General features: G+C 35.0%; 5 protein-coding genes across 10 annotated transcripts; 2 read left to right on the top strand and 3 right to left on the bottom strand.

Moving 5' to 3' along the window:
- Positions 1-6,625: 6,625 nt before the first annotated feature.
- Mks1 (Meckel syndrome, type 1) lies at positions 6,626-64,077 on the bottom strand. 5 transcript variants are annotated; one of them, XM_089242523.1, is made up of 18 exons: positions 63,878-64,077; positions 54,954-55,110; positions 54,731-54,847; positions 49,898-49,986; positions 48,035-48,148; positions 39,515-39,627; positions 36,394-36,439; positions 35,942-35,978; positions 34,727-34,783; positions 34,590-34,632; positions 32,374-32,436; positions 30,473-30,543; positions 28,951-29,023; positions 22,954-23,061; positions 21,546-21,679; positions 15,523-15,605; positions 13,780-13,829; positions 6,626-6,742 (listed from the first exon to the last, which is right to left on the bottom strand). In XM_089242523.1, the coding sequence occupies exons 1-18, from the start codon at positions 63,949-63,951 to the stop codon at positions 6,666-6,668; spliced, it is 1,506 nt and encodes a 501-aa protein (XP_089098649.1). In that variant the 5' UTR covers positions 63,952-64,077; the 3' UTR covers positions 6,626-6,665. The 5 variants fall into 5 exon arrangements, with proteins under 5 accessions (XP_089098649.1, XP_089098650.1, XP_089098651.1 ...); XM_089242524.1 differs by lacking the exon at positions 13,780-13,829 and adding an exon at positions 60,831-60,933 and having other exon boundaries at positions 63,878-64,046; XM_089242525.1 differs by lacking the exon at positions 13,780-13,829.
- A 17,947-nt stretch (positions 64,078-82,024) lies between these two features.
- Positions 82,025-177,577, bottom strand: LOC149075232 (uncharacterized). Its single transcript, XM_089242519.1, has 22 exons — positions 177,115-177,577; positions 175,255-175,373; positions 167,395-167,917; positions 163,809-164,022; positions 156,413-156,466; positions 156,192-156,290; positions 149,501-149,563; positions 147,274-147,507; positions 145,037-145,312; positions 139,195-139,470; positions 130,178-130,441; positions 125,496-125,759; positions 121,514-121,789; positions 118,866-119,132; positions 106,155-106,399; positions 94,986-95,097; positions 94,804-94,856; positions 92,800-92,899; positions 91,493-91,640; positions 88,040-88,077; positions 85,220-85,335; positions 82,025-82,451 (listed from the first exon to the last, which is right to left on the bottom strand). Exons 2-22 carry the CDS (start codon positions 175,367-175,369, stop codon positions 82,232-82,234), a joined length of 3,957 nt encoding a protein of 1,318 aa, XP_089098645.1. The 5' UTR covers positions 175,370-175,373; positions 177,115-177,577; the 3' UTR covers positions 82,025-82,231.
- Positions 177,578-177,586: 9 nt separating this feature from the next.
- Positions 177,587-226,582, top strand: Argl (Argininosuccinate lyase). The gene is made up of 17 exons (XM_089242520.1): positions 177,587-177,743; positions 181,330-181,437; positions 185,988-186,074; positions 194,504-194,584; positions 196,154-196,213; positions 200,012-200,109; positions 201,396-201,473; positions 203,181-203,258; positions 208,803-208,855; positions 212,810-212,872; positions 213,783-213,897; positions 216,268-216,352; positions 219,900-219,959; positions 221,018-221,101; positions 222,340-222,420; positions 224,256-224,362; positions 226,274-226,582. Exons 1-17 carry the CDS (start codon positions 177,720-177,722, stop codon positions 226,431-226,433), a joined length of 1,422 nt encoding a protein of 473 aa, XP_089098646.1. The 5' UTR covers positions 177,587-177,719; the 3' UTR covers positions 226,434-226,582.
- Positions 226,583-238,836: 12,254 nt separating this feature from the next.
- On the bottom strand, positions 238,837-259,842 carry Tpst (tyrosylprotein sulfotransferase). Of its 2 annotated transcripts, none has more exons than XM_089242522.1 (6): positions 259,492-259,842; positions 257,370-257,497; positions 254,654-254,893; positions 252,553-252,747; positions 248,037-248,290; positions 238,837-241,355 (listed from the first exon to the last, which is right to left on the bottom strand). In XM_089242522.1, the coding sequence occupies exons 2-6, from the start codon at positions 257,493-257,495 to the stop codon at positions 241,019-241,021; spliced, it is 1,152 nt and encodes a 383-aa protein (XP_089098648.1). In that variant the 5' UTR covers positions 257,496-257,497; positions 259,492-259,842; the 3' UTR covers positions 238,837-241,018. The 2 variants fall into 2 exon arrangements, with proteins under 2 accessions (XP_089098648.1, XP_089098647.1); XM_089242521.1 differs by lacking the exon at positions 259,492-259,842 and adding an exon at positions 259,286-259,397.
- Positions 259,843-270,330: 10,488 nt separating this feature from the next.
- Positions 270,331-271,934, top strand: cbc (protein CLP1 homolog). The gene has a single exon (XM_089242518.1). The coding sequence runs from the start codon at positions 270,431-270,433 to the stop codon at positions 271,709-271,711; it is 1,281 nt and encodes a 426-aa protein (XP_089098644.1). The 5' UTR covers positions 270,331-270,430; the 3' UTR covers positions 271,712-271,934.
- The last annotated feature ends 1,312 nt before the right edge of the window (positions 271,935-273,246 follow it).

Below are 273,246 nucleotides of genomic sequence, written 5' to 3'. Positions count from 1 at the left end.
GGGAGAACCTTTCATCTAGAGATCAGTATAAAAGAGACTTTCTTAAGTTGGCGCTCGAAAATTTTTTGTATTAGCATGTATCAGAAGCCACTTGGGGTACTGCTATTTTGGATTTAGTTCTTACTAGTTCTAAGGATCTTGTTGAACATGTTTCGGTGGGGGAAGAGTTTTCTTCCAGTGATCATTGTATAGTCAGATTTCACTGTAACTTTTCCTCGGGTAAGGTTGATAACAAAAGACTGGTTCCTTGTTTTGGGAGGAAGGTTAGCGGAAGTTTTCAAAGACATTCCGGTTGGAATCAATAGGGGTGGTAAGTCAATGGGAAGAATTTAGTACGAAGCTGTCCTAGGTTTTGCATGATGTAATACCCTTTGTTCGAAAAAAGCGTGTTTGTACATCGCACCCTCTATGGTTCACGGATAGCGTGCGTAACCTTTATCTTGAAAAGAAAAGAGCATTTAGAGAGTATCATTGTTTACTGATAAAAGAAGAGTGTTAAAGAAAGAGATAAGGGATAGTAAAAAGGAAGTTGAATCTAGGTTGGCAGATAACATTGGCTCTGACCCAAAATCATTTTTTCGACACGTCAATAATGGATGTGAGGGGACAGTTGGCCCCCTCTTGATAGGATGCTCTAGATTAGAGAGCAATGTAGGCATGTGTAATGCTTTCAATGACTTTTTCGCGTTGGTTTTTAATGGGAAAAATGATATTCGATGTACGTTGTTGCAGGGGGTAATAAAACCCTCAATGATATTCAAGTAGAAGACGTGGAGATCCTAATTCTTCTAAGAAATGTATGTGCAAGCAAAGCACCAGGACCAGATGATATCTATCCCAGGGTCCTCAGGGAATGTGCTAATGAATTGTTGGGTCCAGTCGCACAGTTATACAGAAGTAGTGTTGCTGAGGGTATCGTCCCACGAGATTGGAAACTTGCTAATGTTGTTCCGATATTTAAGAAGGGTAGTAGAGAAGCTGTGTCAAATTATCGTCTAGTGAGTTTGACGAGCTCCCTCTCGAAAAGTTTGGAAATTATCATCAAAAGACAGTTTGTGAAGTGGATAGACGAGAATAATGTATTGTTGGATAATAAGCATGGGTTCAGGAAGGGGAAGTCATGTGTAACTAACCTCCTTTGCTTCTATGATCACGTGACCAAGGTTTTGGGTAAGAGCATAAATGTTGACGTTGTTTACCTCGATTTCCAGAAGGCGTTCGATCAGGTCCAACATGGTAAACTCTTCAAGCGTTTACACGAGATTGGAATTGGGGCAACTTGCTGAATTGGATAGAATCGTGGTTAAGAGATAGGTCGCAACGAGTTATGGTGAATGGGGAATTCTCTGGATGGACAGACGTCACAAGTGGAGTTGCTTAAGGAAATGTCCTGGCCACATACTTTGTTCACATTTTGTCTATAAACTTGATCAGGGTATCGATACGTTTGTATGTTGACGTCCACTGTCATTTTCTGCATATGAGGGCTAATTAGACCGGGACCTACAATTTATTGCCGATTTCGAATGGAAGGCTTGTTTTTTATACTCATGATAGGTTGGTGATCTAACCCCTTGATGGGAAACTCCCTGCGGTAGCAATATTTTGCTTGGGGCAACTTGCTGAATTGGATAGAATCATGGTTAAGAGATAGGTCGCAACAAGTTATGGTGAATGGGGAATTCACTAGTTGGACAGACGTCACAAGTGGAGTTCCTCAGGGAAGTGTCCTTGGCCCCCATACTTTTTTCACTTTTAATCGATAAACTCGATCAGGGTATCGATGGGATTGCTAGCAAATTCGCAGATGATGTGAAGCAAATGGGGGTAATCGGGAATGAAAGCGATAGGGATAAGCAGGATTGCAGCATGGGCAAATGAATGGAGCATGGCGTTTAGCATTGATAAGTGCATGGTCGCTTATTTTGGTTCGAACAACCCACGGTTCTCTTACAAGTTGAATGGTGTCACTACCCCGGATGCAACCAGGGTCACCGATTTGGGAATTCTCATTGACGAGCGACTTAAGTTTTCTGAACATTGTTCAGCGGTGGTCAAAAAATCGAATAGAATGCTTGGTCTCATTTTCAAAAAGGTCTCTTCACGTTCTCCTAAAGTCATTCTTCCGCTTTTTCGAGGCTTAGTTCGTCCTGGACTGGAGTATGCTGTAAGGTTTTGGAGACCATACCTATAGAGGGACATAGACTTGGTTGAAGGGGTGCAGAGAAGAGCTACGCATGTCCTTATTGGCACACAGGGCTTGAGTTATGAAGAGAGACTTTATTTTTTAAATATGTTTACATTGGATGAACGCAGGTGTCGAGGAGATATGATCGAAGTGTTCAAAATTTTCAATGGGATGGATAGGATGGACCATGAACTTTTAGTACACCGCCAATCGACTGCTTTTACAAGGGGACACCAGTATCGATTAGTGAGGGACAATGCAAGGTTATGGTGTCGCAGGGAATTTTTCTCCAATTAATAGGGTTGTTAATAAATGGAATAGCTTACCCCCGGAGGTAGTAAATTGTAACACAATTGACACGTTTAAAAAGAAGTACGATAAACATGTTGGGGTAAATCGAGAAGCTATCCATTCTTAGAATGAGACAACCATAATTATTCTTCATGGGCGTTGTATAATATTTTATCATGTGTATATATTGTTTATTATTTGTGTTAATTGCATTTTTAATTGGGTTGCTGTATTTTTGAAATATATGACATCCATATTTTTATGGGCATCTTTTTATCAGGCACCTCGTTGGACATTTTGCCTGTTGTGGCGTTGTTTTTGTATTTGTATAATGTTGGTTTCTGTTATTATTAAATTGTCTTGATAATCACTGATACTTGAAACGATACTTTTATTGCACATAACATTGAAATATATCTAGCTATCAAAATACTAAAGTATAGGACTAAAATGTCATTTAATTTGGCAATGCTAGCTTGTATATGGTGCTTAAGAAACTCCTGTCACTTATCCTTAGTCAAACTTAGTTATTCTTACTTATGGTATATTTACTAGCGTTTTAATGCAATGGTTTTCCAATTGAAGCTGTATTAAAATGTGTAAAACAAATGTTTTGGGTATCAAGTCCTGTCAGCTCTGCTTTGGTTGAAAATACTCTTTAAAACTGTGAATTTGTACACCCTGAACTAAGAAAGTTTTAGGTGAGAATAAATGAGTTTAATTAATGTATTAATAGGTGCTGCATGAGAATTTTCATATGGAATAAAATTTTGGGCAGATTAGAAAATTCAAAATATCAAAATATATATATTTTTTCTCAGTAATTTTAATTCCAAATATAAAACCCTTTAATCTACATAGAAATAAGAGTTGTTATTTAACATATCTATCAGGTTAAAAAAACTATTTGACGACGTTGACAATAAGTTTATTGACTGTTTTAATACTCATTTAGTTTCTAAAGTCTAAAACCTAACTGATGCCCTATCATAGGGCATCTGTTAGGTTGCTTATTCAAAATATGTATGATAGGCTATCATACATATTTTGAATAAACAACTCTATTTCACTTATCAAATTGAACACAGGTAATGAGAAGCTTAAATAAACCATAAAATTATATTTTATGTTCTAAACTCTTATGCTGAAAAATTCAAACTTGCAAATTATAATTAATATTTTCTTTTAATTATTGTTATGAAATTCTGGTTTAAAAATAAAACGTATAATAATATGCAAAAAAGTAAGTTTTTTTTATCATGTATATTTGTGTTCAAAACATTATCAAAAAACATTCTTTTAAGTTTTTGATGGTTTTCGACAGTTTTAACCAGTTTTTGACACTTGTCGTGTCAAAGACCCAACCCGACCCCCCCCCCCCCCAACTTTGAATTATACAAAATATTTGAAGAAATTTAAACATTCGATAGAAAACTCAGGGAGAGTTCATAAAATTTTGAACTATCCAAGTTTGCCTGCACTTGTGTATAAGCCGATTCTTTCCCTAACATAGGAATGAATTTTTGAAATTGGCTTTTACATGAGTGCATATAATAATATGGCTAGGACTCACAAAAATTCTCACAATCTTGCCACGTCAACTGGCTGGATCAGGAGTATTGATTATGGAGCAGTTGCATGAGGCAAGTTCATGTCCTAATCATCTATTCAATTTATTTGTACAAATGCAGAAGTATATGATTATTTACATATTAAGAGTTAGTTTTATTTTACTGGACTAGAGTAAATAGTCTTCCAGGTGAGCAGAAGCTTTGTTCATAATTAGTAAATCCTGCAGAGACACTTTTTTTTGTATTGTAGGTAGAGCAGAGGCTAGTACATGATGGGGGGGGGGGGTGTAACCACACTGAGCAGCAATCTTGAGGGGGGGGGGCAGAAAAATATAGAAATAGAACATTTAACCCTAGATAACTTAAATCAGTGTTACTCAGTTTTCTATTAGACGAATGTTTAGTTATCCAAGGTTAAAGCATGTAAATTTGTTATGTGGAGATTTATGGTGGGTGGGTGAAGGGGGAGGTTCTGACAAAAATTCTGGGTTGATTCCTTCTATTCTCATCAAAATGTGATGGGTTTTATAAAACCTTCCATTGCAGAGGAATGACTGCAGCATAAAATTTGTTTCTTAGAGCCAAAATACTCCAGATGCTCATGTTCCAAAATTTTTTCGTTGTTAGTTTTTAATGAAAATCAAAACGATACCAAGCATTGAATCTTAAAATAATGTATTTTGGTTAGCTGTATTTTTGAAATATATGACATCCATACTAGTTATGGGTATCTTTTTTCTCAGCCACCTCGTTGGGCATTTTGCGTGTTGTTGCCTTGTATTTGTATTATGATAGTGTGATGAAGCATAACATGAAAATGATTCAGATACTTTTCACAGCATTTTCTGTTTACACATTGTAACCTTGTGATAAAAAACTTGTACATCAATTTTTTTTTTTTTTTTCAAATAACTTTTTGACAGTTTTGAGTGAGAACATTATATCTCACCTATTATAGCTATTCAAAAAAGTAGCTGGAGGTATTTCTACACTTAAAAAAGTGTTGCCTAAAATCTGGCAGTAACACACTGTGCTTGAGATATTGCTTCAAAATATTTTGAGCTATTGAATTAATGAATGTCAGTTGCATATATATGAGCTGACCATATTTCGTTGATAAAAATATGGAAAAATCGCCAATTGTCACCAAAAATGATGCCACCAAAGATGCCAAAAAAATCACCACAGGCAGAAAATGCCTTTGGTGCACCATTGCATTGAAGCACTAGATTTAAATGAATTATATGGGGGGAAATGTTAACATGACAATATTTAAGGTCATAAAATATAATTCATAGGATTGGGAAAATAATTTTAATACTTAATTTCAGTGAAGAATAAAAATTTCAATAGGCTTTGTTGAAAATATGACAAATAATGGAACATTTTCATAAAAAGTTATGACCAAAATTACATGAAAATACAGGAATGTCCCAGGAAATATAGGTCATATAGTTACTCTAAATATATGATTACACGATTTCTAATTTTGTTTTTATCGAAGGCAAACTTCAATATTATTTTCAACAAAATGATTTCTGCTTAAATGTCATTTGCATACTACAGTGTTTTTTTTTAAAGCAAGACCATTAGAACTTGACGTTGGTTACAAGTTGAAATGAGAACTATAATTGTTTAAAAAAATTGTAATTTCAAACTGTAAATTAAAAATGAGTAAAATCCAAGTAATTTCATTTTTTTTCTTAAATCATGATTTTTATCACCCGCTATATGAATATCCTTGAATTTTAAAATTTTGCCTGGAAAAGTGCTTGAATTTTTTTACTCTCAAAGAGTATGGAGAAAATAATTAACTACTTGTGTGCGTTGTTCATTGGGATGTTGCATCCTTTTTTGCTCTTCCTGTAACAAATTTTTTATGTACAAGGTTTTCATTATAAGTTGGCGATTTGCTTTTGTGTTATCATTGTTTAAAAATCTTTATGAAGTTTGAATATACAGGATGTATATATGTAGCAGAGCATATCATATTTAGGCGTGCATCAGGGTAACATAGTACTCAGACATGTCATCCATTTCGTAAGGGGTTGTATGGTTATTAAAATTTAGATGGTGGTTGCCCTGTTTCTTGTGATACTATCAAAAAAATTCGACGTTTCTAAGTACAATATTCGCTGAGATATTTGACTTCAAAAAACTGAGGGAAGTTGGGACGAAGGTGTTTAATATGAGTAAACCATTTTATTCTTATCTAACACTGTTTTTCCCTAACTTTATTTTGTTTTTTCAAATTTGAATATCTCAGCGAGTATTGTACTTAGACACATGGATTTTTTTTTGTTTCACCACATGAGATAGAGCAACAACTTTGTAATTGGGTTCTTGAGCACAGCTTGTTAAAATTTAACATTTATTTTGATAAATATACAATCCCTTGCAACATGACGTATCTGAGTACTACACATTATTTCGATAATTAGAATTATGCCAATGAGATTAATGTTTCACCATTAAAATGTCATAATGCCCTGCTACCTATGCGCACTGTATATATTTAATTGTGTTTGAATAGACTTTTTTAAATAATTTTTTAAGGTTTTCTCTTTTCTCCAAATGAAATGACTAGCATTGTTTTTATTCAAAATTAAAAATATTTACATTTGATTCAACAGTTCAGTAATTGCTGGTAACCTCTTGCTTGTGGATGAAATAGTTCGAGCTGGCCTCACATCTATGAAAGAGAAGAATTGATTATTCTTATTAGGAAAGCTGAAACGTTCAGATAAGTTATTAAACATGTCATTAACAGAACAATATGTATGGACTAAAACAACTTTGCAACTAAACAAGTGTCGTATACAAATCCAGCATCAGATGCAAACTCATTCTGCTATTTGCTTGTTTAAAACCTTTTTGTTTTTGCTAAGAAATAAAACTTTTTTTAAAAGATTGAAACAAGTGAGTGTTACTGCGTTTTGTTGAGTTAAATATGCGCACATGTGAATGAAACTCATGTTAAGGAAACTGACAAATCATACAGATTCTTTCTAGCACATTGTGTACTGTACATGATAATTCTCCATTTTCAGTGTATAAGTTTAGCCCAGTTAAGATTGGTTCATACTGAGTCTCACTCAGTACGAACTAAATATTTTTCCAGTATGGTGTATATTGCGGAACTAATTTTTTTTTAAATCATGCAAATGTTAAATAAAATTGTGCATAATGGAAAGTGTTGCATGTATTCAGACCTCGCAGCGCTCCTATTTTTTAGAAATGTCCTCCTATTTTCCTACTTTCGCCGCAATCGTCCTTTTTTACCCCAATTCTCTCCTACTATTCCTATTTTATCCCTCCTCCCTTTTGTTTACAGCCAATATGTCACTACGAAAATTCTGCGCAACCGCAAAGTGGCACTGCTTTCCCTCCCTTTTTGACGTGTTTTATTCACATCACTCGCTACTGAAAAAGAAGAGAAAAAAGAAAAAATTTCAGTTCCACTGAAGTAGGGGGACGACGACAAGCGTATCTTTTCGCCCCTGCGACTTAGTCTAAGTGTTAAACACTGAAGTCCAGTGGGGAAAGCGAATCCGTTTCTGAGATTGGTTGCCGTTAATAAGAAGGCCAAAAAAGCGGGGGGGGGGGGGGCAGGCTCACAAAAGATAATCCATGAGAGAAAAAAATTTTTTAGGTTTTTAAGTATAGGTTTCTCTCCCGGGATCCCGTAACAATCGTTCGTCCCAAAAGCCGGGTTTTCCTAGGAGTAGGCTTTTTGTGCCGCGTGAACCGAACTGGATCATTTCGCTTCGGCAGAAATGTGTTGCATAATCATGCTATGCATTTGTGTTTTGCAAGCGTGGCGCATCAGCTCAGAACGGCTATATACTATATGACTCTGGCGTCAGCTACTCTGTTATCGGCATGCTCCGGTTTGAAGGGAAGGGAAAGAGAACACAAAAAATGAAGAGAAGATCGGTGAAACGTGCGGCACACGACGCATTTAACTCCTCCAGAAGCAATCACACCCTATGTAAAGTGCTGTCGTGAGCCGTATTGCGCTCTGTAGGAAAACAGTCGTACTGCTTTTCTTATTGGTGAGTGGACGGCGTGTCGCGCTGGGTGATTCCCATTGCACGCGGCACAGAAAACCTGCTTATGCGGTATTCACCGACATGGTTTAAACATTAGTCGCAATTTTTTGATGAGAGATCAACACGGATTGGTTAAATTCAGGTTTTTAACCAATCTATATTGATTTCTTAACCAAAAGTTGTGACTACAGTTTAAACCATGTCAGTGAATACGGCCCTTAACGGGATAGATCTTGTCTGGTTTTACAGGAGAGGGTGGGGAGAGACGAGCCGATTAGCCTCTAGCTGAACTCAGTTTTTTTTTAACCTTCAGAGAATAACTTTCGGGTGTTTTTATGTTCGGGGTCATTCAAGTATTACGTCAGCATTGATGGGGGTTCCGATTTGCTGACTTTTGATGGGGGGGGGGTGGATACGCTTACGTCATCAACCACCCTTTAGAAAAATATGAAATATTCTTAATGGCATCTTACTTGGTGCGCCAAAAAAACGAGTAAAACTTTTCACTAGTTTGTGGGCACCTGAACTAGCATTCTCCCTACAGAGCCACTTCAGTGATTTCTAAATACTTAGAGGATCTAAGTGATCTGAAAATGTGTTGCGAGCCGCTTAAGTGCTCTGAACCTGTGCCGCGCGTCATACAAGTGATCCGTGATTATGCCGCGGATAACTAACTTGAGTGATGTAGAACCGTACTGGTGGCCGCACCAATACTCTAAAACTGTCACAAGTTATTCAAGGGATCGCTAAATGTGCCACGGATCGCTTAAATGGTCTGGAATTGTGCCACGGGTCACTTCAGTGATCCTTGAATGTACCGCTTGGTTCATTTTTCCAAATTAGGTTTGAGAGCGACGGGCCGCAACAGAACCCCCAGGGCCACATTTGATCCACACAGGCCAAGTGGTTACCTATGTGGCTTACAGGTATCACTCAAGTGGCTCGCGGCGCATTCCCAGATTATTTGAGTGACCCGCGGCACATTCACAGATCACGCTTATAACCTGTGAAACTGTTCTAGATTATTTAATTAAGTGGCCTGCGACACCTTTTCAAATTAATGAAGTAGTCCCGCACACTTCAAAAGGTTGAGTTAAGTTGAAATGTACTGCGAGTCATTCAGGTGGTCTGAAAGTGTGCCGCGAGCCGTTTGAGTCATCTGGAAATGTGCCGCAAGTCACTTGGATGATCTGAAAGTGCTCAGCGGGCCACTTGAGTATCCTTTAAAAGTGTCAACAGCGCCACTAAAATAATCTATAAGAAATGCATTGAACCACTTAGTGTTAATGTATCGCTGACCATTAGGTGATCTGTGTGCTGTGAGCCACTTGTGTGCCAAATGTGCCTCCAGTCACTTACAGTAATCTGCAACTGAACTACATGCCATTTCAGTGAACTGGGGGTTTGCTGCAGGCAGCTCAAGTGATTTGGAAATATGCTTGGGGTCACTTAGCTGATCTGGATATATGCTGTTGGCAGCTTGAATGATCTGCAAATGTGCCGCAAGCCACTGAAGTAATCTAGAAATGTGTCCCACTAAAATGATTTGATGATCGTTGGTGGGCCACTTGTGTGGTTTTGTTATTTGTCCTGGGCCACGTGAGATGACTCCGAGGGTCATGGGTTAGCATGTTTGTTTTAAGGCATACTAGGTTCGTGCGTATGCTATTGACGATATGTTCATTACATATGCGGGCCATTCTAATCATTGTATCCTTCGGATGTAATGTAACTCCAGGAGTTGTTACATCAAGGAAGGTGTTCAACATTCAGTAGAGTGTGGGCCATTTGATTGATTTTGAAATGTGTCGCGGATCACTTAAGCTGACCTGTAAATATGTCTGGGTCAGTTCAGTACTCTGGAACTGTGCCGCAGTGATCAGTAAATTTTCCGCGGGTCACCTAAATGATCTGGGAATGTGCCGCAGCACACTGAAAGAATGTGGAACTGTGGCGCAGGTTATTGAGTGATCTTTAAAAGTTTCATGGGTCAATTGAGTGTTCCGGAACTGTGCCACAGTGATCTCTAAATATGCTGCAAAATATTTAATGATCAGGAAATGTCCCGTGGGGTCACTTGAATGACATGTAAATATGCCATGGGTCACTTGGAGTGGTCTGGAACTCTGCCGTGAGTCACTTAAGTGTTGGTAAACAGTGTGCAGATCACTCAAGTGATCTAGGAATGTGCCACAGCTCACTTAAGTGAAGTGGAACAGCAGCGCGGGTAACTTGAGTAATCTGGAACTGTGCCGTGGTGATCTGTAAATGTGATGAGAGCCACTTGAATGACCTGAAACTGCCGCAGAGCCTCTTGAACGATCTGGAAGTGTATCGCGTAGTTCATTTTTACAAAATTAGGTTTGAAAATGTGGGCCACAACAGATGACTCTGGGGTCACATTCAGCCCGTGGGCAATGGGTTAAGCATGCATGCTCTACATTTCTATGGCACCTAGACAGATTTTCTTTCTTCGAAAAATGGGGGGGAGGGGGGGGATGGATCAAAAGATCATTAAGTGGACTTTTCAAGTAACAGTAGAAATTTGATTAATTTCTTTTTAGTTCTGCCATTTGCATTGTTTTTGATCCCACATTCTGTGGAAATGAAAGATATTTAAATTTGTTGGGGGGGGGGGAGAGAGTGTGTGTGTGATTGAGTTTCTTGAAATATCAATAGATAATACTATAGTTAAAATATATAAGGTGTGAATCTCAATGACACAACATTTTTAAATGCCACAATAATTTGGAAATTCCATTTTTTCCTTCCTATTTTTTGTCGGTGGTGTTTCTATTTTTCCTACTTTTTTTTTCAAATTTTCACTTCTAGGCCTGATGTATTTCTAACATATATATTTGAACTGGTTATTGTTGAACCACCTATCTTGTAAATTGGAAGTGAATGTAGACGTCAGAATTTCAAATTTTATAAGTATTGAGGGTCTGCTGCATTCTGCGAGGGAGACCAGTTTATATTTTACACCATGAAGTTCGGAGAGAAACTTCAGTCAGATACCTGCAGGCATTCAAACCTTGCGATAATCATAGTGATATAACATTCAAACTTAGACCAAGGCTATGCACGATAATTATCTCCACAGAGCAATCTACTATGATTTTACCCATAAAGAGATGGCCGAGTTGGAATTATTTACCGTAAACCTTCACTGTGCATTTAGGTGTTCAGGTGCTTCAAAAGAACAAAATGAATTCTCTTATGAAAGCAAGTAACCAGTCATCTTGACCAATTAATTTCTCCTTTTCCTCTCTTAAAAATTTACGCTAATAAAATATATTTTCCAAATTGAAATTTTTTATGAATATGTTGATTCTGACTTTATCATGCTCTGAACTGTGTTTTTAAATTATCTACAAAAAAAAATTTAATAATTGGACAAAAATCTTTGCGACGGCATATTCATCATAGCCAGGTGACTGGTTAAATTACAATGAAGACTGGCTCTTTATTTATCATCTTTGTTTGTATAGCCAAAACATTCTGTGCAATACTATGTTTAATTTCCGGACCTTATTTTTTTATGGAAGAATGCATACAGATAGACCCTATTTATTTGGGTTTCCTTTGAAGTAAGTACCCTGTACAATTAAAAAAAAAAGTTAATTTTCAAGTCTTGAAAAGAACATTTTCAAGTACTTAAAAAAAATATTTTGTGTGAATTTCTTGCAACAATCCCCCCCCCCAACTAAATTCTCCCTAAACCTTATTCTGCTGGGGGTAAAGGGATACAAGGATATTGCTTCAAAATATTTTAAACAATTAAAGTTAATGAATGTCAGTTGCATATATGTAGGCTCTACCCTATGATATTTCCTCGAGGAAAAATATAAAGAAATCGCTAGTTGTCACCAAAAATAATGCCAGAAGGTAATTAAAGTTACTAAATATTGAAGCACTATTGCATTAACCGTTTAAAAAGGCCAATGTTCCATAAACGGAACAGTTTTTATTTGCAATTAAAATTCGCCAAAATTTCAATTTTGAAATAAATTGAAAATTATTTTGTGTTTCTACCACTTTATACATCGATCAAAGTAAATCAGTTAGTTTCTTTGTACTGTTAAACATTGAAGTTATGCAGGTTCAAATATGCATGTTCCATTTATGGAACATTGGCCTTTCAAGAGAGCTGGATTCTAGGGATATCTAATGTGCAGTGCGCTGCTTCAATTTTCCCTTTCGAACCCCAGAATGGTTGTCATCGTTCGTCATGTGTATAGGGGCTAATTCTACATAATATTACAGAGGAATGTGCTTTCTGGGATGGATTGTTTATATTGGATGAGTATTTTTTTATTCTTGCATTCTTAGAAATGTATGTTTTTGCGAACTTTAGACTAATCAAACTGAATTCAACAATTCTAGATAGTCTTGTTGTGTTCAGCTGAGTGTGACCATATCAAAAAGATATCTTACATTAGAAGAAGCTGTAAGATATTTAGAAACTCTTTCAGCTTCCGAATTAGAGAACGCAGATGTATGCCAATTACGTGCTAATGAAAATGGGAAGATGATATTGTTGAAAATGATTTAGTATCAACGGTTCCAACTGTATGTGAAATGCTGCTTCGATTTTCCTGTTCAAACCCCAGGGTGATGTCATCATTCAACATGTGTATGGGGGCGAATTCTGGGTAATATGAAACAGAGGAATGTGCTTTCTGGGGGGGGGGGGTGTGAATTGTTTATATTTATATTGGTTGAGTACTTTTCATTCTTGCACATACATGTTTTTGTGAACCGCAGACTAATCAAACCGTGCTCAGTAGTTGTAGATAGACTTTTTATGTTCAGCTGTATGTAACCATGTTCGGAAGAAGCTGTAAGATATTTAGAAACATTTAGATATATACATAATTAGTAGGATATTTATAACTCGTATTATATGCCAATTACTCGCTAATGAAAATGGGAACATCACGGATGATGACGTTATTGTTGAAAATGATCTAGTGACAATAGTTCCAACTTTTGTGTGTGGAATGTTAGACATGTGTTTTGCAACATCGAGGATGAGGTATTAGAAATTCCCGTAACGCATTTTTAAAAAAATGTAGGGCAGAAAAAGTGCAACACTCACATGTGAAGGTTTCAAGAAAAGGCTGTTTTAAGCAATCCGAAAAGAAAAAAAAACAATGCATGGGATAAAAAAAAAAAATTCTTTCTAGAATCCAATCAAAAACCTCAGCTCTGGATTCCATTTGAAAAGATTTGCCATATAACCATTATAGCAAGTTGGGATAATTCAGAGTTGCAAGAAGCAGATCTTATTTTGCATTTGGAATTCCGAAGAGGAGTGACAATGAACCTTCTACAAAAGGAGGAGGGGTTAATTATTCATCCAGGTCCACATTGTCAACTGAAAAAAGATGTCAGGTCATCTGATGGCCATTATATTGTGTCTGTGACGCAAGGACGGTGTGCGGTTTGCCAAAAAAACACTATATATAAATGCTACCAATGTGACAAACGGGTCCATCAAAGATTTTTTCCTTCTTTTATCACGGACACTATGCGAAAATTTGAATTTTCTTCACTCATTTTTATGCTAAAAAAATTGGTATGTGTTGCGAATTTGAAATTGTAGTAGAAAATAGAAAATTTTGTGAGATAACTGTACTCCAGAAATAAAAAATCGTGAGAATATAGGCGATACCAGTTCTGCTTTCACCTTCCCCAAGTGCCAATGTTCCATGAATGGAACATCTGAAAAACAAAGAGAATTTTTTTTTTCAAATTTCAAAGTTGATCTAAGCATAGGCATGCAAAAGAACCTCAAATTTCAAAACAATGAGTGATTTTGTTCATAGTTCAGCCTTTAAACAGTTAAAGGCAGTAGATCCAAATGAGTTCTATGAGAAAAACATCAACATGCAACAAATGTAGGAGATGAATATTCATATTTAGAGTCATAATTATCATAATAAAATTTACAAACAATTAACAATTACAATTATTTACAATTAACAAAGCCTATTCATAAAAATTTGAATAGGCTTTGTCAAAAATATGGGAAATAACTGGACATTTATGAAAAAGTCAGGATGACCAAAATTACATGAAAATAAAGAAATGTCCCAGAAAATATATAGGTCATGTTATATGGGTCACCCTACATATATGACTAAATGCTTTCTGATTCTTTTTATTGAAGGCAAACTCTAATACTGTTTCAAACATAAAATGATTGAGATTTGTATACTGGACTACAATGGTTTTTTTAAACAAGACCTTTAGAACTTGATATTGCCTACAAGTTGAATGAGAACTATATAACTGTTTTAAAATTACATATCTTTAGTAAATTGACATTTCAAACTCGAAATTAAAAATGAGTAAATGTTAAATATAAATTTAGAAAATCCAATTTCTTTTTTTTGAAGAAATCAACATGATATAAATGCCCTTGAATTTTTTTACTTTCAAAGAGTATGAACCATGTTGACTCTGCTCGTCGTTGGAACCCGAGAATCATTGCCCATTAAACAAATTTTTTATCTGAGAATAAAGTCATATGGGGAGAGCAAGGGAATAAGCTGGTAGTTGGAGTATTTGAATGTGATGTTTTTCTTGATGGCAGGTAATCTGACACCAAGAGGGACCTGCGAGTCCTTAAACATCTACACGATTCTGTAACCTGCTAGTAACCAGATCTTCGGAAGGCCAGTCATGGGTGCTCCATCATGATAATGAGCCAGCTCACAGATCCCTCCTGGTATTAGATTATCACTTAAAACATCACATTCTGATACTTTAAAAACGAGCTTATTCCCTGATCTCATCCCATATCACTTATTCCTCAGATTTTCCTTAACCCTTTAAGACCGGGAAATTTTTGAAAACATGAATGTTTCTTAAGTATTTTACCAGCAGGATCATTCAAGCTTTGGCTTAAAGGGCAACAATTCTCATGTTCCAAAGAAGTACAGCAAAGAGAGCATAGGAGGATGTGATGAAAGGGGACTTGCAATCTGCATTTTCATCCGTGTATGAATGATAGTAATAATGCGCAATACAGGGTATCACAGGGTTCTTTTGAAGGAAACACCAAATGAATAGGTTCTATCTGTACTCATTCTTCCACTTTTTTAACATAGTTGTACACCAATGGACAAAAACCTGACGCAAACAGTATCTTCAATTAATTTTTTTATGAAATTTGGTACGGCATTCATGGCAGAGGGGTTGGCTACACTTGAGCTATCCGATCACTATGAATACTAGATATGATAGGAGTAATTTCATCAGAATACATAGGTGATTCAAAAATTGGAATTCCTAAGTTTTGCATGTTATTGATGTCAAGATTGAGGAACTGCCTAATTTCCTGATGACGTTTCTTATGACAGTTTGGAACATAATTTCTTGGCAGAAAAACTCTGCTACAAATTTGACCTACCCAAATTGCAACAATGTATGAAGATTTAAAATAACAGTGCCACTTGCTTCAGTTTTTGTTCCATATTTATTCAACTCTTTCGCCTGAAATAAAAAAGATAACTCAATGAATTTAGTAGCTAAAATGATAAAAATTAAAATATTGAATCATTTCAGAAAAGAAACGCTTATTTATATAATGAAAGAACTAAAAAGTTCATGACAAAATAATTTCTTCAAGGTAAACATGCTAAGAGCAATTAATTACTTTCCCTTATAAAGTTCTCTTAAAGCTTTTCCTGCACAAAATCTTTCAAGTTCCTTACATGAATTAAAAAACCTTAGAATTTCTAGACCCTTCAATAGGATTTCTTCTGTGCTTAGAAAATTAATTGTTCTACAGCAATTCAATAACAAGGTTTTGCAGCTTTATGAAAGTATAACTTCCATGCAAGAATAAATAATCCTTTGCCTGATATAATCACAGAAGAACAACAATGAAGAAGGCAAATACACCGTAAAACAGTTGACGCTCATTATATAACACCAGGTCCCAAATATTTTCCTATTTCCATCATGCTATCCATTACAACGGCCGAACTGAACTCGGGCCTGTTGAAGATTTTATTAATTTACAAATAGAAATACAAATACAACGCCGCAACAGGCAAATTGCCCAACGAGGTGGCTGACTTAAGAACACCATGGATCCCCGAGCCATCCTTTGGAGGCCCTAACTACTACTACACCACACCCCCCGCCCCAACGAATTGGTACATGTGGGAATGTACGTGTAGTGAAACCTGACGTGAAGTTTTTGTTGTTTCTCTGTAATGCTTGTTATGTGTAGTGCTGCCATCTGCCACCAGTTTTTCTAACTATGAGTGAAGTGTTATGATTGAATGATTTATCGTTGTAGGACTGTTGCTCTCTGTGGCGAGACTGGCTCGGATTTGCGCCTTGAAGTTGGGAACCACAGAAAACCAACTTCAGCCGACCACCACTGTGGGGTTCGAACCCGGTTCCTCGCATCGCGAGTCCGTCACTATAACCACTCGACCACCACAGCTGCAATATCATTAGTAATATTAACGAGTCGCAGAATGGCAACAGTGGAGCATTTGAATGTCTGCTCGTTTGTGATTGTCATACATGTCTCTGCTGGATGTTTATTATAAGTTTTTGTTAGGTTCTCATTCGTAATCGATGTAGTATCATATCATTAAACATGGTGGATGGAGTGTTGTAAATCCATCTTCAAGCAGAAAAGAAGCCTAATTGCTTCAGCACGAACAAAGTAGCATATCGTGAACCGATTTGCCGACAGCTGCCGCCTGTCCATGGTTTGCAGCTACCAAGCCTCGCATTTGGAAAAGAACCTGCAGCGAATTGGATGTTATTTCATCGAAGGTGGAGCAGTATAGAGTAGAACTTTTTTTTCTCATGCTTAGATGACAATGTCCGATGCAACTCTCCGATGATCTGGATTTTGCATCAAAAGGTGTTTGAGATCTTGGAGAAATTTGAAGCTTTTGCTATCGGTCAGACGAACGAGACTTATGAGAAGGCCCTCTTCAATAAAAGAAGCCAAAAAAGGTGAGTCATTCAATAACTTCTTGGCGGCTCTCAGTTACTACGACAAATGTAAGAACTCGCTACTTAGAGATAGAATCGTTGTCAGTCTAAAAGACCCATCCGAATTTTGCAAGATCATAAAAGCTATGAATGTAAATATTGTGGGCTTGAGCATCCGATACAAAAGCAATCTTGTCATGCATGGAAGCACATGTGCAACAAATATAACAGAGCTAACCCCTTGAGACTTGTATTTACAGGGAAGGCCCAGATACAAGACAAAAACTAGTTCAAAACCAAGTGGATCGGGCAAGAACCGGATGAGGCTTATTTTGAACTGGAAGCCAAGTATATTGAATTTGTGTCTTCTGTGAATACGCATTCTGCAGAGTGCGTTCTCCATGTCAACGGATGAAGAGTGGTGTTATACAGTTAGACACAGGGGCGTCCATCAACCTATTACCCAGGTCAAAAGTAGCGCAGAACACAAATTTTTTGCTGTCTCGTCGAAAACCGAAAATGTGGAATAATTCGGAATTTATTGCTAGCGGGTCATGCAAAGCTGAGGTAAATAACCCTAACACTGGGTTGCGACACACTGTGGACTTTGTTATAGTACGACGGTTGTAACGTTTTAATGTTACTTCCCGAATTATATTTTTTATCCTCAAGTTTTTTGACAGCACGAGGAAATAAGACGACAACAGAGTTCAAATCAAGACATTTATTCAATTATAAAAACTAAACACAGTTACAATATTAATTCAGAAATCTTCCAACGATATTAAAAAAATTAGTTTAACATTAAATTAAAAATATAATCGTATCACAGACTTTTTCATATATTGCACTTATCTGGGGAAGGTCCGGAACTTCAGCATGTGGTTATAAGAGAGACACTAAGTCCGGTTTTGAAGTGGATGTCCGCGGAGATGAGACCCGTCAGAGGCCGATTCTCACTGGCCCCGAGAACGGTGGAGCCGTGTTTCCGATTTCAAGGTGCACTGTTTCGAATTAGCACAACATCGGAACCAAGAGTCTGGCGAACCAACAGATGAGAATCTGTAGAAGAGACGATCGTCAGATATCAATTCAGCGGGTGCGAGATAGAGCTGCAGGAGATTGGGAATCGGGCGGCGATGAGGCAGATGTTGAGAACAGCTGTTATCGACACATCTATTTCACATAGTTGGCGAAACCAACTAGACCAGGAACCCTGGGTAGAGACCTTTCCGACATCACCCGGTTAGCATTAGAAGAACCAAACCATTGCACTTATGTAAAGCTACTATTAAAAGTTTTGACCTGCCGAGACACAAATATAAAATTAGATACTCGTGATAGGATACGATTCCAAGCCTAAGGCTAGATGAGGTCACGTTACATTAGACCTGACTAGAAGATTAGTACCACTGTACTATAACATCGGAACACCGAACTCGTTAAACGAGTGAGGTGAAGATAAATGCAACGAGATGTAATGCGATCGTTCAATAACCACAACTTGTATATATACGCTAGTGGAGAACAAGTATTTTGGACCGCGGAAATACTCCGTCACATCAAGAAAAATATTATGTCACAATAATAAGAACATAGGTATAATTTGCATATAATTTCGAAATATTAGTATATATTAGACAATTGGGAAAGTTGACCAACGGAGGTCCGCGGCCATCCGCCGGCAAACGAAATACTATGTTAATATAAAACTTAGAACATACGAAGGAAAACAACCTCCAATGAAACTAGGTGACATCTCACCCGGGAGACACCAACAGATTAAGAACTCTAAAGGTAAGTGCACTCTTGACATTAATTAAGGAAACATGACCCGGAGGACGTCATGTTACACAACCAGGAATTGTCACCACTCCTAGGGCTTCCCACATGTGAAGCCATGAATTTGATATCTGTTCAACACAGCAATTTCATCAGAGTGGCCAATGTTATGGAGCTATTCAATTGGTTGATTTCAATTTTTCCTGAATAAACCTAAGCCATGGCGCTGCGGTCAGTGGTGTTAATTTATCATCGTTTACTAATATATTTCTGAAGGCCTGAATATAAGTGCCTTTTGTAGAAGGCATTGCGAAAAACTTTAGCTTCTTGAAATTTGAATACGTGGCTCTCGTGCCAGTGTTGAGAGGCAATGGTTTTCTTATTTTCTTGATTCTTTAACACAACGAGCATGCTTATTTAATCTCATTTGAATGGGTCTACTTGTCTGTTCTATGTAACCCAGAGGGCAATCATCACATGAAATGTAATAGCATATAAATGCCCCATTGTTTATTCTATCGTTTAAAATCTTTAGGAAGGCTTGAAATTTTTCAGAATCAGTTTGATCTTCGGTGAGACAATTGGATCATAAGGTAGGTATAACTAGTCTTTCTTTGAGTGGCCTCTCTGTAATGATTTCTAAAATGGTTCCTTGTGCTGTTTTACTGGATCACGATTTTGTCAACAATCTTTGGTGTTAAACCCCCTGTCTTTAGCAATTGCTCTTTGATGGTTTCAAGTTCACTGTCTAATGTGTTCCAATCTAAACAGGCATTAAATGCTCTTGCAACAAAAGTACAAAACTCAGAGTTTGTTACATGGGATGACAACATGTAAAATGAGGTGGTATTGAGACAGAGAGAGATTTATGATTGGCAGGCTTGAAAATTAGAATGAATGAACAGAAATGACTTTCGGTTTAGATGATTTTTGATTGAGATTTTTTTCTGACCATTTGAGTCCAAAAACTTGGGAGTAATGCAGCCTTCAAGTGAGGAGTTGGTAGTTTCTTGGTTAAAACTACAAAATCAAGGTTAATCTACAATGCTGGAAAAAAATCTCTCTACAGTTTTATAACATCAGTCTATTTTGCAACACTGGCGTTGCTCGGGTTTATCTTCAATTACTGAGAGGACTGAAAAAGTAACAAACCATTATAAAGGCAGATACACGTCTGAAGCGCACTGTTAGGGAATCACGATAACCAAAGTAATCATTCCGAAGTCGTTGAGGCCCAAAAACTATTGTTGCTCGATGGTTTTTCACTCATTTCGTGCATTTGCCCTGCTATGAAAACTTTTAAAGTAGCCTACCATTCAATCCGGGTCCTGTTTTGTATATACAGTCAAACCTCTCTATCTCGAAACTGACGGGACGGAAAAAAATTTCAAGATAGAAAGCATTTGAGAAATAGTTTTTTTGAGAAAGGAAAAACATGTATGAAAAATTTGATTGATAAAAACTAAACAATACCGAACTATATTTTACTAAATATTAATAAAATTATTGGTTGCACAATCAATGTTCAATCACACTGTCTGCAAATACATTAAAATACAACCAATTTTTTTTGTTCAATCCAATTTTATTCACATACCTTAAAATGACTCAGCATTTTTTCAGAATGTTCAGCACTTTTAACTGTTACTTTTTCTAGTTTCTCTGAATCATTTTTGACTATATATATAGTTTTGTCAACCATCAGTCACCAATAATTTAAGTTTTAGTCAAGGTGCTGCAAGTTTGTAGTGAACTTGGTCCATTTCCACAAAATCGAAAAATGAATGAAATTTACAGTGTTAAATATGTTTTGAAATTCAAGTGAACCACCAGATCTGATCCTTCATCACTGATGAGATGGCTGGTTCCAAATCCGCAGCTTTCTTGAAGCAATTTTGCATTGTCTTACTTTTTGCCATGCTGAACAAGCCATCCACCCCCTGTCAATCACAGCATCCACCTGTAATTGGCAGGATCCATCACGATGGGCTGTAATACAAATAATCCTTTCTTATCAGTTTCTTTCACCTCTGAGAAAAGCCAGATTTATGTGAAAGAAAAGGAATTTCTGTGTCTTCATTTTACTATCATTGGACTTGGCCTTTGAGATAGCGAGTTCTTCAAAAATTACTTTGAGACAGAGAGGTAAATATGCATTGATTTAGTTCAGTAAATACAAGGATTTTTATATTTTTTGAGCATAGAGTTTTCGAGAAAGAGAGGTTTGACTATATGTAAAATACGGCAAAAATTGGTCTAAAATTGTTGATTTGTATAGAACATGCACAGACAGAAAATCAATTACATATATATATATATATACACACACATCGATTTCAGTGAAACATAATAATGTAGCATCACAAAAAAAGGAAATATTGGGTTTTATATGTCTTTACAAGGCTTTAGTCCAGGGGTTCTTAAGCGCTTGTGAGTTCACAGATTCCTTATGCCATTAAAATGAAGGCTACTGACTCCTTCCCCTCCCCCTCCTCAGAAAAATATTCAGTATGATGCATGAAATAGATTAGTTATAATTGTCTTTTCAATCAAGCTCACTAACCCCCCCCCCCTCCTTAAATCTTTTCAAGGGGGTGTGGGGGGATCTCGGGTTCAGAACCACTCTGCTTTAGTTCACCAAACTTTTTGAAGTAATGCTTAAGAGTTTTAAAGAGAAACGAAAAATACCTGATGATCTTTAGGAATACGAATATAACCGAGATCTTCTATGGATGGAACCCCACCAATGAAAAACTCTTTCAATGCTCCTGTGAACGTTTGAGGTAAAAATCTCCATGTGTTTATTTCCTTACGGTATTCACCTGTAAATGGTTTTTCATTTTCTATCACTGTTTAATAACCATGTGGAACTGCATACAAGCAAAACAAATATCAAATTAAGAAACAGAGCTAACACAAATCAGAGTTTAAATTACAAATTACACCAGGGGTTCACAACCTTTTCAGTTTGCAGGCCAAAGGTGTGGTATTGCTGGGCTAGAAAGTGGAACATTTAAGGTGAACATATATGACAGACCACCATATTGTGGGACATTTTGTCATAATATGTCCCGTTTTTTGTCCTATTCTCAACAAGGCTTAGTTGAATTGTGTTAAAATCAAGAATTAAGATTATTTTTGTCACATAAATTATATTATAATTTTATGTCTCTATAAAAATTACTTATATAGTCACATAAATATATTCATCTCGCATATTTGTCAAACATACATTTTTTGGTGAATTACATTGTGGCCTGTGTTACCTATCATTTTCCATGACTGGCACTTTTTCAACAATTTTAGCATTAATTGACAAATTTACTTGCATTTGACAATTTTTTTAATGTAATTGGACCTCACTTACATTCAACACTTTGTTTACCAACTTTAGTTTCTTTTGTCAACTATTTTGGCTGTGAATGGCAACTTTAGTGTCATTTGTAAATTTTTTGGTTGTAATTTGCACACAACTTTTTCGATGATAAAAGATATCTCACATGGATCCTGTATTAATACAAAGGAAATATGGTCAGCCTAGGTATTTATCATGTTAGTATTAATACTTTTCAGAAAATCCAAAGAATCCTTCTTGAACTGGAGGTTGTGCACCCCTGAGTTACACAGTTGAGATTCATCATCTTTAACTTTCCTCTCTTGACAGCTTTATTTTATGCTAATGCCTCTTTAAAGAATCACTATCATAATCATAGAACTGAAGACAGCAAATGAACAAGGCCATGCAATGTTCTCTGCAATAGTGTAATCAACACCTTCTAAATCCTCTTTGCCAAAGTAACCAGATGTGAACCCCCACTCATTTCCTGAAATAGCAGTTGTACCCCCCCCCCCATAAAAGATAGTAGTGCTTTTTAATACTATTGCTTAATTTGCTGCGTTCGTCAAGGCCATAAAATCATCTATGACAATTTCAATATTTCATTGTTTTTACTACTAATTTGTCATGCAACTAGAACATTAAACAAGCTCATCACTCAAATATGAAATCAAATAAAAAAATATGATGATGAAATATGCTCATCATCATATGAAACGTAAAAAATTGTAGGATTGAATGTTATCCAAAATGTTATACCTGCCTGAACAGCGATATCACAGTATCCATAACCTATACTTCGGCATACCCTCCAACTGTCTATAGAACACACTTCAATAACCATGTAAAGGACTGGCTCTGTTGCACCTGTGAATAGAAGCATCATTTAAATATCACTTCACAATTATATTATCAAATTAATATTACACGCAGTTTAATCATTTTTAAAAATAAATTTTTGCATTTGGACCAATGCTTCCAAAAACATATATTCAAAAAATATATATACATACAGTAAAACCTTGATAAGTCGTCACCTCAAGTTATCGAAAAATTATGACAACTTAAGCGAAGTGTCGTCAGTTTGAATGTGCAATGTTGCGAAAATCGTATAAATTTAAAGTAATCTGACATTTATTAAATTTTGAATCAAAATAACAATATTAATAAAATTTATAGATTGCAAAAGAAAAAATAATAGCAATTTTTTACCTTTTTTATCTCTTATTATTAAATTATTGTGGTAAATGCACTGTACACTTTGATTTATACCAGTAACTTTTATACAAATACAAGGTGGCTGAGAAAAAGATGCCCATAAAAATATGGATGTTATATATTTCAAAAATACAGCAACCCAATTAAAAATGCAATTAATAAAAATTATAAACAATATATAGACATGATAAAATATTATACAATGCCCATAAAGAATACTTATGGTTGTCTTATTCTAAGTATGGATAGCTTCTCGATTTACCCCAACATGTTTATCGTATTTCTTTTTAAACGTGTCAATTATGTTACAATTTACTACCTCCAGGGGTAAGCTATTCCATTTATTAACAACCCTATTAGAGAAAAATTCCCTGCGACACCATAACCTTGCATTGACCCTAACCAATCGATACTGGTGTCCCCTTGTAAAAGCAGTCAATTGACAGTGTACTAATAATTCATGGCCCATCATATCCATCCCATTAAAAATTTTAAACACTTTGATCATATGTCCTCGACACCTGCGTTCATCCAATGTAAACATATTCAAAAAATGAAGTCTCTCTTCATAACTCAAGCCCTGTGTGCCAATAAGGACATGCGTAGCTCTTCTCTGCACCCCTTCAACCAAGTCTATGTCCCTCTGTAGGTATGGTAATTTAGACTAACAGAGCAACTGTTAGAATAAGTAGCTTTTCTTCATAATAGAACTCTATTGCACATTAATTTTACATATACATCAAATTTAATTTTAGTGTTTGAATTCTTGATCAGTAGTTCATGATACAACTACAAAGTAATCTTGAACACTTTCGACTTGGTGGAGGGGCCTTGGTCAGGATAAAGTAAACAGAATACCTCAACTTGGGAAAGAATGTTTAATTTTTTTCAACAAAAATATTTTGTTTAAATTTCAAGCCCTAAATTAGTAGAGCCCATGCTTTCTATGATTATTTATTATCCGTGACCGTTGCACTTTGACTTTAACTTGATTAATTGATTTTTCGATTTACATAATTTTTGTTTGCCTTGCACTATATTTAATCTTTGATGTATCAATAAATTTTGGTTTTGCCGGAGATGCCCTAGTTCCCTCCCGGGGGGGGGGGGCTGTCTTGCGGTTTCTCTAGTAGATCCCATGTAGGAATTAGATCTAGCTCGAATAGTCCCTAACGTTGCAAAAACCTTAGTCGGCAAATAAACTTACTACCCAGCATAACGTTTGTTACTTAAACTGTTCCGTTTGGGTATATAGGATTTTATGGTGACTTTTAAACATATGGCAATGCTGTTAACACAAGCTCTTTTTTTAATGGGAGCCATAAAAATAGTCTGTTCCTCTTTCTCAAACTATTTCATAGTGACGAGTTAACCAAAATTAGCGACGAGTAAACGAGGGTTTAATAACATTGTTGTCTATGAGAGCTGGAAGGGCCTGAAGAAAAATTACGACTTATTAGGGTGACGACTTAACAAGGTTTTACTGTATATATATACACAGATAACAGGGTGTATAACATTTTACTGGTGAACTGTTGATCCTAGAGGCATACTTCTATTCGAAGGTATCGTCATTCATGTTGCAAGAGATATAAAGCTTGAATTTTTATGTCATAGTTTGGGAATTTTCAAGCTATGGGTCATATTTTAGGAATTTTCAAGCAGGAGATCTTTATTGGTATTTTTTTTATCACTGAAAATTTATTCTGTAGGCATTTTCTTCAGAGATGTAGTGCGCACTTAAATGAACTCTTTTTTAAAAAAAAAAACCGTTTGCATTCCCAGTAGCTAATTTTTTGTTTTTGGGCGTCCTATTGCTATGTTTCTGAATGGCATGCCAAGCACTTGTGAAAGATGTTATTTATTCCGACAACTGAAATCTTTGCATTCAATGCATTTTCATCACACTTAAACACATTTTTTTGTCAGAAGGGACAGACTTGGTTTTGTCACCGCAACCTGTCTCTATAGCTTTATAACAATGGTTTTTTTTGCATTATATTTTGAAGTAAATATAATTTTTCCATGCCTCCTGAAATTGCACTTCTCCCAAATTTGCAAAGCTTCTCTGACCCCTTAAATTCTGGCGCTGCCTAAAGTTAAGTTTAGAGTATAAGTTGCAGAAATTTTTTTTTGCATAGCGCCTTTGGGGAGAACATTTTCAGCACCAGTGGTAGGTACTTTGAAGTCATGTGGGTATCGTGAGAGATTCACATCACAAGGACCACGGTTCGAGTCTCTCCAGTGGCACAGTGACGTTTTTCTAAAGTTGGTTTTCTGATGTTTTCCAACTTCAGGCGCAAATGTGAGTCTGTCTATATTATCGTTGAAAAGTCTCGCAACAGGGCCACAACGAAAAACCAAAATTGACAGCCACTCAGGACAAGTACCCATTTTTTCACCCCTTCCTTGTAATTTTGTATGAACAGAAAGCAAACTTGCAGCCCTTCTTAGTCCAAAGAACGGAACACCAGGCCTCCCTTCCCTGCCCAACCACTAGTTGCAACCCCGCCTAAACTGTGCAAATACTCAATCATTACACTTCATTCACAATACTGATGGCAGCAATTGCATCATGCACAACACTAGATACGCACACAGACAATTAGTTGTATCAGTTAAGTACGAACATATACACACTTTTGGCACAATTTCACATCTGAAAGTGGATAAAATGGTTGTAAACTGCCCAATGTGGTAGAACGGAGTTGTGGTTGGTTCAAAAGAAGGGCCAATGGTACCAGTGTATTTTATTTTGTAAAATGTGCTAAAAATTCCAGCACCAAACTGATTTAAAGCAACATCGCAATTCAGCTTAGCAGCAATAGATGATATTGCTAGACGTCTGTTCCATGGCAAGACTTTTTCATGGAACAATAAAAATATTGTTAATTATTCTCCCAAAATTTTAAATAATCCTTTCCAAAGTATAGTTTCCTCAAATATTTCTTGAAAAAAACAAAAGCAGTTTTTTAAAAACATTTGGAAATTGCATTTATTAAATTCAGGGCGATTCTAGAGCTATAGTGCACAAGGAAGGCTTGGGTTTTCATTTGAATTAGGTGATAATATTTTAATTAAAAAGGTATATTGATGATGAAGTTTATTTTTCAATTTAATAAGATAAAAAGCAATAATTGAAAAAATAGAGATGGAATAAAGCAAAAATTATAAGGTCATGTTTTTTCATGTATTTAGGTCATAAATGCTTGCATATTTTCAAGATTTTTAGGTCATAAAAATCCAAGCCCTTGTTATTAAAATAAAAAATAATAACCTTTTATACCATCCCTGTGTGCTCCAAAAACACAATTGGAAAGTTGTTGTCCTGTCTCTCCTGATGCCAAAAAAAAAGAATTCCATGTTTTTAAGTACAATATCATTGATCATTTTTGTTCTACCACTGTCATTTTCTGCATATGAGGGCTAATTAGACCGGGACCTACAATTTATTGCCGATTTCGAATGGAAGGCTTGTTTTTTATACTCATGATAGGTTGGTGATCTAACCCCTCGATGGGAAACTCCCTGCGGTAGCAATATTTTGCTTGGGGCAACTTGCTGAATTGGATAGAATCGTGGTTAAGAGATAGGTCGCAACGAGTTATGGTGAACGGGGAATTCTCTGGTTGGACAGACGTCACAAGTGGGGTTCCTCAGGGAAGTGTCCTTGGCCCCCATACTTTTATCACTTTTTATAGATAAACTCGATCAGGGTATCGATGGGATTACTAGCAAATTCGCAGATGATGTGAAGCTAATGGGGGTAATCGGGAATGAAAGAGATGGGGAGTTGCTCAAGACCAACTTAAACAGGATTGCAGCATGGGCAAATGAATGGAGCATGAAGTTTAGCGTTGATAAGTGCATGGTCACTCATTTTGGTTCAAACAACCCACGGTTCTCTTACGAGTTGAATGGTGTCACTATCCCGGATGCAACTAGGGTAACCGATTTGGGAATTCTCATTGACGAGCGACTTAGGTTTTCTGAACATTGTTCAGCAGTGGTCAAAAAATCGAATAGAATGCTTGGTCTCATTTTCAAAAAGGTCTCTTCACGTTCTCCTAAAGTCATTCTTCCGCTTTTTCGAGGCTTAGTTCGTCCTGGACTGGAGTATGCTGTAAGGTTTTGGAGACCATACCTACAGAGGGACATAGACTTGGTTGAAGGGATGCAGAGAAGAGCTACGCATGTCCTTATTGGCACACAGGGCTTGAGTTATGAAGAGAGACTTCATTTTTTGAATATGTTTACATTGGATGAACGCAGGTGTCGAGGAGATATGATCGAAGTGTTCAAAATTTTCAATGGGATGGATAGGATGGACCATGAACTTTTAGTACACCGCCAATCGACTGCTTTTACAAGGGGACACCAGTATCGATTAGTGAGGGACAATGCAAGGTTATGGTGTCGCAGGGAATTTTTCTCTAATAGGGTTGTTAATAAATGGAATAGCTTACCCCCGGAGGTAGTAAATTGTAACACAATTGACACGTTTAAAAAGAAGTACGATAAATATGTTGGGGTAAATCGAGAAGCTATCCATTCTTAGAATAAGACAACCATAATTATTCTTCATGGGCGTTGTATAATATTTTATCATGTGTATATATTGTTTATAATTTGTGTTAATTGCATTTTTAATTGGGTTGCTGTATTTTTGAAATATATGACATCCATATTTTTATGGGCATCTTTTTATCAGCCACCTCGTTGGGCATTTCGCCTGTTGTGGCGTTGTATTTATTATATTTTTCTCAGTCACTTTGTTAAGTTGCGCAATTTGCCTATTGTAGTCTTCGTACTGTGATAACTCAGCTAGCAAGTTCCTGGGTTAACAAATTTTTCAGCTAAAAAAGATTTTTTTCAGGTTTTTTTTTTGGTGGATGCAGGCTAACATGCATACTGAAATTTAGAGCAAAATATCGTCTGAATTATTGTCACCTAAACCAGAATAGTTTATGTTCTCTGAATCACTTTCCTGAACTAGGCCTACCTCTATCACCCTTTCAGAAAGGCTTCTGAGCCATTTCACAAAAAAAAGAATAACTATACAAAAAGAAAATTTAATTAAAGAAATAAAAACCTAGACTTGAAGGTGCTTCAGTACATTACCATCAAACTATTTCCGGAGCTCATCTTTTCTGTCTAATTTTATGAAACAGAGAAATCGACTAGGTTGTGTTCATAATGTGAATTAAAAGAAACACTGGTTTTTCATAGTCCTTTAAATTTTCCTTCATCCAGTTGCAGAGCTGTTGATCTTTGGAGAATTTTTGCTTTTTCTTTACAGTGATTCTTTCGCGCTTTATAAAATTTATATTTAAATTTCTCTAGGAAACTTGAATATAAATGCAGAACAAAAAGTATTTTTCACAGAAACCTAGGAGTAATCACATTTTGACTAACAAAGATTCCAGTTAACAAATGTGATTTAGGAACGAATTATCCTCATTAGCCATGGTATTACTGTATGTTTATTTCATAGGCAATCAAAAGAAAGAAATATTTGAGATGAGAAAGTTATCTAACCCGCAGCTTTAAACTTCTCCATTTCCATTTCAGCACTTAAAGTGAATGGACATCCAAAATACACCACAGCAACCTGCATTGAATTGAAAGAATAAAATTGTTTCAGTCAGGGGAAAAAAAAAAGAAGATAAATTTATGAAACACACACAAGGGTATATTCTAAAAATCTCTTCCCAAACCTAAATATAGTCAATGCTTTTTGTAACAACCCCTATCCTTCTGTTGTAAATAGATGTAGAATCCAAAGGAACACTTATAGGATAGTTGTCATGAAAAAATTTGGAACTCATCATACTATTTGGAATTCATTACATTCAGTATCAGAATGGTTGCTACAATGTATGGCTATTATAATGAGCGTCTGCTGTATTAATATACCTACTGTAAAATTAGCAAAATTTGTATTAAATATTGTGAAATTATAAAATTCAAGTCACTTAAATCAACTAGTTTCCTGGTACATCCATATTAAATGTCAGATTCAGGATGCATTAATGATAATTTTACCTTTTTCTTTTTTGCACAAGTCTCTATTACAGGATGAGGTGAAAAAATAAGTCACTGATCTCTATCAGCTGTACTAAAAAAAAAAATGACCAGAAGAGAGAGATTTCGTAGAAACTCAGCATGTAAGATAGAAGCTGGTCATTTGAGCTTCAAGTTTGAGCTTCTTTTTCTTCACTCTTCAATTTTGTTTTTGTATCTTTACCTGGCTATCCATCTGTGCATGAGTGTATGCTCTGTATACAAACAACTATGCTTTTAACAATCTTTGGAATCAGTGTATTTAGTAAGCAAGACATGACGTTGCCCTCCAGGCAGAGCAGTCACTCACTGTTCTAGTGAAGTTCACTCCATCCTACTGCTGATATAAAAAGGGATTTGTCACAAATTTTCCAGTAGTACTTCAGATTACATATGTTGCTTCAATTTTTCTACCCTTCAAATGTTTTTGAGTGATTTCTGAACACATTTGCTTTAAGATATTAGAATTATTCCATGTTCACAGTGATCATGAAAATATATTTTCAACTTAAAATATTCTGCAGTAAAACTTCCTTACTGCTGTACAGTCATTTTCAACTTCAAGGAATTGAAAAAGTCTCTCTGCAGTGAGCAAGCAGACCTTCAACATGATACTTAATTAACATGAAATTTCAAGCATTCGCCATCTTCATTTCAAAATATAAAAAAGATGGCAGCAACAGATAAAACACAAAACAAGAATAACACAGACAAGACAATATAAATACTTTAGGGTGATGCATGTATACACATGCACGTCACATGTTCCTGCACGGTTGAGTAGTAGTAGCAAAAATTCCCATAATAGTCAAGAAAACATGAAGTGCTCTTTTTCCTTATTTTCTTAAAATTCTTCCTCTGCAGCAGTGAATGTTCTACGACATACCTCAGTTTTTTGTATATTCTGCTTTGGGTGGGGGGGGGGAAGTTTTATGAATTCCAACATGCCCCTTAAACATAATGCTTCATATATTGCTAATAAGGAAAAAAAACTTACTCCACTGATGCATTTACTTTTACATGAATGAGTTGTTGCTTTCAAATATTCCTCTTTAATCGCCACCATTTCTGAAAATATTATAAATGACCACTATTATTCATGTGATACAATAACACTATTATTCATGTGATACAATAACACTATTATTCATGTGATACAATAACACTATTATTCATGTGATACAATAACACTATTATTCATGTGATACAATAACACTATTATTCATGTGATACAATAACACTATTATTCATGTGATACAATAACACTATTATTCATGTGATACAATAACACTATTATTCATGTGATACAATAACACTATTATTCATGTGATACAATAACACTATTATTCATGTGATACAATAACACTATTATTCATTAGCTATCAGTACAGTAATACTCCAGAGTTGGGCGATAGGTGGGACTGATGATGACAGTTTAACCTCTTGCGCTGGAAAGACGTGCTATGCATGTCGCTTGTTATCTGCTTCTAAAGTGGCAATGACGTGCTATGCACGTCTACTGAGTTTCCTGTTTATAATAAGTAAAAAGGTATTACAGCAACATGATATTCGAGCGTGCAATCAGTAGCACTATTGCAGAGAACTGCATTTGTTGTAAAATTTTATTTGTTTTATTGTGGTACAATGAATAACAATGGCGTCGATTTACAGGATAACTACTTATCTTCCTTTCCTATGGCCAGGAAATTTTATAAAAGCTACAGAAAAATATTTTTTATCTAATGGATATGACATTTTTTAACGCATTTGATTTATTTCGCAAAGTACAACAAACGCCAAATGGCAGGAAATATTCATTTTCAAAATTTTGGCTGGGCGTTGCAGAAGAAATCTTACTAAGTCTAAATATTCCTGAATATCGAACACGCGGAAGGCCTTCTGAAAATAATACACCACTGCGTCCAAAACAGTGGGAACATTTTCCAGGAAAAATCCCATCTACAAAAGGTAAACAAAGGCCTCAGCGAAAGAAACTGTCTGGGAGTGTAAGAAATGTCTCTTGTTGCATTGCATATTCCTCATTGTTTTGAAGTTTATCATACTGTGCAGAATTATTAATAAAATGCTTTAAAACATTGTAAATCTTATTTATATTCATCTAAATATTGCGACTATATGTATTTTTTACACACAATCTGCTTAAAACTTTAATAGAAATTATTGCAAGTAAAAGCTCGCTTTGGATGAGTTAGTCATAGGCTTCTGCCAATTAATTTCCATCGCAAGAGGTTAAGTTGAATTCAGAAGGGTGTAATTTTTCATGCAAATGCATATTATAAATATTACTTAATAGGGTACAAAATTGTAAACTTCAAGTTCATACAAGTAAGTTTACATAAAGTGTTCAGAGAAGTCAGTTGAGTTGCAATTCTCAAAAGAATCGGATATTTTGCAATACAGAATAATAAATTTGAGTAATATCAAGTTGCTAAATTCTGATTGGTACATCGCACTTAGAAAAAGCTAGTCATAATACCCAATTATCTTTTTAATAGTCATTTCTGTCAAACAATATGCATGATTATGTTTGTGTGTGTACGTTTTAATTATTTTGTAGCGATACAATAACATAGCAGTTGGTGTTAGCCATCCATGATTTCACTGAAAATGCTGGGAATATATATTTATATATCTATGTATCACTGGCGAGCAGAGACAGCCGAAACTTCTAAATGTTTGGATGTGTTCTTTATCGACTGTGATGTAAATAGTTAATTTTAATTAACAGTAATTTTAATAGTGTTAAATATTATATATATACATATAATAACGTTTTTAAGTCAACATGCACAATATAGTGAATACACTATAATTTCATGACATAACTAATAAAATATTTATAAATAATAATACTTATTGAAAAATCATAATCTTTACCTTCAGGAAGCTGGAATGCATAACGAACAAAAATATTACTGGCTGAAAAATTCTTTCCGCAAACTGTAATGAAAATTAGAGCAAATTTTTTAATTAGCTAAAATGGTTAGTTAAGGGAAAGATATAGTTTGCCTTGATTTTTATTTTATAAACACAAGAAATCAACTCTTTCTAGATAAAATTCACTGTGGATAAAAAGTTAAGCAAAAACAAAAATGCTCATTAAAGCAAATTTTTTTTTTTATTCTTTTTCGTTGGCATGTACATAGGTCATAAGATGGAGCAAAAGACATTCTCAGACAGAATCGCACAGAAAATAAGAAATCAAAACTTAAACAACAGCCGAAGAAAAGAGCGATCATATATTTAGCTACAAAAAGTTCAATGGAGGAGGTCGGCGAGTATGGATGTGAATGCCTCTGCTGGATACAGTCTGAATAATGTCAATCCGTACCAGTAATAGGATTATTAATAGCAGTTTGAGGGATCAGGGTTCATTCACATAAACGACATGTTCCCGGTTCACTGAGGTTTCTGCAAGACTAATGGAAAGCAGTTAAACGTCTTTCAAGGATGTTCATTACATGCTCTATTGGGTTCAAGTAACAAATGACTATTTCATATGAGTCAGTGTTTCAGACTAAACGTAATGCTCAATAACATGAACTGTGTTAACTATTGCATTATTGTCACATCAGTTCCCATGACAGAAAGAAATGGTGTGAATATATCGTGTGGGAAAATAATCTCTCGTCTCTGAACCTACAGTGTACACATAAAGTTTGGTGTAGCTGCCATGGGTCTGATATCGAGTTCCAGGCGTTTTCCATCAAGTTAAGACTTGACGTATGCATAGGGGTACCTAACTCAAATGGTTCAAGAAAAAGTATCAACCCAAATTAATTAATTAATTAATTTTTTTTTCTTTTTAAAGGGCATTTTGACATACAATAAATACAAATCAATCGAAAAAAAATTAATGGTTAGTTTTGACTCACGTTTTAAGAGGTTAAGAAACTCAATTTTGCTATGATTTCACCTGATTTTATTGCATTTCTTAAATGTTGTGATGGCCATATGCTTATTAGGTAGGAGTATTAAATTTTTAGATGTAAAGTATGCATATCTATGACTAATTCACAGAGATTAAAGCGGGACATTGTCAAATGGAAACCAGAAATAGATCAAAAACCATTATCTCACATGCCATTCAACATTTCTTCAACATGCCATTACCACAATACAGACAAAATTATACTAATATGAGAGTGAAAATAGGATGGTCAACTAAGAAATAGCATAGAGGCTCTTGTGATTTTGCTTTGTGTCATGCAATATTTGTACAGTAGAACCTAGATTACTCAACCTTTATTTTATAGGGAACAGATGGATACAGACATTACTCAGAGTCAGGGCCATCATGCATAGGCCCACCTTGGGAGGGTTACATATAGCATTTTTGTTGGGGGGGGGGGGGGGAAATGCGGTTTTGTTTCCCCTTCCACTGTGAAATTTGATAATTTTATAAGTGATTAGCCCAGTTTTTAGCCCAGGGCAGTTGTGTTCCTTTTGCCCCCCCCCCCCTCTGTTCGAGCCCTTCACATGGGCATAGCTTGAGAACCTCAAGAGAGATATGGTTCCAACCCATAATAATTATATCCGGCACTATGATTTTCAGTAAATTGGTAACATAGTACTTCCAGCCGTAATTATAGGCTCCAGAATATCTTGCTTGAGAGGGGTTCATGACATTGTCAAGATGGTCCTGGTTAGAGCAGCGAAAACATAACTCTACAGAACAAATGTTGCTTTAAAAAATCTGTAATACAGTTGTAAAACAAAAGCCAGCTGAACTGTCTATTTGTCTGTTAAACCTATATTCAATAGAAATTAGTAGAAATTATAATCGACCCTTAAATAGATGCACATATTTAATTATCTGGAAATATTGATTCACCAATGTAGGCAGCTTGCCTCAATTACTGTGCATAATCAAGTTTTTACTGTATGAATCGGAGTTTTTACACACCTATGATGCGAAGTATTTTTTAAATGCATATGTGTTTCCAACTTTTTTTAATGAAAACAGGAATTTGTTCTTTCTTAGATACCATTTAATTGTACCCTATAGAAAAATGAATACAAAATCTCGATTGGCTCAACAGAATAATAAATATACTATCATACTATTAAAATTCAATTAATTATTTACTTACTTATTTCACCATTTAAATGGAACACGAAGGACTTTGAAGATGGCTGCAAGTAAAATATAAATTAAAAGTTTGGTGAACGAATACAAATAAACTGAAATAAATATTTTGAAAGTACTTTAAAAGCTTAAACTATTTACCATATCAAACTGATTCCCAATAAGAGTTTTTAAAACATACAAATTCTTTTCAGCAACCTAAGACAAAGAATTAACAAATAGTAAATTTTAGTTAAAAATAGAAAATATATACTTCTGTGAAATGTACTCATGTGTAAACATTCTTATTTTTTTGGTCAGCAATATACGTATATGGCTCTGTATGCACTTTCCAGGGATTCCTCTGTCACTCCAGGAAAATAAAATAAATCAGTTAATTTAGTGAATAAATAAGAAAGAGACATAAAAGTCAAGCTGTGACGCTAAGAGACCCTAAGAGATACCCTGACGCTAAGAGATACCCCATAGAAATTGACTCTTAGGGTTTTAAAAGTGGAAAAGGTTGGAAACCACAGATTCGTAAAAATATTTTTTATCCATTACATGGTTTATGATATGTATTTGAAGCGATTGAATGAAAGGTAATCTACCATTCCGACAAAACAATTTTCTTTTTGAAAAATCAATCTTTACGATCACTTGGGCTACAACTTTTAAATATTGTTCAAAGTTGATTGAATTCTCCCAATGAACCACTAACAGGTTAAATTTGATCACAACTTGTTATATACAATGAAACCTCCCATAACGGTCACCTCCAAACAGCAACCTCTGAACAACGGCCACTTCTTGGAGCAAAATGCATCCCACTGGATTAATTAGGGCTTGACAAATTAAAAAAAAATTTATGTGCCCAATAAAATTTCATAGGCATCAAACAATTTTTTTTCCAGACACAATCAGTCCAAAATAGTATATTTTTTGGGCACCCGATCAGTGGTAAGATGTTTGTCTTCCACTATGAAAATTACCATCAAGGTCCACGGGTTTGAATCCAGGCAAGAACATCAGTAGCATACAGAGCCTGGGGCAACCACTGTGATGATGCCTTCATTCCCCCCCCCCTAACTCCACAGGTTGGAAATTGCTGTATGGTGATGTATGACCAAAATTGGTGTGCAATCAAGTAGTATATTTTTTTACTTTTCCAGAACTTAGGGATCCCTTTACATGCTGAATCAAGGAAGTACAAAATTTTTATGCCGAATCCATGCATTTCCAATGCAAAATAATTATCAGATACTCAAAAACCGCTTCTTGTATGGATTGTTACAATATATACTCATACACACATAATGAGAGAAATTGTTGTTAAAATAGCTATAAATAAGTAATGAATAATAAAAATGTACAAACTTTTTTACTAAACTTTTTTTCTTTCTCAGTTTCAGTGCTGTAAAATTAATGGAAAATAACTTGTAATAATGATTTATAAATGAAAAAAAATTGTTATTATGTCTCTTAAGTTTGTTTTAAATGAGTTTATAATATTATGAGCCTTATAATTGGAAAAAAAATCAAGTTGAGAGATTCTCAGCCGAAGAAAACTATTCGGTTGGTTCAGATATTCAATTTTACAACTGAGCAAGCTTAGAATAATGTTTTGAATTTGTTAGCTGAGATCAAACATTTGAGACAAAGTTTTTGCCTTGAACATTTATTTATTATTCACTACTGTGACTATATGCTGAAACAATGATTCTTAAAAGAATTTTTCAAAATAATGAAAAATAATAATTTTGCTACAATTCAATTACTTTTAAAAATAAAGTTTAAAAAAGTCCAAAAAAGGGTATGATAAAACTCACATGTGTGGAGACTTTGATGCATTTTCTATCATAAATTCATATGTACCTGCAATCATTAACATTAAAATTTAAGTTGGAGAAATAGTACAAAAATAAAACTGAAATGAAAAATTCAAAACCCTCTCTGTATTCAATGAAATTTCTGTGTATTTAATCAAAATTTTCATTTAATGGTTAATTAAAATGGAAAATAAATTAAGCTAAAAGTTTCATTCTATAATTACATTTTCTATGAATATTGGAGGGTGAGAGAATCATTATAAAATTTTTAGCAGTAGTGAACTGAACATTTTATTTTATTAATTGAGTGATTAATCGAATGGTTTTCAAACATAGTATTGGTGACTATACAGTAAGAGGCGGAAGTGGGTTTAACAGTGGGTGTATATGGGTGTACAACCCAAGCCCGACTTCTGAAGGGCCCGCAAAACCCCAACTTTACATATTTTTCTAATTTAAAGGGCCCAATATTTTCTTCTATGCCAGAGCCTCAACTGACCTTAATCTGTCTCTGTATATGACAATACAATGATTATATGCTATTTGTGACTATACAATAATCAATCGCTACTGGAAAAATAGATACATTTCTAATAACAAAATCTCTTATTTTCTCATGTATTGCAACACAGGAACTAATAATAAATCCTAAATAATTGATATAATGATTCCCAAACAGTACATTGGGGCAGCGGCATTGGAGCCGGGGGTGCTCCAGCACCCACGGTAATTCGTGACATGGATCCGAGCACCCCCAGAAGTGATACAGAAATTAAAATTTTCCGATATAAAACTAAAGACGAGCACCCACAGTTTCGAAACACTTCCGACGCCCCTGCATTGGGGACACTATTTAGGATAGCATGAGAGTGGTCAGGGTGTCAAAAAATATTTTAGGAACAATATTACATTAAAATGTAATATGAGGCTGTCATTTCAAATCAGAGTGTCACCGCAATTCAAGATGAAGATTGTTTTAAGACAGGAGTCTTAAAACCATGACCTGCAAACCACAGTTGGCCCTTGGAGCTTTTTGTTGTGGCCCACCAATCATTTTCAGAAAATGGTAGAAAACATTGAAAAACTATTAATTCCACAATTAGTTATTATTTTTGATTTATATAAACGATCTTCCTAATTTTATCAATTGCCATATCAGACTCTTTGCAGATGATTGCATTATCTACAAAACAGTGCACAACGAATCCGACCAAGCATCTTTCCAAAATAACCTCAACATTGCGTCGGAAGGATGCTCATCCTGGCAATTACTCCTTAATTCTTCAAAAACAGTTTTATGAAAATTACTCGCAAAAAAAAGACCTCCCCTAAATTCTTCTTACACTATCAATAACTCTTTAATCACAAAAGTTTCCAATTATAAATATCTGGGTGTAATTATTTCTGCTGACCTCTGTTGGAATCCCCATGTTCATTACATACTTCATAAGTGTCTCCAAAAACTGTTTTTTCTTTGTCGGAACCTCAAAAACTCCACCCGTCACCCCTCAGACATCTCTGCTTCCAAACCTACATCCTTCCGGTACTCTCATATGCCTGTGAAATCTAGGACCTCATACTCTCTCAAACTTAGACAAATTAGAATCGATTCGAAGTAAATCCGCCCGCTTCATTCTTAACTGTTGGTCATCCTCTGTCACTAAATTCAAGCGTCAACTCAATATGCAACCACTTTTCACCCGCAGATATATCTCTTGATTAACTTCCTTTTCAAAATCCTTCATGACCATTTTCATATTGACACTTCCAATTTTCTAATTCCAGCTTCATACTTTTCAAAAAGAATTAACCATTCACAAAAATTTAAACTCATCTTTGCATCCACAGATTGTTTCAAATTTTGTTTCTTTCCTCGAACAATAACTGACTGGAACAACCTCCCGTCAAACATTACAGATTGTACAACAGTTTCTGATTTTCTTCGTAACATCAATCGTCTCTGTCAAACTTTACCACTGCATTCCCTTGTATAGGCCTCGGCCAAGCAATATTGTATAAATAAACAAAGTCAAAGAAGTAATTTAGAAAATTAGGAATGATTGAAAGAACTGATTCCAGTATGAATCAATGAAAATTCAGAATTAGTGCAAGAATTAATTCCAGAATGAGTGAAAAAAAATATATCAATGAGAGAAATAATTTTGTGATTTCACATAAAAATTATTTCATGATCAATAAAAGAATATTGCATGAAAGATTATTTCAGGATATATTGAGGAGAAAAATAATTTCAGAATTACAAAAATAAATAATTAAAAAATCATTTAAAGTTATTTCAGATTGAAATTAATCTCAAAAATTAATTTTATTTAATCAGTAATTAGTTAGCTTTTTCATAATTAGTGAAAACAATTATTTCAGAACTAATCAAGATTTTCAATTAATAAAAGCAATAATTTAAGAATAAATGAGTCTTCAATTATTTTTGTCCCTGTTTAACTCTAATTAAGATGACACTAAATTGCACACATATGATGGCCAGCAGGCTTCATGGGAAGTTTCAATTTTGCCCACAATGTCCAAAAGGTTAAAGACACTGTCTTAAGATCAAGACACGAACATGAAAAGTCTTCTTTGCATAGTCCACAGTGTTATTTCTGTTAGCCCTTTCAGATCCTGTATGCATTGAGGCTGGAATGCCAGCCGATCTCCCCATTAAAAAATCTCGCCACAGAGAGCAACAGGCCTACAAACAGCACAAAATTCAATGGTGTTATATTTGAAGTCAGGGCTGTTATTCCTGGGGTTGACAAAGAAAAAAAAACCAATTACTGGGTCTGAAAGTGTGTGTGTGTTAATGTAGTCATTCATTTTTTTTTACACTGAAAAAAAATTTCATTTTCAGTTGAATGTAACACACATTTTTTTCTCATTAAAATTTTATCTGGGTGTGCATTAGAATTAGTGACAAATACCTACAAAGAACCAATATACATTTTTGCGAATGAAAAATAACTGGAAAGCTAGATTTGGGAAGTTGATTAGATTCGAGTATAGTAATTGGGTATAATGGTTTTAATTATTCAATTAAAAAACCATTTACATTGCACAAACATGTGTATTTTCACTTTCACTATTTATAATATAGTTATAAACAAACCATAGTCTGCAGTACGGATATAGTAACGTGATTTGCTAAAATCAGGGATAACAATCAATGTCCCAGAAGAATCGTAATGAAGTAAACACAGCTGGAGTTCTGTGGAATCACATCTAGAAAATTAAAGAAACATAGTTAATATTACTATGGCAGAGTGGCTAGATGAGAGTAGTGCATTGTCAGATAATCAGCGTGGGTTCAGGAAGGGGAAGTCACGGTCATGTGTAACTAACCTGCTTTGCTTCTATGATCACGTGACTAAGGCTTTGAGTAAGGGCAAAAATGTAGATGTTGTTTACCTTGATTTCTAGAAGGTATTCGATTGGGTCCAGCATGGTAAACTATTGAAGTGTTTACACGAGATCGGGATTGGGGGCAACTTGCTGAATTGGATAAAATTGTGGTTGAGAGATAGATCACAATGGGTCATGGTGAATGGGGGAATTCTCTGATTGGACAGGTGTCACTAGTGAAGGAGTTCCTCAAGGAAGTATCCTGGCCCCCCATACTTTTTCACTTTTTATCGATAAACTCTATCAGGGTATCGATGGGATTGTTGGCAAATTCACAGATGATGCAAAGCTAATGGGGGGTAATCGGGAATCAAAGCAATAGGGAGTTGCTCCAGACCCACTTGAATAGGACTGGAACATGGGCAAATGAATGGATCATGAAGTTTAGCATTGACAAGTGCATGGTCGCTCATTTTAGTTCAAACAACCCATGGTTCTCTTACGAGTTGAATGGTGTCACTATCCCGGATGCAACTAGGGTCACCGATTTGGAAATTCTCATTGACGAGCAGCTTAGGTTTTCTGAACATTATTCAACGGTGGTCAAAAAAAGCACATAAAATGCTTGGTTTCGTTTTCGAAAAGATCGCTTCGCATTCTCTGAAAGTCATATTTTCGCTCTTCCGAGGCTTAGTTCATCCTGGACTGGAGTACGCTGTAAGGTTTTGGAGACCATACCTACAAAGGTACATAGACTTGGTTGAAGGGGTGCAGAGAAGAGCTATACTCTGTTTGTTCCAACTTGAGTCCTGATGTAAATAATAGCACGTGTGCAATGCCCAAAATGATTGGTTGAAGAACATTTCACCTTTTCTTACTGTGCAACACCACCAAAAATATAGTCCTTTGTCGTTTGCCCCTCATACAATAAAATACCTCATAATTTTTATTTTTTAAAAATATTTATTCCATATTATTTCAAAGTTATCTGGAAGATGGGAAAAAATATTTTTGAAGATCGGTCACAAAGCGTTTTAGCTGCTATGTTTTCAGGGTGGGTGTTGACAGGATACACCTTTCTCACTCAAATATTACCGTCCCATTTTTGAATGGAAGTTTCATTTTATTATTATTATTCCTATTCGCAAACAGATTTGATATACACTTGTATACGCTTCTTGAAGAGTTCTTGCAAGAAAAAGAGTTTTATTCTTTATCGTTTGATGACATGAAATATGCGTGTCTATCTTTTTTGCAGAGCCATTTGAAAATGCATTTCTTTGCAGCTGTTCTGGACTCCTATAAACAAAAAGTTTCTGTCAACAAGATTTTTTTTTCTCACCCACATGCTTTGACGTACTCTGAATGGGAGGGGGGGGGGGTCACTTATCGTTCGTGGTGAATATATGCATTTCAAAAGAATTCACACTTTTGCTTGAGCAGCTTGTTGGGAGGAAGTAATATTGGTTTCGTCGAAAGCGGCGAGCCAAAGAAGTCTGAGGATTATCATATAGACGTGAAGGTAAAGTTTTGAAACTCTGGTTCGAAAGAGTAATGCTCATTTTTGATTCAGTTAGCCTCATTATGACAGACACTATAGATCCGTTGAGAAAGCCTGGTCTGGGGGCCCATTAAAGATCCCAGTCCAGGGGCTCCTGCTGCTAGATGTTGGGGTCATGGCTCGCAAACTATGCACGGATAAAAAACCGAATTTGTCTTGACAAAAAACAGGATATCAACAACAGGATGAAGTAAAGAAACGAAATAATGTGGATGACTCTCTCATCAAATTGGAACTTCTACCGCCCGTGGATTATTATGAAATATTTAATAATACAGACCCGCAAGAAAAATAAAAAGCGGCAACACAACGGTAAGTTGTGCATAATTTGTTTCACGTTATAATTGGTAGCATATCCAGCCCAGGAAAATCATACCACATAAATTAGCTCAAAAATAAAATTGTAAAATTCTGAAGAAAAAAATGAGGATTTTTTTGTCTCGCTATCTGCTGTAAAATAATAAACAACTCGCACAAACTTTTGTAACGACTATGGCCCCACATCCTACTGCAAGACCCCCCAGTCTGTGATCTTTGGTGGGCCCTCAGACCAACCTTTCAACAGCCCTTCTATATAGCCAAATTTTAGCGTAAAAAAATGAAAAAATGACAAGAATTGTTGCAGGCAATGTCTGATCAAATTTTTTTTTGGGAGATATATAACCCTTTCTATTTTAATCAGTGTTATCAACAGTTTTTATTTCAACAAAATTTGGAGAACAGCGAAAAAAAAATTTCCAGGAAAATTCTTCATAACGAATTTACAATCTCGCGTTTGAGGAAAAAACGCACGTGTTCGGAACACGTAATGAAGGGGTGGATAAAATTACAACCAATAGAGATAAAGGAAGCGGAGTGATATCAAAAATTGGTACAGCGGCTTATTTACATCAAGACACAAGTTAGAGCGAACAGAGTATACACATGTCCTCATTGGCACACGCTGCTTGAGTTATGAAGAGAGACTTCATTTTTTCAATATGTTTTCATTGGATAAACGCAGGTGTCTGGGAGATATAATCAAAGTGTTCAAAATTTCCAATGGTATGGATAGGATGGACCCATGATTTATTAATTTGCCGTCAATCAACTGCCTAAGGGGACAGCAATATCGTTTGGTAAGCGACAATGCTAGGTTATGGTGTCAAAGGGAATTTTTCTCTAATAGGGTTGTTAATAAATGGAATAGCTTACCCCGGGAAGTAGTAAACTCTAACACAATTGACATGTTTAAAAAGAAATACGATAAACATGTTGGGGTAAACCGAGGAGCTATCCATACTTAAAATAAGACAACCATAAATATGTTTTATGGGCATTGCATAATATTTTATCATGTATGTATGTATAGCTTTCAGTTTTTATAATTGCATTTTTAATTGGGTGGCTGTATTTTAGAAATATATGACATCTATACTTGTTATGAGCATCTTTTTCTCAGCCACCTTGTTGGGCATTTTGCCTGTTGTGGCCTTGTATTTGTATTTAATTAACTCGTAATTAGAATAACGTAACCAGGTGAACAACAATCATAACTCTCTCTCTCTCTCTCTCTGTTTTATAAATTTAAATTCTCTCTTCCTTTTAAAATTTAAAATATTGTGCCTATATATGCAGTAGAAGGGATGAGAGCTTACAGCAAAAAATTTCCCTTATATGGCATGGTGCCCTTTACCTCCAGCCTATAGATATGTAAATTGAAATTTCTTCTGGATTATGGCTCTTTAGCTTGGAATCATCATTCCACCCTTATGCTAGTCATGAAAGAATGTATTCTTCAATCATAACTTTATTTAGCCCCTGAACACTAGTCATAAAAACTTTCACCATTATATATAAATACCAGAGAAAAAGGACACTTTATTTTTTTTCAAATTGAAACACAGTATAATGCTGAATTATTCAAAATATTTAACTTGTTTTTAACTGAATTGCTAAATGTAAAAAAGGGTCATGTCACATTTTTTCAATTTTTATGTTTTGATGGATTCGTGTAATAGAGACGCCATTACTTGCTAATAGAGATCGCTTGACTAAGCAAAAGAAACGAGGAGTGAGAAATACTTCATCTTACAGACGGAATTCGATTAAGGATGCTAGGCTCAAAGGAAAAGCCCATATTAATCATGCTGTAAAAAAAATTGCTAAAAAACTTTGTCCATCGTTAAGTCACAATACGTAAGTATCAAATTTACATAACTTGTATAGGGACAATTTCACTTGGAGTAAATTAGGGTTGTCTATTTGAGTTTTGCATTATCTCCAAATTAGTGTTTTTTTCTTTAATCTTTAAACCATTTTAAATCATTTTTTTCTAGTTGCTGTCCTGGCAACTGTCTCAAGCTCTTTGATGAAGCGAATTGACAGTTTTGTTTACTCAGTTCTATGCAAAAAGGATAGAAGATGAGCAAGAGTTTCCAACAAGGCTTGATAGAGATTTGCAGCAGGTAGAAAAATACCCAGAGTGAACATGCCAGAAGTGGAGAGAAAAGCCAAAGGTTGTACAGTTGTCCTGAAATCTCGTCTTCATCAAAAAATATGTAAACAAGCCTTCATGAAAACTGTTTAAGTGACCAAAAAAAGAGTTCCAGACGTGCCAACTTTTGAAATCCAGAAATCCGGAGATTCTCCCGAGGGGGGCACCTCCCCCCCCCCCTCCCCGACACTCATAGACTCGATCAAAAAAAAGTTCATGAAAAAATTTTCGAAAAAAAAATTATTATTTTTAAATAAATTAAGAAAAAGTTACATTCTTCCCCCCCCCCCCAAGGCAGGTTCTGCATTGCCCCGGAGACAGTGATTGATAATCTTGGGTATATGAATTCTTAAAGGCTTTATATTTAGCTGTATATAGCTTAAAGTTTTATATTTGCTTTCTGAAGATATTTAATCGGAAGAAACGATTTAAAAAATTCAAATTACAAAGCTGCGGACGAAAAAACGTGTTTACCGCGCGGCTGTTAATGCAATACAATAATGATTATGCAGGAATTTTGGCAACCAAGGTCATGCCCCTGATTAATGATTGCCGATAAATGCTACGAAAACAAAGTCGCGTCTTTGCCAGTTGCTTAAATGCGGTCACAGAGACTTTTTTTACGGCTGCTCGATGGAAACAACTACGACTGTCCTCTATGGGTGTTTTCCCTAACGACGACGGTAATTATTGACGGCACGACAACGTGAAAGCTTGCGTAAAATCTAATTTTCTGCCAAACTCCGGAGAAATTTTAACAAATCTGGAGAGCGGGAGGAAGGATGAAAAATCTGGAGTCTCCCGCCTAAATCGGGAGAGTTGGCAGGTCTGGAGTTCAGAGAATCAGGGACCTTTTAAGATTGAACAAAATCCCTGCAGACATGGACCAAAAGACTCCCCTATGTAATAAAACATGACCAATTGGCAAAAATTCACTCCCACATCGCATTATTTCCGACCAAGGTTGCTCGTTATACTGGCAAAGAAGTGACCTACTTGAATTCTGATCTCAATGTGGAAAACTATGCATGATCTGTTCAAAGAAATTCACCCTGATGAGAAGATTTCTTACCAGTTTTATTGACAGTACTTCAAGGAAAACGTTTCTCTGAGATTTGGAAAGCCAGCAAAAGACACATGCTGAACATGTGAAGAGTTGAACATTAAGATGAAAAGTCCTGTCCTTTGTGAATCAGCTAAGCAAACTGCCATGGCAAAATTATTATTAGTACATGAAAGGAGGAGCAAAAAATTTTATGATGCAATCAAAGAAGTTGAAAAGCTTTGCCAAGAAAACAGTGGTATTCTCTGTATGTGTATTGACTATATGGTTACTGTATCCTTACCTCGGATTCCAGTGCAAGATATCTGCTATTTTAGGCAGCTGCGTGTTAATACCTTCAGTATTCATAACCTAAGAGATGGTAAAATGAAATGTCTAGTTTATGACAAAACAAATGGAGGAAGCAATGGGCCTAATGAAGTTAACTTCTTTTTGAAAAATATATCAATGCAGCTGAAAATGGCAAGATCTAAGATCTTGTACCTTTTTTATGGACAACTGTGGAGGGCAGAATAAAAATCACACATTGATGAGGTTTTCGATGTTCTTAGTGGAGTCTGGATGTTTTGAGGAAATTAGATTTAATTTCCCCATCAGAGGGTATTCTTTTTTACCCTGATGGGGATTTCGCCCTTATAAAAAGACTTATCAAGAAGAATGATAGATTGTACACGGTTGACCAATATGTGGATTTGATCAACCAGAATGCGTCAAAAAGTTTACTGTAGTAAAACTTGAAAGTAAGGACATTATCAATTTCAAGACGTGGTGGCCTAATCTGTACAAGAAGAAAGTCTTAATTTTGAAAAGCAGGAGAAAGAATGTCCCAAAAGAACAAAAGGTTTCTTTTTCTATTGCCAAATACCATTACTTTTCTCTTCACAAAGATTCATCCCATACAGTGAAATGTACACAATACATCAATGGTATTGGCTTACAAATCTTCCCACCAAGAAAAAACTTGGTGTACCACTAATAATACCCCAAAGCAAGGCTTATTCATCGACAAAATTTCCCATAACTTAAAAAAAAATACATGACTTGAATAAAACAAAAAAATACATCCCAATGGAGTATAATGATTTTTTGGGGCCAGATTTTTAGTGCACCAACCATTAACTCATTAGAAAGGCAACTGGAAGAGGAGTACTTTTGATCCCTGTCTATAATAGAAAGTTTGTATAGTATAAAAAGCTAAATAAAGTTTGTTTCATTGCATACATTTGTTTATTTATGTGTTTTCCTCAGACTTTTCATTGGAGAATAGAGCTGTAAAATGTTTAATTGTAAAAAGGGCCATGTCCGTATCAGACTTTACTCTCTCATGGCTATTCTTAAGCAATTAAAATTTAAAATCTTCTCTCAGGGTTTCATTAAATGTATTCCACAAACACTACAATTAAATTTTTTGCTAAAAATAAATTATTGGAGAAGATATACATTTTTTGCCTCTTCTGAAAACTTGAGAAAATGAGACAAGACCCTTTCTTACATTTAGCAATTCAAATATTAAAATTATATTCTTTTGAGGATTATTAATTTTCTGAGCGTGCATTAAAGAAGTATGGAAACCACACAGCTTTGTTAATTACAATTTGTGTTCAAATACAGGGTGCATAGCAAACAGGGAGCATGGCATTTCACTGGTGAACCGTTGATCCTAAAGGCATACTTCCAGTTATAACAAGTTTCTAAATAATTTATAGTAATTTTCAAGGGGGTTAAATAGTTATTGAAATAAAAAAATTAACTTTTTATACAGTCCCTGTGTGTCCCAAAACCCACTTAGAAAATTTTTGCAGTTTCTCCTGATGCCAACAAAAAAAGTTCCATTTTTTTAAGAACAACATTTACTCAGATATTCAAATTCAAAAAAGGAAAATTGGGAAAAAACAGCATTAGATGCAGATAAATCGTTTTACCTGCATTTAATGCTGTTTTTCCAAATTTCACTTGTTTCAAGTTTGAATATCTTAGTGAATATTGTAGTTAGAAACATGGAACTTTTTTTGTTGGCATCAGGAGAGACAAGGCAACGACTTTCTAATTGGGTTTTTGGAGCACACAGGAATGGTATAAAAAGTCAATTTTTTTTATTTCAATAACTATATAACCCTTGCAAGATGAATGACATATCTGAGTACTATACACATTTGGAAACTTTTCTAATTGGAAGTACACCTCTAGGATCATTGGTAAGCCAGTAAAATGCCATAATCTTTGTTTGCTATGCACCCCGTATATTACTACTACTACCAAACTGTTCATGTAACTAGTAAACCTTCCTCTCTTGAGGAATTCCAACAAATTCATACACATCGGAAATTGTCGACTGTGTATATAAGTGGCCCTGATGCATTTATAATGCAAGAGTCATGCATGTGAAGTTCTTGCAAGATGGAGAGAAGTGCTGCCATCTGCCTTTCATATCAGGAAATGAAAATGACAGATGCCTGAATTTCCATGTTCACATAATAATCCAGTTGACAATTTTTATTTTAATCAATATTTCTCGCAGAAATATAGAAGCCAAAGATATTATTTTACTGCACATCAATTCCGGTCATATATCGCCATATGGCAATTTCCAACCAGTGGAGTTGAGTGGGAAATGAAGGCGCTATCTATCAGTGGTCACCTCAGGCTCGGTAGGTAAAGAACTTGTTTCTGATGTCTTATGCTTGGATTATATGATTATGATTTTTTTCTCATAAGGTGTATCATTTGGATCATTTTTGTCGCACCACGGTCATTTTCTGCACAGGAGAGCTAATTAGACTGGGACCTACAATTTATCGCGATTCGAAACGGCAAGGTTGTTTCTATACTCATCGAAAGGTTTTTGCGCTAACCCCTTGATGGGGGACTCCGTACTGTAGCAATTTTTTCTGTGGCCATGTTGCCGTTTCTGTTGTACCCCTGTATTAGGAAAGTTTTCTGACAAGGACAAACCGGGTATTAAACTCGCGACACCTCTAAACATCCTTTGGTACTTTAGGCAAGTATCTTATCGACCTGGACTACCGTGCCCATCATAAAGTGTGCCTTTACAAAATATGTGATGATCATATATTTTGGATCACGTTTTTCTTCAAAAGAAGACAGACATTTATAAATTGATTTACAATAGGCATAAATCATTAAAAAAGGTCATCAAAGTGACAATAAGGGAACAGCAAGTACTTACCCATCTTGTTTGACACTTGCCATAATGGCCATTGATTGTCCGGCAAAATCAAACTTTTGCTGCAAGTTACCAAACTGTATAACATCTTTTTCATCTAGAATGTATGGACGTTGGCTTTGTAGGAAAAAAAAGGCCGAAAAAAAATTATGTCGTTAAGAAATTGATATGACATAAAAGATAACCTACCAATGTGAAATCATCTGAGAGTGTCACACATAAGTCAAGTCAGTATACGCTAAGAACTTATAGAATATATTACTTATGATATGAGTAAGTTTTTTAAGTGATATTGGTTAACTGAATATATAAATTTTGTCAGTAGGTGCACTTTGTTTCAAAGTTCGCATTGATTTTTAAAGTTCACTATCATTAGCAATATGCAGTGAAACCTATGTATAAAGATAAACCTGACTATAACAATATTTTCTTTGGTCCCTGCGGAATTCCTATTTAATAGAAAAATGCTCAAACTGTCCACAACAGTAACATGTCTATAATAATATTTTTTAATGTACCAACAGTATTGTTATAAACAGGTTTTACTATACATCCTTGTATGGGTAACTGTAAAACTCTACTATAATCCTCATTTTATCAACAATAAGCAATGGGCTTTTTGTGATAATTACATAAGGATGCATATTGCTAGTGATGTTGAACTTTGAAAATTTATACAGGTAAAACAAAATGTCAATTACATTAGAACCTTGATTATCCATCAAGCAGTTAACTGGAGTAAACACTTTTCAAAACTTCACAGAAAATGAAGGAGAGCTGAACATGAAATTTTTGTGCAGAGAAGGTAAAGTTTAGTGAAGGGTAACATAATTTGGTAATTAGAACACATATATCAACATTAAAATTTTTTCTGGCTTGCTAAATCTCAATTTAAACAGTATATATTGCTCAAATCAAGGGGATAAAAAGTGGTCAACCCTGTTTTGTAACCCTATGAAAAAACACACACACAATTGTAGAAATAATTCTTGTCTTTTTTTGCTTTTTTTTAAATTTAAATTGTGATTGTTTGACAGGAATAATATTAGAATATAAACTGGATATTTACTTCAAACCAACAAAGTAAATAAATAACTATTTTATTTGAACCATTTTGTTTGTTTTAAGTTATAACTTATTTTTTTATCAATGGCAGTTTAACTGTGGTTTTTGGTTACATATGATCATTTTACCTACCACTACCCAGAACAATCAAGGCTCTGTTGGTACTTGAGGAAATCTCAAGAATACATATTGTTTCCCTCATGCCAAAAGCATGAATGTGCCAATTTTCCCTTTTTCATCAGCTGGGATACCTCATTTTGGTGTCTAAATTTTGCCTGAAACGCAAATGTGTACTCCTATTGAGACACACGTTACAAAACATTTTAGGAAAATAACTTCCATAGTAACATGGGTAAAGTAACATTCAAGCAATGCCATTTCCAATGTTTTTTTTCATTAAAGGACATTACACATTTGTTATTCAGGCATGGAGGGGGACGGACGATATGTATGTGTTATTTTATTAGAAATTCCACCATCATATTCTCATGACAATCACTTTGTGTGGATTATTTTCTTCATAAAACTGAAAGTATAGTTGCTGCAATAAAACTTTCCTAACATAAATGACTAGTTTCATTCGTAGCCAGGATATTATGTTCTACTATAAATAATGTTATTATTTCATATTAGCTATACGGTCATCTTAAGGTATAAGTGGTGATAATAATTACTTGAATAAAATTTTTCATTCAAAAGATAAAGTTTTGGGTTATTGTTTAGTAATTTATTTAATGATTTATTTAAATTCATTTATCAATTTGTTCTATGAAATATGATTTTAATAAAAAATGTACATACTATGTTTTGTTAGCTGACGAACTCCATAATGTCCTCTTTCTGAGAGTTTGAGGATGGTAATGTGAGCTCCCTTGAAAATAACTTGAAAACTAAATAAATAAAATGAACAAAAACTAGACAATAATAAATGATTCAGAATTTTAATAGCATTAGTGTGAGAACACATTGATAATAATAACCTTTAATGCATATACAACTACTCCCTGACTTATGGACTTTTCAAGTTAAGAACCAAAATTTTTGATGCTCTTGATAAATTCTTGATTGACTTTGGCGGTATTTGAAAATGTTTTAATCAAACAGAAAATCCCTCCTCCCTTTGAGATGTGGTCCTTGTTGGAAAATTATGGGCATGACAAGGGATACAAAATTTATTTATATACAATGTATGTAATTAACATAACAGTGTAAACTACATATTTATGTGCAGATTCCAAACAATTATGATATCTTAGAAACACCTTTGACATGGCTATAACAGCAACAAAAAATGATAAGCCATATGATAAAAATGATAATGAAAGGTGAACCTATTTGTCATTCGTCCCTTTGCATCTGGATGAGACAAAGTGACAGAAAAGAGTATGAAAAGAAAGTACTCAAAGTAATCTGTTAAGAAAGTACTCAATAAATCTGCAAAGGATCTTGAAGGCCCTGAGACCTTGACAGAGAAAATTAATTTGCAGCCATCAATGAATAAAGCAGAATTTAGAAAAAGATAACTTAGACCATTATTTTCTCAAACTTTTTGTTCCATCGACCCCCAACACAAAGAATCCTATATTAAAGCCCAGGTTTCTACAGCTCTCCCTGAACCCTCCCATCGCATCTCAGGGAAGATATTGTCCACTTTGGGAAACACACTGATGTAAACTATGATCTAACTTATTGAAGCTATTGAGGAGACATGAAACTAATGAAAACTAGGTAAAATTTAGAAGTTGCCAAAGTAGTTGAAGAAGAAAAATAGAAAGAAAAGAGCCATGAAGTTCAGGGATCCAAAACATTTTTCTGGGGTGAAACAAGCTCCAGCTTTAGTAAAATCCATAAAGGCTTGCAGATGAGTATAAAAAAAAGATGAGAATGTAGCCTGATTTCAGAAAAAGGAGGGAAAAACTCAAGTAGATCTCACAATGTTTTGAACAAATTTATAACAGAAAACTGCTGTTAGAAATTTGTTATTAATGCTATTCAGTTTTAATTGGAAAGCTTAAAAAAAATCATTAAAATAAGCCATTAAATATTTTTGTAACTTTTTAAATGTTTTTGTAACTTTTTAATATCTTTGTTACTCATATTTGCAAGAATGAAAATTTTTCTCAACATCTTTTCTCATTCACTTGGGATGAATTTTTCGCATGCCTGATTTCTGATCCCAAATTAGTAAATTGTATTGATTTTGACACATTGAATGACTAAACTTACACAGAATAAATGCTCTTGATGTGCCTGAAATGAATGAGTTGTCAGTGAGAAAGGATCTTGTGCCTACATCTTAAATTTTTGGTTTTTCTATAATTATTTTCTTGCATTAATTTTCAGTTGTGTTATATATTATGTTTATATTTTTTTTAAAAACTAATATAAAACTTCATGATATAATTCTACCTAAATTATTCAATATTTGTTTCCTTTTTATCCTTCAGAGTCTTAACCCTTACAACGGCAATCCCAAGGCATCTTGTCAAACTTGATCTGCTTTATTTCGGTCTACCTGAAATATCTTAGGTTCTTAACATGCTTTTATTTCTATTGTGGTAGTTATAATATCGATCAGGAAAATTTAAAACCGCTTAAAGGATTAAAGAATTATATGCAAGTAAAACTTTGTGTGACACATACTTTACTTGCAAAATATAGACTGTAATAGTGAAAAATCTGACTGTTGCAAAATTGTACTATAAGCAGGGATAACTTTGTGAGTTATTTAATGAAATATTATCTGTTCAAATGATAATTATTATTTCCACCATTTTTTCTCATCCATTATCAAAAGACAAGTGATTATGACCTATAACTATTTTTTTTTAAAAATAATATTAGTATTTTCACCTAAGAACTTAATAAAAATTTCAAAAACTGTCACAAAATAGCCCCCCCCCCCCACCTTTTATTTACAGGTTATGATGGTTGGTGGATGAAAGAAAAATGTCGAAGCTGATATAATTTTAAAAAATATTATAGCAACTCCACCAAATACAGTTGAACTTGGTTAATTCAAAGTTCAATGTCACTGGGAAAAAGTTCAAAAATCCAATTAATCTACCCTGAATCTGTAAAATGTCTACAAATTTGAATTAATAATCATATTACAAATACAACGCCACAACAGGCAAAATGCCCAACGAGGTGGCTGAGAAAATTCATCACTGCCCCCACGGGGACTCGAACCCTGGTCTCTCGCTTGCCAGATGAGTGATCTACCATCTAAGCTATGGAAGCAGACAAACACATGGAAAGTACACACACAATTTGTACTTTCCGATATATTCCATACTCTTGATCTGCTTTATTTCGGTCTACCTGAAATATCTTAGGTTCTTAACATGCTTTTATTTCTATTGTGGTAGTTATAATATCGATCAGGAAAATTTAAAACCGCTTAAAGGATTAAAGAATTATATGCAAGTAAAACTTTGTGTGACACATACTTTACTTGCAAAATATAGACTGTAATAGTGAAAAATCTGACTGTTGCAAAATTGTACTATAAGCAGGGATAACTTTGTGAGTTATTTAATGAAATATTATCTGTTCAAATGATAATTATTATTTCCACCATTTTTTCTCATCCATTATCAAAAGACAAGTGATTATGACCTATAACTATTTTTTTTTAAAAATAATATTAGTATTTTCACCTAAGAACTTAATAAAAATTTCAAAAACTGTCACAAAATAGCCCCCCCCCCCCCACCTTTTATTTACAGGTTATGATGGTTGGTGGATGAAAGAAAAATGTCGAAGCTGATATAATTTTAAAAAATATTATAGCAACTCCACCAAATACAGTTGAACTTGGTTAATTCAAAGTTCAATGTCACTGGGAAAAAGTTCAAAAATCCAATTAATCTACCCTGAATCTGTAAAATGTCTACAAATTTCAATTAATAATCATATTACAAATACAACGCCACAACAGGCAAAATGCCCAACGAGGTGGCTGAGAAAATTCATCACTGCCCCCACGGGGACTCGAACCCTGGTCTCTCGCTTGCCAGATGAGTGATCTACCATCTAAGCTATGGAAGCAGACAAACACATGGAAAGTACACACACAATTTGTACTTTCCGATATATTCCATACTCTTGATCTGCTTTATTTCGGTCTACCTGAAATATCTTAGGTTCTTAACATGCTTTTATTTCTATTGTGGTAGTTATAATATCGATCAGGAAAATTTAAAACCGCTTAAAGGATTAAAGAATTATATGCAAGTAAAACTTTGTGTGACACATACTTTACTTGCAAAATATAGACTGTAATAGTGAAAAATCTGACTGTTGCAAAATTGTACTATAAGCAGGGATAACTTTGTGAGTTATTTAATGAAATATTATCTGTTCAAATGATAATTATTATTTCCACCATTTTTTCTCATCCATTATCAAAAGACAAGTGATTATGACCTATAACTATTTTTTTTTTAAAAATAATATTAGTATTTTCACCTAAGAACTTAATAAAAATTTCAAAAACTGTCACAAAATAGCCCCCCCCCCCCCACCTTTTATTTACAGGTTATGATGGTTGGTGGATGAAAGAAAAATGTCGAAGCTGATATAATTTTAAAAAATATTATAGCAACTCCACCAAATACAGTTGAACTTGGTTAATTCAAAGTTCAATGTCACTGGGAAAAAGTTCAAAAATCCAATTAATCTACCCTGAATCTGTAAAATGTCTACAAATTTCAATTAATAATCATATTACAAATACAACGCCACAACAGGCAAAATGCCCAACGAGGTGGCTGAGAAAATTCATCACTGCCCCCACGGGGACTCGAACCCTGGTCTCTCGCTTGCCAGACGAGTGATCTACCATCTAAGCTATGGAAGCAGACAAACACATGGAAAGTACACACACAATTTGTACTTTCCGATATATTCCATACTCTTAATGATGGCAAAAAGATCCAGATTTGAATGTTACACCTTAATCTATAGGTTGAAAAGCATATTCAGTATTCAGTGGGTACACAGTCTCAATGCAGTCCAAATGACGAATGTTAAAAGGTGGCATTAAATCATCGAAAAAAAAAGGGTAGAGAAAAAACAAAATTTTCAAACTTTTATTAGCCTTTAAAAATTTGTTGCTGAATAACTTAATCAGGAAAGCAAAGTCTGGCTTCTTGTAGAATTTTTCCAAACTAAATTTGCTCATACAAAAATCATGATTTTATTCCCTCTAATGTCAAATTATTTAAAAAATTCCAAACTAAACAAGAAATTTTAATACTAAATTAGCTAGAAAACTCAAGGGGAGTTCATAAAAGTTCGAATTATTCAAAACATTCAAATTAACCAAGTTCGAATTATCCAAGTTCACTGTATATAGCAAGCATCTTCAACCCACTGCTCAAGAGCACTACAGTGCTCTCTGAAGCATCCGAAGTGCTTGATACTCGTGTCAGATTTCATGCTAGCAAGCACTTGGTCACACCCAGTACAAATTTCATTCGAGGACTGAAATCAATCTTGATTTCATGCATTTGTATGTCAAACTTGCCGTAAGGGTGCTCTTTTTTTTAATGATGGGTACAGGAAGTGCCCATGATTAGAAAAGGGATGAAAACCTCTGGCATATAGTATGCATCAAATATGTGATACCTGGGGATTTGAAGTGATTTCAGAATCTACATAGGTGAAGAGCTTTATTTTGCAGGATTCAGAATCTTCTAATCCATTTCTGTGCAATATTGTGGAAGATCTCAATTCCTTTTCTTCCTGATAAAATAAATCAATGCATGTAATAATAACAACTACTACTATGGAAATAGGAACAAAAAAAAAATAAACGATCATGAATAAATTGAAAAAGTTTCTTGTTTGCCTCTTTGGATACTTTTTCCTGCCAAGAACATATTGTTTCAGCACGGCACATTTTCCCATTTCTTTGTAGTTGAAGCAGTTCCAGGCCCTCTGCATGGTCATTCTTTACTGCCTCATTAATCGGAAAAGATGCAGGAACTGTTCTTTGAACAACAACTCTGAAATCATGTAAATCAAATGAGCATATTATAAACGAATAAACCTAATAATGCAGAGTTTCACAAATTGACATGAACTCAGGAAACATGTAGACCATAGACTCAGGTACAACGCAAAGAAAATTTTCGACACCAATAGTAGTACAAATTTCAGTTGTTATAGCAACATGGCATATGGGATTCGCCAAACAATAATATAACTCATAATTACATCAAATACATTTTATACAAATAGTGATAATAATTTTTTGCTAATAGATATGTAGCTCAGTTTATTTGGTTCTGGTAATTTTTTCACAATAGCAAACAATGATGGTTTGAGCAGAAAAGTATGTACCACATTTTAACTTGTACAAGGAACCCTGATTTTGGGGCTCAAAATTTGAAAAAAAGTTGAAAAGATATATCTGTAATGTTATCCATGTATAAGAAATCCATCCTATTTTTGGGTTCCAACTTTTGGCAAAAAGGGGTTCCTCATACCCGTTAAAATACAGTACATAGTAACTTTATGTTAAAAAATGTTTTCTATTTTGATATTGTTTCCTGAATCTATAGCAGTGTTTATTGACAGTGGAGGGTTTCACATTCCTTTTTATGTAAAAAATTACTCATTTGCAGATTAAAATATGCCAATACATGTACAGTGATACCTCGGCTTATGAATTTTTTGGCAAACAAAGATTTTTTCTTGATTTTTCTGCCTTGGCTAACAGATACAGATTCAGCTAATAAATATTTTCGTTGATATAATGACTAATGACTGAATGCCCACCCCTCCCTCAGGCCCTATAGAGGTTGATTTTCGAATTTCAAAGATGACACTACTACTACTAAACCACACATGCACCTCGTCCATATTCCTCCGCGGAACCTCTAACGAATTGGTACATGCAGAAATGTGCGTGTACGTGAAGTGAAACCTGACGTGAAGTTTGTTTCTGTGTAATGCTTGTTATGTGTCATGCTGCCATCTGCCACCAGTTTTTCTAACTACGAGTGAAGTGTAATGATTTAATAATTTATCATTGTAGGCCTGTTGCTCTCTGTGGCGAGACTTTTTAATGGGGAGATCGGCTCACATTTGCGCCTCGAAGTTGGGAACCACGGGAAACCAACTTCAGCCGACCACCACTGCGGTGACGGTGGGGTTTGAACCCGGATCCTCGCGATGCAAGTCCGTCATTATAATCACTCTACCACCACAGCGGCCAAAGATGACACTGCCAATCCTGCCAGTATGGATCCGACAAGGAGAAGAAGATTTTCGTTGATATAGGTGCACGCGATAGCACTAAGCAGCATTGTGAGCTGAATTTTCATACCAATCATCATCAGACTTACTGTCACTTTTTTGAACCAGGTTTAGCTAAGAAAAAATGCAATGAAAAAAAAGGAGCGTATATTCTCAGAGCATGAGCTCTTTCAGTGCAAGACTGAACAGTCTGGACATTCTAAGAGCTTATCTTTTCCATCTGCATCTATCAGACCCAAAAATGAGCCGACCAAATCACAAATGGATGAGGATACAAATGATGTTCGACACCTATGAACTCGACTGGGTAGTGTCAACACAAGATAAAAAGATAAGTTAAAAATAAAGATTTTCAGCATCTCTCATCTTCCTTTAGGCTAAGAACATAGTGGAAGCGGTGAGCAAAGCGACGAATAAGAAGGAAGAGAAGTGACACGAGAATATAGCTGCGAGCAAGGAACATAGTACACATAGTGGGAGCGTTTGATGTAGCAGAGAGTATCAAATAGAAACTCGCAATCAGCTTGGTTTTTTTTACATTAAAGAATGCTTAAAAATTTCGTAATTATAAAAATCATTGCTCAGACAACAATTTAGAAATAGTAATGTTGTGTGAATATCACTATTTTTAAATATAAACTACGGAAATATTCTTCATATTTTGGTCGCTTTCCTTCCTACATCTTTTCCTGCGGCACTTGAGTGCGATCCCTTCTCGAAAGATCAATAATATTTTCTACTAAATTTATGAGTAAAAAGTTGACAAAAATATCATGTTTATCAAAGTGTCCCCCCCCCACTGTTTAAATTTGTATTATTAGCATAGGTGGGAGGGTAGAAGTGGAAAATCCCCCCAATAGCTTTATTTGTAGAAATATTTGTTGGTTTCATTGTTTAATTTTTTTTACACAAGAAACGTAATTATTGACACTCAAAAATCCAGCATAAAAACATTCGGTACGCGTCCAGTCAGGGTTCATACAAAATTTTCAAAATGAAAAGTAAGGAGTTTTTAAGGACTTTTTAAGGAGTTTCAAGCAGTTTTTAAGGAGTCATGGCAAACTTCATAACATACAAGTTTTACAGCAAAAAAAAGGGTGGGGCACATATGCAAATTTATTTTTAATTTGCAAACAAACTTTCCCTCTTCTCAAAAATATAGACGTAGAAGTGGTTCAAAAATTACAAGTTTTGATTTGTTACCCAGCATCATAAGAATTCATAAAATAATCAATCCACATACATGCTTTCTGTCGTCACCAAAGTATTCTAAAACTTTCAAGTTTCGGTCAAAAATATAACTCCTAACAGTATCGCATAAATTATAAAAATTCTAAAAGTGATATTCATTCCCCCTCCAATTATTCAAAATAAAAACCATAGCCGACAAAGATTTTTCTTACAAAATTATTCATATTTGCAGCAACTCTAGGCACACACACACACTTCCAGCACAACTTCCTAGATAGTAAATTGCCCATAGATGGTAATAGACCTGAGTTGTGCTTGGTTTGAAAGAAAGAAAGCCCCCCCCCTCCCCCCGGAAATCACTCACTCAAACAATCTGGGAATGTGCCGCGGGCCGCTCAATTGCAGTAAGAATTTGCCACGAGCCACTTGAGGCAGGCCACATTTAGGCCATGTGTTGAGCACATGTATATAATGCCTATATACAGGCGTTATGATGGGGCCTGTCCCTAAATCTATTTTTGTAACAATGAACCAAGTGACACATTTACAGATCGCTTAAGTAACTCGTGGCACAATTCCAGACCATTTAAGCGATCTGTGGCACATTAAGCGATCCCTTGAGTGACATGTGACACAGAGCATTGGTCCTGCCACCAGTGCGGTTCTACATCACTGAAGTTATCCGCGGCACATTCCCAGATTACTTAAGTGATCTGCGGCATAGTCACGGATCACTTATATGACGTGCGGCACAGCTCCAGAGCATTTGGATCCGCTAAGTATTTGAAGATCACTAGAGTGGCTCTGTAGGGGACTCAATAGGGAGAATGTTAGTTCAGGTGCCCACAAACTAGTGAAAAGTTTTACTCGTTTTTCGCGCACCGAGTAAGACGTCATTAAGAATATTTCATATTTTTTATAAAGGATGGTTGATGACGTAAGAATCATCCACCCCCCCCCCCCCGTCATCAAGTCAGCAAATCAAAAATCCCCCATCCATGCTGACATAATACTTGAATGACCTCTAACATAAAGATACCCGAAAGTTATTTTCTGAAGGTTAAAAAAAGTGGGTTCAGCTATAGCAGCTGATCAGCTTGTCCTCCCCTCCCTCCTGTAAAACCAGACGTGGCTCGGGCTGTCACTTTTAAAACCCGGGTTTTACTAGCAGGTTTTCTCTGCCGCGCGCAACGTGAATCACCCAGCACGACACACAGCCTATTCACCAGTATGAAAAGCAGTACAACTGTTTTCCTACAGAGCGCAATACGGCTCACGACAGCGCTTTACGTCGGGCGTGATTGGCAGACTGCTTCTGGAGGAGTTAAGAGTCGTGTGCCACGTGTTTCGGCGATCTTCCTTCATTTTCGTGTTGTGTCTCTTCCCTTTAAAATGGGGCATGCAGCTGATAGAGTATATGACGCCAGGGTCATATAGTATATAGCCGTCCTGACCCGATGCACCCCGCTTGGAAAACGCAAATGTGTAGCGTCATTATGTAATTCATTTCTGCCGACACGAAATGATCCAGTTAGGTTCAAGCGGCGCAAAAAGCCTACTCCTAGAAAAACATGGCTTCAGGGATGAACGCTCGTTACAGGATCCCAGGAGAGAGAAACCCATTGTCTCTCATAGAATCTCTTGTGTGTGGATAGAGCCTGTTCCTCTTTTTTTTTGCCTTTTTATTTTACGGCAACCAATCTGCGAAACAGATTCGCTTTCCCCACTGCACTTCAGTTTTTAGCACTTTAAGGCGAGGCGGCAAAAAGATACGCTTGTCGTCGTCCCTTACTCCAGTGGAACTGAAATTTTTTTTCCTTTCTTCTTTTTCAGTAGCGAGTTGTAATGTGAATAAAGGCAATGCTATTCATCACCATGGGGAATGCCTATTCTAAGAAAGATCATCCCTTCAGAGAAAAAAAAAAGGCCTTTTTCAGGTGTGCTGCAAAAAGTAAGGAGTTATAAGGGCCCTTCCAGAGGGAAATGAAAAGTTAGGAGTTTTTAAGGAGTTTGTAAGGATGTGCAAACCCTGCCAGTATGGAAATATTGACGGTACACAGAAAATAAACAAACAAATAAAACTTGCCAATTTTTCCCCAGAAATATACATGATTTTTAATTCAGACTACTGAAATACATTTACCCACAAACGGTGCATGATAAATGAGCTTAAAACTCAAAATGTAAATATTATAAACTCAAAGTATAAATCATTTTTGGTTTGCTATTTAATAGCGAAAACAAGCCCTTCCATAGACATCTTGAAGCTACACACAAGCGAGCAGAGCGACAAAAACAAAATATCTTGAATGCGCTGCTATTATCGCTTGTGGCAGAATTCCTACTCTGCTGCGATGAGCGCCGCTATACGCAGGTGCATTGTAATCAGATTTCGCTGCTCTCATCTCTTCTCTCATCATTGCTTTGCTCTCCGTCCCACTATGTGTTCAGCCTTAGATTCACATTTATCCAATTTTGGAACTGTTGATTTAACCTTTGGTCAGTTTTTTGCCTTCATTATAGCATTCTCATTGTTTTTAAAAAAAAAAATTTATCTTTCAATTTTGGGCAAAACCTTAAATAAATCAAAAGATTTTCCATTTCCTATTGGGAAATCACATTTCGGCTACCGATCGAATTATCTTCGTTAGCTGAGGGGATCACCTTAAAAGATCCTGAGCAAGTTACAGGAACATATTAGACTATATTGATCTAGAATAGGAGTCTTCAACCAGGCACAGATCCGGAGTGATGTGTTAAAAGGGGCTATCCTAATTGTGTTGACTAATGGAATCATCCCATATTATATGAAACAGACCAATTTTACCTTATATTATCTGGCTCTTGGGAGGGGCGATTTTCCCTTTCTCCCTCTGGTTCCGCATGTCTTCTCAATATTTTGCACACTGAACTTCTCAATAACATACATTTAGAATAGCTTAGCATAGTGGCCTGCGGGCTTCATTGAAATTTTCAATGTGGTTTGCAGAGGTGTCAAAAAGTGGAGATGCCTGATTTATAAAGTATGATGATAAGCAATTTTATAGAGTGTTCCTTTCCAATCGAAAAAAAAAGAAGAGTCAAAACAATACAATTACAAATTTGTACATCTCACAACAAGTATATGATATCTGTCAAGTTCAAATGGGCTTGAAATAAAACCTGAGTTAGCACCCTATTGTCAGGGGTTTGCGTCCAAAGAATTAAAAAAAAGATTCACGACACTCTACAACAAAGTGAATTTAAATGACAGAACACTAGGGTATAATAGCACCTCTGAACCATCAATCCTTGTAGGCTCCTATGCATTATGCAGTGGGTCTGTATGCCTATATGCAGCACATCTTGCTCTATTGAATTAGTACCCATGCAGACACCTATGTAAGAAGCATCAATATTATTTTAGGTAGGTAGTTTGTGGGGCTTGAAGAATCTTATATTCCAGGTAGTTATGGCAACACAAAAATTGGCATTAGTGCCTATGAAGTTTAAAATATTATGGAATTTAAAAACTTTTCGAACTGGAGTCAAAGGAACCCCATTTCCCAAATTCATGCTAACTTGTCCACCAAATCAGAAAAGAGTTCTAAGTCATTCAAAAATAAAGATTATTTTGGATCATTTCTTTTTAACCACTCATCTGTCAAATTGATTTCTCCGTGTGCTACTAATGGTGCCAATTTTTTGTGAAGACCAATAAAACTATTTTTATGAATATGCGCATGCTTTTCTCATTTTAAGGATTAGGAAAGACTTGGATATCCCACATATATTTGACTATATACAAACTCTAAACAAAGATCAGTTTGACAGAATGAGAGAGTCTACGTACCAACACCTTGCTGACATAGTGGACTATGATGTACAAGCCATAGGGAAATATAGGAGACCACAGCAGATATTCCATTTAAATTGGAATAATCTATAGCTGATACTTGTATATATGAAAATGTTGGCACTATATGTATATATAACGGTAGTTGAAATTTTCTAGTGTATTTTTTAGAAGTTTGAATCTTGTGTTTGTACATAATTCTTAAATTACTGAGCACTTACTGAATAGAACTCTTAGGAATGTATATATCTCACTGTATACTTTTGATATTGAACAATTGGAATAGTAGTGGCATTTTTTGAATGTGCCCATCCGGTTTCTTGACTGCAAACCCTCATGGAATGGAAATGATGTTGGCGAAATACTAACTTACAGTCAGTTATGCATTTAGGACTGCCATCAACTGAAAGGTACAGAAATAAGTTAGTTTATGGATAATTACATCTTCAAAACGTATATTGAGGTTTTTGCGCTGCGTCCCCCATGCAGTGTTTTTTCCCCTTTTTCCCCCTGTATAGAATGGACGTTTACGAGTGAAGCTTTCTATGGGTTCTGTTCTTGGTGTTTCTGCATAAGGACTGTTGGTTGTGGTGGCAAAAAAAAAAAAAAAAAAAAAAAAATCTCTGACTTAAATTTGTATAGTCTGACCATTGATGACCAGCTGACGTTTTTCTTTTTTCTCTTTCTTCTTCTCCCCTTAAGCTTTTTCATTCTTTCCCTCTTCATAGGCCTTCCTGGCCAGTTTGTATGCTGACAGTCGTCCATACAGGATGGGAATCAGCTAAAAGTTCTATTCTGGTCTGGTCTGGTCATTTTAAGGAAGTTTGAAGTTGTTAAAATATATTTTTTGATTGAATTTTTTTATGGAAACATGAAAACTGATGTTTTTTGCTGTATATTTAAAATAATAAAAATAATAATAATAAAAGTTAATTAGTTAAACTAATTACTTTTCTAAACATAAATTGAAAACTTTGTTAATTACATTTTTAATTGGGTTGCTATATTTTTGAAATATATGACATCCATATTTTTATGGGCGTCTTTTTCTCAGCCACCTCGTTGGGCATTTTGCCTGTTGTGACTTTGTATTTGTATGACTGGTTGATAATTTTAAAAAAAAGGATAGGTTCCTTAAACATTTGGCTGGCACCTAAATTTCAATTTTTTTTGATTGGTCAAGCCCCGGTAGTTTAGTTACCTCTGTTAGTTAGTTACCTGGGTGTCTCACGGTTTCTCCAGTTTAGTTACCTGATTCCAACCCGTATTTGTACAGTATTTGACAGTTTATTTACAATATTTGAAATTTCACAATCCTATATCACAATCACTAAAATGAGTGCTTGTCCAGGTGACACCGTATCTTTTTTTTCTTTTTTCCCTTTCAAACTGAGCACAACTCAGGTCTTGATCATTGATCATTTTCGTCGCACCACAACTCAGGTCTATCATCACTTCTGAGCAATTTACTATCTAGTGAGTTGTGCCGGAGGTGTTAGTGTGTGTACCCAGTGATGCTAACTTTGTCAAGCAAAATTTCCCTCGAAAATTCCCATTTTGACTAAATTTTTCCCACACATTCCGAAAATTGTCCTGTCATCTATCAGTAGAAATATGCAGTCAAGTATTTTACACTAGAAAAGCATTGTTTTGCATTTATATATATATTTTTCAAAAAAAAACCTCTTTTGTTTGATGAACTCTCAAAATTTCCCACAAACGCTAAGAAATTTCCCATGTGGACCAATTTTTCCCACGTGTGTGGGAAATTTCCCACGAGTTACCATCAATGTGTGTACCTAACATTCTGAGTGCATATCTAGTGTTGTCTGATTTTTCAGTGCTGCCATCTATATTTCAGAAATGAAGTGAGTGAAGTGTAATGATTGAATATTTGTACTGTTTGTAGGCCTGTTGCTCTCTGCGGTGAGATTTATTTAACGAGGGAGATATCGGCTTGCATTCGCGCCGCGAAGTTTGGAACCACAGAAAACCAACTTCAGCCGACCACCACTGTGATGACGGTGGGTGAGATGGTTAAAGAGAAAGCTGAGCATTGACAACGTATCTATACTCTGTTCTCTCTAACTTGGGTCCTGATGTAAATAAACCGCTGTACCAATTTTTGACATCACTATGCATCCTTTATCTCTACTGATTGTAATTTTACCTGCCCCTGCATTGTGTGTTCCGAACACGTGTGTTTTTCCTCAAACGTGAGATTGTAAATTCGTTATGAAGAATTTTCCTGGATAATTTTTTTTCACTGTTCTCCAAATTTTGTTGAAATGAAAACTATTGATAACACTAAATAGAAAGAGGTATATAACCTGTTCCGAAATGTTCTTTAACCAATCATTTTGGGCATCGCACACGTGCTTTTATTTACATCAGGACCCAAGTTAGAACGAACAGAGATTAGCACCCTTTCGCCCAGGGGGCCCTGCGGGTACATATCATTATCAAGTAATAAAATACACACTAACCTCAATTTAAATTGCTTGATATCATCTATGGACCTGTAGATACCGAGGCCAACATCTTCACAAAAATCATTCATTTCTCAATCAAACTGCTTTCAGTTCATATCATCCGCTTCCAAATTAAATTACACGTTTTTATTTCTCCATTGTTTTTGTTTACATTCACGGACGCCCCATTAAGTTGCCAACTTAATTTTCTGACTGAAAAAAAAAGTAATTCAGGACTCAAATTTAGCAATTTAGTTCGATGATGTGATTAAGTTGCAAAAATTCTTCAAATACGCATATGAATTTTTTATAATCATGCTAAGAGACTATTGTAGTTATTTGAGACAAAAGTTTTCGCGATTTTTTCTTTCAATAATTCTTTGTTGGTGACGTTTGGCAACATTGATTGTGTGTTTGTTGACATTTCAGGGAAGTCGCAGTGTGGAACGAAATATTTTTCGAGATTACGCACTACATTCACAGGCATCGCGAAAAAGATGTTCGGGTGAAAATATTAGGAATCGTTTACAAAGTTGATGACGAAAAATGTCGAAGCTGTTGAACGGTAAGGAGAAAAGCGATAAATGCGTCAATGGAAATCTCGAAGTAGTTAGAAGAAGCGTCCGTTTAAAAGAAAGATCTGGAACTTTCAACAACAGTATAAATATTTTCGATTTCTCACATAAAGATTCAAATGAGGATCATCTCTCGCAGAGCAATAATGGTGTACGACCCCCTAAAAAAAGAGGTGCTTACAAAAAGAAAAATGCGGTGACCTCGACTCCCACTAAAAGGACATGCAAAAAAGTTGATTATAAAGATTCATTTTCATCGGGTAACGAAGACTGGTCTCCCAATTCAACAGTAACCAATAAATATAATTTGAGGAACGATAAAGATAAATGTGACTCATCGAGTGTCTCGCCTTTGAAAACGGAGGCATGTGTAAATGGTGGAACCAAGCAGGACTGTGTATCCGAGGATGACTGGGAGCCGCTCAAGTTCCGTCCCAATTTCAAAGACAAAAGTTTCTCTAGTTACAGCTCGCTCCCATGCTCCCCCTGCAAAACAGCCCATGATGCAACTGCGGATCAATCCTGCAACGGTGAAAGTTATGATGACCATGTTGGTAGTCGATTGAAGAACTACTCCGAATACTTAGGTCAGCCTCAACAGATCTACAATAAAGAAAATAAATCGTTTTTGTCCTTCCCGGAGATCCGTGAAATCATTGAAAAAAACAACTGGCGCAGATATCTAGACGAGAACGACCCCGATTTGAAAGTTTTGCGAGATGATCATCTCGCTCCTTACCACGAAGACTCGGACAGCGATTCATATTCATCGACTGAAGAACTATTGACTCCAAGAGATGTTTACGAGAAACAGTCTCATGACTATGATTATCAATTGATGACCTTTGAAGAAATGTATAATTCTCCAGAATCTTCTATAATCTTGAGGTTCAGGCGTGAGAGATGTTACGAAGGTGCCGATTGGTTACTACATCTCCTTGTTGGCAAAGATGACCCATTTGCTAGAATCCTTCCAAAACTAGCCAAGAAGTGGAAATTGAATGTCACAGATTTTGTAATGATTTTGTATAAACCTGTCATTTTAGATGATTCACCAGTTCTCCTTAATGACACTCCTAGAAAACGTAGGATACTACCGACTCATTTTATTGATTGTTTGAAAATGAAAGATCCAGTCGAATATAATCTATCTTTTAAAGGTTTTGTCATCCTCTATATGAAAAACTCATCGTCCGGTGAAAAGACACCGATTTTACACCACAAAAAAAAACCAATGTCCATTGCCATGAAAGAGTATTCTTCTGTGAATAGTTTGGAGCTGAAAATGCTTGAGTTCAGGTACAAGGATGTCAAAATAAATAAAAAGGACACTGCTCTCAATTTGAACATGAGCAAAGAAAATGATATAGTTGTGCATATCATGGAAACTTCATGATAAACGTTTCCTCCAGTTTTGCCAATCGGTTTTTGTTGTTTTTTTTTTTTTTTTAAAATATTTTATTCATAAAGTATCGCACATCTTTATGATATCAAAATCTTTAGTTTTATCGCAGAAATTTATTACTGTTTTACTAAATGAATTAGTGCAAGATCTAGACACCCTATCCAAATATTTACGCAATCATTTTAAAATTTTGGTCCTTTTTTTTATTGTTAAAATATGAAAAGTTTTTTTTACATAGTCATGTTCGTTTTTTGTTTTGCTATATGTCTTGCTTTACCAGTATATACCCAGACTCTTAGCGAAAAGAAAGAGCAGGAAATATTATACTGCTGCCACAGATAATGTATAAATAATATTTTAGTTATGAATTGAGTATGGGAAAAAAAGTTAATTGTTGAATCGTCCCTTTTAAATTTAGCTATTACAAATAATACAGTAGAATCTGATTATAACGGAAGTCGCCTGTAACGGCTTAAAAAAATAATTGTAGTAGTAGTAATATATATATATAATAAGAAGGGTTTTATTTTTATCTGTCCAATAAAAATTTTCAAGCAAGTGATTAAACATCAATTTTTGTATTGTTTTGCATAAACATGGAAATACTGCATTACTCGCCAGCTAGAAAAATTAAGATCAAAGCAGTGTGTATATACACGTTGCTTTCAATTTAACCTATATTAAAGACTGCTTTTAATTTGATATACAGGGTAGTGGAAAGTGCTGGACACATTTAAAAACTTAATAAAAAAATCAACCAATTAACATAAAAAGGTGTGGTTTGCACTTAACCTTCTGCGGTCCTATGTCAAGTCCACCTTGCAGTAATAGGAAGGCCTCCTGTGAATTTGCCTTCTCAACAAAACTCTTAAGATAAACAAGGACTGCAAAGGGACAAACGTCCAGGGACCTTTCCAGTTGCAGGAGGGGGCATTATAAATTATGAACTGTACCAATGAAGTGTCAAAAAACATCTGGACCGCAAAGGGTTAAATACTAATTAAACAGCCTAAAGTTTTAAACTAAAAATAGTCGTCCAAATTTTCACTCACAGAATGGCACTGTATTATGAATCAGCTTGATGCAACATCTAGAATGCATCACAAACTATGCATAATTAATGTTAATCATAATTTGCGTTATATAAAATTGCCACATTTCAAATTGCTCCTTTCCACCTATGTAGCCCAAGGTAGAAAGGGTGTTCATATTGAAATAATGGTAGTTTTATGCAACTCAATTGCCATAAACATTAGCTATGCACTATTTGTTGTGTTTTGTTGAACTTTTCTTGATTGAGCATCATCTGGAAGTGAAAATTCAAATTATTTTTTTAGTTTGTCAAAAAACTCGATTGTTAAGCCATGATAAGTATTTTGGTGCGAATTTCACATTTTTATGTCAATTGATAGATTTTTTAAATGTTTTACAGACTTTTCACAATTTGTATAATCGATTTTTTATATCCAACTACTGTATATCTTGTCATATTACCTCGGAGTATGAAAAAATCAGGATTTAAAAAAAAATTGATTATTTTGATTTAAATAAGATTTTTTGAATTAAAATTATCAATTAAATAAATCTTGTTAATTATTAAGAATGTATATTTTTATATCACCTACTTATATATTTTTTTCACTTAATATCAAATTAAACTTACCATTGATGACTAAACTAACAAATCAAACCACAAGCAAGAAATATGAACATCCAAAATCTGTGTTTATGTAACATAAAAGGTTGTTGAGCCCAAACCCCCTGCCTTTAAAGAAAATGCCTGGTGGTGACTCGGTATGATATGGTGAAGGGTTCCCAATTCACTCGATGCATAATCAGAGGGTCATTCAGCATCAACTAAATGAAAAACATGTGACAAGATTGTTTCTTACACAATTCTGTGCTCAGATGGGAAAATGTCATAAGTCAGTTCTCCCACAAAAATTGAGTTGTTCGCATGCCAGAGTCTCGTTTGTCAAAATTTTATAAAAATTTAATCTTTCTCTTTTGGTTTAAGAGGAAACAATGGAAGCAAATCGCAATAAGTCAAAAAGTTACAGTATTGCATTTTGGCAAAATATTGTTTACAAATTTACCATCATGAAATTTTTAAAAGTGACGACTCTTAACATTTTGGCATCTGAGCACAGAATTGATGGATGTATTCATTGTGATGTGTTTCTGGCGTTGCTTAATAATTTAAGCCTACACATTTTTTATTCTTTCAAAGTTTTAATAAGTTTTGGTAAAAAAAATGAGCTGTGTCTAGAAAAAAAAAAAATTTCTAGACTTTTTCACTTTTTGTATTAAAATTTCAAGTCCAACAGGGCATGGATTTTAAGGCTTTATACAAAAATAATGTTTTTGTATCAAGGGAACCCTAGTGCCTATTTCATACATTGGTGCAGTTGTATCTAAGTTTAGCTCCATATATTTTTCAGCAATTTTTTCCATGCACATAATCTAGAAATACAATAGGTATCTTTCTGCACTGTATCTAGGGATTAGGTTCAAGTCTATATTTCTTTTAATCTAGAAGTTTACTGCATTTCAATAGCACACATAACCATCAAGGTTTAAGCTACGGTTGCATTTTTTGTAAAATGCGAAAAAAAGTTTTAGAATGCAAAAGTAGCAGTAGCCACTTTCGCAAAAATTTGTACAGGAGGTACGAAATGAGTAGACATTCAACCATCAATCATTAGCATTGTAGCATTTTGCTAAAGCTTTTCCCCCATTTTTGTTTTTTTGCTTAAGGAATTTTTTATCTAGCCTTTTTTATAAACCCTGATAAACATACTAGAATATTTTTACCATATCATCATTAAAGTGAAAAAAAAAGAAATTTACATTGTGATTTAAATCGGCTTACCTTTTTTTAATACAAATATGAAATATGTACTTATACACATCTATACAATATACAAACATATTTATACAAGCATATATACAATCACATATAACACTTTTGACCTCAAGGGACATGAATGTCCTTCCAGCAGGTCTATAAGGGTTTCTCTGTTATTTTTTTTAGCAACAACCTATTGCCGTTTGTTTAGGTTGATAATAGTTCAATATAAAATCTTTCTTTTTTTTGTATTTCTGAATACTCTGCGTACTCTGTCATAAACCAGACTTCCATTAAAATAGATAGCCACTATTAATCTGTTATACTGTAGTTCTCACTTTGACATTATGAGTGACAATTGGCTCATACAGTTTTTCAAATTCTCACCTAAAAATTATAATAATTGTAATTTTATTTTTGTTTGACAATACTGAGCATGTGCAGGAAACTGGTTTCTCTGTAAATTTTCTGAGCTCTTCAATTTTTCTATGTTCTCAGTATTGATACAGTCGAACCTTATTAACAAGAAATGCCGCTTTACATAAAGCATGTAATCAGTCCCATCGAGGTGAAGAATTTCTTTCTTTTAATTTACTGAATAATGTAAAATTTGATAAAGTGCTCGTATTCACTGATGCCATAAATTTTTGGGCTATAGAGCTCTGGTTCAAGCAAAATTAACCAAACAACATCTATGGTCAACATTTTCAGTAACACGCAATTAGTGAAAAAGTAATCAGTGAATTTTGCCCTCTTTGAACAACTGAGGAAATTACTGTCTCATCAACAGCGGAGATAGATTCTGAAGGTTGGGGTGGGGAGTGCCATAATGCTAATTGATGCTGTAAAGGCTACATGCAGCTCAAGAAAAACTTGTTACTCCTGCTGGACTTTGAAAAAAAACTCTTCCCAGCTATGATTTTTTTGCTCTATCAACTAGGATTTGGTACCCGTCCTAAGCAGCACCCCATGTGGATCGTATGGCCTAAGAGGTTGCCCTTGCTGGGGAAAGGGGCATGATGCTAGTGATTTCAATTCATACATGCACAGCAACCTTGATAACATCAAGGGGATATAAAAACATGTCAACTTAAGCTGATATCTAGTTTTAGCTGGGTTTTATTTAATTTCACCTTTAACCATTTTCAAAAATTATTAGTGTTATATGTGCTTGTATATTGTTGAACAGTTCTATATTCCATCACACAAAAATTTATAAAATGTTTTGAGCTGTAGTTTTCTATGCTATCTGCATGTTTGTGTTGAAAATAATTTAAAATTAGGTGGAAAAAGCATATTTTGATTGGTGGACAATCTGTTATTTGTGAATGAGCAGTGCAATTCGTCCAAAATAATTTTTTTTCTCACATTAAAAGCATTTTTCAATCTAGCTCAAAAATTTCAGAAATCATTCACATCTGTGACTTTTGTAGACTAGTGTTTCTTACCCTGGGGTCATATGCCCCCCCCCCCGCAGTCCTGCGATGTTCTAGGGGGCGCCACGACAAGTGATCCACAGGAAACTGCGAAGAAATAAAGCTTTCAAGTGAAATACGGTGGGAAAAAATGTCACTACTTTCAAAAGCAGCATTGCCGTTCATGATACCAAGGCAATCTTAATCCACGTGTTTACACCTCCCAAGGCATCATCTCCATAGGGCCTACAGGAAGAGATTCACGTGTAAATATTAAAATATGTAAGCTGTTACTACCAGGGCTCCAGAACATCACTATGCCAGGGGACTCATGATATTGAGACTGCCATGCCCCATAGAACCCCCCATGAGGAAATCTCACTGGACTCTAGCCCAGGGTGAGGACTCGTCAGGTTGGAAGGATTCATAATATAATTAGACTATTGGGTGGAATGGGCTCCCCCTAATGGGGATCTGTGCTTGGCACAGAGATCATATTTGTAAAAATTTTGTTCCTTATAAATTTATTTCTGACTGAATTCAATTCAATAATTCAGGGGTGGAAATTTGATTTTTGTAGCAGCAAAAATGTTTATGTTGCAGCATTTATGGGTTTTGTAGCATTTTAAAATTTCGCAAGTAAATAAAATACACAGTTTTATATACATCTATGTGATAGCATACACAGGATTACTTTTACTTCAAAGACAGTGTTATCTCAGCTCAGAAGAAGGGGGGTGTCTTCCTTCTCCCCCCCCCCCCAAAGATACAAAATACAGAGATTTCTTCTAGAAGAAATTATTTTTTTTAATTTTAAATCAAAGACTTCTTTTGTTATTTATATTTTTACATTCTCTACAAATATCAACAAATGAGAGGCTAACGTATGGTATTTCAAAAAAAAAAAATTACTAAAGTAGAGGCTTGAAACACTCATTAGAAAAGTAATTATTTGTCTTGTTTTTGCTGCTGATGCACATCTAAGTAGTGCTTTTGTTCTCTTCAGTTTCAATCATTTTTGAGCGTTTGATCTTGCTTCTTTTACCAGAATTCTGTGGCGTTTGGTCAGAACATATCTCCAAAAAATTTCTTTTTGATCTAGTAGTAGGTCTTGTTAATTATAACTAATTAGAAGTGAGATAGATGCACAAATACGTGCGTACGGCTAAACACCATTCTGACATATATTTTCATTCGCATTTGTGTGTATGATTTATTTCTGATTTTTAAATGACAATGAGAAAATGCTATATCTCAAAAATGTGATTTTGGAGTTATGTTCTGACTAAACACCACAGAATTTACCCATTTCATATTTAAAATGATAAGTGTTTCTTTTTGAGTTTACTCTTGATCATCATCATCTCAGTTTGATTCAACATACTTTGAGATGACTTCTTTTCCTGGGTCATTCTTAGAATATTTATTCAAAATTCTCAGAAATGTAATAACTATAGAGATTAAAAACTATAGACTTATTTTTAACTCAAACTATAGTAATTTAAACTACAAAATTAAATTATTTTTGATTTAAAATACAAAATAAAAACTAAAATAATGATTGAGCTGTTAGAAATTTAATAGAATGATTCTATTTTCACAAAAAATTCAAAATCCGAGTACATCTGTTTTCACTCACTATTCTTCACCAATTTCTGATTGCTTCTTGTATTTTATTTTCCAGCATCTTTAGCAGATTTTCAGTCTCTCGTGTTACTTCCAAGTTTTCTATTATTCATTCTCTTGATATGCTATTTCCTTTTATGTCATTCACCAGCATATTTAGTATTCAATGGGAAATGGTTTCCAGATGAGTATTAATTAAAATTACTTTGTCTAGACCATGGTCATGGTTGGTTTCAAAGGAATGAAAAGATAGTTCATGTAAGTGTTGCACTTGTTATGTGTTGCCATCTATCTTCCAAATAAAAATTAAATTTTTTTCTGCAAATTTCAAAATAATACTATATTAGATGGAATAATTTGCAGAAACCATTGTAATTTCTGATCCATTTCATCTAACTGGAACACAACTCAGATAGTATATAATAAATATGTGTAAGTTGATGAAGTAAGTGAATATAAAGCCCAGGATAAGAGCTTTAATGACTAAACTGCCTATGTTATCTCTCACCATATTACTCATGGCATATATAAATCTGCGAGTTTCCCCCAGATAATTTTACTCATGCGGCTTATATGCCAGAGATGCACCAAAACGATGTCTTGCACAGGTGAGAATTTTGTCTCAAGCCTTCCCTGCCCCCTTCACATGATTGCACAGGGGCTATTATATATATTTTTTAATAAAGGGACCCGTGAAAAATTGGGACCCAGGTGTCCATAGAAAATAACGACCTAAGCAAACCACATTCCCAGATGTGGAAGCCCCTAGCTGTCAGTATAGCTGGTGTATCTCAAAGCACTGTAGCCTGCGTTTGACAACCGTAAAAAAAAGGACAAGTCCAGGACAATTTATTTCATAGGTTTGTCAGATCATCTTATGTTCTATAATAACCAATGTTTCTCATAGTATTCTGATCTTGGAAGGGCTGATCACCGTCCTCTGAAACTATGTCTGTTTTGGAATCGGCTATAAACTGTAGATCCCAATACAATTAGCCCTGGTATGTAGAATATGATAATGATGTACAAAAATGGTCACTGTAACTGCGAGGGATGCTAGCTTGTTACCATATCATTTTCATTATTGAAGTGTCTACCACATTTCCAAAGAAAAGTTTTGTGAATTTTTGTTGACCTCTGCTTGTCTGCCTAAATAAGCTTTGCTGAAATCTTACATCAAATACCTTTCAAACCAACCATGACCATGGTCCAGACAAAAATTATTAACATTAATTAAAGTAACTAATTAATCAGTTAAAAATAGGGAGTGAAAACACATGTACTTAGATCAAATTTTTTGTGAAAATAAATCAAAGGAGTCAACTTTTTTTTTCTTTTTGAAAAAATAGCTGGAAACTTAGATTGAAGGATTTGTGTTTTTTTTTGTTGTTCTGTGGATGAGCGGCGATTTGCATAGTTTGACTCTATTTTATACGTTTTCGGAAGCCTAGGCACCAAATCCTGGGGGGGGGGGGAGGGGGGTTCCTCAAGTTAATTCCATTTACAGCCCCAAGAAATAAATTGCGAATGGAGTCATCAAAAAATCAGCTTCTATTGTGACGCAACTTCAAAGTTTCTTGAGGGAAAATTTTGTTTTTGGAGAAAAATTTTGTTTTGTTTAAGTAGGAAAGGTCTCAGATGAGGATGGGCTCCCTTTGGACTCGGTGTTTGAGAAACACTGTTGTAGACCGCAGGTTGAACAGAGGTGTAATGGGAAGTAACCTTACCCAAAGTAAGGTGTGGGGGGAAATCTGACACATATCAATCAACAAGCAAACAGAATTTTTGAAATACGCAAGAGTAATGTCATAAAACTTTTCAAGCTGATGAACACATGGGAGATTATTAAAAATGAGTTGTGATAACACAGTATGAATCATGGTCAACTTAAGTGGGATGTAATCATCATTTGAATTTAATATTGTAACTAACCATGGGAATAATAAATGCGAAGTTACTGATATTCTCAAGTTATCGAGGTTGCACTGTATATGTATTTATTTTAGATCAGTTGGCTCTGTGGTTGATGCTGAAGAGTTGCCCTCCATACCTCAGCCAAAAGTTGATATTGATGATTTAGACAAAATGTTTGGTTTAATTTTTTTTGTACCACGGCTTGGTTTTCTGGAAGCTTGTAATAACAAACTTTAGTTAATGCAAAATTAAGTTATCAGTCCCTTAACAATGTTTAACTAGTTCTATAAAAACTGTTTTATTAGTATGCATGGTATCTTATAAGTCGTAAGTTGGTCTTTATCCTCAACAACCATTTGTTATGTTTTGAATTTAAAAAAAACAACCCAAAAATGTGTTCAGAAATCACCATGTAGCAGTTTTGAGAATGAAAGTGTAGTGTGTCGCAAAATAAAAAAAATCAATTTTTATACAGTTCCACTGTCTTCTAACTTCCAATAAACAAGTTGTTGACCTGTCTCTTCTTAGCCTAGCAAAACAATTCCATGTTTCAAACTGCAATATTCAACGAGAAATTTGAATTCAAAAATCAGAGAAAAAGTGGGAAAGAAAAGCATAAAAGCCTATACACATTAGCGAGATAAGCCAAGCAATTATTTGGAATAAATTGTTCAGTAATTTATGCCGTGTTTTGTGAACGATTCTTGAGCTGTTTGAACTAGACCCACCTGGAATCTGTCTTTTCAACGGACATGAAAGAAAGAAAAGGAACACAAAGGAAGTTTGTGTACCCACAAGTAGATTAGAACCACCACTACTACTGAACCACACCTGCACCTTGTCCATATTCCTCTGCGGAACTTCTAATGAATTGGTACATGTTGGAACGTGCTTGTAAATGTTGTGAATCTGACCTGAAGTTTGTTTTTGTGTGATGCTTGTTATAGTACTATAATTTACTTTTCCAACTATGAGTGAAGTGTGATGATAGAATAATTGTTCCACCCACGGCACCCTCTTTCCCTAATCAACACTTATCTGCGTCTCCCCAGAGCAGTTTAACAAAGAAAAACTTCGAGAAACCTTTGTCTCCCCAAAGCAGAATGTTTTGCGATGTTCTGCAACGAGCCCTCAGCTGACTGAAAATGTTCTGCGGTAAAAATTCACATATACATAATAGCGTTTTTCTACACTATTCTTAAAATTCTTCCAGATTGTTCTGCAACAGCATTAGTTGTTCTGCGACGTACGTTGCACATTCATTTTGCTTTGGGGCCTTTGTCTGGGCTGCAGCTCAGCAGTGCCCCTCAGGAAGGTTGGCGGCACACTATTTGAGAACCCCTTGTTTATGCCATTTTTCCCCACCTTTTCTCAGATTTTTAATTCAAATATCTCTGCGAATATATTGCAGTTAAAACACTGAATTTTTTTCTTGGCCTTCAAAGAGACAGGGTAACTGTTTTCTGATTGGAAGTTAGAGCAGTTGGGGGCAACTTGCTGAATTGGATAGAATCGTGGTTAAGAGATAGGTCACAACGAGTTATGGTGAACAGGGAATTCTCTGGTTGGACAGACGTCACAAGTGGAGTTCCTCAAGGAAGTGTCCTTGGCCCCCATACTTTTTGTACTTTTTATCGATAAACTCGATCAGGCTATTGATGGGATTACTAGCAAATTCGCAGATGATGGGAAGTTAATGGGGGGAATCAAAGTGACAGGGGGTCACTCCAGACCAGTCTAAACAGGATTGCAGCATGACGTTTAGCGTTGATAAGTGCATGGTCGCTCATTTTGGTTTGAACAACCCACAGTTCTCTTACGAGTTGAATGGTGTCACTATCCCGGATGCAACTAGGGTCACCGATTTGGGAATTCTCATTGACGAGCGACTTAGGTTTTCTGAACATTGTTCAGCGGTGGTCAAAAAAGCGAATAGAATACTTGGTCTCATTTTCAAAAAGATCTCTTCGCGTTCTCCTAAAGTCATTCTTCCGCTTTTTCGAGGCTTAGTTCGTCCTGGACTGGAATATGCTGTAAGATTTTGGAGACCATATCTACAGAGGGACATAGACTTGGTTGAAGGGGTGCAGAGAAGAGCTACGCGTGTCTTTATTGGCACACGGGGCTTGAGTGAGTTATGAAGAGAGACTTCACTTTTTGAATATGTTTACATTGGATGAACACAGGTGTCAAGGAGATATGATCGAAGTGTTCAAAATTTTCAATGGGATGGATAGGATGGACCATGAAATTTTAGTACACCGCCAATTGACTGCTTTTACAAGGGGACACCAGTATTGATTGGTGAGGGACAATGCAAGGTTATGGTGTCGTAGGGAATTTTTCTCTAATAGGGTTGTTAATTAATAGAAAGCTTACCCCCAGAGGTAGTAAATTGTAACACAATTGACATGTTTAAAAAGAAATACGATAAACATGTTGGGGTGAATCGAGAAGCTGTCCATACTTAGAATAAGACAACCATAAGTATTCTTTATGGGCGTTGTATAATATTTTAGCACGTGTATATATTGTTTATAATTTTTATTAATTGCATTTTTAATTGGGTTGCTGTAATTTTTGAAATATATGACATCCATATTTTTATGGGCATCTTTTTCTCAGCCACCTCGTTGGACATTTTGCCTGTTTTGGATTTGTATTTGTATCAATGGTTCTCAACCTTTTTTGACTCATAGAGTCTTTTTGATATAAAAATTTCTATGGCGGAACTCTTTCTCTGTAGGCCATTTTTAATTTATTCATGAGTTACAGATTTATTTTTATTTAAAAATATCTATAATTATTATTTTTTCAAATTTACTGTTTTGTTGTTCTCCTGGAGCGGCCGCTGAGCCCCTGGAGAGTGCATACTGAGGGGTTCCGTAGAGCACCGGTTGGGAACCACTGAGTTAGAGAACAGAACTGAATAAATTTTAGATTTGTTCATTTCATGACACTATTTCCACTCACAAAACTGCTACAGGGTGACATCTGAACTATTTTGAACATTTTCTTAAATTGGAAACATACCTCTATGACGAATGGTTATGAGATAAGTACCAAATTAGGACTTACAGGATACCCTGTATACAGCGATGTCATTTAATGCACAATAAAATTTTGCTCATAAGATTAATATACACAAAATGAAGTGTTTGTGTCTCCAATACGGTTTTTTTAATTCAGGGTGTGTGTGCATAGTCAATAAGGAGTATGGCATTTTACTGGTGAACCTTTGATTCTAGACGCATACTTCAGTTAGAAAAAGTGTCTCCAAATAAGGTTAATATTTTAATAATTATACACTCAAATGTGTATAATTATTAAAATAAAAAAATTAGCTTTTTATACAGTCCCCCGTGGGCTCTAAAACCCAATTATAAAGTTGTAGCCCTGTCTCTCCTGATGCCTACAAAAAAAATCCATGTTTCTAAGTGTATTATTGACTGATGATGCCACTAGACATGGATAACAATGAGACTAAAAACTAAAATATGATAATGCATCTCTTTATTCATTAATGGTTTATTCTGCAACTCGTGCAATGAAATAAATGCGCAATGTGCATTTTTCTTTACATTGAATACACACTGCCAAAGCCTAGAAAACAGATAGTTTTCTTATAGTGTTGCAAGATTCAAAGCAAGCGCTGAGTGTGGAAATTTAATTTTTTTGTTGAAATCTTTAATGAGTAAAACATTTTATGAATTCTAGTATAGCTACAGAGACTATGAAATTAAATAATGGATAACCTAGGTGTCTAGAAATTTGTGCTCAGAAGATTCACTACCTTTTGATTTATTATTTACAATCTAATGAAATGAATATTTGATTCATCTGCTTGAATTCAAGGTGTACAAATGCTTAGACACAGCAGATTAAGTTTCATTTTTATTTCTGAGGTTATCATATGGGGTATTCTTAATAGATGGGTTACAGGGGGTTTTTTTTGTTGTTTTTTTTGTATTATTTGGTTCATCATTTTGTAAAAATGCTAATTTCATTAAGTTTTTTGAGAATTATTTTGATTACTTTGTTATTTTAAAATGTATTTGTCTAGTTTCTCCTCCCAAAAAATGTCACTTTACTTGCTATATATTTTTTATAATAGCTAATTAATACATTGAAATACATAGACGTTAATATAAGTGTTATTTTAACACCTGTGTGACATGTTTTTGTGAATTATGAACTTATTATTTTCATAAGGATAAAACATGTATGTTTAACACAAAGATTGTGACAACAGACAAAACCTGCATCTTCTATAATTCTGCACAAGGGTGTTTATACATTATTTTACAGCAGTGTTTTGTTGCTGATTAATAATGTGAAATGACTTTGTAGTAGAAATGTATGACAAATAAATCATTTTTCATTTATTCTTTTGAAAATGTCTTAGTTTCAAATAGAACTTATCATTTACGAGCCATAAATCATTACCCTCTCTTACACTCACATCGGGTACTCAGACAAAACCTCAAACTTTTCAATTGCCTCTCCCTGGGGTCTTGTGAAAGAAAGAAGCTTCATAGACCCAAATATAAAAGTAGGTAGTCCCACAGAACCTGGCATTTTGACCAAAAGTTTGTTGTACTAAATTATCTTCCACCACTATAAAAAATACTTTTATTACAGACCTGTAGCTGAAATGAAATTAAGCAGAGATCTCACGGGAAAATGGCTTGAAGCTCTCAGGATTAAGGCAAATGACAACGTAAGTGCTCAAATTTATATGCAGAGCAGATTCATAAAGAAGGATCAGCTTTTTTTACTGTACATTGGAACCTTGATTTTTTTTTTAAATTGAAATAAGACAAACCTACATTAGAAAACCAAAATTTTTGAATAATTAAATATGCACCAATCTGAAATTTCAGTAAAGTCAAAAACTTATAACAATTATAATCAAATATATACATAAATGAAGACAATATTGTCATCCTTTACATTGTGGCCATATCACAAAGTTTTATTAACTACATTATTTCAGTCAGTGTTGTTGCTCTGTGCTCTAACCATTATTCAAAAATGCATAATTAAAACAGTGGCTCCCAACATTTATAGAGGCTGCAGGTTTAAAGTCATAATTTATTGTAAAAAAACAGTTATATTAACTTTAAAATAGTTACAATAATAATAAAATACCCTTGCTTGTTAAGGAAAAAAAATGTATGAAAGTAACCAAACTTGTGGAAAAAAAACCCATGGCACCATAATTGCTTGTCTCTTTTTGCTTTCATAATTATCTTCACGTCTCTTCTGTAGTTGAAATTTGGAGTTCAGTGATAATTTCTTAATGGCCAGAAAAAAAATATCACAGTGGAAACTGATGTCATTTAATATACACTCATGTCCATAAATTAAGGATAATTCAGAATCACATGGAAATCGAAATCTAAAGTAAAAATTTCACCTGTAGAATTATCACACACATCTGCAAGAATGATATGCAAATTTCAGGAAGCCATCAGATGATGCTGATAGTACGTCACAATGACGAGAGTGTAAGAGGGGGGTATATAAGGAATGTTGGCAAAGAAGTAAAATTGTTCACAAGAGTTCTGTAAGGCGCTCAGTGCCATAAGCGAATAGTTATGACACAGTGGATGCATGTGGATGATTTTTTACGTGGTAGAATTATCGGCCACCTGGAATGTGGGCATACTCAGATGGAAGTATCCGAGGAACTTAGAATTCCCCAAAGTGTCATTTCTAGGCTTTGGCAACGATTCCAAGATTACGGAAATGTCAGTAGACGTTACAGTACAGGTCGCCCCAGAGTTACAACACCGAATGAAAACCGGTATTTGGCAGTAACTGCCAAAAGAAGCAGATGGAGCACAGCATCTGACCTGTCTCGTCAGCTATCTGCAGCCACGGGTACCACAGTTTCAAGGCAAACCATGTACAGATGTTCTGGAGATATTGGTCTATATGATCGCAGGCCTGTCAGATGTGTTCCGCTCACGGCAACTCACTGTCGGCAGCAATTAGCCTGGAGTAGAGAACATGCAATGTGGACATCGTCACAGTGGGCTTGTGTGATGTTTTCCGACGAGTCAAGGTTTAGCTTGCAGTCTGAATATGGAGAATGCCAGGTACCCAATACCACCAAGACAACATCATTGAACGACACCATTACGGTGGTGCAGCATTGCTCGTTTGGGGTGGAATTACACTGGGTTCCAGAACAGATCTGCATGTTCAAACCGGAACCATGAAAGACCAAATTTATCGGGACATCATTCTGGAACAACATGTACGTTTGTTTAGGGGTGCCATGGGCGCAGAATTTGTGTTTATGGATGACAACGCCCGTCCTCACCGAGCAAACATCGTAAACGAATGCCTTGAATCTGAGGATATAACCCGTATGGAATGGCCAGCATTCTCACCTAACTTGAATCTGATAGAGCATGTGTGGGACATGCTTGGCCAACGAGTTGCAGCCTGTCAACCACCTCCTACATGTGTACCGGAACTTCGGAGAGCATTGCTTGCTGAGTGGAGTGATCTTCCCCAAGATCAGATCAATAATTTGATACTCAGCATGCCTAGGCATTGCACGGACTGTATTTCATCGCATGGAGACATACAATGTATTAACCATCATACCAACCATGTAATAGTAAGTTTTTGTAAAGGAGATATTTTTTACAATTGCTTCAGGAAGCAAAAATCGTAGTTTTTATGAATGGTATCATACATACACCATCGTTATTGTTCTTCATCTTTTGTTTAATAAATGGGCTTTATGAATAAGTAACGTTTGTTTTGTTTCTGAACCTTTATTTGCCGGAGCTGGCATTATCCTCAATTTATGGACATGAGTGTAGAATTCCATATAAACGAGTGTCAAAAAATTGAGGCCCTACAGCAATATTTTACAGATTTTTTTCAAAGTGCCAATAAACTTCATACTCTTATTAGAGTCGTTCATGTGAAATAGATTCATGAGATACATTTTTTAATAAATAAATATCCCTTTTAATTAATAAAAATATATTTTTTAATAATAAATAATAATATATAAACCTCAGCCACCTCGTTGGACATTTTGCCTGTTGTGGCGTTGTATTTGTATAGTCACGGAAGTATACCATACGAGGTTAGTTCAAAATGTGTCTGACCATAATTTTTCAAGCATAACCCAATGAAGGAAGCTAGGGATGCATTGTTTGGTGCATGCATGTAGGCGATCCTAGTGCTCATGTTTGAATTTTTTCCTTCCAGAAGCTGCAAGTCACTGGCAGACTGCCGGTGATTGAGTGAGTTTAAGTGAGCATGTCGCATTTTCGATTTTTGACAAAACAGCAGAAAAACCTGAACGATGTTACTGCATTGAATTTTTTGTAAAGCTTGGTGATTCCCAAGTGTAAACAATCAGCAAGCTCCAACAGGCCTCTAGAGATGAAACAATGGACACCACACAGATAAAGGAGTCGTACAATCGCTTCAAAGATAGCAGCACATCAGTGGAGAATGAAGCATGTTTTGATAGGCCCTCAACATCCAGAAACAAGATTCTCATTGACCCATTGAGGAGTGTTGATGCAGGATAGTTGAATCATGATCAGAAAACTTGCAGACAAGATGAGCATCAGCAATGGATCCATTCATTCTATTTTAACCAATGCTTTGAGCTTCAGGAGAATCTCAGAAAAATTTATGCCAAAGCTGCTAACAATTGAGCAGAAGCAACTCTATTTGGAGATGGCATGGGGCATGCTAAATTACGCATTACATAGCACAACCATCACCAAGGAGTACTGCAGAAAGGTTCTGTGTCACAATTGGTAGCTTCATCACGATTGATGCAGTTGCATTCAAGTTTTTCTGCCATTTTGTCAAAAACTGAAAATGCGATGGCATTCACACTTTCTTACTCATCAGTGGACTGCCAGTAGGAAAAAATTCAAGCATGTGCACTAGGATCGCTTACATACATGCACCAAACCAGGCCTCCCTAGCTTTCATTGGTTTAAGCATAAAAATAAAAAAGTCTGATACTTTTTAAATAAACCTCATTTGATGCACCTTGATGATTGGCAGTGTTCTTGCATTCACCACAAATCTAAGACCTGCTACTATGTGATTTTAATATGTTCTCAAAACAAACATTTGAAAACTATGGAGTGGTGAAATCAGCATTTTGAAAAATTTGTTCTTAAGCAAAATAAATTATTAAAACTAATCCAGCTCCAAAATGTACTTGAAATGGGTGTTTATTATGTAAAAATATAGTAAATGAATAAAAGTATAAATTTTTATTATTTCATTAAAGATTTTTTTCAAAACAGACAACTTTCCAACCCACCCTCATGATTATTTACAGATTTTGAGCTACTTCTCACAAGAATCACTCAATCAAACTTCTGTAATTTAGAATTTTAATTGCATCAAAATAAAATTAATTCAGATTATAACATATCTCTATTGAGCAAAGACAAATAATATAAATAGCTCAATTCTAAAAACACTCTCAACAAATTGCTAGGATTTCTTTTTATATAAATACAGCTTCAATTTAATTTAAAATTGTTAATTGGAGAAGGATTAACAATAACGAGAGAATAAACTTTAAAAGGTTTGCTGATCATCGCAGTCTAATGTCCAGTGGCCAAACATCTCACAGTTATTGCAGTAAGGCCTTTCCTCATGTCGATCACCATGGTGGTGGGAGTGTGCCGCTTCATCTTCAATAAAGCTGGACTGTTTTGGACAATCCTCCGTGTCATGCAAGTCAAATATATCACAGATATCGCAGAATAATCTTGGAGGTATCTGCTTCACACCATTGCTAAAAAAGTTAATGTATGTAGCAAACTTTAAACTGTGAAGTACTTATCAAAACTTATATGCCGTAGAATAAAAGACGTTCAATTCATTTTAATGAATTCTTATGAGAAGTTCAAAGTAACTGGTTTTGTGAAATAAATCAGATTCCAGGCTATTAGGCCATGGTCTAGAACAGAGGTTCTCAAACTGTGTATCCCAACCTTTTTCAAGGGTGTCTTGGTGTGGTGGCCCAACAAAGGCTTTTCGAAGAGATTCTTTGTTAATCTGCTCTGGGGAGCCATGGATAAACATTAATTAGGGTAAGGGGTGCCGCAGTGGAAAAAGTTTGAAAACCTCTGGTCTAGGATATTCACGTTCCGATGTTTTGCTCACATCTGTGATAGATATCTTCCATAATAAGGACAATATCTGTGGCGGAGATTCAATAGCCAGACTGCAGAGCAAAGAGTTACTTATATACATATCGAACGTTTGATCAGATGTGTCTGGCTCCGATTGGCTGCCTGTGAGGTCTGATGGTGATCAGGGTCATTTCCACTCTGGCTGTCATTGAGGTCACATCTTCACTCTATTGGAGTAATAGGCCCTAAATGGGATTCACTTTCATAGTCTCTTTCCTTTCAATTCATGTTACTACTATGCCTGAAAATCTGAATCGTTTCACTGCGAAAGCGGGTATGGTAATGAACTTCTGATGAGAAGGCCTTGAAGTTATAAAATTTGATTTTGCGCTTTGTTTCCAATGTATAGTCTGCAATAACCAAATTTTCAAGTTTCTTCAGATGGCAACTTCTCTGGTGTTTTTTGATTCCGGTTACAGTGCTTTTTTTTCCTTGTTCCTATATATACTTTACCCACACAAATATATGACAGGGTATTCCCCTGCCCTGGATAGTGGGTCTCTAGAGTCATTAATGGAACATAGTGGTTAGTTTTGATTGACAAACATTTTTTGCTAATTTGGTTTTAGGGACAATATATGCAACCAACAACATTAATGCCCAACCCTATGATAAACTATGCTTCTGTTTAGTGAAGTTGAATTGTGATTTAAAAAAAAAAAAAGAGAAAATTTACATTGGTAATCATAAAGGAAGAATAACATTATAAAAGTAATGACTCGACCAAATTAGCTAACAACAACATGAACAAAAATTGAGAAAAGTTATTTGCACCCTTAAAAAACCAAACCTTCAAGAAAGACAAACCATGTCATTTATGAAAATTTTTGTACTTTTCTATTTTTTTTTATACTCTGTTCCAATTTCAAAATACCAATGTACTTCCAAAGCGAGAATTTCATTTACATACCGAATGATATGTGGAAATATAGTTAAGCATATCTGCAGATTAATCTGTATATATTGTGTTACAATAAATGTGATAAATCTGGTTATTATGTATAACAACTGATTTACTGCATAAGCAGAAAGAATGAAGCCCTTTTTCTTCAAAATCTGGTTAACCCCTTAATGCTCATAAACAAATATTCAGGCACTTTGTGACTGCACGTCATTTCTTAACTTTTTCTGTGGTAACTGACAGATTCGTTTTAAAATTATATATATGGTGGTTATCAAGAATGTGTGTGGCTCTGGCACATGGTTAAAACTTGTCTATACTAACAATGCTCGTGAACAGATTATTTTGCATGTGCTAACTAGCATACTATTTTCTTTCTTGAAACAGTGAAGAAATTACTGTAAAAAAATTACTATTTCGGGTTGTTTCACTAAAAGTAAAAGCTGACGTTAATAGATGTAAAATAAATTGATATATATAAAATTTATTGTCTGTCTGTGTGTGTTTTTGGTCTGATCGTCACCAAATTTTGCATATACACGAAACAAGACTCAACTTGAATGATAGGCTACTTTAAAAGCTTGTCAGAGCAAAGCCTATACCCGAAATGGACAAAAACCATTAGGCAACAATCGTTCATGGACCTCTCAAAAATGACTTTTGGAATGTTTACTTTGGTTTCCATGGCTCCCCTAACGTGTTTATTCCTTTACAATGGTTTGCTACTTCTTCAATGCTTCCCATATAATCATGGAAAAAATCTGGGCAGCACTGGGTAATATTGCTAATTTTGATATGAATACAAGATGCATCTGAAAAGTAAAAATACAACTGCCCGCATTCATTAAATAAATTTTTGTTTGACAAAACATTCACTATCCATTACAAATTATTTACTAGTTGATGCATGATTTTTCCACATAATTTAATACTTTAAGGCTGAGTTGTAGCATCTAATTCCGAGTTGTAGCCATAATTTTATTTCAACTTTATCATTGTTGAAAGCATATTATTGTCCTCCAAATGTTTTTTGAATAAAGAAACAAGCAGAAAGCACAAGGTCCAGGTGGTACGGAAGATTATCAATAACTTGCCACTTCAATCTTTGCAGAAGGCCATTGCAAAAATCTACTGGGAGCCAACATTTGCACTACAAAATTTTACACATTTCACGTTTAGCAGCATTCCAAATTGTCACTTCCATTCCACACCCTTTCTACTCAAACCAGTTTCATCATAGCAATGACAAAAAAATGTGAGAGGAAAGCAAAGGGATCATAGTACAAGCCAGTTGTTATTCAGCTTTTACCAATAAATTATTTACTTTCTTGGCTTACACACAGTGTGTATCTACTTTTCAGATAAGATACATATAAAAAAAGTTGGTGGAAAACTTCAAGCTCTGAACTAACCTAACAGATACACACGTTGAAATAATTTTGGGGAAAAGATAGTTAAGCCACTTACAGATTGAGGTCTGCCTCAACCATCTCAGTTGCATCCTGAAAATATGCATCTTGCTTTCTTTTCAACTCTTCATTCTGCCTTTGCATATCCACAATGATTGAATTCAGGAAGTTAATCTACATTCCAAAGAAAAAAAATTATCAAATATGCACAAAAACAAATTTTCTTATTTATCTTAATCTTATTTTAAAACTATTACTGCAATAATGCTAAGAACCCATTTCAGTAAATGACAAGGTACTATATTTCTGGGATAAGTGTCACATGGGCTTAAAATATAAAAGAATACATTAGAATATAATTTATTTTTATCTTAACACAACTGCCTTATAGGCCTATAATGGTTCATGCTCTCTGAAAGTAAAAAAATTCAAGGACTATTCAAGCACTTTTCCAAGCCAAATTTAAAAATTCATGGACTTTCATATGACGATTGATAATCATGATTTTTTTCAAAAAATCAAATTAATTTGATTTTATTAAATGTATATTCAACATTTAATCAATTTTGATTTTGAGTTTGAAATGCTAATGAAGATATATAAATTTTGAAGACAGATATACTTCTCATTTTAACTTGTAGACAACATCAAGCTTTAAAAAGGCCTTGCTTTTGAGAAAAGCCATTTAACTTTGGCATACAAATGATATCTAAGCAGAAGTCATTTAATGAAACAGTATTGAAATTTATACTCAATAAAAAAAAATCAGAATGTACAGTCATATGTAACTGGCATTCATCAACAGTTTGAAGCATCATCAATAGTTGGAGAGACAACGGAAATGTTATGCATCTGTGGGTCATTGGCTTGAGCTTTATATTGCTAATTTTGATAAGCCATAATTTTAATTAATGGTGTTTCTCGAGCACCCACTGCAGCTCTGATGCCACTAGAAATTGATAATGAAGCTAAAAACTAAAATATGGTAATGTATCTCTTTATTCATCAAAGAAAAAATTCAGTGGCTGATTTATTATTTTTTCATTCACTCTAGTTTTCAATAAAAATGATAAAATTTAGAAAGTTATAAAACTTCACTAACAAGGTTTTACCAATGAAAAAATGTGAAACATCACAAAAATATATAAAACTCTTTTCATAACTAATTATGAATATGCAGGGTGCGTAGGTAACAGAGCAAATAGTATTTTACTGGGAAGCCATTGATCCTAGAGACATACTTTCAATTAGAAAAAGTATTCAATTAATGTGTAGTACTCAGATATGTCATTCAATATATTGCAAAGGGTTGTATAGTAATTAAAATTGAAAAAACAATATTTTATACAGACATCCTGTGCTGAAAAACCCAATTACAAGTTGTTATACCCTGTATCTCCTGATGCCAACCAAATTAAAAAAAATGAAGGAAAGTTGGGGAAAAAGCAGTGCTAGTTTATTCGTATTTAACTACTACTAAACCACACATGCACCTCATACATATTGCTCTGCAGAACTTCTAGCAAATTGGTACATGTTGGAATGTGCGTTTCCATGTTGTGAACCTAACGTGAAGCTTGTTTCTGTGTAATGCTTGTTATAGTGCTGCCTATTTTTCGAAGGCACTATAACAAGAGTGAAGTGTCGTGATTAAAGATGTACCTTTGTAGGCCTGTTGCTCTCTGTGGCGAGACTTTTTAATGGGGAAATCAGGTTGCATTCGCGCCTTAAAGTTGGGAGCCACTGAAAACTTCAGCCGACCACCACAGTGGGGTTCGAACCTAGATCTTCGAGATGCAAGTCCATCGCTATGAACACTCGACCACCACTGTGGCACTTGTATTTAACTATGTTTTTCCCAACTTTCCTTCATGTTTCTAATTCAAATATCTCAGTGAATACTGCATGTAGAAACATAGGACAACAACTTTCTAATTGAGTTTTTGAGCACACCGGGGCTGTATAAAAAGTTAAATTTTTTTATTTTGATAACTATACAACCCCTTGCAACATGAATGATCTATCTGAGAACTACACATTATTTGGATACTTTTTCTAACTGGAAGTATGCCTGTAGGATCAACGGCTCACCAGTAAAATGCTATATACCCTATTACCTATGCACCCAGTATAACAGTAGGAAGATACATTAAAAAATGTGCATCTCCATCCTGCGAATGACCCAACACAAGCAACCAATGAAAAAGCAGCATTTTATGATATTATTAAAAGGGCAGCTCTCTTCCTCGCGTCTATGTGACTTGTCCATAGTAAAGTAACTTTCAAGTGGCTTCAGTGACTTGTATGGCGAGAATAATTTAGAATTATTCGAAATTAATAGATTTTTTCTCTACACTAATTATTTTTTTGAAGTTGTCCTTTTTTCCCTAATGCAGTTGATTCAAAAGTTAATTTTTTGAAGAAAAAGTTAAAAATACAGTTTGATAACTTTTCAAATGCATACAGAGTGATTCTCAGCCTTTAGCATGGAATCTTCTTCTATGTTGTTGAATAAAGAAAAGTAAATTATGTTTAAAAAATACTCAAAATGTCTCTGGAAGAAATTCCTTGTACCCTCACCCCCAAAGTGAGTGAAAAAAAAGACATTATCTGAGACATACAAGACGTCTAAAAGAGGGGAAGACAGTAGAAAGCAAGAGCAGGACATTTTTTGTCGTTAGTCTCACTCTGGATTTACTGGCATCATAAATTGCTGCTTTTTTCATTGGTTATTTGTTTTGTGTCACCAGCAGGATGAAGGCGCACGTATTTAACATGGTTATGTTTACATGGAAACACACTTATGCAAACTATATTTCATTCAAACTATCAAAACCAACATATAAGCTGCAAAGATTGGTCCATAAAATTAGCTTACTTGACTAAGTAGAGTTTCTTTCTCATCCTGGTCATCTTCTAGAGAAATAACAATATTAAAATATAACATTTAGTAATCAATTTTCTTCACAAGAAAAAATCTGTGAGAAAGTTTATCAAGTGTTGATCAGATAAAACTTTCCAAAAAAAGCTTAGTTGTAAAACTTAAGTAATAAAAACAAATAAAATACAGCAGAAATTTTGATGTGAATAAAAATGTATTTTTCCTTACAGCTTCGTTTTATGGACTATCCTCTGCTTGTTGGTTTTTCTTTTTTTTATTGCAATACACAAATACAAAGATAGGCACATATACAGGCATGTTTACAATATACAAACACATATATACAAATACAATGCCACAACAGGCAAAATGCCCAAAGAGGTGGCTGAGAAAAAGATGCCCATAAAAATATGGATGTCATATATTTAAAAAATACAGCAACCCAATTATAAGTGCAATTAACAAAAATTATAAACAATATATACACATGATATAAAATACAATGCCCATAAACAATATTATGGTTGTCTTATTCTAAGAATGGATAGCTTCTCGATTTACCCCAACATGCTTATCGTATTTCTTTTTAAACGTGTCAATTGTGTTACAATTTACTACCTCCGAGGGTAAGCTATTCCATTTATTAACAATCCTATTAGAGAAAAAACCCCTGCGACACCATAACTTTGCATTGTCCCTTACTAATCGATACTGGTGTCCTCTTGTAAAAGCAGTCGATTGGCTGTGTACTAAAAGTTCATGGTCCAACCTATCTATCCCATTGAACATCATATCTATATCCTATATACAGTAAAACCTTGTTAAGTCATCACTCAAGTTATCGAGAAATTATGACGGCTTAAGTAGAGTGACAACTCAAGTGAAGTGCCATCAGTTTTAATTTGCCAATACTGTGGAAATCATATAAATTTAAAATAATACAACATTTATGAAAATATGAATTAAAATGACAATTTTAGCAAAGTCTGTAGATTAAAAAAATAAAAAAAATAAAAATTTTTACCTTTTTGAGCTTTTATTACTTAACTTATGGTAAAATATACTAATACACTTATGATTTATACTAATATTTTTAAACTAAAATCACAGCAACTGTTGGAATAGTTGGTGTTTCTCTACAACACAATGCACACTCTAATTTTACATATACATGACACATTTAATTTTAGTGCTTTGAATTCTTCATCCTGATACAAATATAGATATATAATGGTTATACTCAGTGATATTAATTCAGCAACAGCCTTATTATTGTGGATTGTACAGGTTGGTTAGTGTTTCGCAAAGCAGATATCTTTTTAAATTTGTGTAACTGAAACAAAGAAAACATACATACATACAGATGAATTGTTACATTTGCGCTGTTGTATAATGCATTAATGTTATAATATAGATTCTAGACTGGTGTTCATTGAAAATATAAAGATATTGTTATTGGGTCTTGTGTTATTATCTGTATGATTGATTGCATGATATAGATTAATTATTTTTGGAGCAGTATACAGTAGAACATTGATTATCCGAACACATCGGGACCAAAGGGTGTTCGGAAAAGTGAAACGTTTGGAAAATCGATTTCGAAACTAATACGATAACACAAAGAAATAGATTGAAATTCAGCAACAAAAACCTTAAAATAATTAAAATTAACCGACTTATTCTGACAAGTAAATGAAAAATAAAGTAGTGCATCACAAAAGAAAAAAATGAATTCATCTTTAATTGCTTCAGAACTTGCTTTGACATTTTGCCATCCCATCCCGTAAGTTTCAACATTAAAAATTGAAGCGGATCAGTGTTAGGCCGCGATTCTAACCACATGCGACATTTTGTGAAACACTATTCTGCCTCACTGTGCATTATTATATCTGTCGTTGGTTCATCTTCATCACTTTCACAATCCTGATCAACTAGATCATTCACTTTCGTGTGTAATTATTTCTTCGTCAACCAAAAAAATTATATCCCGGATCGTTACTACTAATTTTCAACGACTGTGACACAACCTTTCATGACAGGATTGGAATACAGGGAGTTCCTTAAGCATATCAAAGCATTCTTTCAAATCTGGAAGATTTTAATCGTCTTCAGTGGTTATGTTAAAACTATGAAAATACGGGCATAACTTTCTAAACCTATGTTAGACTTTAGTCCATCTGCTGTTTTCAAACTGGCTGCAAAATTATTTTTTTTTCACAATTTTTTTAAATCACTGAGGGTTTCCACACCTAGTCCGTATTAAGCTGCAAATTTTACCCTCACCCGCTTTCACTGGCAAAGCTAAGGAAAGATTGAAAAATATCTGTTTTAAGTAAGCTAGAAAAGATACCCCCCCCCTCCCACCGACAAAACCGTGATAAGAACTGTTTTGTTGTGGTCAAGTAGACCCTTGCCTCCCTTTCATTAAGGCACACCCACAGGATTAAGATGAATCCGTAGATGAGAAAAAAAGACTACAGCTAAATCTGCTCCTATTCAAGCGTTTGTTTGCTTGTCAATTGTTTGTAACTGCAAACATCGTACCCAGGTTCGCCATTATTTACATCTATAGCTCACAGGTATGGTATGTATAATTGTTTGGAAGCGGATTATTGTACAATAGAACAAGGCTATCGAGTTGCGAGATAAGAGGATTCAAGTTCCAAGAAAATACCAACTGTGTTCAGCATCATTGACTATAGAAAACTGAAAATGAGTTAGGTTGAAAAGGTGTTCGGTTGACAGAGTTGTTCGGAAAATTGATGTTCGGATAATTGATGTTCGGATAATTGATGTTCTACTGTATCTATAACTCTTTTGGAGAATAACGTTTTATTTGTTTTTGGTACTTCATATAAATTATTTAATCTAGATAATATACTTTTATTTATTATTTTTTTTCTAACCATTTATTGTTTAAGAATAAATATTTTATTAGCCTATGAATGCAGTTTTGTCTAGTTAGCTTTTGACATTGTTGTATTGTTGTTTACTATGGTAATTGGCTTGTTTATGAATACTCATTGTTTAAATTTGAGCTGCCCCCCCACTCCACCTCCAAAGCCATTTGACCCATATGGAAAGTGGGCCTTGGGGAGAATACAGAGTGATAAAAAAAAAACCATTATTTTTCAGCACTACCACTTGGAAACTAATTAGAATCTCAAAACTGACAAATATTAGTGATGTTTTAATGTATGATACCATGAAAAAATGTAATGTAAACAAATACAGAGTAAGCTAAGATGGTCATTTTTAAATTTTTTTCTTAATCCCATCATGTCATATAATAACACAACTTTATGTGATCCACACCCTACCAATACATCCAAAAAAAATGTAAGTGATTTACAGATAGATGCATTTAGTTAAAGAATGACCCAATCTCCACATTTATTATCAAAGGAATTTTAATATGAAATAAATCAAGTTCTTGTGAATGAATCTCACCTGCTTTGCTACTAGCATTATTATTTGCTGATGGTTGGTTTTTCAGTTGAATGACTTCCTGCCTAAGGCTCTTGTTTTCTTCTTCGAGAGCTTTCATTTGATTTTTGAAGCCATCACTTTGCTCTGCTTGTTTTTCACATAGTTCAAGCTGAGGAAGAAAATCATATTCACCTTAGTAATACCTTGTAAAAATAAAATTCAATCATGTTTGATTGATGTCAGCCTATAATCCACCTATGTAAATTTCATTCACTAATAATAATAGAATCTTGAGGAATAAACATGTTGTTGATCACACATTTACAGAAAAAATGTTTTTCTACTATAGCTATGCCGAAGAAATTTAAGAAAAAAATTGAATTAAACAAGCTATTTCACCATTAAATAAATCTGGAAACTCAAAGGGACTTCATAAAATTTCAAATTATCCAGAGTGTTGTAATTAATCAAGTTCCAATATATATCAAAAATACAGCAATCCAAAATAAAAGAAATTTTTATGAAAAAACTGAGGAAAAAATATAATGCACTACATCAGTGTTTCTGCATTTTTCTTTTGCCCATGGCCCCCTTTGGACCTGAATTTTTTTCTCGTGGCCCCCCGTCTTATCCAGGACCCCCATAAAAGAGTGATACCCTTCTTACTATTGAAATGATTTTTTGAACAAATTGATATTGACAAAGAATTTCATGAGTAAGGTCAACCTCTGATTCAGTGAAGGTTTATAGGGAGCAGTTGTATGCAGCACTATCTGGCAAAAAAAGCAGCTTAAGTATTTACTTATTCTCATAAATCATGGTATCAGAGCTGATAATGTAGGGCCCCTACTTATATCGAGGACATGCCTATATTGGCCCATATTTCTATGCAGGGCCATTTTAGCAGCATCAGTTGCCCCACCTTCCTGGGAATACTTTTGCTCAAATTCATACACTTATTCCAGAAAAAAATATCAAATCTCATTATAGTGGGGCCCTCCTACGCACTCAAGGCCCTGGGCTGTGCCTTAGTGGGCACGTGTTAAGACAGCCCTAGTTCTGTGGGCAGTTTTGATTTATTTGAAAGCAGTCACACTATCCCCCCCCCCCTTACTTGAAGCTTAACTTCTTCATATCTGATTTTTTACATGATGCTTTGTAACCTCCTTAGCAGCCTGTAATGACTCACTCTCAACTTGATTCTCAGCTGTGCCCTCCCTCAGAGTATCTCAGGACAGTAGAGGGGTCATGTGGCCCCAGGTTGAGAAACACTGCACACTGCACTACACCATTTATTGTATGTGTTCTTAAGGTAAACTGAAACATACCTTCACAGCTTCTATTTCATTATTTTTCTTCCTCAATGTTTCTTTTAGGTCTTGAAGCTCCTTTCCATTCTGTTTGTTTTCCTCATCTAGGCCATTATAACTGTGAAACAGAAGATTTTCATATTTAATCTAATGTCAAGCATGTCTCCTCTGCTGAATTTTAGAGGGGGGGGGGAGAGACATAAATAACAAATGCGAACAATATAGCAGATAAAAACCAATATATTCACAACATTAAAAATAAAAGCTAAAACAAACTATAATGCAGAAATGAGTATATCAACTTAGTTATAAATTAATCATAAAACATTGCGTCATATCACATTTAAATTATGCAAAATTAGTGTTTGTCCAGAGTTGTGCTCAGTTTGAAAGAAAAAGTTCCTTGAACATGACATCATGTCCTCCATATAATCACATTGTATGATGCAGATACAGTAGAACCTTATTATAACTGACAAGTAGAGGCTGAAGGTTGTTCATTTTAATAAAAGTCTGGTTTATAACAAATAATTCTTCTCGGGATGTCCATCAATGAAAGTACAGTAGTTAGCTGTAAAAAGTGTTTATAATACATAAATAAAAAACAGCCTTCAACATAGGTTGAATTGAAAAGATGTGTATGCCTTAGATGTGACTGCCTTAATCTTTAGAACAAGAAAGTCCCGGTTAATATTGATTGCTTACATCCAATGATTTGAAAAAAATATTTTTCGTTGGGTTTGTTTGCTGCTTATATTTTTAGTTAATAGCTGATGGAGGTACAATAAGTGTTCATAATATGCAAACGGATTTTCATTTGCTGATTATTCAACATATTTAACAACAAAATTTAAAATGTCTTTTACTTCACTATTTTAACTGCAGGTACCTTAATTTAATCGCTTAGTTAGAGAATTTAAAACTTGTCAGATAAAAATAAACATCCTTATTAGTATTATTAGGGCTGGGAATCAATTAAAATTTCTAACTGGTTGATCAAACATTTTTAATTGATTAATTGACTAATCAATCAGATATTTTTTTTATAACCATATAGTATTAATAGATACTATAAAAATATTTTTTATTCATTTCATGCATCACACTATATTCCCTGGACAGATGAACAGATCACACAGATGTCTTAGGAATACATGAGGATCCATTATTATTAAAAAAAAAAAAAAAAATTCTAGATGTAAACAAATATAGGAATAGATTGAGAAATTAAGGCTGCCAGTTTGAAGCAATTGTTTATGCTGAAAATATTTTATCAAAACCTGGAATTTCTTCACTTGGATCTTGTCAGTTTTTAAAAAAATTAGTTATTTTAGGTTACTCCTAGAAACTCCTCCTCAATGGTACCTATGAGGAAAGAAGCTGGTGTATTATTATGTTATAAAGTATGTACATCCTTTAAATTTTTGTATTAATGAACAAAGAAATATATATGCAGATGAACATACACTTTTAAAAGCAAATGTATAGAGTATATAGCTCTTGACAAAGATAGACTTCATATCAAAAGCATATTTTCCCTCATATTTCTCATGTGATCACTAGAATCAAATGTATTTTTAATTGTAGAATGAATTGTTGAATTTACGTTGTTGAATGATTTATTATTATTGTAATATAAGTTCTAGACAACTGTTAGTTGAAAATATGAAGACACTGTGATCAGATCTTGTTATTATTTGTATGATTAATTGCATGATATAGATTCATTATTTTTGGAGCAGTATATGTTTAACTCTTTTGGAATAATGTTTTACTTGTTTCCGGTACTTGATATAAATTATTTAATTGAGATGAAGTTTTGTTTTGTTTTAAAAAAAATGGTAGAAAAAAAGAGGCTGGTTTGATGATTTAAGAAAATTTTAACCCTAAAGGTAAAAATATTGCAGAAAATTTTGATAAGATAAAAATAAATATAATTTCAAAAGAAGGGTCTTCATGTAATAAATTATACATTAGAATTACAATTTCATGGGTTTATAAATATGTGAACTTATATTCTACCTTTCTATTTGTTTCTGAAGTTGATCTTGAAGAGAATTCAGTTTATCTTCAAGCTGAAAGTACAACAAGATAAAGTGTATTGAAAAAGAAGAATCATAAAAGTCATAAACATTTTTTAACTTGCAAATTTAAATACTAACAATGAGAATAATTTTTTTCACATAAAAGAGAAAAAAAATTACCAGTTTTTTCTCATTCGCAATATTCTGCAATAATGATTGTGATTGTGTCCGTTCATTTTCAGATTCATGTAGTTGTAGTTGTAGTTCTTCCAGTACTCCATGTTGAACTTCGCTAAAATTAAAAATAAAAGTCATTTCAGACATACAAATTACAAAAAGTTGAATCATTAATACAAAACAAGTTGTGGACTCATTAAAAATAAACCAATGAAATGAAGCAATTTCAAACCACCAATGGAACCAATGCCTGGTCTATTCCCGGCATGTCATAAAAAGCAAGGTTTGATGAGGATTACAGAGCACATTCAAAATAAAAGACTGATCTCAGTTTAAGAAACAAATAAATAAGCGAATCAGGATGAAATAATGGTTTTTTACTGACTTTGCTCATGATTTTAATAATAATGAAAATTGATTTTTATTTATTGCTCTAATTCAATTATCACCAACCTAATATAAATACAGATACCTTTACATGTTTTCTGGCATGCTCGGAGATTGAAGAAACGTGGTCACTTCTGAATTACATGTTTCGCAGTGCAATTCTTTACATCTCTCTTGTTCGGATTTCATAAACATGCTCATGGAATACAAATCATGTTTCCATTTAACTCACCTAATCTATGTGAACGCATACTCTTAGCATCTGACATTTTTAATAAAAACGAAGATTTCTGGCAACATGAAGCATGAAGCTCGAAACACTTCAATGTAGTTCGTAAAAAAGAAAAAATTCTCAAATGTAGGGAACAGGGAAGATTCATATACAAATACAATGCTACAACAGGCAAAATGCCCAACGAGGTGGATGAAAAAAAGATGCCCATAAAAATATGGATGTCATATATTTCAAAAATGCAGCAACCCAATTAAAAATGCAATTAATAAAGATTATAAACAATATATACACGTGATAAAATATTATACAACGACCATAAAGAATACTTATGGTTGTCTTATTCTAAGTATGGACAGCTCCTCGATTCACCCCAACATGTTTATCGTATTTCTTTTTAAACATGTCAATTACTACCTCTGGGGGTAAGCTTTCTATTAATTAACAACCCTATTAGAGAAAAATTCCCTACGACACCATAACCTTGCATTGTCCCTCACCAACCAATACTGGTGTCCCCTTGTAAAAGCAGTCAATTGGCGGTGTACTAAAATTTCATGGTCCATCCTATCCATCCCATTGAAAATTTTGAACACTTCGATCATATCTCCTCGACACCTGCGTTCATCCAATATAAACATATTCAAAAAATGAAGTCTCTCATCATAACTCAAGCCCCGTGTGCCAATAAGGACACGCGTAGCTCTTCTCTGCACCCCTTCAACCAAGTCTATGTCCCTCTGTAGATATGGTCTCCAAAACCTTACAGCATACTCCAGTCCAGGACGAACTAAGCCTCGAAAAAGCAGAAGAATGACTTTAGGAGAACGTGAAGAGAACCTTTTTGAAAATGAGACCAAGTATTCTATTAGCTTTTTTGACCACCGCTGAACAATGTTCAGAAAACCTAAGCCGCTCGTCAATAAGAATTCCCAAATCGGTGGCCCTAGTTCCATCCGGGATAGTGAAACCATTCAACTTGTAAAAGAACCATGGGTTGTTCGAACCAAAATGAGCGACCATGCACTTATCAACGCTAAACGTCATGCTCCATTCATTTGCCCATGCTGCAATCCTGTTTAAGTTGGTCTGGAGCAACTCCCTATCACTTTGATTCCCGATTACCCACATTAGCTTCACATCATCTGCGAGCAAAACGGATGATAGCTTTGTACTAAATTCTTCCCATTGACTTACCACCCTGACTGATTCCAACCAGTCTTTGAAAACTTCAGCTAACCTTTCTCTCAAAACATCAAAGTTAGTTCTTCGAAAACAAGGAACCAGTCTTTTGTTATCGACCTTACCCGAGGAAAAGTTACAGTGAAATCTGACTATACGATGATCACTGGAAGAAAACTCTTCCCCCCCCCCCCTGAAACATGTTTAACAAGATTGTCAGAACTAGTAAGAACTAAATCCAAAATAGCAGTACTTCTCTAGTGGCTTCTGATACATGCTGATACAAAAAATTTTCGAGTACCAACTTAAGAAAGTCTCTTTTATACTGATCTCTAGATGAAAGATTCCCCCAATCAATACCTGGGTAATTGAAATCCCCTAGTATGAGAACCCTCTTATGCTTACACATGTAGGAAATTTCATCATGCAATTTAGCAATGTAGTTTGGATCCCTATTCGGTGGATTGTAACAAACCCCAACAATAAGTTTATGACGTCTTTTGTTCTCAAGCTCAACCCATATAGTTTCAATATCACTTCTCTGCACGTTACAATCTCTAGCCTTTAAACATGATTTCATGTATATCAACACTCCACCCCCTTTCCTATCAGATCTATTTCTCATAAAAGTATCGTATCCCGAAATGTGTAAAAAAGATTCATCCCTATCGTTTGCCCAAGATTCTGTAATGGCTATAAGATCCAGGGCCTCCACAACTACCATAGTTTCTAAAAAATCTTTCTTATTACCCAAGCTCCTGGCATTTATTAACACACATTTTAATTTGCCCGGTGATTTAGTGTCAATCGAGAAGCCATCCAAGTCAGAGGTGGGTAATTCCCCGTCAGTACTGTTGTGATTATCATTAACTAATCCGCATTCCAGACTACGTGGTCTGGGAGTAAAAAATCTGACCTAAGACTATTGTATAAACCTCCCAGACCCCCGTCTTATTCAGATGGATCCCATCCGAACGAAGCCACCTATCGGTGAATGTGGGTGTGAATTTACCTCCAAGAACCTGACCCCAAGTGAGGAGCAAATGTCTTTCAGGCCTATATTGAATTGGTGGATCCTATTCCTATACCCCCTACTACCCCTTGGCAGCACTGGAATCACTGCCACATCTGAACCCCCCTCCCTAGCGGATAATAGTAAATCTTGGTACTCTGACAGAGACTCTCACTAATATTCGCTCCTACTTGATTCGTTCCCACCCACAGAATCACACGTAAGGGCAACTTTCGGCAATGAAAAACGTCTCGAACGTTGCAAATCTCCCCCCCCCCAAGAAGACAACAGCGCTCGATATATCAGCCAATTCAATACATTCTTAGGATTCAATAGATTATAAAGGGGTTTCAACCTATGGGTCAAACAGACTTCAGAGATGTGTTGCACAAATTAACATACAATCTGGTTAGAAATTCATATGTTACTGCATCACTGGTTTCATAGGCATCTTAACTGGGACCCAGACATTTTTTGGGCTCTCTTGATCCATGATTTAATTTTTTTTTGGGGGGAGGGGGGTCGGAATAAAAAAATACAAAACGTTATCACAGAATACACGGAAATACTGAAAAATATTTAAAAAATAATAATATGAACATCCCAAACAAAAACTAATGGAAATTTGAAGTTGATTAAAGACATAATTCCAGAATAAATGAAAACATTTCCTTAGTGAAAGATAATGCAAGAATTGAAATTGAAATTTATTATACACACATATGTACAACATATAATAATTAGTACACACAAAAACAAAAAACACATATAATACAGACGCAATATACAAAAATCATATACATTACCATTTATATATTAGCCCAAGGGATTACATAATCCGTCCAGGGCATATTGTAGTACAGTCGCCCCCCCCCCCCCCCGTGTATTCGCGGTTTCCATATTCGCGATTTTTTTTTCCTTTATTGGAATTTTTTTTTTGACAACACTCAGCGATCGTCATTCACTTTTTTGTTTACAAAATTTGAGCTGTGTTTGTTTAGGATGGACCACTCTTCTAATGCTACTGATAATGCTTTGAAAAAACTAATAAAAGTGAAAACTTGATAAGAAAAATTGGATATATTGACGAAAACTATGCTTGGTGAAAGTAAGTCAATACCTGCTGTGGTCCGCCATTACGGAATCTACGGTGAAATACATCAAGAAAAAGGAATCTGAAATTCATTCAGCCGTGGCTGTAGCTGCACCAGTGGCAGTCAAAACTTTGCAGCGCCTACGGGATCCACGTGTTTCTCGTACAGAAAATGCTGTTTTTTGTGGGTACAAGACTGATACAAAAAGGTATTCCAATTGATTGTATTATAACAGAAAAGGCAAAAACTTTTACTCTTCATTCACTCACGTAAGTAAAAGGCTGGTGAAACATCTATTTCATCAGAATTTTATGCAAGTAAAGGTTGTTTCATAGGTTTAAGAAACAATTCGGATCACGCAATACAAAAATTACTTGCGATCAAGCCTCTGCCGACCAGGAGACAGCTAGAAAATTATAGAAGAGAAGGGTTATGCACATCAGCAAGTGTTTAACGCTAGCAAAACTATATTATTTTGGAAGAAAACGCCGCAAAGAAGTTAAAAAAGAGAGAAGTTAAAAGAAGAGAAAAAAAGAGAGCTCCTGGTTTTAAGGCAAGTAGAGATAGACTTACTATGTTGTTTTGCGAAAATGCACATGGGTACATGATAAAGCCCACCATCATTTTCAAATCTGCGAATCCATGAGCATTGAAGGGAAGGACAAGCCAAAGCTCCCAGTATTTTGGACGGACAATAAAAAGGCTTGGACTATGAAAACACTTTTCTTGGATTGGTTTAAACTGTTTTGTTCCGGAAGTCAGGAGATACCTTGAGAGTGAATACATGCTATTCAAAGTTCTTTTGATACCGGATTGACCGAGGAGGAATTAATGCAGCTGACTGGTCCTGAAACTGAAGCGGTACCAGATGAAGATCAAGATAAATAAGTAGAAGACAAGTTCAACCAAAAGTATGTAACATAGCCTTGTTGACGCTCGCCTGACCTTTACCCCTGATGTTATGGTAGTGCATGTGTTATGTTTTATTATTGAGTTTGTGTTATGTTTTATTATTGAGTTTGTGTAATGTTTTATTATTGAGTTTGTGTTATGTCATGTCTATTATATATATTATGTTTATAATTATTTCCTGTCAACTAAACAAACTTGTTACTTACGGACGTTTTCGGTGCCGATGTGTCACGAACTGTTTTAGGAAGAAAGGGAAACAGGTTTCCGAACTTGCCGCTTGGAACGCCGATGTCGATGGGGGCGCATGTGCGTTACTCCTCATTTGCATGCTTAGTGATTTGGGAGCTATATATAATCACGTCCGTGCTTCAAATCGGCCTTCAGTCATATAGCGCTAGAATCGCTAATCATCCGAACAACTCGGCTGGTCCAATGTTCCCGTCACGCAAGTTCCCGTCAGTTGCTCTCCAAGAATGCCGTTCAGGGATGTCTGCTGGTGTCCGTTCTCGATCTTAATGCCTTCGTAGATCTTGCCGACTGCGATCTGGCGTTGGCTGGCATGGTCAATAGCAGTGATCTGATAGATTCCTCGTATGACGCTGCAATCTGATGCTACCCTTTCGTCACGACGTCCACCATCGGACTCCACCGCTTGAACACAGAAATCCACGTGTAGCACGCCAATGTCCGCGATCTAACGACGCCTCTTCGTCAACGCCCTGGGTTCGTCGAGATATCCGTTAACTGGACTCCATCACTTGATTGCCGAATACCTTGTGTGGTTCTACCGGTGTTTGGGATATAACATCGCCTCATCTACGCTCTGGGTTCGTCACAATATCCGTCATCTGACTTCTACTGCTTGATCGGTGAAGACCAAGTGTGGTTCAGTCGACGTCTGTGATCCGATTCCGCCGCCTCGTCGACGTCTGTGATCCGATTCCGCCGCCTCGTCGACGCCTTGGGTTCGTCGCCGAACTCTGTGTGATTCTACTGACATCTGTGGTCGAGCATCGTTTCTTTAAGACCATAGCTGAGTGTCACTTCTGCCCTAGTCGTTTCACTATAAGTATACTTTGCGATTTTCCTACTAGTGAAGGGTTTGCCCTTAAATTGATGTCTTAACTAATGTTTTAATTTGTAATAATAGAAATAAATAGTTGTTCGAAACTGTTTTGTTCATTGGCAGATAAAGACATACGTTGCAAGTAACATAGCGGAAGGGCTTCGCAAGCTCAAATCAGCAATAGATTATTTTCATAACATAGATCCCTCTATTTTACGTTCTTCACATGCAGAAAAATTAGTAGAGGAAGCCTTGTGAACATACTTGATGATGTAAAGAAGAAAAAATAGCGAACATAAATCACAATGTTCTTTCAGAAAACATCACCAACAATCGCTGTACCCTCTTTGACATTCTTTTTTACCTCTGCGTCACCCTGCTCTCTCTCATGATGTTCACTAAACGATATATACAAAAAAACCTTTGGTTTCGGTTATTCGCAGATTTCCGTATTCGCGGTCATCTCCGGAACATAACCCCCGCGAATACGGGGGCCGACTGTATATATTGGGGCTGACAACAGGCCAATGGTGTATATAATTGAGATATAATATTCAGTCCTCACATTACATTCGTAAAGAGAGAAAAAAAGATGTGTGTATAAGGAGTTATTATTCAATTGTGTTGATTTTGTTTATGAGTAGTTTTTTTAAATTTGTGTAGTGATTTTTCCGTTTTTATTTCGTCATTTATTCCATTATATTCCTTAGGTGCTATGTATATGAATTGCTTTTGTTTGGTTTAGGTATGGTGTATTGAATTCCGTGTCATCTTGTTTGTCTCTGTTGGTGTTTAATTTGGAACCAATCAGGATTTTTCTGTATAAAGAATAATATTTTGTAAAGATAGTTTATTGATGTCAAATCTATAATCATTGTGACTACCTTGGATTATATTTATTTTTTCAGATATATTATTCACAACTTTTCTCAGAGTGTTTCTTATTATATTTAGATTTGAGTCATAATCACCGCCCCATACCGATATACCATATTGAATGACTGGTAAAATCCATGCGAAATAAATAGTATGGAGAAATTTAGGGGATATATAATATTTTTCAATGCAATGGCATATTTAAGTTTTTCAATAAAAGTACCTTGAAATTGAAGTATTGATTATATGTGATATGAACCGCAGATGATGTTTACAAACTATTTTTAACATTCCAGGATTAATGCCATCGTATCCAATTGCGTTGTTATTATTTAATTTCATAATTATATATTTAACATTTTTCTTCTACTGGAGTAAAAACCATAGAATTAATTGGGTTACGAGATGTTTGTATTGGGCAATGATCATTATCAGTATTTGTCTCATTTGATTCATTTCTGACTACATTGAAAAAATAGTCATTAATTTTTCTACCAAAATACCGAGATCTTCATCAGTGGGTATCTTTATTATTTTCTCATTTTTATTTATTAGGTTATTAATGATTTTCCATTGCTTTTTTGTATAGTTTCCACAAGCATTAAATTTATTGTAAAAATATTCCTCTTTATTACACCTAATCTTTTTTTTCAGCATTTTTCCATAATTTTTGTATTCTAACCTGGTTTTTTGATTATGTGCGTTTCGCTTGAATTTTTAATATAATTTCTCTTTAATATCAATCATTTTTTTCAGTTCAACCGTTATCCATTCATTTTTCTTTTAATTTTTTTAATTTTTAATACTTTTCATCCAGAAACAGCGGTGTTTGTAGATGATATCAATAAATATTTTGTACAATATATTCACATTTTTCTCCGAGAAAACATTTTCATTCACTTTATAATTTTTTATGCAGGTCTAAAAGTTTAAATAATCAACCCTATCAATGTTGTTCTGCTCATGAGTTTCAGATTTTGTAATTTTTGTTTTTTCAGCATTATAACCATTTAAAAGTAATGGCCAGTGATCAGTTATATGAATTTTGGCTATTGCAGTTTCATACTGCCAGTATAATTTTGCATTTCTTATATATATATGATCAATGCACAATGTTGATTGGGTAGGCATATCAGTATAACACAAAAATCCATTTTTCACCATCATGCCTGTTTTCATAGTTTATTTTTAAGATATCAATATTGAAATCTCCCATACAAATGACATTTTGTTTTTTTATATTGCTAATAATTGATTCAAATTTGATTACGAATTGCACTGGTTGGAAATCATGTGCTCTATAAATCAGTATTATACACAAATCGAGATTAAAATCATATGAACGAGTTATTTCCGCTGTAGTCATATGCAAATCAAATTTTTGTACAGCATGAGCTTTTTTTATGTATGCTATTACTTCTCCGGATTTATTCCTAGTTCTTGTCTCACAAATAATATAATCCCCACAAATACCTGGGTATTATATCTGTAATGTAATCTATTTCATCATTTTTTATCTAAATTTCACTTAATAAAATATAATCGAATGAGTAATTTATTTTTTTTAATATATCATCAACTGATTGAAATTTTCATGCATACTTCTGATATTTACATGTATAATATTAATTTTACTTTCATTTGAAAATTCATTTAAAATATCAATTGAATCAATGTAAGGTGACGTCGGACCTACCTCGTATTTATTCACTTAATGATTCACTGCTTTTATTGTATATTTTGTCCAGATCTTTGATATTTCTAATGTGATGTACTCTATCACAGTCACCTTTTCGCAATAGTATTTTTCCATTCCTAATCCAAGAGTAGCTGTATGATTTGGCTTTTTTAAATTGTCTCACTTCATAAAACAGATTCTTTATTTTTTTGTAAAATATTCGTTCACAAACAGCGTTGTGGAAGGGTACTTATCGTCTAGTTCACTACCCAACAAACCCTTACAAATTTTTGCAGCTTGAATCCATTTGTCTTTGATTGAGGAATAACGGAATTTCCCAATGATAGGACCAGCTTTGTTCTTGTTGACCGAATTTACACGATGCATCTTAACAATTTCTTCAGGGTAATATACCTCTAGTAGGGACCCGATTTTAGAAACTAAATTTTGGAGGTTCTCCCCCTTGTCTTCTGGCATTACCTGTATTTCGACGTTCAATGACTTCGATTGTAATTCCATGTCATCCAGCATTGTGTAAGCATTCTCAACTTTTTGTGTCAACGATTGATTTTCCTTTTGCAGTCTGTAGTTGGCATTTTTTATTTCCTTCAGCTTATCTTTCATCTCCTCCAATTCAGTTTTCAAATCCTTTATTGATTGTCGCTAAATTCCTATGATTTTCTTAGGTCGGAAATCTCAGCTTTTTTTTTTTTTTGCCGCCTGGCAGTCTAGTGGTTAGGGAGCTAGCTTCTGAACTGTGCAGGTCTAGGTTCGAATCCCGGGTCGGGCATGGATGTCTACTAACACTAACAAATTCCCTGGACAGATCATACGATCTCTTGGGAATACGTGCTGATCACATTTGTAAAAAAAAAAAAAAGTTCTTTACATTCAAATGTTAGTTTCATTGTGATCTCAGATGTAATTTTTTTCATCTCGGATCTGATCATCTCCACGATTTTTTGTTCTTGATTTCCCAATGACTATGCATGATTCACAATTCCAGGTTTGTTTGTCCTTCCTTTTTCTGAAGATCGCTTCAGAGACGCCAATATACATCAGATGGTATAGATTTTCACACTCACAGCACCTGAAAACTTCCACGAGGTTGAAAATTTGTCCTTTACAAATCTTGCAATATATATCCATATCGTCATCAATTCAGTGCAGTTTCATCGATTTCAATTGCTGTACATCACTATACACAAATTAAAAAATATATATATATTGCTTATAATTTAACTTTCCATTTTTCTCATAATTACATTTCCCTTTTTTGCAATTTTAATATTAATGAAGGTTAAAATACATATTCATGGCCTAGTTAATTTGAAAAATTAACAATAACTTCAAAATTAAATAAGTACCTAAATGAGAAGAAAAAAAAATCAGAGCTACTAAGAAATGTGTGTGTGTGCTTCATTCCATGGCTGTTATAATTATTATTGTAATTAAAATATTCTGCTGTTATAATTATAAATATTCCGGTTATAATTATAATTATTCTGTGGCTATAATTTCTGAAAATATTGTGAGAACTAATGAAAGAAATAATCACAAAAATTAATAAGAGAAATAATTCTAGAATTGATGAAAATTTAGAACTTATGAAAAAGTAATTAAAGAATTTGTGAGTTAGCTCAGATCCTGTTGTCCTGCTTGTAAAAGTATCAGTGACTGGTTTCACAAAATTACAAAACCAAACATTTTAAAATTTAGGAATATTAAATAAGCATTTTAAAATATGTAGGTTAAGATACCTTGGTGTAGATATTCATGAATTACCCGGAATCTTTGATTCTAATTTCTCAGCATACCAGAAAATACAAGTAGTCTTGGTATGCTGGCTAAATGGGAGAAGAGTTGATCAACTTTGCCCAAGAATATTAAGAAGTCACCAACAAATAAGGCAAATACATGAAAAATACAAAAATCCTAATGTATTTCGACACCAATGGGTGTCATCTTTAGAGGGGAAATATTTAACCATTAATCACGCTGATTCAGTATCCCACTTAGGTTGCATACCAAATCTTAACTCTAGGTTGCTCAGCGGAAAAAGTATGTCAGACGTTGTGGTGAGAATGAAGCTGAGAGCTTGCGTGTGATACCAATGCAGTGTCCTGATTGGATGCTTACGAAATGGTGCTACCCAATTGGTCTATTCAAATTTTCCTAGAATTCCCGCTTGAAGTGAATTTTTTGAAGCCATGGCGTTGCGATCTTTGGTGTAGATTTATTGTTTACTAGTATATTTTTGAAGGCCCAAATTGAACACATGTGCCTTCTTATATATGTTGGCTTAGACCGGCCAACCAGAATATATATTGACTTAGATTTCTACGAAGGCACATATATTCGGGCTTTCAAAAATGTACATTCATTTCGAGTGAGAATTCTAAGAAAATTTTAATAGACCAATTGGGTAGCACCATTTAGCGTCTAATGGGACACTGCACTAATATCACATGCAGGCTCTCTGCTTCATTCTGACCACGACATTTGAAGTGAACAGAAATACTTTTTCCACTGAGAGTTTAGATTTGGTATGCAACCCAAGTGGGATACTCGGTCAGCATGATTAGTGGTTAAATATTTTTCCTCTGAAGATGACACCCATTGGTGTAGAAATACATTAAAGTTTTTGCACTTTTTGTGTATTTGCCTTATTCGTTGATGACTTCTTAATAATGTGGGGGGAAACAGTAATTTGATAAAGAGAATACAACTTACAGTTCAGTTTTAAACTCTTTCATAGCTTCAAGCTCCATCTGTGAAACATCAAGCTTCTGTTGGAGCTCCTCCTTGTGAATTAAAAACTCACTCTGCATTCTCATAACTTCTTTTTGTAGGAACTCTAGTTTGGCCTCTCTATCTTTAATTGTGGTCTCTTGTGCAACTTTGTCATTTATTAAATTATCTTTAGTTTTCTCAAGCTCTTTACGTGCTTCCTCTGTAGCACGTACCTGACTAATGATCTAGAAGATACACAAAAAAGATAATTATTTTCTATAATGGTGTCAAGCAAAACTTTCACTGTATCATAATTTTTTTCAGTACATTAATAAATTTAAACACTACATTACATTATCATTGTCAATTATATACTTTACAGTATTCAGAATTAATTATTAGGCACATTTTTTATAGATCTCTATGAAGGAAAAGTATCATTGAAACAACAGTAATCAAAATCAGGGGCATATACAACATATTTTTCTATGTATGTAAGTGTGTGTATAGTATTTCTCAACATAAGTATCACAGCAGTGAGCACAAACATTAACATTTATTCGTGTATGAAATATACTCAGCTTCCTGTGGCAGGAATACTTAAAGATTTGCTAATCAGAGTCTCTACAACAAGAGTGATCATGCAGGGGTGTTCCTTATATATTACAGTGGATGCAAAAGAGTGGTGCTAGTTCAAGGAAACATATTGTCTGGATATAATGCTGAGGTGAACTTGAAAAGAAAATTCATCTGGTCTTTGCCGGAACTTAAACCCAGGATCTTTGTGCATGCCAATGAGGCGCTGAAGTAGAGGCATTAGTAGGCTCTCTCAACTTCAGGAAATGCCCCCCCCCCCCCAGGTGAGATGATAGAGAGAGAGAGAGAATAATATAATATTCAGAAAATATGTGTTTCCTTGATATATTGGGCTGAGAAAAAAATAGAATAGTGGTGAAATCATGTCCAGCAGAAAAAACCAACATGCGTACGGCATGTATGAAGCTTGTGTAGTCTTCTCTGCAACATCTGCCTCGATAATCTCAGCCTGTCTGTTCAGTACGAGTATGTGCTAAACTGTGCTTATGATGTCGTTTATTTGCTTGTTTCTGGTCTTCAGATTTGTAAGAGAGAAATTAATCCAGTGAGATTTTTTTTACTTGATGATGGTACTTGAATGGCTTTTTAGAGTTGCAGTTCCATTTACTTAATAGTTCTTCATCATTGTACTTACTGGATTGTTGCTTTGTATATCACATAATCCTTGTCCCACAGTACATTTTTAACTGGGTTGCTATGGTGGAATACAATGATGTGCTTCCGACGTTCATCTCTACTGTTCCACTTCGGGGTGATTTCCTGAAGTTAGGAGAGAGGCTACTAATGCCTCTACTTCAGTACCTCATGTAACAGTGCATGAAATAAGGAAGGAAAGGTCATGTTTCCAGTGGTGTTGATGGTAGCATGCTTGCCCCATATGCAAGAGGGCCTGGGTTTGAGTCCCAGTAAAGACCAGATGACTTTTCTTTGCGTTCACCTCAGTATAATGTCCAGGAAAATATGAATTTCCTTGATATATTGGGCTGAGAAAAAAGCAGTCCAGCAGTACTGGCTGTTTTGGCTAGATATGACGGGCTCCGATTGGCGGCCACCCAAGTCAAACTTTGTGATTAGTTGTTAGGATTATCTTCTCTCTAGCTCTTGTCTAGGTTACATTTCAGCTCTCTGTTCCATTAGAACCATGAGACCCAAGTAGTATTCACTTTCATTGTCTCCTCCTTTTATGCAGTTGCTTTATGTTTCAAAATTTTGGTAATTTCTCTATGAAATACTGCATGATAGTGCATTGCTGGTAAAGTGGCAGCATTTTTTGAGAGCTTAATATATGTGCAGCATAGTTGTAGCACAGTGGACCTTTGATTAACAAATGATTCACATAATAAGAATCTTTAATCTGTTAACGAGTGATGATTCACATTATGAGCAAATATTTTGTGCATTGTTTATTCAGTTTCACGTAACCACAATTGAGTCATTGGTTGTTAGTTTTTGCCCACACATGTGTAGGAAGCTATTGAACAGCTGCTGAAAAGGAAGAAATGTAACATGACTTTGTGCTCGAGCGATTTGTAAGAACGTTAAATTTAAAAAGTATGAGAGGCAGTAGTATTGGGAGAGATTGGATTAAGGGATGGCAGAGGAGAGTAGTCGTATTTAGGCTACGCTTGTCAATGTTCTAAGTTCGAATAAAGTCTGTTTTTTGAAAACGTTAGTAAAAGCCTGGAATACTTTGAATTGAGGCCGCGACCATTTCCTTGGGAGCCAACAGATTTCTCAGAAGCAGGATATAGCACCGGACTGCGATAGGAGAAAATGTCATTTCTGTTGAGAGGCAAAAGAAAGACTTGGAGATGCTGGCGTTGGAGTTGGGAGAGAAGCAATCTTCAGATGACAGAGTTGCCGATCTGAAGAGCCTCATCGCCAAGTCGGAGAAGTATGAAGAGGACTTTGTTGGAGGACTCCTTGAGCAGATCATCAAAATCAGTCAAGAAAAAGCCACAGTCCTGCGACAGAAAGAAGAAGCCGAAGTCCTGCGACAGAAAGAAGAAGCCGAAGCCCTGCAACAGAAAGAAGCCAAAGCCCTGCGACAGAAAGAAGCCAAAGCCCTGCGACAGAAAGAAGAAGCCAAAGCCCTGCGACAGAAAGAAGAAGCCGAAGCCCTGCGACAGAAAGAAGAAGCCGAAGCCCTGCAACAGAAAGAAGAAGCCGAAGCCCTGCAACAGAAAGAAGAAGCTGAAGCCCTGCAACAGAAAGAAGAAGACGAAGCCCAGCAACAGGAACAAGAGGCCGAGCAACAGCGGCAGTTTGAACTGGAACGTCTTCAGATAACATGTGCGACATCGCAAAATATCGATGATGACACCGAAAGTCTTCATATCGTACCGTGTAATTTCACGAAGAAGATACAGAAGTTCGATGCAGATAACAGGGATTTAACTCTGTACTTACAGTACTTCGAGTGCCAAGCCGAACTTGAGAGAATACCAGAGGAACAATGGGTCACTAGCTTATTAGTGTTACTGACTTACGAAGTGTCCAAAATCGTGATCAGAGAACCCAAAGAGAGGATTAACGACTACGGTTTCGTCAAAGGACTGTTGCTGAATCGATTCAAGTTGACGACAGAGAAGATACATCAAAAGTTTATCCAGCACACCCGACGTCTTAAGTCGACTTGGAAGGATTTTGGATATGAGTTGAATGTCTTCTTCTCCGAGTGGCTATCTCTTCTGAATGTTACGTGAAGTTGTTTGTGACGGCGAGGGACAACGTGACAGGCCAAATCAGAGAGACAATAAGCGGCAAGACTGGGAGCCCAGATGTTTTTCGTGTGGATACCTGGGTCATGTGTCACGTGATTGTCCAAGAAAAAAGAATTTAACATGCCGGCTGTGTGGTGTGGCTGGTCATATTCAAAAACACTGTGATCAGACTACAAAGAAAAAAGTGAACTTGGCAGCAAATGGTTGTGCTGATTGCTACGAAGGGAACTGCATCAAAAATGCTAGGATCAATGATGGGCGTCTCATCTCGTGTTTGATCGACACTGGAAGTAGTGTGACATTGTTGAAGAAGTCCGTAGCGGAGGATATGAAGCTCAAGTATGTGCCAAAATCAGAAGAATTATTCGGTTATGGAGATCTGGTGAAGCCATCAGCAGTTGCACTTGGGAAACTTAATGTGGATGGTGCAAAGTCAGCTGTGGATGTGTTGGTCGTCGACGATAATGCACAGTCGTATGATTTGATAGTTGGACAGAACTATCTGATGTTGCCGGAAATTGAGTTTGCGGGAAGTGGAAGAACACTGCACGTGTGGCACGCAAGTGAGTTGCCATGTGTTCAAGATGTCGGAGCTGAGGATAGAGTTGATGACCATGAATCCAGAAGAAGTTGATGGTGCAACGATGAATCATCGAGGCCAGAACAGAAGACATGCAGGACGTTCAAATGTGGTCTCGAAGGATGAACTGTATGATGAGCTACAGTCTCACAGTAAGAAATTTGCTATTGTGGGTCCTACGCGTGAGGGACGAGGACGTAAGAGAAAAGGACACGATTGACACGAAAGAATGAAGAATTTACTTCGAAAGAGGAACAGACAAGAGCTTTTGAAGAACTGAAGTATGTGTTGATGTGCCAACCCATATTATGCTGCAAGAGTGGAAACTGAAGTCCATTGTCAAGCGAGCTCAATTGGGTTAGCGGGAATACTGTTGCAGAAAGGGACAAATGGCAAGTGGCATCTAGTATATTGTGTGAGCAAGAAGACCACAGCTAAATATCCCTTGAGTAAATTGGAATTGATGGCGATTGTTTGGACGCTGGACAGATTACGACAATTCCTAATTGGGATCAAGTTCACTATCGTCACTGACTGTCAAGCTTTGGTCTGCATGAATACAAAGAAATGCATGAATCCACAGATAACCAGATGGTTTGATCTAATGCAGTAATATGACTTCGAGGTGAAACACAGATCAGGATCAAAAATATCACATACAGACGAACTTAGTAGAGCACCTGTAGCAGAGTCAAAAGATACTCTACACTCATTTATCGATTAGAAATTAGAGCTATGCTTAACTCTCACTTAATCATGGTCTATCCTAACCATCCTGTTGAAAATTTTGAACACTTCGATCATACCTCCTCAACACCTGCGTTCATCCAATGTAAACATATTCAAAAAATGGAATCTCTCTTCATAACTCAAGCCCCATGTGCCAATAAGAACACGCGTAGCTCTTCTCTGCACCACTTCAACCAAGTCTATGTCTTTTTGTAGGTACAGTCTCCAAAACCTTACAGGATACACCAGTGTACGACGAACTAAGCCTCGAAAAAGCGGAAGAATGACTTTAGGAGAACGCGAAGAGATCTTTTTGAAAATGGGACCAAGCATTCTATTCGCTTTTTTGACCACCGCTGAACAATGTTCAGAAAACCTAAGCCGCTCATCAATGAGAATTCCCAAATCTGTCACCTTAATTGCATCCGGGATAGTGACACCATTCAACTCTTAAGAGAAACATGGGTTGTTCAAACCAAAATGAGCGACCATGCACTTGTCAATGCTAAACTTCATGCTCCATTCATTTGCTTCCAATCCTGTTCAAGTAGGTCTGGAGTGACTTCCTATCACTTTGATTCCTGATTACCCACATTAGCTTCACATCATCTGCGAATTTGCTAGTAATCCTATCGATACCCTGATCGAGTTTATCAATAAAAAGTGAAAAAGTATGGGGCCCAGAACACTTCCTTGAGGAACTCCACTAGTGATGCCTGTCTTATCAGAGAATTCCCCACTCACCATAACCTGTTGTGATTTATCTTTCAACCACGATCAGGCCCGGACTTAAGCAGGTGCAAAAGGTGCGGTCGCACCGGGCCGCAATTTTCTTGAAAGAAAAGAAACCCTTACTTTTAAAGGAACCCTTTTCTTCTGAAATGGAAAACATTTGTGAAAAATTTAATTTTTTCCTCTGAAACTTTCATTTGGTGGGAAAAGAAGCAGCTTTCAGTTCAACCTCAATAACATCAAAGCGCTGATAGCCATTGCAATTAGTGGAGCAATTCCGATGTGCATATGCGTAAACTTGTATTGGGATCAAACCTCTCCCCCCACCCCTAATATTTGTAATACTAATGGAAACATTGGATTTTGTAGCCCCCTTCCTCGCCAATATTTTTTGAGCCCTTCCAATATTTCCAATGAGGGCCGCAACCAGATGTTTGGCCAGCTGTAGCAAAGCATGCATTTTGGCTATTCTCTCTAATATTGAAGAAGAGGCTAAAGGATAAAATTTGGGGTTTCTCGGATCTGGCACCCGGGACATCAGATCTACCTACTCCCCCCCAGTTGCGGCCCTGTTTCCAGTATACAATAAAAAAGAATATAATCAGAGGTGGATTTTATTCTTTTATTGGCGGGCGTACTTGACACGCATCCGTTGTCCCGAGTTCTAAAGGGCCCCCAAAAAACCCTAAACTTCACACTTTTTTCTAATTTAAGGGGCCCATTATTTTCTTTTGCTCTCGGAACCTCGACCAACACCCCCATAGATAAGATCTTATGTACAAAGGTGTTGCCTTTACCGACTTTAATCCGAAACTGAATATAATAGTAATAAAAAAGACTTCTTTGTCAACATTACTTTCCTTTCAACACACAGTCTGATTTTGATCTCCATCACATTGCCTGTAAAATTTTTGTTGCACGCTGTAAAACCAAGAATACCAAAATATTTCAGTTCGCAACTTGGGAAATTCGTAAATCGGGGAGTAGTTACATACATTTTTTAGAGGGGGGGGGGAGGGCGCAAAATTCCTAAGTCCGGCCCTGACCACGATTCTATCCAATTCAGCAAGTTGCCCCAACCCTGCTCTCGTGTGAATGCTTCAAGAGTTAACCATGCCAGACCCGATCGAATACCTTCTAGAAATCAAGGTAAACAACATCTACATTTTTGCCCTTACCCAAAGCTTTCGTCACCTGATCATGGAAACAAAGGAGGTTAGTCCCACATGACTTTCCATTCCTGAACCCATGCTGATTATCCGACAATACATTGTTCTCGTTTATCCACTTCGCCAACTGCCTTTGGATTTTTGAGTGGGAGATCGTCAAACTCACTGGACGATAACTGGACGATATTGGACGTTTCTCTACTATCCTTCTTAAATATGGGAACAACATTAGTAAGTTTCCAATCCCTTGGGACAATACTCTCAGCAACACTACTCCTGTATATCAATGCGACTGGCCCCAACAATTCATTAGCACATTCCTTGAGGACCCTGGGATAAATATGATCTGGTCCTGGTGCTTCGCTTGCACATATATTTCTTAGAAGATTTAGGACCTCCATTTCTTTCACTTGAATATCATTGATGATTTTATTACCCCATGCAACACCCGTACATTCAATATTGTATTCTCTATTAAAAACAGACATGAAAAAGTCATTGAAAGCACTACACATATATGTGTATGTATATAAGCGTATCTAAAGAACTTTCATGCTTTCAATGGTATGGTATACCCACATTGCTCTCTACCCAAGACCCTCCTATCGAGAGGGGGCCTACTGTCTCCTTCATAGGTGTACGCAGAATTTTCTCAAGGGGGGTTTTCAATTTTTGAAAGGGGAATTTGTGAGGGGGATTTAAGTTTTTCCCTGCAAAATAACACTGTATCTCAGCTTGGGGGGGGGGGGACCAGAACCCCAAAACCCCCCTTTACGTATGCCAATGGTCCCCTTATATCATATTATTGGCATATCTAAAAAATTATTTTGGGTCAGAGCCAATGTTGTCTGCCAACCTAGACTCAAGTTCCTTTTTACTATCCCTTATCGCTTTCTTCAACAGTCTTCTTTTATCAGTAAACAATGATAGATCACCTCGTCCACTTTTATACTCTCTGACTGCTCTTTTCTTTTCAAGATACGCACGCTATCTGTGAACCATAGGGGGTCATGATGTACAAACACAATTTTTTTGAACAAAGGGAATAACATCGTGCCAAATGGACGATAGCTATGTACTAAATTCTTCCCATTGACTTACCACCCTGACTGATTCCAAAAAGTCTTTGAAAACTTCTGCTAACCTTCCTCTCAAAACATCAAAGTTCTCTGAAAACAAGGAACCAGTCTTTTGTTATCAACCTTACCCAAAGAAAAGTTAGTGAAAACTGACGACACAATGATCACTGGAAAAAAACTTGTTTCCCTCACTGAAACATGTTCAACAAGATCTTCAGAACTAGTAAGAACAAAATCCAAAATAACAGTACCCCTAGTGGCTTCTGATACATGCTGATGCAAAAAAGTATTGAGCACCAACTTAAAAATCTCCCCTTCATATTGACCTCTAGCTGAAAGATTCTCAAAATCTATACCTGTGTGAAACCCCTCAGCATTACAACCCTCTTACGCTTACATATGTATTAAATTTCATCATGAAGTTTGGCGATGTAGTTCGGATCTCTATTCGGAGGATTGTAACAAACCCCAACAAAATGTTTATGATGTCTTTTAATTTCAAGCTCAACCCATATAATGAAACAAAAAAGGCTTTCATGGCCATCGTGTAAATTAGAATTAAATTTAAAAGTTTGCGGGTTTTTTGACTGAAGTGAAGTACAGTTTTTGTACTGACGTGATGCACAGATTGTGCTTCACGTCGACCAAAAAACCCAAAAACTTTTAAATTTAATTCTACTCAACCCATATAGTTTCAATATCACTTCTCTGCACATTACACTCTCTAGCCTTCAAACATTATTTCACGTATATCAACACTCAACCCCCTTTCCTATCAGATCTATTTCTCAAAAAAGTATCATATCCTGAGATGTGTAAGAAAGATTCATCTCCATCGTTTGTCTTAGATTCTGTAATGGCTATAAGATCCAGGCCCTCCACAACTATCAGTTTCCAAAAAATCTTTCTTATTACCCAAACTCTTAGCATTTATTAGCACACATTTTAATTCGCCCTGTGATTTAGTGTCAATCGAGAAGCCATCCAAGTCAGAGGTGGGTAATTCCCTGTCACTACTGTTGTGATTATCATTAACTAACTAACTAGAATATTTTACATAAGTGGATAATTTGTTTTGTTGAAATTCCTTTAGGGGTGCGTTTATAGGATGAGATAGAATGGAGAAGGGAAAAGTTAATGAGTGGCATTTTATGGTCAGAGCAACCCTCGAAGATGGAAGTAGTAAGGATTGAAATTTGAATTGTATTCTGTATGTGTATGTGTTCATGATATCATATTATAACACTAATTAAATGTTTTTTATATTAGTCATTTTTATGTGAATGAACATTTGCAGAACAAATTTTGCTTGTGTTTTCCATTATTTACTATGGGGGAAGTTTGATTCGATATATGAGAGATTTTTTAGAGAACAAGCACGTTCATGAGACGAATCGAACTCGTTAACCAAAGTTCCACTGTATTATATCCACCAGCACTTTTCTGGACAAAATTGAATTTCTATTTAAATACCATTTTCTAGTAACAAATATTTATATATATACTGTATCTCTTCACTGCATTAAAAAAATAATTATTAAATTGATACGTCTTTGAGAAAATTGCAAGATATTTATAGGATCCCATACGTCGCACAACTGCATCAGACAAAATGCCACTACATATGATAATTCCCCCAGTACTTTGTGAAAATTTAAATACAAGAATATGGTGGAGATGTCTCATGCTTATCTGGTTTTTTTTATAATTATGTTACCTCATGCATAATTATTGCTGCTAGAAACTACTTCCATACGCCTCACAAAGGTAAAAGAAAATGCCTATACACAACAAAAAATATAAAACCTTATGAAATAAATTGTGCTTCTATAGTGTCAATTGTTTTTGAACACCTATTGTAAACTATTCTTACCATGCAAAACTTAAAAAATGAATAAAATAAATTCATGCTCCAACTTGAAAAACATCCAAAATCATTTTCATTCAAGGTATTTTTGCTTGTGGTGATAGTGTTGACCCTGACTTATTGGACTAATCGTAAGTGAACACCAGCTCCTTGAATGGGGGATCCCCAAGGGTATGTATAGTGGTGGGAGGGGGTGAATGTTCATCTCCCGTCTCCTGCTTATGCTAGTTATTCAATTTTTTACTGAATGTGGGAGGTCACCCTATGACCTCCTCTCTCCAGTATCTGCCTATGATTAATTCTACAAAGTTACTAGCATCTTGAAAAGCTTGCATCTAGAAAAAAGCTTTTCAATTTGAAGTGAAAATTCTATAATTGGTTTTAGGCTCCAAAAACAGTAATACTGGCATAAAATCTAATCAGCATAGCACAGTACAACATATTCTACTTGACATGGTAATTTTGCTAGAAATCCAGATTCTGGATATGATCACATTAATCATTGTGGACTGTAGTACCAAACCCTGTTGAAACTCCCAACATTTGCAATAGCTTTAGGAATCAATTTGGTATATGCCCAAGTGAGGATTGCATGCAAGTAAGGCTACTACTAAACCAGACATGCACCTCGTCCATATTCCTCTGCGGAACTTGCAAGCATAGGGCTGAATTATATCTAAATAACTTGAATAAATTATATCCACCATATTTTCCTCAGCATAATCCACAGTTTATCTATTAAAAAAAAGTAGTTAAACATTGAAAAATGCAGATTATCTACCACCGTGAACAATCTGCAGAAAATATTATCAACCTGATGAGTCTGAATGTGAAGGTTTTTGATCGAACTATTAATTTTTTTTTGAAATATAAGGTAAGTTCTTATTATCTTTAAATCCTGCGGATGATATGTCACAGTGGATTAAACATTGGTTTTTTTTTTTCTTTCTTGAAATTTCACATGTGGATTATGCGCCACCACAGGTTAAACGCAGGAAAATATGATAAATAATCTGAATAAATTATATCTAAACAATCATTATGAGGAAACATTTGTTGTTCCATATGCAGAATATTAGTATGCAATGTTATGAAAAAGCTACTTCAATATTGAAATAGGGATTTTTTTTTAATGCGAATACTAAAAAGGTTGGCAAGTGAGTAGACAATAGGGAAATTGTTGCTTCGATTATAAAATCAAATACATTTTCAGATTTCCATCTCTAATTTTGAAAATAAAAAACAAATATAACCGCCACAATAAGCAGAATGCACAATATGGTGGCTAAGGTAAAAATAAATTTGGTGAAAAAATTCTACTTTTCAATGCTGTACAATTAAACACCTTGTACAATTTTTGATTAACCCAAACCCAAGAAAATGAAACAAGGACAAATAAATCTGAAAAAAGGAAATTATTGTATAGAAAAAACATGGCAATCTCTTTGATGTCTACTCTAACTTCATGCAACTCTCTCAACCATTAAATCAATGAAAAGCTAGAAAGCAATTTTGAGAAAAAACCTTACAAAACTCAACTTTTTTTTAAAATAGCTTAAGCTCATGCCAACAAGCACGAAATTTCTAATAGCTATTAAAAATAACTTGAATGGCAGAAATGCATAATTAAATAAAATGTTATTCTTAATTAATTTTTTTTTCCTTACCTTAATCCTCTGACAGAAGCATGGAAAGGTAAAAGGCACTGGATTGGTTGTATAATAAAATATCTATGGCACTTAGGAGTGGTTATTTGATATAACACTATAATTAAAACCACTTAAAGTCACATACTTAAAATTACAAGTAATAACTGCATCTACGTACAATATAAATTATTTATACTTGAAGTTTAACAATGAAAATAATTTAAAGTTTTAAAATTTCTTCATCAAATTCACAGTCAGCATTCAAGACAGTCCTATTTAATTAATGTTTTAAACTCATATTAAATCAGTCTTAAATCATAACTTGCATAGCAACCAATGAGGTAACACAAGTAACTATTTCCTGTGGTAACGCTAAGATGATTTGATAAACACCTCAAAGCAAACAAAATGAAATGCTAATTTATATGGATACTTTCAAACATGAAAAACATTCAGAATCAGAAGTTTCAAGTAATTAGTTGTTATTTGTGACTTATATACACCTACAAGTTTAGATGCAGTAGAACTGGTCCCCTTATCTGGCCCTCTTCAAAATGGATCTCTCCCAAAACTGACTTAAAAAAATCCAGATGCACACTTGATGTTGTAAGTGGTTATATCATGCCACTAATGTGTATGTACTGTAATTCATAGTATATGGCTCTGTTTGGCTGTAGAAAATGAATTCCCTACTTTTGATTGTAATTTATTTGCACAATTTTCATACGGTATTTATGTAATGAAATATTTTTTCTTGAAAGTATCTAACACATTCAATACATACAAAATAAATTTGGCACCGGTTTTGATCTCCCTCACTTATTTGCATTTTCTATAAACTTGGTCATCCTTGTTCCCAGTTAAGCCAAATAAGCATAGTTCTACTTAATGTTTTACTTTAAAACAAAATTTTAACATTTTTACTTAAAGTTCTAAAAAAAATGGGTTTTTTTTTGGTATCTTTGATTCAAGTATCGTAATCTCACAGATATTGTTACACAAAAATATGTATGAATATTAATATATGTTGTGCAAAAAACTAATTTCATATTTTCATTTATTAACTCATGGTCGCCATTTCAAAACCATCTGAAAACTTGATTATTGTCAACAAAACATTTCTTTCTTTTTTGATGTTTGAGAACCATTTATCAACCGTGCAAGTTTATCATATATTTTCACCTCTTACAAACTTTCAAATAACTGCACAGCAAAAATAAAAAATAAAAACATCACCAGTGATATATCACAACACTGATATAGATTTTAGTTAATAATAATTCAGATCCAATATTAACATATCATAATATTTTGTTCAATGAGCAGTTTCTGAGAGATTGAGTTTCAATTGATGTATACAATTAATTATACATCCCATTTTTTTTAATACTTAACTACACATAGACAATGATTTTGGTTCTTGAGCCATTTTCTATCATTTGATGTGTAATTTCCATAAACTCACTTTTCCTTTTGGCTGGAATGCCAATATAAAGCAAATATCAGAATATTACACGAGTAAAAATATATAAAGGAACAGCAATGCACACTGAAATTGAACACAGAAGCAAAAAAATACAACGAACTTGCTCTTTTTCTTTCTCCAGACGCTCACAATAAGCATTCAGTTTTTCAGCTTTTGATACCATTTCAGTGCGAATAGATAGCTCTAGCTCTATTTTGGCATCAAACTCTTTTATTTTTTCTTTCAATTGTTCATCCAAAGATTTTGCAAGACTGTCTTTCTGTTGCATGACTGCCATTATTTCGTTTAATTGGGATCCTTGTTGTTTGAGTAAACTATCTTTTTCCGCCACCAAAACTTCTAGCCTGTGGATTTCATCTTGCAGCTTCTGAAAGCACAAAAGTAAAAATTTGAATTAAAAAAACATAATCCTCTCTCAATTTACTGACATAATAAATAGTGTACATCAGGGAGTCAACCCATCAACCATAATTGACGACGGTATATATTTTGCCAATCACAAGAAACATTTTTTCAAGTTTTTTTTCAAAATTTCTACAATAAAAATTTACGAAATAATAAAATTAAGCTATTTGCAGTAGACATTAAGGTTATAATCTTTAAAAAAAATGTAACCCAAAGAAATATTTGAGTGAATTGTTATAATATGAAGAAATATATAACATCAGGAAATAGCAGAGATGCCATTGACGTGTTATAACGCGTCAAATACCCAGAATTTCGGAAAAGGATGCATAAAAATTTTGTTCACGCATCCTCCGGGACGCGTTCTTTCCTACTTCTAAGAAAAAAAGTATATAGAGAGGAAAAACCTCCCCAAGTTTTTTTCCCCTTTCTTTTTTTCTTCTTTTCACTATGTATCATGATCGCACGATCATGGAAAACTGGTTTTACTACTTTATACACTGTACTGTATTGATATACATGCGGGTTGTTGAAGAATAATGTGAGGGATATAGTTGCTTCTCTCTCTGAATGAAAGGCAGTGTACAGAAGTTCCAAATTTCAGATTTTTTATTCCCTGCTGATTTTCTCCCTTCTGGTTACATACGGGAAATTACGGTACTTTCGCTGCTATCTGCCGATATTCAAAGACCGTGTCTACATGGCGTAAATTCGTCTTGTTCCGACATTATTGAGAAATGCACATTTTTTTTGATAATAAAAGATTTGAACGCCCGTTCAAAGTGTAAAACTTTCCCGATATCGTGGAAAAAAACCAAATCTGTAAAAACTTGACCTTGAATATCCACAGCTTTGTCATCTAGCTGCTATGTGGTAATCACAGTTTTGCATCGCAAAAATCATGGTTGCGTACGCATAATCCACTTTTGGAGGGGCACCAGGATCTAATTCTTCACAGATAGTATAAAAGAAATTATTTTATTCCAATATTTTAATTCTCTAAAAAAATATTTCTAATTTTTTTATTGGCGGGGGGGGGGGGGGGGAGGGAAAAGAGGAAACCGTCATAAAAAAAGTAAATAAGAAAACACTCTAAACAGGAAATCTTAATGAGAATTACTTATTGTTAGGACCATGAAAATAAGTTGTACTAAATGGAAAAACTTTCTAAATGGGCGAAACGTTATAAACAGGATCAACAGTATATTTGTTTTATTAGATTTATTACCGTGCAGAATTAAATATGTTAAATTCTCAGCGCTAATGAGCTTCTTTGCAAGCTTTTCCTACAAGTAGACAGTGAAAGTAAATGAACCTTTGGATATAACGTGTTTTTAGAAATGAATTAGACTTGATTCACAGATACTTTCTTCTCTTACCCAGAACATGACACACCGCCCAGTCTCAATGAAGAAATATAAGCAGGTGATCTATCTCAAAGACCTGGGGCATGCTGGAAGAAAAATCATAGAGATACCAGTGAATTATAGGGGTGAATTTAGAGCTGCCTTTTTTTCTTTCTTTTTTTTTTTCATCTGACGAATTCATCTTAAATTCAATTTATTACTTTGCATTATCGAATTGGTTTCAAAATTTATTTTCCGAACATCCTTCAGTCCCGATGTGTTCGGATAATCAAGGTTTTACTGTACTTACATAACAGATGAAATGGCATGGGGGGGGGGCGCACGATTGCTTTTAAAACATATCTCCATCCTAATATGTGTACATTCGTTTTAACTAAACCCCGAAACTTCTCCAACTCCTAATCCCATCTCGTCTGTAATCACCACAAAATTTGTTAATCGCGACAGTACCCAATTGTCCGGGGAAAATATGTTGTAAAAAAGTTTGTATGTTTTTTTGTTTTTTTTGACACTAAATAAAGTGTTCCAGACTCTGCCACGAAGCTGGGCTGGAAGAGATCTCGGCAACGGGATAAGTCCAGTGGCAAAGTTCTGGCGTTCATTCATTCATGTACTTACATAATGAACAAATTTATCCAAATTCTTATGTTAGATGAATTTTAAACAATAGTTCTAATAAAGCTTCTTCTTCTAAGGCGTGAAATACTCAAATGAGTATTGAACACTGAAACATTGTTGTTTCAAACTGTTTACCATAGTTTATGTCTTTAAAGGAGAATGAAATTTTTCTTTTATTGATGGATAACTAATTATTACATAGCAGCAGTGTATTTTTCTACTGATATTCTTACTTTATACCAAATCATTATAGATTATATTATTAGACATATTTCAATCAGCTTTGTATAACAAAGAAATTATTTTGAAAAAAAAAGCTATATATAAATTAATCTTATGAGATTTAAAAAAAAAAAACCTTCTCTTTCTCTTTCAAATGTATTTCTTGTTGAACTTTGAACTCTGCCACTTTAGATTCCAGAAGGGCCACATTATTCTCATTGTCCTGCTTGAACTTCTGCAACTGTTTTTGGCTGGCCTCCACCATTTCAGCTAATGCTAATGCATTTGATTCTTTAATTTGAAGTGCTTCCTGAAGTTGTTCCACCTGACTTTGTATGTTTGAATTTTCTTTGGTTTTCTCTTCAACCAAACTGACATAATGAGCGATTTCTTGCTGCAATTCCTGGAAATTCTGAAATGAATTGAATTTTTTTCTTTTTGTTTTCATAACTGAAATCGCATTCACATATACAATTACTTATAAGGCTGAATTACATTGGGAAAGTTTACTAGCTACTCACTTGCGGTTTTACTCGTTTCTACTAAAGTCACTCTATGTAATAATATTATCAAGTACTTTGCCACTTGCTCTGATAGTGTGAGAAAAGTTGGAAGATAGGATAGATATAAAAATAGGAAGATAGAAAAAAAAAATAGAAAAGCTACTTTTCTCGCTACTTTCTGTCGTTTTTATTACCTCTCAGGTGCAATATGGATGTGGCTTTTTTTCCCCTCTCACTTTGGCTCGCAAAAAAAGAGAAAGATGACAATACGCAAAAAGGAAGAGAAAGAAAATGAGTTGCTCGCTCATCTAGTGAGGATTTTAGTATAGTCCTATGTAATTGAAATTCACTGTGCTAGTTAATATCGGTTCACTCGCCAGCTTCTTTACTTACCTAAAAATAGCTAGGAAACTCGCAAAACGTAATTGAGCCTTTACAAAAAAGAATGCATAGAGTTGAGACAACTAACATGCGTGTCAGTGATGTAAAAAAATAAAGTAATATACATAGAAAATTATCAAAATACATATGCCACAATAAAAAAACTTCCTAAACTCAGCCTGCAAGAAAATAAATGGGTAACATAATGGGGATACGCACATTGGTGGAAGTTATGAACTTTGTGAACCATGTAGTCAGGTTTATAGGGATCCATTGAAGAAGAAATCAACAGTATTCATCAACGATTACTCGTTTTTAAATTTAATTGTTTTTTTTTAAAACACGGTTGAAAATATGTGCAATTATGTATTTCATAGAAATAAAAAAAAAATATATTTTTTTCTAACAGTGCTGAAAATGTCAAATAAAAATCAGGATGTGCAGATGAGCATTTAAAACAAGTTTTATTAAGTTGTTTACACTCAAAACACCGAAATATAACATCACCTCACATGTAAGATGGCATAAGCAACAGCTACTCTTTAGGCGTTGCAATATATAAGCTCTCTCTAGTATATATAATTGCAATATATTACTTATACTTATTGTAAGCATTCATTAGAACTGAAAAGAGAAGGCGGCCAGAGTTTACAATATTGTAACCATACTTTTCTGGCTACTATGGCACGTTCAAGACTTTTTTAAGCAAATGTTTCATCCACTATTGCGGTAGACATCTTTTGTGTAATAGAAATATTTAAATCTGTATATACCTTTCTTTTAATAATGTGTTTATATTCATGTAATGAATTTTATATGCATAATAAAGCACCCAACACCACCCAGCCCTTTCATCCAAGGCAATGGCTAAAACTGACAATGGTCGATAGAGCCTGGGCGATGCACAGTATGAAATGAAAAAATATAAATTTGGTAGACATCGTGTAGGTGACGGCAAGCCAGGAGACAAACTGACCTCCTCGGAAGACTGATATACTAATGCTTTCACTGAAGATGCAGAAGAATCACGATATGCAAGGTCATAATTTTCTACCACTAACTCGATCATGATCAAAAAATATCTAAGCCCTGCTATCTAAGACTTCATTGATTTTGGAAATTGGACATGAGCAGGAAATGGGAACAAAGAGATATTTGTGGAAAAATGCAAGAGCATCAAGATTTCAGCCATTTAGAGATCAAAAAGAAAACAGATCAATTGACTGCATTACTGATGAAAATTCAAGACCCTAATCATATATTGTCAATTACGATTTTATTTTAGATGTAGTAGATCCCGACGTGATGGCAGAGAGGGCAAAGGATGCTCAAGAAGAAGATTATCAAGTCATCTATTCTTCATTTCTACTAATGATTGAGATTTTATATACATCAGTCTTTTTATGGTAATTACGACTTATTTATTTGTCTGTTGGCGGAAAAAAAATGTTGGATGGATTTTCCAGGTGTGTCCAACCTTCGGGAACGCTTTGATGTCTGTATCGGATGGGGAACGGGACATGTCTGGTAATAAAAGTAAAAATAATAAATAAATAAAAGAAACAACTTCGCTGTTGTGACATGTAAATGTTATGTTGGCTTCTGATTGGGTGGGCAGAAATTAGAGTCTTTAAATTTGAATGAGGGATAGAATTTAAAAGCGTCAGTTCCTTAATCGTCTTGATCTGGATTTTTGTACTGCAGGGTGCCATGTTTTACTTACACACACAAATGCAGCCCTTCTTTCTTTTTTATTCTGAAATGAAGCAACAGAGATCATCACACATAAAGAAAATTTCAATAGGACGAAAGAAGAGCTGCATTTTAGTAAAACATGAAAAAAACCCCAGACCGGAACTGACTATTAGGATGAGTCCGTGGAGCAATTACGATATATGGTTTTATTACAGAAACACACATTACTACAAACTACACAACACATACAAGGACAGTTACAAGAGGAATGAGAACAAACAGTACACTGATCAGAGTATAACAACATACGTTATAGGTGCTGCCATCTATCAGGCATTATTTACACTGACATATTTCACTGTTGTTATTTACACTAACACCCCCCTTTAATTCAGTCTGTCTGACTTAAGCCCTGAACAAGGCATAACAGCCCAAAAAGTATGGATACTATTATAAACAGAACTGAATTTACAATTAACTAGGTCAAGTTGTGAAAAGCAATCGTAAATTCCAAAACACATGTTCAAGAACAAATTCTTTTTGATAACCTTCAATTTCTTAAAATTTAAATTTTTTCAGCAAGACCCAAAAACAAGCAATTGTTTAACAAACAAACACCAATGCATGTGTAAACATAGAGTATCTACTATTCTTGCCGTCCCATGTATAATTTCTTAACAGTTGGTCTTAAAAGCGGGCATATTTCCAATGACAAAAAAATTCACATGTTGTCAAACTTAAATTTAGAAGCACTTTAGGCAAAAAATTATTTCTGAAAAGCTAAACCTAACTTTTTATACCATCACTGTGAGTGATATGAAGGCCTCTATCACTATCTGGTATAAAGGCTTTTGTTCACTGACAAGTGAAACTAAAAAAAAACAAAGTCTTATAACAACCAAAAATTAAGTCAATTAACATATGATTTGATGAATTTTAGGCAATTTTCTATCTAAAATTCATCATTTAAATCAAACTCCAAGGAGCTATTTCTACTAAGAAAATATTATTTTATGACTTATCATAAGAAATTGTTAACCAGGGATTATTCTAACTTAGCTGCTGTCAGGGCACAAAGCCAAAATTTGTGCCACCTTTTACAATATACCCTAGGCAAATGCTGAAAGGGCACTAGCCTAGGGGACCCTTGAAATAAATCTGATGTTTCTTAGAGCCTAAAGCTGCACAATGCAAAATGGAGTCAGCTTTGATATAACACCATCTTGGAGACAGAATAAAAGTTACTTTATAAACAGGGTGACATATCCATTATACCACACCCAGTCCTTTAACTCCCAATTAGAAATTTGTGGCCGTCTCTTCTGTGGCCAAAAAAAAATATCCACATTTCTAAGGGCAAAATTTACTGATATATTCCAATTCAAAAATTGAAGAAAAGTTGAGCAAGAACAGTATAAACTAAGTGACAGCGCTTCTTTCCCTCATTTATGCTGTTCTTAATAGAGTGTTACCTATGCACTCTGGTTGTTAAAATAAAATTCAGGCCTAAATTTAAAAAAAAGTTCAAAAGTAGTCAACCTGTTCTTTTTCCATAATAAGTGAATGGCCTTCAGATTTAATTCTACTGATTTCATCTTGAACATTTTTAAGATCTTGACTAACAGCAACTGATTTGTCTTTGGCCTCATTCAGCTGTTGTTGCAGATCAGATAGTTCTTGGTCCTTACTGGAGATCCTGTTCTTCAAACTAATTACTTCTTCCTCTTTACATTGTAGATCACTTTCTTTCTCTTTCAGTAGGTTCTTCAGTTTTTCTTTTTCATCTTCTATTGACTTCATATTCTTAAAGTGAAAAATATATAACAACATATAAAAACATCTGCAAGAAATGAAAGAAGGGTAAGACAAAACCGTTCAATTTTAATGAACTACTTAACAGTTTGTTTTTCGTCGTATTATGTCAAAATATATGCACATTTTTGATAAACAATTTTACATTCAACAGCAGCTTAAAACACTACAAACTAAAAAGAATGAAAAAGTCGGGCAAATCAGTGGATTGGGATACAAAATAAGCCACCAGAGCGGCATACAAGCAAATGAGGGAATGCCCATTTTGCAGAATCCAAACAGCATTCAGGCAAAACTGTTACAAATGTACTGACTGAGAATCCCCTTGTCAGCAAAATTTTGTCAGCTATGCGCTCTACCTCCTAATGCATATTAGGATCAGATACATACGTGGGAGGAAAGGGGCAGGATCCCCTACGCCCCCAAAGGATCAAAAATTTATTTTCGATGAAAAAACTTTTTTTTTTAAATTAAAATATCAGTAGAAAATAATTTTATATGTTATTTTCAGCAATCCTTACTTTCAATGCTATTTGAAGGCCAAGAAATCAAAATTTCTCTTCAAGAAATTCATTACAACCCAACCCCTAAGTTTTTTGCCCCCTCCAAAGGTTGATCCTACGTTGAGCCTCTGATCGGATTGCCCTTTGAGAATATACATAGGGAGCTTGATCACCACCATTTGACACGGCTGTAGTGAACTTTGCTATGTATGTACAGGGATTATTTTTTACATGATTATAGACTAAGCAGATTATGTTTTTAGCTTGTGTGTTTTATGTTTATTAATTACTTAAGTATTATTTAGAAGAGTGGTACAGATTGTTGTTGGTTGGTGCAAAGTACCGAGTATTGAGCTCTCATCTTTTTTATCATAGTTTCTCCATATTCCAGTCAATGGCAAGATAGGTGCTTATAAACAACCATTTGAGTAATTTGAATTCTTTTCTATTTAGCTATTGAAGCAAATGGAAAAATTGTGGATGTGTCTGGTCTAAAATAGCTAATGATTATAATTTTTTTCTGAGTGCAAGGTGAGCCCACACCAAATGTGATCAAGTATTTCAGGAGAATAGTAAATAAATACACCAAAAGTGTGTTTGCTTTTTTTTTTTCCACCATACACACAAACCGGGTGTGGTCATAGCTTTCCATTCATACAAGAAAATTGTTTTCACGAGTAGTAGTTTCTTTCCTTGTCCCATAAATCATAGCAGTGTCTCGTCTATGTCATACAGGAGCATAGACAATACAGAGGTTAGAAGGAAATAGTGGCGATCTGCCATTCACGAAAAATTGTATCAGTAGCATAGGCAATAGGGCAAAAGAAGATAGTTAATTCTCCCTGGTCACCATGCATACCCTCGGTGTACCACGTTCCTGCTGTTTGAAGAGCGTGCATCTAGTTATGTACAGGAGTTAAAGAAATTACTCAAGGTCAATGCATGTGATACGCTGGACACAAAACCGTTCAGCTGACTCCCCACCTCTCTATAAATGAGACAGGACATTGGGGGGGGGGGGGTGGTCTGTAGAGCACTTATAAAGGAGAAATGTTAGTTTAGGTGCCCACAAAATAAGGAAAGATTTTTTCTATTTTTTCTTATTCTTGGCATTCCCAATAAAAATGCCATTAACAATTAAAAATATGAAATATTTTTATAAAGAGTGGTTGTTGTTGACATAAGCATCATTCAATTCAACCCCCCACTCATCAAAAGTCAGCAACCCCCCCCCCCCCCCATCGATTCCCTCTACAAAATTGGTTGTTTGTATTGATTCCACTAAATTTGATCCTGCTATAGCTACATTGAATTAACAAAATTGTCATTAAAAACATTCTTTAAATCATAAATAATATACAACATTTTTTGAATATTTCAAAAATGGACGAGAAAACTGAAGTCTTATAAGAAAATCAAATACAGTTAAGTTAAATAAATTAAATACAATTAAGCATTAGATCTTATGCCAGATATAGAGAAATATAGCAATCTGATGAAAAATAGTTACATTAAAAAATTTAAAACTGCAAAACAAACAAATTAAATGATAATTTGCACACAAGTAAATATGAATCTTACTAAAGGTAATCATGAATGAGATTACTATATATTGAACTGAACCCACTTATTTGTACATCCTCCTACCTATTTCTTTCTTAGTTCGACAGACTAGTTCATTAAGATTACGGCTACCAAGACAGATGGCCTCTTTAAAGGGAGGCCCTCACACATATCTATGGAGCACGATATCATTTTTTTTAATACTATAAGTGTACAATAAAAGGGACCTGTGAAATATTCTACTATGGCCGTCTACTGAGGACACCAAGCTAAGGGTCAAGGACACTTAAATTTGAAATCACTAACATTTGTTGGAAGGACTAAATAAAAGAAAATAAAGCATTTTCTTGTCAGAGAAAGACAGAGGTTTCGAAAAAAAACTTTAGCAATCCCACCACCTTCAATTATCTAGAACGTTGAATTTTATTGAATTTTAAAGACACAAACTGTGACTATACTGTAATCTAATTCACAAAATGAGTTTTTGGTTGTGAGGGGGAAAATGTATGTGATATAGCCCTACTATATACATGTACGGTATATAGAAGCTATTGTATATAGCTCAACTATAACAATCAATATTATTTGATCAATAATACAAATACAAGGCCAAAACAGGTAAAATGTCCAACGAGGTGCCTGAGGAAAAAGATGCCTATAACAAATATAGATGTCATATATTTCTAAAATACAGCAACCAAATTAAAAATACAATCATAAAAACTAAAAACCATATATACATTGTAAATATTATACACAATGCCCATAAAAAATATTTATGGTTGCCTTATTCTAAGTATGGATAGCTTCTTGATCTACCTCAACATGTTTATTGCATTTATTTTTTTAAACGTGTTAATTGTGTTAGAATTTACTACTCCTGGGGGTAAGCTATTCCACTTATTAACAACCCTATTAGAGAAAAATTCCCAGCAACACCACAACCTAGACTTGTCCCTTACCAATCGATACTAGTGTTCCCTTGTCAAAGCAGTCGATTGGCAACATATTATTAATTCATAGTCCACCCTATGCTGTTGAAAATCCATCCTGTTGAAAATTTTCTTCATAACTCAAGCCCCGTGTGCCAATAAGGACACGCATAGCTCTTCTCTGCACCCCTTCAACCAAGTCCATGTCCCTCTGGAGGTATGGTCTCCGAAACCTTACAGCATACTGCAGTCCAGGACGAACTAAGCCCCAGAAATGTGGAAGAATGACTTTAAAGGAACTCAAAGAGACCTTTTTGAAAATGAAACTGAGCATTCTATTCAATTTTTTACCACAACTGAATAATGTTCAGGAAACCTAAGCTACTTGTCAATGAGAATCCCCAAATTGGTGACCCTACTTGCATCGGGGATAGTGACACCATAACACTCGTGAGAGAAATGTGGGTTGTTCAAACAGAAATGAGACACCATGCACTTTTCAATGCTAAACATTATGCTCCAATAATTTGCCCATTCTCCAATCTTGTTTAAGTTGGTCTGGAGCAACTCTTTAGCGCTTTGATTCCAGACTATCCCCATTGGCTTCACATCATCTGCAAATTTGTTAACAATCCCAGCGATACCCTAATCGAGTTGATCATGCCCAAGATAATTTCATAAAAACTAAAATGAAATGCATAAAGTACTTTTAGCTTCATTTTATAGGTATTCAAATGGTGAAGCTATTTTGTAACTAATTTTTGTTAGATTAAATTTATGGATCATAATAAAAAAGCACAATTTAAATAATTCATTCTAAAAACATCAAAAATATAATCATTCTTGTAATCAACTTAAAAATACATGTGAATACACATTGTACATGAATTCGAATTCTGTGTTCGTGAACTGACTAATTGTAATATTTATATATTAATTATATATAATACATTTTTCCTTTGTTCAGTCAAAAAATATCTATAAATATATACACATATATATGACTATATAAAATATTAACCAATTAGTACTGTAACAAGGCTGTTGCATAATTCAATTAACTCTAATTTAATAGTATTTTATCATGTGTATATATTGTTTATAATTTTAGTTTTTAATTGGGTTGCTGTATTTTTGAAATATATGACATCCATATTTGTTATGGGCATCTTTTCATCTTTTTCTCAGCCACTTCGTTGGGCATTTTGCCTGTTGTGGCGTTGCATTTGTATTAACATATATTAACCCACTGGAAGGAGTGTCAGCTCCTTGGGGCTACAGAGTGTCTGTCATCGTAATGTTAGTTTTTGTGGAGTTTTATTGTTTTGTGTTTTTTTCAGTTTTGATTGTATGTTTTATGTGTTGTGTTCAGTCCAATAAAATAAAAAATATGTGCCCCAAAAATACAAACCTGTTCTTTCTCAGTGACAACGGAGTGACTATCAGATTTTATCTTAGCAAGTTCATTTTGAATAGCTTGAAGATTTTCGGCAAGTGTGTTCGACTTATTTTTGGCATCATTAAGCAGTTGCTTCAGTTCTAACACCTCTTGATCCCTACTAGATATTGTGTTTTTTACATTGAGTAGCTCTTCACTCTTAGTCTGCATAACACTCTCTTTTTCTTTCAGCAATTTTTCCAAATTTTCCTTTTCTTTTTTCATAAATTCAATACTCTAAAAACACACAAAACCAACATTATATTACAAAGTGCAAATAATACTTTACTTATTATAATATTTTAATAATTAGTATTCAGATCGTGTTGTTGAAAACTGAATAAAACTAAAAACTTTTTGCCAGTCACAGATTTTTTAGATCCTAGGCAATATAGGTTTTGCATATAGTGCACATAGTTTTCATTCAAGACGAAAGTATACACACCAGCATTTAAACAAAATTAAGTGTCTGGAAGTTTTACTTAACTCTTTGACATTACTCAGTAAACATTAAAACATAACATTGGAATAGAAATTGTTTTTTTTTAATGGATAAAAATATGTATATATTTATAAATAACTATATATATAAAAAATGTAGATTAAAAATTTATTAGAGTCCCTCAAAGTCAGAACTTCAAGACAAAAAGATACTGAAAAGACTCTGGCTTTGAATTAGCACAAGAGCGAAAAATGAACATTCAAAGCTATATAAGCCATGATTTTATGATGGGAAATTATGATACAACGAGACAATTAATTTTATTCTAACCAAATTACTTTCAACAACTGCTCTCAAATATTTCTTGTTTAACAAACATTTTCAAGATAAATTATTTACAAGCTTATTATTTTTTGACATTAGTATTTATATATATATATAATTTACCAAGAAAACTCTTCAACTCTTAATGCTGCATTAAAAAAATATCTTGCCTCCTTAAACTGTCAATGCTAAAAGCCACTTATTTTAGCATTGACACACCCAGATATTTGGTAAAGTTGATTTCTCAGTGGAACACTTTCCCTACACCCCCCTTAGTTTGCACCTGCTGAAAATCGGAAGAAAACCTACTTCATTAAAAAAATATATGACATTCTGAAGGTGGTTTAGTGATTTTTACTATGCCACAGATCGGGAAGAATACACTGAGAAACCATTTCACATAAAATATCTACAGTAATTATCTAATCAAAATTAGATATGGTAAAAAGTACAAGCTACCCTGAAAAAACATAGAATAAACCTAACAGAAGAAAATCAGATAATATACACTGTTTGACAAAGCTATAAGTGTTTCTATTTGCAAATGACAAGTAATAAGCAAAAAATACTGTTATACTGTAAAGGAATTAGCAAAGTTAAATAATCGTATCGTTCGAGGAATAATGGTATGAAAGGATGGACTTTGAAATTATGTATTTCAAAGCCATACTAGCCAGGTGTTATCCAGGTGTTAGGAGTTAGAGTCCCAAAGAATATGGATCATGAAAGAAACCTATAAATTTGGCGCGTAGCACGTAAGGAATACAGAATCGAAGAAGTAGTATAAAAAGTAGCGATAAACAGATCTATAAATATGGGGACTGAAATGAATCGCATAAAGGGTGCAGGACACTATGAAAGAAATCGGTATAAGTTGTATAAGAAGAATATGGTAATAAAATTCAGCGGCCGCGCTCATATTTCAATGATATTTGCAGCTGGTCAGAATTTTGTATACATGTAAAAGCGTGAGAAAGTCCAGGGTTAGAGCAGATGGTATTAGGTGAAAGGAGATTTGCGAATTCCGGGAATAGTTCCCACAGGAACGTCAACCGAACCAAAGGGATAGCAGTAGCCAATGAAACGCATGTCCATAGGAAAATGTTATCCAATAATGTAAAGTGAAGAGAAGTTTGGTAAAGAAAATTTAGGAAAGAAAATCGGAATTAGCGAATGAGATGAAGTTTATGGATTATAGGTAGGAGTAGGCGGATAGCCAAAGAAAAATATATATATGAAGTTTGAGGGACACAGGAAATATACTCAGGGAGATATAGAGAGAGACTGAGTGAGTGAGATAGAGAGAGGTTGTGGAAGTCCACAAGATAAGTGTGAGATGGGCAGCTACGCCGTAGTGAAGTTGATCTTCACCGGATTTGGGGTAAGTCACACTTCCGACTTTACGAACCATTTATCACTCTCCATGTAAATTGAAATTATGTAATGCACTATCCTAGCTTCTATTTGTAAATCGTATATTTAATGCCCTTATTTATAGTAGCCTAATAATTAAAGATTAATTAACTGTTATCTTTGTTTCCTTGGACTTGTCATTTACACGGGCCTGTGGTTATTGACTTAGATTCACTGCGAAATGAATATCTATGGAGCACAAAATTCGTAAGATTATGAATAAAATTCGATCACGGCATTTTGGGATGTTTACATTAGTGGGATGATTAGAATCAATGTTGCAGTAGGGTCACACTCGATATACAATAAAAACATGAGTCCGTTAACAATACTTGCTCATGGCAAAAACAAGTCAACAACCTCAACAAGTCAAATTCTGATGACTTGAATATCTGTTTCGATACATTTTCTTCCTGTTCCAGAAACTTCAATATTCTTTTGATATTAAAATTTTTCCTCAAGTCAAAGCTTTCTTCCTTTAACTCAAAGTTTTTAGGTATGAGATAAATTTTGGAAAAATTGTATTTATCTTTTCTTTGAGGAATTACAGTGCGCGATACATAAATAAAGGAACTCCTTTCTCTTCCTCCCCTCCCGTTCTAGTTTTTTTTTTTTTTTTTTGATAAACGAGTCACAATAAACTTGTCATCTATGCTTGCAAATCTTTTATTTTATGTATGGTCACTTCGAAATTGACATTTTGCTTTTACCCAGTTGCGAGTGGATTCAGTTTTGTAACATCAATACAAATTTTGACTGTGTAGATTTTTCAAAAATCTTGTGAAAGTTGGAAATTTCAGGTTTGTAAGGGAAAAATAAAAAATAATTGATAAGATAGGAAGAGATCCAAATCTCAAGAAAAAAATCAAAGTTGAAAAGACAGACATCCCTCTGTTTCATTCTCGCTGAAACATTCGTCCGAGTGGAAGACGATAGAAGACGAAGTGAACTCTTTGAGTTATTGCATTTAATACACATACACATGATATAGGATGAAGCACGAATAGAAATAGATGTTAACGCGTTGGCTACATGATTGCGAATGCTCGAGAGAGCGTGAGACACAGAAGCAGAACAGACAGCAATCTTAAATCACTTGAACATTATAAACAAAGCACAGAATAAGGTCTATTAGATGCTGCCATCTATATTAACGAAATAGATCACAGCACCCCTCCCTTCTTAGTTAGGAAAGTCGTCGATTCCCAGTCGTTTTGGGCGAATGATTGTTCGTTTCGGTCTCGGAGTCTTTGTTGCCACAGTTCCGTTATCGTTTGGTATCTGCTCGTTTGCAAACGTTGAACTTGAAGGTTCTGCACTAGTCTCTGTTGACACATCTGCAGGAATTGGACTCGATCCGGAAATCTCTGAACTTGTAGGATCTGTAGGATAACGGTTCATCATTTGGTCAGCGTGACGTCGGACAACATCTCCGGTATTGGTGATGGCTTTGTATGACACTGGTCCGGTTGGTTTCACAACAGTAGCCGGAATCCAGGATGCACCCTGGCTATAATTTCTGATGTAGACAGCATCTTTGGCATCGAATCGTCTCACTTTTCGTTGCTTTTGCTCTGTAGCTGCATCTTGCTCTTGTTTCCACCTTCTATCACCCACCAAGTCTGGATGAAGACGGTCCAAGACAGTAGTCAGCCTCCTTCCCATCAGCAGCTCAGCTGGACTGACCCCTGTTACTGAAGATGGCGTGATGTGTTGATGAAGTAGGAAATTGGAAAGACGCTTTCTCCAGGAACCTGAAACGATGCGTTTTAGAGAGTCCTTCACCGACTGGACAGTTCTCTCTGCTTGACCATTTGCACATGGTCTATAAGGAGCAATCAGTGCTTGACGAATACCATTACTTTCTAGGAAACGGCGAAAATCGTTAGATGTGAACTGAGGTCCATTATCGGAAACTACAACATCCGGCAAACCATGAGTAGCGAAAATCTCGCGCAGCACATCGATGGTTTCGGTGGCAGTAGTTGATGTCATTCGTCGTACTTCAGTCCACTTGGAGTAAGAGTCAATCAAAATCAAGAAGTTTTGTCCTTGAAATGGTCCAGCGAAATCTATGTGAACTCGAGACCAAGGCTTTGTCGTTATTTCCCACGGATGGATTGGAACTTTGGGAGGTGCATGCCTTGTACGTTGACAGTTCGTACATCTTCTTACGTAGTTTTCAATATCAGCATCCATGCCTTGCCACCATACGAACGATCTTGCAAGAGCTTTCATGCGTTCAACGCCTGGATGCGCGACATGCAATTCACTTAAAACTCGAGATCGACCTGGCACTGGAATAATTACTCTATTTCCCCATAATAAGCAATTTTTATGCACTGATAGTTCATTCCTTTTTATGAAATAAGTTCGAAACTGTGAATTTTTCATCTCAACAGGCCAACCTTTTAGTACCCAGTTCAACACTCTAGAAAGTATTGGATCTCTAATAGTCATTTTTGAGATATCCACAGCATGAAGTGGTGGATTTTCTAATTCTTCTATGAATAGCACTTCTAATGGAGAAGTGACCATGGATTCGGGAGTTTTTGCATTCGGTAATCTGCTTAGGGCATCCGCATTACCAATTTTCTTTCCCGGCTTATGAATTAACAAAAAATCATATGCATTTAGAAGCAAACTCCACCTTAGCATTCGCGGAGATAAAATCTCTTTCGTGGGCTTATTTTTATTGAAAATTCCCAACAGAGGTTGGTGGTCAGTAACTATAGTGAATGAGTGACCATACAGAAAATGATGAAACTTTTTTACTCCAAATACTATACCCAAAGCTTCCTTATCGATTTGAGCATAGTTCCGTTCTGTAGTAGTTAAAGTTCTCGAGGCATAAGCTATTGGTGCTTCTGAACCATCAGGAAGTACGTGACTCAAAACCGCACCAACTCCAAAAGGTGAAGCATCGCATGCCAACACAATGGGAAGCTTTTCATCGAAAGGAACTAACACACAATCCGAACTTAACAATTCCTTCAGAGAATTGAAGGCATCATCGTGGATCTTTGACCATTTGAATGGTGCATTTTGATCCAGTAATCTATGCAACACTTCCGCAACTGTAGCCTTATCCTTAAGAAAACTGTTATAGAAATTTATCAGTCCTAAAAATGCCTGCAATTGTTGTTTGTTTTTTGGAATGGGAGTCGAACGTATTGCTTCAATTTTCGAATTGGAAGGGTGAATACCCGCAGCATCGATACGGTACCCTAAAAATTCAATTTCAGTGACTCCAAAAAGACATTTTTCTCTTTTAGCACGTAATCCGACATTTTTAAGTTTGTCTAGCACGCATTCTAATCTTGATGCTAATTGATCTAGAGAATTAGCCCTGATCAAAACGTCATCAAAATATGGAACTACTCCTTCCAAATTTGAAAACAAATTTTCGATCATATTTTGGAAAATTCCAGGAGCAACATTAACACCATATTGCAATCTGTTAACCTTGAAAGCACCCTTGTGAGTTACAATTGTCTGGGCCTCGGCTGAAGTTTCGTCTACACGAAGCTGTAAATAAGCCTGAGCTAAATCTATTTTAGCGTAATATCCTCCACCCTTCAGGTTTGACAATAACTGATTAACAGCTGGAATTGGATAGGGGTGAGCATTCATGGCCTTATTCAAAGTTACCTTATAATCCCCACATAATCTAACGTCACCTGAAGGTTTAATAACGGGAACAACAGGAGTTGACCACTTTGGGTTCGAAATAGGTTCAATAACTCCTTCATCCTGAAGTTTTTTCAAAGCAATCTCGATTTTTGGTTTCATTGCAAGTGGAACATTCCTAGCCTTGAGTCGAATGGGAGGAAATTGAGGATCAAGAGGTAAAGACACGACAGGTCCTGCAAATGTACCCAATCCAGCATCAAAAACCTCGCTATATTTTTGAATTACAAAATCCACAGGATTAGATTCAATCTTTTTGACTCCATTCAATGAAATACCCAGAGGCTCAAACCATGACAAACCCAAAATATTTGTGCATTTACATTTTGAAATTAGCAATTGTAATCTGACTTTCTTGTTCCCAAATTGTACTTCTACTATGCATGAACCTAGAAGTGAAATTAAATTTCCTTGAAAATCCTGCAACTTCACAAAAGTGTTTCTAATCTTAGGTTTGCAGCAACCAAACAAAGTTTCAAAAGTTTCTTTAGAAATTATAGAATAATAAGATCCAGAATCAATCTCCATTTTTAATGCATGGTTGTTCAATAAAACCTCGATACCTTGTTTGAAACCAGAAAAGTTAACTACAGAATTCGAATATTCATTTTCGGTTTTAATTTCATGTGTATTATGTGTGTATGCTTTATTTTTCTGAATACTCTTGGCCCGGCATACAGTTTGTACATGCCCTTTCTTGCCACAGTGCCTGCAAGTCGCTGATTTGAAACGACAATTAGAACGGTCATGTCGTCCACCACAACCAAAACATACATAACTGTTATTAGAAAAATCATCCTTTGAAACATTTTTTTGTTTCGAATTAAATTTCTTTTTACACTTCACTTGATCAACGAAATCAGAAGTTCCTGAATTAGAAACTTGAGAATTTTGAGAATGAATTTGTTTTGATTGTGAAAACGCAGTTTCAGCTGCAAGGCACTTGGCAACAGCATCGTCAAAATTCAATTTTGGCTCTGCCAGTAACTTCCGTTGAGTTCCTTCATCTCGTAATCCACATACCAACTGATCGCGCAATCGTTCAGCAAGAGTAGTACCAAAATTACAATTTTCAGCTAATTTTCTTAATTCGGTAACGTACGAATTTACTGACTCATTGTTTAACTGTACTCTCTTATGAAATTTAAATCTGCAATAAATTTCGGAGGGTTGTGGGCAGAAATGATTCTTCAGTAGTTCGAGTATGTTATCGAAACTCACATCAGAAATCTGCTGAGGCGACACAAGGGAACGCAAAATCCCTAGCGTTTTTATTCCGCACACAGCCAAAAGAACAGCCCTTTTCTTTTCAGGAAGCGTTATCGCATTTGCTTCCAAGAAAAAAGTCAGCTGTTGTATATATAAATCCCAGGACCCCGAATTTGAGGTATCGAACTCAGGCATAGACCCAATTGTTGCCATGTTAGAATTTTATAAACATCAATATAAATAGGTACCAGTGCCACGAAACTCGAGCGTGATAAGGAAAAGCAATGTCGAAATAAACATACCAGCTCTCATCAGGCATCAGTTTGGTAAACATCCCATAGTTCGTCGCCAGTTTTATGTTTCATTCTCGCTGAAACATTCGTCCGAGTGGAAGACGATAGAAGACGAAGTGAACTCTTTGAGTTATTGCATTTAATACACATACACATGATATAGGATGAAGCACGAATAGAAATAGATGTTAACGCGTTGGCTACATGATTGCGAATGCTCGAGAGAGCGTGAGACACAGAAGCAGAACAGACAGCAATCTTAAATCACTTGAACATTATAAACAAAGCACAGAATAAGGTCTATTAGATGCTGCCATCTATATTAACGAAATAGATCACAGCACCCTCCAAATTCAGTATCAACAATCTTAACACTTTTGGGTCTGAGCTATTTCGACTATGTTTGTCCCAGTAAACTGAGGGTTTTTGGCTCTTTTCATGATTTTTTTTTAAAAATACTTAGAATATATACATCTCAACAGTTTTTTTAACTAGAAATTTCAAACTCTTTTCTTTCATAATATAGCAATTATTTAAAGGTACTATAAACTAATATTTAATGAGAAATAATTAAAAAGTATGTTTTAGAGTTTTAAAAAAAGTTCCGCATAAGAATTTTAGCATAAAATTTCAAATAATTCTGAATAAAACCTTATCCAAATGTTGTACAAATATCTAAAAATTGTTTTTATTAAAAAAATATCATTCTGTCATCAACAAACATGGCTACCTTACCTAGGAAGACAAATGTGTTTCAACTATACTTACGCTATATCCGTTGGCTCTGCTGCCATCTATATATATATAATATAATTTTTTTTTTTTGGAACTATAGAAGATTTATAGATTATGTTTAAGAACACTGGAAACATATATATTCAGTCATTTTATAGCTACTATAGTTAAAAGTTAAGCCCGAGTCAGACTTAGTTCCCTTGAACAAAAACGGCATCCCGAGTCAGGCTCGGGCTTAGACCCGAAAGTGTTAAAAAAACAAGGACATTTGTGCAAGGTTCTCTCCAAACGTGAATGAAACACGATGCATTATAAAATTACTGAAATTTTTTTACAGGAAATTATTTTTCTTTCTCTCTTTATTCATAAGTTTAATTTATACAAATATTTGTATATGCCTGTGCTCATAATACGTATGTCCATGAGTTTTTTTTTTTTTCAATATTCCATTCAATAATTAGGCATTAGAATAATTCATCCTTGCAAATTTCTTCCTGTCCAGTAGTTTGAAATTTTTTGCTAATACAATATTTGAAAATGGACTGGTATTATAAAGAATCCTTCTTTTACTGTGAAAAAAACCCCTGAAGATTCTCTTTATCTTAAAATCAAGAAATATATTTAAACAAATGTTTTCTTTTATAGTTACAAGTAGCTTGAAAAAAAGAAATAAATTCAATTTTTAACTCTCAAGTTACCACTGTATTATATTTTTTTGCATATGGATTAATATGACAAGGAGATTTTTCTTTCAAGTACCAGTGTTTCTATCAATATGAAATTTAAGTGTTGTCTCTTTGAAAATAACAAAAACCTTTTTGTGGTGTGTGTGTGTAAAGGATATATGCACTCTATTTGATGAAACAATACAGATATACATATACCTTCTCAAGTTCAATCCTTACAGTCTCGTTTTCAGATTTCATGTCTAAAATTTTGTTTTGTAGCAGCACAACACTCTCCGATTTGTCCTTGCTCAGACAAGAAACTTCAATTCTAACTTCATCCAGCTCAGAAGATGCTTTCTCTGCCAATATTTTTTTCTCTTCTAGCTCTTTGGATAACACTGATACCTCTTCCTTGAGTTTTACATACAGTTGATCTTTTTCATTCAAATGATTTGTCAGCTTCTCTATTTCCTTGTTGAACAGTGTAGTTTTCTAAGCATTGAAAATGTTAAAAAATCATAGTTTTATTGTGTCATTCTTTGTATCAGTATTTACTAACCAAAATCTTCAAAAAAAAAGGGGGGGGGGGCTCACATGAATTACTTGATTGATATTTCCCTATACAGTAAAGATAAACAAAAAAACTCCCTCTTTCTCTCTCTCACACTAACAGTAAATTCCAAAATGTTATTTTTTAATCTTACTCTAATGACTTTTCACAGAAATACAGTGGAACTTCAGTTAACAAACTTAATTCATTCCACCAATCGTTATCCGAATCATATCTGTGTTCATTATCCGAATCACTCACACACAACAAATCAAACTTCCCCATAGGAAACAATGGAAACTGGTAATTTCTTTTATAATTATTCATTCAAATAAAAATGACTAATAAAAATCGCATTCAATCGATAGTACAGAGCAATAACGTAATAAATAATACAATAAAACATATATAATATAAATAGCGCCATAAATAAACATACAATACGATTATCTTTACAAATTAACTTATTCCGAAAAACTAGAGGGAGGACTATTGTTTAGGATGATTTACCGACTCTCTCTAATGTTTGCAAACTTGTTATATTTTTGTGTGACTTTGAAAAAGAACCTATCCAATGACACACTTTTGCCTCCTTTTTAGGATTTCTCAGAAATCGGAAATTGCATTGTCGTCAGACAGATTCATTGCTCGCTTTGCTACAGCTTTATTTTATTGGTTCTTTTCTATAAAATTTTGCACAGATTCCCACATTCTATATATATCTACCTAATTTCATTTGAAAAGTGAGACACTTCTCTCTTCCTCAGACAAGGTACCATCCATGAAATCTTGCTGTTGCGTGCAGCCGCTGTGGTGGTCGAGTGATCATAGTGACGGACTCGCATCACGAGGATCCGGGTTCGAACCCCACCGGCGCCACAGTGGTGGTCGGCTGAAGTTGGTTTTCTGTGGTTTCCAACTTCAAGGCGCGAATGCAAACCGATCTCCCCGTTAAAAAGTCTCGCCACAGAGAGCAACAGGCCTACAACATTACAAATATTCAATAAATACACTTCATTCACAATTTCAAGTATAGATGACAGCACTGAAATATCAGACACCACACTAGCTACACACCCAGACTGTTAGGTGCACTCACTTTGTTCCAGACTTTGCCACGAAGCTGGGCTGGAAGAGATTTCGGCAATGGGATAAGTCCGGTGGCAGAGACCCTGGACTTTCATTCATGCTGTTGCGTGCAAAGGATCATCATGGTGCATCAATTCATACATGGTCAACTCTTAGCCATGTTCTATCATTAGTTGTTGAATGTCATGTACCCCCCCCCCCTCCTCTGAAATGTGGGAAAATGAAAAAAAAGAGAGTAAAAGATAGCCAAATCCATCAGTTTGGTCCTTCCTCCAAAAGAAATTTCTGGCTGCAGGCCTGCTAGAATGTATGAGATATGAAGCAACACTTCAAGCTCTAACTTACTCAGCAAACTAGATGCAGTCCTCTTAAAGTGTAGGCTTGCATTGCTGTTGTAGTGACTGATCATAGACGATGTCCTGTGATGTCTTTTCAGGGATTAAAACACTTACCGTTGATAAGATCTCCATATCTAAGCGATTGATGGGGTAATTACAAGACTATTTCGTTGCTTCAGCCATGACATGGCTGATCTTGAAGGCAGCATCAAGCTTGACAAAGAAAAGTTTGAACTTGTCCTTTGAGATTGTTGACAGTTTTGCATGGACAACTTGAACTCAATCACTCTCTTGCTGCTTCGCCATGGCGACAAGTTCTTGTCCAGTTTGAATCTCATCGAGTCACCAGTAAAGGCAATGACAATGAGGAAATGCAAGTTATACTTTTAGAAACATGAACATTTATTTATATACACGGACAAGTTACACAAGGCATCCATCATCTAACAAAATTTTCAAATTTCTCATGATCCGTTGCCAGGTTACAATCTTTGGCAAGGCAAAAAAACTACAACACAAAGCATGATGTCACAAGGCATCAGCATGATCAGTCATTACACTGTGGAGAATAACAGCAAATCGTTTGGATGGGGTGAATCTACTTATTTCACTTTTCTAGCACAACTGTTACAAGATGTTTTGGTACTATCCATCTTATTCATTATACATCGAACTCTGACAATTCCTTTGTGATCATACACAAATATTATCATTCACTTGACCATTGATTGCCATTGTTTAAATAGTTTAGTTAAATTAAGATGTTTTGAGACAGACTTCTCACTTATACATGGTTCTTTGCAAAAAGTTGATTAATTCTAATTTTTAAATATATTGTAAGAACCAAAGCCACCAGTAAAAAACAAAGTTGGGCAAAACGAAAGCCCTGTCCACACTCAGCTATACTGAAAAAAACGTTGAAATTTTTGATTTTTGCTAAATATATCTGTTTTTGTACATCAGAGAGCAAAAGTGTAAATTACAATATTGTAGAAGACAAAATTTGCTACAAGTTTTGTATTTATGATTCTTTCTACAGGCTTTAGTTGTTGAACTACAAAACAGTGAATGTGCTATAATTTTTGCAAAATTATGAAACACACACACATTGCAGAAATATTGATGCAGAATTTTATTGAATATTGGTGATTAAATACTATTAATTTATTACACATTATATAATTAAACATTAAATATTAATAAATTTTCAAAGTAAACACAAAATTAAAAGTAGGTAAATACAAATACAATCAAATATTAATTGTTATTGCATGATGATGTAAAAATCGCTAATTAAAAAAGTGAAGTTTTTCACTACAATCTCACTTCACAAAAATTTTGATTCATTGCAGTTCTATAATTTAGCTCGCTTTGAAGGTCCTCATAGCGAATAATCCTCATTGTCACTCATTATGTTCACTGTAATGGGAGTGAGCAGAGGATTGGTGTTAAGCCCCTCAATTTGCTCAAGAACATTCAGAGCTGCATCTTCATTTATATCACTGTCTTCCAAAATAGGAGTAAGAGTGTTTTGGCATGATATAAATTTCAGTAAAGATTGAGGGTGCAGGATTCTTACAGGCTTGAACTGATGAGAGCCCTTGATCTCCAACTTTGTCCTTGATCTTTGCAAATCCAACCCCAGCCTTATAGGTTGTCTTTCAAACCCAAACCCCTTCTAGACTGTGTGGTATGTTTGAAAGGAACGGTATCAGGAAGCGTCTTGTGTCTGTGGCAGTCTTGCAAGACTTAATTTGCTGGTCTTTGTAGCAGCCTTGATGAAATGCAGATAATTGAGGTGATCCAAATTTTGTGCGTTTATGTCACCCCATACAAAATGACGAGATACTTCTCCCCTGGGTTGGCTATCTCCTCAGAAAAGGAGTGTTGTCGTAAGAACACAAACTAATTTTTTTAGCTGAGGATTTTATTTTTAGTATTCCACTGCACAATGGATCTTCTTTTTTAGCGTTTAATTTTGCCTAGGCCAAAAATGGCGGATGTGGTATTATATACACTGATGGCATGCACGAAAAGGACAACACTTGGTGGACTGCTTGATGAATCATATTTGAAGGAGGAACTACAATACAGTAAGCCAGCAGACCCACCCCTTCCACTCTTGTGTAGGTACACATTGTAAGAGCCAATCTAGTGAGAAACATCAACCAATCAGTATCTACCCAAATGATGACTTGTTTGTAGGCTGAAACCTTAGAAAGTGCTGTCTTCACAATATCAGCAACTGTATCTTCCACAATTGCTTCATGTCAATGCTGTGTTGCAAAGCAATGCGATGTGAGACGTCTTTTGTTCCCTTCATTAGTAAGAATTTTTTTCCTGTTTCCCTGAGACGAGTGTTGCTTCGTGTAATAAGATTATGTCTGCACCACACTGCACAGTGAATCGAAGGATATGTTCTGCACTTTTAGTATTTCTTCAGGCTGCATCTATTGAATAACCATAGAAAACTACGGACCCATTGCTACCAAAGTGTTTTTGTACATAAGTGACATGCCTAGTGAGGATTGAGCCAACAGAGTCGTTGTGATGCCAGACTACTTTGTGTAACAGACACCTACCATCAACCATGACAAATGTATTTTTGCCAAATGTCACACTGCTGGAGACTGGAATAAAAGCTGAGTACATAGAGGATTTTGCTCCCTTTTGCATCCCTTTTTCTGAGAACAAAGACATTGGGAAGGGTGCAAGTTCATATTCTAAGTACAAGTACTCCTCCAACTCCTTGTCAGACCTTTTCATGACTCTTTGGAAAAGTCTCAACGGATAAATTTCTATTCTCTTGTGGCCTACTTTTACAGTGCTCAGGATGGATGATAGAGTGACCACTTAGTCCTTATGTTTAAATCTTACTTTTCCATAGTTGCTGCCAATGATTCTTGAAATCCCTTGTATTCCAATTTGGTGAGCTTGTGGCGAATTATCTGTTCACATCTGATAACTTCACTGTTGATGGAAATTATTTTATCAGTCTTGGGAAAGGGATAATGTGCAAACTAATTTCTCAGTTTTGCGAAGTCAGCATCATCTCTAATAATTCATGAAGGTCTCATATCCACATGCTGGTCAACTGTGAAAGAATTGAGCCCACAAAAACTCTCAATTTCATCGCAAAAATGTACTGAAAAAATTCATTCCCATAGTCTACCATGCAAGAACACTATCTGTGATCCCACGCCCATGAGCAGTCCTCACTATAACTTTCATTAACTTCCATAACTTCTAACATTCCTCTCTTTGGACCAAATTCAAGGCATATTATGGTTTTTTTACAATATCAGCTTTGTACTCTTCAGTAAGCATAACTACACATTTTTGGTGTCTCCCAGCAATTGAACATCTTCCGTTTGTACTGAATAATGATAGAAAATGTGGTACAATAAATGTAATTAATTTGTTTAAAGAAGTTCTTGTGGAAACTGGAGATTATAGCACCTTTTTTTCTGGATTTTGCAAAAATTCACATTTTTGCTTCTCTGCAGTTTAGTAACTATAGTCCATAGAAAAAAAATCATAGCCACAAAATTTGTAACAAATTTTGTTCTCTTCAATACTGTAATTCACACCTTTGCTCTCCAAAGCACAAAAATCGAAATGTAAAGAAAAAACAAAAAAGTCTGAAAATTTTCATGTTCTTTTAATATAACTTTGCTTGCACAGGGATTTCGTTTCTGCAAACTTGGTTTTTTTATTAGTGGCCTTGGTCCCTACAACATATCCAAAAAATAGAGATACTTGACCTTTTGCAAGGAAACCCATTTTTTTGGTACATATTGACTGGGCTATACCTCATGTATCATTTATGAAATGGCCATCATGATTTTATTTAGCTTTAATTTTAAGATTATAATTTGGTGTTACAAGGTAAAATTTAAAAAAAAATTATAATTATAATTTATTTATTCATGAAGTCATGAAGGCTCAAACCACATGTATTTTTAGGCTAAAATACAAAATAATATATTTTAGAGTTCCTCATACCTTACACTGAATATAACCATATTCAGTTCTGGAAAATGAATATGGCTATATTCAGTTCTTCAAAAAATAAAAATACCTGTTCAATATCATCTTTCAATTTTTGCTCTCGCTTCTCCATTACAGCAACGGTACTGTTCATTGTTTGGTACAATCCGTCTTTCTCAGCAAGTTCATTCGATAGCTGTTCTTCCTTTTCTTTGGAGCTAAGTTTAAAGGCAATTATTTCTTTTTTCAAGTCATCCACAATTTTCTGAGTGTTTGATAATTTTGTCTCATAGTCCTCTACATTCAACTTTTTATTTTCCAACTCTTCTGTAAGAATCCTAATTTTGTCATTCATTTCAGCAACTCTCTAAAAAATTGAAAAAACCAAACATGGGATTAGTCCCAATTTTAAATCTACAAAAAAAATAGTTAAACACACACATACATATAACATTCTATTCAGAGCTGTTCAACAGCACCATGGGCCCCTGTGGAAGACCAATGTTCTGGAAGAGCCCTACCCAGCTAGAAGTATTTGCCTACCAATTTACATGCTTATTATTGAAAACCATAGTAACAAGCCTCATTTGCCATGACACTCATTACACACTTGAGCTTCTGGGCTGTTAGACCTTATTAGTATAGATATTTTAAGATATATTAAGATATTTATAGATATATTAAGATATTTATAGATATATTAAGATATTTATAGATATATTAAGATATTTATAGATATATTAAGATATTTATAGATATTTTAGATATTAAGATATTTTAGTAACACATACAGTATGTGAATCTGAAAACATACAGTGATGTGTTTATATGACAACCATATTTTTATGGGCATCTTTTTATCAGCCACCTCGTTGGGCATTTTGCCTGTTGTGGCGTTGTATTTGTATTTGTATTTGTATAATAAAGTAACAACCTTTAGTATACCTTGACTTACTGTCACCATTCATTTACATTGCTTAGGCTTAAAAATGATTTTTTTTCCTCAATTACATGCTTTTTAAACAAAGCTTGAAGGTTTTTCATGTCACATTCTCAGGGAAAAACATTTACTCTGAAAGGGAAGCTGCATCAAAAAAGACAAACGGATAGGAAGGAATTAGGAAAATATGTAAATTTACCCCCACTCCTTCTTCTCCTCCTCCTGAGAAGGATGGGGTACATCATTGGAAAAGTTTACCTTGACTTTTCAGGGCTTACATTGTCAGTCTTGGAATGAATTACTGATATAAGTAGGGGTACTACTATATAGTGAAACGTGTATGAAATGGAACGTAAAAAAATAATAATATTCCATTTTAGAAAGGTTTCTGTTTTATATGCACATAAAAGCATTAAGCAGTGAAGGGACTGTTTTTTGATTTCATCGGAGACAGGTTTCTATCTCTCACAGTGTGTCCATAATTAAATAGGTTTCATTGTATGTAAAATATCGAAAACAAAATACAAACACAGCATACTACTTTACCAAACTCCAACTCTGGCCATATCGCTATATTGCAATTTACTGCCATTAATGAGATGGGTTGGAAATGAAGGCTCTGTCTATTGGCGGCTGCCTCAAGTTTGTTAGAGAAAATATCGTATCTATATCCTCCCTCGGGTTCGAACCCGGGCCGTGACAGCAACTTTTATGGTGGTAGATGAGCATCTTACCACCATGCCACTCGGATGCTAACACAGCGTACTGGGCAAATTAAAAAACTTAATATGCACATAAAAATAAAAATCAACAATGTATAACTTAAGAAATTTTAAATAATCTTTGATAAACCATTTAATATAAGTAAAGTTGGCACTTTTTATAATGGACACGTGGTATAGCAGCCATTCAGTTGCAATAAACAAGTCCCAAATGTTTTCATATCCAGGGGTCTGTCTAGCCAAAATCCGAAATCTGATAAACAAACCCTTCACAAAATAAAATGAACAAAACCATAAATTAGGCATTTGAATTCTTTTGTGGAAGTTTATTCTTTAGTTTCATTTCAATTAAACTAAATTATTTTGCTTCCCACAAAATAAATAATTTTTCACAAAAATAATGAAAATTTTCACAAAAACAGGATTTTACTAAGGAGGTCTGGACAGACCCTTGAAATACTGACTATACTATGTTTTTCTTTTCATATAACGTCTATTTTTGATGGTATGATACGGGAGGTCATTATGAAAAGTATTGACTGTATAATGTTCACACAAACTTTTATGAAGAATGAAAAATTACCATCAGCTTCAACTTCTCAAAATTAAATCTTGCATATTAAAGATCCAGGGGTTGAAACATGATAAATATTTCAATGACTATACCTTTTCTACAACTTCACGTTCAGCAGCTGAACTTGATGCATTTATCTCAGCCTTTTTCCCTTCTGCTGCTATATTTTCTTTTTCTTTCAACAGCTCCTCCTGAAGTTCAAAGATTTCTGTTTCTTTCTGTTGCAAAGAACCCTTCAAAGTGTTGATTTCAGATTGCTCTGTTTGGCGTTTACTATTAGCTTCTGCAGCAGATTCTTTCAAAACTTTTATTTCATTATGTAGTCCCTGACATGAACATCCATAAATATAGTGATTCAACATTACATAACATAGAGACAAATGAGAATAACTTCACTCAGAATTGTGTCATGGATTATCTAACAGATTACCTAGTTATAACATATTGAAGTGTGTGCAAAGATGCATCATTTTTCTTAGTTATCTAAAAATTACGAATTTTTTAGTTATCAAGATGTAGTATTGTGGTGACAATATGGTTTGAAAATTAGCAACCACCAGAACTTAAACGTGTTTTTCCCCCAAATTTTTCAAAATGTACTGAATGAATGAGAAACATGTCTTCTAACATGGCAACAAGTGTCAAACATTGTTCATGTTTTCATCAGTTGCAGAACACACTGATAATTTTTAAAAAGAAAAAAAAAGTAGCAATTTGAGAGTGATCGTGAATGTATTATTTGTTTGCTCAGTCAAAAGGGTGATATAAGGTAAAATCATGGCTTCTGACATCATTCAGCAGGGTCCTTATGCTGGGATCTTTGGTAGGCCCATTTATAGTGGCTTTATAGTGCAAAGAAAAAAAATAAGAATTTTCCCTAGCCCCCGGCAGGAACCCTGTCAGCTCCAACTTTATAGGAGCCATGGATAAAATCATGAGAAATTATGATTTTCTTCAAGTGGCATTATTCTAGTGCATTCAATGCAATAAAAAAGGTCAAGTTCCATAGAAATACTAAATGAATTGAATAATGTTTGATTACGGGCTTTTTCAAAACTATAGCTCTGAATGGTACAAAATTGGTACTAGATAAAAATCAAACACCATTATAGAGCATCTGTTCACTCAATATTAATGTTCAAATAAGAAGACTTTATTTCAGCATGTTTTGCAATCAAAATGATTGCTACCACTTTTCTAGGCAGAACCTCATTCTATCAGTCAATTAATTAATGTAGAATATTTGAAGGGTTGGGGAGAAGAATGCTTTCAGTCCACAAAACAGAATTTTTCTTTAGAAATCTGGTTTCACACTCTGCGTTTATTTCTACTGCACACCTGGTGGATTCTGAGCGTTTTCCCATCTGCATACTTATCATCATTCCCCCTTATGCCATATTTTTATTCCTTTATTACAGCGGATTAAAACTATTTTTACCTCTGGTGTTTCACATGGTCAAAAGAAATGGTATTAAGCTATGCAAAAACACAAAAATATTAATTTTCATTTTTTTTTTGAATTGAAAGCATTCTTTCCCCGGACCTTCATTTATATTTTAGGAATTCTTAAGCCATAAAAAAGATGAGAAGTCATGAAATTTCAATAATATAAAATTATTCTCTTGGGTGTAATCGTATGTCAAATTAGCTTAGCGGTCAAAATGATCTTTTTCCATTGTTTCGTTTTTGTTATAATTCACATTTTCTCAAAACAGTCACTTCAATATGAAAATATTTCTATTAAAAAATTCAGTCTGTCTCTATAATTAGCATCGCCTTTAGGTTTATTTAGTAAGATATCCCAAAACATTACACTTCAAAATTATGCTTAAAACTTTGTATGTACACACACATGCAGGTTGACTCTAAACACGTAGTACAAAATTTGAAGGTAGGTAGAGTTCTTGCTAAAACAATTTTTTGTCAAAGGCATGTCCGAAACTAACGCATAAAGTGGTATTTGAGCGGATATGACATATTTAATTTTTTTTAACATCCTTCAAACATGGAAAGAGTCATTCATATGCATACTCAGCTGATGATAGTCTACAATCTCTACATCCACATGCTTACTAGAAATTTTGATTCAGCTCAAACGACAACATTGTGCTAACATTTCATCTAATCTCTTCTCACGTCAACATATTTGCAAATGTAATAAAAAAATGTATTCCAGAACTATTCATTTTCAAGTTTATAAATAAGTCATGTATTGAAACTAATAATGAATTTGTGCAGAAAAATTAGCAACACTTTGACAACACTAGCATAATCAACTGTTTAATCATAAATATCACAAATACAATATGTTCATCTTACTTCAATATATGCTTTCTGATCTTGGTCAGGGGATTGGTTTCTCTTTACAGCTTCTCTTTGTGCCTGCACAGTAAAATAGTTACATAAATACATGATGAAAACAAATATTGTGCAACATAAATAAAATTGTGAATATAAAGTAGTCGCTCTGTATTTACTGGGTTACATTCCAGGGGTGACCGTAAATATGAATATGCACAAATAACCCAAACTTGACCTAATTTAACAAATAACCTAACCTAAATTTTGTTCTTTAGGCATCTCATTTTTACAATATGGGGTCATTCAAGTATTACGCCAGCATCGAGGGGGAGGGGGGGGGGTTTGGATTTGCTGACTTTTGATGACAAGGGTGAGGGGGGGGGCTTGAAGGTTGCTTAGGTCATCAACCACCCTTTTTGAAGATATGAAATATTCTAAGCTGCTGACGAAATTATGCTGACAAGGGGGGGAGGGGGCCAAAAATGGCTAAAAATATGCTTACGTAATACTTGAACGGCCCCTATCTGCTTTGCGTGGAAGAAGTAGAAGCAGGGGGGAGCAATGATTCAAAGTGATGCTTTCTGGAAAGAACAACAATGTCTCTTAGTCTCACAGTCTCGTTTCTTCTTAATTCCAGTTAATTTATCAGAGTATATAAACAAGGCTTCCTTTACAATTTTTTCTACGTATGAAAACTCTACCACAGGTATGTCTATTTCATGGAAATAATCCACTGCCGATATAAACTTATAAAGCCTTTGCTATGTTGCTCATAATGAAACTGTCTTCTAATTCTCTGGATTTACAGATTAAATAATGATGGCTATAGTGGGCATAACTACCAAGTTATGCAATGCATAACTTGCATCTCTTTTATCTCACCTACAGAAAAACTGCTTTTTTTTTAAAATAAACAAATCACAAAAACACAGGCATATATACAAATACACATAAATATATACACTTTGTGACCCTGAGGGACTTAGAAAGTCCTTCCAGCAGGTCTAAAGAAGTTATAAACACATGATTCAGGTAACAGCTTATTATAATGATTAGACATGTTATATTGCATTTTTATTTATATAATTACATTAGGATATATGTTAAAATGTTAAGATTACTTATTTTGAGTCATAATCACGGTTATATAATCAAATTACTTATTGTGAATATCAGTTAGTACATAACACACCATACACATACAATACATGTACCTATCTACACTTATATGCACAATCAAAACCCTAATATACATTCCTTTATCATTTCACAATTTTTTTTTCTCTCTTTTTGTACATAGTGCAAAGTATTTGTTTAAATCATTTCATAATCAATATTTTTAACAAATTTTAAAACAATGTTTAAAACTTTAGGGGCTAATATAGGAAAAGCTCTTTTTGTACAGTGTTTTATTAGACTTTGGTACCTGGTATACTCTATTGTATCTACCTGTGGTTTCATTTTGATTTTTTGTTAAATATTTTTCATTTACTTGTGTGAAAATGTTATCATTCTATATAAGTAGTTTTGTCTTAAAGATATAGTGTGGCACTGTATTTTTGTACTGTCTGTTATTATTTGAGATCTTATTCTATTACACATGCTATCTAATTCCCGGATATTGTTATAGTATGCTTCACCCCAGACACAAATTGCATAATTAATGAATTAATAAATCAATGCATAAAAAAAGTCTCAAAAATTTTTCCTTTTATATATGATTATTGCATATTTTCTGAATTTTTGGTTAAAATATCACAGTGCGAGTTCCATTTAAGGGGAGGGGATGTACTGCTATACCCAGATAATTATACTCATGAACTTTTTCTATTTCTTGGCAATAGCAATCACCATTATCTTGACAGCGACAGTGATTATGTAGTTCAAGATGTATGTTTTCCTTGGGATTCATGTGTTTCTTGTTTCCATATAAATGTATTTTGTTTTTGTGTGTTAAGTTTTATTTTGTTTTATTAGCCATATGTTAATTTTTCTTTAGATCATCTTTTTTCTACTTTTTTTTTATAATCTATTGTATTAGTATCTTCTACGTAAAGCACTGTGACATCAGCAAAGGTCAATCGTACCAACTTTCCATTTAACTTCAGATTGTAAATCTGAATAACTCATTTATATATATTAAAAATAGTATTGGACCTAGTATAGATCCTTGAGGTACTCATTTGTTCCCCTCTCGAAAAGAACTAATTTTTTTCAGAATCGCTACTACTTGTCTTTTTTTATAGTATGACTCAAACCATTTAAGCATTCACTCCTATTGAGAATACTTTACTTGTTAATATTTCCAGATCAACAAAGTCAAATGCTTTCAAATCCAGGAACACAGTTATGGAATATTCATTATTATTGGATCCATTGTTTAGATAGTTACTTAGATCCAATATTGCCATTTCTGTGTTTTTATTTCTTTAGAATCCATATTGATTAGAAGAGAAGAAATTTTATCTATCTGTTAGGAAATTTAGAAGCATTTTTTAACAAATTTTTCAATTATTTTTGAAAAAACTGGAAGTATACTTATCTCTTCATGAGAGAAACATGGATCCCGGGCTGTATTTAAGAAATATTATTAAACATGGATCCAGGGATTTAAAAAGGATTTTTCAAAAATGCTTATTTAACACGTACAACTTATACTTTGTTCCATCATAAGAACTATTGCCTCAACAATGTTTTACAAAAAAACTGAGAAAGAGAAAGCCATTACGAAAACTGTGAATATGAAATCCATGAATACTGAGGGCTGAGTGCACTACTTTTTCCTTCCCTAAAAGAAAGGAACAGCACTATGTACAGGGTGTTTCACGAAGGACCACTAACTATTAAAATAAATAACTCAGAAACGGTGATAGATAAAAGCATGAAACTAGTGGTATGTTTATTAGAAAAACCGTAGGAATCTGATACAGAAACCTCAAAATCTTAGTTACAAATTGCGCGGTAGATAGTGTCACAGGTGACATGACAGATTCCTATAAAGCGAGCTCAGACGCCGAGAGCGATCAGTTGTCGAAGATTTTGCCATTGAAATGTGACCACTATTAGCGCATAGTGAAAGAAATTCCGGAAGTTATGTATTCCATGGAAGAACATGTGTTTATTGTGTTGGAGTACTACTGATTAAATAACAGCCCTATTGTCACAAGGAGAAGTTTTCAAACGCGATTTCAAGTTGCAAAAGGCCCAGATGAGAAAACAATGCATGAGCTATTCAACAAATTTCAACAGACAGGCAACATGGCTGATGCGTTAGTCGGAAATGAGGGTCCCACCCACTCTGTTGTTACACCTGAAAATGCCACAGTACTTGCTGCAGTTATTGAGCGTCATCCGAATAAATCTGTCCGTAGACTTGCAGCTGAATCCGGAATCACATCATCCAGCAAGTACAGAATCGGGCGGAAAACATTACACGTTTCCGTACAAGATTCAATGCTGGCACACCATACCAGTTCAAGCTGAATGACAACAGGAGGATTTCACTAACGAGATGCTCAACATGATTGATGGTTCTGGTTTCAATGTCGCCCGAATATGGTTTATTCGATACAGACGAGGCACATTTTCATCTGGATGGTGTTGTTAACAGACACAATTGGCAATTTTGGGGTACCGAAAATCCACATTTGTCTCACGCACGACCATTCCATTGCCTAAAACTTACCGTTTGGGCTACAATCTCCTGCAACGGCATCATTGGGCCCTTTTTCTTGCAAGAAACTGTGACAACTGACCAGTATATTGCATTTTCGAAACAATTTGTGGCCACTCAACAAGCGTTGGACGATCGACCATGCATAACGTGGTTCATCCAAGATGGGGCTCGCCCTCACCATACACAAGCCATTTTGACTTTCTGGACGAATACTTTGATGACAGAGTTATTGCGTTGAACTATTCAACAGTTAAGGAAAAAGGCATGGACTGGACTGGCCTCTGATCTGGGTTTAAGCTACGGTCGCATTTTTGGAAAATGCAAAAGAAGTGGTAGCCACTTTCACAAAAATGCGTACAGGAGGTACGGAATGAGTAGACATACAACCATCAATCATTACATTAGCATTGTATCATTTTGCTAAAGCTTCCCCCCCCCCCATTTTCGCTTTTTTGCGAATTTTTTATCTAGCTTAAACCCTGCCTCCGACCTCACCCCTGCAACTACTTTCTGTGGGGCACACTGAAGGATATTATTTACCGCAACAATCCTTTAACACTCAACGAGCTGGAGGAGGCAATTTGTCAAGCTTGTGTGTCGATTTCAGGTGACACACTACAGAGAGTCACTGACAATTTCATTCTTTGTTTGCGACATGTGTGTTGTGTGAAAGGTGCACATTTCAAATCGCTTTTGATGTGAATGCAACGAGATCTGCTTGCATTACCCACTATGTACAGCCTATTAACGGTGATGCCGCCTGCGACGCAATCTATCACTGCAATTTGTAACTACATTTTTTAGGTTTCTGTATCAGATTCTTAGTTTTTTTAATAAACATAACCCTGGTTTCATGCTTCTATCACCGTTCCCGAGTTATTTATTTCCAAAGTTAGGGGTCCTTCATGAAACACCCTGTATAAGCCACTTATAATAACAAATACTTTGATGAAAAGCGATCTCAAGAGGGAGTAATAATGATTCATTACATATACCCTGAAGAGCCAAAAAAACTGGTACACCTGCCTAATATCGTGTAGGCCCCCCCCCCCGAGCCCGCAGAAGTGCTGCAACACAACGTGGCATGGACTCGACTAATGTCTGAAGTAGTGCTAGAGGTAATTGACACCATGAATCCTGCAGGGCTGTCCATAAATCCACAAGAGTAAGGGGGGGGGGTGGAGATCTCTTCTGAACAGCACATTGCAAGGCATCCCAGATATGTTCAATAATGTTCATGTCTTAGAATTTAGGTGGCCAGCGGAATTGTCTAAAGTCAAAAGAGTGTTCTTGGAGCCACTTTGTACCAATTCTGGAAGTGTGGGGTGTCACATTGTCCTGCTGAAATTGTCCAAGTCTGTCAGAATGCACAATGGACATGAATGGGTGCAGGTGATCAGACAGGATGCTTACTTACCTGTCACCTGTCAGAGTCGTATCTAGACGTATCAGGGGTCCCATATCATGCCAACTGCACACGCCCCATACCATCACAGAGCCTCCACCAGCTTGAACAGTCCTCTGTTGACATGTAGGGTCCATGGATTCATGAGATTGTCTCCCTACCCATACACGTCCATCAGCTCGAAGCAATTGGAACCGAGACTCGTCAGACCAGGCACCGTGTTTCCAATCCTCAACAGTCCAATGTTGGTGTTGTCGGGCCCACGCGAGGCGTAAAGCTTTGTGTCGTATAATCATCAAGGGTACACGAGTGGACCTTCGGCTCCAAAAGCCCATATCGATGATGTTTTGTTGAATGGTTCGCACACTGACACTTGTTGATGGCCCAGCATTGAAATCTGCAGCAATTTGCGGAAGGGTTGCACGTCTGTTACATTTAATAATTCTCGTCAGTCGTTGTTGGTCCCATTCTTGCATGATCTTTTTCCGGCTGCAGCGATGTCATAGATTTTTTACCGGATTCCCGATATTCACGGTACACTCGTGAAATGGTTGTACGTGAAAAATCCAAATTTCATCGCTAATTCGGAGATGCTATGTCCCATCTCTCGTGTGCCGACTATAACACCACGTTCAAACTCACTTAAATCTCGATAACCTGCCATTGTAGCAGCAGTAACCGATCTAACAACTATGCCAGACACTTGTTGTGTTATATAGGACTCGTGATGCGAGGATCCGGGTTCAAACCCCACAGTGGTGGTCGGCTGAAGTAGGTTTTCTGTGGTTCCCAACTTCAAGGCGCAAATGCGAGCCGATCTCCCCGTTAAAAAGTCTCACCACAGAGAGCAACAGTCCTACAACGGTAAATCATTCAACCATAACACTTCACTCATAGTTAGTAAAACTGGGGGGCAGATGACAGCACTACACATAACAAGCATTACACAGAAACAAACTTTACGTCAGGTTGCACTACACGTACACGCACATTCCCGCATGTACCGATTCGTTGGGGGGGTTCCGCGGGGGGGGGGGGGGTGCATGTGTGGTGTAGCAGTAGTAGGTAGGGGCTCGGGGATCCATGATGTTCTTAAGTCAGCCACCTCGTTGGGCAATTTGCCTGTTGTGGCGTTGTATTTGTATTTGTATAGGCGTTGCCGACCGCACCGCCGTACTTTGACTGGTTCCATATCTCTTTATTTGCATACGCATGCCTGTACCAGTTTTTTTGGCTCTTCAGTTCAATATTAATCAATTTATTCTATATGATAGTAAAATTAGACATAGAACTGTTTTGTCTATTTTCCTTTAAGACGACCTATGCTCAAGTCTTATTTCATGTAGGGAGACTAAAAATATACTTCTAAGAATTAAAAAAAATTAATTTTCATAGAAGCTACAGAATTGGCTACAGGTCTATACTAAGCACATGAGCAAACAATATTTCTCCCATTTTTCTTTCAGCTATGAAATTAATTTATTCATTTAACACAAAAATAAAATAAAAGAGATATAGAGGGTAAACAAACTATATTAGCTACATAAAATTTGGCTATTTTAATCAATAAAATAATGTTATAATATTAAAAATATGAGTCTTTGATTTTTAAAAAAAAGCTGGATTACTTCAGTGACTTGAGCTGCCAACTTTGCAATATCATTTCTATCGGCTTCACGTTCTGCTAAAAGCTGCTGAATATGTTCTTCTTTTTCTTTTAATAATTCCTAGGTTAGGAAAAAAATTTCAGTTGTTTCCATCTGACATACAAGATATGGATAAAACATGTTAATTTTAAAACAGATTCTTTCAAACACAGACACAAAACAAACACTTATAAACAAATCACCTGCAGGGCACTTTGAGTAGGCGAAACAACAGAGGTTGCTCCTTTCTGTAATTTCTACAAAATACAAGTCAATGTTTAAAAAAATATATTCACAACACATAAGGATCATACTTGATATAACACAAGTACAGTTAAAAAAATTTAACAATCATTTTGCAATTAGTTTTCAATATAATGAGGTAATCCAGATTATATCCTTCTTTTTCATCCTGTAATCCTATCTGCACAACAGGATTTTTTGGATCTTTTCATTTTTTTGTTAAAATAATAAATATCGTTATTGTTGTTTTCAACAAATTCACCCTTACTGAAACAATGATGTTAAAAGCAGCTGATTAGATTGCTCTGTTAGTTAGTTTCATCTAATATCTCCTGCTAATGCCAACTGCTGGTGTTGTAGAAATGAGCCAATACTAAAACTAACGAAAAACCTTACTCATAAAAATAATTTTTAAAAAAAAATTCCGCAGTAAGGTGTTCTATCTGTTCATGAACAGATAAAAGAATTTAATTCATTCAGTCCATTTATTCATCTCATTTGAGCACAGATACATGCAAAAAAAAAAAAATTCATCAAGGGATCCAACTTAAAGTTAACAAACAGAAATGAATGTGAAAACTTTATAAAGTGGATCATAAAAATGTTTTTATAAGTGTATGATATATGTAAACCTAAGTGTACATCATGTATTGAATGCAAGGCCTGTTCCTCATAAGTTTAGACCCTTGGTACAGTCGAATCCTGTTGTAACAAACTCCAAGGGACAGGAGAAATCACTTCGTTATAATAAAATTGTTATAAAGGAATTCCAGGTTTTTCCATTATTCCTATGTAAACTTATCTAAGGGGATCAGAAAAATCTTCATTAAAATGAGATTTTCACTATAACAGTATTCGTTAAAACGGGATTCGACTGTATATATACAAAACCCTGGTATATGCAATTAGCCTTTATGTATTGATGATTATTACACAAATACAAGGCCACAACAGACAAAATGCACAGCGAGGTGGCTGAGAAAAAGATGCCCATAATAAATACGGATGTCATATTTCTAAAATACAGCAACCCCCAATAAGAAATGAAATTACAAAACCTAGAAACAATATATATACATGATAAAATAGCATACAAAATTAATTAGTGTAACTTATTAGCACTAGTATTAATTAGTAAGTTACTCTTAGCATTTTTTAACAGCTGGCTGATGCGAAGATGTATTTAAGAAAGAGAAAAAATTCAACTGCCCTTGTGCGGGGAATCAAGCCCCATCCCCTTACTTTCTGGTTGAGCGCCCTACACCACTAGACTACAAAGGCAATGAATATCTCAATCTTTCCTTGAAGCTCATGTTCACTAAATGGGACTGTACATGGACAGTCCCCAGAAAGTGAGAAGAGATGGGCTTGATTTCCTGCAAGGGCACAATTGAATTTTCTTTCTTAACTAAATACATCTTCGCATCAGCCAGCTGTTAAAAACCTTTATATGGATAGTGGGGAGTGAAATCATCCTCAGGTAAGTTACTCTTAATATTAATTATCATCACTATATAAAGGCTAATTGCATATAGCGGTTTTTTACAATTTTTACCATGATATTTACTGGTAAATACCTAATTTTTATCAGTAACCCCTAGCACAATCGCTCTTTCATTCTCCCATAGGATTGCTTTAAAAACGGAGGGGGGGGGGTCAGTTATGAATGACTAATTTTCCCAGGGAAGGGATTTACATGCACTAAACTGGGCAGTGTAAAGCCACAAAACTTACTCTCTCAATCACTTGCAGGTGGTCAGACAAAAAAGATATGTTTTTAAGTATTAATGATGCGGGAAAAGGAAAGAAAGTATTGGAAGGTATTACGATATTACTATCCATGGATAAAGAGGCCCTTGAGTGAGGCCATAAACGGTGGTAATGAGTGAGGAAAATATATTAGGATTATGCATGCTTGATTTTAGAACAGCACAGAGCTTCCGTCTTTTTTAGAAATGGACAGATCCCAAGCACATAGAATAATTGAAATAGCTATTGAGCGCTGTAACACATTTAGCAATCACAACAGGACAGCAATCGTAACACCATGCATTTTTTTTCAGATCTTATCTCCTTCATTCATCTCTCATGTTTCCACTTCCCCAAAACAATATTATAATTTCATAGTTGGCAGGGTTGTTAATACACTTTACAAAAAAACTGGAAGGCCCCCTCCCTTCCACTTTTTTTTCAATCTATTCTTTTCTCTTCTCCCCCCTATCTTTTTCCCAAGCAATGCTATACTATAGGTACGGAAGATTAAGTAAATTTTCAACAAGTATTTCCAGTGATCTTTTATATTTCATTTTCAGTATTAATGTGTCACAACTGATTTCCTGGGAATTTTTCTTGGGATTTTGAGAAAGGGAAATAGCAAAAAATTCCTGAGAACGGGCGAATGGGAATTTTCGCCCGAAGAGAGAAACCCTAAATAAAACCATTAAAATTATTATTAATTATACATTTTCAATGAGAATGTGAATAATGCTTCCTAACTTTTTTTTGCTAACCTGTTTGTACAAAATCACATAGAAAGCTTCATTATGGTTGGTTTTACACAGGAAAATTTTGACTGGTAAAATCCTGGTTGGCATACTATGAGACCGTTTGTTTATTGATGAGCCAGAGCTAAACAGATTAAGAAAAAAATCTTGAGTGCAGAAAATGACTATGATGTGACCAAAATGATTAAATGTTTTTGTAGTTGCAATGATGTTTTTGTTTTTAGAGTACAATTTTTTTGTCCGAGCTAGTAATCACAGAGAATTTTAGACACCAGGGATTTGTTAAGCCCTGCAATAAGCTATTAGTTCAATACATATATGATCTAATTCATTTATATAGATATTGTTCCGGATAATTTTCCACAAGACTTCGAGATTGCAAAACAAGAAGTGGTTTGACGGACAATCACAGATTTAGAGAGATATAGATGGCTTTTTTTCTCAGCCAGAGATATCAAGGAAACAGTTATTTTCCGGATATTATGCTGAGGTGAGCTCGGAAAGAAAAGTCATCACGTCTCCGCCGGGACTCGAACCCAGGCCCTCTTGCATCTCTGGCTGAGAAAAAAGCCATCTATATCTCTCTAAACCGTCCCACCCGGGGGACATTTCCTGAAGTTAAGAGAGGCTACTAATGCCTCTACTTCAGCGCCTCACGACACAGTGCGTGAAATTACGAAGGCAGATGCATGTGTCTCCAGTGGTGTAGATGGTAGCATTCTTGCCCGGTATGCAAGAGGGCCTGGGTTCGAGTCCCGGCGGAGACGTGATGACTTTTCTTTCCGAGCTCATCTCAGCATAATATCCGGAAAATAACTGTTTCCTTGAAATCACAGATTTATTTACAGAACAGCAATTTACACGTATTTACAAGCTAATCAGAGAGCTAACAACTTTCTCTCAACGTTCAATCACAACTGACTTTTCATCCAGTCTATCTCTAATCTGGAATCTCGCATCTGCTATATATAACCCTGGTGGAAACTTCGAGAAAAAGAATGTTCTACCAAATTCTATTTTACAGTTTCCAAGTATTGACGGGGACCCACCTCTGACTTGGATGGCTTCTCGATTGACACTAAATCACAGGGCAAATTAAAATGTCTGCTAATTCATGCCAGGAGCATGGGTAATAAAGATTTTTTAGAAACTGATAGTTGCGGAGTACCTGGAACTTATTAGCCATTACTGAATCTTGGGCAAACGATAGGGATGAATCTTTCTTACACATCTCAGGATACGATACTTGTTCGAGAAATAGATCGGATAGGAAAGGGGGGTGGAGTGTTGATATACGTGAAATCATGTTTCAAGGCTAGAGAGTGAAACGTGTAGAGAAGTGATATTGAAACCATATGGGTTGAACTTAAGAACAAAAGACATCATAAATTTATTGCTGAGGTTTGTTACAATCCACCGAATAGGGATCCAAACTACATTGCTAAATTTCATAATTAAATTTCCTACATGTGTAAGTGTAAGAGGGTTCTCCTACTTGGGGATTTCAATTACCCAGGTATTGATCGCTAGAACCTTTCAACTGGAGAGCAGTATGAAAGAGACTTTCTTTTAAGTTGGTAAGTTGGTGCTCGAAAATTTTTTGTATCAGCATGTATCAAAAGCCACTAGGGGCACTGCTATCAGCGGCTTCACAGTTCTTACTAGTTCTAAGGATCTTGTTGAACATGTTTCGGTGGGGGAAGAGTTTTCTCCCAGTGATCATCGTATCGTCAGATTTCACTGTAACTTTTCTTCGGGTAAGATTGATAACAAAAGAGTGGTTCCTTGTTTTCAGAGAACTAACTTTGATGTTTTGAGAGGAAGGTTAGCGGAAGTTTTCAAAGACCAGTTGGAATCAGTAGGGGTGGTAAGTCAATGGGAAGAATTTAGTATGAAACTGTCCTCTGTTTTGCACGACGTCATATCCTTTGTTCGAAAAAAGCGTGTTTGTACATCGCACCCTCTATGGTTCACGGATAGCATGTGTAACCTTTATCTTGAAAAGAAAAGAGCATTCAAAGAGTATAAATGTGGACGAGGTGACCTATATCATTGTTTACTGATAAAAGAAGAGTTGAAGAAAGCGATAAGGGATAGTAAAAAAGAAGTTGAATCTAGGTTGGCAGATAACATTGGCTCTGACCCAAAATCATTTTTTCAATACGTCAATAATGGATGTAAGGGGACAGTTGGCCCCCCTCTCGATTGGAGGGTCTAGGTTAGAGAGCAATGTAGACATGTGTAACTTTCAATGACTTTTTCGCGTCGGTTTTTAATGGAGATAATGATATTCAATCTACTGGTGTTGCATGGGGTAGTAAAATCCTCAACGATATTCAAGTGGAAGATGTGGAGGTCCTGAATCTTCTAAAAAATATATGTGCAAACAAGGCACCAGGACCAGATGATATCTATCCCAGGGTCCTCAAGGAATGTGCTAATGAATTGTTGGGGCCAGTCGCACAAATATACAGGAGTAGTGTTGCTGAGGGTATTGTCCCAAGGGATTGGAAACTTGCTAATGTTGTTCCGATATTTAAGAATGGTAGTAGAGAAGCTGTGTCCAATTATCGTCCAGTGAGTTTGACGAGCTCCCTCTCGAAAATTTTGGAAATTATCATCAAAAGGCAGTTTGTGAAGTGGATAGACGAGAATAATGTATTGTTGGAAAATCAGCATGGGTTCAGGAAGGAGAAGTCATGTGTAACTAACCTCTTTTGCTTGTATGATCACGTGCTAAGGTTTTGGGTAAGAGCCAAAATGTAGATGTTGTTTCCCTTGATTTCCAGAAGGCATTCAATCTGGACCAACATGGTAAACTCTTGAAGCGTTTACATGAGATTGGAATTGGGGACAACTTGCTGAATTGGATAGAATCATGGTTAAGAGATAGGTCGCAACGAGTTATGGTGAACGGGGAATTCTTTGGTTGGACAGATGTCACAAGTGGAGTTCCTCAAGGAAGTGTCCTTGGCCCCATACTTTTTTCACTTTTTATCGATAAACTTGATCAGGGTATTGATGGGAACAATAGCAAATTCGCAGATGATGTGAAGCTAATGGGGGTAATCGGGAATCAATGCAATAGGGAGTTGCTCCAGAACAACTTGAACAGGATTGAAGAAAGGGCAAATGAATGGAGCATGACATTTAGCGTTGATAAGTGCATGGTCGTTCATTTTGGTTCGAACAACCCACGTTTCTCTTGCGAGTTGAATGGTGTCACTATCCTGGATGCAACTAGAGTCTTTGATTTGGGAATTCTCATTGAAGAGCGGCTTAGGTTTTCTGAACATTGTTCATCGGTGGTCAAAAAAGCAAATAGAATGCTTGTCTCATTTTCAAAAAGGTCTCTTCGCGTTCTCCTAAAGTAAGAATTATTTTAGGAGAAATAGTAAAGAAAACTTAAAGTAAGAATTACTTTAGGAAGAATAGCTTACCCCCAGAGGTAGGTCATTGTAACACAATTGACACGTTTAAAAAGAAATATGGTACACATGTTGGGGTAAATCGAGAAGCTATCTATACTTAGAATAAGACAACCATAAATACATTATGGGCATTGTATAGTATTTTATCATGTGTATATATTGTTCACAATTTTAGTTTTTAATTGGGTTGCTGTATTTTTGAAATATATGACATCCATATTTGTTATGGGGCATCTTTTTCTCAGCCACCTAGTTGAACGTTTTGCCTGTTGTGGCATTGTATTTGTATCCAATATTGTGCTTATTCTTTTCTTTAGCTTTCTTATGTTTCTTTGTTTATGTTCATTAAAAAATGTATATGCTAAATGCCAACAAAAAATAAGGAATTACAAATATATAAGTAATTTATAATCTAAAACAGAATAGACCTCTAGAACAGATGCCAAAGTCTACAGCCAATTAGCAAACCAGGACAGACATATGTAGTGATAAATAAATCCATTACACAACCTTTATTTGTAACAGGAAAAAAAAAAAAAAAAAAAAAAAGAGTTCTGGACTTTTATAATAGTTAGATCTACTTCTTGTGAAGGACAGGCTCAGTTGATTGAAATTCATTATTATGTCCAGATTGATGAATTCTAGAAGTTAAAAAATCTGTCTCGGCAATGAAGACAAGAAATTTTTTTTTAATTACAAAGGTTGTACAGTTAAGTTCTGAGGAAATCTCTTAAAAAAAACTTCACATGGAAAACAGCAGAAAAAAAACTTCACATGGAAAACAGCAGAAAAAAAACCCACAAATAATAAAAGTATAAACATCACGGACATATTCACTGATTTCTTACTTTCAATTCAGAAAGTGTATAGTAGCATGCATACAACATTAAGCATATCAGCATTCCCTAAGGTTTCATCTATCAGACAGTACTCAAAACTGGAAGAGATACAGGGAATAGCATCAACTTTGAAATGCTCTGGTGAAGCTGATGTCTAGCAATTGAATGGCTAGCCTGCTAAGGAGTCTTCAGTTAAGCAAGTGTTCGAGTTTGAAATTTGGTTAAAGCATGGATGTCTGAGTAACTACCATAATGTACTGTACATAATCGTCAGATGCAAATTTCACTACTTTGAGAAAAACTATCATACCATGCAGTCTGAACATCAAACATTCATTCTTGACTAATGAAAAGAATTGCTTGTCATGCTTTTGATTGCAGAAAAAAAAACATTTTTCAACTCGCATCTGTAGGCCTACATCATTTATAAATCTTTAAAAAATTTGTATTTTACAAACTAATTTTTAGAGTAGAGTTAAACTTCAGATTACATGTAACGTGGTTTACGAGTGTCTCGCAATGCAAGAAAAATATATGAAAATTTAATAAAATTTTACTCTACATAAAATAACAGATACCTACTTGGCTGCCTGAGAGTGATGTTATTCCTAGTTTGACTCGACTGGCCCTTGATGATGCAACAGAACTTACGGAGCTATTCAGGGATTCTCTACTATAAGAACGATTATACAATGATCCAGCATTTGAACTGCATCTGGGAGTGGTCGACCCTCCAACGCATGACACTTTGTGCATTGGCGCAAACAATCCATACTTCATCTTACATTCAAAATACCTGAAAGAAAGAACAACAGAGAAACAATTGTAGTTAAAAACTTCAATAGTCATGATCAAGATTACGTAATTATCACTCAAAAATATTGAAAATTGATAAATTCATAGATTCCGATTTTTAACATGGTAGAATAACACAAGGTATTGCATTGCTTTTAGTTCTGTGTTTGGTTAAAATCCATATGAAAAAAAAAGAGGTACTTCATTGTATTTTACCCAAGTTTTATGCATTTTTCCTTTGCAGTATGAACAAAATTAATTTTCATTATTTTTCATTAATAATACTACTAAACTTCACATAAGAAGTTATTTTTGGGCTTAAAAATTCATTTCCACAATAACTTCGTGTATATGTAGATAAAAATAGAATCGAGAAAACATTTTTCAATTCATTAAGTAAAATGCAGTGGTACCTCAAATTTATAAGATAAATTTGTTTCTGTGAATTACCAATATGGAAATCATGTGCATCAAATAATCAAATCAAGCTTTCACATTTGAATAATGGAGATATTATTGATTTGTTAGACATCCTTTAAATATTGATACTGTATCAAAATGAATTAGCATAGTACAGTACAGTGCCCCAAACCAGAATGTTTTGCATTGTTCTGCAACGAACCCTCGGCTGACTGCAAATGTTCTGCGGTAAAAATCCCCATAATAGAGTTTTCTTGCACTTTTTCTTAAAATACTGTGAGATTGTTCTGCGACGTATGTCACAGATTTTGGCATATTCTGCTTTGGGAGTACAGTTTATCATCAAACAGATAATTTGTCATCTCTTTTCTAAGAGGAATAAAAATAGTTTTTACTTGCAATACAGATACAGTATTTTCATAACTTTGTCGACTTTGCTAAAAGCATAGACACTTTTATGAGTACACACAAGGAAGGTGGCAGTTGACTTTCTCTCATGACAATAAAAACTTTAAAACTATTAAAAGATGAAAGAAAAATTTTGAAGCAAAAACCTGTGAGCCACTTTTTTATTGGTGGCACATTTTGTTTTTTAAATGCTTCTTTTTGTGTTCAACTTACTTCATAATTAAATTTGTCATTGACAAAGTTAAACAGAATTGATAAAGGATAAAATTTGTTTGTTTGATTCAACAGATCACGGTCTAACAGACACTCAGTGGCTCATCTTGGCATGGTAAGAAATCCAAGGTACAGAAAAGATATTTATACCTGACTCTTCGAGGAGCATACAAAATTATTGAAAATGAAAACTGTAACATCAAGATTGATCTTTCTAATTTTTGTGAGTGTCGTCCAGTACACATCTACTTGAGGCACAAAACACCACCAAATTTATGTTTGTGTATACATCATGGAAGACTTATATTAGAAGGAATGAGTTTTCCTAATCACACATTTGATTTAGTTAAACTGATTATATATGTGAAGAAACTAATCAAACTGTTATTACCAATCTTGTGATCACTGTGGAAGCTGAAAGAAATTTCATGGTATAATTGATGGTTTAGGAACACATCTAGAGGAAGAAGTCAAGTTTTTCGGTAGATAAAAGATGAAACAAATGCCACAAAACAAAAAAAATTGTTTAACATTGAATGATGCATTCACAAAATTGGAAGAAAAATTACCTAGGTTTCTGCAGCATATTAATGTAAAACAACGTTGCTGTTGCATTTTGATTTTAGTGAAAATGACAGTTTCTTTTCGCAAGTTGAAGTTGTCAGCTCATTGGGTTTCTACATCATGCACAATATATACTACTATGGCTTACTTTATTTATGATGATACTTTCGAATCTGTTTTAATAGTGGCGGTGCCTGATTATCTGCACCATGATAAATATGCTGTTACCATATTTAATAGTGCTATTGTAAGAAAAATTAAAGGTGATTTTCCACAGCTGATGATCATCTATAAAGTAATATATCAATCGGATGTAACTGCTTAACATTTTAAGCACAAATATTCTATTTGCTTAGCAATGCTACAACCAGGGAGGATATGGAATGACATTTTACTGCGACTGGTCATGGAAAAGGACATGTTGGTGGAACCATCAAACACAGTGTGGGAAGATACATTAGCAAGAAAGATAAACTCACTCTGGCTGAAGAGTTGATAGTATTATAGAGTATAATATAGTATAATATAATATTCTTTACCATTCTGTAAAGAATATATGTAAAAATATATCTTCATTGTATATTTCTGAGAATACAGTTGAAAAAGAAAAAGTCACTTAGATCACTTGTTCCCCAGACAGGGAATGAAATCTTTGCTATCCCTAATACAAGAAAACTGCATTGTTTCATAAAAATAGCAGATTAAATGTTAAAGGTAGCTAATGTGTCTTCAAAACCAAAGAATTTCATTAAAATAAACCTGCAAACCACAGAAGTTCAAACAGAACAGCATAATTATGAGACAGCCAAACAACCGTGTGAAACCAAATTTTAGTTTCACCTCCAAGAAAATGTAAAATGAAGTATTTTGCAGGCCAAGTTGTTGACAAACGAAAAATGTCAGTTAAAGTAAAGTTTTTGCAAAAAAAGGGAACTGTTTTACTTCGCTATCAAATGATATTTGTGATGTTGATACTAATATGAACATTGAAAACTTCCAGAACTTAATTTTGACCATAGTTGTTACTTGACATTTGATAATTTTGATTTTTTTCCAACTATGTAATGGGTTTATATAGTTCAGCTGTTGCTTTAATTTGTAAATAGCAATTGCGTAGTGTAAATCCCAATTCACTTACAGTGAAAGTCACGTGATATAAATTTAATTAAAAAATAAATTGAGTTAGAATCTTTTGAATTTTATTTCCTGTAATTTAGAACATTTGAGTACAATTATAGTACAGCAAATTTTCTCCTCGATGAGACAAACAGAAGAAATTGGAGTTTAAAAACAAATCTAAAAAATGAGTTCCGTTCTGGTAGTGTAAGTCACAGTTCCACAATTTAATTTTTTATAAATAAAATAAATCGTTTGAAAATATTTTTTTATTTGCTAAAAATAATATGTATATCTAAAAAAGTATTGATATACAAAAAAATTTTTCTACTGCTGAATGCATTTTTTTTTAATCCACACCATAATCAATGAAAAATTGTCCGATGTAGTGTAAGTCACGCATGGAATTACCCTATTTACCATTAGCAGTACAATCAAATTATTATGTTCTCCATGGGAACAATTCAAAAAGTTATTAAGAATTAGAATAGGTTCCCCCAGTAGGAACTGTCTCAGACAAACTGGGATGTCTAGTTAATAGCATTTTAATAAAGTGCGCAAAATATGAGACTAAGGAAATGAGAAAGTATTATGATGAAGAAATTGTTCTATTAGAAGCAAAATATTATTTGACAACATATGTTTTACTAACCTTTTCCCCCCAACTGATCCATCATTTTTTCCAAGAGGATCATCCAGCTCGATGCCAGCCCATTCACCATCAGCAAAATCGGTTGCACCAACAAAACGCAAAGTTCCACATTTTGTGCCAGTTGCAGAATTGACCACGACTCTTTCCCCAGGTCTAAGTCGTGAGCATGATTTCGATGGACTCGACTGAATGACTCGAGAACTTCCCTGCTTCAATCCGCTAATAGTAGTATTTGTGCTTCTAGTCATGGGAGTGTTTGCAGCTACATGCTCTGTGACTGTTGGTGGAGAGCCAGCCTCTCTCGTTAACCGATGTGGCCGGATAAAGATGCCTTTCAATGGTTCACAATCAAAATACTTCACACCATTGACAGTGCCATCATTTTTCCCTGAAGTATCATCCAATTTCACACCAGCCCAAATGCCAGGAGCAAATTGTGTTTCACCAATGAACTGTACATTACCCGGTTTTGTGCCATTGACCCACACTCTGTCACCAACTGCATAATCAACTCTCCCACAATCTGAAAAAGAAAAAAAATTACTAAAGATCAAACAATATACAAGATGCTTCCTGAAATCCCAAGTATAATCTCAAAAAAGTTTAAATATTTTCCTCTTTCTTTTATATCGGTGGTTTTTATTTAAGTACTGCACAACATACTGTTGTAAATTACAATAATAAAAAATGACAGAATAATAATTTGGTAGCCATTTGATGAGAATGTCGTCTTTAAATCATGTTTAAAAGGATTATAAAATATTATGTTATACAGTCTCTCTCTCTCTCTCTCAATGCTCATTATGATGACCCCCATCATTTCATCAAATAGACATTATATTGGGTGATTGTTATATCAAATGGAAAACATATAAGATAGTTATTGTATGAAAACTTTTGGGACTTGTCTTACCGATCTCTGTGATAGAATGGTCGCTATAACGTGGGGTTGTTATAATAAGCACCAACTACCTAACTACATGTAAGATAAGTTTGCATCTGTAACAGGGTTGGGTTTTTGACATGAAAAGCGTCAAAAACTGGTTTAAATGGTCAAAACTGGTTTTAAACGGTCAAACTGTTGAAAATGCCGAAAACCTGAATGAATGCTTTTGGATAATGTTTTTAACACATTACATATGTAACATAATGAACTTGCCTTTTTGCATATTACAATATATTATTTTTAAACAGTAATTTATTACAATAACTAACAAAAAATATTAATCATAATTTGCAATTTATAATTTTTTGACGTAAAAAGTCTAGAACAGATAATATTTTATGGTCCATTTTATCTAAACTACTGATTACCTGTGTTAAATTTGCTAAGCAAAATAGAGCTGTTTATTTAAAATATGTGTGATAGGGCATCAGGTTAGGTTTTTTGACTTCAGAAACCAACTCGGTATTAAAACTAGGGCTGGTCTGATTAATCGATTCGGTTGACCAATCAATTGTTAATCAGTTAAAATTTTACTTGAGTTAATTGACTCAATCAATTTGATTAAAATTTTTATTAGAAGTTTATGAATTACCTTGATTTGTTTAAAAGATTTGAAAAAACCGATTAGATATGTTTTACAAATTATGTTCTTATACATAACATTTTGGATAAGTGACCATAACTATAAAAATATTTTAATTGATATTTTGATCAAATATTGATTTGACATGTCGATTCAATGGAAATTGATGATTTCAGTTTCAAATTGAATTTGATGGGAGTTTTAGAAGACAAGACCAAAATTTATCGTCTCCACTGTGTGCAGTAGTTTTTCATGTTCTTGGAAAGCAGTAGCCCCTCTACTCTCAATGAGAGAAGAGGTCTTCTCTCTTCTTCACTTGAGAGCAGTTTAAGCAACCATTTGAGAGTGGAGCAAGCAACAGTACGTTTGAAATTAGTTTATGTCACTCAATTATTAGTTAATCAGTGAGTAACCTAAAATGACTGATTTAAAAAAAAACAAACAAAAAACATTTGGTGCAACAAAAAACAACAACACAACAAACAAAACAATGGTTAATGATGGTTATGGATGACGCTAGATTTGTCTTCCAATAATGTCTCATACATGTTGGACGGGAGAAAGATCTGGTCATCTCGCAGGAGCCAAGGCAACATGTCGCCACTCTGTAGAGCGCATTTGGTGACTTCAGCGGTATGAGGACAAGCGTTACCCTGTTGGAAAACATCCCCTTGAATACTGCTCATGAATGGCAGCACAACTGGTTCAATCACCAGTCTAACGTGTAAATTTGCTGTCAAGAAGCTAGGAATAATGACGAGAGTGTTCCTGCTGTCATAAGAAATTCTGAAACTCCTGGTGTAGGTCCAGTGTGTCTACCAAGACAAAAACAGCTCTCATCTGAGAACACAACAGATCTCCACTCCGCCCTCCAATGAGCTCTAATTTGACAGCACTGATGTCGCCGATGGCAGTGATTTGGAGTTAATGGAATAAACGGTACAGGCTGTATGGCTTGGAGCTGTCCCTCAAGTAATCGATTTGTTACAGTTCACTATGTCACTGAGGACAACAGAAGCTCTAATTTCTGCTACAGATGCAGTACGATGCACCACAGCCACGCGGCGAACTTCCCTCTCAGTAGTGGCCTCTGTCCCGCTGGACCCCGGTCTTCTTGAGACAGTGTCTTCCCGTGGCCACTGCTGCCAACAATTATGCACAGTGGATACATCCCTGCCAAGTGTTTCCACAATATCCCGGAAAGAAAATCCACCTTCTCGTAGCCCTATAACATGGCCTCATTAAAACTCAGTAAGCTGACACGGCCTTCTTCGTCTCTTTAAAGCCATTCTTGACTCAAACATAGCTCACAATATCCAATCCGGACAATAAATGAAGTTCACAAAGTTTACATAGAGTATTTAAAGGAAACGTGAGTGCATGCATAGTGCCGCAACTAGCACCACTCTTATTAGCCTAGTGCAAAATTTGTATAGGGGGCGTCATCTTTCAGATGTGCAAACACGCCTCCCAAATTTTGTTTATCTAGCACAACTCCTTAATGTGTTGGGATTTTATTTTTCGCCAGTGCATAAATGCTAGTACATATACCATATTATAGTCAAACTTAAATAGTCAAAACTTAAATGCAAAAGTAAGTTATTCTTATTTTTGCACTAAGAATAAGTTACAGGAGTTTCTTAAACATCATATATGCAAGTCAGTACTGCCAAATGAAAGAACATTTTAGTCGTAAAATTTAGTATTTTGATTGCTAGATATATTCTAATGCTATGAACAATAAGGGTATTGTTTTAAGTATCAGTGATTATCTAGATAACTAAATAACAGAAATCAGGCTTACATATATGATATAAAATAACTTTTTAAACACCTATCTGTGTGCTTGTTATAAAAAGAGTGCAGCAGATGCACTATTTTTATAACACGCACACAGATAGGTGTTTATATCTATACACATATATAAGCGGTTGAAGAAATTGTGGAAGGTCCAGAATGACCCTGAGAACACTGCTTTAGGGGGAACATTACAGATGTTGAAAGGTCCAAACAATCAAAGAAAAAGTAAAGTTATTTTTTGTTCATCCACTCTAAATAGTTTTTTTGCCCCACTCATATAATGTCTGCCCTGGGTAAAAAACAGAATAAATAAAACCTGAAAGAAGAAATATTGCATGTCAATTGGTCAAATTTGGAGGGCCAGTGAAAAATTCTGTGATGAAGACATTAAAGTAAAACTTATTCACAATTTTACACTCATCAATAATGATAAATATGTCTGGGATCCCAATATTAACGAGATTCTTCCCATCTTTCCCGCTCATGCTTCTTCGAACCCTTCCTTGCCCTCCCTCCCCTCCCATATCCCTTTGGTGCCCCCTTTACGCTACTCACCCTGAGGAACCCCTCCGTCCATACAGCCTCTAAATTAAAAAATAATACCTTTCAATTGGGAACTATTAACACTCACAGTCTAAAAAATAAAACAGATTTTCTTGAATCATTCCTACTCATCCATAATCCCCATTTTCTGGGAGTTACAGAATCATGGCTAAATAATACAATCTCTAATTCTGAAATTTTACCACCTGAATACAATCTCTAATTCTGAAATTTTACCACCTGAATACAATGTCTTTCGAAAAGACAAACTCTCATTAGGCAGGGTCTCACTTATTTTCAAAAATTCTATCCCTTTAACTGAAATTCTATTAGATTCCAACCTCAAAATTGTAGGAGCCGAATGGCTTCAACCCAACTGTTCCCAACTTTTTTTGCCATCTTTTCTGTCTATTTTACTTCCCTCTCCAGACTTCCACCGTTTTGAACTGGAAATTATTCTTGGAAAGTTTTCCAATACACATTCTATTATTATTTCCAGAGACTGAAATCTTCCTGGTGGAAAAATATAGAATCCCTGTCCGGCAATCACAGAATTAATAAAGTCTTAGATATCTTCCTTAAATTTAATTTGGTCCAATCCATCTTAGAACCCACAAGAACCACCTTTTACTCCAGCCCTACCTTACACCTTATCGTTACCTCCAGTCGAATTTTAATCCTTTCTACTTCCATCTTAAAGGATTGCTCTGATCATAAAATCCCAGTCATTAACTTTTCCCTCCTCCATTCTATTCCAAATTATCCACTTATGCAAAATATTCTTCGCTTTCACTTCAATGATTTCCTATCCATGTCCTCTTCTAACAATATTCACACCCTCTCTGGACCTCTTTTAAATGTATTATAGACAAATGCTTCGCTAAAGTTCCAATTAAAAAAGTTTGTTCTAAGTATTTTTTTAATCCGTGGATCACCAGAGACATTATTCATCTAAAGGAGAAAATCCACCGCATCGCTTTCAAATATAAATTCAACAAATCCAATTCACTCAAATCCGTAATTTCAGCCTCCACCTGAGACCTCAGAAACCTCATTTCTGCCCAAAAGACCAAATACCTATCTCGTTCTCTACCCCATTAGTTAAAAACGAATCCATCAAAATTCTGAAGTTACCTTAGACCTGAATCTGTTGGTATCACTTCCCTCAGAAGTTCAAATAAGCATACATCTTCTCCTTCAGAGATGGCTGCCGAATTCAATTTAGCGTTCTGCTCAGTTTTCTCAATTGACCTCTCCCCTCCCCAATACTCTTTTTTTTTGTTCTATCTACAACTCACCCCCAATATCTTTCTCTATACAGGGTATCCTAAAATTATTGAAAAAACTGAAACCCTATTCTGTTCGCCCCGATGACATCTCAAATTCCATTCTTAAAGTCTGTGCTGATGAAGTCTCCGACTATCTTTTAATCCTGTTTAATGTTTCACTAAATACTGCTGATTGGAGTTATTTTCCAGTCGTTGGATGTAAATACTACCTCTAAGGACTGGAAAAGCAATAAAATTATCCCTATCTGCAAATCGGGTTCCCTTTCCAATCCCCTTAACTTTAGGTCAATAGCAATCACCACCTCCTGCTGTACGATCTTTGAACATATTGCAGCAAAAGAAATCTGTATCCACTTAGACTCCTCCAACTTTTTTCCCCCCAACCAACATGGTTTTAGACAATTTCTCTCTACTACCTCTCAATTGGCCCTTTTCATCCACAACCTCTTGGGAGCCTTCGAAATAAATCTACAAACACTGATATCGTTTTCCTAGATTTCTCTAAAGCCTTTGATAAAGTTCCCCATGATAAACTTCTTAAACTCTCCAACTTCGGCCTCAATGTACAACTACTTAATTGAGTGGAGGCTTTCCTGAAACATCACAGTTCATCCATTTTAATGATCATAACTCCCCATCTGCCTGAGTAAAATCTGGGACCCCTCAAGGATCGGTCCTCCCCCTGTTACTTTTCTTAATTTACATCAATGACCTTCAAGAATCCCTCAACTGCACCACTAGATTATTTGCTGATGACTGTGTAATTTACTATATCATTCACCATGAATCTGATCAAGAACTTCTCTAACATAACCTGGCTTCCATCGTGAACTGGTGTTCTTTTTGGCAAATACCAATCAATATCTCAAAAATGGTTCACATGAAAGTTACCAGTAAATTTCTTTCTCTTGAATACTCGTACTCCATCAATAATTTAACGTTATTTACCAGAGAAGTTCCTTAAAAACTTTACTTCCTCCATCGCAACCTTAAACACTCCACTCGGGATATCAGACTACCCTGTTATCTAACTTATATCTCTCCCGTTTTTTCTTACATCACTGAAATCTGGGACCCTACACCTCTAGTAATATAGACAAACTCGAATCAATCCAAAATAAATCCACCTGATTTGCTCATGACTGCTGGTCATCTTTCGTTTCCATATCTGAACTTAAAAATTAACTTCATCTCCTCCCTCTCTCTGTAATCTTCATCTCATTTCTCGTTTAACATTGTTTTATAAAATTTTTCATGGTCAATTCAACATAGATACCTCCAGTATATTAGCCAAACCATCCTACATCTCTAGAAGACTCGACCATTCTCTTAAAATAAAACTAATTTTTGCTTCCACAGACTGCTTTAAATACAGCTTCTTTCCTCATATCATTGGTGAATGGAACAAACTCCTAAGCTATATTGTCGAACCGCCACTATCACTAGTTTCTTGTCCAATATCAAAGAATATCTTTGTCACTTTCAATCACATCCTCTTGTATAGGCTCCAGGGTCAACAATTTTATTGTATAAATAAATGCCACAGCTTCTCCAAAGCCTAGATTTTAGGAGGAAAATAAAAAAAAAATCTCTGGAGAATCCAAAAAATCTGTGACCTTCACTCAAATTTTGAGATTTTTTCGGGACTTCCGTGCTTTGTGACTTTCCCGTGATGGTAGACACCCTGTATGCTCCATTAAAATTGCATATTTTATAAGAAAAAAAAACATATAATTGTACAAAATAATTCTGTAGAGAGTAGAAAATTATTTTAAAATCATAATAAGTATTTATTCTTTGTATAACAGTCATTTTAAACAATGCAGGCAATTAACGTGTGTATCTGTAATGGGAATTTTTATATTGAAAAGCAATATTTCGGGTTTTTGCCATGACAGTTTAAACCACGGTTTAAATGGTAAAAAACTACCAAGCGTCAACCTGCCGACCCTGATCTGTAATATATTTCAAAGTTCATCACATAATTTAATTGATAACTTTATTTATATGGAGATATTCAAATCTTTTGCCAGTGATACTAACACAATTAAGAATAAACAACAATAATAATAATTACAAAATGCTAATTTTATCAAGTTTTTTGTGAACCCTAATGCTGATAATTTTAAATAATGACACAAATTAGAATAGATGATTTTTTTCCTCATCCCAAAATATCAAGGTAATTTTCTAGATATTATGGTAAGGTGAACTCTGAAAAGTCATCTGGTCTTTACCAGGACTTGAACCTAGGCCCTCTTGCGAACCAGCGAGCATACTACCATTCACACCACTAGAGACATGAACCTGCCGCCTTCCTTATTGCACGGGCAGAGAAAAGAGCCATCTATCTCTCTCCACATCCCACCTGGAGACCAAGTGTTGAAGTTAAGAGAGGCTACTAATGTCTATACTTCATTCCCTCGTGCCAAAGTGCGTGAAATAAGGAAGGTAGGGTCCTATCTCGAGTGTAGATGGTAGCATGCTTGTCCAGTTTGCAAGAGGACCTGGATTCAAGTCCCATCAAAGATCAGATTACTTTTCTTTTCGAGTTCACCTCAGCATAATATCCAGACCATACGTTTCCTTAATGACACAAATTGCTTATCTTTAAAATGTCCAGTTTTTTAAGATGCATAGTTTTTAACGATTCAATCAGTTTCTTGCGCATAACCTCAGTTATAATCATGTTTTATTACCTGTTACACTTGCTAGGGATGATGCTCGTGATAAAGTCTCTTTAGAATTACTGGATTTTGCAGATTTCGGTGCAGGTGGCTTCCCGAGAGGTTTTATCCCACTCTTGGAGCTCATCGCACTGTGAAAGAAACAGAAAAAAAAATTCCACATAATATTCTTGAATATTACTGTTAGATGTTTCATTGAAATGAAACATCTAACTTATGTTTTTCAATGACAGTCATAAAAAACTTGTATAAATTAAAACATAATCTCTTCATGATTTTCAATTTTTTCCATTTATAATAATCTGTTTCTAATCATGGAGGACATTACCTTAAAAATTACTTTTTTAAGCCAGTTGAGATTCAAACAATTCACTAATCACAGTCTTCCAACTTTTATTTATATAATTCTAACGCACTAGTGTTTACAAAATACTGTACAACTCCTCTTTTTTTGCAAACACTTGCGGGAAAAAAAAATTTGTCCGTAAAAGAAGGGTGACCATATCTGATGGGGTTACTGTTGAAACTAAAATACAGTAATATCAATAACTGAAATGATTCACTATTTGAAAATGAACAAAATTCTGACAATATAAGATGTGTTTGAAGTCAGGAAAGTAATTAATCATTGCACAGATACCCAATAAAAATTACGAAAGAAATATTACGCAAAGTTTGCATACTAAATATATATTTTTTTGAGAAAAACTGATGATTGATGGAATTTGCAGAGTATTGAAAGTCCTGAAATATTACGCTGAGAGACTAAATCCAATGTCTTTCCTTCATTGTGCTGTTTACAGGGAAAAAAATTTATTTAATCTGTTCAGTACTTTAAAAATGTTCAAATAGTTTTAGACACTACTTTCTCGCGTCTGTCATTCTATTTCTTCTACATCATCTTCAGATGATTCCAACATTGCTAATTTCTTAACAATGTTAGGTAATGTGAGGGTATGATAAAATCACATTATCTATCTACAGGAGAGCATAATCTTCAGCAATAGCTTACTTCCCGGGTCGTGCATTCTAACACGATTGATCGACACATTTAAAAAGAGATGATATGATAAACATTTTGGGATAAGTTATCCATACTTATCAATGATTTTTAAGGGCAATATATTTATATTTTATCATAATTATTGGTTTTTTTAAAGCTTTCATTGGGTTGCTGCATTTCTGATTTAAATATGTATTCAACATCCATATTTTTTTGGGGCATCTTTTTTTCAGAAACCTGAATGGGCATTTAGTCTGTTGTGGTATTTGTATATAAACATGTAAATATTAAAAGAGTATAAAAAAACCTGGCACAATGCCAAGAAGGGAAAAAACACATGGCTAAGAAAAGTTAACATGAGACTTACTAAAAGACTCAAATAAACTTAACTAATCATCTGGTTACAACTACATATGAGATAGTGACAATTTTCGATCTAATCATTTCAATTTTTGAAAACTAATTTAAAATTAGTTTAATAATAATTTTATTGTACTTAAAAACACAGTTAAGAATTTGATGAAGTCAATTTCAATGTATTCATAATATAATTTTAACCAGTAAAATATATATATATTTTTTTCAACTCCAAACTTTTAAGGTGGGGGGGGAAAGAGAAATTGTCCAGATGATTGGTTGAACACATCCCGACAACTTTCGCAGTATTTGAGGCACTTCGTTTCGCATCAATTACGCTCCAAGGAGTTATTTTGAGAAGTATTTAACTGGAGTTCATCCCAAAGCAATATTTAAGTGAGACATTTCAAAAATTTCCTTAGACATGTCCAAAGCGTACGAGCATCATTTAATTGGGATCTGATCAAAGAGAGAGAGAGAGAGACACCCAAGAAAAAAAAACAAACACATACCAAGAGTGAGGAAGTGCAGCAATAATTTTTTACGAGTCCTCTAACCAAGTCGCGCTAAATGTAAATGGAGTTGTGGTGACGATTCTCGGAAATTGACGACTCTGTTTTGATTGAAATCGGCGATGGGATGACAACGAATTGCTTCAGCGAGAAGAGAATCCAAGATTTGGGCGATTTAAATTTAGGCACGTCAAAATTCCCAGGTGCTAAGATTTATTCCAAACATTGGAGGCATTGCCGACACTAGTTTTCAACCTTCGCGACTTCTTTTTTTTGTAAATGAGGTCGTGTCAATGTCCAGATTATCTAACTGAAATTTTGTTTTAATCTCGAATGAAATGATTGAACTTCAAAAAAATAATTCTGTTGATTCAGTAGATTAATTAATTAATTGTTTTGATTATGAATTTCTCCCCCCCCCTAAAAAGTATTGACATACAGAACCACGTGGGATGTCAATGCCATCTAGTAGTCAAAATTGTAACCCGGAACTGTGAAATAACTTTTTTATTCACTTGAAAAGGACATCATTGATTTTTTTACATTTTATTAAATCTTAAATTTAATTCTTTGAGAAACTTTATGCATATGTATTAGAATTGAACATGAGTTCCGCTAAGAAGCCAGATGTAAGTTTTGTTTCTCCTTTTTCGTTGAAACAATTGCTTCAGTGATAAAAAGTGACCTTGGTGTGTCGGACTTTCAAGGTGAAATTATTTATGTAAACACTGTGTACACAAGGGCTGGACAAATTTCCAACACTTAGCATTTTCGACTAAACACGTGCCCAGTGGGCATGTCAGACTATAGATTTGTCCCGTCCGACCCTGCTGTACACATCAGTTTTTTGTCACTTCATTGTTCAAATTCAATATCAGCAACCAATCACAACAGGCAAATTGCCCAACAAGGTGACTGGAAAAAAGTAAAAAAAGAAATAAATAGTATTAGAAAAAAGCCCATAACACTATGGTTGTCATGGTCTAAATACAGCTACCCAAAAATATTTAGCCAGAAAAAGTAACTATAAACAACTAAAATATCTGCCCATAGAAAGGTTGGTCCATATATGGTTGTCATTCTTTAAATACGGATAGCGTGTGGTATGGACTTCAGATATCCTTCTAAAGATAAGGTCTCCAAAACCACTATAGGCAAGGGCGAACAGCGCCTAGTTGCGTCGTTGAAATCGGTGCTTCTAGTTGCATCGAGAATAGTTTCCCCATTTTTCTCTTGAGTGAACCGTGGGTTGTCCGAACCAAAATGAGCAACCATGCACTTGTCACAGATGAAGGTCATGATCCATCTGTTCATTTGCATATGCTGCAATCCAATTTAAATTGGCCTGGAGCAGCTCCCTATCACTTTGATTGTAGAGTACACCCATTAATTTAACATCATCTGCAAATTTGCTAACAATCTCATCAATTCCCTGATAAAGTTTATCGATAAAAATGAAAATGAGTATGGGCCCACGGATATTTCCCTGAGTTACGACTGTCCAATCAGAAAATTTCCTTTTTATCATAACCCACTGCAAGATCGTAGCGAGGAGGGGGACTTCAGGGTTTAGTCCCCCTGAAATGTGAGAAAATGAGAGAAAAAAAAGGGAAAAAGATGGCCAAAACTATTGTTCTATCACCTTGGTTTTCCCGAAATGAAAGTGATCCCCCTCGAACGAAATTTCTTGCTATGGGCCTGACCCGATGTGACCTGGCCTGCAACCACAATTCTATCCAGTTCAATAAGTTGCCCCCAATGTCATGTAAATGCCCCCAAAGCAGAATGTTTAGTACTGTTCTGCGACAAGATGTCGGCTGACTGGAAATGTTCTGCGGTAAAAATCCCCATACACGTAATAGTGTTTTTTGAATTTTTTTTACAAATTCTTCCGAATTGTTCTGCGATGTACGTCGCAGATTTCGGCACATTCTGCTTTGGGGGTAAATGCCTTTTGGAAATCAAGATAGACTACATCTAGGTTTTTGTCTTTGCGCAAAGCCTTAGTTACATGATCATAGAAACAAAGGAGGTTGGTTACCCACGACATGTTTCCTGAACCCATGCTGATTCGCCAACAAAACATTATCCTCTATCAACTTCACGCGTCACTTTTTGATGATGATTTCCAGTATTTTAGAGAGGGAACCAGTTAAACTCACTGGGCAAATAATTTGCGACGATTTCCCTACTACCCCTTTTTATATAAAGATAGGAACTATGTGTATCGAGTTTCTCTCTCCAATCCCTTGAGATGATATCCTTGACCACACGACTCTCGTAGATCTGTGCAATTGGTAAAAACAGCTCATTAGCGCATTCTCTAAGGACCCTTGGATAAATGTCATCTGGTCCTGGTGCTAGCAGATAAATTCCTAAAAAGCCAAAGGACTTCCCCCATCAACACTTTTTTTATTGAAAACTTCTGCCGTGAAAAAAATCATTGAATATCTTACACATGGCTTTGTTGCCCTCTAACCTAGACCCTTTGATGACTAATAGACCAACAGATACCTTGCATCTATTATTGACATACTTAAAAAATTATTTTGGGTCTGTGCCAATGTTATGTGATTCCACTTCTTTCTTACTATCTCTAATTGCTTTCTTCAACTTTCATCTTTTATCACTCTATGCGATCAGGTCTAAGCTTCCATCTACTAATTCTCTAAATACCCTTTCCTTTTCAAGATAAAGATTATACACGTTATTTGTGAACCAGGGTGGGGGGGTTACGATGAACAAACACATCTTTTATGAACAAAAGATATGACGGCACATAAAACAGAGCTCTGCCAATTAGTTTACCACCCCAAATGATTCTAATTGATCTTTGAAAATATTTGCCAACTTTTCTCTGAATATCCTATACTTAATTCTACAAAAATAAGGAACAAATCTCTTGTTAACCGTTTTACCCGTAGAAAACTTACATGCAAAACTAACACACTGACCACTAGAAGAAAATTCATTCCCCATCGATACATGTTCATTGATATCATTGGAATCAGTAAGAATCAAATCCAAAAGAGATATCCCTAGTGGATTCTGTGACACCTGTTGGCACAAGAAATTATCAAGAACTATCTAAAGAAAATCTCTCTTATATTGATCTCTAGTCAAAAGAGTCTCCCACAGTCGATACGTAAAAAGTTGGGTTTTCATCGCAGACTTCCGGGGGGGGGGGGAGTATACAAGTCAACTTACCGATTTTTTAAACTCATTATAAATGCTGTTGTTGAGCTAATTTTGAAAACCAAACATTTTTTTAAAAGGAATATTTAATTGGCATTTTAAAATTCAAAGTAGACCCATGTCTTTGCAAAGTTGGTTGTGTTGTGGATTTTGGGGGTCGCAGCTAAAAAACTTTAAGAACCATTAAGCAAAAGTATAATCTCATTGACTTTCTTTATTTGGCTATTGATGATGTTCCTATTCAAGTCATAAGAAAAATTATTTTTGACTTGCTTGGACCAAAGTACAAAGAGCAAGAATAATAAGGCAACGTTTACTAAAATTTATTGCAAAGACTTTTCGGTACTCCAGAGACAGGACAAGTGAGAAGCCAAAGTTCTCTTTTGTTTATATATTCAATCGTTCCAGAAAAGTTACTGGGTGGGTTCACTAGAATGCACATTTGCCCTTGTGTGACATAGTATGTATATTCTTGTTTCTGGTATTATGGTCCCAGGTTATCCGTTTTCTCAAGATATTCATTGTTAAAATATGGTTCATCAAAAGCATGATGCTATATGTATTTTACTTTTGAAAAGTTTTCTCAAATTTGGTGTCTAACTAGAGCTTAAGATGGTTCCCCTTATCACTTGCTGCCCACCAGGTGCACCACACTCCTCGCTTAAGCCGCCCCATATAGTATCATAGTAGAGCATATCACTGTATCGATGAGAGCTTAACGTTAGATGATAGTTAATTCCAAACAAGGATTAGAGGGATTTATTGTTGTATCGAGTATCGTTGTAGCAAGGTTTTACTGTATTTATATTATACTTTATTTTACTGTCTTTATTTCTATGTTTCTTTAAAGATTATAAGTCTGAAATATGACTTTGTATTAGCATTACTAGCAATCATATTATTAAATGTAAGTGAAATTTTAGGTTGCAATAGTAATTTTTTTTTTTTGTTTTTTGCAAAATCAGACGAACACAGATTTTTTTTCAATATTTATGTACATTAATTTCCATTATCTTACAGGAAATTAAGCTTTGGGGTGGAAGGTTTTCAGGCAGACTTGATCCGTCTATGGAGCAATTCAATAATTCCATCTCTTTTGACCAACGACTGTGGAACGTAGACATCACCGTAAAAAACATTTTTTGTAATTTTTCAAAGTTTACCTTAGATGTTTTTTCATTCTATTACTTTAAATGTGCAATCAGTAGAGTACACATGGTTTTTTGGGGGGTGGTTGTAGGGTCATCTTTTTTTCTCTTTTAGGGGGTTATTTCATTTCTTACTCTGGTCTGGCTGATGTTTACACTCAGGGGCATCAGAAGTGATTTAGACCTGTGAGTGCTCTACTTGAGTTTTATATGGGAAACTTTTTGATTTCTGAAGGGTGCTTTGAATTCTATCTGTGTTTTGATGTGTGGTATAAAATACATTATGGGTGCTCAAGCATCCCTGACTCCAACACCACTGTTTAGAATCAATGTTTAATCTTTCCTTGGCCTTAGATCAGGGTTGTATGAGTTTCGACCAAGAGGTGGTGTTAACCAGTCTTGTTGATATCAGTTTTTATCACTTTAAGTTGTCAAAACTGAACCTTCATCAAATTTTTTCTCATTAATTCTTAAAAAGAGTTTACATGTCAGAAATTAAAGAATAATCAATACAAATTAGGATCAGCAAGGTTTTAGACACAGTAAAAACCAAAGTATTTGCTAGGTTTTACCATGTTGTCCAAAACCCTTGTATCCTAAACTGTCCAAGATTTCTGCCTCATAACCACACATGAAAAAAAAAGGATGAAGTTCAAATTTCTGTGAGCGAGTGAAAAAACATTGCAAAGTTTAAAAAAAAAAGGTTAAATACTGTAACGTGTACTGTAATTATTGTTAATCTAGTAGTCCCACAATAGTATTTCACTTAATCTTGTTCACCCCTCAGAGTGTGTATTATGTTACATATGTGTAGCAACGTTCTTTTTGTTTACCTTTTGTAATTTTGTATTCTCTTTGTCTTTCCTTATGGAGGTACTACCATTTTTCCTGTCTAAATAAAATATTTGAAGTTACTTTAGGTTATGGGGACCAGTGCTCACTTAATGCAAGTTAGTGAGTCTGAATAAATATATTAAAATGGAAACCACCAGAGTTTCAAGTTGTTTACAGCCACTATCCAAAGAAAACTATGACACCTGAAAGGTTCAGGCACAAGCTTAACTTATTAAAAGTAAACTGTGGGATTATGTGAATGGGAAAATCACAGAACCAGCTGAATATGAGGAGAGACAAAAATGGCTTGACAAAGATCTAGAGGCAAGATCTGATTTGTTGCTTATCATCAGCCCTACAGAACTGAAACAAGTAAAAAATTGTGTTACATCCAAAGATGTATGGGATACACTAAAAGGTACCTATCAAAGTTCTGGTCCTGCAAGAAAAGCAACTTTGTTAAAAAAATTGATATTATTAAAAATGCAAGAGAAAGCTGGTGCAAGAGAGTATCTCAATGCATTTATGGACACTGTAGACAAATTGATAGATATGGATGTTACAATCCATGATGACCTGCTGTGTGTAATGATGTTATACAGTCTTCCAGAATCATTCGAGAACTTTCGGGTTGCAATAGAGTGCAGAGATGAATTGCCACGACCAGAAGACCTGAAAATAAAGATAATTGAGGAAAGTGAAGCAAGGAGCTTGTATTCCAAGGCTAAAAGACAACCTGAAGATGCATTTTATGGAAAAGGGAAACCACACCACAGGTTTCGGCATACAAAAGCATCAAGTGAAAAAGAAACACGATTTCGATGCCACAAGTGCCAAAAGCCTGGACATTTTGCTCGGGACTACTGGTCAAAGAATGTGAAAAAAGATAACTCTTCCTTCAAAGCAGAAGAGAGGTGTCTGTCATCACTTGTAGATAAACCACAAGCCAAATCATCCTGGTGTTTGGATAGTGGAAGCACATCTCACATGTGTTGTGATGACTCCAGTTTCAAAAATCTCATCGAGGACCATGATACTGGAATGACAAATCTAGCGGTTGTAGGTCAAAACACTAAATTCCAAGGAAAGGGAACTATAGAACTGAAATCCAACAGAAACTCTACAGTTACATTGAAGAATACGCTGTATGTTCCTGAACTGATGACAAATTTATTATCTGGAACAAAATCACTGAATATGGAGGAACTGTCATTTTCAAAAGGAATGAAGCTCTTGTTAAAAACCAAAAAGGAGAAATAGCTTTGATTGTACCCAAGAAAAATGGTCTGTACACATACGATGCTAGTAATCGACCAGAAAATTCAAGGTATACAGCAGAATCCAAGATCATGACCTGGCACAAGAAACTAGCTCATATCAATGAAGTTGACCTGAAATCTGCACAAAGAAACAATGCAGTTCAAGGAATGTATTTTAATCTGAATGAAAAACTGAATGACTGTGAAGCGTGCATTCAAGGAAAGATGACAAAAGTCCCATTTGAGAGAAGAACAGATCCAAAAGAACTGGACTTGTTAGAGATTGTGCATTCAGATGTTTGTGGGCCGATGCGAGTAACATCTCCTGGCGGATCAAAATACTTTGTAACTTTTATTGATGAAAGTTCCAGATATTGTAAAGTGTACTTCCTGGAACACAAAAATGAAGTGCTGAAATTCTTCAAAGAATATAAAAATGAAGTTGAAAATCACACTGCCAAAAAGATCAAACATTTGCAGAGTGATAATGGAGTTGGAGAATACTGTAGTACTGAATTCAGTGAATTCCTAAAAGCATGTGGAATCAAGAGAAGATTATCTGCACCATGTACGGCAGAACGAAATGGTCTAGCTGAGAGGAAAAACAGACTCTTCTGGATAAAGCAAGATGCATGCTAATTGAATCTAAAGCTCCACCTTCACTTTGGGCTGAAGCCATCAATACTGCAAATTATTTATGTAACAGAACGCCTTCAAGAGTGATTAATCATAAAACACCTTTTGAAAGATGGAGTGGAAGAATTCCATCGGTAAATCATCTACAAGTTTTTGGATCAAAGACTTATGTCCTAGACAAGAAAAGGAGAAAGGGGAAGTTCGATCCAAGAGGTAATGTTGGCATGTTTATAGGTTATGCTGAATATTCAAAAGCTTATAGAATATGGATAAATAACAAAAAGCAGATAGAAATAGCCAGAGATGTGAAAGTACTGAACACTTTCTACAATGACAAGAACTCAAAAATTGTTCATGTTTCGAAAAATGTTAGGGCTCAATTGACTCTTCGGTGTGAGGGGGAGTATTGTTAATCTAGTAGTCCCACAATAATATTTCACTTAATCTTGTTCACCCCTCAGAGTGTGTATTATGTTACATATGTGTGGCAACGTTCTTTTTGTTTACCTTTTATAGTTTTGTATTCTCTGTCTTTCCTTATGAAGGTACTACCATTTTTCCTGTCTAAATAAAATATTTGAAGTTATTTTAGTAATGGAAAAATTTGTTGCTCTTTGTTTCGACTATTTAAAAAAGCGTATGGCAAACCATAGGTCTGCTGCCCCGGGTGCTGGACCAGAAGGGGGTGCAAATTTCACACTTTTACCTCTCTTTCAACATTACAAGGGGGTGCCAAAATGCTTGCTTGCCACTGCTGACCAAGCTTCTAGTTGCGGCTCTGTTCACAATGATGAAAATATCAACTAAGACGGTTGAAACAGCTTTTATGCGCGGTTAAAATGTTAAAAGCACCCGTGGTCAAAATGGACAAAACCCTGTTTTCAAACTGTTAATATTCTCTCTTGTTAAAAGTAGAAGCTGATTTTAATTTAAAATTTAATATGAAGGAAAGGGTTAAAACTTTCCCTACATCAGTTTTGAGACCATTTCAATGTATTTCAATAGGTTTGACCACTTTTGGCTTGCTGAAACCACTTTTTACAGGTGTCGTGATGAAAATTGGTTTTGAAGTAAAAACTAACATTACTAACCTGCATTCAATTGTTTTTTGTTTTTTTAAATGTTATTTGTGCTTCTGACATTTGAGAACCTTTGTAATGTTAGGATCCTACCTTTGTGTTGTGGTGAATTCGAGAACTTTGAGAAAGACAAATTTAGAACACTAAAATAATCATATACATGGCAGCCACTTGGCCAAAAGATTTTGGACTGTGCTAAAAATTTGCATTTAATTTACACATCATCTGTAAGGTAACACTGTTATGTTTTCTTTTGAATTTTTTAAAAATGCATGTCTCTCTCTAAACTAGTGTCTTCCAAAGTGGGCAATAGAAGGGTTATGGGTGTAGAAGCTACATGTATAACATGGGATCCTGTGTGTGGTGGCTTACAGCGTGACACGAAAAAGAATTTTTAAAAGGAGGGGGGGGGGTGACAAGGTATATAACTTTGGAGAAGAGACTGTTCCGCACCATGTATCTCTTATTATTATTTAAAAACTTTCTGATACTGGGTTGTAGTATTCATTTTAAGAACTGCTGAGTATTTTATTCCTAAAATCAATAAATAAACACATATTTACACAGCTCTATATACTAAATATCAATGAAAAAATGGGAAAAATCAGTCAACTGGTCTAAGACTTTTGAGAATTCCAGGGTTTGACAGTTTGTTGAAAATTCAAGAAACTTATGTATAGTTTATTCATTCTGGTAATTTTTTTTTTTCCATATCTTTATAGGGCAGTAGTGCATATGCGAAAGCCTTGTGGAAATGTGGTCTGTTGACTGAGTCAGAACGCGATTTGATAGTTTCTGGACTGGAAAAAGTAATTGCTATACCTTCTTTAAAACGATAATTATTGAGTTATCTTTGTTCAGTATGTAACATATAAGAAAAAAATTGAGTAAATACTTCATTTAAAAAAATTCTCATACAAATTGAGTAGCATTGAAAAAATAATAATTTACCAAAATATTAATCATACCACAGTTAACTCTTTCGATGAAAGTGATTAATTTTTTCCCATGGATATGGTTGTTATTATAATTTCTAGAATGGGGGATGTATAAGCTGCGTCCATAAAAATGGGCACGGAAAAAGTTCTTGTAGAAACACAGCTTTTTACTAGCTGCTGTTTTGTACAAGTTGCACATAATTTTTATTCGTTAACAAAAGGAAAAAATTGATGAAAACTCAATTTTGTACATTAAACTTAACATTAATACATTATGTTGTTTTGTACATTAATTTATTTCTATGAAAATTATATAATAGAAATGTTGATAAAAATTCATTAGAGTGCCAGAAAAAATGCCATTGGATAGACAGGGGCTTGTAATCAACCAGTAGAGATAAAATTGACTTGAAAAGCTATATAAGCTATGGCTATAGGGGAAATTACGGAACTTACTTCTATATCCCTCGAAGGATGAGATGCCTTATATTTTTGCATCTAGGAAATACAGTTTAATGGCATGTAGGGGAGATGGAAATTCTCTTGATGCCATTCTGTGGATAAAATACTAATGAAAAGAATTGAAGAGTAGAAGGCAAAAGCCAATTGCATTTCTTCAGTGAGTGTGGATTCGATAATGTTTTGCCTAAAACATGTTTCAGTGTTTCTATAACTTTTCACCCTTGTAGAACCCTTGAAATATGTAATGTATATTTTAGTGGTTCTCTCTCCATGCAACATTGGTAGAAGCTATACATTATTAGAGTATTTCTGCAATATCAAAACAATTTTCTACTACTTAACTGTACATGCACCTTGTACACATTCCTCTGTGGAATTTCTAATGAAGTTTTATATGCCAGAATGATGTTCTGAGTGCATGTGTGGCCCCTAACATATTTATGTTGTCATAATTGTTCTTGTTTCATGTTCTATACTGGTAAGAAACACTGTTGCACATAATATCTTAAGGTTAAATGATCCAGCAGCCAGAAGGGCAGTCAAAGTTGATTATGGCACCAAAACCTATGTAAGTCGTTTGAATATGAGTGAGCGCTTGTGTGATATGAAAATTTGTTGTCTGGAAAAAGCAAAAACCATGAAATATTATTCATCCCAGGTCAGAGAAAAAAGACAATGTGATATATAGGAGCATAAACTTTTGTAAACATGTGCATGAATACATGACAGATTATATGATAACTTGAAATTTTTGCTGCTAAGTTTAATTGGTGACGAGTTTAATCCAGATCCAGACTATGTGTTTCAGACTTCTAAATTGAATTTTGTGCCAAACATTTCATTGATTATTTTTAATGCTGTATAGTAGACATCAAATTACTATTTGATGTTACACATTTGATACCTGGAACATGTTTTTTTTCATTTGATCAACTTTGATTACAGAAATGAAAGTGTAGTCCTCTTAGAGAGATTTAATTGTGCATATGTTATAGCAAAAGCCTCCAAGACTTAAATATTAGGGTTTACCAAAGTAAATTGGTGAAAGTTGGAAATAGGAACTTTATAACCATTATTACAGCTGTTTATAATTAATGATTTTTTTTAATGTGCGCTATATTTTTCAGATTTATAATTAAATAGGAATTACAGTTAATATAAGATTATTAATATTAGTTAATTAATAAATGGTTAGTATTTGGTGGGAATGAATCAATGGTGAATCAGCTCACATAAGCTAAGCTTTTCTGAACATTGTTCAGCAGCGGTTAAAAAAGTGAATATAGAATGCTCAAGTTTCATTTGTAAAAGAACCTCTTTGTGTTCTCCTAAAGTGATTCTTCCGCTTTTCCTGGGCTTAGTTCATCCTGGTCTGGAGCATGCTGTACAGTTTTGGAAACCATACCTACATCTATCTTTGCAGATAGATTTGGTTGTGGGGGGAAGGGGTGCAAAGAAGAGTCGTGCACACCCTTGTTGGCACACTGGGTTTGAGCTATGAAGAAAGACAATTTCTTGAATATGTTTACATTGGAAGAACGAAGGTGTTGGGGGGGGGGGGAGATATAATGAAGTGTTTAAAATTTTCATTGGGACAGATGGAATTGACCAGTTTTATTAATCAGCACCTCCTAAAGATGGAAGACCTCTGCATGCTGCTTGTAACGTCAGCAAGTAGTATATTTTCCCTCAGAATATTCAGGGAAAAAAAATTCCCTCATGCCACAGTATCATCACTGTGCAGAAAAGAAATGATCAGGCTCAGAATTGGCTATTTCTATGCCTCATATCCAATCACCATGCTGCATTTGCGAGCCAACCAGGAAAATTCTACGCCAAAATAAGAAGAAACAAAATAAGATGCTGTGGTTAAAAATGTGGCAAACTTGCTAGGTAGTCTTAATGACATTACAGATGAACTTAGCAACCCGTGCGGAGGCCTTCTATCTCTAGGAGATGCTGTATCAATACACCATTAATAAAGTGTTTTGACAAGGGGACTTCAGTTTCTTTTAATAAGGGGACAACACCAGGTCGTGGTGTGGCTGGGAATTTTTTTCTAATAGGATTGTGAATAAATGGAATAGCTTACCTTTGGGGGGGGGGTGTCATTAATTCTAACACAATTGACACATTCAAAAAATAAATATAATGTTTATGATGGAAGGAGTCAAGAAGCTACCCATACTTAGATAAGACAACCATATTTTTTTAATTGGTTATGCCATCATCATCAACAACCATTTTCAATCCATTTCTTTATGAAGATCTTTAAATCTTCCCATTCTACTTTTTCTGATGCTTTAGCCATCCAGTTGACCCCAGACACTTTTCTGATCTCGTTGATCCATCTTGCGGGGGGGTGCTTTCTTGGATCACGAACAATGTTCAACTACTTTTAGAACAGAGGGGAGGGGAGGTTGACAGAGGCGATTAACCTTATATGAAACCGTCACTAGTTGACCACACCGTCAAGTGCCTGCATGAAAAACAACCTATTGTTTGAATCCTTCCTTCAACAGAGATCACAATGCGCATCAAATATTCTGAATATTGGAAGGGAACGCATAAAAATTTGGTGGTCTTTCCCAAATCAAAGAAGAAAAAAGAAGTATAGAAAGAAGAAACTTCTTCAATTTCTTTCTACTGTTTATCATGATCATGTGACCTTGAAAACCAGTTTTACTACTTTGAAGTACAGATGAAGCATTTCATTGTATTGTATTGATATAATCTGTGGGTTGTTGAAGAATAAGATGACGAGGTATCCAGTTACGTCCCTGAAGGACTGTATAACAACTTTTCCAATTTCAGGAAGTTTTTTCCCTGTGGGTTATTTATCGGAAATTACAGTACTTTGGCCGCTGTCTACCCGCATTCAGAGACAGTCTATGCAGAGTAAATTCGCTTCATTCCTACAAGATTGTGAATGCATAGTTTTTGAAAATTTTCAGTGTTTGAAACACCCGTTGAAGTTGTAAAATTTTTTCCAAGATCGTTGTAGAGGGGGACAGAATCTGTAAGACGCGACATTGAATATCCGTAGTTTTTCACCTAGCCGTTGTGCAGTCGTCACAGTTTCGCATCGCAAAAATCAAATTTGGTATGCAGACTATTTCTTTGGAGGGGCATAAGGATTTCTTCCTCAGAAATTTTGGGTCACTTAAATCTCAGAAATAATTTCAAGTTAACAGATTCAGTGCCCCCACTCAAAAAATTAGGACTTAAAGTAGGATGGGGGAGGGTACCCCCTCGCTTCGACACTATAATCATAGCATAATAAAAAAAAATCCCTAAAAATTTTTTTTTTAATTAAAAAAAAAATTATAACACTATTTCACAGTACCCTATAAGATTGTTATAAGCCAAAGCAAAATGGCAGAAATGACTTGGTTACAAAAACAATTTCTCGTCAAAACACAGATAATTCTTTTCTGTCTCTCCTCATAATATTTATTGCATTCCTTTTTTAGAGTCTTTCACAGTCCAGTCTGTCAACTCTCTTCCACAGTGCACAGCAAATTATGAAGGCATGTAAGTTTTTAAGAATGGCACTCTTTCAAGACCACTTCCAAAAGCAGCGAAAGATTTGTAAATCACAAAGTCCAATGTAAATAAGTCAAGGCGAACCATATGGTTTTATTGCATTGTCCATATTTTTTTTAAAGGCATTTTTTTTTTTTGTTTTTTTTTTACATTTTACTGTTCAATGCCAGTGTAATTGTTTTTGACAAATGAAGTCCTTTCATTTCTAACGCTTTACTGAGTATGGTAAAATTGCTTATGTCTCTTAATGCCTTAAAAATACAGAAAACAATTGAATGCTATTGGGTAGCATCAGAATTACCAAACCTAAAATAGGCCTAAGTATCCAACTGTCTTGTAATGCAAACTATTGTTTCACCTATACACAAAATGTGCACCATAGTTTTGAATGAGGAATGTTAATTACTGTCCGCGACCATGAAGTAGTAAAGACAAAATTGTTTTCCCATCCAGACGAAGTTTTTAATGACTACTCTACTTGGTGAACCCTCAAACTAAGTTAATGAAAAATTAATAAACCAAATGGTCCACATACATCCCCCAAATAACCTGAAAAATGATACAATTTCTGCTTTGGCAGAATCATTAATTGCAATTTACAACATTCATAATATTTGGCAATGTATCAATGATTCCGTGCTCAATTGAAATCAGTTACATGAATTTTGTTGATAAGATTTGGTAAAAAGTAGGACAAAAACTAGAATGTAGGATAAAACCGAGAGAGTAGGGCATTTTATCAGAAAGTAGGATGAGTTGGAGCCCTGCGGATTGTATAAAAATATATATAGTTTTTAACATTTTGATTTTCTGCAAAAATATTTAAAATATTTTTAATTTTCTACCTCCGTAGGGGGTAACACAGGTCCCCGTCCCCTCCTCGGATTTTGCCTTCTGCGAAAATTTGGGTTTGCAACCCAAGATTGCACAGTGGTAATTATCTAAATGCTATTTTCTAAGGTCTTCCAACTTTGAGTTAGCTATCCCTTTGAAAAAAAATGTTGCCACAATGATCACAAAGACCTACAATACAAATATGTACACATTACATTTCAAATCCACACATTAGCAATTTGGAGGATAGATAGCAGTCTACTGAGCACAAAACATGCCAAACAGTGAACACACATGCAAGTTTCACCAACAGAAATCTGACATAGCTCCCCATATTCAGGTGTGAAAATATTGTGGCAGTTAAATGGTGGTGGATCAGAGGGTGTGAAAAGAAAATCATTCCAACAGGGAATCAGAAGATAAACTTTATTACCTCATTTGCTATAAATTCAAACAGAATATATTATTGGAAAGTCAAGTTTTTTTGAAATCAGTCGGAAAAGAATTTATAGATTGATTTTTATTAGTAACTATATAAATGTGCCTAATTTAATCATATTTATTTCAAATTTATTACATGTGTTAAATTCTCAGGGCTTATGAGTTTTTTTGCAAACTTTTTCTACTAGTGGACAATGAAACTAGTTATAAACTGGTAAATTAACCCCTTTTTCTTTCCTTTTTTAATGAACCTTTGGATTGAACATCTTTTTAGAAATGAATTATTTGATTCCCAGGGATAGCAGTGAATTTTGGGGGGGGGGGACCACTTTTTTCGAGAGGGATCCACTTTTCATTTAGAAGACACCAACGAATAAGGCAAATACACAAAAAATAATAAAAGTCCTAATGCATTTCAACACCAATGGGTGCCGTCTTCAGAGGAAAAATTGAACCACTAGTTTCGCTGACCGAGTTTTTCATTTGGGTTGAATACCAAATCTTCACGCTCGGTTGCTCAGCGGAAGAAGTACGTCTGTTCACTTCAAACATTGTGGTCAGAATGAAGCTGTGAGATACTAATGCAGCGTCCTGATTGGACCTTTGCGGAATAGTGCTATCTGATTGGTCCATTCGAATTTTCTTGTAATTCCCGCTCAAAATGAATTTAAGCCATGGTGTTGCGATCGGGGGTGTAGATTTATTATCAAATTTCAAGAAGCGAGAGTTTTTCACAGTCAAGTCCACAGTTGATCTAGATTTCTACGAAGGCACATATATTCGGGCCTTCAAAAATATACTAGTGAACGATAATAAATCTACACCCCTGATCGCAACACCATGGCTTAAATTCATTTTGAGCGGGAATTACAAGAAAATTCGAATGGACCAATCAGATAGCACTATTCCGCAAAGGTCCAATCAGGACGCTGCATTAGTATCTCACGCAGGCTCACAGCTTCATTCTGACCACGACGTTTGAAGTGAACAGACGTACTTCTTCCGCTGAGCAACCGAGCGTGAAGATTTGGTATTCAACCCAAATGGGAAACTCGGTCAGCGAAACTAGTGGTTAAATTTTTCCTCTGAAGACGGCACCCATTGGTGTTGAAATGCATTAGGACTTTTATTATTTTTTGTGTATTTGCCTTATTCGTTGGTGTCTTCTAAATATTCTTGGGCAAAGTGGATCAACTCTTCTATTCACTTTTCACTCTCAAAGGACCCAGATTTTGCAAATAATCTAGGACCCAAGTAAATCATAGTACAGCAGCATCCCCCATTTAAAAGTCTCGCCACAGAGAGCAACAGGCCTACAACGATTAATTATTCAATCATTACACTTCATTCATAGTTAGAAAAACTGGTGGCAGATGGCAGCACTACACATAACAAGCATTACACAGAAACAAACTTCACGCCAGGTTTCATTACACATATACGCACATTCCCACATGTACCAATTCGTTAGAGGTTCCGCAGAGGAATATGGATGAGGTACATGTGTGGTTCAGTAGTAGTAGCATCTCTGCCTCAGTATCATGAACCTCATTAAGACACCATTGTGAAACAGAGTGGATGCATAAATACAAATAACAGTATTTCTGTTTCTGTTAATGGTCCCAGCATTTAACATTCCAATTTTGAAAATGCTTTTGAATTGTGGGCAGCAAAAAAAAATGCCAGTGAATTCTTGATTATTAAAATATTTTTTTTACTGGAATTTACATTTTAAATGAACAATTTTTAACTGTCCACGATATGAATTTTGATTCATTTTTCCATCTTGAACTTGATATAAGTTGTTTTGGAATTCACATTTTATGAAGCGTTAATTTGGCTAAGGTTCTCTTTCATTTGGATACAACTTTTTCCATCTGTTTAGCCAAATCGCTACAATGGATATAAAGTTGGGGGTAACCCTGGGTCCATCTGTAGTCCTGTCTTCTTGCAATATGTCCAGCCCATTTCCATTTTAGGCATTTAATTCTTTCCATGATATCATATACCTTTGTGCAATTCCTTATCCAAGTGATTCATTTTATGTCTCTTCTTGTGATGCCTAGCATACATCTTTCCATGCTCCTTTGTGTTGTCTGTAGCCTCTGTATCGTCTTGCTTGTCAGTGTCCATGTTTCAGCTCCATAAGTCAGTGCTGGTAGCACACACTGGTGAAAAACTTTTCTTTTCAGGCATAATGGCATGTGACTCTTCAGAACTACACAGTTTTTGTCATAAGTGCTCCATCCAATCCTGATCCTCCTATTTATTTCATTAATGATTCCGTTGTCCATGATAATTTCTTGTCCCAGGTATACATAGCTTTCTGCATCTTCTATCTCTGTGTTGTTGAGCACGATTGTCCTCTTCAATGTAAAGGGATTGAACATAACTTTAGTCTTTTGCAGATTCATTTTCAAGCCCACCTGAATACTTGCCTTCGCCAGTTCTTGTATCATTTCTTCTAGTTCGTCTGGATTACTGCTGATAATAATATTGTCGGCAAAACGCAAATGGTTCAGAAATTCTCCATTTATTTTAATTCCTTTCTCAACCCAATCCATTTTTTTGAATACTTCTTCTAAAACAGCAATAAAGAGTTTTGGTGAGATAGTATCACCCTGTTTGACTCCTTTTTCAAGTTTAATCTTTTCTTTTCCTTTATCCAAACGAATCACTGCAGTTGCTTTGTCATATATTTTCTTGATGATATTGATGTAAGTCTTCTCTACCCCAATTATATCTAGAGCATTAACAACAGCAGATGTTTTGATGGTATATGTTCTTATATTGGCTTACTAAACTTTAATTATATTTGACATCTATATTTGTTATGAGCATCTTTTTTCAGTCACCTCATTAGGCAATTTGTCTGTTGTGGCCTTTGTATAATTGTATTAAATATTATTGAATTTTTAAAAATTTAATCACTCTGTCAATCGGCAGTTGAAAAAAATGGATCTTAACAATTGGTCGTAATAAATAGTGACAATGAACACTTTTTTTTTTTAATAAAGGTGAAAGAAGAATGGGTTCATGGATGTTTTGAGATAAAAGGGGATGAAGATATTCATTCAGCTAATGAAAGGAGATTGAAGGTATCAATTTATTTTTCATATCTGTTTGTATTAAATTTCAATTTTTTAAGGAATAATTTTCCACCATTTGAGTGTTTGTCTAGAAGCTATCTTATGATTTCTGAAGGTATAATGAAGCATTCATAGAAGTTTGATGCAGTGACATGAATTGACATTCAAAACAATCTTCTTAATCTACTATCTTCGTTTTTGTTGTGTGTTTGTGTATAGGGTTTTTTTGTACATAAATACCATGAATTCCTCGTGATTACATGGATGAAGATTTGTGCCTTTTTTTTAATTTTCAAATTAAGTGCTATATGTTTGATTATTATGTATTTAAAGAATTTAATGGTCAAATATGGCCATCATCTGGTATTAATTAATTAATTAGAGGTTGTAAAACATGTTCCTTGACCTTCAACCACAATACCTTCACGCTTGCTGAAGGTTATGGTATCATGGCATTAGAAAAATCCACTTTCATATTGTTAGTAAAGAGGCCATGAAGGATGATACTAATTATGAAAGTGATGATGAACAATGATAAATGTGATCCAAATTATGAATCAGTCAAAGTCGATTTGAAAATATAACAAAAACTTCTCCCCAGTGCAAGAAAGAAAGAAAATATCTCTCATTAAAGGAGAATTTGCTTCATCTTGTCCCTAGTTACAAGTAATAAGTCATTTGGCTGATTTTATCTTATTTATAGGAGCAAATAAAATCTTAAACACTTTTATTTTCAATTTTTATTTGGAAGCAACCAAAGATTAATTTATTCAAAAGCAACTAAAGATTAATTAATTTTTTGGCTTACATATTTACAGTGATGGCAGTCACTGCCATCGACTGCCATTTGGCTTCCATATTTTGTACCAGTCGATTCCCGCATGACAGCACAGTAGTTACCACCAGCAAGAACAAGCATGATTCTGACAACATAAATACATTAGGGCTACACATACTCGGAACGCACATTCCGGCTTGTACCAATTCGTTAGAAATTCCATGAAGGAATGCGTATGAGAGGCATATGCGGTTAATTAGTAGTAGTAACTGTCGGCTATCACCAGGTTCTGTCAGAGTTACCGATTTATATATATAGTCTTTATCAGAAACTACTGGTATGCAATTTTTCTTGAGTAAAGCAAATTTTTATTATTATTGCAATGCTAATGTTGATAAAATTGCAGTATAATGGTAATCTCAAAAATATTTTTCCTTTACTCAAATTTATGATACACAAATTTTAAATTTAACATGGAGCATTTAACATTTAGAGCTTTAACTCCAATCAGTCTAATAAATGAAAAATATATTGCATATGAAATATGTATTGGGAAGTGTTTCCCATTTCTTCAGTTTCATGATGTTATCATGTGTTTGATTTATTCAGAATAATATGTTATGTAATGTATGTATTAATTATGCCAATGTCAGATGTTTGAGTACTCCCTCAAATGACCTTTCTTCAAACATTGGATGTAACTTGTATAGCATATCAAATATGTTTATTTTTATTAAAAGAAAATATAAGAATGTACTTTAAAACAAAAGAAAAATCATGACGAAGTTTTCTTTCTTCAGGAACTTATTGGAGCTGAAGTTGGTGGCAAACTTCCTACCGGAAGAAGTAGGAATGATCAAGTTAGTTAGTATTTTTGAGTTAGTTGATCATTTCTCATCAGTGAGCATAGTCCTTTTACTGCTTTTAACCTTTACTGAATTCTAAAATTTTTTTTCTTACACTTTTGTTAATATTTTTCTGTCGATCCCGCATCCATCTCCTTATCATTTTATGTATATTTTTCTATATTTTGTTTACCATTCCACCTATAATATGTTTCAGATTGAATCACCCCACCACCGCAATTTTATGTTAGAAAGAGGTTGTTCCATGTTACTCATTGTATTCCCCCCCCCTCTCTTCCACTTCCCACCTGTTCCTTCTCTTGCTCTTCGGAGATATCAAGTCGAATCCTGGTCCTAAAGTTCTCCGCTCACCCTCAAAATCTGAAACACAATCTAGATCTAATTCTCTTTCTGATGCAGCCAAAGCACCTGATAATTCTGATTCTTCTATCCTTTTTAATATTCATGATACCATAGGCGGAGATAGACTCGGAAGTCTGGGGGGGGGCACGATGATGATGATGATGTCTATTCATACACAACATATACATTAGATCTGCCCTCTCCCTTTTTGACGCTGGGGGGGGGGGGCAATGACCCCCATGCCTCTCCCCCCCCCATATCTCCGCCCATGCATGATACTCAAATCTTTATTCTCAACCAACTGACTCTTCTCCCACAAAAACCGGAACCTCCAGAAACAGGTTTTTGACCTTTCATCAGACTTTTCCGAATTTCATTCTTCCCTTGTCAGCAAGGACAACTGGAGGACCATTCCCGTTGCGCCAACTTGATTTTTCGTGGCATCCCAGAGGAACCCTCAGACTTGGAAACCCCCTCAACGCTTGAATCAAAAATAATTAATTACTGCTCCGATCTTTTGGACATCAAAATCTCACCTTCCGATATTGACCGTTGCCACAGACTTGGTTCTAAAAAAGACATCGGACCTGGACTCTCAATAATTAAATTCAATAAATACAAAGTCAAAACCAAAATTCTTAAAAACGCCTCCAAATTAAAAAATAGTGGAATTTCCATTTCCAAGGATTTTTCTCCCGAGACCCGCAGGTTACAGGGACAGATTTGGAGGGCTTCCCAAAAATTTTGCTATGCTGGTCCCTTGTCTTTAACAGTTCCATTCCTCTTCTTGAAATTTCTTTGAATACCAACCTTGAAATCGTTGGGGCGGAGTGACATTGCCCGAACTAAACTCCTATTGCAATATTTTCTATTTATTTACCCCCTCCCCAGATCCTCACTATTTCATCGAATTAGAATCAATTTTAGATAAATTTTCTAATTCACACCACCTTATCATAGCTGGTGACTGGAACCTACCCGGAATTGACTGGCACAAATTGGAGTCTCTCTCGGGTAACCATTTCATTAATAATAGAGTTCTTTTTCTTTTCCTTAAATTTAATCTTGTTCAAACTATTCTAGAACTGACAAGAATCTTGTACCATTCAAGCTTTACATTAGACCTAATTGCTGTTTCAAATAAAATCCCGGTTTCTGATTTCTCAGTTTTTGATGGCATTTCCGACCACAAAATGCCCTTTGTAAATTTTTCTCTCCATCACACCCTTCCTTCCTTTAAGCACGCTGCAAAACTCAATTTTAACAAGGCCAAATTTCCCCTTCTGCAAAATATCCTCCGCACCCATTTCCCTGATTTTGTTTCATCATCTGAATCAAATTATGTTCGTATTCTGTGGAGTAAATTCAAAGCTGTTATCGAGAAATGGAAAGCCTCTGTTCCCATCAAAAATAACTCTTCAAAATGTATCTTTAACCCCTGGATCAATCGTGATATTATCAATTTAAAAATAAAAATTTTGCTGAAATGTCTCCAAACTTAAATTCAATAACTCGCTTTCTCTCAGAAATAAGATCTCAGCCTCTACATGTGACCTACATGTGACATGAGATCTCATCCTCCGCCAAAAAACACATTACTTAACTAACTCTTTACCTCAATACCTTAAAACTAACCCTTCAAAATTTTGGAATTTTCTTGTCCCTAAATCAACTGGGCTATCTTCCCTTAAAATTGATAATATTGACCTTACTTCTCACCTTAATATCGCCACAGAATTTAATCAGATTTTTTTGTTAGTTTTCTCCTCTGACCCACTCCCTCTCAGTACTCCTTTTCCAATTCATTATTCAACACTAGTCCTGTCTTTTTCTCTAAAGCAGGCCTTCTGAACCTTTTAAAAAATCTGAAAACCCACTCCGATTTGGGTCCCGATGGGATCCCAAATCAAATTCTTAAATTCTGCGCTGATAAAATTTCTAATTATACTTTTGGTTATTTTCAACATCTCATTAAACACATCAACCTTGCCATCTGACTGGAAAATTAATAAGAATATCCCTATTCATATAAATCAGGATCTCTTTCAAATCCCCTTAATTTCAGACCCGTCGCTATCACCTCTACCTGCTGCAAGCTTTTTGAGCACATAGTTGCCAAGTAAATCCGCTCACACCTTTCAATAAACTTCTTTTTCTCAAATCAGCACGGCTTTCGACCATCTTTATCAGTAATTAGCTCTTTTCATACATGATTTATCAAGCAGTATCGGCAAAAACGTCCAAATGGATGTAATTTTCTTGGATTTCTCTAAAGCTTTTGACAGGGTGCCGCACAATAAACTTCTTAAACTCCAAAGTTTATGTGTTCAATTGCTCAAATGGGTGGAAGCCTTCCTTACCAACCGCAGTCAGTTTGTCTCCTTCAAAGGCCAGAAGTCCCCATTTCTCCAAGTTGAGTCTGGCACCCCCCAGGGTTCGGTCCTCGCCTTTATTGTTCTTGATTTATATTAATGATCTCCCAATTTCCATCAATTGTTATATTAGACTCTTTGCAGATGATTGCGTCATCTACCACACGCTGCACAACGAATCTGACCAAGCATTTCTCCAAAATAACCTCAACATTGTTTCTCAATGGTGCTCATCCTGGCAATTACCCCTTAATTCTTCAAAAACAGTTTTTATGAGAATCACTCGCAAAAGACTTTCCCTCTTTTCTTCTTACACTATAGATAATTCCTTGATCACAGAAATTTCTAGTTATAAATATCTGGGTGTAATTATTTCTGCCAACCTCCGTTGGAATCTCCATGTTGATTACCTCTTTCATAAGTGTCTCCAAAAACTCTTTTTTTTCTTTGTCGGAACCTCAAAACTCCACCCATCACCTCAGACATCTCTGCTTCCAAACCTACATCCTTCCTGTAATCTCATATGCCTGTGAGATCTAGGACCCTCATACTCTCCCCAATTTAGACAAATTAGAATCTATTCAAAATAAATCCACCCGTCTCATTCTTAACTGTTGGTCATCCTCTGCCTCCGTCACTGAATTTAAGTGCCAACTCAATATGCAACCGCTTTTTACCTGTAGATATATCTCTCGACTATCTTTCCTTTTTAAAATTTTCCACTGCCTTTTTCATATTGACAGCTTGAATTTTCTAATTCCAGCTTCATACTTTTCAAAAAGAATTAACCATTCACAAAAAATTAAAACCCATCTTTGCATCCACAGATTGTTTCAAAAATTTAGTTTCTTTCCTCGTACAATAACCTACTGGAACAACCTCCCACCAAACATTATTGATTGTACAACAGTATCCGATTTTCTTTGCAACATCAATCGTCTCTGTCTAACTTCATCTCCGCATTCCCTTGTATAGGCCTCGGCCAACCAATATTGTATAAGTAAATAAATAATAATAAACTTGTAAATTTCATTATCTCTGTGATGTTAAATACTTCAGACAATATTTTTTTTCTCAGGTTGCAACAGATATGCGAATGTGGCTGAGAGAGCAGGCATCTATTCTAAAAGGGCTGCTTGTGTCATTTGTCTCTGCTTTTTGCGAGCGTGCTAAAAAGTAACTCATTTCACACATGTATCATTTATATTTATAACGTATATATGTCTACTTGTTGAATTGGAATGAGGGCATATTATTTTATTCATAAATTAAGCTGTTGATTACCATATTTCTTGGCCTATCTGGCACTTCACAGCACTTTTTCAAAACATAATTTCAGAAGCTTGCAGCACTCACACACTATTTTCTTATATTTTAGTTTGTTCAGTGTTAATTTTTGTTCTAAAAAAAAAAACCTTCAAGAAATTGACTATGAAAATTATAGATAAGATTCAAATATCAATTAATTAAATTGCATTTTATTTCTATTATTTGAATTTTATTTCTATTATTCCTTGGCTAATGAATGTTCTGGTTGAAATGTATGCATGTGCTCAAATACCATTGTGAGCTGAATTTTCACTTAATCGTCATTGGAATTACTGTCACTCAAATCTGATAAATTTATGTGTGCCTCAGAATCACTTTTCAGATGTACCTATATTTCTCTCTGAAAAACCTCTTGAGTTATTTCATATGAAATGAAAGATTAAGCTAAGAGAAAAAATAAGCTGAGAGGAAGTACCTATACTTGAAATTTTTTTAATGCAGGATTCTTAGCATCAAACTGAACAGCATGGACATTGTAGGAACTTCTATTTTCTATCTGCGTGTATGTAATTCAGAAATGAGCTAACCACATTATCTGAGTGGACATTTATGAACCCAACTGGGTTGTGAACATAGTGTATGATAAATAGATCTTCAGTATCTCATCTGCCTTCAAATTCTTCTCCATTCAATTGTGAGGATGTTTATTTCAGCCTTCGGTCAGTTCTTGTCTCTTTTACAGTACTTGTTTGGATTTTATAAAACTTACCTTCAAATTTCTGGCCTAGCTCGAACAAATCAAACGATTTTCCATAGTAACCTATGGGAAATTATGTTTCTGCTAAAGAATGTGATTTCGAATGAATAATCTTCGTTAGCTGAAGTATTACTGTACATATTTTGTGTCACCCTCCTTCTGTTTTAGTCTAAGACTCGGCCAACCATTGCCTAAATTGTTTAAAATCTGCATAGCTTAATTAAGGCCCCTGTAAACATGCCTCTGCTCCAGGAATATCATATACCACCTTATGGCATTATGTTGGGTAATGGTCAGAGGCTGCAGCCGATAGAAATATATTGCAAATATAATATGAATAGTTATTAATAATTATTACTATATGTATAGTTAAGTTTGGATGTAATATATATTTTTTCATGAATATGTGTTTATATCTGTTTTTTTCTCTCTCTAGTGAGATAGACATTCTTATGCCAGGTTATACCCATATGCAACGTGCTCAAGCAATCAGATGGAGTCATTGGTTATTGAGGTTGTTTATAATTTAGCAACTTAATTTTTCTCTGACAGTTGGACCTGCTTACACGAAGTTAAAAGGATCAATGAAAATACCTGTTATACCTGAACTTCATTATACATATACCTGCTCAAAATGCAACATGCACAGACAAAATAAAGCATGATTTGCTATTTAATTTTATAAGAGCCATTTTTGTACTGATAGGAATTAAAACATTATAATATTGAGAAGTGAGGTAATTAAAATTTAATCAATCTTATATGTAACTGAAAGTTTGTGTTTTGTGTATATTTTATTTCCTATCTAATTTATCATCAGAAAACTAGGAGTCAAACAAACTTAGAATCATGGGTAATAAACTATAAAAAATACTGAATTCCTTCTTTAGTTCACTCTTGTTTAAACTAATTATTGTATGGCTTGGTTTTAACCAATGCATTTAGTTTTATGATTAAACATTTTCATATCTGAAAGCAGCACAAAAACCAGCATGGGAGTCTGAGTAATAAATGCACACTAAAAGAGTGTTTTGGTGATCTGATTCTAAAGAAGAAACCCTCGTCTGTTCTTTGTAGCGGGTTCTCTGACAGTAAAATAGGATTTAAATGAAGAATGTGAATTTGACACTATATCAGTTTTTTTTGTAGAAGATTTTAAATCATCACATGATCTCTCCATTCACGAAAAATAAATAATATTGGAAATAAGCTGATTTTAACCACTTCCATTCAATCTCTTTTGTTGCTAATTTGTTGCTTTTTCAATGAAAATGACGAATATAGAAACATTTGATCAATTTTCTACACCAATGTCGAGCCAAGTTATGTGTGTGCAGCTTGTACAGCAATGTGTCTCGCATTGCAAGTATCTCGGCAAGTTGTTAGCAAAAAATTTTCTCTGAAAATATAGCAAACAAAAGTGCTTCTGTATGCTATAGAATGATATTTTTGTATTTCATAAAAATGGAAGAGTAAATCAACTTTGCCCAAGAATGTTAAGAAGTCACCAACGAATAAGACAAATAATCACAGGACTTGGGTGTATTAGGTTATTGGAGTTAAGACTCAAGTTTTTCACAAGGTAAAGTCTGCAGCTGATCTAGATTTCTATGAGGGCATATATATTTGAGCATTCAAAAGTATATTAGTAAACGACAATAAATCAACGGCACCGATCGCAGGGCGATCTCTTAGATTCATTATGAGTGGGAATTATAGGAAAATTTGGTCTTATACAAACAGTCTCTCAGCTTCATTCTGACCACTACGTTTAAATGAACAGACATACTTTTTTCCACTGCAGAATGAGAATGAAGATTTGGTATTCAATTTAAGTGGGATCCTCGGTCAGCGTGATAAGTGGTTAAATATCTTTTCCTCTGAAGACGATACCCATTGGTATTCAAATGCATTAAGAGTTTGTATATTTTTCTGGGCTTGCCTTATTCATTGGTGACTTCGTAATATTTCATAACAATGTTAAATTTTTTAGTAGAGTTTATGTATTTCAGTTTGTGACACTGCTTCTTATTTTATTTCTGTCTATCATGAGAAAAGAAAAAAAGAACCAATGAAACATTTTCTTGTAAACCTTTGTTCTTGAAAGTAGCTAAGATGTGATGCTTTGTCTAATTGTTTTCAAGAGGGCCAAAAGTGTTACTATGGACCTTGATTTATTAACTTTCAATTATAATTTGTGTTCTAATCATTTCTTCTGAAGCTATGCCTGGTATTTTCGAGAAGATGCTGAGAAACTTGACGATCTCACTACAAGAATGAATGTTTCACCTCTTGGAAGGTATGTTTCATTAATTTTATTATTTTACTATTCAGTTGGACAATAAAAAATTATGATCAATGCTGTTTCAAAATTTTCTATGTCTAATCACAAATGTTATGCACTGTTTCATAAAATAAAGCATGTTTTTTTATATTTTGATAAATTATAGTAATTACAAACTACTTTGTTGTAATTTTTTTTGTGAAAACTGATTTAGAAGATTCTTAATTAGATTTTAAACACAAATACAAGGCCACAACAGGCAAAAATTCCCAATGAGATAGCTTAGAAAAAGATGCTCATAACAAATATGGATGTCATACATTTCTAAAATACAGCAACCCAATTAAAAACGTAATTTTAACCTCACATCGCCTTTAACATTAAAAGGGTGCACCAAAATGCGTGATTGCCCCAAGTATCTGCAGCCCTGATATCGTATCTCTGTTAACAATCAAAGTTGATCACACATCAAAGTTTAGGGCTTTTGAGATATGCAATGAAAAACTATTACAGGTGTCCCTCGCTTGAAGCAATTAATTCGTTCCACGAAATAGTTACTTAAAGTGAGTTGTTTGAATTTAACGTGGGGAAGATGGAGGGGGGGGGGGTTGATTTCTCTGCAGAAGGGTTAAAAAAATTGAGTTCAACAGCAAAGAAATTTTTTTTAATTGTTCAAACTAATGAATAAATCCAGTGAATTTAGCCAATATTAATAAATTAAATTATTACTTTTTCTGTCTTCAGTACTTCTGATTGATTCCAGTGAGTGTGGTTGTTTTCTTTCCTGAAGAGCCTGGTATAAAAGGCTGTTAACTGTTTTTAATGAAACAGTCGAGATATGCTGACAAGCAGCATTTCTTTGTTTTTTTTATAAAAATTTTAGTAGCAGAGCCAGAAAATTTTGCCTATTTCTCGCAAATATGAAACTTCTAGTTTCACTCAAACCACTTTTTTTTCTATTAAATTTCTTGTGATATTGTCTATGTGTTATCAAACCTTGTTCATGATTTAGATCAGGTGAGGCATTCAATGCAGCTGATAATTACATTGAATAGTGATTTGTTTTTTTGCTTGTTCTGTATTTTGTTATTAATATTATTTATCATTAAAGACCATTTCATCCAGGGCCGTAACTCAGATTTTTGTGAGGAGGGACAAACATGATTTTGCCACCCCCCCCTTCAAATTCTGATGATTTTATAATGGTATTTTTGTTTTTTCCTGATATTTTTGTCCCTCCCCCTATTAAAATTTGGCACCCAGGGCAGTTGCCCTCGTTGCGTCCCGCCAGTTCCGGCTCAGATTTCATAATTGTTTTTTTATTTTCTTGTTATTTTGACAGATTCTTGCAGCTTGGAATTTTAATGTGAATACTTAAATGTATTCACATACATCATACATCAATAGTTGTCACGATTAAAAACCATGTGTGAGTATTTGTGGAATAATACACTGTTCAAAACAAATAAGGGAGCAAGCAAAAAAGTGAAGAAAACCGTGCGAGACAGCCACGTATTGGCATACAATGGATAGTACACGCGTATCAATGCGCAATACAGTAAAAAAATTTGGAATTAAGCTTTAATTCTTTGAAAATATGGAAAAAACATGAAAAGGTGATTTAGGGCAACAATTTGCTTAGACATGATGCATGAGTTTTAATAGGGCGTGTGGTCTCCTCGAACAGCTAAGACTGCTGCACACCTGTTTGCCATGGATGCGATGAGGTTATCGATCAGACTTTGGGGAATACTGTTCCACTCCTCAAGAAGTGCAATCTGCAAGTCTCGGACAGTAACAGGCGGCCTTGGTCGCACAGCAATGCGTCGTCCGAGCATGTCCCAAACATGCTCGATTGAATTCAGGTCAGGAGAGCACGCTGTCCATTCCATACGCTGTATTGTTTCAGCTTCAAGCATGTTCTGCACCAGACGAGCTCTATGCGGTCGGGCATTATCATCCTGGAAAAAAAAGGAATCTCCAATGGCTCCAGCGTAAGGAGGCATGGGGAATGTAACAATAGTTGGGAACCTTTGGCAAATTCCCCAAAGGTTCCCAACTATTGTTACAGGATGACATGAGGTCGCAGTATCTCGTCTGCATACCTTCGGGCCGTCAAAGTGCCATTCCGAATGATATGCAGGTCCGTACGTCTGCCTATGCTGATTCCACCCATACCATCCAACCAGCTCGTCTGTATTGTGACCTTTCACGAATGAATGCAGGGTTATTTTGAGTGCCCCTGTCCCTCCATACCAGAACACGTCGGGTGTCACACTCCAGACTGAATCGGGACTCGTCTGTAAACAGCACTTGGCTCCAATCATGTTGCTCCCAATCTCCATGTTCAGCAGCCCATCTTCTTCGGGCCGCACTGTGGCGCGGGGTCAACGGAATGCAGACCATTGGCCTACGTGCATGGAGCCCTCCCTCATGAAGCCGATTATTGCAACGTCCCTTATGGGAGTTGCTTGCCCGGTTCGAAATATCCAGTAATAAAGTAGCAAACGACAAGTGGAAAATGATTGCAAATAAACTTTCGTATGAAATATTATTTATTCAAATTAATTACAGGGTTAGTCAATTTTAACAATGGATTAGTATAACGTGGAGCCCTCTATTTGACGTTAACAGTAAAGATACTGGCTCACCAATTGATGATCATCAACAGTCAACTTGTATAGTGATCGGACATCCGATGTTGTTAGCCTTTCCCGTAAATATCAGAGAAGTTTTCTAGGTTGAGAACCGGAACACCTTGATCAGTTCCTGGGGGCCTCTCGGTTGAGGGCGGACCACCTTGCTCAGCTCCAGGGGGCCTCTTGGTTGAGGGCCGGACCACCTTGCTCAGCTCCAGGGGGCCTCTCGGTTGAGGGCCGGACCACCTTGATCAGCTTCAGGGGGCCTCTCGGTTGAGGGCCGAACCACCTTGCTCAGCTCCGGGGGGCCTCTCGGTTGAGGGCCGGACCACCTTGATCAGCAATGAAGAACTTTGACTGTGAAGATTATTTAATATTTTTGATTCCGGACCTGCCGGAAAACGGATTCAAACAATGTAAATTATTGCATTTTAACAATTCAGCCGAAGGCCAATGGATACGGTAGCAAGACGGTGAACCGTCCTACTAGAGGGCTTCAGTTGAATAGAACAAGATTAGATGAACGCGGAATCAGACCTGTTACAACGTACGGCCGGTATTTAAAGGAAAAACATCCGACCGCACGTGTCTGATCAAGCCAATCGGCTTCAAGGTCACCTCATTTGCATGCGATCGCAGGCGGACATCACGATCGGCCTTGATCGTCGCCATACGATCACAGCTGCAGATTAGTAACATTTATGACAACAGATCACGTGACGGCGACTACGGACTTTTACGCCGGGGGATCATCGGCACGTTACATTATGTACTGTTTGGCTGGACACCCTTCGTCCTGTTGCCAAGAGCAACCGTCTTTGCAGCTGCGTAGCATTCTCTGTTCTGTTTCGACGGGCTGTTAACCGTATATACCGGTCATCAGTTGCTGTAGTGGCGCGTGGCCGACCTTGCCCTGGTCGACGTCTAACATTTCCTGTTTCTTGGAATCCATTCCACAGCCTTGCAACAACACTTCTGGCGACTCCAACAGCGTCCGCGACACTACGTTGTGTTTGCCCGGATTCCAGTCTTCCAGTCTGCCTATAACACGCTATGCCATGGATTCCGGTAAATCACGTTGTTGAGACATCCTCAAATCACCTTGTCTCAAAGAAAAAATACTGCGCAATCGAATTTCACAGTTACGGCAGTAAAACAGACGTTTCTGCAACATCCCGATTTCTGCCCTTACCTCCTTTTTCTGGTTTTTGACGTCATGAACTTTGATTTGCATATGAAGTTTTCTTCTTCCGTTTCCTGCTAGACTTTAAATTATGGATGATTCATTTTATGTTACTTATCGGTATACATCTTTGCGTAATTTTGTTAAAACCATGTGCTCCCCTAATTGTTTTGAGCAGTGTACTTACATAGCAGTGGAATAATACTTACATAGCAGTGGAATATGGTAGTTCAGGTCGGTAAGATACTTGCGAATTGTACCACAAGATGATCAGAGATGTCGTGTGTTGAATATCCTCTTTTGTCCTTGCCAGTGCTTTTTCTGATAAAAGGAACAATTGCAAGAATAATAGCGCCATGATGATCAAACAGCACATTGCTATTGAAGAAAGTTTACACACCAAATGCTTGGCGTATGAACCTCTCAGTGAGAAACATGAAAAGGCCGTTCGGAATCAGCTGTGAACTGTATAAATAACGGTCTAATAAGTCTTATTGTGCAGAAAATGAAAGTGGTTGGAGAAAAAAAAAAGATTAAATCATCATGTTTTTCGTTATCCGGAAGTTATGCGTATAACTAGGATGACCAAATAAGAAAAAAAACAGACATTTTTATTGATGCAGACATCATGTAAAAATAACCAATTCACGATTTAAGAATTTCAAAGTGGGTATTTTTAGCAAGCTTGACAAAAACATATTTATTAAAAAGGTGAAATAGCCGAATATTATGAAAAATATTTCTGTCCCATAAAATATGGGTCATATCGTCACACTATGTGTAACTCACAAATATATTTTTTGACACTTTTATATCAACTGAAAGTGAGGATTCTTGTTCTGCCGATTGAATGCTGACTTTTGGGACACCCTGTATATTGCAGAAATTTTCATAATTTGCTAAGGGTTCCGTGGAATGGCCTCGCAATTATCAAGGGTTCTGCGCAACCCTGGTCTAAGCAATCTAGTCCATCATGAAAATTGAAGCGAGAAGAACAAAAACTGTCGAAATGACTGGTATAGGCCTTCTAGTGTTAAGAAAACCATTATAAAATAATGTCTGAAAGTTACATTAACTTTCACATTTTTTGAAATATTCAGATTATTTTCATTTATTTCTTTTCTACAATAATCTCATTGTTTGACTATTACATTGAATGACCCGTAGAGAAGTTTCTGATTAGTCATGACATAGATCTAGTGTTTTGTTGCTGCTGTGGTGGTCGAGTGGTCATAGTGATGGACTCGAACCCCACTGGTGCCACAGTGGTGGTCAGCTGAAGTTGTTTTTCTGCGATTCCCAACTTCAAGGCGCAAATGCGAGCTGATGCCCCTACTAAAAAGTCTCGCCACAGAGAGCAACAGGCCTACGAACAGTGCAAATATTCAATCATTACACTTCACTTCTGAAATATAGTTGGCAGCACTGAAAAATCAGACACGACAGTAGATATTCACTGCAGCTGTTAGGTACACACATTACATTTCCACCACAACTCACTAGGTAGTAAATTGTCCATGGCGATAGACCTAAGTAGTGCTCGTTTCAAAATGACAGAAAGAGATCTAGGGTCAGCTAGATCATATGGCAAAGCCTTAGATATCTATTCCTTCTTTTGAAGCCAGCATTCATAGTGGCTTGAAACACACCAGGACTTTTAATTTTTTTACTTTTGTAATTTCCATTAGTTGCAATTTCCAAAGGGTCTAAAATTATTCTATTTTTAATTTTTGGCAGTGGGGCTTTAGCTGGAAACCCTTTTGATATAAACAGAGATTTATTGGCAAAAGGTATGTTTTTGAAACTTTATTTGATTTTAATGATTACCATATTTCTTGGCCTTATTAAGGTGCTGCAGCTCTTATTTTTTTGAAAAATACACAATTTTTAGGAAGCTATTTTCTAGTTTATATTTCGTTGTGGTGCCTACATCAAATTTAGTTTTAAAAAATACAATATCTTCAAGAAATTCATCAATATCATTTAGTTGAATTATATTTAACTATTCGGAAATGGTAATAAGCATTTATCAGCTATTTTTCTACAAATATGTATTAAGGGAAGGTTTAATTTTTTCCTAAAAAGGTGCTGTCTTTATATTGATGTTTCGCATACTTTTGAACAAATTTTTCTTCTTATAGGAGTTCCCCCCCCCACACACACCGACTACTGTGGTGCTTACACATGAGGAGCTTATTTTCAATAGAGAACATTTACGCTTTTGCTAAATTTACAGTAGAAGTATAAATTGTATTCCACTGGAATACATTTTCTTTACAAAAGTAGAAAGTATTAAAAAATAATTTTCGCGACTGACTATTTTTCAGCACTTTTAGCAATAGTTGGCAATTATACTTGCCTTTGACAATTTTTTTCACTTGCCTTTCACAATTGTTTGGCTGTTATTAGCAACTTTACCTGCTTTCTACAATTTTTTTTGGTGATAACCTGTATTGCTAAACAATAACCTTTGTAACTGAAAAAGAAACATGGTCAGTCATGGTATTTATCATGTTGTGTATATTGATATTTTTCTGCCGGGAAAACTTTCATGGGCCAGGTGGAACCCCTTGGCAAGCTGCATTTGGCCTGCGTGCTGGAGGTTAGCACTCCTATTCTAAAGTAACTCTGCATTTGAGGAGCTTATTTTCAAAAGGGAACATTTCCAATTTTTACGTATTGTTTTACAAATGTAGAAAATAGCCCAGCAGGTAGCATATAAGAATGGTAAAAGAATATTCAAATACTACGTTTGTCTTGATCAACATTCATGGAAGTTATGTACATTTGAATTTTGGAAATGTTTCCGTTTTAAAAGAAAATTATAGTGGAAATGTTTCCGTTTTAAAAGAAAATTATAGTGGAAATGTAATACCTTTTCATTAAATTTGGAGCTGGCCCTAGTCTGAAAAATTGGGCATTTCTAGGTCACCCGTTGATTGCCGGAAGGTTCTACCTAGCTTCAAAAAGCCTTATTTACTGTCCTCTCATCATTAACATAAGAAACATTATCATTCTACAGTGAAACCTCTTATAATGGACATTCCTGTTAGCTGACACCTCCACTAATTGGCATTTTTAGAAAATGACATTGATGGGACTCAATGTATTCTACTATTCATTAACAGACACTCCTCGTTGGTGGACAGAATTTTAGTTCAAAACTTAATGGTCATGGGTAACTGTTATTGGGAGGTTTTACCAAAAAATATAGAAGTGAATGAATGTGGTGGTGTTCCCTTTTGGTAGAAACAACGAACCTTATATTGTAATTTTTACCAAAAATATTTCCATTAGAATACCCTGTTGCATAATCCGATAGAGCTCATCCCAAAGATTCAAAAGTTGCTGAAAAATGAATTTAGGAAAAAATGGAAATGTTTCCTTTTGAAAATAAGCTCCTCACATATGCAGTGGATCGACCAAGAAATATGGTACTCATATTCTAAATTAATTAATAAATGATGTAATTAATTTTTTCATAATTTTATTAATTAATGAAATAAACAATTGAAAGGTTCGTCTGAATTATTAACAGTCTATGTGATTTTTTTTAAATTATGGAGGCAACACAATAAAAGTCATTGCTGAACACTTTTTTTACCTGGATTGCAGCTGTGTAATTGTAAATTGGCACAGCAACTACATCTGTTGGCTTGTTTCTGCAGGAACTTACTTAAGGAACGTATAATGGGAGCTAGTCAAAAAGTTGCTGTGCAATCATGTGGGCATTGTACTGAACTCTTATCATGGAGATCTAGGTTCAAACCCCATTGATGCACAGTGGTGGTTGTCTGAAGTTGGTTTCTGAGGTTTTCCAACTTGAAGGCTTAAATGCTGTCTCCTATTCGAAAAAGTTTTTCCATAGAGAGCAGGCACACTTTCAGCATGATACTTACATAACATGAAAAATTCACGCATTTACCATCTTTACTTCAACATATGGAACACAGATGACAGCACTGGCGAGAACATGAAACAAGCTCAGCGCTAGCAAAATAAATACGTTAGTATGACATGAATGTCGCTCTCCACTTGTTAATACAAGATATACAGTTGACTGGATGTTGTGAAGATATTTATTATTTTAGATGTTAATTTTTTTTAAGGAAGGAAAAAAATTAAAAAATTAAAAATTAAAAAAAATTAACATCTAAAATAATAAATATCTTCACAACATCCAGTCAACTGTATATCTTGTAAATACGTTAGTGTCATGTATATACATACACTAACACAGCGCATTTCGACATGTACCGATTCATTAGAAATTTCTCAAAGGAATATATATGAGGTGCGTGTTCGGTTAAGTAGTAGTAGTAGTCAAAAACCCAATTTTGCAAAAAATGTGACATAGATGTTATTCCGACTAGCTCTTCAATTTTTAATTTCTATTGGTTTGTGATTAAAGTTGAAACACACACACAATTTGCATGTATAATTTTATTAATTAATAATAAATTTATGCATAAATTTATTATTAATTAATAAAACTTGATATAATGGACTTCTGATGTTTCTCGAGTAGATGCTAATCTGTGTAGTAGACATGTTTTAGAAAGAACAAAGTGGAATTTAGGGTTATAATTTTGCAAGTGGCTATGTCATAGAATGGAAAGTCCTTGTTTTCCTATGCTGTTTGACAAAAGGTACCCTGGTAAGCAATAATTGAAAATATTTCCCTAGATAAAACCAAAGAATAGCTGATTGCATCGGAGTATGAATCTGATCAAAAGAATACATATTCGAGGATACAAGCATTACGGCCCAGCTGCAACCCATTTTTCTTCATGATTTTTTGGAATGAAACCAACAACAGATAAAAGCACAAATACAGTTCTTCATGAAAAAATGCATGCATCTTCAAAGCAAAATAAATGTCATGTGCTACCAAAAAACTGTTTCTTTTAATTAAGTAAAGTTTGTGTCATGGACTATTATAATAATTCTACAAGTAATCTAAAAATTTAATTTGTGTTTCAGAAATGCTGAACCTCTCAATGATGATAATAGTCTCAACACATTTACTAAAGAACACTAAGAGTTTCACAGTTATTAAATATGTACCGAAACATTGTCGATAAACTGAAAGTGATGTAACAATACTGTTATCACGACACACATGAATGCCTAATTCACCATTTTCGAAAGGAAAAAGAACTGGTAGAGTCTTTAAAATTTAGAGGAAACACAAAATTTAAAGGAAAGAGTACCAAGAAATTCATATTTATATAAAAAAAATTAAGGGAGCCAACTTTTGGGTTGAATTGGTCATACTTGTGGGGCCCTCTTAACGCATGTGTTCACCTGGACATGGCCTGGAGGCCCCAATTGCATAAAAGGGCCTCATATTAATGACTAAAATTTTAAAAAAGTTTATAACAATGTATAAAATTCTAAATTATCGGTTACTGGCACTTACACTTTAATAGACGGATGCATGAGCATAAAATCTCTGAAGGAATTAAGAAGTTTCTGGAAAAGGCAAAAACACCAGCTATTTCTCACAATTTCACTCGTTATATAACATATATTTTACTCTTTTGGGGGAAAATTTTTCAGTGTTGTCAAAAAAAAAGTTTTAGGTAGAACTCTAAGTTGTAGAAAATAAGTATTTATTATCTCAAAGTATTAAATGCAATTGATATTATTTGAGTTACAGGCGTTTGACTAGTCTCTGCATGTTTATTCCAATTTCTTCAGTTTCATAAGTAATGCTATACCTGTTTTTGTTTCTCGTATAGAGCTTGGCTTCTCTGGATGTATTCCGAATAGCATCATGGCTGTAACTGATCGAGATTTCGTTGGTAAAAATTCTTATTTTTAGGTCTGATGAAGCATTAAACAATGCATTGAATACTGTATTGGTTTTTTTTTTTAAACTTCACTGGTATGAAATAACAATAACAGTACATTTTCTTTCATATTTTTTGTCTTTGGTTTTTCATATCAATATATTTCTTTGATTATTGTCAATAGAAAATATCAAATTTAATTTATGATGAAAAATTTATTTTTGTCAAACAGTGCTAAAAATACACAATTTTCTGAAACAGCACACATAATTAGAATGTGGTGCAATTAAAATTTTGCTATTTCTAAGCTATAAAGCAGCCATAAAAAATGGTATTTTCATGGAGGTTGAGGTCTTTTTATAATATAATTCTGTCTTTTATGTTCTTCAAGTGTGAATGAGCTGTCAGATAATTACAAGAGAATTGTTATTACATTGAAAAAAAAAGTATTCTTAAACAAAGGGTTTTATAATTCATCAAAAATCTTCATTTTCAATCATAATTTTCAATTTTATTTAATCGATCTTTTCATGATGAAGAAAGTACTTGTGCATGTTCTGTTACACAGATATGTATTTAAAATTTATTTCTTTGCTTTTTTTTTTGTCAATTGCATGTGGAAAAAATTCTATGAGAATGAATAAGAATAAATTAAGTTGTATCTGTTACAGTATGTATGAGAAGAAAAACAAATCTGTTACCTCAGTAAATATTTTACTTTGCAGCACCATATTTTAATGTAAATTTGATGTGTCTAATGATGCTTTTAAATTTTAGGTAAGATGTGTGCCATACTAGTTGCTAAAAATTTTTCAAAAATTGGATGCTTTATAACAATTTTCTAAATATGAATTATTCATCTTTTCAGTGATTTAGCCTCTGGTTGCCTTGCTCACATATTATGGTTCTTTTTTTGCTATAGCTGAGTTTTTGTTTTGGTGCTCACTGACTGCTGTTCACTTGAGTAAATGGGCAGAAGACCTCATAATTTACAGCTCGAAAGAATTCAACTTTGTCCAAATTGATGATGCATACAGGCAAGTATCTACAAGTTTGCTTTCGGTAATAGCTGATGTATGTTTAAATCACTCATTATTCATGCAGTCCCTTGTGATATGTATGTGATTACAATATTCATTTTATTGGTAGTTGACTCTGCAGAGCATAATTAATATGGTCTAACAATGAAATAAAATAAAAAATAAACATATTGTTCAGTGGTATACTTGGTTGGTTCCATTCATAGCATCATCTCACAGTAACCAGTGAGATGGTTCAACTTGTCAAGGTTTGCACAACTACCAAGTATCAAGTGATCATTTAAATATCCAGTACTTTCTTTTATTTACGCAATTAAGAATGAAAAATCAGTTTTTTTCCACAAAAAACTTAACTTACTAGAAATTTAGAAAAATTTACTCTATTTTTAATTTTGCAGTAGTTTTTTTAATTAGAATTTTTGTAAATGGAGCATTTTTCTTTTGGATTTGTGTATATCTTATCTTATGTATAATGTATAATAAATATAATGTGCATCGGAAGTGAAGTGAATGTTATGGAATCAAGATGTAAGGCTTTGCAGTTGGGAGGAAAAAAGTTGTTGACTATCGAACAAAAAAACTGATCAAACTCTTAGGTTTAGGCTTGTTTGTTTTGAATAAATTGATTATGAATGATTGGCTCTGGTATATACACAAACACGATATGTCTAGGGGCTAAGCAAAACATAATGTATAGTATATGCACATGTCCAGTACATATATGGGCCATTCTCATGAAATTTTACAAAAAATGTGAAAAAATTAATACTAATAATAATAATCAAAAAAAATTTTAGGGACACTTCTTTACCTGCTGATAAATAAAATATAGTCAACAGTGAAATTCATTCAAAATTAATGGTGGAAAAGATTAATTTAAGTTTTAACATGTTGAAAGATAGGCAAATCCCCAATGTGGCATTTTGCCTATTTCAGCACTAATTTGATATTTGAGTTTGGCATTCGCAACATGTTCCAAAACATCCATCTATTATGGTTGCTGATCTTCATTTTAGACAAACACTAATACTCTGAACAATTTTTTGAACAATTTTACTTTTATTTCTTTTTTTGTATTCATTGTTCCATTTTTTGTCAGTTTTTTAGGGACAATAGATTTTTAATTTGTGTTTATTTTGTTAGAGCACGAGAGGCTTTCTTAAAGCAAAGCTTTTAGTTAAAGATCACTGCAGCTTGATGTTGCAACCAAGAAATCTCGAGTTTTTTTAAAATTTTTATCCCTATTAACTTATGATCAAACCTTTCTTCTGATTACCTAATGCCAGAAGAAAGACATTTTTACATGTTTTGCAACACTGATGAAAAACTAAGCATGCTGAAAACATGTGCTTTTCAGAAATAATAGATGTGTCTGAACTGTAACACGTGGTAAAGTGAAAATAATTTTTAATTATATATTTCTCACAAAAAAAGTAGTCAGGAGAAGGACATTTAAGAAAGGCACTCACCTCTTATTTTCCTGAATAAACCTAATTTGTGAATGAATTTACAAATCCAAGTGATTTAAAAATCAGTCAAGTGATGGCTACACTCTACTTGACCTTTCAATGCAAAATTTGGTAGGTGGCAACTGCTATGGCAGTACTTGAATCAATGGTCTCTAAAGGCCACAAACGGGGCAAAAAAGCTGGGGAAAATTTTCATTTGGCTATAAACTATTGATAAAAAATATTTAAAATTATGAAAAAGATAAAATATGAAAATATACTGGTCCTAAAAATATATATTGAAAAGAAAATATATATATTTTTTAAGATAGAAGTTATATATGATTTTTTAAAATTTGGAAAATGGGCTGTTAACAGTTAGGAGTAGAACATTTTCTTAACAAATGACAATTTGTTCAAGCAAATTAAATTAAAAATTAAAAACAATGTGGCAACTTGTGAAAAACTAGAATATAAATAGAAAATGACGAGAAAAAAAAGTTTTGTGTCAAATATATTTAATGTAAATTGCTGGAGACACAGTTTAGGCCAATTTTGTGAGAATCACCCTTATATAACATGCCAGGAATGTCTTAAATGTTCTGGTGTGAGAATAAAATCAATAATGAGAAGAGAATGTGTGGGAAAGAATCTTATCCTCGACAGAATTGCAATATAGTATTGTTGCACTAAGATCAAGAAGAAAGTATAAAATGCTTTCATCATTACAGTTAAAATTTGGTTGCATTACAAGAGTTGAAAATGCTCTTAGTGTCATTCTTTTTTTTTTTTTTACCTCAGAAATAAGGTTGCAGCAATATAGGATTTGCAATGAGGTCAGGCTTTTAAACAAGTGGGAAATTATTTTGCTGTTTCCAATATTTGCTTTTGTAACTCCAAAATTCTTTTATCATCATAGCACTGGTAGTAGTTTGATGCCTCAAAAGAAAAATGCTGATAGTTTGGAACTGATAAGAGGAAAGACTGGAAGGATTGTCGGACATGTAATAATTTTTGCCATTTAATTTCCTTAATTACAATAAATACTTTTTCAACAAAACTAGTAAGAATATGTGTATAAACATTTAAAGATATGAATTTCTTGATATCAATAATTTTAATCTAAATCTATATTATATTAGCTATATGTATAAAAAAAATTACTGTGCACTAAAATTTAATTTTTTATTTTGTACTAAAATGTTATATTATTTGTGTTATAATGTTTTATTATCATAAATTTCTCTAACAAAGTTGCAGCTAATATACAGTGAGACCTTGGTCAATGATACTCGATATAACGATAAATCCCTTTCAATGATACTTTTTCAAGTTTTATTTAAAAGCATCTATTCTCGAATGTTATACTGCTGCCTCTTTATATAATAATAATCCCTCTTTAACAATATTTTTTCAATATTTTTATGTATATTTATTATTTATAACATTTTTTCTTGGTTCCCAAAATATTATATTGAGGTTTCACTGTATCTCTTTTAACCTGTTAAGTGGATTTACTGATTTCAGTGATGTATATTATTGCTGGCACATTAGAAATAACCAAACCCTCTGTAAAACGCCACATATTCTTTCAATTTTGAGCAGGTGTTATGCTTCCCCTTTCCAAACTCTGAACAATAAACTGAGGAAGAGAAATATTCTGTATTTTTCAGTTATATTAAAACTGTATGGATATTCCTATACTACCCCTAGGGAAGGGGAAAAAATGTTACATTTCAAACACTATCTCTCTTTCTATCATCAAAATGTGAACAATAGCAAAATTTTCCCACTGGCTGTTGATTGACAGGTTGGGGGAAGGGAAATATGTTTATTGGAGAAGTATCACTACACGAAGTATGTAGGCTTGTCATAGCTGAAATAAGAGGGCTTTAAGGAAATGAGATATCTCATATTTGCTAAGATACAAAGCATCAAGTTAGGCATATCTTAAGATATATATCTGAATGCCGGAGAAAGAGCACTGTCCATTTTTTTTTTCAGTATTGGAATGATGCATTGCACTACACAGAGGCATAGGACACGTCCTATTTCATTTGATCATTTTAGTCACACCACAATCATTTTCTGCACATGAGGACTAATTAGATTGTTACCTACAATTTTTTGCTGATTCCAAATGGCAGCCTTTTGTTATACTCACTATTTGGTGTGCTAACCGCTCTGTGTGAGACTCCCTGTCATATCGCTGTTTCTATTGTACCCCCACATCAGGCAAGTTTCTGACGAAGATAAACCGCTTATCAAACTCGTGACATCTCTAAATATTCTTTGGTACTTTACTATGGGTACTTTGAGTATTTTAGAGTCCCATTTCAATAAATTACAGAGATATTCACTTTATAAAACAAGCAAGCTTCATAGAAAGACATACTAAAAAAATACTTTTGAACTGCTCACGTGTAAAATTTCCCTTTTGTGACATGGTGCTCTTTACCTCCAACATATATAAACATAAATAAATAAATCTGTAAAGGGCAACAACACCATTTCAAAAAAAAGAAATTTCATAGGAGAGCAGTTAAAATATTTTTTTTAGTATGTCTTTCTATGGAACTTGCCATTATATAGGTGTGTGAGTATCTGTTATTTATTGAAATAGCACTTATTGTTCTATACCTATGTGTAGTGTAATGAAAGTACAGCAAATTTATAGCATTATTTCGATACTGACAAAAATGGACAGTACCTTTTACTAGGGCTACAACTGGAGGGAAGCAGCCGGGTCTGGTGCCCTGGGCGCCGGACCAGACGGGGTGAAATTTTTCCCCTGTAACTTACTTTTCAACAATACAAGGGGAACGCCAAAATACGTTCTTGCCCAGACTGACCAAGCATCTAGTTATGGCCCTGCTCTATACCTCCAGCATACATATTGATAAATAAATAAAATTATATAGATCGGATCTAATGTGTTCTTAAAGTTTATTTTCCTTATGAGGAAATCTTGAGGAGCTAATTTTTCTTATTCAAGTTTATATTGCTTTTGTGATAAAACAATGTTACTTCATTCTCTGAAATTCTCTTTATTGCTTTTGCCAAAATTAAAAAAACAGGACATTTCTAACGCAAATGATGAAACCAGGATATTTCTGCTTTATTAATGAATTGCTTCTGGTAAGTGCTTATATAACTAAATTGCAATGCTTTTCTTGGCATTTTTTTTTTTTTGTTTCTTTTTCACAGCTATTTACTTTCCTTTAACAAACTTTTTCACTTTGGCAAATTATCTAGAATTAATTAAACTATTTTTTGTATCATGCTTAAATTTGATTTTCCAATTTAACCTTCATCAAGTTAATTGTAAACTGACTATCATTATATAAAAGTAAATAATTTATTTCAAATTAATAATTTTCAAATTAAGATTCTTCTTTAGCTTCAATTCAGCATTGGAAAAAATATTGTTGGACCTCAGTATGATATTATCACCTGTGGTGTCCAAATAAAAATGACTTCATTAGCAGGGTGACAATGATTAAGCCAAATTTGCTAATTATGTTAACTAGGATTTTTAAAAACTGATGTTGCCAATATGACAACGTTATAAGTGATTGAATTTATTATGAAAATGAAAATGATATAATATAAATGATGAATGTAATATTATTTATATCATATCTTTTCATTCTATTCATGATATCCTTTATCATCTGTATATAGTTTTTAGTGTATATAATTCCACTTTTAATTGGGCTTATATATTTTAGAAATATATATGACATCCATATTTGTTTTATGGGCATCTTTTTTCAGCCACCTCATTGGGCATTTTGCCCGTTGTAGCCTGGTATTTGTATTAAAATGAATGTAAATAAATAATGAATGTAACAAAGAACTGTAGAAGTATATAAGAAAAATTAAACTGGTGTACCTTAGAAATACTTTTAGGAAATGTAAGAATAGCAAAAAAAAAAAAAAAATACTGGAAATAGATTAATCAATTAGAATTAGAAATCAGTTAGAATGTACTGAATAAAAATGTAAAGCAAAATATACTTCCAATTCCTGACAACCATAAAGACCTGGTAAAGAAATTTAATGAAAGCTTATATTACAAAAAAAACTTGGACGAAATAGAATTAAATGCACACTGTCATCATGAAGATGAGCGAACAGTAAAACTAATTCTAACTCTATATTAAGAGATATTTCAGATCTCAATATATTAATTTTGCCATGGATATTTTTAAATCAATTTCTCTCAAGCTGGTTGCATTTATTCGCACATTCAGTGAAAAATGTTGGCTTACTACATATGATTTTTATTATGTGTAGTGTTATATTTTACTTTCTTGCTTGCATGAAAAAATTGAAATGCGGATTATTCAATGAGTACAAATGATTGTGCACACTATTTTTAATTTTTTTATTTCATTGACTAGGGAATTGTTTCATGTAATGTTCATCATAAAATTTTAATATTTGTAATTAATTTTTAGAGACAGAATCTAATTCACTCATTACCAGTTTTTTGTGTTTTGTTGCTGAAATTGCATAGATTTTTTCACATTATCATTTTTAATACAGTGCACTGGATTCCTTGTTGTGCTAAAAGGGTTGCCTAGTTCATTTAACAAGGATATGCAGGTAGATTCATTATTTCATTGATTACTGAAATATTTGAATATGCAAAATGTATGTAATAAAAAATCTTATTTGTAATAAAAAATGTATTGCTTCATTTTGATAATTAAGTTTAATCCAGTAAAACCTCTTAAATCTGGACTCCTCTTAGGTGATTCCGGATCTGGGAATCTTCCAGATTATGGATTCACTTTTGTTTGTTTATCAAGTTTTCGTATTTGAAGCAGTAATATACCTGTTTGAGCACTTTGTCTCATATTTTCTCTTAGGAAAAAAATTAATAAAGCAATATCTATCTAAATAGTAACAGATAATTGAATTAAAACTGTATTTTATAATTTATATACCATTTATAATTATCCATAGAAAAAAAATCTATTACTTAAGTATTTTTTGTAGTTATTTCTCAGAAAAAAAAACTGCAAATATTTTATTTGTTTCTGAAGATCTCGTATAAACAGCAAATTTTTCGATTCCATATTCTCCACATAATATTCGTACTGGTGACCCACGTTTTAGCTTTTTTAAAAGTTCCACTTTTTAACATATACACATAAAGCATCATATTTCTATTTTCAGCTTATACCTGCCCCATCACTTGACGTTTTCAGCATGCTCAGAAATTCATATAGATAATTACAGAAAAAATATAGCACTAAAGAAGTTTTAAAACATTAAGGTTAACTGTGTAGCGAGGAGTAATGAAATGAAGAAAGAAAAGTTCCCTTGATCAAAGCTGACTTTCTGACTGTATTCACAAATTATGGATATGTGCGACTTGTGGGTGTCTGGATTTGGGAGGTCCCACCATATTATTTTTTACCCACTCATATTTTTATTTCACGTCTTTTGGTTTCTGGCAAAATTTATAGCCTAAGTTTGATTCTGTTTTCATTTTCTGTAAATTGCCTGAAAACATTAGGTGATGATATTGCCATTAGGTTCTCCTTAACATCCTCAAAAAAAAATAAATTACATTCAGTAGTTATATCAATATGTGCATTTGAGTAACAATAAGTTATGTGAGTTATCAGATGTATTGCCTCTCTCGTGCATTTCAGGAAGATAAAGAACCAATATTCGACTGCTATGACACACTGTGTGGTATGCTACAAGTTGCTTGTGGAACCTTGGAAACACTGACTGTAAGATATATATTTTAGTTACAGTTTAAATTGTTTATTAGTTATTTAAAAAGTGAAAGTTTGTCCAGAACGATTCAGAAGACATGAAAAGAGCCAGTATATTATCAAATAAGTCCATCATCTTTAACTTTATTGATGCAAAAGAAAGAATATGGAAACCTAACTAATGAAAATAATTGACTTATCAATAACAATTGCTGCAAGATACAGAACCCGAAAGCAGTGTGGAAGATTTTGAGATACATCCATGTAATCCTAAAGAGTGCAGAGAGGAATGTTGGTAAAAGTAACAACATATAATTGCTTATAGCCCAGTCCCACTCAAACAATATGCTGTGGCATCCTATATTACTCAAAATATTTTTGAAGCTAAAATTATATCAAACTTAGTAAGAGAGCTGTGACTCCCAAACAATAAGTCTCTGCACTTTTGGGTGCCTCCAGATCAAGTTGTGATGTATTGAAAATTCTAATGGTGCCAAAAGTGAAAAGTTTGGAAATCTGCGGGTCATGCAGTTTAACCCCTTGGCAGTACCATATATTTCAGAAAAATTCACAAAAAGTTGAAATCTTTTTTCTTTGTTTATTGTATTGTGCGTTATATCAATAAAAAAAAGACAAATGAACTCAAATTTGGCTTCATGAAAAATAAAGCACTAATTTTTCTTGTCACAAATATAATCATCAAAACACCACACCAATAATGCACTTTTTCATTGTCCACACTGAACTCGGGCGATATGGTCAAGGGGTTAAATTCTTTGTATTAAATCCTCTACTTAGTATCCAGATAGTGTAAAATAAATAAATTTCTGACTGTCTGATTAAAATTTACGCAATATTAATTACAGATACTTCAGAAACAAACTTAAGTGAAGGATTTTGTACATCTAAAAATGGTGTAAATATTTTATTTTGTTATCACTGTTAACATTGAAGAAATTGCTATTTGATGTTTCTGATATTTTATTTTTTCAAAATAAAAGTTATTTAACAGACAACCCTCTTAATCCCATTGAACTAATGACGGGAAATAAAAGTTTTTCTTACATGAAAAATTTATAGTGAAAGAGCCACAGCTCTAAACTTGACCATAAGAATTTTTTCGGGAATTATAATGATTGAGTTTTTCTATTATATTTGTATTTCCTTACAATGATGGATAAATGTAAAAATAAATAAATCAATGGTTTAAATTTTGTTTTTTTTTAAAATTATCTGCATTTCTCACAATATAGGTGAACAAGGAAGTCTGTTTATCAGCATTGTCATATGACATGTTATCCACTGATATCGCATATTACTTAGTGAGAAAAGGGGTTAGTAATTTTTAATACTTTATCATTTTATTATTTAAAAATTCAAAGCATTGCAAACATGACTTATGCGTGTTTATTATCAACTGGTTGTTGTTCAGTTGTGTGATTTATCAGCATCTCTACGTGTAGCCAATTTTTGTATATCTTGCATTAACAAGTGAAGAGGGCATCTTCCTTTTTGTAAAACATGATTTTCTTTTAAATTTGTATGAAATGTGTAAAAAAATAAAATTATTTTATTTAATTTTTTTATGATCTGTAAAATTTCTTTTTTTAAAGATACAGTAATCTCTCACTTATGCATCATTGCAATACAACAGGAAAAAAAAGACGCACAATTGAGAGAGGCATGTAGGTGAAAATCAAGAAAAATGGATAACATTATTTCATCAAACCATATAAAGTGACTTAAAATTGAACCCTGTTTTTATTGTCATCCAGCCTGGAAAACCGTCTTTTCGATTTGTATGACTACAGCACACAGAATTAGTTGTAAAAATTACAGAGTTTCAAGTTTCTAGCCCCTCTAAAACTTTTGCAGACATCCGTTTTTTTTTTTAAATTTTCCTTGGCATTGATCTCTTCATCATTATCATATGCATTTCAGACATAATGTTTTGTAGTTCTCTTAACTCAGTTATCACTAAACTTTCATTCATTCTTTTTAAATGGAATCAATAACTTTGTGCTTTCATTTACCCATTTTAGGTATGAGAAATGTAGCAAAGCTAATACAGGTTGAAATGAGTAGTCAAATATGAAATGCAATCTCTTTCAGAAACAAAAATATATGTGCCATCTTTCTAAAACACTTGCTACTGGTTGCAAGTTCTTTATCTATCTTCATTTTCTCATCACATCGATTCAACTATCAATTCATCATTCAATTCCTGGTACTTGTGAAGGAGCCTGGTCAATTGATACTGATAAGCCACATTGAACAAGGTAATGATGTGTACCAGAATCCCACCGAGCGATGGAGGGAGTGGAAAAGAACCTTCATATGGAACCCATTCTGTTTGATAGTCAGTCAGTCATAAACAGGGATATAGTTCAAAGAAAGAAGAGAGAGAATGTATAAAAAGTATTTAGTTATACATGAAGCTTCTCCATTGAAAATCTGTCTAAACCCTTTAAAAATTATTTTTGGGGGAAAAAGCAAAAAAAATCTTGACTTTCTGCAACTCGTAACTGAGAAATACATCACAAAATGAATCATATAAATGAAAATACATAGCATTATTTTCCTATCCCTTTGACCAGGAGTGCAGAAAATGGTCTTATAACTAAGAGAAATGTATAAATGAGAGGGTGTATATAAGTAAGAGATCACTTTAATTAATTGTACTACTTATAATGTAATTTTATATGGCCTATCAAAATTTATTTCTTCTGTAAATCAGCAGGGTGTCCCACAAATTCGTAAATAGTTCAAAAATTAAAGGAATTGGTGTATTTGAATGCGGTTTGCAAAAAAGTTATTCTCACAAAGGGGGAATTTTTGATGCGAAAATTTTTTTATTTGTTTTCAGGGTGTAATTTTGAAGAGAAGACAAAAATATCTTCTATTCCAGGTTCAGTTTATATTTCATCTCAAGTGGAGATTGTGATTTACATGTTAATAGTAATCAAAGATATCACTAGTATGTGATTAGATTTACGTTTAATTTACTATATCAATCAAGTTTGTCTTACCAAGGTTTGACGTGTATACCTTCCTGTTGGGACTACACCTATAAGATTACCAAGGTTTGGCACGTGCATAGCTTCATAACTTTGAGAAAATCTATGTTGCATGTTTTTTTGTTTTTAAAAATAGTTTTTTTTATATAAAGGTAGCCTTCAGAGATGCTCACAAAATTGCTGGACAAGTTGTTATGCTAGCAGAAAACAAAACGTGTCAAATAACTGAGCTAACATTGCCTCAACTGAAAGGAATATCGTAAGCATTCAGTATTATTTTTTAACGTGTGTTAGAGATGAGATAATTGAATTTTTTTTTATTTCTTTACATTCTGCATTAATTATATTAATGCAGAAATGCTTCTAATGAATTGTTAGGGCCAGTTGCACAGATATACAGCAGTAGTGTTGCTGAGGGTATCGTCCCAAGGGATTAGAAAACTGCTAATGTTGTTCTGATATTTAAGAAGGGTAGTAGAGAAGCTGTGTCCAATTATATCATCCAGTGAGTTTGACGAGCTCCCTCTCAAAAATTTTGGAAATTATCATCAAAAGGCAGTTTGTGAAGTGGATAGATGAGAATAATGTATTGTCTGATAATCAGCATGGGTTCAATAAGGGGAATTCATGTGTGGCTAACCTCCTTTGCTTCTATGATCACGTGACTAAGGCTTTGGGTAAGGGCAAAAATGTAGATTTACTTTGATTTCGAGAAGGCATTCGATCGGGTCCAACATGGTAAACTCTTGAAGCGTTTACATGAGATTGGGATTGGGGACAACTTGCTGAATTGGATAGAATCGTAGTTAAGAGATAGGTCGCAACGAGTTATGATGGCCCATACTTTTTTCACTTTTTGTCGATAAACTCAATCAGGGTATCGATGGGATTGCTAGCAAATTCGTAGATACCGTGAAGCTAATGTGGGTAATCAGGAATCAAAGCGATAGGGAGTTGCTCCAGACCAACTTAAACAGGACTGCAGCATGGGCAAATGAATGGAGCATGACGTTTAGCGTTGATAAGTGCATAGTCGCTCATTTTGGTTCGAACAACCCACGGTTCTCTTACGAGTTGAATGGTGTCACTATCCCGGATGCAACTAGGGTTACCGATTTGGGAATTCTCATTGACGAGCGACTTAGGTTTTCTGAACATTGTTCAGCGGTGGTCAAAAAAGCGAATAGAATGCTTGTCTCATTTTCAAAAAGGTCTCTTCACGTTCTCCTAAAGTCATTCTTCCGCTTTTTCGAGGCTTAGTTCGTCCTGGAGTGGAGTATGCTGTAAGGTTTAGGAGACCATACCTTACCTACAGAGGGACATATGCAGAGAAGAGCTACGCGTGTCCTTATTGGCACACAGGGCTTGAGTTATGAAGAGAGACTTCATTTTTTTAATACGTTTACATTGGATGAACACAGGTGTCGAGGAGATATGATCGAAGTGTTCAAAATTTTCAATGGGATGGATAGGATGGACCATGAACTTTTAGTACACCGCCAATCGATTGCTTTTACAAGGGGACACCAGTATCGATTAGTGAGGGACAATGTAAGGTTATGGTGTTGCTGGGAATTTTTCTCTAATAGGGTTGTTAATAAATGGAACAGCTTACCCCTGGAGGTAATAAATTGTAATGCAATTGACACGTTTAAAAAGAAATATGAACATGTTGGGGGAAATCGAGAAGCTATCCATACTTCAAATAAGACAACCATAATATTCTTTATGGGCATTGAATATTTTATCATGTGTATATATTGTTTATAATTTTTGTGATTGTGTTTTTAATTGGGTTGCTGTATTTTTGAAATATATGACATCCATATTTTTATGGGCATCTTTTTCTCAGCCACCTCGTTGGGCATTTTGCCTGTTGTGGCGTTGTATTTGTATTAACTCCCAACTGGGAGGTAGGGTAGTCTTTCATATGCTTGTGCTATGTCTCTTGGTATATGTACATATATCGCAAGACATCCCTTATTTATCAAGCAGAAATTTGTTTAAAATATATGCTATTCTAGAAAACATTTGAGAATTAAGTTACTCATAATCCAAGGTTTTGCCGTAATGTAAAGCATCTATATATGAATTGTAGATGACATGCTTACGTATTATTAGTTTAAACCTACATTCAACCAACTAATTTTGTTGATTGCTTCTGTTTTAGGAACGAATTCTCTGATGATATATTTTCTTTGTGGAATTTTGAGCATAGTGTAGAACAATATCAAACTCCTGGGGGAACAGCAAAAAGTAGCGTGGAAAAGCAGCTTGTACAATTACAGCAGTGGGTTGCAGATTCACTAATACTAACGACACAAGTTTGAATATTTTGATGCTCTTCCCAGTTACATTATTGTACGGTTTATGGTTATGCTATATTTTGTAGAAGAAAATCTTATATCACGGTCAAATAATGAAACATATCCTTTGTTATTCATATATGTTACTCATTAAAATTTTATATCTAGTACCAGATAGTGCTTACCTTTCCTGTACTACCAACACAGTTTTGGCATTGAAGTGATTCACTAATCAAATAGTACAACTACAACTACTAAACCGTGCGTATACCTCATAAATATTTCTCTGAGAAATTTCTAATGAATAAGCGCTTGATCGAAAGTGTTGTATGTATGTGTTTGTGTGTCATATGTTTGGTTGATGTGAATGAGTTGATGAACTCCATCATTATTTTAAACTTTACTGTTATTGGTGAAGGCATGTTCCACCACTGATGATCAGTGTCAGCTAGAATTGATAAGCCTGAAAGACTTCAAACCAGGGCATATGAGAGAAAAACAAAATCTGGATATCACTGAGAATTGGAAGGAATATGTTATCAGTGAATGAAATCTGTTACTCTGAGTTCTTTATAGAAGCAGTTTGAGATTCAAAACACACAAATCGCTTCGAATAAAAAGAGAAAAAAGGATCTTCATTTATATGGATCTTCATATACTATAATGTAAAACTTATAGATCGCTTAATTGATTAGGTAAATTCATTTACAATACTTGATACGCATTCACACTTCTGGCACAACTCATTTGGTAGCAAACTGCTACAGTGAAAGACTGAAGTTTTGCTCTGTTTGAAACAATCTAAAATTCACCTTTCACGAATCGTGATTTGTAATGTAAAATCAGAGAAGAATCTATGAACAAAATCATATTTATTGGTATAACTCACAAATATTTTAACATCAAAACAGCAGTGAAGAAATATTTATCTTGAAATTTGGACACATGCACACAAAACATATTTTAAAAAAAAAATTCAATGTAAAATATTGATACAATAATTTAATAAGTACTCTATCTGAGGCAAAGATTTAAAACAATTTGGACGAAAATAACTCTTGCATATATATATATAATACAGGCCTTAAAAAATTTAATTTTATATAATAGAAAAAAAATCTGACCATTTTGCAAAAGTAAAAAATATACATGCATGCACAAAACTGCATAGTTAATATTGCTGCGCAGCGATTCTATTAAATATAAACATAAATTAATTCTTCAGAAAATATTTATATACGAATCTTGAACAAATAAATATATTTACTTTCACATAAAATATATATATATAAATATATACAGTCCCATGCAACAATGTATATTTTCGAAACATGCAAAACATTCTTTCATCTATAAAATGCAAGACCCCAAAGACATGAACACGCTTTACACTCCCAATGCTTGCAAAGGGAAACATCTTAAGTGACATATCCCTTTTTTCATATTGTATAAAAAAAACATACAATTGATTGAATTTACTGTTTATTTATGTTTTAATGGTATTTCCCCCCCCCCCATAGCTATGTATATACAGCCAATGTCATATGAATAACTGTTTTATACATTCTTTTTCAAATATAACAATATTTAATACCTCTATTCGTGCAATGGTATAAACACCTATACATCAGTTCTTGCATAAATTTCTAAAAATTACATCACATCAAAGTTATAAAAAGGGGGAGCATAAAATTCAGAGGTCCATTGTTCCACAATATAATGTTCAGTAATTTCATTCTACAAAAACACTTAACACATTTACAGACTCGTAATAGGTATAATTTCAAGCGGGAAACAGTCTAAAAAATTGCTAATTAGTTTGTGCCAGAGAAAATTTGCTAAACATTTGCTACCAGCTATTAACATACATACCCTGAAATATGTATTCTTTTGTGGCACATTCCTTTAGTTTTCAACTAATCAAAGGTGCCTAGAAAGAAGCATGGACTTATTGTCCTTCACCTTTTAATAAAAAATTAGTTTTGTCCCACCAAGTGACACCTAATCTTAAAAAAAATCAGAGTAGGGAACAGTGATTGGCTATAGCAACAATGTGATGGTGGATGAGTCAGCCTGGGGGGGTTTCTAGGAGCCCTAGATTGATCTAATATGTTACACTGGACAATAAAATTGCATAAAAAATATAGAATACCAAATGGTTTTGACCTGCTGAACACGAACATTACAGTGATAAAAGTTTTATTCACTATTGTTTTTGAGATATTACTCAGTTAACAGTTCAAAAGTACTGTACGAATATCATTGCTTGGTGAAAAAATTATAAATGCCACAGAACAATGTTACCAGGGAAAATGGTCAACTTTAATGCTGGCTGACTTCTGTTGGACTATTGTAAGAGATGCTCTTTATAACCAGTACGAGGGCATTGCAATACAAAGTCTGATACATATCAGACGCAATAAATGAACTATTAGCTGTAATACATTTGCATCTGTGTGTCATGTCTATATATTGGTGTAGCTTCCTTATATTTTTTTATATACTTAAGTGTTTCAATGTATTGTATCATTATATTTATAATCAAATGCACAATTTCAGAGTAAATCATAGAAAATCCAGCTTTTTTTATGGTCAAATTCGTGTTCAGCACACTAAATTACACAAGTAATAATTATTTTAATAAGAAAATCATTTTAAAATTGTCATCTATGGCAGGGGTTCTCAAATTATGCTGCACTAACCTTTGTTGGGGGCATGGCAGTCCAACAAAGGTTTTCTGAACAGTTTCTGTGTTATACTGTTTCAGGTCACATTTGTTACGGGCATCTTTTTCTCAGCCACCTTGTTGTGGCCTTGTATTTGTATAAGAGAGATCGCGGGTAGAAAAAGTTTGAGAATCCCTGATTTATGTGACCATGGGTATGAATTCAGGGACATACATCGTAAATCATTGATGGCATTTTAAAACAAGATGATAGAAAAATTTCAGCCCTAAACATACGATGCTTAGGTCAACAAGTTTGTAAGCGACCAGAAGTGCAAGCTGAAACCACTAGTAATATAATAAATATCACCAGTAAATAATAAGTGCAAGTCCAATGATTGGTTTGATTACTTTATGTATTTTTAAAGGAAAAACAAAGGTACTCTGGCGTTCCTGTGAATCGCATGCACGAATGATCAGAGAAATATCACTAGATGCAAATTTATTATTTGCTAGTGATACAGGGTGTTTTCCTCCATTTCTAATACACGATTTCATCAGCACAGATGGGTTTATAAATTATTAGTAATGCTAGTTGATAATTTTAAAAGGCGAGTTGCAACAGTTAATTTTTGAAGAAGAGTTGTATTGCTATCAAAAGTTGTAGTATTTTATTGAATGGGCTCATAGATGATGGTAGATTAAAGATTACACAATCTTTTGTTTGCTCAAGGAAATAACTGATTTAATTTATGCAAAAGGAGAAGAAAAAGAAGTTACATTTGATTTGATGCTCAAGCATGTTTAAAAAATTCATGTAAGCAGTTTAATCTCAATCTTAAAATGATCACTAAGATATTAATTTTCTATGCATAATATTAAAAACCTGATTGCAAAAATAAGAATTTTGTTCAATAATATGAGTTAGCACAGACCCCTGAGCAGAAGTGACCCACTTGGAAGACGTGTATTTATTTGTTTTTATTTTTTAATACTATATTTGTATCTAGGAGAAGTTAAAAAAAAAAAAATTTACATCACAGTGATGAGCATTACAAAAGAAATTTAATAGAAGAAAAAAAAAAACAGAATTCCCCAGTATTTATTCATTATTGCTAGCGCTATATTGAAGAGTTCAAAATGATACTTGTTTGAACTCCATGTGAAATATCCACAAGAATTTGGAGACAGCCCCTTTCTGGCTGCAATATACCACTGAAGTATATTGCAGCCAGAAAGGGAAAAAAGTTGCATACTTGGTTTTCTAATACACTAATAATATCTGGACACACTTTGAAGCATAGAGGTTAGAGATGGTGTTTTGGAATGAACAGGAGCGTTCACTTTTGAGGCAACCTGGATGTCTGATACTGACAGAAGATATTAATCTCTTGGTCTTTCCAGTATATACAGGTGAACCTCATTAACACAAACTCTCAACAAATATTTTTCACAATGAAAAATAATCAAATTGTTTTGTTCATTAGAACAAAATATTTTGGCATATTTTCAACTTTGATTTAACGAGACTCAACTATACATATATTTCTAATAATAACTCAAAATATTGAACGTTTTTTTTTTACTTTGAACAATTTTCAAACCAATTTTTTTTTGAATTCGTGACATCTGATGACTTTATAAAAAAGATATACAGTGAAACGCCTATATAACAAAGGACAGGAGAGACATCTTTATAAAGGAGTTATTATCGATGGAACATATTAATGTGAAAAGTGTGTAGATCAGGATTAAAGAGTAATATTATTACAGGGGTGGGAAGTGACTAAGTCCATTTCGGAGCAGCCTTGGAGCAGCAAAATTCAGGATTCGGAGTAGTTTTGGAGCAGCAAAATTCAGGATTCGGAGCAGTTTTGGAGCAGCAAATTTGGGATTCGGAACAGATATTTATAAATTGGAGCAGTGAAATTAACTAGAATATTTTCATTAACCCTCAACCCTTTTCAAAATAAAACTGCAGTCTTTTGTTATCAAACATCTTTTCGTCAGCTTGATTTTTGTTCTTGGTGTTTTAGGCTTTTGACACCTTGTTTGAAAGAGCGGCTATCATAAAAATTTTTGCACCCGTCTATTTAAGATGATTTTTGCTTACTGAGGGCACTATTTGCTGCCTGGAACAGCAGCACTTCGAATGAGCTAAAAAAAATTTATAAGTTTTTAATTTTTTTATACTTGGGAAGAAATTGTTGCAAAATGGGAGAGAATTTCGGAAGAATCAACTCGATGTTTGGCAATTCAGCACTCATTATCTGGCGAGATTGGCGATCTGACACTCGTTATTTGGTGATATTGGCGATTTAACGCTCGTTATTCGGCAACATAGGCGATTTAACGCTCGTTATTCGGCAACATTGGCGATTTAACGCTCGTTATTCGGCAACATTGGCGATTTAACGCTCGTTATTCGGCAACATTGGCGATTTAACGCTCGTTATTCGGCAACATTGGCGATTTAACGCTCGTTATTCGGCAACATTGGCGATATTCGGCAAAGTTACTAAACTAACATTCGTAATTCGGCGGACACACTTTTTACTCCCGGAATAGCCCGGATTTAGCACAATGACAATCGACTACAGTAATTTATGCTGCTTCCAGTGACGACTTTTTTTTTTAAACGGAAACACTCGAATTTGCACTTTAAAGCTGAAAGGCATTGCAAACCATCTTCAGTTCCACGATCACAGACAATATCGGGGTTTCGCGATGGAAAGCCCGATCAAGGGCCGATAGTTTATAGTGGAATAAAACACGCTCTTCTCGTAAAGAAACATTTCGTGGCTAGCAGGAACAAAAATTTTTTGGCGTCCTCTCCGAAATTCCGGGCATACTGAAGCAAAATTCGCTATTTGGCTCAGAAAATTGCGAAAATACGCTATTGGAGCAGGATGGCGCAGAGTTCCCACCCCTGTTGTTATATAGAAGATTATCGTTATATAGGTTATCATTATACAGGATTTTCACTGCATGTATCAATAAGTATTAGGAACAATAAATATACGGATCAATAAAAATCAAGAGATGTGAAATGGAAAAATAAAAAATTAGCTTTTAACACTAGAACTACCAAGTGGTCATTTTGACTGCAGTTGGGAATTTTGTTTTTCATCCAGATTTTAAATACACTATATATATATTATATGAATAAATTTTTTTAGGAAATTTAATTATTTTTCTCTTCTAAAATTAGTGTAGAATTGGCCATGCTTCGTTACCTTCCAGGCATAAGCAAACATACAAAGTGTTTCAAAAAAAGATGGGCTAATTTCTAAAAGGCGGTAGAATGCATTCAAATAGACAAATAATGTCTTAACATTTGCATATAACACTATATTGACATCCTTATACAATTATATGAGAAATGATAAAATTATTTACCTGTTGCAACAACAAACAAAAGCAACAGAATTGTGACGACACCTCCTCACATTGCTAATAAATTGAGTATTCGCTTCAAACGTAAAATCTCTTGACTGCTCCAGCTGGGATGGGAAGCAGAACCCTAAGGATTCCTGTCACTTGATCACCCAGAATTTTTTGTGAAGCGTGCCCTTAATAATTCATGAACATATGCAGTGCATATTGCTTTGTATGCACTCCCCACCCAGAGTGTTTTATCGAATTCCTTATATACGAAAAGTCTGGCATCCCTAGTGACCTTTCATTGTTTTGCCTTATCAGAACCCCTTGAATTAGAGGGTGGGGTATTACTTGGTTTTCAAGGAGCAAGTTATATTCCGCAATGTATATTCGAAAAAATATCGACATATGTTTTTACTGGATTAGGGCTCTAGATGCTCCGTTTCTCTAAAAACCCTATCACTACAATATTTCAAAACAGGCAACCCTAGTTGTCATGGCACTTGTTTAATCTAAAAATATATCAATATTTACAGCAGTATCACAAATTTTTGCAGTAACAGTCAAAAAGACCGCTCCGATAGTTCTAGTGTTTAAATGACAAAAGTGCTTGTGCTACTCCTTTGTTCAAAAATATATACATCGTGATAAGATTGGAGAGAGAATTTTCAAAAAATAAAAAACACACGCAAGATTTAATGTATGAATAAATATTGAAATAGTATAGAACCTATATGAGAATCATCACCAGACAGGACTCTTAGCTCGATTCAAAAAAGTGGGGTTGGCAATTTTTAGTGCAATTAGTCCTAGCCACCCTTCAGAAATGCCTACCTTTTCAAATCATGCAGGGGGGGGGTCTCCCTGATGGTGATAGGTTCTACAGTATTTCAATATTTTTTCATAAATAGTTTTTTCTTTATATTTTCAAAAGTATTATGCATAATGTTTGTAGTGTTATAAAAGGTTCACACATCAAACATTTGTAACTGAGAGAAAAAAAGAATTTTTTTCTTTTCATATACCACTGATTATATATTGTATGTAATGTGTATATTTCTATACAACAAAAATATATCAATCGATTATGCATGAATGCCAGACTTATACTGTTGCTGAGATCTTTCATCTGTCAGCTCAGCTTCGAAACAGTCCAAAATTGATTATGTATTATATGAAAGTAGAATGCTTCAAATATATTAATTATTAATAAACATTCAACATGTCTACAACAAAATCATACATTTCATAATATTGATGGTGAAACTACTGAGATTTGAACAATTTTATGACCAAACCCTTATAATGGAGCCACGCTTGAATTACAAAGGTGAAAAGTAAGGTTTGTTATCTGTATTAATCCAAAAAATAATTCCTATTCAGTGCTTGTAGGAAATATTAACCCAATATACTTCACTAATTTTTTTCCCTACTGGATCTTAAATTATTTCAAAATCAAGAAAATCTGTGTAAATGAGTTTTCTTAAACTTTGGCAAATCAACTTATAAGGAATCGCTCAGTTCGACATTTTAAACCTGTATTGCAAAAAAAAAAAAATTTGAATAGATTACAAAAGAATCAAAATAGAATTTTCATATTTATCTATACAAATACCAGGGCCACAGCAGTTGATTGATGGCATATTAGTCATGGTCCATCCTGTTACAAATTTTTAACACTTCAATCATATCCCCACGACACTTGTGTTCTTCCAATGTAAACATATTTAATAAATAGAGCCTTTCTTCACAGCTCAAGCTGGACAAAAGAGCATTGAAGTAAATTAACATTGGGTGCACAAATCTGAATATTAAAGTGTATTTATCTCCACCTGGTGGGACCCTATCTTTAACATTTTATGTAGATTGTTATAATATCACAGGTTACAAATTGACTAGGGAATACAAAAAAAGTACATACATTTTTATACTTAAAAAAAAACTTAACACTTCATTCCATGCAGTCTAGGGGACAGACAATATAAATATTTTCCACCCACTGGAACCCTATTTGTACCTTTTTCATACGACTTTTGCATTGAGGTGAAATAATAATTTCTTATAGACTTTAATGGTAAAATATTTTATTTATATGGACTAGCAGCTATGTATTATTTTGGCCCCTACTTAAATGTTTAGGGAGAACATCAGGTTTTGTATAGAAAATTGTTTACAGTTCATTATAAGCAGCATTTAGCAGACTGATGACCACTTTATATTAGACAGTGTAATACCATTAATTTTTTTCCTTCTTATGACAATACGGGAGATGTGACAAGCTTCAAAGAAATAGATTTTATTTGTTCAAAAGCTGACAATAGTGTCCATTTCTGACATTTTTATTCAATCCATCCTTTATTTACAATGTTATATTTATAGGAAACCCTGGTTGAGAAAGTATAGGCCATTCATTATTTTTGTCGCATCACAGTCCCTTGTGTGCTGGGAAAATCAAACAGGGACTTGGAGTTTATTGCTAAGTTAGATGCTGAATGGCAGCATTAAACATTTTCTTTCATATATCTTGCTGAGGGGTTATGTTAACCATGGGCAATGATGGAGAAGGGGGGGGGGGAAACAATGCCTCCCCAACATTGATGGCGAGCAGAACCGACTATAGTAATTCTAATGAATATGCATTCAGAGTGGTCATGAAATAACTTTGCTGATATACAAGCCACTAGTGTCAGCAAAATTAAACTAATACTAATGAAGTACAAGATATGTGTTTCAGAGTATGGTATCAAGAATGAGATGAGAAACAAAAATTTAGCTCACATGGTTACGGTTACAGCAACAAAATTTTGAAAAATTCAAATAGCAATACACTTTTATGCATTGCAAAATGATCTGCCTAGTAAAAAAACCACGAATGGGATTGAAACGACACCTGAAGCATTATAAATGGCACAGGACACAGACAAAAAAAGATCTCAACAAGAGATTGGTGCACTAACCACTCCGTTGGGCATCTTGGTCAGATCTGCAGGAAGTCCCTGACCTAGCGGTTAGCGCACCCACCTTGCTTAGCGAGATCCTCTTCTTTGTCTGCATCTATATATATCATTTCTACAATATTCATGGTTTTCTACCACACCGATCAATTTGCAATGCATAAAAGTGAGTGTTGCTAATTGAATTTTCTGAAATTTTGTTGCTGTAACTGTGATCGTGAGACATAAGTTTTTGTCTCTCGTCTCATTTTTGAGCACATACTCTCAAACACCAATATCTTGAATCTCATTAGCAGTAGTTTATTTTTGCCTCTGCTAGGGGCTCGTATAACGGCAAACTTATTTTATGACCCCCTCCCCCTATATATTTGACATAATCATTGTGCCCCCGCCAACCTTTCAAGTCTATCTCCATCTATGGTGATGAAGGGTACAGGTCTACTTAAATATGAAAAGTGATGTAAAGAAAAGTTCAAAATTGTCAAATTGTCTTTTACTTGAAATAAAATTTTCTCCAGTTGAACTAGCTCTACTAGCTTGCTGTGTTGAATCTGGTGTAAAAAGTCAAGAAAACAAAATATTTCACTATAAGTTAAAGTAGAAGTGTTCGGAAAAACTGAATACCCATGTATCAGTTGTCAAAATCAAAGATGTTTGAAAAATATCTGCTGCCAGGAAATTGAGATTACAATACATGAAAATGCCAGAACTCTGTTGCCACACTTATCCTGTTGTCGAGATGTTCAACTCAACAATGAATGAATGACTCACTCAAACTCGAAAGAAAATTTGTCCAAAACGTAGCTGCACATTTTTACCATTTGAATGAAAAAGCACGAATGAATGCCAGGACTCTGTCACCAGACTTTCTTGTTTCTGCGATCATGTCCAACCCAGCTGTGTAGCAGAGTCTGAAACAAAATGTGTGTACACAGACACAGTCTGAGTGTGTATCTAGTGTCTGGTTTTTCAGTGCTGCCATTTATTTATACTACAAGTGAAGTGAGTGAAGTATAATGATTGAATTTTTAATACCGTTTTAAGCCTGTTGCTCTCTGATGAAACGTTCTTTCAACTGAGAGATCAGCTCTGAATGAAAAAGTAGAGGGAATAAATTAGAAGGATGCCGATTGCTAGTATTTCATCTTGGCAGTTTCATAGATTTAAGTTGTGACACTAATTATCATCAGAATACTCAAAAAGGATTTAAACAAAGTGTTTCTTCTATTTAAAATTTTCACGTGATTCAGACATTTAAAGAAAATATACAAAACAATATAAATTGTTCATTAAAATTTTTTTCACATAATTAAACGGTTTTAAAAAATTTAGAATGCAAAATATAAAAACATTGCATTTTGGTAATAATCACATGAAGTTTATTGAGAAAGAAGGAAGTTTTTGCCATATTTTCAGACTAGGTTTTGATAGACGGCTTTTCCATTTACAGTAAAACTTTTGATTAACCATCACTGCCCAGACCAGGGCTGTGACATATAACTGAATAGGGAAAACAGAAATATCTGAATACAGTAACATGATTCACACACAGAAACGTGATTTCACTGCAGGCTTGGGATGAAAATGAAAATAAAATCCTTTAAAAGTGAATATAAATCAATATAAACTTCAATAAAAGGTCAGCCTAGGCAGTGGCAACATTGGAAATAGACATTCTTTATGTTGTATCCCTTCCAAAATTCTTTGGTAGTTATGGCATCATCAGATGAAAGCAAGCCTTTGATAAAAGCTTTTCTGTAACGTCGCTTCATATTTTCTATTATTCCCTGGTCCATAGGCTGGATAAATGGAGTTGTATTCTCTGGGAGAAAGAGGCATGTTATTTTGCCATCATCACTTTTGAGTTCATAAGAGGGGTGCGTCTGGGCATTCTTTATTAAAAACAGTGCTTTCATTGCTTTTTGGTCATACAAGTTCTAACTTGAGGCACAAAAACATTGTGGAACCATTCTGAGAAAATTGTTTGGTCCATCCAAGCACTTTTTTGAGCGTAATAGTTCACAGGCAATACGTTAATATTTGAAGCACATGGTTTTTTGGATTTACCAATTACAAGCAGGGATAATCTATGATTGCCGGTGGCATTTGCACAGACCGTAGCAGTGATCTGATTTTTCTGGATCTTAAAATCTAAGGCTGTTTTTTTTTTGATGGATAACAAACTGACAGTTAAACGAGTCACAGTTAATCAAAGTTTTACTGTATATGGTGTTTTAATGCAGGCAACAAAGAAAGTCATAAACAGGGTTCCACTGCATTTTAAAATATGTCTTCATTTTTTAGCAGCTCTCACATGAATATTTAAATGATTATTTTTGTTTATAACACAAGGGGCTAAACTGCTTTATAGATAGCAACAAATATAACATTACCTGTATTGCACAAGTATCTAATGCAAGTACATCTAACAAGTTGACAATCTTAAATCTTAATCCTATTTCTACTCCCATAAATGTTACACAATTTTAAGGCTTCGTATGTGAAAATGGCTTTAATTATTTTAAAATAAATATCAATATTGGGAGAATAATAAACCATATGATGCAGGTATGTTATTTCATAAATAACTCAAAATATTATTTTATGTACATATATTTTATCATAGGCAGCATCTATTTATATTTCTTTAAAGGACGTTTACTTTGCTATGACTTTTTTTCACTTTTTGGGTGGCTCAGGTAATCTCTGCAGGAAGATCTTCCCAAGAATGAAAAATGGTGTCCTCACGTAAACTGTTTTAATTTAGGGAAATAGGTCATCATCTGGTGAGCTCGTACCTGGACGGCATAACATATTTGGGGGGGGGGGGGGAACAGCACCTTTCTCACTCTGCATTTCTGTTCAGATAATTGGTTAAAATGTTCTTAGACATGCATTGCCAAGCGAAATAGGTGATCCATAACTTACCAATTCAGGTTGGTTTTAGTGCTTCATTATGCAAATTATTGCAAGTGTGAGTAGGCATTTCCCTAACACTGCCTGATTTGAAGTAGCATTCACTAGGGAGAGTTTACACATTAGTACATACAGGGATTTAATGGAATCATATCCTACGTACACAAGTTTTTAACGATTAACATGGTTTCCATTTCAAAAAATTCAGAAAAAAATCTTGAATGATATGTAATAAAAATAAAATTGAAGCAAATATATATGGGAAGAAAGTTTTATAACGAAGGAAAAAAAAAACATTAGGGTCAAAATAATCCTTCCTCGACATTGAATATTTTTCCTATAAAAAAAAAATTTATATCGAAAAAGAAATTAGTAAAACTCTTATTTACTGATGGTTTAAGTACTGCTCAGAGAAATTGTTAATAATACTTGAATATGATAATGATTCCTGATGACAGCAGGAGGGACACATACAGTTGCGAGTTGCTGGTACATACATTTCTTTTTTTTTGTACCATGTAAAGTTACATCTTCCTATGCACTGGCCCCAACAATAACTATACGAGATTCCTTCCATAATCAAAAATAAATAAAATCACAATGACCATCATTTATGTTTTATAGACAAAAAAAAGTAATATAAGAAATTTGAAAAACTCATAATTTAATCATCGACATATTACCATGGTAATATAATGATATATAAGAATGTTATATCATAAGAAAAATATGCAATGATTAAAACCATCAAATAATTTTGATAAATGCAATTATAGAAAATTGTATACACAACTATCACATAGAAGTCAAAATCATGCTTACAATCTATACATCTTCAGACATTTGCGGATCAGGTAAAAAAAAGGTGATGTTGAAAAAAAAAATAGGGTCTTTGAATTAATAAATAAAAATAATAAATAAGTAAAATTCTTATTTACTGATGGTTTAAGTACTGCTCAGAATAATTGTTAATAATACTTGAATATGATAATGATTCCTGATGAGAGTAAGAGGGACACATACAGTTGCATAATCTTTATTTTCTTTATTATATGTAAAGTTACATCTTCCTAGTCACAGAAAGATCCTACTCTGTTTAAAAAACATTGAGAACAATTAAAAAACATTCATCTGAATCTTTTGGGGGCATCTATGTCAACTTAAAAACCTTTGAGAAATTTGATTAAAACCATATAGCCGATCTTGAGTACCTCCAAGATCAATAGGCTACTACTACTTTACCGCACACCAAATCCGGTCATATTTCACCATATGGCAATTTCAAACCAGCGGAGTTGGGTGGAAAATAGAGGCTCCATTCCCTCAGTGATCACCTCAGGCTCGGTAGGTAAAGAACTTGCCTCTGATGTTTAATACCCGGATTCAAACCCATGGACCTTGATGGTAACCTTCATTTAGGGGAAGACGAGCATCTTACCATTGCACCACTTGGGCACTAGATCAATAGACTGGTCAACTGAATGATTCAAGCTGCCTTTTCTCCGTCAGGGAGGGGGAAGAATAAAGCATTGTGTTTTGCTTGCATTGCCAGAAAGGGTCAAATTTTAAGTCTGATCACACTAACAGTTATTTTTATAAAAAGACAATGAGCAGGATCATTTTACGATGATGTTTGATTGAGTTTATTTATTAAAAATAACAGGATGGACATTGGGCTTAAGACCTAGCAATTATTTAATGTTTTCCAGCATGAAATTTCATTCTTTTGTCCTGGACATTTTTTATGCAAGTTTCACAGAAGTCGATGTGAAGAATCTACAATAAAATAACAAAGCTTGATTAACTAAATTATTCTTTTTGAAGATAGAAAATGAATGCACTGGCCCCAACAATAACTATACAAGATTCCTTCCATAATAAAAAAATAAATAAAATCACAATGACCAAATTTAGATTGTGTGTGTTTACCATCAAGACACATGGGTTTGAACCCAGGCATAGAACGTCATAAGCAATGTTGATGGGAGAGCCATCAACATTGCTGCACTACTACTGAGCCTGGGGCGACCACCGATGGATGGAGCCATTTCCCACTCAACTCCACTAGTTGGAAATTGCAGTATAGCGATATATGACCAGAGTTGGTTAAAAAAGCATTTAGATTGTATCGATGAAAAAAGTGTTATGAGAAATTGGAAAAACTCATGATTTAATCATTGACATATTACCATGGTAATATAATGATATATAAGAACGTTATATCATAAGAAAAATATGCAATGATTAGATTAAAACCAAATAATTTCGATAAATGCAATTATAGAACTTTGTATAAACAACCATCACATAGAAGTCAAAACCATGCTTGCAATCCATACATCTTCAGACATTTGCAGATCAGGTAAAAAAAAAGGTGATGTTGAAAAGAAAAATAAGGTACTTATGAGCACAATAGTGACACTTAGTGTTTTTTTTTCTGGCAATATGAAATGCTATGCAGTGACAGCACTTTTTTAAATTTAAAGTGTTGAGAGGTGGCCATAATTATAACTTCATTGTCACTTTTTTTCCCAGACAAAAGAAAACTACTGGTTAGCGTTGAAGTCATAAAAACAATAAAAAATTGTTTATAACAAATGCATTCTCATGATAGGTACCTTATAAAGGTGGGGATAAATTTTTTTTTGCCTCCCTAGATAGTAATCTTTCTTTTTCCTTAATGAGAGGAAGACTCAGGCATTGTCCACAGCTGTGCTGTCATTTTTTTCTTGAACACGACCTTTTCTCATAGCGGCACTTTTCCTAAGCATTTCTCTTTCTTTTGCCAAGTCAAGAGATTTTTTCACAAACATTTCTTGATTCTGTTTGATAAAGTCAGCATTTTCTAAGACAAAACTGTCTGGTTTACCATAATTAGGAGGATTCCCTCTTGGATCATAGCCCAGCGTTTCGAGCATGGGTGCTATCTTGGCCATATCTCTCACAACATCTTTCGGTATCTTTCCGACCCATTTAGACAGAGCTTCTATATTCACTGGCTTGATCACTTGGTCTGTAGATCGTTCCAACCTACGTATATATAAATATTATGTATAAACATTTATACAAAAACATATCTTTATATTGTTTGTAATTACATTTTTAATTGGGTTGCTGTGTTTTTGAGAAGAATATAACATCCGTATTTGTTGTGGGCATCTTTTTCTCAGCAGCCTCGTTGGGTATTTTGAGCCTTTGTATTTGTATTATGCAACATGTTCAACATCAAATAACTGTTGGTTCAGCATGCATATATAATATACACAACTTTACTTTTTTTTCCAAAAAGTGAAGTTGTCTACACACACATATATAAATATATATGAGAAAGAAGTTGTTTGCAAAAAAATCATGTACAAGCGTGTTAAATCCAAGAAATTGGAGTCTGATATCTAGCTGTTTACATGAAAAGGAGGGATGAAAAAATGGTCAGAATTATTTTGAAAAGCCAAGAATGAACTTTAAAGTAACCATTTTGAAAGCACACACAAGACCAAGCAATTTTCACGAGGTTTTTTAGTACCCTGAACTTTTTCAATTCAGATTTTCATCAGACCTAGAAGGCACTAGTCCATCAAATCATTATATAAGATGTACAGATCAAACTACCACTGCACAGACTTCAAAAATTCCATTTTAGTTTTGTAAAGATAGAGATATTGATAGATCTTTTCATTCAGTGGATGGCTATATTTCTAAAAAAAACGTTTCTGTTTGGGATCTAACACATATTAAAAAAGAACTTCCCTAATCAGGACACCCATAATCCAGACTTTTCTGCTGAGAATTGTTTTTTTCTTAACCGGGGACTTGGATGTTTCTTCTTTACTCACAAAAGTTCAGTTTCTGATTTTTCTATAAGATCAGTCATTTTCTATCTTTTTGTACCACAGTTCCTGATGTACTGTGGGTGTTCACTGTGGTTTTTAGGGTTTCTGAGAAAGAGGAAGCAACAATGTCATCTACATGTCTCAATGAATATAAGTCAGAAATATAAATTTTCATCAAAAGAACTTTTGTTTATTCATTTCTACTTACTGTAGAGTTGACTTGTGTTTTAGAACTCATCCAGCACTTATTTTTTGTGATTATCTATGTGAACTTCAAAACATGCAAAAATGGTAAGGTATGTATAAACTGCTAATGGCAATATAAGGCTCCAAGTATATGTGAGAAAGTCTAACTTTGGCTGGAAAAAGCTAGAACATGGAACACCAGTGGAAATATTGCGTTTGAAAAATATGAAATCAGAAAAAATCTACCTTTTAAAATCTTGAGAAATTTTTTTTTCAGATCCACGCAAGACACTTACATAAAATATGTTTAAAGAATATGGAAAAGGGATTTTTTTAATGGTAAAGTTAAGAAATTTAGAAAGTGAAAACTAAATTATCACACTAATTAAAACTTTGAAACTAAATTATCTATTACTATATGCTCATATATATACTATAAAGCTCATTGCTTTATTAATTTTCTTTCAAACGAAAAATATGAATCAAAATGCTCAAGGTGGCACATAACTGTATTAAATATTAAAACTAGATCCATAATCTGGAATCACCCAGGTCCAGAGGAGTCTCGATTTCCGAGGTTCTGCTGTATATGTGGGGATAAAAGGTAGTAAATTGCCTAAATGGGCAACAAAAGGAGTTCTGTATATTTTAGAAAAAAAAAGTGATGAAAAAATTTAACATAGAAAAATAAGTGGACCTAATAAAACAAAATGGTCAGTACGAGAAGCAGAAAACAACATTTAAATGGAAGTTGGATCACAGATGATTCAAGACTGAACAGCACAAAAGGTTCCTGTTTTGATTTTTCTACTTTGATGAAACATAATTCTGAGATATCACAATTATTTCATACATTCATATTGTACTCGTGTTCATAAAAACAGAAATACTAATTTTATTCACAAACTTCAATCATTGTTAGTGAATTTTATTCACTATTGCCAGAGCAGAACAAGGTAAATGACACTCAGCCATGTCACAACCCTATCAATCAGCAAAATAAAACCTGCCTTAGCTCCAATAAGAACTAAAGCCAAGCAACGTTTGAATACCCATGCATTTTTAGGTAACTTCTTCATACCGTCAGTCCATTCATATCCAGTTCCTGGTAGTCCTGTCTGAAGAATAGGACAATTAATGTTAACATGACCAGGCTATTCAGTGATGCTTCCAACACACATACCATGACTTTCATGCGAAAATATTTCTATCCTTCTCTTACGAAACCATTGAAAGTCAACTTTGTCACCTATCATAAAGCAAATTGGTTCAAACTTTACCCCATTTCCCCAGGCATCAATAGCACCAGAACATCATTCGATCATCAGCTCCGCATTTTGTTCTATTCAAAGACTTCCACTAGTCGTGATTCCATTCTTTTCATTACCCCTTTCTTTCTGATAAGCAGTTCCTGGTAGAAAAGGTGATCAATACTGGCTGAATGCGTTTTAATATTTTTTTGGCAGTAACTCACTAAAAAATCTTTTTTCTCTTATTTTTACAACATTTTATTTTATTATCAAATGAATGAAAAGCACATAGACATATAAAATAATTTTTTGTGTTCATTTAAACTATTGTCATTTTTTGGTTCAAACTATCAAATTTTTTTTACAAATATTTTTTTTTAAATTTTCAACTGGAAAAATAAATTTGAAAGTATCAGAAATAATGGAGCCCAATCTTCCTAATTTAAAACCCAGTGTTTCTAAATAAAACTACTTTAAGAGTTATTGTAAAAAAAATTCACTTCTGTAAGGAAGATACAATAATAGGGAGGAAGACAGGATGTATAAGCTAGATTTTTTTATTCCAAGATTTTTGTCCTCGGTGGCATTAAACACAATTAACTACTTCATAACAGTTTTCATAACAAAGGACAGCATATGTAGATTTTGCAAAAAGAAAAGACACCTACAGAAAGTGTGTAGATCGAAAACTAATGCTAATCCGCTGAACCAGGAACCTGATGATTTTCCTGTCAATAATCTACAGGCTAATAGAAACAAGAAGTTGATGCTTGATGTATACCTTGAAGCAGGGTTGGTAAAAAAACCAGTTTTTTTGTTTTAAATAGTATCAACATTAAAAACAATGAAATTTCTGAAAAATCATTCAAACTTCCAATAATTAACTAAAATAAAATGTTTATTAATGTAATTAACACTATTCCCATGCTAATTAATCAATAAATATTTATTACATTTTAACAAAAACCACCTTTTCAAATTTAATTATTTTTTGCTTAACTCAATGGATTATTGTGTGCTTGAAAATTCTTTTAATGTTATTATTAATCATATAATATATAAAGGTTTTTCTCCAGTTACTTTCAGTATACTTAATTAGGAAGCTATTTTGCACCAACTATAATAAAAATTAGGTGAATATAATGTATTTAATGAAGTATAAATAATGCAGATTAATTAGCAATGATTTAAGATATACAGGGTGATTATAACTAAGGTTCTGATTTCAAAACACTGTAAAAAAACGATTGTCGGAATGACAATTCTATTCAATTCAATATTCCTGAAGAAATGGAATTTTATTAAGTACAGGGGAAAAAAATACTTAAAAATGTATAATTAATGACATCCAACATGTGGGAAATTTGCTCACAGAATGGAAACAATAGCCAGTCAGGGCAAAATGATACCTTAATTACAGCATTGCATGATTTCATAATTCATGGAAACATCACAAAAAACGAAGTAATTGAACAAATAACTACAACTTACTTAAGAAATGTTAAATATGTTGTCCAACCTGAGGTTGAAAGCACAAAAAATGTTGTTCAACAACAGAATCGGAGTATGCCATGGTCATGATGTAGATGTGCTTGCAATTCAGCTTTATTAAACCAAATGCCCCCTCCCCCCCATTAATATTCCTGAGGAACTTCTAACATATAGGGAATGTGCTGGAGATTGCAATTCAAAGTTTGCAATCTGACCAATGTTTATTACACCCACAGCCAAAAGTTGCAAGAGTTAAGGTGCATCCTGTCAAAATGGGTCTTCAGCAGCTGCTTTGCTGGTATTGCAATGTGCATCTTGATAGAAGTTCTATCCACACACTGATGCTGTGGAAGTACCGAAATGATGTGGTTGCACAAAATAGATTATACTGCTGGCCAAGTACAGCATCATCTACTTTACATTTTGCACTTTTTTCTTTTGCGAAAGAAACGTCCATTGCTTCAGGAGTATCCATGCAAATTTTCAGGTCATTCCGATCAGTACTTATTCTGACAGTTTTGGATCCAAAACTTTAATTGTAATCACCCTGTATATAGCTGATTATTTTTCATAAATCTGTTATTATTATTCAGTAGAACACTGATTAACTGGGCATAACAGTGTGAAAGTATAAAAAAAACTACTATTGAATATTAAGACTGGGAGATATACAGTAGGAGACGTGCTACTTCTTATGGGAAAGAAAATGAAAATGTACGTGAGGAAATGTAACTACTAGTACACTAGTCTGTCCTTTAGGGGTAGCTGGTGTGTCTTTATTGGATTATAGGATCACCTGCCCCTAGCATGATGGTGTCACTACTGTTGCTGCTTCTTTGTGAAGGGAAAAAGAAACCCTGTGAGATAATACACCACTATATTTAGATGTGTGATGCAATCCTTATTCATGAATTTGCTAAAGATAGGGCATCAGAATGTAACCAAAGGGTAGGAAATGTTGTAAGAAGGAGAAATTTTGGCTTTTGTATATAACTTTAAATAAGTAAGATACTTACTTATAAATATATATATATTCTGGTATAAAAAAGATTCCAGAAAAATATGTATATATTCTGGCCACTTTTATGAGACTTTTTGAAAAAAACCACTTATAAAATCTTATGTCATTTAAAGATATACCATCAAAATGTACCCCAAGGATATAAAATGCAGTAAAAATGAAACATTTTGGCTAATAATGAACCAATATGATATTTTTCAAGGAAAAAATTATATTTAGGCCACTTTTATTTGATTTTTAAAAAAAAAACCACTTGGTTAAAACCAACGTGGTTTAAACCAAACAACCCTGCCTTGAAGGAAAGAAACTTTCCATGGAATTGGACACTGGTGCCACAGTATCATGTATAAATGTTCAGGAATTCAAAAAAATATGTCCAAGTGTAAAAATTTTGAAAACGAGCCTGGTTCTAAAGAACTTTGATCTATTGTTGGTACATCCAGTGGATCAAGCTACCGTGGAAGTACGTTATGGAAAGCAAACTACTACCCAGAACCTGTACTTGGTGAATCAAACAGTGAATGTAATTTTCAGAAGGGAATGGTTATGAACCTTGAAAATCAACTGGCCTGAGATGAAGCATCTCACCCAAGAAGGTTCGAGATCTTCAAAGATTGAGACCTTGCTTCAAAAATATTCTGAAATTTTTACCCGGGTCTTGGTCGGTTGGAGAAATTAGTTTTGCATGGAATTGAAGGCAGGAACCCAGCCAAAATTCATAAAAGTGAGACCAATCTCTTTCTCACTGAAAGAACATGCCGAGCAAGAGCTGGACAGATTGATTTCTGAAGGTGTACTTGAACCTGTGAACCATAGTGAGAGAATGATCCCCCATTGTTCCAGTGTTGAAATATGATGGAAACACTCGCATATGTGGTGATTACAAAGCTACCCTGAATTCCATTCTGAAGGTTGACCAACATCTGTTGCCCAAAATAGATGACATCTTTGTGGAGCTTGCAGGAAGAGTGGCATTTTTGAAGACTAAATTGGCCAAAGCTTACCTATAGATGGCAGTGCAACCAAGAAATAGACACCTACTGACTATCAATACACACAAAGGGTTATTCTGATACGATGACATGGTAGCGCCATCTGTCCGACAATAAGGGAATCACATACATAACATTTGGTCAGTCAGAACAATGATTGGAGAGGCTTCTTAACCATACATGCACCTTGTACACATTCCTCTATGGAGTTTCTAATAAATCAGTACATGCTGAAATGTGTGTTCTGAGTGAATGTGTCTACATAACATTTATGTTGTCAGAATTGGGCCTGTTTCATGTTCATGTTTTGTCATCATGCTTGTTTCGCTATCAAGTGCTGCCGTCTACCTTCCATATTCTGAAATAAAGATGATAAATTCTTGAATTTTTCATGTGATGTCAGTATCATATAGGTTTGTTTGCTCTCTACAGAGAAACTTTTTCACGTCTCAAAGTTGGAAAACTGCAGAAAATCAACTTCAGATCACTGTGCATCAAACACGTTCAAACCCAAATTCTCACAATGAGAGTCCAGCAGCTATTGGAGAGGTTGTAGTATAAGCTAGGAAAGTTTCTAAAGATGAAATCTTTGTGGTGATTTCGAAATTCCCAAGGCTTGTATATCTGCGATTTTTGCAGACTGGTCAGTTTCATACCCGAAGTCCAATACTACTGCCGGCGTTAAATAAATTCACTTAATGCAATGCTCGTCAATTATCGTGTAGCCATAATTGCAGTTTTGCGATTGCCAGTTTTACTAAAAAAGATGCTTGTTTTTTCCAAATTTTTGTCTAAATTAATATCTGTATATTTGTATCAAAAATTGCACACAACTTGTGTGATTATCACCTAATGTGTAACTTCTGGTATTACTGTATTAAAGAATGCATATGAAAATGGATTTCATACCATTGCAGCATTACTTTGATGGAAATACTCACTTAGATATTGAGATTCCACCAGGTTTATCGACGTACTGGTCATGATGAAGGACTGAATCATTCCATGGAATATCTAAAAACTGTAAAATTTTCTCCATCCAAAACTTTGGATGTAGAACAAGCTGCTCATAATGTACAGGCATGCAATACTGAAGAGTAAGGGTCATACACTGGGAATACATAGATGACATTGCCCCATTCCACTTTGTCAAGCATTGCCGGTAATCAGAAAGGTCAAAGCCAGTAATCGTAACCTGTGAATAAAAATATTTCCAGAAATTATGAAAAAAGGTCTCAATACAAGAAATTTAAGTGTTATAATAATAATAACATGATCCTCACCAATTCCCAAGGGATCAGCATGATCCGTCCAGGGAATTTGTTAGTGTTAGTAAACATCCATGCCCGAACCAGGATTCGAACCCAGACCTGCACAGTGAGAAGCTAGTTCCCTAACCACTCGACTGCCAGGCGGCAAGTCAAATATCTTTTAAAAACATCAACACAATTTATTTTTGAAAGTTTAAAATAATTCTACCATTGTGCAACAATTTTTTTCAGCAGATTTTAGCCATTCCAGGCTTCATGGAAACAAAATACAGTGCCTGGAATTTTTGTGCAATCTTTATCACAGAAGTGATTCCAATAAATCAGCATTAACCGTTTAAAGGCCAATGTTCCATAAATGGAATAGTTTTTATTTACAAAAATATCAGATAAAAATTGGTTCAAACATTTCAGGTTTTTTAAATCATATATAGATGAGAGTTCAAAGCATTTTTTCAAATAAATTTAGAAACTTCAGGTTGATATAAACATTTTTCACAGAATTTTGAAATTTGACATTTTTTGGGCATTTCACCATTTTGATAAAAATTTGCCAAAATTTCAATTTTGAAGTAAATTAAAAATTAGTATTTTGTGTTTCTACCACTTAATTTACAACTTTGTACTGTTAAACGTTAAAGAACTACGAGCGTTCAAAAATGCATGTCTCATTTATGGAACATTGGCTTTTCAAGAGAGCGGGATTCCGGGGATATCTAATGTGCAGTGTGCTGCTTCGATTTCCCCATTCTAACCCCAGGGTGGTTGTCATCGTTCGACATGTGTATAAAGGCTAATTCTGGGTAATATAACACAGAGGAATGTGCTTTCTGGTGTGGATTGTTTATATTGGGTGAGTACTTTTTTATTCTTGCATTCTTAGAAATGTATGTTTTAGCGAACTTCAGACTAATCAAACCAAGTTCGACAATGTTAGATAGTCTTGTTGTGTTCAGCTGAGTGTAACCATATTAAAAAGGTATCTAACATTAGAAGAAGCTGTAGGATATTTAGAAACTCTTTAAGATTACGAATTACAGAATGCAGATATATGCCAATTACGTGCTAATGAGAACATCATGGATGAAGATGATATTGTTGAAAATTATCTACAGTAGTACAAACAGATATCATTTTGAAGGGGGGGGGGAGATTTAATGATTAATGCTGTGCGCTTAAAGGGTCAACAGGCGAACTGTTCCCATAGCAGGTAGTCTAACAACAGGCTGCCTGTAAGCTGTAGGTATGAATGAATGATTGCCAGGAATATGGTGCAGACTTATCCCATTGCAGAGATCTCTTCCTGCCCAGCTTCGTGGCAGAATCTGGAACAGCAGGAATACAGCAGAAAAGGGAGAGTGAAATACCAAATATAGTAGTCTCTCATTATAATATGCATCTCAGATATTTCATGCGTCTTATTAGAACCACTTTACAAAAATTTAACCAACATAAAACCTAGAAAAATTTGTCGGTTATATTGTGCAATATTATATCACATATTTCTTTGTTTCCCAACGTGTGTGACATCTCTTCCAAGCTGATTTATGATGAAGATACTCATTCTCATATGGGCTGGGGGGAAAATTGAAGTGCTAGGTTTAGAACAAATTTTTAACTGCTTGTTCATCCAAATGTGTTTTGATAAGGGTTGGCAAGTTTGGGACAGTAGAGTAAAAACCATGGTTATATAATATCTGTAACCAAATAAAAAACTGTGTAAAGAGAATAAGTAAGTAATATAAGTAAAGTTATAATCATAAGTAAATATAATAAATATAAAAGCATATCGTAAGTAAAGTTAATATAAACTGATATTAATTTATCAAACAGATTTTAACAGTTTCAAATCACAAACTTAATGAAAGGGGCTAACAAAACACAAAAGACAAGAATAAAATCATGCTTCAACAGTTTTAGATTATCCGACAGATTTTAGAGGTGAACAGTTGTTTTATCTTTTTGTGGTTTCTTTCAAGTATTAGCAGGATTTGATGAATCCTAGGCACCAAGTAGATATGGCTACTAAAAAGTTGAAAGTGGCACCTTTTTTTGTGTACGATTACTGAATTGAAGTCTGAGGACAGCAAAAAAAAAAAAAGAAATTGCATCAATGGGTGTCTGTTAGCATGGAAACCTCCTTTGCTTCTATGATCACGTGACTAAGGCTTTGGGTAAGAGCAAAAATGTAGATATTGTTTACCTTGATTTCCAGAAGGCAATCTATTGGGTCCAACATGGTAAACTCTTGAAGCGTTTACATGAGATTGGGATTGGGGGGCAACTTGCTGAATTGGATAGAATCGTGGTTAAGAGATAGGTCTCAACGAGTTATGGTGAATGGGGAATTCTCTGGTTGGACAGGCGTCACAAGTGGAGTTCCTCAAGGAAGTGTCCTTGGCCCCATACTTTTTCCTTTACTAGCAAATTTGCACATGACGTGAAGCTAATGTGGGTAATTGGGAATCAAAGCAATAGGAAGTTGCTGCAGACCAACTTAACCAGGATTGCAGCATAAGCAAATTAATGGAGCATGATGTTTAGCGTTGATAAATGCATGGTCGCTCATTTATTTTGGTTCAAACAACACACGTTCTCTTACGGGTTGAATGGTGTCTCTATCCCGGATGCAAGTAGGGTCACCAATTTGGGAATTCTCATTGACGGCTTAAGTTTTTGAACATTGTTCAGCAGTGGTCAAAAAAGTGAATAGAATGCTTGGTCTCATTTTCAAAAAGGTCTCTTCGCGTTCTCCTAAAGTCATTCTTTCACTTTTTCGAGGCTTAGTTTGTCCGCGACTGGAGTATGCTGTAAGAGGGCTACAGAGGGACATAGACTTGGTTGAAGGGGTGCAGAGAAGAGCTACACGTGTCCTTATTGGCACACAGGGCTTGCGTTATGAAGAGAGACTTCATTTTTTGAATATGTTTACATTGGATGAACGCAGGTGTCGAGGAAATATGATCTAAGTGTTCGAAATTTTCAATGGGATGGATAGGATGGACCATGAACTTTTAGTACAACACCAATCGACTGCTTTTACAAGGGGACACCAGTATCGATTGGTGAGGGACAATGTAAGGTTATGGTGTCGCAGGGAATTTTTCTCTTATAGGGTTGTTAATAAATGGAATGGCTTACCCCCTGAGGTAGTTAATTGCAACACAACTGACACGTTTAAAAAGAAATAAGATAAATATGTTGGGGTAAATCGAGAAGCTATCCATACTTAGAATAAGACAACCATAAATACATTATGGGCATTGTATGGTATTTTATAATGTGTATATATTGTTTATAATTTTTGTGATTGGTTTTTAATTGGGTTGCTGTATTTTTGAAATATATGACATCCATATTTGTTATGGGCATCTTTTTCTCTGCCACCTTGTTGGGCATTTTGCCTGTTGTGGCGTTGTATTTGTGTAAATCCCAGAAAAAGCAATCTTACACTATTGTGGACCAATTTTTGTTAGGAAAAAAATGCCTTAAGCCTATGAAATTTTGTTGACAAAACCAATCAAGTTTTCTTTGATAATACTAACATACTTTGAAACGCTCAGTCCAAAACCTTGTTAACCTTGACTTTCAGATTTTAGAGAGAGTTTTAAAGGAATTTAAATAGTTTATATAATGCATTAGTATAATCGAAGGCAAGTGTTTGTTTTCACATCATATTTTGACACTAAAGAACCAGTTTTGGATAAGTTTGCGACAGGTTAAGGAAAATTTTTTTATGCTTTTACCAAGTTTCAATTTTTTTGATAAATTCAAATTTTTATCATTTTTTTTGTTTTCAAACAATTTGTTTTCAGCATGTTACTTTCATCAAAAGAAAATCTATTGGTTTCATGTTATACAATGGATTTTTCGTGGCTTTGTACAGTAAAATCCATGTGTCCTATTCGAAACCAGTTTGAACATACAAAATCCCAACCCTGGTTTTGATTACCTTATTTATGTGTATTATTAAGCAAAATGAAAAATAAATAACGATCAACTCACCATCACTATTGAGTATTATTAAAGAAAATCTTATTAAATAAAACTTATAATATATAACTTTTCTTGTGAAAAGTCTTCCATTTCTACAATTTGATTGAAATATAGGTTAACTTTAAATACAATCATATTTGAGCATTAGGAAAATGAAACTGCTTCAATATATCAAGACATTAAAAAAATATACCTTTCTAGAGATTATTGAATGAACAACAGCTCTTCCATCTCGTAACAGAAGAATGAATTTCGCTTTTGGGAACAATGAATGAAGATAAACGGATGATCGCAAGGTGAATGGATCTTTATTGCACAATCGAGGAGCAGCTTCTCCGTGATGAGCAATTATCTCCAGGGTGAAAGCAGCTATTGCATTGTCTAGTACCTATACATTGATACAATTTCATTGTATTTTTAAAAATGCAGGTGAAAAAAACTCAATTTAAAAAGTGTGAAAAATGCTTTATAAAGCAGCACCTCATCAAGCGAAACAATTTTGTTTATCCTATAATGAGCAAGAAAGATTTAATTCCATCCTAAAGGAAAAAATGCAAGGAAATACCTTATGGTTGCACCAATGTAAAAACTATTGAAAGAATCAGCCTGATGTAAAAGTACATGGCATAGGCGGAGATAGACTTGGAAGTCTGGGGGGGGGGGGGGAGGGAATGTCATTATTTCTGGGGGGGCACAATGATGATGTCAATTCATATATACATTAGATCAGTCAACTTCACCTTTGACGCTGCCCCCCCCCCCCGTGTATCTCCACCCATGGTACTACATGGTTACCATTACTTAGCTTCTGGTAAAATGATAGACCAACCATTTTTTACTTATGTGAACACAGTATAGCTTTTTTATACAAGGTAAATACAGCATTATATTACAGCACTATGTCACTTATTAGAATCATGGCTAATGTTATCACTTGGGTATTTATTATCACCACCAATATATTTGCCAAGTACAGAATGGATCAATATCATAACACGTGGAAAAATCTGTTAATGGTTATTGGGACTCAGGTTTATGTTATAAATTTTTTAACTAAATTTTTTGAAGCTAGGGTGCAACCAGACATTATCAACCAGCAAGACTGTAGGAATTCAGGTGTACCTCATCTTTTGTTTACAAGCATTTCATACTCTGTTCACAATGCCCTATTAGGACAGTAGTAGCTGCTATAATCCATATATGCATGAAGCTACTTTTGCAATAAGCCAATGCATAGTGGAGACAAATGTAACGTAAAAACAAAAAGCCTTTTCCTTCAGTTCTTGTTCAGTTTCTTTCAGCTGTCCAAATTCAGGCAATCAGCCAAAAAAACCTACTCAGGAGATCTATGGAACTTACTGTATATTTAAAAAATGATCATAGTTCATAAAACATAAGACAGTTCCATTCAAACTCTTCAATGTTATCACGAAAAATGTAGGATTTTATCCCAAAGCAAAAATATCCTCTTTTAAAACAATATGAAAAAAGAAAATAGCACAACTGAACATTTTTCAACCAGTTATGTGGAAAAGAAAAACTGAGCTATCCTGTACAATCAAACTTGGATAATTTAAAGCTCAAGGAGACAACAAAACAGTTAAACTTGTCTACTCCATCATATACTCTCCTCCAAGAATTAAACAGATAATTTCAACATTTAAAGACCTAAAAATCTATTTAACACAACAGCCGTAAGAGATTTAGTATATTTTTTTCTTTTTTCTCATAACATCAATTTATGTTGTTTTTTGACTATTTTTTTTATTTTCTTGATTGTTTTTGACAACCCTTCTCATTGGTCACAGAGCTTGTCAGGGCATTTGTATGCCCTTTTCTCCATGGTCTGACTGTACGTGTACAATTTCTATTATATTGTTTAACGCTCTCATTTGTATCATGAATCATATCAGTTTTATAATGCTTTGTAATATTTTCAGCAGAAATAAATTGAAATTAAACTGAATAGGAAATTCAGGAATTCCAAAAATTTGAATTAACTAAGTTTGAATTAGCCAAGTTCACCCGTAGTTTTCAATAGGTTATTTTGATCAGAAACCCAGAGATCCAGTTGGCCACATTAAACGGCATGCGCGTACTTAAAAATGCTGCATCATGAAAGAGTTCTTTATAAATGGCAAATACTTTAAATCTGGACAAGAATGATGTTACCTTGCGAGATTCATCAATACATCAATACAAACACAAAAGAATTATCACTTTTCTTTTTGTATATAATCAGTTAATTACATGTACAATTTTCAGAAAATCGAACATTTAAAATAATTTCTAACCTCTCCTATTACTCCAGCTTCTTGAAGCCTTTTTCTTTCGATGGGTGATTTCAGCCATTGCTGTTTTAAACTAAGCAAACGTGGGATAACACGCGTCTCTTCTCCACATCTAACGTCTGGATGTGCATCAAGCATTACTCTCAATAGAGTTGTTCCACTTCGGGGCATGCCACCAATAAAAATAACAGGCATGCTACGATTGTAAACATACTGTCTGGAATCTGGTCCAACCATAAAGCGCTAAAAAAAATTAGCAAGAATAAGACATTCAGCAGCAGCTATTTCCATATTCGCACTAATCTGGCATAAAATTACATAATATAAATAATCTCGAAATCGATCTGCAGATAAAATATCGATTATAAATGCAGTGGACACTTAATTTAATAGATGTCGGTTACACATAAGTGGAGATAAACATGAAAGTCTGGAGGGAGGGACACGATGACGATGATAGATTCTCATATTTATGCATATATATTAGATCACTCGGCCCTGATATTGATGCTGGGGAGGTGCCCCTCCCCATATCTCCAGCCATGCTGTTACATCGAAAATGCTTTAAATTGCAAATTATTTTTAAAAATAATTTGCAATTATTAATTATTAATTTGGAATAATTAATTATTTTCTGCAAAATAATCAGAAACATTTCACAGCAATATTACACCAATGATACGTTACTTGTCTCAACATCCCAAGGTTAGGCCTACTATTTTCTACACAACATAAAGAAAATCCAACAGAATTCAGAACTACAATAATTGATCACCTGATTAACATAAAACCCTTTTTTTAACACATCTGTCCACCCTATAACAATTTCTTTCCTTTACCTAGAGATGTGAGGTGACAATATTCTTCGGAGAATATTCTCCTGGATGCAAATATTGGAGAATAATCAAGAATATTCATTTTTCTTTTAAATAATTTAAATTTTTTTTAATAATTTTGTTTATATTGTGAAATACAAATGAGTTTTCATTGCCTGAAACATTTACAACAAAACAATTTTTGGTATAATCACCCCCAATGGCAACTTTATTTTCAGAATATTCTCCAGGTCATGATGAGAGGTTTTAAAAGTTTGGTTATACAGATTTTAGAAACCATTAGATTAAAACCTTAAAAAAATATTTTAAAATTAGATAAATTCAGAAATAAGTTCACAACAAGAGAAATTAAACCAAAGTTGATTGATAAAGGAAGATACTAAATAATCACCTTCATTCTAAGAAGATACAGAACTGTTGTTTTCTTCAATGCACATACACTTAAATTTTGTATCACTCACATTTCTTTAAAAGTTGTGCAATTTAGCCATTTTGGTTTAATTTTCTTGCTTTCAAACTTTAATATTGCGGTCTACAAACTTCAATATTGCCATCTCCTTGAGGGGGGGGGGGGAGAGACGAGGACAGAGAATATTCTCTGATAGGACTATTATAAATTACTAGAGAATATTCTCTGAAAGGACTATTATAAATTACTAGAGAATATTCTCTGAAAGGACTATTATAAATTACCAGAGAATATTCTACTAAGGACTACTATTATAAATTACTAGAGAATATTCTACTAAGGACTACTATTATAAATTACTAGAGAATATTCTACTAAGGACTACTATTATAAATTACTAGAGAATATTCTACTAAGGACTACTATTATAAATTACTAGAGAATATATATATATTCTTATCAAAAATAATCATTATTCTCAAGTTACTTATCGAGATCATAGGCGTACGCAGAATTTTTTTGACGGGGGTTTCAGATTTTTTTCCCTTCTGGGGGGGGGTTACGTTTTTTCCTGCAAAATAACACTATAATCTTGGCTCAAGGGGGGAGTTAGAACCCCAAACCCCCCCCCCCCCCTTTGCATACACTAATGATCAAGATTATTTATTATAATACATATATTCTTGATAATATTCTCTGGAAAGATTTCGGTAACTGAAGAATATTCTCGGACTATTATTATTAACTTCAGAATAATTCTTATTATTTTCTAAAAGAATATTCCCCAATAATTTATGAAAGTAGCCCTTCCAGAATATTCTCAAGGATATTATATGTAACTATATTATATAAATAACAGGAGAATAATTCTCATCAAGAACTTATCCGAATTCTAAATCTCTGCCTTGACCGTTATTAGTGATAATCTGGTCAGAATTACACTGCATTAATATACAATATTTTAACGAAGTATGTGCCGTGGCTCCCAGAGGTATCGTCTAACTTTACAACTGGTGGTGGTGTGAGCTGCCAACATTGATGTGCCTGCTTAAAGCTATGTATATACGTCGACTAGGGTAAAGACAGTCCAGAAGCCTCCGAAAAATGAGATCTGGTTGAAATTTTCGAGAGTAAGTATGTAAATCTGCCTGGTAAGTTCTCAGAAAAGTCACTTACCCTGGGGACCCAATGATGCTCTTAAGATGGCCCTATATACATATATTATGTTTTCCTTTCGATATAACGACCATCTAATATAATACCAGTTTTAAACGGATCGATGAGGGCTGTTATAACAAGTGTAGACTGTGTATTATGTTTTTACCACAATAAAATGTGTTTTAAAAAAATTTTCTGGCAGAAGAGAGATTTTTTAGAAAAAATTAAAATTAATTTTTAAACAAGGACAATAAAGGGTCTGTAGCTGAAAAATGAAAAAAAAATACATATATATTCTTAAAGAGACAAGTCTCACCTTAGCCGCAACCATAACTCCACTTGTGGGCGCACTGCATGGATTATGAAATAAATAGACCATCAGTGCAACAAACAATGACAGAACAACCAAGATCACACACTTCTTTGGTGATCTCATCACCATGCCTGTGAAGATATAAGAAAAAAACCCTCAAATTAATAAATATTAATGTAAAAAATGTTAAATATTGTATCAAATAAGGAAATGAAAGTTCAAAAGGTTATTTAAAAGGTTTAATTTGATGAAAGGTACAGTTTCTAGAATAAGAACCGCAATGTGTTTCAATGAGAAAAACTAATGTGAGTAATCTAATGTGTTAAATCTTTCGCTTTGTTAAAATGCAAATTTCATTTTAACACAATAGGCCTACCCTTTAATCTTTTAGAAAGTTCACAGTATTTCATACGTTCCTTTCAATTTCCATTCTCAGATGATTATGTTTCCTGACAAAACCTACAATTATTTTCCTTATTTATGATGATTCCTGATTTATTCAAGCTTTTTATATGTTGTAAAAACTGAGTTGCCTAGTTACCAAGTGGTCACAACACTAGCCTTTAGTGACAAGCACAAGGTTAGAAGGCTTGGTGCAAAAATTAGAAAAGTTAGGTTTAAATTTCACATAGGGACTGGATACTTGTCTATCTGTTCAGAATCAGCTCTGTACAACAGGTCTTGGTATTACAGGCCTTAGCAAAGGAACATATCAGTTAAAATTAAGTGACTCGAGTAGTAAAATACGTAATAAATCATAATTTAATTTAAGTACATAATACGCTTGGATAAATTTGAGTAGTATTGTTTACATTCAGCTGTGCGATTTTAAAAATTCCTTTGTATTCTTCCATGCAGTCTTTAAGATATTTGCATGTATGTTCAGTGGATCTGGTATAACAGGCTTATGCCACCTTCTAGAATAGCTAAATTTTTTTTACCATCCCCCCCCCCCCTCCATTGAGGAGAGATTTTTTATTCATTAAATTGATTTTTTCAGAAATTTAAAATGAAAGACTTTTTTAAAGTAAGGCTGATCTCCAGACCCCTGTCCCAATGGGTTCAATGAGCTTCCCTCTATGCAGGGCTATCTCAACACCATGCCCCTCCCTCAGGCAAAGTGATATTCTCCGGCTTCACATTAATTAAACCATAAATTTGCCTCTGCTTGCTGTACATTCCAACTTTATAATACTACAATAAAAAAAATATGTTGCTAGAACTTTTCTTAGATACTGGAAATGGATGACAAAAAAAGTTGAATTTTCTGGCCTATAAAGTATCAAGAGTATTCTGAAGATTTTAACAGCACGAGCAGAATTATTACAAGCCACAAATTCAAAGTTGACCAAACAAATACTCTGTGCTTTGCCAAGAAAAACATTCAATTTACTCAGTATCCAAGCCTCTACATTACTCACTGCCTAAAGAGTTTTGATAACTTGAGTCTCAAAACGTAAAAGTTCCAGATGTGATGAGTTAAAATTTTTCAAAATTCCTTCGCGAAACCTCACATTTTCGTCAAGAATGAATTTGTTATGTTTTATCGCATTCGTCCTACAAATGAGAGTAATTTATGTTTGAAGGGGCCTCAATTCCCACCCTAGGTGCCTTCGATGAACGCCCAGACCAGAATTATACGTTTTTCGGTAAATCAGAGTTTTCAGCAATCCAAGATATTCTCAATCCCATTCAGCTCAGATTACGAGACTACTTTGTTTCGTCAAAACCTCATCCCACAACTACGTTATTCTATCTTTGAATCTCTTTAGAAGTTTAGTTGATTTACAGAGTGACTATCACCTCAAAATCATTAAAATTTAAATATAGGCAATTCTCGAAATACATCCTAGTCATACAAAGTGGAAACAAACAATCCCGCATGTATAAAATTCAACCACCAATATGGGCTTCATTACCTTTATCCAGTGACACCATCCTCAAGCGAGAGAGAAGACACAGTCACGACACCCTGGCGTAACATATAATTAAGCAAGAGTGATCCGGCGAAATTCTCATGGAAGTTATTGCCACGTGCGTCTCACAACAATAATAATAATAGCAAAAAGAAATGCTCACCTGCCCGCTCTTGAAGAGAGAGAGAAGGAATATACAAATATCATACCTGTACTTCAAATCATCTGGACTCCCGTCTCTCAGAGCTTTGCGTAGATTGTGAAGCGGAACATATTTCAACAAAATAACGAGACTTGGGGGTTTCAACGTCAACTTGGACACGTCATTATTAGCGATTATTTTAATTATGGGTTCCCGGAATAAATGTGATAATGATGAATGGAGACTGATCAAACAAGCCTTCGCCACTGTGTCAACATCTGAAGCAGCAGCAACCGTGACAATTGTCAACTCCTCGGCGAATTGTTTACGAAGATCTGCCCCCTTCCTCCTCCCCTCTTTTTTAAATTGCGCAAGCCGCGATAAACAGAAGCGTCTCCCGACAGTAAAACATTTGTCCGAGTGCGCGTGCGCCTGAGGTTGCTTTGAACGTTGGTTATCATCTGGCGGCGGTTAATTGGCGCCAACATTTTTTCTGGCCGCTCAACCGGTGTTCCACGGAGCGCCAAAGGCAGGGCCGCAACTAGGGTGGGAGCAGGTGGGTCTCGTGCCCTGGGCGCAAATTTCATTCTGAAACCTCTCCTTCAATATTACAAGGGGGCGTCAAAATGCGCGGGTTACCAAGCATCTAGGGCCACTCGAGAATAATAAAATAAATCAATAACTTTGATCAATAAACAAAAAAGAGGCCTAAAGGGTACCGCCATATAAATAACATATTAAAAAGGCCTCCTCGAGTTAAACAGGGCTCTGCCATAGAAATTATACACTGAAAAGCGAGTCAGAAAAGGTTGAGAACCGCTACTATATGCTCAAACTATGACCCGCGGGGCAAAAGTGGATCTCGGGGTTATGTGATGTTGCCCGAAGCCTCAAACCTAATTTTGTGAAAATCAACCAACTTAAGGAAAGGGTCCCCAAGGTGTCGTCCTTAAGACGGCACTGGATGTACGTACAGCCGCCCTTAAGGGGTGTGCGACAAGTGCAGTCGCACCGGTCCCCGCACTTAGACATTTATCAGACGTTTGCGATAAAAAAAAATGGATTTACTTCCTACCGGGCCGTCTTGCATCAGCACATCAAGCTTTGGCCAGGGATATGGCTACTTTGAAATGGTCGGCCAAAGTCCGAATCATTCCTGCAATTCGGACTTTGGCCAAAACTTTTGACGAATCCAGCCATTTTCGCGAACTGGCCAATTTCATTAAATATTGACCCAGGCCGACCAGTTCACGAAGTGGCCCAAAGCTGTACGTGTCGTCACTAAAACAGCCCCTCGAAAGTGCTGCTCCCCCCCCCCTCTCAACGAATTTATGTGCACACAGTAACAAAATTAGTCTCACACGATACCTAACACTATTTTTTTGGCATTTGAATAGCAATCAATAGCTCGACTCCCCGCTGTGGTGGTCGAGTGGTCATAGTGACGGACTCGCATCGCGAGTACCCGGGTTCGAGCGCCACAGTGGTGGTCGGCTGAAGTTGGTTTTCTGTGGTTCCCAACTTCGGAGAGTGAATGCGAGCCGATCTCACCGTTAAAAAGTCTTGCTACAAAGAGCAACAGGCCTGGAATGGTACAAATATTCAGCCGTCACACTTCACTTCCAAAATATAGATGGCAGTACTAACGAATCAGAAACAATATTATGCTCACATTTCCGGCACAATTCACTAGGTAGCAAATTGCCCATAGTGGTACATTGAATTTGTGCTCGGTTTGAAAAATAAAATAGCTCAACCCTACTTGAAAGTCATAAAAAATGGTCATGGGCGGACCCTCCACCGCAGCGTCAACGTGCTGAAGGTTGCCCGTAATAATGACATAATTCATAACAAATAATTCTTATAGGAAAGTGTTTACTATACGTCAAATAAAAGACAGTCTTCAATAACATGGGTCGAACTGAAAAAGATGTACGTATTCATTGCATTAATCTTAATTTTCCTATCTGGCGAGCAGTATGAGTCACGCAATGCATCCATATTCACGCGAAACAAAACAACGATCGATGTTTTAACTCTTGCTTGGAAATGCTTTTTAAAAACAAGTTGGTACTTTTTATCATCTTTACACCCCCCCCCCCGCATCAGCCTTTCAAGTCTATCTCCACCTATGAGCCCGATGTGGACGCAACTTATCAATGTCATTCCTAGGTAGTATCTAGGAGGCTTTTTATCTTACGCACCTGCATAATCCAGGGTATGGGTATCTTGAACTTGGATTTATGAAACTCCGTAAAGTGTTCACTTGTGTATCATTGGGCGGGATACGGGGGGGGGGCGTCAAAGGTGGAGTCGACTGGAGTAATGTGTATAAGAATTGACATCATCATCATCGTGCTCTCCAGACTTCCAAGTTTATCTCCGCCTATGTTGTGTATGTGTGTTTTTCGGTCCACACACACACAGAGGCGGTGCGAGATAAAATCTCTATATGTGTTGGAACTATGTTTGGTGACCATGACGTCCCCGTAATCCAAAAAAAAGAAAATTAACGTTTGTTCCAATCGCTTCATTTTGATATCCGTTCAAAGAAACAGCGAGATTTTATATAATAAGTATCATGTCAAAATTTTTTCGCCCTTTCACCTAGAATTATCCCCGTCTAGAGTGCTCCCAGTGCGACCGAGCTGCCTTTGGTTGCACTACTAGAAAAGTCTGGCTTGCCGGACTAGAGTTCTGCGGTTCCACAATGCATGGGTTTCACATTTTTGTTCCTCCTTGTGTGACGGGTAGAAACGTGGCCGGAGTGTGGGATCAGTATTTAAAGGCCTACAAATCATATTTTTATTCATTCGTTTTGTTTTTTATATAAATATTTCTTTCTTTAATAATTTTTTCAGACATGTACCGTGTTGGCTATTCGATTCCTTGTATTCACTATAGAAGTCGAAAAAAATGGGCATGACATGCCGCGAACTCAAATACTTACCCAAAAAAAAAAATCGCCGCCTTCTCCTGTTTCCGTTAGCAGGAAAATGGGGTGATGGAGGGAGATGAGAGACTTCACACATTCTTTTTAATTTTTGCAGCACAACAAAAGAGGTAGAAGACTTTACACTATCTCCTGGAGGGGTGAACGAAAAGAAAAGAGCTCAAGTGCAGGGCTGGAACTAGGGGGGGGGGGGAAACAGTCCCGGGTGACGAAATTTAGAAGCGGCAGTTTTAGGTGAGAACAAAGAACACCATTACAAAATTATCGAATTTTAAAGTTGGAGGAGGCAAAATAATGTTTGTCCCGGGCGGCAAAAATCCGTTTCGGCCCTGCAAGTGTGTGTGTATTTTTATTGTGACCGAAATCTGTATGTGCTGTGAGTATATAGGTGTATTGCTCATCGATTCTTTTCCTAAAAAGTCATCGTAATATGTATATTTTAAAACCTTCTGGCCGTGACCCATAGCTGAAAAATCCCTGACTGAGAGTGGATATGCGCTCGCAAAGCCCTTGCGATTCAAGTTTGGATCGTCGTAAACCATAGCCTTGACTTTCTTTCTTTCAAACCGAACACAACTATCGCCATGGGCGATTTACTACCGGGTGAGTTTTGAAGGACGTAATGAAGTGTAATCATTGAATATATTTTGTACCATAGTAGGCCTATTGTTCTCTGTGGTGAGACTTTTCAATGCGGAGATCGGCTCGCATTCACACCTCGAAGTTGGGAACCACAGAAGACCAACTTGAGCCAACTACCACTGTGGCGATGGTGAGGTCCGTCACTATGATCATACACTCGATCATCACAGCCAAAAAAAAAAAACACCAACTCTTGGCTGTAAGTGGATTCATACGACCCTTCTCCAGAGCCTCTGTGAACAGTTCCAAGAAAAAAGAGGATGGGCCGGGATCGTGTGCAAATTGCCTAGGGGATCATATCAGTGCTTAGTCAGGATGCAAAATGAATCCAAGAAATAGAGGACAGAAGATATATGATCAGGGGGAAAACAGCAATACAACAAGAGATTGGAGAAGTTCCACAAATAATATAACAAGAATCCCAGTAAGAACTAATCAAGCTCCAGGATGGATGGGTTCAAAAACAAGCAATATTCAAGCACAAAGTCAAATTAAACAAGGGGAAAAGAATCGAAAAGATGTAACAAACACAAAAAATGACAAGGTATGGATAAATCCTAATTGGCAAAAGAAAAAGAATATCTTGACAAGACAGGGAAAAAAGCAAGAGAATACAGTGAATGTTGAAAAAAGAATAATCAGTAGAGCAGATTTCTGGGAACGCAGGAAAGAAAAACAAAATGCTGATAGACTAGCAGCAAGGGATACAGAATTATCAAAAGAAAGGACAGTAGATGAAGAAAGAGAGAGATGAGAATGGGAGGAGGAAAGAAATGATGGAGAAAATACAAACAGTTTGAACTTTATCATAGAAAAAACATCCAAAGTAGCCATGAAATATGTATGGAAATTTTTGGCTACACAAAATCATGCAGCAAAAAAATAAATACTTGCAGAAGCATTTAAGTAAATTACAGAAGTACTTTTACAATGAACAACGAGAGCAGACCTTTAGAGGTTATACACTGGAACGTGGATGTACTAATAAATAAAATAGCAGAATTAAAAGAATTACTCACAGATAGGAAAACGATTGTTGCATTAGCGAAACACACTTAAAACCAGGATGGCAGGCAAATATCCCAAACTATAATTGTGTGAGAAAAGACAGAGTAGATGGAAGGAAAAAAAGTGTGGCGATATATATCAAAAACAATTTTAATTATGGAAAAATAGACACAACAGACTCTTCAACCACAGAGACAATAACAGCGGATATTGAGTACAATGATAAAAAACTGATAAGATTTACAGCCATTTACAAACCACCAGGTAATCCCATAGATCTTGGTCTCTTAAAGGAAATTATGGACTGTAACCACACAAGTATTATAATGGGTGATCTTAATTGTAAAGATATTTCTTTTGGCTGCAAAAAATACATTCGACAAGGAAAAATACTCAAAAGATTCTGTGAGGCAATATTGCACAAAATGGTAATAAATAAAATTACGAATTGGAAGAAATTCCAAGAAAAACTACAACAGGCTCCAATCCTCATATCAAATCAAGATACAAAAGAAGAAGCTGAGGATATGATTGAGGAAATAAAACAAATTTTAGATTCTGTAAGATATGCTACAAAGAAAAAATTGCTCATCCAAATCCCCTGGGACTTCCAATGTGGATAAAAGATAAAATAAGGAAAAAAAACAGTTTACGTAAAATGTGGCAAAGGATTTGGAATTTGGAATTTAAAAGGCAATACAACAGAAAGGCTAAACAAGTCAAAAAAGACATTGATGAACATACAAATAACCGATTTTCACAATGGCTTGAAGAAGCATCACCACAAGATGGTACATTATACCAAGTTTATCACAAAATGAAAAATAAAAGAGATAAACTACCACCCATCAAAAACTCAGAAGGTGTTTTAGTGTATAACAATGCAGAGAAGGCTAAAGAATTTGTCAAGATTTATGAAAAAAAGTTTTCTCCAAATGGAACTATAAATCAAAATTTTGTCTAAAATATTGAATCAGAGGTCCATGATTTTCAGGAAAATGAAATTCCATTACACATTACAGCATTCAGACCTATTACAATAGAAGAGATAGAAGAAAATATGGCCAGTAACAAACCAAGGAAGTCACCTGGATACGATGGCATCACATCAAAAGCCATAAAATTACTTACACCAAATGTCATTGTATCAATAGCAAATGTCTTTAATCTAATCATGGGAATAGCATACTTTCCAATCATATGGAAAGAGCAATAATAAAAGTAATACACAAAGAAGAAGCTAGCTCGTACAGGCCAATAGCTTTGTTACCACATTTATCCAAGTTGTTGGAAAAATTGATTACAACGAGAATTGTGGAAACTACAAACAGACTCAAGCTAGGTCGTATAGAACAATTTGGTTTCAAGACCATGCATGGAACACGCCACCAACTACTTAGGGTAATAGAACATGTTCAGAGTGCAAGAATAAAAATAGAATATACAGTAGTAGTGGCACTGAATTATAGCAAGGCTTTTGATTGCATATGTGGCAAGCAGGCCTACTTCACAAAATGCTAACCAGAGGATATCCACCAGTTATTATCAAATTTTTATTATCATATTTTTCGAATAGAATTTTTCAAGTACAAATTGGAGAAGAAAAATCAAGAGTGGGAAAGATAACAGCAGGTATTAACCAGGGGTCCAATTTGGGTCCATACATTCACAACATATTCATGGATGATTTCCCAAATATGGCCCATGGACTCCTGGGTATGTATGCTGATGATGTAATCCTGATGACATCAGACGACGATCCACAAAAGGCACTAACAATGGTTCAAGATGAAATATATAAAATAGAACAATGAAACTATTTCAACAAAGCAAAGTTAAACCCAGAAAAGTGTGAAATGGTATGGTTTTCTTCTAGAATTCTACCCACAAACACTTTTGTTAACATCATGGGACATATGATATACCCTTCTGAAGGTATGAAATATCTCGGATTGTACGTGGATAACCAATGGAATTTCAAAAGACATGTTGCAAACAGAATTAAACATGCCACGATAAACATTGATCAAGTTCTGAGATTCTGCAATCCCAGAACAAAGTTGAGCATAAAAAACAAAATACTAATGTATACACAGGTAATTAGACCATTCTTACTGTATGCTGCTCCGGTGTGGGCTTATGCCTCAAAAGGAAATATTTATACACTACAAGTTTTTCAGAATAAAGTTCTGAGAAGGTTCACAGGAGTGTCAAGGTATTTTAAGGTGATAGACCTACATAAGGAATTGAATGTGAAATCTATATACAAGCATGTGAAAACAACAGCAGAGAATTTTTTCAATAGGTTGGAAAATTCAAATATTGAACATTTCCAAGAATTAGTTGCATATAACCATGAAGAAAGAATGATACATCTAAAGGCCCCTTTACAAGTGCAATCTTCCCCGCACGCCCGGAGCGGGACGTTCTTGCGCGAAGGACTGGAGGGCGGTCAGGAACGCGGCGTTCAAGAGCGTATTGTTAAAAAGAGACACATTCTTGCGCGCGTTCTCTCCTGCACGAAAGAAGGTCCCGTTCAGAATTGTGTGTGTAAAGGAAAGCGTGTTGCGAAATTCATACGCTTTTGCGTGGCGTGTGGACTTTCGGGGAAGCACAACGTTCCACGTTCCTGACCAAAGTTTTTCTCTTGTTTGAAAACGAAGAAGTCGACATGTTTAGAGCTCGAGAAAAAAATAGATTTAAAAAATGCGTTGTCGCTGCTGTAGGATTAAGCATGGCAGCTATTTCAAATAGTAATTATGTAAATATAAAATCGGAACGCCGAATGTGGATGAAAGAATACCGGAAAAAGTACAATCACATGGAACTGCTCAATGAACTCAAGCTGAGCTATCCTGAGGATTTCCAGAATTATTTACGGATGAGTAGTGCATCTTTTGATGAGTTGTTGGATTTTATCGGAGAAAAAATTACCAAATTGGACACAGTGATGCGAAGCAGCATCTCGGCTGAACAACGTTTAGCAGCTACATTAAGACCGAAAAATGTGCTAATGATTCAGTACAGAAGTGAGTTAAAAAAAAAAAAGAGGATAAATGGAGACACAGTTAGGAAGGTTCAGCAAATAGGTAAATAGTGATAGGATTTTAAGGTTTTCTAGACTATAACAAAAAATTAGTAAAAATATATAACCAGTGTCATTAATTATATTCATTTTGTAAATAGTTAATATTGCCAATTAAGAGAATTTATTGGTAAAGAGTTGAATAGATCTAATTCTAGGTAGGAGTTAGATTAATTACACTGCTCAAAACAATTAGGGGAGCAAGCAAAAAAGTGAAGAAAACCGTGTGAGACAGCCACGTATTGGCATACAATCTACAATGGATAGTACACGCGTATCAATGCGCAATACAGAAAACAGACGTAAAAAAATTTGGAATTAAGCTTTAATTCTTTGAAAATATGGAAAAAACATGAAAAGATGATTTAGGGCAACAATTTGGTTACATGTAAACGCTAAAAAAAAAGTACTGTTTAGACATGATGCATGAGTTTTAATAGGCCGTGTGGTCTCCTCGAACAGCTAAGACTGCTGCACACCTGTTTGCCATGGATGCGATGAGGTTATCGATCAGACTTTGGGGAATACTGTTCCACTCCTCAAGAAGTGCAATCTGCAAGTCTCGGACAGCAACAGGCGGCCTTGGTCGCGCAGCATTGCGTCGTCCGGAGACAGGTCAGGAGAGCACGCTGGCCATTCCATACGCTGTATTGTTTCAGCTTCAAGCATGTTCTCCACCAGACGAGCTCTATGCGGTCGGGCATTATCATCCTGGAAAACAAAGGAATCTTCAATGGCTCCAGCATAAAGGATGACATGAGGTCGCAGTATCTCGTCTGCATACCTTCGGGCCGTCAAAGTGCCATTCCGAATGATATGCAGGTCCGTACGTCCGCCTATGCTGATTCCACCCCATACCATCCAACCAGCTCGTCTGTATTGTGACCTTTCACGAACGAATGCGGGGTTATTTCGAGTGCCCCTGTCCCTCCATATCAGAACACGTCGGGTGTCACACTCCAGACTGAATCGGGACTCGTCTGTAAACAGCACTTGGCTCCAATCATGTTGCTCCCAATCTGGATGTTCAGCAGCCCATCTTTTTCGGGCCGCACGGTGGCGTGGGGTCAACGGAATGCAGACCATTGGCCTACGTGCATAGAGCCCTCCCTCATGAAGCCGATTACGTACTGTTTGGCTGGACACCCTTCGTCCTGTTGCCAAGAGCAACCGTCTTTGCAGCTGCGTAGCATTCTCTGTTCTGTTTCGACGGGCTGTTAACCGTATATACCGGTCATCAGTTGCTGTAGTGGCACGTGGCCGACCTTGCCCTGGTCGACGTCTAACATTTCCTGTTTCTTGGAATCGATTCCACAGCCTTGCAACAACACTTCTGGCGACTCCAACAGCGTCCGCGACACTACGTTGTGTTTGCCCGGATTCCAGTCTGCCTATAACACGCCATGCCATGGATTCCGGTAAATCACGTTGTTGAGACATCCTCAAGTCACCTAGTCTCAAAAAAAAATACTGCGCAATTCGAATTTCACAGTTACGGCAGTAAAACAGACGTTTCTGCAACATCCCGATTTCTGCCTTTATCTCCTTTTTCTGGTTTTTGACGTCATGAACTTTGATTTGCATATGAAGTTTTCTTCTTCCGTTTCCTGCTAGGCTTTAAATTATGGATGATTCATTTTATGTTACTTATCGGTATACATCTTTGCGTAATTTTGTTAAAACCATGTGCTCCCCTAATTGTTTTGAGCAGTGTATATTATGCATAATCAAATGGAAGAGTAAAGATGTTATATAACCGCATTTACCCGCATAATCAATGTTAGTATTTTTGAGAATATATAATTTGGTAATTTTGGATAAATTATCAGATCATTTGTATAATTTTCATGCTAGAATTCATAAGAAAAAAAAGAATGGTTTGAAGGCAAAAGGTAAAATGAAAAGAAAAAATATCAGAACTATCATGATATTGAATGATATTGGAGAGAGGGATGAAGAAAAGTGCAAAACCAATGATATAAGAAGGGAATTTGGATAGAAAATCCGAAAAAGGTTTCAAAAAGATTTAAAAAAAAAAAAAAAAAAAATAGATGATACTGCAAGTTTGCCAAACATGGATCCTGCGTGCGATGACAGAGTGCGTAAGAAAATAGTGTTATTATAACTAAATGAGCTTTTCCTGGGGAACTGCAAAACTGCAGTATTTTAATAGTAAAAAAAAAAAAAAATGTTATAACCCAAAGCCCTTTAATCGACCACGCCAATAGTGGTCACAATGATGAAGGAGATGTAGACCATTTATTAAAAAATGGGTCTGGCGCTCTGTTTAACTGTTTCACGGTCACGGTGTGAACAGTGCTGTTTTAACGAATGGGCCCACACGGGAAGAAAAACGAGAAGTAGTTGTTTAGTAGAGCCTCAGAAAAATCACTTAGCTCGGGGGCCAATGATCCTCTTAAGACAGCCCTGCCTGTGAATCAAGTTTGGGTCTTGACCCATAACCCTCGGAAAAACCCTTGGCTTTGAGTGAATTCGTACGATTCTTCTCGTCAGCCCTTGCGAATCTAAAGTGGAGGAACCCATAGCTCAAGATCATGGCCCCCACATCCTGGAGCAGAGCCGTCTTAAGAGTATCATGGGCCCCCGGGCCAATTGATTTTTCTGAGGCCCTAGCAAACAACTTCTCCAAAATTGCAACCAGATCTCATTTTGGTGAGGCCCTTCTTCGCTCGAGGCCCCCGGGCCGTGCCCGGGTGGGTCCATGCCTTAAGACGGCACTGCCCCTAGGCTGGGATCTTTTGCGGGCCCCTTTATGCTGAATTTATAGAGTGAAAAAGCAAAAAAATTGTGTTAATTGTCCCGGGCCTGGAGCCTTGTCAGCCCACCCCTTGTGGGGGGGGGGGGAGGCCATGCTCAAGATAACCCAATTGTAACTAGGTTTTGCAGGACCGATCTCGGAATCCCCCTGTGACCCACCCACCTAAGGTGAAGAACCCCTGTGATAGCAAAGCTGTATTAAACTTTCAAGCGGCTTTGTGCGATAATGTCTCGTAAATTCTTAGCTTCAAATCGGGGGAAAAACACCAGCATTTGGCGATAAGTTGCTATTTCATTTAAAGAACACGCTACACATGCGCATTATGAAATATGAGTTACTGTGGTGAGACGTTGATCTATAAACGAGGTAGTGATGATGATGACGATCGTCAACGTGGAATTTAAGAGGGGTGGGTAAAAAAAAAAACAACGATGCTTGGGAATCGGTTCAGGCCGACCAGACCTTTCGTCGTTTTCAACTACGCGTTGTTTTTGTGTTGCATTGGCGTATTTTGTATTATAATCACGTTCAAATGAAAGATGTCGGAAGAGAAAGATGTCAACGAAGATGCTGCTCAAGAGTTCAAATTGGACGCCGAGACCGAGTTGCGGTTCGAAGTTGACGGTAAATCGAAAGTGGTCCTTGAGCTCAAGAACGGTTTGGCTGAAGTGTTTGGGACTGAACTCGTCAAAAACAAGAAATACACGTTCCCGGCTTCGTCGAAAATCGCCGTTTTCACTTGGCATGGCTGCACGGTGGAGCTGTCGGGCAAGGCCGAGGTGGCTTACGTTTCCGAAGAGACACCAATGACGATATACGTGAACGTCCACGCCGCCCTGGAGCAGATGCGGAGGAAAGTGGAGGACGACGACGAAGCCAAAGGACCCATAGTTCTGGTGGTCGGACCCACGGACGTCGGTAAGAGCACGCTGTGCCGGATCCTCTTGAATTACGCCGTCCGGCTCGGTAGGAGACCCGTTTTCGTGGACGTAGACGTTGGCCAGGGTCATATTTCTGTGCCTGGAACCATGGGTGCTCTGCTGGTTGAACGAACAGCGGATATCGAGGAAGGATTTTCGCAGTTGGCCCCATTGGTGTACCACTTTGGTCACAAAAGTCCCGGTGGCAACATCGTTTTATATAAGATATTGATATCTCGCCTCGCCGAAATGATTAATATGAGAGCAGAGAGCAATCGTAGAACTGCTGTCAGCGGTACCATTATAAACACATGTGGTTGGGTGAGAGGTGATGGCTATAATGCGATAAAACATGCCGCAGTCGCATTCGAAGTTGACGTCGTTTTGGTGATGGATCAAGAAAGGGTTTATAACCAATTGAAAAAAGACTTGCCGTCCTTTGTGAAGGTTTTGCTGATCCCGAAATCTGGAGGTGTGGTTGAGAGAAGCCAGTCTTCTCGAGCTGAAGCAAGAGACGGTCGCGTTCGGGAATATTTTTATGGTCTAAAAACACCATTGTATCCACATTCATTCGATGTCAAATTCTCAGACATCAAGATTTACAAAATTGGAGCGCCATCGCTACCAGATTCGTGCATGCCCCTTGGGATGAAAGCGGAAGATAATCGAACAAAACTTGTACCAGTTCAGATCGGGCAAAATGTTTTGAATCATTTATTAAGTATAAGTTTTGCTGCCAGTACAGATGAAGACATAATACAGACCAACGTGGCTGGATTTATATGCGTAACTGAAGTAGACATGGAGAGACAGGTATTAACCGTTCTTTCTCCACAGCCTCGACCTCTACCAAAGACCATCTTGTTAATGGGAGATGTACAGTTCATGGACACCCACTAACTTTTCTGTGCATTTAATGATGGGTGAGCCAGCTGTATAATCTTCACCGCATTGCAATTCACTTTAAATAACTTTTTTAACTTTCGGAATGTGTATGTAATTGATGCTAAGAACTACATGAACATTTGTTTTATTTCCATATTCACTTGTTTGAGAAGTATTTTTTCGATAAAAAAAAGTTTTTATACTGGTAGTCATCAATAAATGTTAATTGTTTCATAAATTGATAGTTTATTGTTTGTAGTCTCAAGATTTTCTTTTCTTTTTGAGAACGTTATACAGGGCTTGTATGGCTTGACTTTTCCAATATTTTGATGACAACTTTTTTTTAAAAAAAAACTTCTGCGCAGTCTAAGCATGTTTTCAAATACTTGAACAAAATTATTTTATAAGGATGATCAAAGAAAAAAAAATGTGTGAATCGCTCACCTATTTTTTTTACCGTTTATTTATGTTTGCTTCATTGAGACATTTTGGCGAGGATAAGATTCTATAAAATTAATAGAAAAAATCTGTGTTTTATGATTTCAAAAATTGTAGCTAGGGTTGAAATTTTCTGTCTGAACTTTAAGGCATGAATGCAAGCCAATCTGCCATTTAAAAGTCTCTCTACAGAGAGCAATCGGGCCTACAACATTTAAAAATTCATTCGTAATACAACAGGCAAAATAACATACCAAGTTGTTTCTTTTGAATGTGGAAGACATGACGGCAGAACCACATAAAAATCTTTACTCAGAAACTTCACACATTCCAACATACATTAATTTTGAAGTTCCTCCAGGGAATATTTACAAAGTACGTTACATATGCAATTTAATAATAGTAGTAGCTATAGGGTTAACAGATTCTGATATGAGAACACACACTTCCCTTTCCTTGTTTGCAATAAACGGAAAAAAAAGTTTTCTAATCAAAACAGAACTGTTATATATGGGCTTGTTTCTCCCCACCACCTACTGTGGTACTGATAGATTATCAGGTAGACTGCAAATTAGTGATGAAGAAAACCACCCAAGGCTTATGTAAGCGTATTTTAATAACTAAGAGGTCGCCACCTAAATCATGAGAAGAAATATAAATCCCAATAATTGCCAGTACTGTCCAGTTTTTGACATTCATCTTGTAAAAAAGATGAAAGAACATTATCCAACGCTGTGCTTTATGACCTTTACAGTATTTCATTGTCAGTAAGTGATATGGGCAAGGGTGTAGTGGGGGGGGGGGGAACTTGGGGAGTCTGGTCTCTCCCCCCCCCCCCCCAAAATGTTAGAAAAAGATGGCCAAATCTATTGTTCTATCACTTTGGCCCCCCGAACAAAATTTCTGGTTATGCCCCTGTATATGGGCTTCAACATCTAGGTGATCAAAAAAAAGTTACTGCAATTTTTCTTTTTCCAAAGTTCCTCCTCTCATCAGAAAATTCATCTGATGGAGTTTCCGACCTCAATCATGACTTTCTTCTGTTTTGAATGTGTTATGAAGAAATGAGTGTGCAGTTGTACATTTGGAGACATTCCATTTAATAATAAAAA

This window comes from Pholcus phalangioides, unplaced genomic scaffold, assembly GCF_987345545.1.
Source record: "Pholcus phalangioides strain wild (caught in Gottingen) unplaced genomic scaffold, Ppha-v1.0 ptg000015l_1, whole genome shotgun sequence".
Lineage (NCBI taxonomy): Eukaryota > Metazoa > Arthropoda > Arachnida > Araneae > Pholcidae > Pholcus > Pholcus phalangioides.
This window is presented reverse-complemented; position numbering and strand designations above follow the sequence as displayed.

What these genes read in the sequence shown, in the direction of transcription:
- cbc (XM_089242518.1), top strand. Translation starts at nt 270,431, where the DNA reads ATGTCGGAAGAGAAAGATGTCAACGAAGATGCTGCTCAAGAGTTCAAA.
- Tpst (XM_089242521.1), bottom strand. An exon ending in GAGTTATGGTTGCGGCTAAG is followed by an intron (nt 254,894 to 257,369) that starts GTGAGACTTGTC and finishes AATTTTTTTTAG; the next exon opens with CGCTTTATGGTTGGACCAGA. An exon ending in GGTGGAATCTCAATATCTAA is followed by an intron (nt 241,356 to 248,036) that starts GTGAGTATTTCC and finishes ATATATACGTAG; the next exon opens with GTTGGAACGATCTACAGACC.
- LOC149075232 (XM_089242519.1), bottom strand. Translation starts at nt 175,369, where the DNA reads ATGAGCTCCAAGAGTGGGATAAAACCTCTCGGGAAGCCACCTGCACCG. An exon ending in CTACTCAAAGTGCCCTGCAG is followed by an intron (nt 156,291 to 156,412) that starts GTGATTTGTTTA and finishes TTCCTAACCTAG; the next exon opens with GAATTATTAAAAGAAAAAGA. An exon ending in TTATTATGGAAAAAGAACAG is followed by an intron (nt 121,790 to 125,495) that starts GTTGACTACTTT and finishes AATTCATTTCAG; the next exon opens with AATTTCCAGGAATTGCAGCA.
- Mks1 (XM_089242523.1), bottom strand. Translation starts at nt 63,951, where the DNA reads ATGAATGATTTTTGTGAAGATGTTGGCCTCGGTATCTACAGGTCCATA. An exon ending in TCGTCAGCTAACAAAACATA is followed by an intron (nt 48,149 to 49,897) that starts GTATGTACATTT and finishes TTTCCTACAAAG; the next exon opens with CCAACGTCCATACATTCTAG. An exon ending in AAAGTAAATGCATCAGTGGA is followed by an intron (nt 29,024 to 30,472) that starts GTAAGTTTTTTT and finishes AATTCAATGCAG; the next exon opens with GTTGCTGTGGTGTATTTTGG.
- Argl (XM_089242520.1), top strand. Translation starts at nt 177,720, where the DNA reads ATGAGTTCCGCTAAGAAGCCAGAT. An exon ending in GAACCTTGGAAACACTGACT is followed by an intron (nt 221,102 to 222,339) that starts GTAAGATATATA and finishes CTCACAATATAG; the next exon opens with GTGAACAAGGAAGTCTGTTT. An exon ending in CCTCAACTGAAAGGAATATC is followed by an intron (nt 224,363 to 226,273) that starts GTAAGCATTCAG and finishes CTTCTGTTTTAG; the next exon opens with GAACGAATTCTCTGATGATA.